The sequence below is a fragment of the Diceros bicornis genome, chromosome X (assembly GCF_020826845.1).
Source record: "Diceros bicornis minor isolate mBicDic1 chromosome X, mDicBic1.mat.cur, whole genome shotgun sequence".
In the NCBI taxonomy this organism is placed as follows: Eukaryota; Metazoa; Chordata; class Mammalia; order Perissodactyla; family Rhinocerotidae; genus Diceros; species Diceros bicornis.
Window position 1 is genome coordinate 7,268,875 of NC_080781.1, and position 288,358 is coordinate 7,557,232.

Sequence of the window (288,358 nt, forward strand, 5' to 3'; positions counted from 1 at the left end):
AGTGTCCACTCTTGTCAGTCAGCCAGGTAGGGCTTCCCCTGGGGTGGACACTTCAACTCCCAGACATTTCTGGTCCCCCAGGCTCTCTGACAGCATTGGCAGAGTGAGTTCCTGCCACCTGAGGGCATCCTCTTGCAAAGAGGTGCAAGGCTGGCTTCTGGGGCTCAAGGAATATGTTAATGGGATGCAAGGACGACATGGCTAGAGTCCAGGCAGCATCCGCTCCCCTCTCCATCCAGAATTAAATTTGCTTGGTTTGACCCCGTGGAATGGACAAAAATGCTCAAGGTTGGCTACAAATCTTTAAGCAGGTAAGAAGTGTTGCAGTGGCTTATATCTTGGCATTCAACCCCTTTCTCTGCCCCCTAGGGTGGAGAATTCAGTAGCTCTGCAAATATTCCACACACTGAGAGGGTTTTGAACCCGGGCTTCGAACCCAAAGAGCCTGCTTTATGGTTGTTGTTGTGTATTGACCTCAACTGACAAAACACGAGAGTCTTGGCTTCTGAAGGAACTTACCATTTCCTCTGAAAAAACAACAGAAATTCATGGATTGAGAAATAGTACCTAGGAATACAACTTCAGCTCTGCTACAGGCAGATAATGAGTCTGTGAGGTAAGCAGTCTCAGCTTGAGCAGAGCCGTGAAGAGGAGAGGGGTGGGGTTTGTGTTCTGAGAAAAGGAAACTCAACTAATATTATTATCCAATTGCCTTCCATGAGTTGGTAGCATCAGATACTTAATGTCTTACTAAACTCGCACCTCCACCCTTGTGGCTCATCTTTTTATCTCTAGTTTACGTATAAGACACCAGAAGTGGTGGGGAAACTTGTCCAAGGTCACCGAGCGGTAGAGCTGAGAAAGAAATCCAGGTAGATTACGCCATAAGCACTTCCTCCAGAGGGGAACCCAAGAGTCACTTCCCTGTCACCATGAATGTCTACACACTAGTCAGACCAAGGAAATGCACCTTCTCGCCCCTCATCTTGAAGCAACAGGAGTCCACTTTTAAGAAGATGGAGGTAGGTCACAGATGGCCAAGTTTGATGACACCTGACTATAACTGCACTTTCAAGGAAGTGTGTGTACGTGTGTGTGTGGCGGGGTGAGATGAATAGGATGGACACGCATATATACGTTACATATTTCAAACTTTGTTCAAATTTTATGTTTTCTTTTGTAGCACACTACACTAATTAAGTGAAATGAGACGACTGTTATTTCTGTGAGGGCTATATGCTCTGAAGCGCTCATCCACACCAGAGTGTCAAATCTCACATATCGAACAAAAAGGACTAAACAGGCTCATTAACCACAGACTTTGGCTGGTTCTGCAATGACTGTTTCACTGGCACTCCAGTGGCCGTGAGCAGGGAACAGGAAATCCACACTAACCTCAAGAGCCTGGCTTGTGGTTAGAACTACAGCGGTTGGTAGATAAGACAACCGTACGTCAACCCTGTCATGCTCACTGCAGAAACCTTTGTCTGAGACATGGGCTAGAGCACACATCTCAGTATCAGAAGGACTGAAAGGCACTCACAGAGAAAATGTGGTAAGTGAGTCCTCTGAGGGGAGCCTGAGAGTTTAACGTAATGGCTCTTCCCCCCCAAGTCTTGGGTCACATTGCGTTGCCCTTGGTTGAACATCTTAAGTAAACCAGCTGTTTAACTCGAGTCTCTCAAACTTGTGACATTTCTCTAGTCTATCACAGGGGTCAGAACACTTGGTAAGGAACCAGACAGTAAGTATTTTAGCCTTTGCTAGCCACACCGTCTTTGTTGCATTTACCCAACTCTGCCAAAGGAGCCCCTAAGTAACCACAGGGAGTAGGTAAATGAATGGGTGCCGCATTGGACCCATAAAGCTTTATTAACAGAAACAGACAGCTAGCCCTCCAGACATGATTTGCCAACCCCTGGGCTTTTGTATCAAACTAAGCAAAAGGAAATAATAACAAAATAAGAAATATGTATGGGCTTTTGTGATGTGTATTTGCTAGATTTTTAAAGAGTATTTGATTCTGCTTTAGAAAATACGAGAAACTATGTGAAGAAGTAGCTTATGAGACATATTAGACATATAAGTAAGTAGAGCATATGTGAGCTATACATAGATATGGAGGGATAGAAGGACCAAGTATGCCCCCAATATTAGTGAGGTCTTAAATTGGCCTTCAGTGGTGATTGGTAAATGTACACAGGCTCTCTCTGTATTATCTTCGCACCTTTTTTATAAATTCAAAATTATTCCAAAATAAAAATTTTTAAAAAGTCAATCACATGATATTTCCCGTGGTCCTTCCACATGTATAATTATGCAAAAGTAAAGAATTACTATGATCAATTAATTTTTTAGAAACTTCCCGTGACTGCCTGGAAGAAATCTGTCCGTTGCAGTAAAAATTCTACCAACTTTCAGACAGCCGTCCTTCCTTACTTCCTGTTATTTCTGCCGCTAGTCAAATACTTCTACATTCCTTGAAGTTCAGTCAACAGATTCAATTGAAACAAGTACTTTGGCCAGCAGCCAGTGAAGGAATTTCCCGCATCCGAAATCAGCAGTCCCTCTAACAACAAAGAAGCTTCTAGCACCCCTCCTTTCCACGCAGCACCCGAATTATTTCAGCTCTCAGGATGCACGGATGGTCCCTTTCTCCTTGTGTGTGTGTGTGTGGTTGTGGCCGTGTCATGAGGCGAGAGGGAGGGAAAGGAATCACATTCATTGAGCTCCCGCAGTGTGCCGCCTCTCCTGGCTGTGTCATTTTATTCCACGGTTCTCAAAGAGTGCTCTCTGAGGAGTAAGCAGCCTCAGCATCGCCCGGGAGCTTGCTAGAAATGCAACTTCCCCGTGCCTTCTGTGAGAGCCTCATTTAAGGATCTTTATTGTGTTGGGTTTTTTTTTTTTTTTGTCAAATGTGGAGTATGAAGCTAGAAAGACACTCCATAATGACACAAATGACATCCCAGTGAGGGAGCACAAGATTCACCCTGCATTCCGGAAAAATAGGATGGTCAAGGATGTCTCGCTGAAATCTCACGGACAGAATTATTTTCTGCTGCTTGGAAGTTCCTGTGTTGGCTTTCACTAGAACCACCTGGACGATCTACAGGACTCAGGTATTGCATTTTTATACTGCGATTTAGTTGGCAAAGCTATCCCCAAGTTACGAGCAGGTTGGGTCCCAGAAGCTGTTGGAGATTTGAAAAGAAATCTTCCCCAGATACAATATTGTAAAGGCAGGTAACGTTGCCAGGCTGGCCTCAAAACTCTTCTTCTCTCTGGAGCCCCAAGCCCTGCCCCTGGGCTGAGCTCTGATCATGGACCCCCAGGTCTATGCCCTTGACCTCAGCGGGGTGTCACTTGGAGGGTGGTAGACATGGCCCATGCATGTGGCTGCTTTTTACCCCTCCTTTTCTCCCTCCTCCCCTCCATCAAGTCTCCCTAATTTTGAAACAGAGGTTAAGCTATCGGCCTCTGCCCTCCCAGAATCCCCTGGGCTTCTTCATAAAAGCAGAAATCCCCACCTCACACCAGGGACCCGAGGGAGAGCCAGCTGATCCTAGACCTGCTGCCTACACACTTGTATGACTAATGGGGCCACTTAGATCTTGAGACCCTGATGAGATCTCAAGAACAATAATGATGACTGATAATTTACACCCCCACTACTCTTTCCCTGGGAAAAACTGTTATGTCTCTTGCAAAGAAGCCGCCACCATTCAAAATCCTTGCTTGGATCACAGCAAATGGGGCTCTGTCAACCCAAGTAGCGAAGTCCTGGGTCAGGCCTGAGCTTGTAGTCTAAGCTGCTAAATTTCGGGATAATGTGACATGCAGTGAAATTCTCAGGGTAGTTGGAGAGCTCACCCACCCACTGCTCAGTCCTCATGACCTCTCATGACAACTGTCTTTGCCCTCTGCTCATGTGAGCTGATCAGCAATCAGCAACATTTCCCGAAATGCACCCGACAATGAGATGCTCATCTCTCTCTTTTGTAGGTATCGCAAATCTTTATGAGGGCTTCTCTCAGAGCGGTCCTCACTTGGCTTGAGGGTAGGACAAGGCTTCCCCAAACACCACCCAGGGGTAGGCTGATAACTAGCCTGTTCTGCTGCTTCTCAGGAACACAGAACTACCAGGATGAGCTGTGGGCCCTTAGCCAGAATGCTTCCAAACTAACAGGAAAAGTCTCATTCGTTGTCTTGCAACACCTCAGAGTGATTTCCATCTGGATATGTGCAGTAAACTGAGTAATGTTCCCCAAAGATGACAGGTCCTAATCCCAGGAACCTGTAACTGTTACCTTGTTTGGAAAAAGGGTCTTTGCACATGGGGTTCAATTAAGGACTTTGCAATGAAGAGATTATTCTTGATACTCTAGGTGGACCCTAGAGGCAATCACAAATGTCCTTATAAGAGAGCAAAGGGAGACTGGACCCAGACACGAGCGTAGGTGACCACAGAGGCAGAGATTGGAGTGATGCAGCCACCAGAAGCTGGAAGTAGCAAGGAACAGATTCTCCCCTAGAGCCTCCAGATCAGGGATGACCCTGCTGACACCTTGATTTCAGACTCTTGGCCTCCAGGAGGGAAAAAATTTCTTGTTTTACAAAGTTTATGGTAATTTGTTACAACAGCCTTAGGAAACTAACACAATCTCCCAAAGGCATCTCAGGTTCAACCTGCCCAAATGAAACTCATTGCCTCCCCTTACCTGTTCTTCTGCCTCCGATTCCCATTTATCTGCCTCTCAACTCAGTTACTTCAGCCAGAAACCCAGAGCCGTTTTTGACACCCCCCACCAGACACACACACCCTGGGTGGGGCGGGGAGAGGAGGCTCCGAGAGAGACTCAGAATGAATGGGACTGGGGAACTTCTGGACTCATTAACAAGAGTTCTGCCTTTTAGTCCCGACGCTTTCAACTTCCTCATAAAGAACATTCCTTCTCTCAGGGACTCCCACTTGACGACCCTGCCCCCACTTCCTCTCAGCCGTCAAGATAATAGCTCAGTCATTCCATCCTGGACCCGGGCTTTGAAGTACTTCAGAGAAAAAAGTGGGCAGGGATGAAACAAGAGTTCTACTTTTGTGTCTGTTAGAAATTTCCACAATTAAAGAGGTAGGATTGAAAAAAATTCAGCTATGGTTTTATTAACTCTTTTTCCCCTTCTATTTTGATTTCCCTCCTGGTGAAATGTGGGCAGCGAAAAGCCAGTTTACACTTAATTGTATCCTAACTGTTTCACGGGGTTTCATTCATTTTTTTCTTCACAGCTAGAGTTAATGTTTCACATTTCCTGCACCGTTTACATTCCTTAGCAACCCCTCCACGGTACTGGGCAAGTAAAGAAGTAAAGACTGCTCAAGAGGGCCGGCCCAGTGGCTTAGCGGTTAAGTGTGTGCGCTCCGCTACTGGCAGCCCGAGTTCGGATCCTGGGCGTGCACCGACGCACCGCTTCTCCGGCCATGCTGAGGCCGCGTCCCACATACAGCAACTAGAAACATGTGCAACTATGACATACAACTATCTACTGGGGCTTTGGAGGGGGAAAAAAAAAGGAGGAGGATTGGCAATAGATGTTAGCTCAGAGGCGGTATTCCTCAGCAAAAAAAGAGAAGGATTAGCACGGATGTTAGCTCAGAGCTGTTCTTCGCCACAAAAAAAAAAAAAGTGCTCAAGAAATAGATGCTCTCTGGCTACTTTATAAAACAAAAAAGAAAAATAGCCGATGGCTTTCTAAAACTATGTTTTAAAATAGAAAAACTTTTTAAATGGTAGCTCCAGCTAGGTACTCCCTCATTTTAAGTATTTCTCCTGATTTGAAAAGTTGAAATATATATGTATTGTAACCACTATTTATTTAGTCCCTTCTAGTTGCCAGAGAGGAAGGTTGGCCCTTTACATATAACATTGTAAAGCACATGTCCTAAAGGAAGAGGAACTGGAACTGAACAGACCTAAAGGAGCATCCCGTTTTACAGGCAAAGCTTCTCCACCGGCACGCTTCTGCCTCTCTCCCGTTTGGTGATGGGTGTTTGGAGATCAAGGGAATCTCAAAAGGTGGCCAAGCGTCTACATCTCTTACAGAGGAAAGGCAGCACACTCGCTCAAGGAAAACCACTCTGTGCTACCGGAGCTGGCAATGGTCCCTGTGAGTGGAAGGACATAAGTCCTTCTCTGGGACCTGGGCTCAGCATCCTCAGGCAAGTTATTTAACCCCTCTGGGTCTCGGTTTCTTCCTCTGTAAAATGTGATATGTGCGCTGAGAGCGTCTGCTGAGAGGACCTGAGTCCCTCCATATAATGTGCGTGGCACAGAGTAGGTTCCTGCGAATGATAGTTACTATTTCTTAGTTGCTGTGGCTGCTTTCTTCCTCAGCTAAAAGCACTTGGCCCCAGGATGCAAACTCCAGGGGTGGAGTCTCCAAATAGGATAATGGCACCAGGCACAGGTAGAGACCAAGTGGTCTCTCCCTCTCATCCCCGCACAGAAAGAGGAAGTCTTTCCCCTAGAGATCTGCAAATATTCCAACCAACGAGATCTAGGGTAAAATCCTTATCAGGTGATTGGGGAGGTGGCGGGGGAAGGGTTGTGCGGCATTCAGCTTTTGTCACTGGGCCAAGATCTGCAGCTAAGTTAAATTCCAACGTCTATAATAATAGCTTATAGAAATCAAGAATAAGATGACAAACGTTGGTGACTGAGGGTGAAATCATTGTGTCAAAGTTTTCCTTTAACTGCCATCACATCTGTGCTGTGATCTTAACTGACCATCTACCAGTCTGAATTCACAGGGACCCTAACAGAGATACATTGTGGGTTAAGTAGGAAATGGCTAATCTTGCTTTTTCTTTAAAATATCACATTAAGAGGTGTTCTGGAAAGCTTGACCCCACTAACTGAACTACCAATGTGAAAGGTAAATGCAAAATTTTGGAACTCCATCTTCCACTATATTTTATAATTATAAATCTGTTTTTTGTTTTTTTTTTCTGCTGAGGAAGATTCGCCTGAGCTAACATCCGCTGCCAATCTTCCTCTTTGTATGTAAACCACCACCACAGCATGGCCACTGACAGATGAGTGGTCCATGCCGAGGAACTGAACCCAGGCCGCTGAAGCAGAGCAAGCCAACCTTAACTACTAGGCCACTGAGGCTGGCCCTAAATCTCTTTTCTTGTTAGAACAAAAAACTAAAATAATTTGAGTTCTATTTCATATAGAGGATGAAGGGGAGGAAGACTATCCTCTACCCACTCTGGGTCCTTTCTTGTTGGGCTACAAATTAAATTGACATGAGACCGAATAGCAGGAGAAAATCAAACAAAATTTAATGACATGTATACGTGGGAGAAACCAGGGAAACTGAGTTTCTCTACAAATGGCAGAGGTTTTCACCTTAAATAGCATATTCAGATAGACAAAGGAAGATGTTAGGGTAGTGGTTTGGGATTTCAGAGGGGAAGAAGACAATTCACATGGAGATGGAAATGCAAATGTTTGTCAGACAACTCTTTACAGGGGCACCTATAGAGAATGTGGCTGGAGAGACAGAATTTTTGATAAGATGGGCTTGTTGGTGCCTTTCTTATCGTATCTATTTTACATTATACTACAGCCATCATATGGGAGTGGCTCCTTCCTGTAACAGGCCTTCTATGTTAAATTCTTTAGGCAGTTAATGGGGGAGGTCAAATGTCCATCAGAGAAAATAATCAAGGTAAAGAGACATATTTTGAGGTGGCCAATTTTGATCTCCCACAGGATTAGCTATTGTTTAAATCTCTGAAAGTTCGCTCAATTTACCTTTTATTCATTGATTCATTCATTCACTGTTGATAAAGTGAAAGCAAAATTCCCTTTAACTTCAGCTATCCCCTCTCTATCAAAGGAAATAAACCTCGGATTTGAAAAAGTGGAACACACACATCCAAGGCAATTGAATGCCTAGACATGGATGCTCACAGGGTTATGCTCTGCGGGTCCTGAAGAGTACCTGCTCACCCTCGTGCCTACTGAGCAATGACACTGAATGTCCAAGAATTGAGAAGCTACACAGAACAAAGGCGCCCATGGCTTTCAAAAAAACAAAGGCTAGATGCTGACAACCATATGCCACTCTTGGAAATTCTGGCTGAGTTGTGAGTTATTAGAAAAGAAAGCTGTCACCACTAGAAGTCTACACTGGTTCAATGTTATGCCTTTCAGTCACAAGACACTGATATTTTCACAAGACGTTGGACAGGGTCTTGTAATGATATAACAGACATGATACAGAAGTCTAGGTGTGATGGTAGCACAGGTAGATGTGCTTACCTATATAACCCCAAAAATGGTGATGAAAGGATTTATGTGGGTCTGAGAGGAGGGCATCGACCCCATAACAGGCCACACAAGGTTTGGTCCAGTCCCTTTCAGCATATTTATTAATGTCAATATAGACAGCAGCCTTATAAATATTCAAATAACGCTAAGCTGGGAAGGATGCCTAATGAGAAGATTGGGCAAAAAAAAAAAAAAACACAAAACCTCAGCAAAACAATGTTGAGTAAGGATGAATGTAAATTTGCACCTAAATTTAAGGAATGAACAGTATAACCCTTTCAAGTAGCAGATGGGTAATCTGACAATCATTATTCAACGAACATAAAATGTCAATGACGACTGTGGCTGCAAAGTCTGTGATTTATGCAGGCAATGAAATCACTGTTTCTGCTTTAGTGAATATAGTGGTCTGAATCTCAGTCCCAGGTAGGAGCTGAGATTTAAGTCAATACCAGCTTGGTGAGGAACTGTTTCGGGACAACGGGACTTTCAAAAACTCTAGGTGCATTTATATGGTCCTTTATCTTTTGATTTATCATATCCATCCACTTTTTAAACTTTTTATTTGGAGATAATTATACATTCACATGCAGTTGTAAGAAATAATATAGGGACATCCTTTGAACTCTGCACCCTGCCTCTCCCAATAGTAACATGTGGCAAAACTATAGCACAATATCCCAACCAGGATATTAATGATACAATCCACCAAGCTTATTCAGATTTCCCCAGTTTACATGCACTTGTGTGTATCTAGTTCTCTGCAATTTAATCAATGTTTGCAGATTCGTGTGACCACTACAGCCAAGATACGCTTGAGATTGGTGATTAAAGGCACACTCCTTAAGTCTCCATTTACAAAGCAAAAGCCGCCCCATTCCTAACTAGAGGCATACCAGACACTGCAGCTTAGAAGTTATTCATGGGCCAGTAAGCAGTGCTCAACGCCATGACAGGTGCCCAGAGGAGCTTACACTGTTATTTCAATTGCGTGGATAACACACAAAAGATCAGCCATAGACTGCAGACGGTAAAACGCAAACCCTCACTCGACTGCTGAAGAAACCGAGACCAGAGTTGAGATTCCTCGTCCCAGCTCTACAATGGGCTTGGTCTGGCAGAGCCCAGACCAAGACCCAGGGACCCCTGACTCTCCCTGTCCAGTGCTCTCCCGGCTTGTCCTTGCTGCCTACTCCTCGCATCACCACCTGCTAAAAGTACCTGGATGGAGCTGCTTCGAGGCAACAGGTGTTCACCAGCGTCCAAGCTACATAACTATAAAGTCATTTTTTTTTTTTGCAAAGCATGCAAATAACTATCATCGCAGATATGTCTTTATACCAGAGTTTGATGAGATCGAAAAGGGGCAGGAACAGGTGGCATACCTTTTCTATCCACAAGCATTCAATAATTTCAGACCACCACCGCCCCTTCGTAGGGGACGCGGGCGTGGGACATTCAGTCCTTGTGCCACAATTCTACGAAAGGGAGAACAGGGTTTGAACGGAAAGGCTTCTTGGGCTGTGACTATAGGAAGAGCCAACAAGAGGCTCTTCCTTATCTGGGCTGGGCGCTGCAGGAGGGAATTTGTGGAGGATGGGCAGGCCCTCCTGGGAACAGGTCAAGCTCTCTCCTGCTGCCGGGACTTTCCGAGCACCTCCCCTGAGGGCCAGCGCTGTGGCCCAGGCTGCGGGGGGCGCCCCTTCCCGGCTCTCGGGCTGCCGCGGGCTCCGGGCCATGGAGGGCGCGCGCGGAGGGCTCCCGGGTCGCGCCGTGCCGATGCCCGGGGCTGCGGGAAGGTGCGCCCGCGCGGCCACAGGGCGGCGGCACGCGGGACCGCAGAGGGGGCTTCCGCCGCGCTTCCGCTCTCACCTGCGCGGCCGCCCGCCGCCTGCGGTCCGCGGGAACAAAGGCGGGGGCGCCGGGCCGGCCGCGCGCTCCAAGATGGAGGGCGTCGGGGGCTCCGGCCGGAGCCAGCACCGCCCCGCCCAGGCCCGCCCCGCGCGGACGCTTCCGCCGCCTCACCTGCCGCGCCTCGGCCTCCCGGGCGGACGGCCGACGCGCTCCAAACATCCAAGGCCTCCGGGCGCTCGCGGGGGAGGAAGGGCCGGGGCTCGCGCTGCGGCACCCCCCGCCCCCTGCCCCCTCTCCCCTCCCACGCTGGTCGCGGGCTCCTGCCTGTGCCCCCTGCGCGAGGTCATGAGCGCGCGCAGGCCCCCGCCCCCTCCCCGCTTCGGGCCAACTAGGGGGAGCCCCGAGCGCGCGCCCCTGGCCCCAGCGCCTCTCCCCGCCCCTCCCATCACCGGGCGGCCGCGCGGGTCCCGGAGCGCGCGCCTCTCCCCGCCCCTCCCGCCCTGCGGGCAACTCGCGGGAGCCCGGGCGCGCGCTCCGCCCCCTGCCCGCCGAGCAGCGCGAGCCCCCGAGCGCGCGCCGGCCCCCGCCGCTCCCCGCCCCCTGCCCGCCGGCCCGCCCCCTCCCGGGCCCGCCCTCCCCGCGCGCCGCGCCGGCCGCCCGCCCGGCTCCCTCCCCGGCCCCGCCGGCACTTTCTTCCCAAGTTGCAGCACAAGTTCGCCGGTGGCCGGCGGCGGCGCGGGCGCCCGGAGCCTCCTTCGCTCTCCGCCGGCCGGGGCTCCCCGGAGTGCATGGGCGCGGGCCCGGGGGGCTGAGCGGCTGCGCCGCCTCCCGCCCCGCGCCATGGAGGGCGCCGAGCCCCGCGCGCGGCCCGAGCGCCTGGCCGAGGCCGAGGCGCGGGCGGCCGACGGCGGGCGCCTGGTGGAGGTGCGGCTGAGCGGCGGCGCCCCATGGGGCTTCACCCTGAAGGGCGGCCGCGAGCACGGCGAGCCGCTGGTCATCACCAAGGTAAGGCGGCCGCCGGACGCGCGCAGTGACAGCCCGGAGGTGGCCTCTGGCGGGGGACTCGTCGCGGGTAGGGGCGCTGGAGAGGGTGACCCGTCGTGTCCGCGGCCCAGGGGCGGGCATGTCTCCGGGTCACCTGCGGGAACGTGGTACCGGGACGCGCATAGGTGTGTGGTCCGGGCGCCACCCCGGCCGCCCTGCGGCGGCTCCCAGCCCTGCTGGCTCCCAGCGCCGCAGAGAGTTTAAATGGCTCCCGTTCCGGGTCCCCTCCCCTCCCCCTCCGGGAAGGGGCCTGGCCGAGTCCCCTGTCACTCCCGGCCTCGCCTGCAGCGGCCTGCACCTGTGGGGCTGTCCAGAGGTCGAGGAGGAACATCGCACGTGCCAGGGGGTGGACGGAGCGCTCCCCACCTGTGTTTGCCTCTGTGGGTCCTTGGTTCTGCACCCCTTATCGCTGGCAAACCCAGACTAGCGGCTGCCGCAGCCCAGCTTCTTGATGCCCATCAGCCCATCAATATTTACTGCCTTTCGGCGTCCAGCCCTAGATCCATGGCGTTCTGAATACCTGCAAAAGCGTACAGCAACTTTTCACCGTCCTTTATAAAAGTGGGATTTGAGTTCCAATAATAAGAAATTCCTAATGTGCCTATCAGAAATGTGGGGTGTGTGTGTGTGTGTGTGTGTCTGTGTAGGAGTTACTTTAGAATTTCGAATTCTCTTGTCTCAAAACAGAAAACTCATCTTGAAATTTACCAGCCGAACCTGTATAAACCTGTAAAAACACACAAACAACAAACCAGTCGTCCTGTTTTCTTCTTGTTAAAAGTGTCTATTGGTCAGTTTCTCTGGAAAGGGTTGGGCCCGGTCATTCCTAGGGACAAAGTTCTCTTTAAAATGTAAAAATTCTTGGCAACTAGAAGACTTTGAAGGTGACTTACTGGTTTTCTCTGCTTTCCTGCCTCGCCACAGCAGGAAGAAAGAAAGGGACTCCTAACCTGCCTGCCTGGTAGTGAATGTGGGAAGTGGTGCGGCTGTGTTGTTCACATAGCCAATGTGACACAAAGTTTTCTCCCTTTTCCTCTCATTTTTGTATTTACCAAACTGGAGCCTTTTGGAGGAGGCTGGTTTAGAAGTGCTTTGAATTTACGTTGAACTCGGGAAAGAGGCTGTTGTTATTATAAATTGAACCAATGTGTAATCCATTATTGAATTGGATTCTTTGGAAAGACTGTGACAGAGTGTGTATATACCTTGCCTGGCAAGGGCACTTTCCTGCAGATTTGCATATTAAAGCATATTCTCGGTGCCTTTTTAATAAAGGTTTTATGGGGCATTTCTGTTGGTAAAAGTTAAAAAGATATCAGGTAAATTACTCCGAGCTTTTGCATGTCACGTGTTTCTTTTAAAAAAAGATTCACGATTCAAGATATCTTCCTCAGACTTGTCTTGATAGCAGATGAAATAAGTTGTAAAACGATATTTAAGGTGAAGTCTTGCTTTCTGGCCTTATGCAGTATAAGTTGGAAGTCACTTTAAACTCTGAAATTGAGTTGTTTTACCAGAAGCTGGAGAAGGGTGTCCCAGAACACCTCCTTCTGTCTTCAGGTACCCCAAATTCTAAAAAGCCCGATGTATTCTTAGTGGCTGTGTGTTCTCCCTATCCAAGAGGCCCCATTCTAGAAACGGAAGGAGATGGGCAGTAAACCCAGTGGACACACACCAGGGCTTTTTCGGGGTATGTGAGGCAGTTTCCGCCTGATTTGGCCTGTTGGTTAGCTCTCAGGGTAGTTACTAAGGTTTTTCGGGGGACACTTTTGTAGCTAGGCTAGCAGCAGTGTACGTGCTCAGCCTGTCCAGATTGTACTGCAGGATTTTGCAGAAATAAAAATGCTTGTGATTCTTATCTGAGATGCTCAGACATCCTTCTTTTAAACCACAGCTTAGTTCTTATAGATGCTTCAACAAGACTGGAGATTTGTGGTTTCTTTGTTTAGGATGGAGAGAATTCAGGAGAGTTTGGGACTCCTGTACTAAATTTCCGTGTGTAGTTGTATATACAAGCGCATATATATTTTTTAACCACACGTTGCATTGTATGGTATCGGCAGTATTTCGCATACTTGTCTTTTCTCCTAGATTAACTCATCAGTGATACTTGCTTACAATCCAACAGCTGGTAATTAACTGTCACATTATAAGAAAAAGATGAAGGAAAATGTGTCCACTTACAACCACTTAAAGAATCAAAATAGACTGTTGTGATGGAGACTGAGGAAAATTGTTCCACCACCAGAATTCGGATTAATCCAAGCTTTGAATTTTCTTTTCCCAATAGCTACTGAAAAATCTTTAGGGCTCATTAAATAATAATTCTTCTAACAGTTTTTTTTTCCCCTTTATAAAACCTTGTAATTAAATAATTACATATTGGAGCCTTGGGATGTTATACAACTCCTTTTCTATTTAAGAGAAGCTGATTTGGAAGAAGCTTGTTCCAGTGTAAGAGGACACAGTCTTGTTATGATGAAGATGGTCTCATTTGAAAGCCTCATGGGAGTGTTGATCTTAGAACACGAAGGGATGCCAAAAACAAGGCTGGTTCAATCCCTGATCCTCAAATGGAGAGGTTTTAGTAACCCATTTTGTAGATGAAACAGCTAAGGCCAAGAGAGATTAAATGACGTGCCCTGAGGTCACAAACCTGGCAAGTCTTGAGAAGGGCCCTGAGGACTGGATCTTGACCCTGAACGTCTGAATGTCACTGCTTCCCCTCCAGTCCCTGCTGTGTGCTCTGGTCTGGAATAATCAGTTGCAATGTCATGTTAAATAACTTTGTCACGTCCCTTAGTTGAGGGTTTTCAGCCTTGGCACTATCTGTATTCTGGGCTGGATCATTCTTTGTTGTGGGGCTGTCCTGTGCGTTGTAGGATGTTCAGCAGCACCCCTGGCCTCCACCCCATGGGACTCCCTTCTCCAGGTGTGACAACCAACAAAACATCTGCAGGGGCCAGCTGGTGGCATAGTGGTTAGGTTCACACGCCCTGCTTCAGCTGCCTGGGTTTCGTGGGTTTGGATCCTGGGTGCAGACCTATGCACCGCTTATCAAGCCATGCTGTGGTGGCGTCCCACATGTAAAGTAGAGGAAGATGGGCACAGATGTTAGCCCAGGGCCAATCTTCCTCAGCAAAGAGAGGAGGATTGGCAACAGATGTTAGCTCAGGGCTGGTCTTCCTCACCAAAAAAAAGTCTCCAGACCCTGCCAAGTGTCCCCTGGGTACAAAAGTCACCCTTGCTAGATTAATGGTGCATCCTCTTTGCTTTTAAAGGATTTTAGCTTTTAAAGGTCATGCTTAAGTTAATTCTTCTTTTTGAAGACCCTGACCAGTAGGGGGCGTGTGCCTGGAGGCCCCTGGCATAGCCAGCATTTGCGTGGAGGGCTGTTTTCTTCCCAGGCCCTGGCCCTGATAATAGGCTTTATTTACATAGTAAAACTCAAACAAATACTTGCTTCATCTGCATTTTTGTAGCTGGGAAGAGGAAATTGAAGCGGGAACTCCCGAGTACTGGGTTTTACGGGCATTCAGCAGGGCTGCTGGGTGAGGGCTGTCTTTTCCCTGGGTCTAGTTTGAAGTTAAAGGGATCCTGACTTCCCGGGAGGGGCATTCTTGGAATTCAGAGTGCATGTGTGAAGTCCCACCAGACCTCTGCTGAAAGGTGGCAGCTGGAATTGCGACCACTCAATACGTGTTCCCTGACTTGCAGCTTGACATTTTACTAGGACTAGAAAACACACAAAACCCCATTTTTCCATGCTGCTGTCCCAGAGGGAGCGGAAATAATGTCTGTGTCCTCAGAAACTGCAAGTACTTTGACTTGTTAGTGTTTCCAAGAGTGCGCTTTGATGCAGGCCGTCTCGGGTCCTGTGTAAGCAGATACAGCGTTGTTCGTGGTCCCAGTTTTTGCCTGTTCCTTTCCCCATCAATTCAGCAAATGTAGAACTTCAGTGAGTGTGGCGGAGGGGCCTGATTTCTGAAATGTCGCCGGAGGGGCTAGAATTCCAGAAGGGCGGGTGGGGATTCCTTAGGAAGCCTTCAGTGCGCCAGCTGGGTGTCCGCAGGCCCCCTGCGGCCTCAGGAATGTTTGTCCAGGGGGAGGAATGAAGCTCTAGCTACTCCTTTTCACCATTTCTTAGAACACCGTCCCCCCCCTCCCCCCAAGAACGCCAGAGCCTTAGCCAGAAGCGCCCGAGAAGACGTTAATTTGGGCCTGGCCTGGTCCCAAGGGCGGCTCCTTTGGGAGCCCGTTGATTTTCAGGTTGCCTCTGGGGAAACAGCCATCCTGGAGGGGGCAGGAGAGCTGTGGGCTCCGATGCCCCCAGCCCGACTTGCCTTGTCACAGGGCTTCAGAGCAGTAGAACAGGAGACCAAGCCCTTAAACGTCCTTCCGAGTTTGAATGCTGAACGCGGGATGGAAGGGAATCAGGGCACATCGGGGGGGCGGTACCCAGCCAGGTGGCAAATATCCTATGTAGACCATTAGCGGGAGCGCCTGGTAGCGGAAGGCTCAGGGCAAAGACTGGCCTGGCCGATGGTGGTGGGTGAGGGTGGGAGGCACCAGGTACCTAATGTGCCTTCCTTAGTGGTTTGAAAGGGGCTCCATTTTATGGGGTTGTGCTGAGTCATGGTCATTGGTGACCCCGTGATTAGGGAGGTTGGAGTGAGCGGCGGCCCTGGTCGCCGCAAGTTGTCCTGATATCCTTATGTTTCCCCCAAGAACCAAGTTCTTGCTTAATTATCAGTAAAGGTTTTGAAAAAGAGGGATCTGTTGAATTCAGCAGTGCATCAGGAACCGATGGACCTCAACTCAAACTTCTCCAGGGACTTGGCTCGGTTTCTGTGTTTAAGCCCCATTCCCCGTCCGTGCCTGCACTCAGGCATGCTGCCGCCTTTCCATGGGTGGGATGGGAGTAGATGGTGAGTGGGTGAGGGCTGGGGCTGCCGCCACCGCAGCACACCCAGGGCTGTGGGTACTGTTGGGGCCGCAGCCACTCAGCATCGTGAGATCCCGGCCACTTTCTCTGGCTACCTGCAGCATTTTCTGAGTTGTTTGGTTGAGTGTAATTCTGAATACTCATTTGTATTTAAGAGTTAATAGTACGGTTAAAAAAAAAAAAGGTAGGTTTTCTTTCCTGTGCTGAAAGACCCTTTCAGTTGGTAGACCTGCCTTGCCAGCTGGCAGTCACATATATCTTTATTACCCTCTCTCAGCCTGTGCCTAACACGGCCTGCCGAGTTCTCATCCTTGGTCCTGCGGAGGTGTTTTGGGTGCGGGGGTGGGAAGTCAGGCAAAGAGCCTAGAGATGGATCCCAGGGTCTGGTGGTGGGAGCTTTGAGGTTCGACTGGTGCATTCTTCCTCTCTTAGAAATGAATTTCGCCTGACTCACATCTATAAATCCAGAGGCTTGGACGGTATGAAAAGCTATAAACTGAAGCTGTGCATCACACTCTGTACCATGATGGATTTGCTCTTCGTGGTTCAGTGATGAGTGTTTCTTAACGTGTCCTAACATTTTCTTTTGAAAAGAAGAAAACGTGTTTGCCCGAGAGTTAAATGTAGACTAGTATGGTGCTGAAAGGCTCATAAATATAGTCGTTGTCGCTTTGTCCTAATGAGCTGGGTTTTCTGAACTCACCTATTTCATGGCCAAAGAAACTGGGCTCCATGCTTGGAAAGGGCTGGCTTTTCTATTTGGAAAGTATTCTGAGTTGTCCTCTTGCCAAAGTTGTTTTGTGTTGGCACGCAAGTAAACCTGGGTCTGTGGGTTTCTTCGGGGCTCTGTGGAGCTTTTCTTGGACACTGGGCATGATGTAAACATTCGACAAGATAATTTAGGGGTTGAAAGGCTGAACAGACCTTTTATTCAGGTCTTACTTCTTTTGCTTTCAATCCCTGCAGTCAGCAGTAGGGCAACACTTGGAGGAGAATGTCTACAGGTCCTGCGGGCCTGGGCTCTGCCAAGCTGCAGCTTTCACCCGCGTGAAGGATTTTGAGAGAGCTCAGGCTTGCATGTTGCTCTTTTTGGTCTTTTTAAAACCTTGCCAGTGTCCAGTGCAGGTTGGGTCTATTCTGGAAGAATTGTTTTCCTGTGACCTTGTTGGATCAAATATTTGCCCTGTCCTGTGGTCGATGGAGCCTGTTTGGGTTACCAGGGTAAATGTTCAGGCTTCTCGTTGGGGGAACATATCTCAGTAGAAGGGCGATAGGATATCATTAGAAAAAATAATTCGACCAACTTTATTTGTTTGAACCTCAAAAGCCAGCATGTTCTGAATTGCAAGGCAAAAGTCCCATTTTTTTTTTCTGGATGATGAGAACCTGGGCAGTTTTTTACATCTCCGGGGTATTAAGTGGTGGGGAATGTCAGCTGCTCCTGTTGGATGGGGAAACAAAACGAAGACTAGAGTGCTGGCCAGGCTGGGAAGGGTTGAGATTACATTTGGCTAAAGGTGACTAAGAGTCTCAGATCAAAGGCAAATTGTGAAGGTCAGGAACCCAGGCGGGGAGACTCCCAGTGCTCTAAAGGCAACATTTTTACTTCGAGTGCTCTAAAGGCAACATTTTTACTTCTTCGTGGAACGAAAGGGCCAAAATGTTAGTGTATCTTTCTGAGTTCTGTTTTTATTTTTATCAAAGTGGTTCTTGCACAGTTTAAATAATCCACTAGTTCTTCAGGGCTTGTGATCATACATCAGCTCTCCCCACTGTCATTTCCCTTCCCTAGAGACAGCCACTGAAACTTGTAGCTGATTTCTCTGGGCATTTGCTTATGTTGTAGAGTGCTGGTACATTTGTTTGTTCCTTTTAGGGGTAGCTGTTGACTTCCCACTAAAGAAGATTGGGATTTAGCCTTTTTTCCACATACCTCCTTCCCACCAACTGCTCAGGCACATTTCTAGGGATCCCACACCCCCAATGTAATTACAGCATAATTTTGGTTAGAAGAGGGGTTTTCAGCCTTAGCATTATTGACATTTGAGGCCAAGTGATTCTGTGTGGTGGGAGCTGTCCTGTACATTGTAGGATGTTGAACAGCATCCCTGGCCTGTACTCACTAGATGCCAGGAGCACCCCACACCCCAGTGTGACAACCAAAAATGCCTGTAGACATTGCCACATGTCCGTTGGGAGACAAAATCAGCCCCCAGGAGAACCACTAGGTTAACACTATTCAGTGCTTACATTATTTTGATTGCCAGTGCTACCACTGCTGAGCCTGGTGGTACGTACTATGATTGGTTTTCCGCGCACAAGTTTTTATAATCACTAAGGTTAGTGATAGTTTTGTTTCTTTGCTTAATTTTCTGTCACTTATCGTTGCATTTATTGTTCATTCATTCTCCAAATCTTCCCCAATTATGAAAAATCTCTTAATATATTCAAACACACAGGGTGTAGTGTTTTGAGATCTTCTCTGTCTGAAAATGTCATGATTTTACCTTGACAGTAAATGAGTTGCTTGGGTGGAGAAGTCTCAGCTAGAGACAATTCTCCCTCAGCACGTTGCAGGTGGCGTTCCATTCTCTGCTGCTGCTCAGTATTGCGGGAGTGAGGACGGACCTGTGTCTTGATCCTTTGCACTGGCTCTAATTTTTTCTGTCTTCTTTTTTATTTCTTTATGTTTTTGTTCTTCTTGGGAGATTTTTTGCAGCCTTATCTTCCAATCCTTCCATTGAGTTTTAAATTTGTGCTCTCCGTGTTTCCAAATTCCACAGTTCTTTTGTTATTCTCAAATGTTCCTTTTTGATACCATACTGATCTTGTTTCCTGGTTCTTTCATATCTTTGAGGATATTAAGCTGGTTTTTAAAAATGTCTTCTTTCTGCATAGATTCGGTTTCTGAGCTTTGCTAATTTTTTGGGTTGTTTTGGCTTTTGTCTTCCCTGATAGAGGCTTTCTCGAATGTCTCTTGATCCTGGCCCATCTGGGCCGGGCTGACCCCCATGCTCTTTGGACGCTGTGTGCATGTAGGGGAGTGATCTGGTGAGGCTGCTTCCCTGGGGACTCCCTGAAGGCCATAGCTTCGATTGTTTCTTTGGGCTGGTCATATTCTTGTCAGACAGTCATTTTGTCCTCTACTGAAAATACATTCTGGTGGAGGGCGGATTTGGAAGGTGATGCTGGGTCTGCCAGTTTAGGGGATCCTTGCTTTGCTCAGTGGGGTGAGAGTGGTCACTTCTGCCCCTAGTCTGGAGGGAGAGTCTTCACTAGGGCTAAGTGGCAGTGCTTACCTTCACAGGTGGATCTTGCACTCAGTCCTTAACCTTTCCTAATCCTTAATCCTTCAGACTGTCAAACTAGAGTGATTCCTGTTTTAGTGTATTATCATGGGGATTAAATGAGGCGATATATCAAGCTAGCTCTACATCCCTTCTGCCTTCCCCCCTTTTCCCTACTAAATCTTGCTTCATTAAGAATTGAGAAAACTATCAAAAATAAGGTTAATTTATTGAGCCACTGATTTACCTTGAAAAGACTTTACACTGGATTTTGTATGGCGACATTTTAATCTCTCCTAGAGATTTTGTTACTGATTCTGACTGTTTATATGGGATTTGTAGAAAAGCATTTAATTAAAATATACATCTGATGCCCAGCACCAATACATTAGCTATGCTATTTATAGATCACTGGAAGTGATTATTTCTTCCTTGCCACCCCAATTTTTTTTTTTTGAATAATAATGTTTCTTCCTTTTATAACATTAATGAAGGGTAGCTCTTTCAGATCAATGAGATATTCAGAATAATAGGATTTTAGAAAAGTGGTTTTGGGAAGTGAAAATAGTAGGAAAGATGAAGGTTAAATATCCCCATGACAACAGACTCCATTTCTTTATTGCTTCGCTCTCTGGCAGTAGAAAATCTCGCAGGGCGTAGAGTTAGACCCACAGGCGTAGCAGAGATGTGCTCTGCTTGTAGGAGACCGTGTCTCCTCTTCCCTCTGGACACGCTGCTGGACTATATTTCCCGGCTTCCCTGCAGCTAGATGTGGCCTTGTGACAGTTCTACCCAATCAAATCCAAGTGGAAGTGTTGTCCACCATTTATAGCCTGCCCTACTTCCCCCCTTCTGGTTGTCTGGAATGAAGATGGCCCTAGGGCAGAGCCTCATCAGCGCAGGTCCCTGAATGACTGAGGAGATAGCTGCTCAAGACATGGTTACCCTCCCAGTAGTACCATTACACGAGCAGGAAATAAGCCTCTGTTGTGTTTGGGCCATTACATATTTCTTGGATTACTTGCTATAAGAGTTAGGCTGTTCTAACAAATGACATCTGGAGAGAAATCAAAAATTTTCCTTTTAACAAGTACACCTAGTTTTAAGAGACTGAATATACAACACTTAATTTACCCCCATATAGGAGGGAATGATTATTTACTTTGTAGGAGGAATCACCGTGGGTGTCCAATTAGCACAGAGCTTGTTCTGTGCACACTTATTACAGAAAATGAGACTCGTACGCCCATAGTTTCGGCTTCTTTCCATCTTAGCTTTCTCTCTCAGCTGAGAATTTAATGTTCACCCTCTCTTGCTTTGCTTCCCCTCCCTGCAGATGATTGCCCGGGAGCTATGGAGAGGTGGGGCAGAGGGAGGGAGAAGCCCCAGTCCAGAGAATTAGCCCTCAGGAGGGCTGGCCAGTGGAGGGGAGGGTGGGTGGCCAGCTCCTGGTATGATATCAGGGCCTGGACCTTTCTCATGGTTGAATTGTCCTTTCCTTCACTGCCTTGGTTAAAGCGCAGAAGATATTGCCTGGGAGGGTTACACATTAAATCTTCATTAACAGGGCTGCCTTTATCAGATTAATTAATTATGATCTTGTATGGCAGACTATTTTTTTTTCCCCTGGGGAGTAGAACATAGACACATGAGTTAGACCATCAAAGAAAGGGAGATAAAGATGAGTGCAGAGTCCAAGTGGCCTCAGGAGGACGGTGGACTTGGTGTGGGGATCTGAGGGGTAGATGGCAGGGGCTGCTGAAGTGGGGGGAGAGGAGGGCCTCCTCCATTCCAGGTGCTGGAACGCCTGTGGAAAGCCTGGGAAAATGGTGCTGGGGGGACCAGAGACCTGGAGCCTCAGGACCGGTAGCCCTCCCTGGCTTTCCAGAGACATGAAGGTGCTTCTTTTCCTATGACTTGCAAATGCTGAAGCTGATGAAATTTTGCGTTTATGTTAATTGTGCCTGTGTTTGTAAATTTGTAAGCACGGTGATACTTATCTGTGCTAATTGTATGTATGCTTGTAAATTTGTAAGCATAGTGATTTTTTTTTTCTTGATGCAGAAACATTAAAGCCATCTTGAAAAAATTGAAAATAAAGGAAAAGATTGACCAGTAGCCCCAAACATATAATAATCCTATTTCTGGTGGTACAGCTATATTGATTTATTTTGCGTCTCTGTGGAATTCTTTGCTTTGCACCATGTAGATCTAAATTATTAGTTGCTTGAAGGTAATTCTCGTACGAATTACGTTGTCGACAATCTTTGGAATCAGATGAAGCTTAAAAGGAAGATTAGTTTTGTGTATACCAGTTGGAATTTAAAAAATGACATGTTTCGTTATTATGCAATATGTCGAGTTTTATCATTTAGCTTTGCCTAGACAGGCATATTAAAAGAAACAACCCTAACTTCTGGAAAACTGAGTATTTTATATTGGTCAAGTATGTCAGTATTTAAAACAGCTGTGGGTTTTTTTAATACGTGCAGCTTTTAAAAAAATTTTCCTTAATGTTTAGATGCCTGGAATCTTGAATGAAAGTTTGGAAAGGAAACATCTGGACTTGAAAAGATAGGCCTGCTGCTGCTTGAATCATATTTATTTTGTGTTGATTTAACCACAAAGATCTTACCCAGCTGATGCCAGTAGGGTTTATGAGCTGGGGGGTGAGGGGCGCTATTCCCACTCTGCTCCCCTATTTTCAGTGGCTGTTGTTTTGGAGAAAAGTAATTAGAACCTCCTACCACTCTGTGTAGTTGTGAAATTTTACCCACAAAGGCAAATTTTACATCCTCTGCTGGTTACTGAGGATGCTCCTTCTTGTGCCCCGAGGCAGGAACTTGGTTTGCTTTTATAGGGTTTAATTCTCAAATCACCCATGCTGTAATTGCCGGTCTGAAAAAGATGTCTCATTCGTGCTAAAACTCGTTTGCCTTTCTTTCTGACCATTGCATGGCCTTTCCTGGCCCTTTTCCTTTGCCTTCTGCTGCAATGCTGGTTTTTCTTGAAGGTCCTTCCTTTCTCTCTCCCCTTTCGTCTAGGTGGTCTCATGCGCCTCCCTGGAAGACAGCTCGCAATCTCCATGTGCAGTCCCAACTTCTAGAACAGCCCTTTGAGTGTTACTGAGGCCGGCAAACTCAGCATCGTCCCGACGGAGATCTTTCATCTTCCTTTACCTTCTGTAATTCTCCTCCTGCATTTCCAGTCTTGTCAACAGGTTTATCCCCAAATCTAGAAGTCATCCTTGATGTCTCTCTCTCCTTGACCTTCCACAGCCAACTGATTACCAAGTCCTTTAAAACCTAAATGTCTTGTGTTTGTTGTTTCTTTTTCATCCGTGCTATCTCTGCCTCCATGACTGCTTGACGGGACAGTCAGGGTAGTCTCCGGCTTGCACACTGCCTCTAGACTCTTCTAGACCTCCAGCCGTGGTTGTGCCAAAACACTAATTTGGTTCTCTGGCTCTTGCTGGGAAGGCCTCAGTAGCTCGTCATATAGCACTTTAGCTGGGTATAAAAAGGTCTTTATGTTTTAGTTCCTGCCTATTTTCCAGCCTCATCTTCTGGTAACTCCTCATATAACACTTTAGCTGGGTAGAGAAGGTTCTTTCTGTTTTTAGCTCCTCTCTATTTCCCAGCCTCATCTTCTGCTGTCTTCTCTCCTGTCTTGATCCTTTAATCCTGCACTGTCCCCTATGGTGCCCCTTCTCATATGTGACTATTGAGCACTTGAAATGTGGCAAGTCCAAATTGAGATGTACTATAAGTGAAAATAGTGGATTTTAGACTTAGTCTGAATAAAAGGATGTAAAATATTAATAATTTCTTTATATTGATTACATATTGAAATAATATTTTGGCTTCATTGGGGTAAATAAATAAAATATATTAAAGTTAACTTCACATGTTTCTTTTCTTTTCTTTCTTTTTTTTTTTTTTGGTGAGGAAGATTGGCCCTCAGCTAACGTCCGTTGCCAATCTTCCTCTTTTGGCTTGAGGAATATTGTCTCTGAGCTAATATCCATGCCATTCTTCCTCTATTTTTTTGTCTGTGGGATGCCACCACAGCATGGCTTGATGAGCAGTGTGTAGGTCTGCACCCGGGATTGGAACCTGCGAACCCCGGGCCACTGAAGCGGAGCGCATGGACTAATAATTTCTTTATATTGATTACATATTGAAATAATATTTTGGCATCATTGGGTTAGAAAAATAAAATACATTAAAATTAACTTCACACATTTACTTTTTAAAATGTGGCTCCTACACTATTGAAAGTGATACGTGTGGCTCTTGTATTTCTGTTGGACAGCTTCCGCTTTAAACTCTTGTCAGGCAAAGTGTGGTCCTTGGACCAGCAGCAGCAGCAGCAGCAGCACCCGGGAGCTTGTGAGAAATGCACACTCTTAGGCCCCACCCCAGACCTACCGGATCACAATCTGCATTTTAACGAGGATAAATTTGCAAGCATTGCTTTGGAGAACGGTTTGCTGGTCCCCAACATCCTATGCTATTTGAGGCTTTGCAAAGGTTCTTTCTCAAGGCTTCACTCACATTGCACCTCCCAGGCAAAGTGGCCCCTGGCCCTTCCTCCCCGTCAAGCACAGTCTTCCCGTGGTGCCCTTCGTGGGCCTGTTTAATCAAGGGCCTTGCAGCATCCTTGAGCGCGACCGACTGGGACGTGCGGAGAGTGGAGCCTGGCTCTCGTCCGTTCTCGGTATCCCAGTGTACCGCCTGGCCCGTGGTGGGAAGGCGCTAGTCAGGCGTTCGTCCCCGTAACGGGGCCGGCGTCGGGTTGCTGCTTTGCTTCAGGCGTGGGAGTTTGGGGTGAAGGTCAGAGTGCTCCCAAGCAGGTCATGCAGGGGACCTTTTCCGTGAGCCAGGGCCAAGGGGACCTGTGCGGAAGCAGTGGGTCCAGGGAGACCGAGGGAAGGACTTCAGGTGTTTCTAGAGAACAAGGCCTTGCATGTTGTAAAGGCGTTACAGAACCCTGCTTCCTGGGCCTCATAGCGACGTGGCGTAGCGAGGAGCGTGTAATGTGCAGAGGAGAGAAGCCAGAATACAGGACTGTGCGAGTCTGGGCTAAACTGTAAAGAACGCGCCCCCTGCCCCACCAAAGGAAAGGTAAAAGCAGAGAAATCAAAAAGTGGTTGTGTGAGAATCCTGAGATGCAAGTGACTTGTTATTCTCTCCACTTTTCCAAATTGCTTGTCGCGTGGTGGTGCTCTGTCCTGAAAAGGCGTGCTCACACATTTAAAGGAAGGCCTGCCGAAGGGCCCCCTGGGAGAGAGGGCCAGCCGGCCGTCCCTTGCTCTCCTGGGCTGCACGTCCCTGTCTTTACTGCTTCCGAAATCCCTTTTCACCAGAGTTCGATGTCACAGGGAGGTTGGGAGCGGGGTGGCTCAGCGAGTGCGAGGAGGCAAAGAGCCTGCCTTGTGACCAGCCTGGGTGACAGGCACACCTGAGCACGTGTAACCCCGCGCTGTGGGCCTGAACAAGCCCAGGCCTGGCGCGGCGGGGAGGGTGGCCCTGTGGATTCACATAGTGGCCACGGCCTGACTGCTTTACACTCCTGGCTGCCCTCAGAGAATTCTGATCTCCGGGTCTTTGCGAATTCCTTCCAGTTCTGCAGCCTCTCGGATTAGAGGTGGACTGTGCAGTGTTTGAGGAAGCCGTTCTATTTCCTGGGGTGCCTGGAGGGGCGGGGGAGGCCTGCCTGCATTTCTTTCCCCTTGGGTTTTTTTTTTTTTTTTTTGTGAGGAGATCAGCCCTGAGCTAACATCCGCCAATCCTCCTCTTTTTTTGCTGAGGAAGACGGCCCTGGGCTAACATCGGTGCCCATCTTCCTCCACTTTATATGGGACGCCGCCACAGCATGGCTTACCAAGCAGTGCGTCGGTGCGCGCCCGGGATCCGAACCAGCGAACCCCGGGCCGCCGCAGCGGAGCGCGCGCACTTAACCGCTTGCGCCACCGGGCTGGCCCCTCCCCTTGGGTTTTTAAAATGGAGATATAACGCAACATAAAATTCACCCTTTTAAAGTGAACACTTCACTGGTTTTCAGTATATTCATTTAGTTCTGCAACTATCACTCTAATTCTGTCTAAATGATGGATATTTTCATCACCCCAAAAAGAGATGTGTAATGGATAGAGAAGGTAGAGATGTGTAATGGGTGGAAGTCACTCCTCGTTCCCCTCCTCCCCCAGCCCCAGCAACCACCAATCTACTTTCTATCTCTATGGATTTACCTGTTCTAGATATTGCATATAAATGGAATCACGGAGTATGTGGCCTTTTGTGTCTGGCTTCTTTGGACTCAGCATAAAGCTTTCAAGGTTCATCCATGTTGTAGCATGTGTCACTACTTCACTTCTTTTTACGGCTAAATAATATTCCATTGTCTGGGTAGACCGCTTTTTGTTTATCCATTCATCAGTTGATGGACATCTATCTGGTTGTTTCCACCTTTTGATGATTATGAGTAATACTGCCCTGGATATGCACACATTGACATAGTAGCCTTTGCATGAATGTATGTTTTCAGTTCTCTTGGTTATTTTCCTTGCATTTCGACCTTGTCACACACATACCAGGCATGGTACCTGTAATTCCTTGAGCATGGGGCATTGTGCCTCCAGTGAATCAAAAGAATAGGATTAGGGGCCAGCCCAGTGGTGTAGTGGTTAGGTTCTTGCATTCTGCTCTGGCGGCCCAGAGTTTGCAGGTTCGGGTCCTGGGTGCCGACCTATGCACCACTTATCAAGCTGTGCTGTGGCAGACGTCCCACATATAAAGTAGAGGAAGATGAGCACGGATGTTAGCCCAGGGCCAATCTTCCTCAGCAAAAGAGGAGGAGGATTGGCAACAGATGTTAGCTTAGAGCTAATCTTCCTTACCAAAAAAAAAAAAAAAAAAAAAAAAAAAACACTAGGATTGGTCATTCTGGCTTTGAGGTTGTTTAAGCAGAATTAAAACTAACAATTTTAAAACCTTCAAATCTTAAAATGAACAGTTTTCAGAACTCATGGGATTTTTGTCTTAACAACACTGGATAGGATGTAGACCCCTGCTGTGCCACTTGTCTTATCAGGTCTTACCAGGGCCCTCCCAACACCCCAGACACGATATGCATTCGCTCCCAGCATCATCTTTGGCCTTAGGGTTACAATTAACGGTTTCCAGAGGCTTACCGTTGGCTGCTGCTGTTTGCTCTCACACGTGTGGAGAATCTCCAACAGCCCTATGAAGTGGACACTGTTATTTTCTACATTTTGCAGATGAGGGTAGAGATTTGCTGAAAGGGGAGACTGTACCCACTGACTGCCTTGCAGGTGTGTTCGGGGCCCCTGCACGGGTGTGCCCCACCCGGTGGGGCGGTCCTCCGGGGAGAGTGAAGCTGCAGCCTACATGCCTGCGTGCATGGGCGATGCAGACAGGCCTTCTTGGAAGGAGAGCATCATCCTCCCTCCTGATGCCACACTGACCCCCGTTCCTCTGTTGGCATAATTGGAGGATGCCCTTTGCCCTACTGTGGGGTGATTCTGGGGCTCAGCGAGGCATCCCCTCCTTGGGAAATGACTCTCTCTCCCTCCTCCCCTCTCTCTTTCCTCTTCCCAGTAACACAACTTCAAACGAAAATGAAAACCTCCATGTCTTGAACCTTTCTGGTTCTGCATCATGAACCCATACTACAGGGGAATCCCTCAATAAATTCAACTTTTCCAGGGTCGGGCTGGGGGGCATTGATATTATTTTCATATAGCATGGTAGAGTTTATAAAATTTGCTATTGAATATTTCATTTTTCTTTGTACACCTGTTCTATAACAAGCCTGCCAGCAGGTTTGGCTGAGGCTGTTTATGCTCACAGGTGGGAAATCAAGGTCCCCAGCATCCTACTGCAGGTTACAGTAGGTGGTCAAGGGAACCAGGACTCTAGCCTGGGCCTTTGAGTGCAGAAATGCATGGCTCTTTCTTCCATATGACTTTAAAAAAATCTTCCTTAAGATTATATATTTTTTTTATAATTTTATTTATTTTTCCCCCAAAGCCCCAGTAGATAGTTGTATGTCATAGTTGCACATCCTTCTAGTTGCTGTATGTGGGACGCGGCCTCAGCATGGCCGGAGAAGCGGTGCGTCGGTGCGCGCCCAGGATCCGAACCCGGGCCGCCGGCAGCAGAGCGCACACACTTAACCGCTAAGCCACGAGGCGGCCCCAAGATTAATTTTTAAAGTATAAAAATCCTCAGGATCTTATAAAATGAAATGCCCCCCCATTCTCTGAAATCCATATGAAGTACTAGAAGCCTCAACTTGACAGTAGAAATGCTCATGATGTTTCTAATATCTGGATGATTCTCTATAGAGGTCAGAGAACTTTTTCTGCAAAGGACCAGACAGTAAATATTTTTGGCTTTGTGGTCCAAACTACTATTCTCTGCAGCTACAGCATGAAAACAGACATAGACAATATGTAAATGAAAGGGCCTTGTGCCAATAAAACTTTATTTACAAAAGCAGGATTTGGCGTGCTGGCTGGGGGATTGCTGCCCCCAGGAAGCAGTGGTGTTCAAAGTGTGGCCGCCAAACCAGCAGCAGCAGTATCACCTGGGAGCTTGTTAGAAATGCAGGGTCTTGGCCCCCACTCTAGACCTACTGAGCTGCAAACTGGGGGTCGTTTGGGAATCAACCAGACAATTCTGAAGCTGGTACAGGTTTGAGAACTGCTGCCCTAAAGACGTGTGGCCCTCCTGCCATTTGCATCAAAATTAGCAAGTGTATACCCGCTGGGTCACCATTACAGGGGCCCAGGAATCTGAATTTGAACAGAGGCCCCAAGATGGTCTTATGCACTTGAAGTAAGAGCCACTTTCTAAAACACTGCTTCTCTGGACCAGAGGAGGAGGTGGGGGAGATGTCAGGGAACTTTTTCACACTACAGCCTGGACTTGCATGAGGTGGTTAGTGAGAAGGGAGGTGAGTGTGCAAGACTGGGGTCGGGGTGGCCGTGTGTTACCTTATGATGACTGTGTCCTGAGTCCCTGGTCCCAGAAGGTGGATTTATTTCTAACACCTCATGTATCCTGAAGCCAGGAGTTTCTGGAATTTAAATTAAGCCCTTCTGCTAATAACTATCACACACCACTTCATTTGCTCATGCATGTTTAAAAATGAAAATGGGTCTAGAACATACTGTAGGATTCTGCTGGTATCACATGTCCAGCACAGGCAAATGCATAGGAGACAGACAGAGAGCAGATTGGTGGTTGTCGGGAGGGGGGATGAGAAGGGTGCATGGGGTTTTGGGGGAGGGTGATGAAGATGTTCTGAAATTAGTGGTGATGATTGCACAACTCTGAGAATACTGAAAACTGCTGAATTGTACACTTTAAAATGGTAGATTTTATGGAATGTGAGTTATAGTTCAATAAAGCTGTTACTTAGTAAAAGGAAATGAGTGGAGGTGTTCAGCCTTATTCTTGAATTGCAAAGACCTCGCCCAGAGGAGGCTGACTGGGAAGGCCCCTTGTAGACCCAGTCCTCTGGGCAGTTCCTCGATGGCCCCGCTTCATGTGCATCACAGGGATTCCTCTGGGCAGTTCCTGGATGGCCCGGAGTCCTGCGCATCACAGGGATTCGTCTCTCTTGGTACTGGGGTCAGCCCAGGGGCAGATGGCCTGGGGAGAGTCAGTGTTCGTTCTTCAGGGAGAATCACCCTGACAGCTGGGAGGCCCCGGGGCTGCGGGTCTGGTGTTCCTCTTAGAGGAAGGAGAGGAGGCCGTGGCAGGCAAGGCACGTAGGAGCCCAGGCCTTGCTCCAAGGACACCGGGAGCCAGGGTAGGTTTTTAAGCAGGAGGTGGTGGCAGGGATCTCTGGCAGCAAAGGGCAAGCGGGTGCAGGGGTGCAGGGAGGAATCGGGAAGCCTTGAGCTACTGGTGGTGATAGAGGAAAGTCAAGGGATCTGAGTGGTACCCTTGAGGCGCAACAGATGCACCTGGTGCTTGGATGGAGGATGCTGGAAATGGCACCTGAACTAGGTGTGGCTTGCCTGTCCCCATCCTGCCCAGTGGAGGACAGGGCTGAGCAAGGATGAGAGTCCCGGCTCCTAGATGGGGGTGGCACCTCCAGAAAGCTCTCTGGATGGAACAGGTGCATGCAGGGCACACCTGGCCCTTCTCTTTGCCCAGGTGCAGTTGGGTGATGGGCAGGCGCTGTCTCAACAAGCTCACTCGGGGCCACGTGGAGCAGGTGTGCTCGGGCGCCTCCCCGCCGGCCTCTGTCCTTCCCAGCGGTTCCCGACAAACACTTGGCTTGCTTTGCTCCGAAGTGTGTTTTCCATTCTCTGTTTGAACTGCTTCTAAAGGAAAGGAAGCTGTTGTTGGAAAACATTCACTTTTGAGAGTAAGAATTATTAAAAAGTAGTTGTCCAGCTAAACCATCTGAGTCAATTTGACTTAAATTTTCTCCTTTTTATGAAACATCATGAGTCAAAATAAGAATATAACAAACAAATACAAGAGAGGTGTTGATTGGGCTTCTCTGGAAGGGAAGAGTAGTTGTTTTTCTTTTTTAAAATAACATGAGGTCAGCAATTCCTGGTGGGGATTAAATGTCATAATTATGATTTCAGGAGCTTAAGAAGTGAGGAGGTAGCTGAAGGATCCATTGTCCCTGTCACTGACAAACAGTTATGAAGAGTGTAGCTACGTGGAAGTGTATTCAGTCTTAAGGGATTACAGACCATGGGTAGCAATGGCCTCTGTGCTTAGTAGACAAGGTAATTTAAAAGTTCAGTCTCCTTGGGAGAGGCAGTGAATATTAAACAGCTCTGGGCTGAGCTGCCTGAGGTTTGGGGACCCAATTCCAATAGCAGCTTTTAAGGCAGACCTGCCCTTGTAATTCAGCCCCCAGCTGTAGCCCAATATAAATAGTATTAATTACCACGAAACTAACTCATCAAATGAATTGCCTAATTTTGCACAGATTAATAACTATTCTGGTTATGTGACTACTGCCAATTTTATTGTAGTCTAGAATAGAATTGTAATGTAATAGAATAAATCCTTTCAATGTTTGGTTTTCAAAAATTTCTTGGAGGCCAGCCCGGTGGTGTAGTGGTTAAGTTTGTGCACTCTGCTTCGGCGTCCCGGGGTTTGTAGGTTCGGATCCCTGGCGAGGACCTACGCATTGCTCATCAAACCATGCTGTGGCAGGCGTCCCACATATAAAGTAGAGGAAGATGGGCACGGATGTTAGCCCAGGGCCAATCTTTCTCAGCAAAAAGAGGAGGATTGGCAACGGATGTTAGCTCAGAGCTAATCTTCCTCACACACAGACAAAAAATTTCTTGTACTTAATCATCATAAGGTTGTATTTGAGGGCCGGCCCCGTGGCTTAGCCATTAAGTGTGTGCGCTCCGCTACTGGTGGGCTGGGTTTGGATCCCGGGCGCCTACTGATGCACCACTTGTCTGGCCATGCTGAGGCGGCGTCCCACATACAGCAACTAGAAGGATGCGCACCTATGACATACAACTATCTACTGGGGCTTTGGGGAGAAAAAGGGAAAAAAAAAAAGGAGGAGGATTGGCAGTAGATGTTAGCTCAGGGCTGATCTTCCTCACAAAAAAAAAAGATTGTATTTGAATTGTCACCATAAGTAATGAGATTTTATTTTGTAGTTATGCCTTCGTTTCAAGTAAATTTGTATGGTGTGCCATGAAAACTTCATCAGGTACTGGTTATTTTTCTCAGAAAGAGTCAGGATCTCGGCAAAGTCATTTTTTTTTTTTTTTGCTATGCTTTGTTTTTGGTAGAAATCATTAAATCCTGTTTCAGAATTAAATGGAGAAACAACATTTAGGTTTTAGGTGAACGAGGTTAGTACATTCTGGGTTTTCCCTCAGGATCTCTCTAGTTCAACTGTTCAAACATTAAAAGATCATTGATTTCTAGTAAGAGAAGAGAACATATAAGTTGGGAAACATAAAGCTAGGAATCTTACACTGATTCTCCCCACCCCCAAGAATAATGCATTTGGACAGAGGTAATTGCATGGAACCTTTCTTAGCTAGCTCTCAGAGTTCAGAGCCTCCGAGTCCAGGGAACAATGATGGAAAGCTGGAGAAGCATTCTGAGTATTGGAATGCCAGCCAGCAGATCAATAGCCCGCTGTGCTTCTGTGATCCCAACACACAAGCATTCTGCCCTTTTGAACCGTACAGGCTCTTAGCTGGGCTGGGCGGGTGAATGGGGCTGTTTTTCCCGATTAGGACTCTGCATGACGGTTCAGAACCTGGGGAGTGTAGCGAGAGACGCTCTGAGCCAAACATCCCCAGAAGTGTCCTGTGGGCTGCCATGGGAGCAGCTGCTCCCTGGGACCACCACCTTATCCAGATTCTCAGGATCCGGGAGGAGGTTGGGGGTTTGCTTTCGTGAAAGGATTGGAGCAGTTTCACGTCCTTTAATGAAGTTTCTCATTTTTTTGTTGTTGTTGTTAGGAAGATCAGCCCTGAGCTAACATTCATGCTAATCCTCCTCTTTTTTGCTGAGGAAGACCGGCTCTAAGCTAACATCTATTGCCAATCCTCCTTCTTTTTTTTTCCCCCCAAAGCCCCAGTAGATAGTTGTATGTCATAGTTGCACATCCTTCTAGTTGCTGTATGTGGGATGAGGCCTCAGCATGGCCAGAGAAGCCGTGCGTTGATGTGCACCGGGGATCCAAACCCAGGCCACCAGCAGCGGAGCGCGCGCACTTAACCACTAAGCCACAGGGCCGGCCCCCGAAGTTTCTCATTTTCAGATGTAGTGGAGCAAAAGGAGGAAAGACTTCTCCTGGATGAAAGTTCGCTATTCTTATATTGGGGGCTTTGGAAAAATAACCCCTAAATATTGAAATACAAACGTTATGGAATAATATGTGTTTGGTATAACGTTAAAGGATTCTAGAAAATTCAAGTTTTTAAAAAATTCTCTTTGCAGCTCAATATTAAAGAAAAAAAATAGACTGCTCTTGAAAAAAATGAAAGGAATTGCAAGGAATGTATCTTAAGCTTGCTTCATTCACGGGGGTAATTGCCCCATGACTCTTTCTCCCTAGTTAAGGGACCACGTTCATTGTGTAATTAGTCCTTGCTTTTGAGAACACAGTATTTGTACAAATAATCCCATGACAGCATGAAATTTTAATTTTCACTTTTAAAGCTTTCCGGCTTCTCACAAAATGGTGAGAATCTTTTGGTGTTCTCTTCCTGTAAACTCAATCAGGGATGAGGAAATTAATGAGCTGGCATTTTAGAGCAAGTTTCTCTCGTCATTACTGCTCCTTTCTCTTGTGTTGATGTCTACACTGATAAAAGCGCAGCCTGGCCTAGCTCATTCTTCAGGAACTTGGGTGTTAAGGACAATCTGCTCAGCCCTTGGGAAGTGGGCTTTCCGTAATGTTTATTTTTTTTTTTAATTTTTCTTTTTTGTGAGGAACATTGGTCCTGAGCTAACATCTGCCAATCCTCCTCTTTTTTTGCTGAGGAAGACTGGCCCTGGGCTAACATCCGTGCCCATCTTCCTCCACTTTATATGGGACGCCGCCACAGCATGGCTCGACAAGCAGTGCGTTGGTGCGCACCCAGGATCCCAAGTGGCGAACCCTGGGCCGCCGCAGCGGAGTGCGCGCACTTAACCGCTTGTGCCACCAGGCCGGCCCCCCCGTAACGTTTATTTTTATAGACACTGGGTGCTTCGGCTGTGTCCGTGGTCCCGTAAGCAGCGGGTGTGTGGGTTACTCTGAGAAATAGTGAGGAGCTGCTTCCCTCACAGTCTGGGCTCACCCACCCTGGCTGTATAGGCTGGGCACCTGGAGACCTTGGAAAAGGGGTTGGGGGGTGCTCGCGCTGCAGTTCCTTCAGAAACTTTTGTGTGTTTTGAGTGATTCAGCTTGACCTTTGGCCTCCCACAGCTGCCCTAGACCCTTAGGACGGGCTTCCCCAGTAGCAATCCCAGGGGTCAGCAGCGTGGGCCAGGGTTTCCAGAGCATTGGTGTCCCTACCTCAATGCCCAGCACCTGTACCCAGTATCACATTTTAGGTACCCAGGGAAGGTGTTATGCGATGACCTTTGTCAAGGTCAGGGGTACTGTTTTCTCTTCACTTTGCTTTTTCACGTTGGGTTTTGTGAGCAGGTCTGTGGTCATCAAAGCCACGCTCTTCATTGATAACTCCACCGTACGCATCATTGCTGGGCTGGGATGACCCAGACGGAATAGGCTTTTGAACGATATAAGGTTATTGTAACATCTAAATGTTATTCCAAATAACTTTCCTTGGCTATCATTTTAATTTTTTTTTTTTTTTTGAGGAACATTGGCCCTGTGCTAACACCTGTTGCCAATCTTCTTCTTTTTGCTTCCCAAAGCCCCAGCACATAGTTGTAGAGTTGTAGCTTTTCTATGTGGGACGCTGCCTCAGCATGGCTTGATGAGCGGTGAGTAGGTCTGCGCCCAGGGTCTGAACAGGTGAACCCCGGGCCACCGAAGCGGAACGTGTGAACCTAACCGTTACGCCACTGGGCTCTCCCCTATCATTTTACTTTTTAAAAATCTCTATTTCTGAGAATAACTTTATTTTCAGCTCTTGTTGATCACTTAAAAACAATATCAACAACAACAACATTACTGTATACATTGTAACCATTCACAGGATGAGCAAGATTTGGGAAAACTCACCCAAAGGCTCAAACGCTTTTGAAAGTTGGATGGTGGTAAAGCACGCTGAGTCTTAGGGCCTCTGTTCGACTTTAAAACCCGAGTGCAAACTGACTCCTGGAAATGTTACCGCAGGTTTTGGATTTATAAAGAAAGGGGATGACTGTACATTTCCTCGAGCACAGTGGATGGAGCCCTGCCTGCACACTTGAATCACATGGGGTGCTTTAAAAGCTATTGATGCCCAGCTACACCCCAGACCAGTTCAGCTGAGATCACTGGGGGTGGGCCCAGGCGTCAGTGATTCTAAAGCTCACCAGGAGAGTCACATGTGCAGCCGAGGTGGAGAATCGTGGACTTACATTTTCGGCTTAACTCGTGTTGGTAGGTTTACAGAGAGGCACCAAGCGTTCTCTGCAAAGCTCAACAAGAAAATTCAGTTCACCTGGCTGGAGGCCCCTGCTGGGTGCCCTAACCAGGTATGTTTTCTGAGCTGCAGGAGGCCACGTTGGTTCCCTTTGGACCAGGGCAAGGGAGTGGGGTCAAGCAGGGCTGGGCTCTGGTGGCCATGGGGTCATGAGAAGGGAAAGGGGGCAGCCTCTGTGCTGAGGCTTGAGCCGAGGGATTTTAAACCAGAAGGAGAGAGTCGGGGTGATGAGCTGTGTTTTATGGGGTACTGGCTACTAGCTGTGCACCTGCCAGGTGCCAGGCTAAATGCTTTACAGCAGGGAGTCTCTGGGTGGGGTCTGCAGATCACCAGCATCAGCCTCCTCTGGGAGCTTGTCAGAAATGCAGAGTTTCAGGCCCCACCCGAAACTGGCTGAATCAGAAACCCTGGGGTGGGGCTCAGCGAGCTGTGTTTTAAGGACCCTCCAAGGGATCCTGACTGTCGGCCAAGGTCTGGGAACCTCGGCTGTGTATACTTTATCTCATTTAATCCTCACACCTGCTTTGTGGAAGCGCTTATTATTTTTTTTACGTGTTACACCGTTGGAAATGGAGGCTTGGGGATTTGTTAGTCCAGAGTTTGGAAGTTGGTAGGTGGCAGAACTGTGACCTGAGGTCGGCTGGGTGCCTCATGGCTCTGGAGGTGGGCTCTGGGACTTGGAGTCGCTCATTGCAAAGCCCTGACATCCAAAGTTGCACATTATTACTCCATCTACTTCCAGAGTTGACAGGATTCACTGAAATAAGGTATGTCAGTGTGTGGCCAGCAATGGATGTTAGTAGATGTTTAGCTTTTAAAAAATGCTAATCTGGACCTTGTGGCGGGGGTGCAGGTGGGGGTGTGGGGGGTTACTTTTTCTTTTTACTTTATGCACAACTATAGTGTTTTTAAAAACAAAATCGTGCATGTGTGTCCATATACACACACATACATTTTTACAAATGGTAAAGCAATGGTTATTTCCATTTTGAAAAAGCAAACAAAAAAATGTCAACAAAGTGTAGCATAAGGACCATAGAATTGTGAGTTAGAAAACTGGACTCTGACCCCTCCCTGTAAATTGACCTTGGATAGTCCCTTAATCTCCAAGCACAGTTTTCCCATGTCTAAATTCGGGAAAATAACACTTCACAGGGTGGTTTGAGTAGCCGGCCAGAGTGTTGTAGAAATGATACAGCAACGCACGAGTGTTGCTGATGGTGGTATTCCCCGCTTTTCAAATGTCCTTGCAGTAGATGTGATTGGTTTGGCCAAGAGGTCACTGGTGGCAATGATCAGAGCCATCCTTTGGCCATGGAATTCCAGGGGTGCCAGTCACCATGATGGGAGAGGTAATAACCGGGCCACTGTTTGTCCAGACAGCAGGTGGCTACACACTCTTTCCTTCCCTTTCAGTCCTTAGCGTGACAAGGGCACATTCAGGGTTCTGGGGCCAAAAGATTAGGAGCCAGTCCGAGCACAAGAAACTTGTTTTATACAAGAAAACCGGGACAGAGAACCTCAAGGTTGAGAAGTTGCTGTTGGCTGAAGACGAATTATAAGTGAAGAGACTTTTCTGAAGTTGGCGTCTAAGTCAGATAGAAAGTACGATTCAGATTGGAAAAAGAGCAAACGCTGGTATGTTGTGGCAAGGTTACCTGAATGTCCTTATTCCGACATTCTACTTGGGGCAGGTGCCAAGGTTAGTTAGTGTGCAGGTTTGCAGGGTGAGAAAGCCAAGGACTGGAGCCTAGTGCAATTGATTCGGGTGTCAGGGTCCGTTGGGAGAGCATTTCGACCCAAGGTTCTTGAGGATCATCAGTTAATGGTTTCAGAAAATACATCAAGTTATTTCAGATTCCCGGTGGTGTTCCAGGTGCTTCTAAGGGTTTGAACCTGGAAGAGGCAGGGTCGCCACTTCTCTTTTTCACTTTGTCGGTGAGCATGATCGGGTTGGTAGGAAATGGAAAGAGACCTCAAATCCTGTGGGATTCGGAATGCTGTGCCAGCCTACATCTCTAAGTCTTTGAGAACTCTGCTGGACCCCCTCTGCCTCGAGTGCATGTGCCGGCCATTAGGAGGGCTGGTGGCACAGGCAGGCTCAGTAGTTGGGATGCCGTTTATTCAGAAGTAGGCAGCCTGGGTAGGGAGTGGGGACAGCTAGAACGATTGGGACCTCCCTAGCAAGCCGGAACAGGCAGCGGGAGCCCGAGTGGGGAGCAGATGTGTGGCTGTAATCCTTGCTTATTAGAGTGTTGGGGGCCCGTGAATCACTGGGCTTCACTGCGTGTCTAGTGCTAAAGTGTGCATAGCATTGCGAGGCGGCTGTGTCACCTGCTCCGAGCCAGCTTTGTCCTGATGCCGCCTGGCTTGCTGATTTTCCAGGTGCTCCCCCCGCCAAGGTCAAGACGTCAGATCTTGATATCTCTTGTTTTGTGTCCAGGCCATAGTGGAAATCCACCTGTTAATGGGTGAAAGGGAGGGTGAGGACTTGTTTGTCCTGGGCTCCACAGCAGAAGGTGGCCAGATGTGAGGGTTTTCACGTGACTGTGCACTTCCTTGCAAAGGAGAGGAGAGATGGGAGGAGGGAGTTGCCAGTACCACGGGAGTGTTTTCCATCTACTTATCATCAAGTGTTTTCTGGTATCCCTCTGCCAAAGGAAAATTGCAGACAATCCTTAGACTCTGTTGACTAGGAAATGACACACCTGAAGACACTGCATCCTTGTAGAAAGCTGCACTAAGCACTCTTAACTGTCTGCATGTGCCAGCAAGTTCTCATTTTGGAAGGAGATCTACCTCGTGGGGGAGTGGGCGTTCTGTCCCAGCCGTTTCTCACTACCCCATGCACACTGAATGCACACACTTCCCTCTAGTTTTTCTCTCTGGCTTTCACGTTACAGTAGTGACCTACAGTCCCTCCTCTCCACAACTGAGAGTTACAGTCCACATTTTCCCAGTATTTCTGAAATTCTCCTCTCCTAGGTCATGATTGAGAAAATGTTTCTAAATACGGGTGATGTTTAATCTGGAAACTACTTTTGCTTAAAACTTTATTGTGAATCTCTGTATACGTTTTTAGCCTCCCCTTGCCCCCATGGAGCTCATTGTTAAGAACCTCATAACTGTAAGCACTGAACTGCTAAGACATTGAGCGCCGATGAAGAGACCCCCAAGCACGTTCACATGTGTGTGTTTGGTTATCGGCACAGAGAACTCGAGAGAGCCAGAACTGTTTTGGTTGCAAGTGACGGAAACTCAGCGTAGAGTAACACCCTCAGTGGAAGAGGGAATGCATGAACTCACCAAGCTGGGAAGTCTGAAAGATGTATTTTGTCAGGCATGATGGGAGAGGGGCTCATACAAGTGCTGAAGGGCCTGTGTCTCCCTCCCCCTGGCCCCAGTTGTGTTTCCTTCATGCTGGCTTACTTCTCAAGCAGATTTTCCCCACAGGCATGTGAAAGGCGGCCACAGGTGGCCCTGGGCCCATGTTCTACAGGCTTCCATTGTCAAAGGAAGGGAGTCCTTTATTCTCTGTCAAATCTCACAGAGGTTCTCATCTAGATGGCGAGCGGGGCTGAGTTTGCCCACTCCCAGACATTTGGCAGTGTCTGGAGGCATTTCTGGTTGCCGCAACTGAGGGGGAAGGTGGTGACTAGCATCTGGTGGGTAGAGACACTGCTGAACATCCTCCAGTGCACAGGACAGCCCCCACCACAAACAACCATCCATCTCAACATGTCAGCAGTGCTGAGTTGAGAACCGCAGCCCTAGACCCATCACTTTATCCAGGGACTGTGGTCCCTAGTGTGGGTTTAGTGGTGGTCCCTAGCTGTTGGGAGTGGGGCAGGGGAAACAGGACAGTGATGGGAAAACCTGTAAGGAAGAGATAGTTTCCTCAAGAGGAGGGAATGCTGGCAGACAAAAAAAAAGGAGCTTGTGCGAGTTAGACACCAAGTGTCAGTCCCCATCACTCCTGTCGGTTCTCTGGCGTAGTGTTTACACAGTAGATGCCCCATGTGCTTGCTAAAATGGATGTGAGCCATCAAAGCATGCAGAGTTCTTGAAGCACGCATGGATGGATAGCTCAGCATTGATTGCTGTGGTCGGGAGTTGTAACTTCTTGGAACTTAAACTAGAGAAGATCAAGCAAGGGTAATTGACGCACTCTTCATAAAGTCATCTAATTTTGCTCATCAGTGCCCTTGGGCATTTTTCCCCAGTCCCCTTTCTCCTCTTTGCTTTTGTTTGTACAGATCTTGTCACTTCCTCTGTCTATTTTAGCACCCTTTCTTTTTCCCTACCTGGTAGGTCTCGTTTTTTAACGTCACATCCCTTCCGTTTCTTCACATGTCATCTGCAGACCCTGATGATGTCTTAGGGCAAGAAGGAGCTTCTAGTTACACACCCTTGTCGGATGGAGAAAATACTGACATCCAGGAAGGTAAAGGACTGTCCCAAAGGTCATACACCTAGTTTACAGCAGGATAATGTCTAACTGAACATAGAGTACCCAAAAGGTCTGTTTGGGGCTGTTTCTTAAAAAAAATTAATTAATACGAATGGTACAAAATTGCATAATTACTGTACTTCTAAAGAGTCATAAAAACAACTGCAGTGGATATTGATAAAAATAACAACACTCATTCCAGCCTGGGCTTTCTGAGATTCACACAGAATAAATGCCCCCCGTGCACATATCCCGCCAGGGGAACACAGTGAAGGGACGGCAGAGCCTGTCCCTTGTTGCATGGCCTGGCGAGGTGGGGGAGGAAGGAGGTGTTTGCAAGGGGCACTGTCTGTGCCTGGTGACTGGTGTGGAGCTCAGGGGCAGCTTTACACTGGATTTGTTCTGAAACTTCACTCAGCACCTGCAACATGAAGAACTAGGAGTGGCATTCGAAGGTGTGCGCTGACATGTCCTCCTCAGCCAGTCAAGGTCATCTCTGTTCATCGTGATTGATTCCAACACCCAAAATCCTACAGAGAACTTTTTATCATCATGGAAAGTAGGTTTTATCGTGTTAACCCTGAAAACAGCTCACCGATGGAAAAAACACAATACCAATATTTACTGTAAATATGATGACCTAATATTTTCATTTCAAAACTGGGAGTCAGGAAATTTGATGCCAAAGGGCCTGTGCTTTGTGATTGCTTGGAGGAGCAGAAGAGCATAGGAAGAAGGGGCAAGTTGTGTATATGCACATATGAATGTGTGTGTGGCAAATAATCTCTGGGAATCAGCCAGTTGGTCTTGTTTCTCTCTCTCAATTTTAATTTTGAGCCTTGCTATTCTAAGGGAACAAGACCAGCAGGTTCATCCTCTTGGGAGTGCATTAGAAGTGCAAGCTATAATTTAGAAAAACGATGTAGCCATATTAGACTTCGGGAAAATATGACTGTAATCCTTCTGCCATCTTTACCAGGGTGGCGAAGGGCAAAATGAAGAAGAAAGGTGGAGTTCGTATATATTTGGTTTACTTACCCAAAAGAAAGGCTGGCTTCACTGGCTTTTAGCAAAGCATACGCTAGAAGAATTTCGATTTTAGGGAACACCTTTCCAGAGGCTTTGAAAGAGTACAAGCCCCGTTGGTTTGTCTCATGTGGGTGCGCAGAGCAGCCCTGCCCTAGGGGACCAGATGGAGACACCCAGCGTGGCACCTGCGCTTCCTCACTGATGACAGCTGGATCGCCCTGGGTTTTCATTGGGAGAATAAACTCATGAGTTCATGAGACTTAAAGCTGGAGTCTCCCGAACCTTGTGATCAAGAGTGAGGAGAACCCTGCTGAGGAACGAACCTTGTGATCAAGAGTGAGGAGAACCCTGCTGAGGAACGAACCTTGTGATCAAGAGTGAGGAGAACCCTGCTGAGGAACTGAGCGGGAAGTGGCTCCCCTGGGCACCTTCCTGTGAGCCTCAGGCGGCTCACCTGGGGTGCCTCTCCTTGTACCCCCCGCAGCTTCTCTGTGACCTGGAGGGCAGGAAGGGCGGAGTGAAGGAGGAGGAGCGGACTCCGGAAACCCCAGCCCAGCCCAGGGCAGCCTGCTCCATCAAGTGGGACAGGTTCCAGTTTCTTTGTCCCACTCTTGCTTCTTGACAGGTGAGCTCAGGTAAAATGTATAACCACTGTCAGCCTCAGTTTTCTTGTCTGTAAAAGAGGGGTGGAAAACCCTACTGGGCAGCATTGTTTCCAGAATCTCTAGGGCCTGATTGTACGCTTAGTGCTTACCGGTTTGGAGCTAGAAATTACTAAGAACATCTCTGACCCTGGTTTGTGCATCTGTGGAGTATCTGTCTGCCCTTGCTTTTTTCTCTGTGCCCTTGCCTTTGGCAGCCTCAGTCTTCTCCCTTGCTTACCTGTTTCTGTCTCTCTGCCTCTCTGTCCTTTCTCTTACAGCTTTATGCAGCTATATAATTTTCATCCTATACGATTCACTGATTTTTAGTGTACGATTCAATGATTTTTAGTAAATCCAGAATTTAGTGTGCATCCATCACCCCAAAAAGATCCTTTGTACCCATTAAGTTGTCATCACTTGTTCCCGTCGCAACCCCGGGCAACCACGAACCTCCTTTCTGTCTGTGGACTTGCCTATTTCTGTCTATGGACTTGACATTTCATATAAACAGAATCATACACTATATGGCCTTTTGTGTCTGGCTTCTTTCACTCAACGTAACGTTTTCAAGGTTCACCCATGTTGTAATATGTATCAGGACTTCATTCCTTTTTCTTGCTGAATACTGTTTCATTGTGTGGACAGGCTACATTTGTTTATTCACTCGTCAGCTGATGGGCATTTCAGTGGTTTCCCATGCCATGTTGAACTATCCATGTGGGTGGTTCCCCACCTCCTGTGGGCACTCGGGGGAGGTGTCCAGGCTCTGTGGCCGAGGGGGAGGTAGGTCACTTAAGTCCTTGGAATATCAAGTCCATCACTTGTAAGCAGGGATTTTTTTTTTTTTTGATATGTCATAGGATTGTTAGAAAATCTAATAAACCAAATATTTGAAAAATGTGTTTCATGTCATCTCTCTGTGACCTCAGGAAGTAACTCTAAATTCTTGTAATGTGGAGAAAAATCCCTAGCTTCATTAAACCGACAGCTAAATGGAGAGAGGCTTTGGGAGGCGTATTCTGCACGGAGTTTTTCATAAGATAAAATGTGTGGCGTGCACATGTCCCATCTTGCCTTCCTGACAGTGTGGAATGTGTAACAAACTTAGATAAAAAGCGCTGTTTCGGTCGAGGTGAGTTTCAGGGTGTCTGATAGTGGGCTACGCCCTGAGACAGAATTCCTTGTCTTGTGTTGCCCTGTTTTCTTCGTGCAGAGGACACAAGGTGGTCAAACACATGCCACCCTGTGTCCCTTGTGCTCCAGCTCCTCCTTCATGAGGTCAAGTGCAGCAGGACCCCCAGGTCCTCTGAGGCCCGGTGGGGTGCCTTTCATAGGGCTCTGCAGTCAGTCCTCCCAGCCTAGGATGGTGAGTGATGCTTGTCTCCATGCTATGGATCAGGCCACTGGGTTATGGGGGTCACAGTTTGTCAGCAGAAGAGCCAGAATTGGGTGGCCTGGACACTTCCTTAGGGAGTAGGAGCCCTGAGTAAGGTCGGAATTTAAGTACGGGAGTCGGCTGGAATTGGCTTCTTTCTGACCCCCGTGACAGCTGAAACTGCTTATAAAATGCCTGCTATTAGTGCACTTTATTATGGTCTGTGTGACTCGCAGGGAGTCTGGGGACTTAGGAAGCCTACAACGTAGATCAAGTCTTGACTACTGAGGAAGAAGGAATTAGAGTAATTTGCATGAAAGAATCTAGAATAGCAAGCAACTCATCACAGTAGATCCTTTGTTTCTCCTCACAAACTTTTACAGCACATCAAGTGCCAACCTAAGCTCTCCAGAGACCTGAGTGAAAACAAACAAGCCAAAAGGAAACAAAAAACCTTAAGAGAATTTTAAGACAGCCTCCCCTTCATGCCTCAGTTTTAATTTGGAAAATATTTGCATACGATGGTCAAAGAGAGCAGACACTTTCTCCAGAACCAGCCTCAGCTATGTCACCTACGTGCGAGAGCAATCATCCGCAAAGATGCAACGATTAGTCTTCCGGGGAAGGAATTGGAAACCAAACAAGAGGCCTGGATGCATTAAAACAGGGGCATCATTTTCTTGACTGAAGTTTCACCAGCTGGCTCTTGGAGATAGATATCACTGAGCGAGATCAGGTTACACCGAATATTAATTATTTCTTCACCTCCTAATTGGTGTGCTCACTCCCCCAGCCCTTGTGTGTGTCATGTGGGCCAACAGGTGTTGGGTTTCCATAGCAACAAGGTGGCATAGGGGAGGGTGAGTGTTTCCGCTGGTCACCTTCTGGGTTTGGGTGTAGAATATTCAAGTGATTGGCCACCTTCTCTTCTCACCTACATCTCCTACCCGGTCTGGAATCTGGGGAGGAAGGAAACCTTGTTTGTTAATCCGACTGGTCCTAAGGTTCTAGAGCTTTCCCACCCTCTCTGACCCTCAAAAAAAAAAAGCGACTGAGAGTGAGTCTTTGAAAGCCACAACTGAAACTCCAGCCCACCTTCTGTGCTTCTTACCTGCTTAGAACCTGGCCATGAGGCCTTGTAAAAGTCCTTTGAGAGGAATTTTTAAAAAAGGCTTTAGGGGCCGGCCCGGTGACGCAGCAGTTAAGTGCCTGTGCTCTGCTTCGGCGGCGCTGGAGTTCACATGATGGGATCCTGGGCGCACACTGACGCACTGCTTGTCAAGCCATGCTGTGGCGGCTTCCCATATATAAAATAGAGGCAGATGGGCACGGATATTAGCTCAGGGTCAATCTTCCTCAATGGGAAAAAAAAAAAAAGAGGAGGATTGGCATCAGATGTTAGCTCAGGGCTGATCTTCCTCACACACAAAAAAACGGCTTTAAGGAATGGAATTCAGTTGAACAGGGCAGTGGAAGTTTTGGCATAGGTATAGACCCGTGAAATTGTCACCATAGTCAAAGGGTGAACAACAGGAATCACCTCAAAAGTGTCCATGCCCCTTTGTAATCTCTTCTTCCAGCCTCTGCTCCCCACCCCACGTGGATCTGCTTTCCCTCGCTGTGGGTCACTGCATGGTCTGGAATTCTGTATAAATCCTACAGCAGGTACGCATTTCTGTCTGGCTGCTTTCACTCAGAATAATTATTGTGAGATTCACCCATGTCGTCGAATGTATCAATGGTTCATTTGTTTTTTTGCTGAGTAGTATTTCATTGGCAGGTTGTGAGTTATGGGCTGTTTTTTTTTTTTTTTTTTTTTTAACGTTAGAGGCTGATTTTTAGAAAGTGGCGGAAAGGAGAACCAACAGGAAGAACAAAAACAATTTCCCTTGTCTGTGAAGACTAGCCTGTGAAGGATACCTCTCCAGACTGATGGAGGGAAGGGTGCTTGTATCTTTACTGATTCATGAGTTTATTTCAAAGGCCATGGAGCTCTAACTGCAACCTTGACTTCATTTTCCCAGTTTAGATAAGACCTATTTTCTACCGTATTTGAGGTCATTGGAGATCTTCAGTTTTATTACCAGCAGGAGGACAATGGAAGGTTTTCAAGTGATTAAGGGGTGCAGTGTTGATTTGGAAAGAGAATGCAGGACTCCACGAAGCCTTGCACATCTTTATTTCAGTGCACCATTTCTAAGCCCTCTTGCTATACTTTATCTTTTAAAAATTAGAAGAATGCACATGTACTTGGAGGCAGGCTTTTGTACAGAAAATACTGTAAATTGAACTCCTGCATATAGGTGATTCCTATCTTAAATTCTTGTGAATAGATGTTAAACAAAAATTTTAACCTCTGGATTAAAATCTGCTGCTGCTATTTTCACAGTTGCTAAGTGAAAACAGGTTCAGAATTCTATGAAATGATTCAGACCATGGAATATTCTGCAGCAATTCAAGCTGCTGTTTATGAGGAGTTTATAGGGGGGCAAATGGTTCTAGTTTAATATAAAATTGCATATGCAATATAGAAAGAGGAAAAAGAATCGAGAGTACATCAAAATGCCAGATGTCTTTGGGTTGTGGAATATGGGCGAGTTTTTTTCCCCCCACTTCTTTATATTCTATATAATTTAAAACTTTAACGAATACTTATTTTTAGGAAAGCTAAGAATGTTATACACAACTTGCTTTGCAAAACTTGGCTTTTCCAGCTAGGATTACTTGAATGACTAAAGATTAATTCTCTCTTTTAAAAATTCCCCGTATCCTCTATTGCAGTGAATATGGTAAAATAATATGTATGCAAAGATTTGTCTAATGCATAAAATATTACATAGTATAAATTATTGTACATGCCTTTTGATGTGTTTGATGTCTTCTCTCTTTGGCCTATGTAATAAATGATGAAAAGTGGAGTTTCCACTTCGGGCCATCTTGTGTTCCTAGGAAGGTGGAGAGGAAAAGATAGTGGGGGAGATGGTGAAATTAACAATAGTTTTCTTTCTTTGGTCTGCCTGCAGGGTGCCAGATGCAGAATGCTTACTGCATGGTCCCTCACCCTGAGGACCTATGGTTAGTATTCCCTTTTCCTTGCCCAAGGTCACACAGCTTAGCAAGTGGCGGTGACAGTTGACTCACACTCTGCATGTGTGAGTCTTTCTGGCATTGCTGGGCACTCTTTAGCAGTTATTCAGAATGAGTTATGTGCAAAAACAGTCACAGAGTTTTCAGTACCAGAAAACAGAATCTTGGTGCTGGGTGGTGTGGATGTGCATGGTTTAGTAATTCAACAGCTTCTTTAATAAGCTGTGTTGTAAATTTCTGTGTTGTAAATTTCTCTTATTTATGACTTCCTGAGATTCCTTTCTTTCAATTCTTGTTAAAGCAACATAAATTTAGAGAGTCTGGATCATTCATCTCTTAACCTATTGTCCTACTTGACGATTGATACATTTTTATTTAAAGAAATTCCTGAAGGCCTTTGTGGGATTCTGAGCGAGTTCTCTGAAATAGTCTCGTGGTTTTCCTTTGAACCATGGCAGGCATATGCCTGTCCTGGGGTCCTCACCTGTCCTGGGGTCCTCGGGAGAGAATTCACACTGCCAGGCCTGCGGTGGCTGGATGGCTTTTAACCCTGAATCGTAATGGTAGTGGGCTTTTAAGAGTGAGTCGAGGTCCTTTCCCCGCCCTGTCTCCTGGAGTCTGAAGCCAGCACCTAATCTGATGACGCAGATGCTTATGGTTCAAGACTCTCAAAGGGGTGTCCCCCCTACTTCCTCTCCCACCAAGTGAAAAGCTAGAGGGAGGCCAGCAGGTTTCAGTCTGGTCATTTGGTTTCCACAAGAAAGCTAACCCAGCCACTGTGCCTACAGGAATGCTGTCTTGCATTCTATGCTGGTGGTGAGACCAGGAGCCCTGGGGTCTGTTGGTGTTATCAGTCTCTGTGTCTGTCTGCCCCTTCATCCTTCTCTCACCTTTTCCCTCCCTACTGCCTTTCTTGGGGGTGGGGTGGGATCTGTCTTAGGGAAAGAAAGCTGGAATTTGTCCCCAGTGCTTCTGCTGTGTCCTTTTCTGACATTGTCCTGCCCATCAGGTGGCAGGGATGCCAGCCGCCTGGCAGGGGCTTGTAATCCAGTGGGTTCATCCAGGAGATCTGAAAACCTTATAGAAATCAGGCTTATTGTTGAAGAATCCTTGAAGCTCTTCTGTGGTTTAACTGTACAGGACTTTTCCTAATACATTTTATTTAGTGACTTGCATGTTAAAAAGTAGAGGATGATATGCATGTACCTTTCTTAAAGGCCCGCTGATGATAAGTTTTCAAGTTTCTCTCAGGGAAAAAAGGCAAGGCATGAATTCAACTCACATTAATGATTCCATGAGTGGGAAGTTGTCGTGTTTAAACCAGGAGCCCTGCCGTGTTCAGCTTTGCCTGTTTCTCCAGGCCTCTGGAAGGCAGTGCAACAGGGGTGCTTGTCTGGCTACTTTCTGTCGTGTTCCTGCTTCCCCGAAGCCCTCTCTGAAAATTCTCTCTAGTAGTGTTACCCCAACAGCTCCCCTGGGCATTGAGCCACAGGTCCCACAACTGCTAGAACTTAACTTTGGAGTGGGGGAAAGGGTTTGGTGTCTTGGTTTCCTGATGCCTCTGCTGAGACGCGTTAGATCAATCAACTTAACCTTGAGCCCAGGGGTCCTAGCTCCCTTACCAGGGAATGATACAGCTGGATACTGTTCTTGGACTGTAGCTCCCCAGGGCCAGTGTTGTGATGGTGTTAGCAGTGTTATGATGGTATTAACGTAAGAATGGCATAACTCTGCACGCCCCGAGAAGGGGCTGCTTCCGTCCTGGGACAGACCCTTTGGGGATGTGCTGCTACATGTATTCTGAATTTTGTTGCTCTTTTGTTTCTTCGCAGTGGTAGGCACCCTCTACTTTTTAATGTATGTATTTTTGGTAATGAAGTATAACTTGCGTTCAGAAAAATGATGAAAAAAAGGACTGGAACAGCTGGATGAATTTTCGTGGAATGAACACAACTATGTAACCACTATCCAGATCAAGAAATACAGCATTCCTATTATATGTTCTAGGAATGTTCAAGCCCCCCAGAGGTGCCCTTGAGCCTCTCCCCTAAAGACATTGCTATCTTGAATTGTCACACCACAGATTAGTGTAGCTTCTCTTTGACTTTCTATAAATGGAATAAATAAACTTATTTGGTAGCTTTTTTCACTCAATCTTATGTTTGTGAGATTCCTATGATTGCTGGTAGCAGTAGTCATTCATTCACTTTCTTTGCTAAATGTCAAGTGTTTTTTTAAAGGGTGCTTTTGAAAATTCTTAATGGTTTTGACCTCTTTGTGGTCCCTTTTCATCCTTCCCCAGAGAGTAGCCATCTTGAACACAGATTTGGCATCCGTGTTGCCTCCGAGCCCATGCCCTGCTGCTCTGTGGTTGGCGTCTGCCTTCCAGAAAATGCATTGTTTTCCCACAGTCACTTTGTAACTATTTCAGTAGAGGGTTTAGATTCATGCTAGCTGCTTCTGGTTTTCATTTTGTGTTTGGCACCCTCGAAGGTTGTGAAGGTGTGGTAGTGGTGGTGGTGGTATCTTACAGATGGAATCTGGACTCCAAGACACACCAGCTTCACACCTTTCAAAGGGTAATCTAAGTGTCGCAATATCACCTTTGATCTTTTGGGTTTTCTTGTTTTGGTTTCTTAAGGCTGTTCACCATTTTTACTGTTGTGTGCTTGTCTTGGCTTCAGCTCAATAGCCACGAAACGAGATAAGTCTTGCAGAGTGAGCAAACCAGGCTGAGAGGGTTCAAACCCAATGACAAGGAATCAGACCTCGAAATTGTTGTCCATGAATCTATTGGCCTTTCGTTAGTTGGGGCTTTGTTTTTTATAACGAGATGGTGCTTGGGGAGTGACATTCGCTACAGGGACTTTCAGGGCACATGGCCTGGTCTGCTGGACGAGAATGCTGTTTCACAAACGGTCTTTTGGGGTGAGTGACCACGGTGTGCTGGAATGCAGCATGTACCAGAGGAAGGTAGGGTTTTTTTTTTCCCCTCATTCGTCACAATAGCTGTGGGGATCCAGATATGGCCTGGAAAATACCAACATTCTTCTGAGGTATTCACAGGTGAACATAAGACACGCAATGTTATGGGGGCATCCAGATAAGTTGAAATCCAATAAAGGGAGAAGGGAGGGGCCTGAGGAATAATTAGGTAAAAGTTTTTATGGGGAGGATAACTGATCAACGTCCAGTTGTGTAAACTGTGCTGTTCTTAGGAAGTCCGTGGGTCAAGCCTTGCCCAGTCCTGAATTATGAATGATACCTGGATTTATTTTCTTTAGTGTGCTTGCCCTCTCTAGCGATTTTGGAGCCTGCATCCCGGTATCATGCCTAAATGCTTGTGTGTATGCTGCTGTATGCAACATTCTCCAGTCTCTAGGCATTTAGCGTTGGCTAGTTCTTTCAAAGGATTTCTTCCATTTGGCTTACTCATGTCCCAAATAAATAATCGTTTTAAAAATAGTTTTTCACTTTAATCTTTTGCACCCTACCTGCTTTTCTTCTCACCCATAATGCAGGGAAGTGTTGGAAAGAGGAATAATTTATGGATTTGAAAAGCTAACATTATAAGGGGGTTAATACCACCCATGCCTCGGAGCAAATGTTGTGAGGATTAAAAGGAGAATGTGTATAGATTGACAGATCCACATTTATGAATTCACCAGTGCATGGCTAGGTCACAAGGGAGCCAGAATTTGTGTGTTCTTCGTGGATGTTGATATGTTACTGAAGTTAAGTCAGGTGTCTATTGATAGGCAAGTTCTAGGAGAGAAAATTCTTTGCTGCAGGGATATCAGGAGAAGAAATAGAGGGAGGCTTTGTCATGCACTGTTTTATGCTCTACCACTAATTAGCTATGTGACCTTGAGCAAGTTACTTCATATCTCTGAGCCAAATAAACTCTCTGCCCTTTGGCCAACTTTTTAGCCTCCTGAATCTCTTTAACTCCACGATGGGGGTGTTGAGGTACATCACCCAGGGTGGTGGGAAGGTTTAGATAATAATGCATGCTGAGACCACAGCATGAGTGAAACAGGGAAGGATGTTTTGTTGTTATTTCTGGGACACACAGATTCTGTCCCGTTCATCCACCTTGATCACCTAAAGGGCGATTGCAAATGAGCATCCACTCAGGTAAACGCTCCCACCCAAAATTGTTTCCATCTGCCAGGAGCTGCCAGTACAGCCGGACCACCCATGCATGCAGATTAAATACAGATCGTGTGCAGCCCTCTCTTCCTGCCTTCCTAAATGTGGCCCAACTGCAGCTCTGAAACGTCCTGGTGGGTTCCTTTGGCGGCTGGTGCAGGAGTGCTGCAAACCTGGCGCGTCTGTCCGGGGGTTCAGGGAGTGGGGAGCATGGTCCTCTGTACTTAACCATGCATGCCAAAAGAGAGACCACAGGGGCCCGCCGGCAGGAGTCATCCAGATGGAAGCATCTATGCACTGGCTATCTCCACTTCACTTTTGTTAATCTTGTTCCCTCTGCCTCACACGCTCTGCTTTCCGAGCTCCCTGTGACTCAAGCATGCCGTTCCATGTGGTTGATTTCAGAGCCTGCCTCAGCTGTGGCACCAGAGCTGCGGCTCCCCTGGAGGGGTGTTGGTGGCCTTGCAGCTCTTCCTAAGCGGGGAGGGCATAGCTTGGAGTTTGGGGGATAAACGAGGTTTCACCTCTGCTAAGGGCTCACGGGGTCCTGTGGGAATCGTCGTCGTCAGTTTTACACGTCACCTGGAACATGACTTTATTAGCCCCTCTTTCAAGAGCCTTCTACAGTAGGTATATGGCTGAGTCCCCTCTCTCCCTCTCCACCCCAACCCCCTCAGACATCTTGGTCTGGGGTGGAGGAGCTAATGGGAAGACAAAGGAAGCTTCCTGGCATCACACAAGGACCTCCAGTTCATTGCAGTCAGCTTGGCCGACCTGTCTGCTAGCGTTTGGGCATGGTGAAGGTAAAACCAGCAGACAGAATAGGATACTCTTTCTTGAGGTTGAAAGGAATGGAGACTACTGTATGCAGTTTAACAAGGTGTGGATACATTACGTCCTATAGAAAAGAGTGCCTGTTACTGTATCATTTTATAGTTTCTCAAAACAGGTTGACACAAAGCAGGTGCTCTGTGTACACTGCGTCTATTTTGGTGAGAGAGTATTGGACAGTGACTTCTCCCCTCACAGCTGGGCAGAGCTTGACAAGCTCCTCTGCTTGACAAGCAACTCTGACACATGTGAGGCGGGCAGCCAAGACCCCCACGCGTTCATTGTCCCTTTTGTACTAGGTGGGCATCTTGGGTCCAGGCTGGGCTGCCCCCAGCACAGAGTAGCTTGCCAGCTCTTGTTGGTTCCTTCCTGTCTGCAGCGGATGGGGGGCTGTTCATAGTATAGAACACAGCCCCTACCGCAGTTGGGTTCCCTCTCACCTCCTCCCCCACACTTGGGTTTCTGCTAAGAGCCATCACTTTCCTAGCCCCCCACCCAGCCTCCATTTTCCTTTTGTGTCTGCCACTGGTGCTGTGAGGGTGTCTTCGTGAAGAAACACAGTTTTTTTTTTTTTGTTTTGGTTACTTTACGCTTTACTACTTACTTACTAGGTGAGGGTAGAGAACTATGAAGTCAGATACTGGCTGTCCACTAGACTTACTTCTTAAGTAATTCCCTTCATCCTCATAATTTTACATAATTGAAACTCTATTTGGGAAGGACTGTGGATGACTAAATCTCATGGGCTTTGGGGTTCTTTGTGTTTGTCAAAGCTGTGAATGCTAAATCCAGAATAGCTTTGAGTGATCTGTCTTTCTCTTCTACGCTGTTTAAATGTGTTTGTTACAGTTCTGGAATTTAAAAGGATTTTCAAAATGTTTGTCCCAATGCTTCTCACTTGCATTGCTCCTTGATTTCGAGTATAGTGGGAGTCAAATGACGAGGTACTGCTCAGTTATACGAGTTTTGGTTTATTTGTTCATGCATTTGTTTATTTGGAAAATATTTGAGTGCTTACCATAAGCCAGGCTCTGTCCTAGGCAGTTTGGGAAGACTTCCACGAAGAGGTGTTGGTTCTGATTTGGATATATCACAGGGCAAATTCACTTCATAATTTGTGTCCTGAACTCAGCAATATACTGTTTTTTCAGAGTTTACAGTTGTGTATTCACTGTAAGTTTTTTTTAGTAGTCAACCCAAGGCAGGATGAACTTTGTCAACCTCAAAGGATTGTTTATTTAAAAATTGCCCATTAAGTTATGTATTCAAATGAGCACATGGTTAAAATCTCTTACTGAAAAAGACGTCTTATAATTCCATTAAATACAGGGAGAGATCACATCTAATTCCCAGGGTTTTGTGTTTAACTGAATTAGATAAACTCATATTAGTGACACATTATTGATATCAGTGTCTAGTTGGCAATTGAGATGGAAGATACACAGTACTTGCTTACTTTAAAAACTGAGTGCCTGTAATGGTCTTGATGTGGAACCAAATTCTGTGTTTGCTTCAAATGGCAGTAGAGAGAAGGGGGCTGCCTTCAGTGTGCTTTAGATCTCCTCTAGGTTTCTTTTGATCACTGTAACTTTCTGTTCATTTTTTTCATGAGCTGTGTTGCTAACAGTCTCCTGAGTGTCTGTGGCAATAATTACAGGCTACATTGATGGAACTTTGGTAGAGTCATTTTTCTAATATTTCTAAGAGTGGCTTCAGGTTATAAAGTAAGTTAGTGGCTTGCTGGCTGGCTGCTATGTGAGTTCATCATCTCCTCAAAAGCATATAGTGGACATTGGTTGGTGTTGGCTTCTTGGCTCACATTCCCCTTCTTTTGTAGCACCCCAATTACCTTATGAAAATGATCTGTTCCCTATTGTTAAGTCTTGTCACCCTCCCAGTCACCATGGCCTTTTTTTTTTTTTTTTTTGGTGAGGAAGATTAGCCCTGAGCTAACATCTGTTGCCCATCCTCCTCTTTTTGCTGAGGAAGATTGACCCTGGGCTAACATCCCTGCCCATCTTCCTCTACTTTATATGGGACACTGCCACAGCATGGCTTGATAAGTGGTGCATAGGCCCACACCGGGGATCCGAACCTGCGAACCCCGGACCTCCTAAGTGGAGTGCGCAGACTTAACCACTATGCCACCGGGCCAGCCCCCATTGTGGCCTTCTAAGGGTCAGCCACATCTCTTTCCTTCCTGTACCTAGTAGAGCCCTCGTGGCCTCATGATCCCCCTCTTTTGCCAGTTTCTTTTTTTAAATTAAACTTATTTTGAGAATTGGAGATTCACTTGCCATCGTAAGAATATGGAGACATGGGGTGTACCCTTTACCCAGTTCCCCCAATGGTAATACCTTGCACAACTCTAGTAACAATATCACAGGCTGTTGACATGGGTACAGTTAAGATACAGATCATTTCCATCTCTGCAAGGATCCCTCCTGTGGCCCCTTTATAGCCATACCCACTTCCCTCCTGCCCCACCCCCACCTTAAGCCCCAGCCAGTCTCTATAATTATATCATTTAAGAATATCACATAAATGGAATTGTGGAATGTGTGCCCTTTTGGCTGTCTTCACCCAGCATAATTTTCTGGAGATTTCTCCTGGTCGTGTGTATCCATGGTTCATTTTATTGCTGAGCAGTATTCCATACTGTTCACCTGTCGAAGGACCTTGGGCCAGTCTTTTGTCTGTCAGACTCCTAGGACTTCAGTCTTGGCCTGGGGAAGCTGGGAAAGAGGAGGGATGGAGCACATCCTGCATCCCTCCAGACCTACTGGCTTCTGACCTGAGGCCATTGCAAGTGTCTGCTCTCCTCTTCACTCCCTGGAACCTCCTAGGGCAGTTCCCCCAGTCCTGTGGTTTCCAGGATTCCCCATCTCCCTGTAAGAAATCCCACTTGGCTTTTGAGACCTGGAGCCTCTCAGTCAGAGCCCTAAATGATCCAGAGCCCGGAGATTACTAGGTCAAATCTGCGCCACCTCCATCCAAGAGGCTGGAGCTCAGAGAGAGAACAGTGTTCGAGTTCCTCTCCGGTCCTACAGTATTTTCCTATGTTGGTCTGTGTGTGTGGAGACAACGCTGTCATTCCAGGCGCACCCATAGAAATGGGGAAAGGTGCAGAATTCTATGCACTCGACTCTGTCAAAATACTGCTGCCTCTCCTTTCTCGTTACACTGTATTCTTTCAGCTTCTGCTTTAGGATGCTGCCTCTATCCCGCTTTCATAAAGATAAAAAGTTCAAAACCTTATTCTGTAGCAAAACGCTGTTAATCAATTATTGACCGTTTAGCCTGGGATTGAATTTAACAGCCGAGGATCTTCCCCAGGTGACTAGAGTCTATTTTAGGGTCAACTTCTAGTTTTGAATTAACAGTCATTCTCTGTATAGTAGGAGAGAGGCCTCCACTGCCTCATTCTGTTCCTTTAAAGAGTTATGGTCTGGTAGGAAAGGCCTGCTCCGTAATGGTAGTCTCTCTCTCCTGTGAAGTTGATAGCGATGTGTTGGAATGTGGGGTGTGACTAACCAGCTGGCTGAGCCGTGCAGATTCTTTGGAGGAAGTTAGTGCCCATGGAAAGGCTATGTGGTAGTTGGCAAAGATCTGACACTACCTTCCTGCAACACATTCAGTTAAAGCTTCGATCAGTTGGAACATCCGGTCAACTAGATTTATTTTCCATGCTCTGCTTTTAGGAAGGATCCTGCACCCCCCTCTCTGTCTTGACAGTTCAGTGGGTACCAAATGCCCTACCTTCTGATGCTCAAACCACCTGTAGGAGCTGCCCTGCTGAGCTCTGATAGCTCCTTGCTGGTTTTTCATAGTGTCTGAGGCTTCCTTCTTATTGCCACCACCTCGAATTTCGATCTGAGCTGGGTCTGCTGAAGGCTTTCTGTTCTGCCTAGTCTCTCCCCCAACCTGGGACACACATCACACCCTGTGAGTCCACAAATCTGCGTGAATTGCAATTTTAAAGACTATTCAATTAGACCCTCAATAAGAATGGTAATTGTAGAGTTGGAGTTGCAAAATCTTGAAGCCAAAGAGATCTTAAGAACAGTCAGGATTGAACTGATGATTTTATGGATGAGGAAACTGAGACCCAGAAGGGGTCAATGGTTTGCCCTTAATGTGTGCTTGTATCTCTGGGGGAAATTGGAAATTTATGCTCCTTCTTAAGTCGCTGGCACCCAGCCTGTGAGTTTTTGACAATGGATGGTGTAGGCCTAGTATCCGCCTTAGCCTGTACCACTGCCTCCATCATGCAGTTGAAAACAATCCAGAAGGGTAAGCATCCTTAAAGCTTTGAGAGTGTACCTCCTGGTATGATTTGTAGATTGTTTCCTTTTTAAGAGGAAAGCCTGTCTTTATGTGGATGTGTTTCTTGGGTGTTCACAGACCTGGCATCACCAGCTTTTAAGGAAGCCCCGGTCTTGCCTGCTGGGGGCAGATCTGTAGGGGCAGGGTGCACTCATCCACCTACCAGGCGTCTGGAAGGCAGGCAGCCAATGGGAGGGGTGTGCATGGACCTCCAGTGGAGGGCCTGCTGTGGATTCTTAGGGAAGCCCGGGCTTGGGACAGCCTGGCCCCATCCTGGAACCTTTAGGTGGGCATGCCAGCAGTGCTTTGTGCTGCTCTTGGTAGCCTTTTTGTTGTGGCAAAAGGAGGGCGTGTTAGTTTTCTAGGGCTGTCGTAACAGAATATCACAAACCAGGTTGCTTGAGACAATAGAAGTTTATTGTCCCATGGTTCTGGAGGCTGGATAGCAGAAATCAAGGTGTCAGCAGGGCTGTGCTCCCTCTGAAGGCTCTAGGGAAGGATCCTTCCTCGCCTTTTCCATCTTCTGGTGTCTCTGGGTGTTCCGTGGCATTCCCTGGCTTATAGAAGCATCACTCCCTCTCTGCCTCCATCTTCACATGGTCTTCTCCCCTGTGTCTGTGTCCATATTTCCCTCTCCTTATAAGGACACCAGCCGTGGGATTGGGGCCCACCCTAATCCCGTATGACCCTCTCTTAACTTGGTTACATCTGCAAAGACCTTATTTCCAAATAAGTTCGCATTCACAGGTTCTGGGAGTTAGGACTTCAACGTATCTTTTTGCGGGGGCCAGGGAGGGGACACACACAATTAAGCCCATAACAGAGGCCAGTAATGTTTTTTCTTGAGATATAATCTGGAATCTAATGCAGAAAAGTGCTAAAATTGTAAGCGTAGACATTGATGAATTTTCACAATTCATCACGTGTAGCCAACCACACTTGTAATCTCCACCCAGAAGAAGGAATAGAAGAGAGAGTCTTAAAACAAAAACCACACACACACAAAAACACTCCACACCTTTTAAGGAAAGCCTCTGTTGCAAGGCATTTTCTTAGGCTTTTTAGGGCTGGTTTGTGCTTTGAGGGTTAAATCTTACACATTGTTTTCACTTTGGGCCAGTACGCTTTAGTAAAATACCCGATGATGGGGGTTAGGAAGAAGTTCATGTAAGATTTTGGAGTTGTAGTTGTATTTGATATGTTTGGTTTCATTTAGGAAAACATCCTGTTGAACGATTTCACTTTTTAACCCGAGTAGCTTCCTGAAAACTCGGTGGTAAAGCATGTTGTTATAAAACCAATGGCAGTTTTAGTGGGAGTAGTCAGATTTAAGTTAGAGATTCTGGGAAAAGTTCCTTTATCAAATAAATCTCAGTTTGACCAATTCCATCATAAAAGCACGATTCCCACTGTGCCCTTTCATGGCCAGTTTCGGAGGACACTTAGCCCTACCTCAGGCTGCCGTGTGTTGCCATTTTGGGTGCCTGGACTATAAGGTGGGAGGGATCTGTTCACTGGATGGTTGAGGGGGCTGCAGCCCATCTCAGTCCCAGCCTTTGTCACACAGGGTGAGAGAGCCGAGGCCAAGGAGCCCGACATGCTGAAGGCACCTGGATGGGGGTTGCAGTGGCTTTCCCTTCAGTCTGCATTTTCTCCCATTTTAAAGCCACGGCGGCCACTGATTCCAGCTCTGCCCTTCCTGAGGAAATCACATATGCGTAGGAACTGTCACAGCGGGTCACTTCTCTTTGTGATGCTTAGTGTGCTTTCCTGGAGAGCTGAGAGAAAAATGCTTGCCTGACCTCCTATCCCATAGTGGTTTCTAAGAGTGGAAATCGCAGCCAGCAGATGGGCAATTGGGCACCTTCGCTGTGGTGGGTTCTGTAGATACCAAGCAGGAAATGAGTGAGAAATGAACTTTAAGCAACATGTGATGGTGTTTTTAAATTGCGGTTGTACTCTGGGAATTAGGTTGCGTTAAATTGATAAAGGTCAGAAGAAATAGGAACGTGGGAGTCAGATCTTGCTGCAGAACCCTCCCCCATGATTTTGATTCCAAGTAAATAGCACAAATCATTTTACCATGTTTTATGTCAAGCCTATGTCAAAGAATTCCATGCATGATACTGAGATGTTCGAGGGCGCCTTTGGAAGGAAAGAAACATTAAAATTTACCTTTTGTGATTTGCTGCTTGTTTAAATTTTATTTAGTTATAATTATTTATAATTATGAACTTTCCACTCCTTTCTTAAAAAAAAAAAAAAGGTATTGTATCTTGCAGTTGTACCCTTGATGTCAAAATATGCTGAAAAGGCCCTCTGCCAGTTGTGTAGATGTTTTAGCTGTGTTCAGTATCTGTCACTGTTACCTACACTGATTTTGTTTTCTGAATTCTTGGGCAGAAATCTTCTTATAGTCTGTCATTGGAGATAGCTGCCTCCACAGTGATTAAAAATCCCAAATAGTCCCATATCAAGCCTAACAGATAAATGTATATTTTGCATCATATTTTGTCCCTAAAAGGACAGAATAAAACACAGGAGATGGAATGAAGCCAGGCTGTGGCCAGCTTCAAAAATGGCCTTGACTGGCCCCGTGGCTTAGCAGTTAAGTGCGTGCACTCCTCTGCTGGCGGCCCGGGTTCGGATCCCGGGCGCGCACCGACGCACCGCTTCTCTGGCCATGCTGAGGCCGCGCCCCACATACAGCAACTAGAAGGATGTGCAGCTATGACCTATAACTATCTGCTGGGGCTTTGGGGGAAAAAATAAATAAAATTAAAAAAAATTTTGTTTAAAAAAACAAAAAATGGCCTTGATGCTGAAGCTTTGCCGTGGTGAGTGTTAAACCGCCCGACCCAGGAAGAAATGATGGCTCCACCCATCCTCAGTGCACACCATCCCGGGGGTGTGTCAGGCTCTCGTCATCTCTGTGCCTGGCTCTGCACACTTGGCCCATCATAAACTGGACACAAAACTAGCTCACTGGTTTTGGTTGACTGGTGAATAATTCAGTCTTTAACCTGGGAAAAAGTAGAGTGGGCTACCAAGCAAATTCTGACATCCTGGTAAAATGTGCTCCATCCGTCCGTGTGGTCCCCCACTCTTCCCGCCAAGCACCACCAAAAAGCTTCCAAATTTGCTCTGCCATGGCTGCAGCACCACTGTGTCAGAAGAATTAAGTCATTTTAATTTGAGTCTTTTCTTTTTTTTAAGACTTAAGACTGTTTCCACTTATTACCTGAGCTATGAATGAACTCAGGAGAAATGAACATAACATGAAGGAATGAAGATTTTTGCCTGTGGAAGGTAGCGGCTGGAAAAAGCCAGCTCATGAGTTCTGGATTTTGTGCAGCCTCGTCATGACTGGAGTAGCATAAATCTTTAAGTGTTTTCCTGTTTTTTTTTTTTTTTTTTTTGAGGAAGATTGGCCCTGAGGTAACATCTGTTGCCAATCTTCCTCTTTTTCTTTTTTCTCCCCAAAGCCCCAGTACATAGTTGTATATCCTAGTGGTAGGTCTTTCTCCTTCTTCTCTGTGGGACGGCGCTTCAGCATGGCTTGATGAGCAGTGGGTAGGTCTGCGCCTAGGATCTGAACCGGTGAACCCCGGGCCGGTGAGGCTTCACGCTCATACTTAACTGCTTCGCCACTGGGCTGGCCCCAAGTGTCTTACTGTTTTTTAGATGACAGAGAAGGGTTACAAGTTAGATAATTTGGCTGTTTTGGTTTGATTCTAACCTCAATTCATGGTGGAGAAATAATATTACTGATGAGATGAGGAATGTGTTTAAATGTAATAAAAAACCTCCTCTCATGGTCCCATTGCGTTTAAGCTATTTAGATTTTATAAGTATCCAACCCTCGCTCCCCTCTTCTGGATATTATTTGTTAAAGTGCGTTATACCATTATGCTCATGTCAGCAAGGAGTGCAGGACTCAGATGAGGAGAAACGTAATGGCTCATTGTGGTAGGTAGATTTTTAGGGCAGATACCCTACGCCTTACTCTTTAAATAAAAACGTAGGTACTGCAGGACATTATAGCTTTTCTTAGCCTGTTTTTCAGCTGTGATAATAGATCAGTTGGATTTTTTAAGTTACAAAACTAACAAAGTTTTGCTGCTTAGAACTACTCCTTTGGTGTTGATTTTTTTAAAATTACAAGCATTAAAGGAAAATGATCTGGATTTATAAAGGATTATGATCGTTCTAAACTGTGGGTGTCTTCTGGATGAATCGTTCCGGGTTTCGAAGTACCCTAGGCCCTTCAAAGGAATACTGGCAGCGCAGACCCCTGAGTGTGCTGCTGTTGCGATTGCCCGGCTCCAGGCTCGTCTGCCTCCGGCTGGTGGCTCTGGGCTTCCCGGGCTCTGTGACTCTTCAGGTCTCTCCGTCCTGGTTGCACAGCAGCTGCTGCAGGTGCAGGCATGTGTCTGTGTTCAAGGCTGGAAGAAAAAGGGAACCAGACAATTCTGCCCCTTTGATGACGGAGACAAAGGCCGTTCTCAGAAGCCTCCAGCTGACGTCTGCTTCCATCTCCTCTGTCCGGACTGTCACAGCCACCCCTCCCCTCGAGGGGGAACGTGACTCTTCCGTCTCTGTGGTGGATTCTGACTCTGGGGAGAGCAGGGCTATCGGCCACCAGAGATTGTCTGATTTTCATAATGGTGGGAGGCCAACCCTTCTGAAAGGTGCGATACGGGATCCTGGAGAACTGGGGACTTGAACAAAGCCCCCTGAAAGAGATGTCGAGTTTGGAGAGACAGAAAGAGGATTTGAAGGTCAGTGTGAGCAGAGTCCCAGAGGAAAACAGCAAGGGGATGTTGAGATGCCTTGGTGCGTGTCGGGTTCCAGTGTGGCACCGCGGATTCTACACAGAAGAGAAGGTGTGCACAACAGAGAAGGACGGGAATTACCCAACCCCGAGGCTGCCCACTGTGGGTTATACCTATGTGACTTTCCTTTTTTTTTTTTCATCTCACCTAGTTTTAAAAGCAAAGGAGTGCCAACATTTGACGCCAGGGGGAGAGTATCTGTAAAAATCCAGAGTTTCAGCTTCTTTAAAAAAATTGGAAGATCTGCCCACACTGGGTGCTAATTTCCCCAGGGCTCCCAGTGGCCAGCCCTGGGTGGGCAGTAGCTGTATCTTCAGAGGGGAACTCACTGCCGCTTCCCCGGGGGCCCCTCTCGAGGGCTGCATCTTTTGTACACCAGTCCCTCCACCCCCGACCGTATGAACACCTGTGTGTGCAAGCCAGACCTTCATGTGCTCCCACACTGCTTAGTTAGGCTCTGCGGGCTGGGCCTTGGATGTCTGTCTTCGTCTGTTGGGGCTGCTGTAACAAAGAGACCAGAGACTGGGTATCTTATAAACAAGAAACATTTATTATAGTTCTGGAGGCTGGAAGTCTAAGATTCAAGTGCTGGCAGATTCAGTGGTGAGAACTCACTTCCTGGCTCATATCTTCACATGGTGGAAGGAGTGAGGGAGCTCTGTGGGGTCTCTATTATAAGGGCACCAGTCCCACCTTCATGACCTGATCACCTCCCAAAGGCCCCACCTCCTAATACTGTCCCATTGGGGATTAGGTTTCAACGTGAATTTGGGGGGGATATGAACATTCAGTCTATGGCAACATCACCTAAAATATTTTTTCAAAAAGAGAGAGAGCCCTTGTGATGGGTGAGATCACCCATCTTTTACGCAATAAGAGGATGAGGGTTTGCAGGGCGCTCTGAACCGCCCACAGGAAAGGTGAAATAACCTCGGCCGAGTTCCCCTGGCCCCGCGCCCCTCCCGCATTGTGCTGCCGCGGCAGCCTTATCTAGAGGAACAAGCACTGTGTCTTTGAAATAGCAGTAGGCTGGGAACGTCCATTAAAAATAAACAGCCATGTGGTCTGAAAAGCGGGACACTTTGTTCTCGTGTCCAGCAGTTCCTTTTCCTGTTTCTTGATTGCCTATCAGCTCTTTCAGATTGCTTTTTCACTTTGAAAACTGAAAAATTAAGTAATTCCAGTCATCTCTGTTTAACTGGCTCTTAAGTGTTGCCACTCCTTATTCTCAAAAGCTCTGTGAGAAGAGGGTTAGGATCAGGGCAGATCTGGGTTCCCAGACCAGTGGGGAGCCTTCTCGGGGTGCCTTTGCCCCAACAGAGCTTGATACTTCTAAGACCAACTTGAAAGAGCAGGACTGGGGCGGGTTTTTTCCTCCCATGCTCATAGGATGGAAGCAGGCTGTAGTCAGGAACTTCGCTATCTTAGCTGATTCCTTTCCTCTCTGTTACCCTTTCCAGAAACATTGCCTAGTGCCTTGCGACAGGCATCCGTATACGAAGGGAAGAAGCAAAGATATGATTTGGATTTTGTCCTCCAAGAGATGCTAGTGTTGCTGCAGGGCTAGAATCCTGCAGGGAACCATAAACAGGGTTCAGAACAATGACTGGAGATGCGCCCGAGATATTAGAGAGACCAGGAGGAGGGCGTCGAGTCCCTTAGTGGAGGCGGTGGGGACCTGGTGTGGCATCCCAAAGGATGAGCAGGGGGGAGCCAGGCGGAGTGTGTGCAGGTTGGTAATGGGGGTGGGGGTGTGAATAGAGGGGACCCAGTCAACACAGCCTGGAGGCAAGAAAGACCATTTTCTCTGGGGAGAAAGGACAAAGGCTTCTTTGTTGCCGTGTGTGATGTTTGGGCAGGGCCAGTGGTGTCCAGAAGCACAAGGCCTGTTTTGCATGGTAACAGTGGGACTTTATGGGACGCAGTGGCCCCGCCTGGCCTGGTCGGCTGGCCTTTTGGATTGCTGCTGGAGACCAGAGAGAAGACGGTTTGTGTGAGGCAGGTGGCTGCCTGCTTCCTGCCATGGTACATGGGTTTTACAGGGCAGGAGGTCAAGATGGGATTTTAGAGGTGTCTGGTTTTCGTTTTGTGCTCCACAAGAGCTGTAACAGCTGTCTCAGATACTTCATCCTTTCCCTGGAGCAGTGCTTCTCAACTGGGGCGATTTTGTCCCCCAGGAGGTATTGAATAATATCTGGAGACATTTTTGGTTGCTACAACTGGGGGTGAGGGATGCTATTGGCATGTAGTGGGTGGAGGCCAGGGATGCTGCTAGTAAGCATCCTATAGTGCACAGCACAGCCTCTACCACAAAGAATGATCCAGCCCCAAATGCCGATGGTGCTGAGGTAGAGAAACATGGTGGAGTACTCCGTTGTTTGGCTATCCTGTATTTTATTTATTGGACATCTGGATTATTTCTGGTTTTTAGCTATTACAGATGTACTGGTGTGGACATTCTTGAGTACGGGTCTTTTGGTAACATGCAGACACATCGCTGAATTGTAGGTTATTCATTCTGTTTTCCTATCAATTTATTCATGTGCCCAGTATGCGAGAATTGCTGGTGTTGGAAGCAGCCCGTATCCATTGACAGGTGAATGGATAAAGAAAATGCGGCATAGACACACACAATGGAATATTATTCAGCCTTAAAAAGGAAGGCTGCCACACATCACAGGCTACAGCCTAGATGAACCTGAGCTCTAACCCTGTGGTATAACCAACACCGAAGGACAAGACAGGATGATTCCACTTACACAAGGCATCTAGAGTAGCCAAACTCACAGAAACAGAAAGTGAAATGGTGGTTGCCAGGGGCTGGGAGGAGGGGGCATGGGGACTTGCTCGATGGGTATAGTGTCAGTTTTGCAAGATAAAGAAATTCTAGAGATGTGTTACACACGATGTAAATATAGTTAACACTGCTGAACTGTGCACTTACAAATGATTAAGAGGGTAACTTTTATGTTGTGTGTATTTTTTGGCCACAACTTAAAAAAAAAACAAGAGTTGGAGGTGCTGCAGTCCTTGCCCACGTCTTTTCCTTCCAGGCTCTCTGTGTTGGCGTGGTGGTACTGTGCTCCTTCCCATCTCGTGGGCTGGCGGGCTGCTCTGAGTGCTCTGCATGCTGGGACAGACTCCGCCTCTTTCCGCCAGGGTGCGCTCAGCCGGGGAGCAGGGGTGCTGTGAACGGGAGGGGGTCTGAGGGTAAGGAGATGTTAAAGGAAGTGGGGCTTCTGTAATTGTGGGAGAAGGTCTGCAGGGGGATCCAGGACAGAAGGAGTGCCTCTGAGATGCTCTCCCAGCCAGCTTGGGGAGCCTGACAGTCACCTCTGTAGAGCCACTGCTCTGTAGGCCTGAGCAGGTGTCCCCTGGTGAGGCCGCCGTTGGTCACAGGGCCCCAGTAGGGGGAAGAAGCAGGTGGAGAGATGGAGTGAAGACGAGCCGGCACCCCCAGGCGACCTCTGCATCCGTCCCTCGCCGTGTGGGACTGTAATGTCACCTCTAGAGAACAGTGGCAGCTACATCACTTTTGCCTTCCATCCTTGGGCAGATTCTTCTTTTGCACCAACCTAACGAAGAACCGTGCAAGGATGGAGATTCTGGAAAACTTAGTTCTCATTTTAACCAACAGGACCGGGTACTGTGCCTCAGTGAGGAACCTCTGACCTGTGCATACGGGTGTAGGTACCTTCAAAGGGCCATCTGGGGAAACGTGCGCGTTTATTTTTTTTCCTTTGCTGGAATGCAAATCTGCGGTATTTAAACCATGACATGTTTTAAAGAGGTATTTGTGTCTTAGCCTGAGAATTTACCGCCTAAATCATGTTTTTTTAATGGGGGAAGTGTGGCCTGGTTTCTACATAATCCACTTAGGCTAAAGTTTTATTTTAAAACACCCCATTTATAAATTGCAACTTTCTTACTTAGAAGTTTTCTGTAATGCTGTAGTAACTAAACAAGGGAAAAAGGAAACTTCAGATTAGGTCAAAAGTAAACAGTAAGAACGTCTAGGATAACTGAGCTTTGGGATTTTTTTTCTTCCCCCAAATGACCTTATATAAAAGGACTTCGGACACCACTCATCCTAAATAGCTTGGAGTATTGTAAATGAAACAGTCATCCTTCACCACTTCAGCTTCTAGTTTCCTCGTGTTAAAATCAAGAGTGGGATGACTTGTCACTAACCTTGAGAGTTGCAAAACTCAGCCTGGGTCGTACTACCAATGTGGACACTAACAAATTGTAACATAAATGAAATGACTTGTAAATATACTTGTACAATACTTTAGAGTTTACAAAATATTTTCATAGTTATCTCACTTTTATTCACCTGAGTGTCCTGGAATGTAAGACAAGCAACTCTTAATCACCATGTTTTCAGGTGACAAAACCAAGATAAAAATTAAGTGACTTTCTCCAAATTGTGTAGTAAAGTAAGAGGCAGAGGCAAGTCTTGAGTACCAGATTGTCCCTTATCTGTTCAAAACCTTCTTGATACTCGGCCCCTCCTCCACCCCCGTCCTGCACCCTAACATTTGATTCTTCCCTCCCCTGTGCTGCCGGGGCCCCGTGCATGTCTGTTACTGCACTTGTCACGTGGAATTTCTGTCCGTCAGGGTCCAGTTAGGAGCTGGAAGCCACATAGTAAATCGGAACAGGGACTGCTTCACATAAAGTAGCATTCAGCAAACTGGCCGAATACAAACACATTCGTTTGCTTGTGTCTTGTCTGTCGGGCAAGATTGAGCAGTTGCCATGGAGACCGTATGGCCCCTGCAAAGCCTGAGATATTTACTGTGTGGCTCTTGATGGGAAAGTTTGCTGGCCCCCAATGTAAAGAGCTATTAACTATTAACAGATTATTACTGAGTAATTATTAACTAGTAACTACTAGTACAGGGTAAAGAGAACTCTAAAGAATGTAGGAATAGCAGCTATAGGGAGCAGCCACTACCTCCAGGACTGAGGCAGGTTACCTAAGGAAGAGTGACATTTGGTACTACCCCCCTCTCCCACCCCCCAGGCCGAGATTCCAATCTCGATGGAGTGGGTGTGACTGTGGCCCACTGGACAGTGGAGAAACTCACTGGGTGCCACAGGCCAGCTGGCAAGCAGGAAGCTGCCCCCTGGGAAGCAGGAAGCTCACTGGGCAACAGGCTGGGATGCTGGTGGAACTCGCTGGGAAGCTGGCTGGTATGCCAGTGGAACCTCCTGGGAAGCCACCCGAGATGAGTAAAACACACCCGGAAGCTGCCCACTAGAGTGCCAGTGGAACTTGCCAGGAAGCCGCCTGTGCGGTTAGTGCCACTGGGCATTCTTCCATGTTCATAGGAGCAGGCAGAGAGGAAGGCAGGCTGGAATTCAGATGGGAAGACTTTCCTCTTCCAATGTCCCTCCAGTGCCCTCCTGACAACGCTTACCATGGTGCCAGCTGGTGAAGGAGAAATGTTCCTAGGGTCCTGTTCCAATATCGCAAACTAGGGCAATGAAGGGTGAGTTTGGAGTTGAGAGGCAATACACTATTAACTGGTGTAGTGTTGGAATAGGTTGTTTGCAAGTCTTCTTTCTCCTCCTGGATTGTAACTTCCCCCGACATGCAGTGGTGTTCAGAAAATACTCCCTGAGTGTTGCTCTCCAGAAACTGTCCGTTACACGAATCGAATCGGCGTGTGTTCTCCAGCCTGACCTGATGATCAGGACTCTGCAAAGCCTGAGGCCTCAGACCTCCGCCCTGTGTGGAGAAGGAGAGACATATCTCCCCTGTGTGGAGAAGGAGAGACGTATCTCGGCTTTATCTTGCCCCAGGGAGGCGTTGGGCCCTTGGCTCAGAATGAGTATTCCTCCTTTGGTTCCCTGTCCAGCTGGTCTGGATTCTGAGCTGCCACTTCCCACTGCCTGATGCAAATTCTCTTCTCTTCCCGTTACTCACAGTGTCTCCTTGAGCCGTCAGCCCCTTTTCTGTTTTGACTTCTGGTTGCTGATTGCAGTCTCCACAGCCTCCAAATCCTGTCCTCATCTTCTGATGGACTCTTCCCTCAGCGTCTTTGGTGGCCACATACCCCCTTTGCACAAAAGCTCATCTCCCAGCCATCATCTCCCTTTCTCACATGTCATTGGCCTGGCTCTGTCCACTGGCCTGGCGCTGTCCCCTTGTCCAGGCCACATCTGCCTTTGTTTGTCTTAGGGCCTCATGAGATCCGGCTCTCATTTTAGGGAGGGCCGAAAGGAATGTTTAGAATCGTCAGAGCAGACTCTTACGTTCCTAAGCATTGGACTAAGTACTGACTTGCTCATCTGGGTCCAAAGCATGTGAGGGGGGTTTTTGGTTTATTGCAAGATTTTTTTGTTTTTGGTCAACCATGAGGAAAGGAATTTTTCCTAATTGAGATGTTACGAGTTGTTTTGAGGATCAATACACAGGCATTTCAATTTGTGCACCATTTTTGACGTATGCCGAAGATCTAAAAAACCATGTAGTCGTGATTCTTTTCTAAACAGTTGTTGCAGCGTAAAATGTGGAGGCAAACTTTCCTTAATAGGATATCAAGTACCAGTATCTTCAGATGTTGACAAGCTGTTACACGTTACAGGTGCCACTAATTCACAATTAAATATCATAAACACTACCTGCTCAGATTTTCACTTTTTCCTGGCACCTTAACAAAATTATTAGGGAAACTGGACTGTCGTGACTAGGGACAGGGAGGGCCAAGATCAAGGAGTGGTTTTCTTTAGGAAACAATGCCCCTGAAAAACAGCATGGGAATAGAGGTAATTTTAAATGTTTAAGACATATTAAATGTGGGACTGTGGAATCCCAAGTGCCGTTTAGCATGCTTTGTATTGTCAGGTATAAAAACTACCCCCCGGGCCGGCCCCATGGCTTAGCGGTTAAGTGCGCGCGCTCTGCTGCTGGCGGCCCGGGTTTGGATCCCGGGCGCGCACGGATGCACCGCTTGTCCGGCCATGCTGAGGCGGCATCCCACATACAGCAACTAGAAGGATGTGCAGCTATGACAGACAACCATCTACTGGGGCTTTGGGGGAAAAAAAATAAAATAAAAATTTTTTTTAAATAAATAAATAAAGTATACAGGAGGATATGCGAAGGTTATATGCAAACACTAGGCCATTTCATATGAGGGACTTGAGCACCCACCTGTGTATTTTGGTATCCCTGGGGGTTCTGGAACCAATCCGCCTCAGATACCGAGGGATGACTGTATTTGTTAAAAGCCTCAACACATTTGGGTGGAGGTTTTCAGTTTTCGATAGGCTTCTGTTACCCGAGATGCACTCTCAGATTATTTCACGATTTGATACCTTTCCTGCCTGAGTCAGGTTTCCTTTCTGAAGCATCCGAGCTCCAGGAGAATGAGTAAAACAGTTAAGCAGACTAAGGAGGTAAGGTCAGTGATTGTCCTATCTGACAAAAAGGCGTTGCTCTGTCGTGCAGTTACTGTCTGGAAAGTGAAGCATTCTTGAGGTAGTCGTAGCTGATAAAATGCGGCTGTGATCCATGGCCTTTGAAATATGATGTTGAACTTAAAGTTGTTCTTCCTCCTTTCATTTTGATCTCTCTGGGCCTTGTGACTTTCCACATCACTCAAGCTCAATGTCTCAGCCCCACCGGCAGAGCTCTTTCCTTTTGCCCTTCACGTCCGTCGTGAGTAAGGCCTTAGTTGTTCCTTCACAACACCCAGTCCTTGGTTACGTTAGTTTTCTCTGCCTTCTGTTGGTTTGAGCCCTGTTTCTGTCCAGTACAAAGACGGACTAGATACCTGGCAGCATCCTCTGCCTTGCCATTTTGTTCTTACGCAGAAGAAATTCATTTTGTGTGTATCTACAAGATTAATCTTCCAGAAGTATTTGCTTGAATAATAAGGTCACTCCCCTACTTCCCTGCCTGCCTTCTCTGGGCCCCCACTGCGTACAGGATATGGTCCAGATTCTGATTCAAGGTCAAGTTCCTCATCTTCCCCTTTCTGCCCTTATCTTCAAACACTCCCCTGTGAGAGCCTGTACACCCTGCCAGGCTGACATTCCTCAGGCACGCCCGGGCTTCCTGCCTCTGCGCCTGTCTTCACGTCAAGACCCCCCTCTGGAATGTCCTCCCCCATCCACGCTGCATGTTTCACGTTGCTGTTTGTGGCCCTTTCTATTTGTGAAAGCTTTTCATCTCCACCTCCAGACGGAGGTGAACGTCGCCCCTCACACTCCCACTGCACTGGGGGTGTGAGTCATTCCTTTCAGTATGAGTCTGGTGCCCTACTAGAATAAAGATTCTTTTGCCTTTGTGGGTCTCATTCTTGATCATCTGTAGCATCCGTTCAAAGAAGGATGAAAACTCTTCCAAAAAGACTTTCATTAACTGTTTTTTTTTTTTTCCTATTTTCAGAGAAACATTTCCATAAGAACAATAAGGTATTCTGCACCTTGTGGGACATCTAATTGGGGCCCTGAGAGTGAGTTTTCCATGCAGAATGCCAATTATTAACTTCCACTGGAATATTTCGCCCGGCACGTGAACCTGGGGCTTTTGTCCTGTGAGTGCACTGAGCGTGGCATGCGGGACCAGCATCATGGGTGTGGAATGATCGCCTGCCTTTCTGCCGAGGGACTTTCCTGAGTTAGAGCAAGTGAGCCCGAGAATTTTCCCTGACTGCTGTAGGACAGAACTGCCCTGCTGATGGCTCCCGCATTCTGCAGGAATTCTTAGGCAATTGCCTCTAGTAGTTACAATGCCAAGGGCTGTCTTTATTTTGTAGTGCAAGGGACTGTGACAAAATAAGCATCAGTGTCTGTAATGCGTGAGACACTGTAAAATGCTGGCAGGCAGAGGTATTATCCTAGGAAGCTAGTGCCAACTTTAGGTTTGTTCTTCACCAAGTTCAAGCCTAATTAATTCTACCTAATGTGAGAAATTTGGGGTAAAGAGTATAGAAGGGAGGTTTTCAGAGCTTCTTTTTCTTTTATGACCACTTTTCTCATGAGCACAATAAATATCAAAGAGATACTTTCTCTTGGCGAGGAAGTCAAGGGGAAAAAAAAACCCAGCTCCTTTATTTCCCAAACCCAGAACCATTTTTGCTGGGAAACGTAGGTGGAGTGTGGTTTAGGGCGAGGCTGTGGATGCTTTGGAATGTGGTCTTCGTTTATAGAGGAAGAGCCTTTGGAGTCTTTACAGATGAGAAGGAGTAACACGGCCTTCCTGGTGAAGTCGGAGAGTAGATGACAGCGCTTGTAGAACTTGTTCATACAAGGGTTTGTGGGAATGAGACTGAAAACCCCACCAGGTCACGGCTGAGTGAGACACAGATGATGTGTCACCTCTAGGAGGTGGCAAACACTGTCCTAAGACCCTGCAGATCATTAGTCATAGTGGTTTTGCCTGAGGATTTTCTTGTCATACTTGATTTCAGAGGTGTCAGTGTAGGGAAAGGGACACATGTGCTCACTCTTATCCTGGATCAGAATCATTTTCTTGTTTTTTAGATACTGAAGAATGCATAACTTTCTTTTCTTTTTTTTTGGTGAGAAAGAGTCACGCTGAGCTAACGTCAGTTGCCAATCTTCCTCTTCTTTTTGAGGAAGATTAGCCCTGAGCTAACATCTATGCCAGTCTTCCTCTATTTTTTATGTGGGTTGCTGCCATAGCATGGCTTGCTGAGTGGTGTAGGTTCACGCCCAAGGTGTGAACCCTGGGCCACCGAAGCAGAGCACACCGGACTTAACCGCTATGCCACAGGGCTGGCCCTGCATAACTTTCATTATGTTAAAATATGCATAACATAAAATTTACCATTTTTACCACTTTTATGATTAAGTGGTATTAAGTACATTCACAGTGTTGTGCAACCATCACCACCATCTGTTTTCAGAACTTTTTCATCTTCCCAAACAAAAACTCTGTTCCCTTTAAACACTAACTCCCCATTCCCCCTCCCCCAACCCCTGCTAACCTTTATTTTACTTCCTGTCTCTATGAATTGCCTATTCTAGGCCCTCATACAGTATTTGTCTTGTTTTGACTGAGTTACATCACTCAGCAGAGTGTCCTCAAGTTTCATCCATCTAGCATGTGTCAGGATGTCCTTCCTTTTTAAGGCTGAGTTATATTCTGTTGTGTGTTTATACCACATTTTATGTATCCATTCACCTGTTGATGGATATTTGAGTTGTTTCCACCTGGAATGCATAACTGTTTCAAGGCAAAAACCAAAATAAGTTTCTGTCCTTGGAATTTTGTGATGATGGAATCGTTTCATAAATGTGCATTTTTGAGCACTGTTCAAAATACATGCCAAATTATTTGTCTAGGTGGATGCCTTATGAGCATGTAATGATGTCAGTATTTTCATGTTGTCCTTGAAATAAATGTTGGGTTCTCCCCGTGAGTTCTTTTCTAGGCCTTCTTTCTAACTCAGTGTGTAAATCGGAGTCTCATTTGACACCGTGTTTCCATTGGCAGCAGAGTTGGAATTGGGAAGAATCATCTCTATTCGAAGAGGTCCGTGTTTGTCTGTGCCATGAGATGAATGTATAGACATATATATGAATCTTTTGCTGCTTTATTCTGGAGCAGATTTTCCAAAATGATAACATGAAGAATAGGTGTAAAGGAGAAATATCTACCATCAAAATGTAGTTGCAGAGGCCCATCTTTTCAACTATTTATTGTAAATGTATATTTACAATAAAATGTATATTTATAAATGTGTATTTATAATCATGAGAGTATCTCTTCTTCTTCTTTACTCTGAATAAGGCCGATTGTAGACAATTTCAGCTAAAAATTGTTAGGAACTGATTTGTTATGCGTAAGCTAAGCTTTGAATTGAAAGTCTGTCATGTTAGATTTAAGAAAAAATGCATAATCCTGGTGGCCTGGCGGTTAAGTGAGCGCGCTCCGCTTCAGAGGCCCTGGGTTCGTGGGTTCCGATCCCAGGTGCCGACGGACGCACCACTTATCAAGCCATGCTGTGGCAGCGTCCCATATAAAGTAGAGGAGGATGGACACAGATGTTAGCCCAGGGCCAATCCTCCTCAGTAAAAAAAAGAGGAGGATTGGCAACGGATATCAGCTCAGGGCTCGTCTTCCTCACACACACACAAAAAATGCATTACTGTCTGTAGTCAGTAGTGTCTGCATTACGGGTAAGCTGTTATCCATTGTTAGAAGGAAACGAGGAGAAAGAGATCAGAATTCTTAGAGCCTGGAGTTTGTAGCCATGGAATACACATAGATACAAAAGTCTTCTGTGGGCTCTGAACCTGGTGGCATTCCTGACAGTCAAGAAAAGTTACTAAAGACAGCAAGTCTCAGAAGAAAAGATCTGCCCCAGGATGTCGGAACAGTCAGGATGTCGGAACGGCCTTGGAATCCCTGGGCCCCTGGAGTTGTGAAAAGTCTGTCTGTCGCTTGCCTCCTTATCCACATCCCATTTTCACTCTCTCAGGACTCTAAGGCTTTCCCACACTGCCTCAATGTCCTTCTTGGTTCAGTGGAGGAACAGAAATGAGCAGAATCTGCCACGTCACTGGTTAGGTGCACAGATGTGCATGGATAGTTCCAGCTGCAACAGTTAGCAGGGACCTGTCGATGCAATACTTTCCTTCCCTCCCCTCCTCTCGGTCCTCCCAAGGTGCTGCCTGGAACAAGAACCTTCCTCTGTGCAGAAACAGGCCAGGGCTCCCTTTGCCCGGAGGACACTCCATGTCAGATATCCTGCACCTGTCCATTTTGATGCCTTTACATGTGCTGTCAGCTTCCCTCACCTTTCTGTCACTGTCTCCAAAATCTACCCTCTTTCAAGGCCACATTAAGTGCCCTGGGCTCCAGGAAAAGCTTCCTTGAGCATCCACGCCTGAAGGAGAGCAAACAGTTCCAAGTCCGCTAGTACTTTGTTGCCTTATTTATGTGTCCCTCATATCGTCTACATCGCCACTCAAAGTGTGGTCCCATCACCTGGGGGCTCGTTACAAATGTCTTAGAAACGCAGAACCTCAGGCCCCACCCTGGGGCTGCTGAATCAGACTCTGCCTGTTAACAAAACCGGGAGTGATTTGTCTGCACCTTCCAGCTTGAGAAGTGCTGGTCTACAAACATGTAAATGTCTTCAAGGTGGGAATGACATCTTTCAAAACCTACCCTCTGCCCAAAGTATCTAACACAGTGTTTTGTGCACAGTACTGAAAGAATAAATGTAAGCCCTCAACTCATGCATATGGTGGCTTCTTTGCACTCACCCCACCAATGCATTTAACTAATGGTATTTAGGCAGTAGTTCCTAGGTACAGACCTGAGTTGTAGCGATAATCAGATGGTTTCTATCTGTGCAGTCTGACTTTCTATATTCTAGATTTTACCTTTAAAAATTATGTACCCAGTGCTTTGGTGGGGTGGGAGGAGAAGAAAACAGTCCAGACCCTCCTTGAATGACTGCCACCCGCCTTGGGAGTCTGCAGTCCTCGTTTGGGGGACAGCTGTTGGCTCCAGTAGTGACCCCAAGTGACCCCAGCTAGAGCATTGGTGGGCCTCGCCTGGGGGCTTTCCTCACACCACCAGGTCCGCCCCCCTCCTCATCAACTGTGCACTTTTGGTTGTATCGGCTTCTGTGACACTCATTCACTCTTTCTCCTCTATCTCCTTTGCTTGCTGCCAACCCCTCCTCACCAGGACTCTAAATGTTGAGGGCCGGGGGTTCTGTCCTCCATGGACATCTGTCCATGGGTCTTTTTTCTGTCTAGGTGGCCTCCTTCAGTCTCCTTACCTCCTCCAGTCTTTAAATACTCTCTGCTGCTGGTCACTGCACGTGCAGACCACCTTTCCCTGGGCACCCTCCTCCCATAGCCAGCTGCCCACTGGACCCTCCACCTGGATGGCCCCTTGGCCTCTCACACAGGACATGTCAAAACCTAAGCTCTGGGCCGGCCCCGTGGCTTAGCGGTTAAGTGCGTGCACTTTGCTACTGGCAGCCTGGGTTCGGATCCCAGGCGCGCACCGACGCACCGCTTCTCCGGCCATGCTGAGGCCGTGTCCCACATACAGCAACTAGAAGGACGTGCAACTATGACATACAACTATCTACTGGGGCTTTGGGGGGAAAAAGGAGGAGGATTGCTAATAGATGTTAGCTCAGGGCTGATCTTCCTCTCACACACACAAAAAAAACCTAAGCTCTCCACCATGTGTCACCTACACCTTGGCTGTACGTGGCTGAGTGTGAATCTTCGGCAGGGAAACTTATTTACAATCTATTATTATGTTGGAATATAATTGTCTAGACTTTTGAAACCAGTTGTTAACTGAACCAATTGCTTCATATTTTTGTTAGGAGTGGTCATTTAATTTTGTTTATGGTTTTGACTTGCAATGAATAATTGCTTTATTAACCTAGGGGTTCAGCTGTCCTTGGATCTAGGCGGAGATTTTAGGAAAATATGCGGTTTCAGAACTGAGGTGCTGTGAGTTGCTTAGGACTCAGCTTTTTAACTACCAGAGGAAAAGCGTTTACTGCCTTCTGCCGACTTGGGAAGTAATTCTTAGGTTAGCCGTGGTATACAGTCGAGGAGCAGTGAAATTTCAAACTGCACACTGATATGCTCGTAACCATTCGTTTTTTTCCACCAGTTTTCCTAGCAGATTGTAAAGGTAATGTCTTTTTGGTGTAAAACAGGGGTTGGCAAACTTTTTTTTGTAGCAAGCCAAGTATTAAATGTTTTTGGTTTTCTGGGCCAAATTACTCAATTCTCTCCTGTAGCATTATGTGAACAAGTGGGTGTGGTTGTATTCCAGTAAAATTTTATTTACTGAAAAAAAAACCAGCTGGCTGGGTTTTGCTCATGGGCCATGGTTTGCCAAGCATTAGTACAGAAAACAGGCTGGGTTCATTGATGCCAAGTTGGGTTATTACTGTATAGGATAAACTAGGGTAAGGATTTAAAGATCAAGATTTTTCAGGGTAAAAATTATAAAATGGATAATATTCAAGCTTTTAAGGAGTCAGTTAATACACATTCATACATATGTGTTTAGCAACAAGTAGTAAATATCTTACTATACACAGCATGGTATAACAATTTAACTAGGACTGTAATCAAAGAAATCAGATAATCATAAGTGTTAGCAAGAATGTAGAGAAATCGGAACCCTCATGCACCAATGGTGGAATGTAAAATGGTGCAGGTTCTTGAGAAAACAGTCTGATAGTTCCCCAAAATGTTCACTGTAGTTACCATTTGACCCAGCAATTCCACTCCTAGGTATATGCCCCAAAGCAGTGAAGACACAGGCTCACACAAAAACTTGTACATCAGTGTTCATAGCAGCGTAATAGCCAAAAAGTAAAAACAACTCACGTATCCATCAACTGATGAGTGAATAAATAAAATGTGCTGTTACACACAGGGGCATATTATTCAGCCATAAAAAGGAAAGAAAAACTGACACATGCTACAACATGGATGAACCTTGAAAACAAGGTAGAATGATCAAGCGCATTCCATGCGCTTTCCCATTCCCTTGGAGATGGGAGCCCAGTCCTTGCAGAGGCCGACCGGGGTGAGGGATGCACCCCTGTCCCCTGCTTGGGAATCAGGCCAGCCTCTGGGGCCCAGATGGGTCCTTTTACTCTTGGGTATTCTGGAACCCAGATATAGAATGCCACTGTGGGTGGCATGTGTCAAGGGCATACTGTATTCCTGCCCGAGTTCTGGGGATTTGCTTTGCTCATCCGGGAGGCTCATGGGACACGCTTCTTTGTTGCAGATTGAAGAAGGCAGTAAAGCCGCGGCGGTGGACAAGTTACTGGCCGGAGACGAGATCGTCGGCATCAACGACATTGGTCTCTCAGGCTTTAGACAGGAAGCGATTTGCCTGGTGAAGGGGTCCCATAAGACCCTGAAGCTGGTGGTAAAAAGGTAAGACCTGTGCACCGTGCTGTGTTTACCAGGACACACAGAAGTGAGTAGAACAGCAAAATGTGACGTCTGGTTGGCTTGTCTGTATCATTTCTGCAGTCCTGATTTGGACTTAAGTCCAGTGTGTCTCTGTACGTGCGTGTGCATCGGTCATGTAGAATTATATCTCTTGGCCAAGGATGAATACGGCATCAAAAATTTAAAAGATTCCTTCTTTTATTACTACTGATTGTTTATTTTGATTTATTAAGTGAACTTTGAATACTCATCTTTCCTTTGGCACTACGGACATTATTCTCTTGGCAGAGAGAAAACCGTGCTCATGTTCCAAATGCAGTGAAAATGTCATTGCTTCTTGTTTACACCAGGTGGCAGGCTAGTGCGTTTTTGGTTTTTATGCTAAAATAGTGTGACTGCACGTAGACACAAAAGTCAGCAATCGGGGTTTCTGGGGCTGTGCTGAGGTCTGAGGAGAGTGAGCTGCCTATTCCTAGAAATGAGTGCCGATAGGAGTTGGGGTGATTTGAAGAGGTTAGAGAGCAAAACTAGGCACGTGATGCTTTTAGACACAGGAGCTAGGACAGTCCTGGATACCACAAAGATGTTTGTGATTTGTTGTTTTCATGTAGAAATAATTCTCTGCCTCGCGTTTTGTTGTTGGTTAATTCACAGTAAAATATTGATATGCCCTTTTTAGCAGAATTAGTGCAATCTTTCCAAGGTTGGCTGTAAATTTTTAAAAATAACTTGACTCAAGCACTTGCTTCAATTTTTAGTACAGACTTGAAGACATGGCCCCAAAAGACTTTATTTATTTATTTTTTTGACCAAAACAGTATCCAAGGAGGAGTTTCAGAAATGAGGAAGGAAAAACTTGTATTCTTTGCCACGTTAATTGCCACTCATTTCTAAGTGGTATAGGCTAGCTTCCTTGTAAATCAGAAAAACAAAATCTCAGAATGGCAGTCTCAGAGCCCTTTGGGGAGGATGGGCCGTGAGAGGTGCTGTCATATTGTATGATTATTCCCTTGTGGTCACCTTATCAATCCTCCTAAGGCGTCTGGGATGTGTGTTCTCACAGGATTCAGTTAGACTTAGCCCAGTGTTGGTGATGGTAAGGGAAGCTTGATCCGCAGAGGTAAGAAGGGAGTTACAGACTGTCTCTGGGAATCGTCACCCAGCCCCCAGGCTGATCGGGGTTCCCTCCTCTTCTGTTACCCGTATTGTCTCTGTGGTACAGCTACCAGAGCCCCCGAAACAATGAGCTCGCTCGTTTGTTTACCGCCCGTCTCTTCTGTGGGGTAAGCACCACTTAGTCAACACTGTAGGCGAACTCTGTCTTAAACAGGCTGCTTACTGTAGTGTCTGGTGCACAAGGGCAAATGAGGGATTTGGGTTTATTGAATCAGATTGACTTGAACTGCACCTGGATGGGCATCATTGGAAGATCTGATGAGGATGCTGACACGGAGGCGCTCATTCATAAAATCCCCGCACAGCCCTAGGGAGGCAGCAGCAGATGAAACAGACAGAGCCGTTGACATGTGTTGGGGGCCAGAGTCAGGATGCAACAACATGTTCACTGGCTGCACCTAACAAGATAAAGTGAAATGTTTGTTCAGTCAGGTCTTAGTCTAGGTTCCAAAAAGCAGGTGTATAGTAACAGAGCTGGTTTAGCAGTAACAGATGTAAAGAAGGGAATTTGTACCCCAGTAGAAAGTTGGATGAAAGGCTCAAATAGGCAGTTCATAAAATAAGAAGTGCAAATAGGAAAGAAGCATATAAAAAGATGTTTAACTAGGACCTGCAAGTTTATTTAAAAGCGAGACACTAGGTTTTGACTATCAAGTTGGCAGAGATCTGAGAGGAGAGCAGTGCCCATAGCTGGTGAGACTGCGGGGAGATAAGTATTATTTGGTATAATGCAGGTTAGACTACAAATTGGTTTTCCTGGTGAGCAGTTTGGCAACGTGTTTCACAAGGCATACCTTGGACCAGGTTTCGTTTTCTGGGATCCTAGATGCTCAGCAAAGGGAAATAAATTATTGAAATGGATTAGAGACCTTGCATACTGTAGAGTGCTGCCATTACAGATGATACCAGCCTTTACTGACGTGGAAAGATGCCCCACAAAGTCCAGTTGACTGGAACACATGAAAGCAGTTATAGAATTGTGTGTCTCCCATTTTTTAAAAAATTTTGTTTTAGTTTTTAACTGTGGTAAAATACACGTAACAGAAAATTTACTGTCTTAACCATTTTTAAGTGTATGGTTCAGTAGTGTATTACTTTTATAATAAAATAATATCGAGCTCATTGTATTTTTAAAGAGGAGAAGTCTTTGGGGTTCGCTATACCCGCGTTCATAGGAGTCAGCAGGAAGTTTGGCCCGCAGGAAGCGGTCAGCTGTGGCATCACGTTCTGTTCTGGGCAGTGCCCCAAAGGAGAGTTGTTTATTGCACTGTGATGGAGACAAAAAGAATGACCCTGAGGGGGCAGTGTTGAAATGCTGGCTGTAATTTACTCTGAGGCTCACTTTTTATTCTGTATTTATTTTGTTCTTAAAGTAATACATGGGCGTGGTAAAACATCCATGTTCAAAAGAGAATTGGGTGGGATAGGTAAACCTCCCCTCTTACCCCCATTTTGTCTCATCCGAGAGCAGCTTTGTCACTACTAATCTCTGGGGTTTCCATTTAGAAGTGTATTCATGGTTGTGTATTTGCATATATGTCTATGGAGATTGTTGCAGGTTGAATGCACTGACGTCTGACTCATGACTTCTCTTAACGACCTCATGGTGCTCCGTAGTCTGGATATTCCACTGTTTAACGGATCCTCTGTGGATGGACATTTATGGTGCTTCCAGTGAGTTTCTGTAACAGACAGTGCTGCAGTGTGACATCTTTGTACCCAAGTCTGCATATTTGTGCATATAGATCATGAGGATAAATGCCTAGGACGGGAGTTTTTGAGTCAGAAATTGTGTGTGTTGTGAACGTTGATAGACACCTCCAAATTTCTCAGACCACTTGTTTTTCCACGTCATCTCTAGCAGAGGGTGTTTTCAGTTTGTTTTTGTTCTCTTTGTGAATGTGAAAGGTAGAAAATGGCTTTATTGCTTAAATGGGCATTTCTGTCATCATGAGTGAAACTGGGCATCATTCCCCGTGTTTCAAAGCTTTCTTTTGAGCTAGAGGAATGTATTTAGATGGTCTGAATTCTGTTCAAAGCAAAGAATCTATGCCACATGAGGACTGGTCAGTAGAAGGAAAGAGAAGGCCGTGGGGGCCTGCTAGCTGATTGGGGATCTAAAAGACTCTTGGGAAGAGGGATCAGACTTTTGCCCTGAAGGATCAGTGGGAGCCACTGTGTAGAATCCTGGTTTTGCATTCTGCATACCCAGTTTCCTTTAAATGAGGGGTACACAGAACGACTGTCTGGTTGAGATAGAATTGAATATTTTAAGTAATATGGCTAACAAGATATAAACGCAAACCAAGCAGTTTGTTCAAATGCTTTTTTTCCGAAAACACTATCAACACTTAGGTGTTTAAAAATTTTTTTAAATAATTTTCTATTAATTTTGAATATGATATGTAGGTATTATTTTTGCCTATTTGAAAAAGTCTGAAATGGTGCCTTGTTTAGAAATGTGAATGAAATTTTCCAAGCTGGTTGGTTAATATTAGGATCTGTTGCTGTAATCCTGAAGATGCATGTGATAAGGACCTCTAAAACTCCAAACTAACTTTTTTATCATTTTCCTCATTACAAAGCCACCAACCAGTGAATGCTTTTAAAATGTCTCTTAAATCAGTAACACGTGTTCTTCTCTGTCTAAATTTAAGTCTCTGCTTACATCTCAACATTCTCCTGTTTGTCCATCGCTACGCAACCACGAATCTGACCTCTGTCTCATAGATTAGTTAGCATTTTCTGTAGAGCTGCACAATGGGTCATATACTCTTGAAAAATAGTGGCTAGTTAAGAGAAAGGCACTCTGTAAATAATTCATAGACCGAGCCGCAAACACACAAATATCCTACTTGAGAGTGCGGCCAAATGATAAATTGGCTTGCTCAACCCTTGTTCAACCTGGTTCAGCTACCACCTGTCTACCTCAGGCGTCCTAAGAAAGGGTGGACTTTCTTTTTTTTTTTTTTTTTTTTTGGTGAGAAAGATCAGCCCTGAGCTAACATCTGTTGCCAATCCTCCTCCTTTTTTTCCCTTTTTCTCCCCAAAGCCCCAGTAGATAGTTGTATGTCACAGTTGCATATCCTTCTAGTTGCTGTATGTGGGACGCGGCCTCAGCATGGCCGGAGAAGTGGTGCGTCGGTGCGCGCCCGGGATCCGAACCCTGGCCGCCAGTAGCGGAGCGCGCATACTTAACCGCTAAGCCACGGGGCTGGCTCCAAGGGTGGACTTTCTGATAAAGAATCAAATCAAGTTAGGGTCCTGGTGGTGAGAGTGACCAGTGCAGGTTTGGTTGTTCTGGGAGGTTATGGGGAAAGGGGGTGTATGCACCTCAATGTGTGATACGTACCCCTGGTTTTGTAAACAAAATGGGAATAGTGTTCACATACTAACTCCCTCCCGCTAGCGACAACTGCTATGTGTCTTTTATCCCAGAGGCTTGTTTTATTTTGGTGTGTGGTGGGCAGGGGACCGAGCAGCCAGGATAGGATTGCGGTGGGCTGCTTTTACAAAGTGGCGGTATCTTGTTTCATGGGGCATAGGCGACGTGTATCTTGTCATCGTTTAGAAGCCGGGGCTGGGAGAGGGATGCGTTAGGAGATGCACGGATCACTATCTCTCCCCAGCACAGTTTCTTTCCCAGACAAGTGAGAGCACGCACTTCCTTTCTCCCAGAGCGGTGTCAGCTGGAAACAAAGAACTGTAACCAGAATCCCCACCAAGTGCACATCTGTTCTCCTTCACGATGCCCAGGCGGTATCCGCTGCTAGTGAGACGTCGAGGGGCAAGGGGCGTCCGCCCGGGCGTCAGATCAACTGTCGGACCAGGAGGAGAGGCTGGTGGAAAGTTCTTGCCTTGCCCTTCCTCCCAGGTGCTTTGTTGATCCATCTTTGCTTTGCTTGGCCAAGGAAGTACTACTCGCAGGAAAGTTCAGGGCGTATGTGGTAACCTTTCCTTTGTCTCTCTATACAGTTGTCATCTGCACTTTTTTCCTAGGTGTCCAGGCCCTGCCGTGGAGACCTGAGGGGCAGGTCTGGAATGGAGCCGGGCACTGGTATTTTCACAGAGGGCCACAGGGTGTTTTGCTGGGCAGCCACAGTGGTTATACCACTGGCTTAAGCAAATGTGCTTGGGAAAGGTTAAGAGCAGAAACTGGGTCACTTATGGCATTTTCCTGATTAAAGCAGCTGAGTGGGTAAGCCCCTCGCTGTTGGAGATCTGCGACAGGGCGTGTCGGAGTGCTGGGGTTAAGGCTGTCGCTGTCCGATGCTGTAAAATGTGCACTAAAAGCTCTGCATGGAGAGCGCTGGGACACAGGGAGACATTTTTCTCACTTCAGAGGCAAGTTGCCGTAAGTTCAGGTCCTAAAAAGTACGTATAATTTCAAACACCCTAGGGAAAATTTCTTTTAAATATCATGCCATAAATTATTTTCTAAAGCTTGTAATTACTCTTTCAGTCTTGAGAATTTATATGGTGATATTAGTTTTGTTTACAACGAAGCATGCCTGCCACCTCATCATCGGTCTTACTTTGAGCCATCCGGTGTTGCAGACAGTTTTGCCAGGGTCAGGTCATCGATAGAGTTGATTCGTGTTATTTCCTGCCTCTTTGCTGGCAGCCTTAAGCCCTTTTGTGACTCTAATTACATCCACTAAGCTTGCATTCAGGAGCAGATTAACACCCAAGCAGAGGAGGTTCTTTGCAGGAGGCCGTGAGGGTTAGCGAGACTGTGTGGCGTGGTTACATAGTGGAAGAAAGGAGGTTTCAAATCTAGTGACAGTGCCCATGCTTGCTAGGAGAAAGTTTCGTGCCACGTGCACTGGTTTCTGGATGTCACTAGGCTGCAGTGAATTCTGCACCAAGCCAATATTGTACTCTGCTCCCCCCGCCGCTGGCCCGTTGGAGCGGTCCTGGAGCAGGTGGCTCTGAGAGCGGCCCCAGCATTGATTAGCACAGATGTTCCGGGAAGCAGCTACGTGCAATGGTGTGGCAAGAATACCGGGATGGCTAGGACATCGTCAGGTTGTGTCTCTTCCCCCATTCCCTCCCCTCCAGAGGGCTCTTCCTGGAGCAGAAACTGTATGGTGTGTTCCCATGGAGTGTGTGTGCCTTAGTGGGGATGCTGGTGGGTGTTGGCAAAAACCCGTGCTTTTGGAGGGTGGTCTGAGATCATTTGTTCAAGTTTCAAGGGAAAAGTTTCTATTTTGGGGATTATGGCTGTTTGCTACTGTACTTTTTTCTTGTTAAAACAGAGTAGACCTACAAGTTTATACTGGACAGACACCCTGACTTGTTTGGGCTGTTTTCCATCGTTGTTTTTTTTTTTTCTTTTTTTTGAATTGAGATGTAATTGATATATAACATTATATTAGTTTCAGGTGTACAACATAATGATTTGATATATGTATGTATTGCAAAATGATCACCACAGTAAGTCTAGTTAACATCATCACCACACATCATTACAAATTATTTTTCTTGTGATGAGAACATTATTTGTTTTATTAAAATTAAGAGAAAAAGGAAACCAGGTAGATCAGAACTGTTTTATTTTGGAAAACAGTGCTTCTGTTCAGACTTAGAGTATGGCTTAAGCTATTTAATCAGATGAATCTCTGTTCTGTGAGACGTTTCATATTGTAAGTCAAGTAGGGAATGGTAAAAAGTTAAGATTTTTGTTTTCCATTGCAAGGCATGCAAGTGATGTTTATGAAATTTAGTTTGAAAGCGTTGGTTGTTTCTAATATATTAAGACATGCAGAGAATGTTTCACTTATTTTTGTTCCTTTATTATATGTGACTCATCAGGCCTGTTGCTAATCCTTAGGGCTATTTATAATTAGTTATATATTAATGGTTGCACATTTGAGTGTTCCGAGTTTCTTTGCCAAAAAGTCCGTTCTGTTGAAATGTGGCCAGAAAGTTGTGTTGGTGCCCTTTTAAAGCATCGAGTTGAACTAAATCAAGCATTAGACAAATGGCGGGGGGGTGGCGTATGGCTGTGAACACAGGTGGTTTGGACAAAGCCTTTTTGACTACTGATAGTACTGATGAGATAGTCTCCCCCCCCCCTTTTTTCCTAACATGAATAGGTTTATTGATATGGACATTATAAAAGTTAATAGAGAAAAACAAGCCATCTGGGTGTGTTCCAACTCCGCTCTGTTCATGATGTGGCATTTCTACGCCGTCTTCTCCACGAAAGCACCCCGGAGGACCATGGGAGGCTGAAAGAGGAAGCGGGCACTTGCCCTTGCTATGGGAGAGATAGGGGGTGCCCCTGCTGCGTGGAGACGAACCCTGGTGCTACCATCCTGGCGGAGTGCTGTCTCTCGGCCCTGGCATTTGTTTAAAATGCAGATTTGATGTTTTGTATCAGTTTCAGCTATTTAGGTCATTTGGGAATTTTTATCTTTACTTAATTCTCCTCACGTGTGAGCGGAAGAACTGCTTGACTCTTGTCCCGTAGGACTGTAGATTTTATCAAGTGTGATGTCACCATCCAAGCATTGCGTTGTCTGAGCACTGCCAGGGAAAAGAACTGTCTGCCATTTATAGAGAGCTCTGACCTGTGTTTTTATACATTCAGGTAACATGTGTTAGAAGCACTCTGGCCAGGGGGTTAAGAGCGTACCATCAGGTCCTGCCTGTCCCCTGGGAGCTGGCAGCCGAGTGCGCTGATGGGCATGGACTGGAAAGGCTCTAACAAGTGGTGGCTCCAACAGATGGAAGGAGAGATGGAAGCAGACCTCAGCAGAGCCTTTCCTGGGGAAAGGCAGTTGAGCTGTACTTTGAAGGCCAAGCCAAGTGTGAGATGCAAATATGGACCTATGTCACTGATACCAGGGCCTCCTAAAGAGGATTGCAGAGGGGAGGCAACAAAAAGGAGTGTCAGAAGAGAGGTGGAAAGCGTGGGGCTGGAAGCAGTGCTTCTGAGACCCGAGCTAGACCCTGAATTGCCAGGAGGGCTTGTGCAAACACACCTGGCCCACCCAAGCCTGTGCCCAGGTCAGGCCAATGCTGTTGGCCCAGCGAGCACACTTGGAGCACCACAGGGCTGGGGGCTGGGGAACCTGGCAGCATGGGCTTTCTTCTGTGGCACCTGGGAGCAGCTGAAGGTTCTGGAGTGAGGGCAAGAGCTGACCAGAGCTGAGTCGCAGGGATATTGGTCTGGAAGGAGATAGAGACAGACTGGGAGAGGGAGAGACTGCTCAGGACATAGTCTTCCAGAGGCTTGACTGGAACAGGGAGGAAGCGGCCGGGTCAGAGTGAGGGTTCCTTTTGTGTCTGTAGGGTGGCGCTTTCTACGTATTTGTTTCATTTTTAAAGACTAGAAAGGGTGTTTGTAGTTGCATCTGTCGTCCAGCCCAGGCCCCCCCTCGGCATCGGCTGGCCTGTGCCCTCTGTGAGACTTGTCCCTCAGGACCTTTGCACCCTCACCCCCCACGCCCCAAGCTCTGGGGTCTCCCTGCACGGAGCTTGCCCCAGTCACCCCAAGGACTCACCAAGGAGCGTTGGCGGTGCTTCCCAGCCCGCCCTTTATCTGAAGGACTTTCCCATTGCTGTCTCCTGACTCTTGCTTCTCTCTAAGATGCCCCTGACCAACACTGTTGATCTATTTTCTGGAGATGTCTTCCCCAACACCAGTGTTGCCTGAAGGCCACACACCCTGGTCATGTCCCCCATCACGGAGTCCACCCAGGGGCCTCTTGGAGCCGAGGTCCCTTCTCTCCCCCTTGACCTCTGTGTGCTTCCAGCCAGCAGGTCTGGTACTGTCAGACTGTCTGAGCTCGTGGGGACCAAACACAGACTGTTTATTTTGTGAGGCGGTGCCTTTTGGCTTCATTGGAAAAGGTTAGGAAAATGACCCAGTACTAGTGTGTTTTTTGTTTTTTTTTTTTGAGAGGAAGGAGGGGATTCTGCTCTTCTTTATGTGAATGATAAACATTTCATTAAAGCACTTATTTTAATAATTCCTTCTTAAAAATGAGTTTTTCAGGGCCGGCCCTGTGGCATAGTGGTTGGGTCTGGTGCGCTCTGCTTCGGCATCCTGGGTTCGCGGGTTTGGATCCCGGACGTGGACCTACAGCACTCACCAGCCATGCTGTGGCAGCGACCCACATACAAAATAGAGGAAGATTGGCACAGAGGTTAGCTTGGGGCTAATCTTCCTTAAGCAAAAAGAGGAAGATTGGCAATGGATGTTAGCTCAGGACGAATCGTCCTCACCAAAAGAAAAAAAAAGAGTTTTTGATATCTAGATCTGTTGTTCTTAATTTGCAATGGTATCCTGGCATTTTTTGTATTTGTGATCTAAACCCCATTCTTTCAAAAACACCCAAAAAATAAAAGACTGTCTAGCATTTAAAATTATTTTTAGAGCCAGCTCTGATGGCCGAGTGGTTCAAGTTCGCCGCTCTCCCTGCTTCAGTGGCTTGGGTTCATTACCCGGTGCAGAACCACACCACCTGTCAGTAGCCATGCTGTGGCGGCAGCTCACACAGAAGAACTAGAAGGACTTACAACTAGGATATACAACCATGCACTGGGGCTTTGGATAGGGGGAAAAAAAAAAGAAGATTGGCAACAGATGTTAGCTCAGGGAAAATCTTTCCAAGCAAAGAAAAAAAACTTATTTTTAAAAACTGAAATAAATTTAGATGAATTTTGGTGTGCCATTTGTGGGAAAGGTTTCAGGGCAACCCTCATTAGGAACCCTCATTAGATGAAATTAGGCTGAATAATTTCATCTAGAAGAACAGAAAAACCAATGTTAATAGTCAGTACCATGGCTTTTTAGTATTTGTGTGAAAGGAATATTACTCAGACATTGAAGAGCACGTTTTGGAAGAGTGACGATGGCATGGGAGAATGCTCACACCAGGTGGGCTGCAGAAGGTAAGGGCCCCACCAAGTCTGCAGGAGGTTCTCAGTTGTCTAAAAACATGTGGAAGGAAATGCACAGACATGTCACTGTGGTTATCTTTAGGTCATAGGTTATTTTCCTTTGTCTTCTTATTCACGTTTTAGTTTTAAATGGTCCATATTTTTTACAGTAAGCATATATTTTAAGATTTACAAACATCAGTAGCCATTGAATAAAAAGGATTTCTTCCCTGTGCGCTGGGCTGACCGTGGTACCGACTGTCGGTCTCGAATGGGCGTGACTGTGGACTAAGTCCCATTGCATTTCCGGAGCTCCCCAGATTGTGGAGCTCTGTGCACAGGACGAGTCAGCCTGCCCCCACATTGTGGGTCTCTGCTGTTTCCTCCCTGGCATCTCTGCCCACACTGCCCTGTGCAGAAGCCCAACTGTGGACGTCTCTGGGTGGAGCTGTGCAGTCCTTCGGGCCTGTGGTGAGCCCCGGCTCCCCCTCCTTCCCACTCAGCCTCTGGAGCTGCTCTCCCATCAGCCCCGTCTGGCTGTTTCTAGGGCCAGAAATTGCCCTCTCTATTCCTCCTTCCTGGTAGGGGCTTCCTTACTGGTCTCCCGAGCCGGCTTGCATCTGATTGTGGCCCTCGGAGGGAGTGTTCCTTTCACAGCTTTCCCATTCGTTCCTGTTTGATATTTACCACCGGGCTGTGCCTCCCAGCGGTGGTAGGACCTGGCCTGACCTGGTCTGACCGTAGCAGACGTGCCGTTGTGAAGAAATGGTTCAGGTGCGGTTTGCTGCATGCGGTTGTGTGGTCATTCACTTCTGATACTCCCGGCTCTGTTAGGTGGTGAGGGTGGTACAACCACGAACTGAGGACAGTGTGGTCGGTGTTTTCTGACACCCTCACTTGGGGTGTTTTGCTTTCCTGTCCTGGCACATCTCGTGGCCTGTCTGTGTTCTCCTCATGGCCCCACATTTCCAGGGACTAGATTGTTCAAAGCTACCTGAGTACCTATCTTATGTAGGAAGAACAGTCTTGTTGACATGAGAATCTTAAATCTGTGCTTGTTTTTTTTTCATCTGGGAGTGGTTGAAACTGAGCCAAAGGGACAATGAATGTGTGAGACCTCTAGGTGGCACCAGAGTTCTCTGTCCCCGGAGCCTTCCTGGTGGAGCCACCAGCATGAAGGTGGTGAATGTCCTCTCTCGTCCACACAGATCCGGCCATTTCAGGCCATCAGAGGGGCTGACAAACAGAAACCAGCCTGAACCTTCCTTGATTCCCAAATGTATTCATTATGCACGAGGAAAGTCAGAGGACCCGACAAAAGTACGTATATTTTAGGAACATTTCGTTGTCCCCAGTAGCCGTGATATCCTGTTATAGCTTGTAGGTATAACCCTTGTTCACTGTGTTTTCATTTGTTTATTCTTTAAAAAAAAAAAAAATCCCTATTTAGTACCATGTATCTGTTATTATCTTTTTAAAAAGGAGGAAACTTCCCAGCCTGCCCTTTATCTGAAGGACTTTCCCACTTCTGTCTCCTGACTCTTACTTCTCTCTAAGATGCCCCTGAGCAACACCGTTGATTTATTTTCCCAAGAAGTCGTCCTCAAGGCCAGTGTTGCCTGAAGGCCCACACACCCTGTGCATGCCCCCCATCACCGAGCACTACCGCCCAGTAAACTAGCTCAAACCCCGGTCATTCCACTTATGGGGTTGAAATGTGTTGCCACAGAGTGTAAGGCATTCTCTTTTTTTTTTTTTTCCAAATTATTTTATTGAGATCATTATGGTTTATAACATTGTGTAATTTCAGGTGTACGTTATTATTTGTCAGTTTCTGTATAGACTGGGTCGTACTCACCACCAATAGTCTAATTTTTATCCATCACCATACGTATGTGCCCCTTTATCCCTTTTGCCCACCTCCCGGCCCCCTTCCCCTCTGGTAACCACTAATCTGTTCTCTTTGTCCGTGTGTTTGTTGATCTTCCACATATGAGTGAAATCATACAGTGTTTGTCTTTCTCTGTCTGGCTTATTTCGCTTAAGGTCATACCCTCAAGGTCCATCCATGTTGGTGCAAATGGGACAATTTTGTCTTTTTTTTATGGCTGAGTAGTATTCTAGAGTGTGTGTGTGTGTGTGTGTGTGTGTGTGTGTGTAGATATACACACACCACATCTTCTTTATCCATTCATCCGTAGATGGGCACTTGGGTTGCCTCCATGTCTTAGCTATTGTGAAAAATGCTGCAGTGAACATAGGGGTGCATAAATCTCTCTGGATTGTTGACTTCAAGTTCTTTGGATAAATATCCAGTAGTGGGATAGCTGAATTGTATGGTGTTTCTATTTTTAATTTTTTGAGAAATCTCCATCCTGTTTTCCATAGTGGCTGCACCAGTTCACATTTTCACCAGCAGTGTGTGAGGGTTCCCTTTTCTCCACATCCTCTCCAACATCTGTTATTTTTTGCCTTGGTAATTATAGCCATTCTGATGGGTATGAGGTGATATCTTGTTGTAGTTTTGATTTGCATTTCCCTAATAATTAGTGATGTTGAACATTTTTTCATGTGCCTGTTTGCCAACTGTATATCTTTGGAAAAATGTATATTCATATCCTCTGCCCATTTTTTGATTAGGTTGTTTGTTTTTTTGTTGTTGAGTTGTATGAGTTCTTTATATATTTTGGAAATTAACCCCTTGTCAGATATATGATTTGCAAGTATTTTCTCCCAGTTGTTGGGTTGTCTTTTCATTTCATTCATAATTTCCTTTGCCTTGCAGAAGCTTTTTAGTCTGATGTAGTCCCATTTGTTTTTCTTTTGTTTCCCTTCCTGAATAGACATGGTATTCAGAAAGATGCTGCTAGGACCAATGTCAAACAGTGTACTGGCTAAATTTCTTCTAGAAGTTTTATGGTTTCAGGTCTTACCTTCAAGTCTTTAATCTATTTTGAGTTTATTTTTGTGTATGGTGTAAGATAATGGTCTACTTTCATTTTTTTGCATGTGGCTATCCAGTTTTCCCAACACCATTTATTGAAGAGACTTTCCTTTCTCCATTGTATGTTCTTGGCTCCTTTGTTGAAGATTAGCTATCTGAAGATGTGTGGTTTTATTTCTGGGCTTACAATTTTGTTCCATTCATCTGTATGTCTGTTTTTGTACCAATACTGTGCTGTTTTGGTTACTATGGCTTTGCAGTATATTTTGAAGTCAGGGATTGTGATGCCTACAGCTTTGTTCTTTTTTCTCAGTATTGCCTTGGCCATTCGGGGACTTTTGTTGTTCCCTATAAATTTCAGGATTCTTTGTTCTGTTTCCGTGAAGAAGGTGATTGGGATTCTGATTGGGATTGCATTGCATCTGTAGATTGCTTTAGGTAATATGGACATTTTAACTATGTTTATTCTTCCAAGCCATGAGCATGGGATATCTTTCCATTTCTTTATATTGTCTTCAATTTCTTTCAATAATGTCCTATAGTTTTCATTGTATAGGTCTTTCACCTCCTTGGTTAAATTTATTCCTAGATATTTTATTCTTTTTGTTGCAATTGTAAATGAGATTGTATTCTTAAGTTCTCTTTCTGTTAGTTTATTAGAGTATAGAAATGCAACTGAGTTTTGTGAGTTGATTTTGTACTCTGCAACTTTGCTGTAGTTGTTGATTATTTCTAATAGTTTTCTGATGGATTCTTTAGGGTTTTCTCTATATAAAATCATGTCATTTGGAAACAGCGAGAGTTTCACTTCCTCATTGCGTGTCTGGATTCCTTTTATTTCTTTTTCTTGCCTAATTGCTCTGGCCAAAACCTCCAGTACTATGTTGACTAAAAGTGGTGAGAGTAGGCACCCTTGTCTTGTTCCTGTTCTCAGAAGGATGGCTTTCAGTTTTTCCCCATTGAGTATGTATGATGTTGGTTGTGGGTTTTTCAGATATGGTCTTTATTATGGTGAGGTGCTTTCCTTCTATACCCATTTTACTGAGCGTTTTTATCATAAATGGATGTTGGATCTTGTCAGATGCTTTCTCTGCGTCTATTGAGATGATCATGTGGTTTTTATTCCTCATTTTGTTAACGTGCTGTATCACATTGATTGATTTGCAGGTGTTGAACCATCCCTGCGTTCCTGGTGTAAATCCCACTTGATCGTGTATTTTAATGTATTGCTGTATTTGGTTTGCCAATATATTGTTGAGGATTTTTGCATCTATGTTCATCAGGGATATTGGCCCGTAATTTTCATTCTTTGATTTCTCCTTGTCTGTTTTTGGGATCAGGGTGATGTTAGCTTCATAGAATCAGTTAGGAAGCATTCTGTCTTCTACAATTTTTGGAATAGTTTGAGAAGGATAGGTATTAAATCTTCTTTGAAGGTTTGGTAGAAGTCTCCAGAGAAACCATCTGGTCCTGGTCTTTTGTTTTGTGGGAAGTTTTTGATTACTGTTCCAGTCTCTTTTCTTGTGATTGGTCTATTCAGATTCTCTTTTTCTTCTTGGTTCAGTTTGGGGAAGTTGTTTGAGTCTGAGGATTTATGCATTTCTTCTAGGTTATCCAATTTGTAGGCATATAATTTTTCATAGTATTCTCTTGTAATCCTTTGTATTTCTGCAGTATCTGTTGCAATTTCTCCTCTTTCATTTCTAATTTTATTTATTTGAGCCTTCTCTTTTTGTCTTAGTGAATCTGGCTAAGTGTTTGTCAATTTTGTTTATCTTCTCAAAGAACCAGCTCTTAGTTTCAAATCCTCTCTACTGTTTTTTAATTCTCTATTTCATTTATTTCTACTCTAATTTTTATTATTTCCCTCTTTCTGCTGATTTTGGGCTTTGTTTGTTCTTTTTGTAGTTCTGTTAGATATAGTTTAAGATTACTTATTTGTGATTTTCCTGTTTGTTAAGGTGACTCTGTAATGCTATGAATTTCCCTCTTATAACTGCTTTTGCTGCATCCCATAAGAGTTGATATTATGTATTTTCATTTTTATTTGTCTCCAGGTATTTTTTAATTTCTGCTTTGATTTCTTCATTGATCCAGTGGTTGTTCAGTAGCATGCTGTTTAGTCTCCGTATATTTGTGACTTTCCCAGCTTTTTTCTTGTAGTTGGTTTCTAGTTTCGTAGCATTTTGGTCAGAAAAGATGCTACATGTGCTTTCACTCTTCTTAAATTTATTGAGGATTGCCTTGTCTCCCAACATATGGTCTATCTTTGAGATTGTTCCCTGTGCACTTGAGAAGAATGTGTATTCTGCTGCTTTTGGATTGAATACTCTATATGCATCTATTAAGTCCATCTAATCAAGTGTTTCATTTAAATCCACTATTTCCTTGTTTACTTTCTGTCTGGATGATCTGTCCATTGATGTAAGTGGGGTGTTGAGGTCCACTACTATTATTGTGTTGCTGTTAATTTCTCCCTTTATGTCTCTTAGTAGTTGCTTTATATATTTTGATGCTCCTGTTAGGTGCCTATATATTCATAGGTGTTATGTCCTCTTGGTGGAAAGTCCCTTTTATCATTATATACTGTCTCTCTTTGTCTCTCATTGTCCTTTTTTCTGGTGAGGAAGATTAGCCCTGAGCTAACATCTGTTGCCAATTCTCCTCTTTTTGCTGAGGAAGATTGGCCCTGGGCTAACATCCGTGCCCATCTTCCTCTCCTTTATATGTGGGACGTCTGCCCCAAGCAGTGCCCAGGTCCATGCCGGGGATCCAAACCTGTGAACCCCAGGCCACCAAAGTGGAGCACATGAACTTAACCGCTATGCCACCAGGCCACCCCCTCTCGTCTTTTTTATCTTGAAGTCTGCTTTCTCTGATATAAGAATGGCAACATCTGCTTTCTTTTGTTTGCCATTTGCTTGGAGTATCGCCTTCCATCCCTTCACTCTGAGCCTGTGTTTGTCTTTAGAGCTGAGATGTGTTTCCTGGAGGCAGCATATTGTTGGGTCTTGTTTTCTAATCCATCCACCCACTCTGTGTCTTTTGATTGGAGAATTCAATACATTTACATTTGGAGTGATTATTAATATATGAGGGCTTAATAGTACCATTTTATCTCTTGTTTTCCGGTTCTGTATTTCCATTGTTTCTCTTCCTTTGTATTTCTGACTGCCATTTTAGTTGGGTGGTTTTCTCAGTTTTGTCTTTTTTTATGAATTGTGGTCCTGCTCTTATTTGTTTGTTTAGTGGTTGCTGTGAGGTTTGTATAAAAGATCTCATAGATGAGATAGTCCATTTCTGATAGCCTCTTATCTCCATTAGCCTAAGCAGGTTCCATCTCTTTCCTCTTCCCCTTCTGAGTTATTGTCACAAATTATTCTATTTTGTGTTGTGAGTTTGTGACTAAGTTGAAGTGTTTATGTTTACTTTTGATGCTTTCCTTCCCTTTATCTTTTAAGTTATAATTAAGTGTTTGCTAACCTGTTCTGAAAGAGAGCTTCAGTTTTCTGATTTTGTCTGTCTATTTATCTCCCTGCTCGAGTCTTTGTAAACCTTTGCCTTTTTGTTTCAGGAGTGACGGCATCCTTGACAATTTCTTGTAGGGTAGGTCTAGTGGCGATGAACTCCCTCATCTTTTGTTTATTTGGGAAAGCTTTTATTTCTCCCTCATGTCTGAAGGATAGTTTTGCTGGATAGAGTATTCTTGGCTGAAAGTTTCTGTCTTTCAGTATTTTGAATATATCGTTCCATTCTCTCCTAGCCTGTGAGGTTTCTGCCAAGAAATCCACTGAAAGCCTAATAGGGGTTCCTTTGTAGGTTATTTTCTTCTGCCTTGCTGCCCTTAGTATTTTTTATTTGTTGTTGACTTTTGCCAGTTTTACTATTACATTCCTTGGCAAAGGTCTTTTAGCATTGATGAAATTAGGAGTTCTATTGGGTTCCTGTATTTGTAAGTCCAGTTCCTTCCCCAGGTTTGGCAAGTTTTCAGCTATTATTTCTTTGAACAAGCTCTCCTCTCCTTTATCCCTCTCTTCTCCCTCTGGACTACCTATAATCCTTATGTTGCTTTTCCTAGTTGAGTCCGATATTTCTCAAAGAATTCCTTTATTTTTTAAAAAATCTTAGTTCTCTCTCCTCCTCCACCTGAAGCATTTCTATATTTCTGTCCTCTAATTCACTAATTCTTTCCTACGTAATGTCAGCTTTATTTTTTAAGGATGCTAGGTTACTTTTTATGTCATTGATTGTGTTCTTCATATCCAGAATCTCTGCTGGTTTTTCTTTTTTATAGTTTCAATCTCTTTGGTGACGTATTCCTTCTGCCTATTAATTTTATTCCTGAGCTCATTGAAATGTCTGAGTTTTCTTGTACCTTGTTGAATTTCTTTATAACAGCTGTTTTGAATTCTCTGTCATTTAGATTGTAAATTTCTGTGACTTCAGAGTTGGTTTCTGGAGACTTGTCACTTTCCTTGTGCTCTGAATTGTTGATGTAGTTTCTCATGGTATTTGATGAACTAATCCTTTGCTGGCACATTTGTGGTAGTATCAGATCACAGATTCTACCTGCTGCTGCTGGGGGGAAGCAGGAGTTGTATTTCTGATCTCACCCCATCTGGTGGAAGTTGTGGGGGTACGGTGGGCACTCCCGCTGGCCAGGAAAGCGTTTGCGTGTGGGCTCAGGGCTGCGCCGCCTCTTCTAACAGCCCTGCTGAGGTGTATTCCTACTTGTGGGGCCACAGTGGTACTATGGGCACACCCACTGGCCAGGAAAGTATTCTCGCACACGTGTAGATCTGCTGCTGCCTCTTCTTACAGTCGTGCTGGCCACTGTGCTTGGTGGGCGGGGCTTCTTGGCAGGGTCCGAGCCTGGGCCATTCGTTGGGACTGCAGTGGTATGGTGGGCTCTCCCGCTGGCTGGGAAAGCATTTGTGCATTGGCTCGGGGCTGCTGCCACCTCTTCTTTCATTCTCACCAAGATGCATTCCCCCTTGTGGGACCACAGCAGCACTATATGCATTCCCACCAGCTGAGAAAGTGTTTGTGTGCACTCACAGGCCTGCTGGGGAAGGGTAGGGGAGTGCTAACCTATCTCCACTACTTCCGCTGGACACAGTCCATCCACCTTCGGATGTTTAGCTGCGTTCGTCTCTCAGGTGTCCTGTTGTGCTGTGTAGGTATCCTCCATTCATCAGTAAATGTCCATTTTGTTGTAGTTCAAAGAGGGAGAGATAAGGGGAACAGCTCACTCTGCCATGTTCTTGATGTCATTCCCCGGCATTTTCTTTTCCATGCCTTCTTTTTTTTCCTTTGCTTCCAGTTTCGATCAGTCTAGTTTATTCCCTTCATTAATTAACTCTAAAGGAAGATGAAAGAAGCTGTGGATATTATAGCACAGAAAAAGCCATCTGCAAATGAAATTTACGTGGCCAGAACCTTCCTTACGAGGATTTTGAGAAACTCTATGAGGTACAGTCTTGGTTTTACAATCCCTTTACCTCTGGGGTGTGATGAATTCGTCTGTTTATGCTTTAGTTCCTGGAAAACTATCATGAAGTCAACACATTCCACATTTTGCCACCCATGGTATTTTCGTCGTTAATTATCTGAGTTGTCAGAAGGTTTATGTTATAAATGTTTTTCGGTTTTTCTTTAATAGTCTTTATTGCATCCTAATCTTTAATACTTTTGCCTGCCTGGAAGAATGTTTCATCTCCATCAAGTACGTAAAGAGGCTCAATTGAGCTCTTCTCCATTCTGGAGTGGGCTGTCAGCTGTCCACACTGAGGCTAGTTCTGTCCTAAATTGAAGAAGTGACAGTAGGAGAGGCGAGCGCAGGTGAGTCTCCTCACATGGCTGCATTCTCCTGGAGGCTCTGTTACATTTACACAGCAGCTGTAGGGATTTCCAACTGGACTTAGCATTATCACACCTGGGCAGCTGGGGCAAAAAGACTAATAAGCCACCTGCAAGATGGCAGGGTCTGTGGAGAGGGAGCTGGGAAGGCTCGTACTACGTTGAGAAGCCCTGGCACCAACAGGCTGGAGCCTGTTGGTCTAGGATGTTGTGCTTCATATGATGGGGACCCTTAGTTGACTTCACATACACTCTGAGAGGCTCAGAGGCATATCCAGCTACTAGTCTTAGTTAATTACAGAATAGCCATATTTACTTGGTTAAGCGAGTGTATCAACAGAAAGAAGCTGTCTAAACTCTGTGACTCAGCTGAGCTGGGGACTCATGGAGCTTTTCTCCAGCACAGTGCCTTCTCCTTGAGGAGGCTGAGGGCCCTGTGCAAAGTTATGCCGAGACAGGAAGGATAGAAGATTCTGTTGTCTTATTGGTGAGGAGGGCAAGATTGATTTACTTATTTAGAATAAATTTTGAAGGCTATGGTTCACGTTTTGGAGCCTGTGATTCTCATTCTGCACCAGGGTAAGTTCTCCATTAACAAAAACGTCGAGAGTGCTTGTGCCCAGATGCAGTGGAAACCATCTGAAAGCGATGCTATAAATCATGCAGCAGTAGCCATGACTTATTTCTGTCTCTTGCTCCTGTTTTGGCACCGAGTTTTCCTTTGTGTGCGGTCCCTAAGTCATCTGCATTCTTTTTCAGGAGGAATGAGCTGAGCTGGAGGCCTCACTCCTGGCACGCCACCAAATTCTCCGAGAGCCACCCCGAGACATCAGCATCTCAGTTCTCCTCCGCCGGTGTCTGCCCTTCTTGGCACGGCCGACACCACACGAGGTAGGCGCTCGTTTCCCACTGGGATGGGAAGTTCATTTGACATTCTGCAAACATTCGTAACTTCCCAGTCCTGTCATGATAGCACCTTTCTTGACTTTAGAATGATTTTGGTTTTCGAATGAGAAAAGGCCATTGACACAGCATAACTGGAAGGACTCAAATTTTTTTTCACTGAGTAGGCAGGTGTACAATACTTAGAAACAAAACATAAAACATAAGAGAAAGGATGAAGAAGTGGTGCTTCCTTTTTTAGGTTGTTTAATTGATAAGTCAGGAGCCTGGGGACTTACTTTTTTTGGCTGAATCCCTTTGGGCTGGCTGAGTTGGTGGTTCTGAGCCGAGTGGGACGGCTATCCATGCCACTCACATGCCCAGAGCCACCACCCTTCTTTTGAGATTTTTATGTGCAGATTGGAAGGAAGGAGCTATTTATGGGTCTTGCAGGTGTATTTTGCAAAAGCTCGCCAGGCAATTCTGTGAAGCATCAGCACCCTCTCCTCAACCCCCAGGGGGCTGCCATGGAGGCATAGAGGAAACCAGGGGGCTTCACAGCCCACATGCTGGGGTTGTGACCAGCTTTGGGGGCCCTGTAGTGGTTTCCCACCCAGCATGAGATGGAGGAGGTGGGAGTTGTGGGTCGGTGGAAGGGGGAGTGCTGGTCGACCTGGCCTACCTGGAGCCCATGTTTCAGGGCAGAAGGGCTACTACCAGCTGAGCATGTGACAGCACCATGGGGGCGTTGGCTTAGTGAGGCTCCTGCTAGTCACAGGGTGCTGACTGGTCTCTTCAGATTAGTGGCCAGTGTCTTCACTAGTCTCCTGTTAGAAGGGTGATGGTAACAACACATAATGTGGTTTTGGTGTGTGTGTGCAAGTGCATGTGTGCGTGTGTATGTGTATCTGTGTGAGTGCATGCATGTGTATCTGCGCATTTGTGGTGTGTGCGTGTATGAGTGTGCACATGTATCTATGTGAGTGTATGCATGTGTGTCTGTGCTTGAATGTGTGTCTGCATGTGTATCTATGTAAGCATGTTTGTGCTTGTATATGTGTGTGTGGAGCTAACATAACCATCTCAAAAACAATTTTTGGCTGTTAGTAAATACTAGTCTGCTGCATAATTGCCAAGTAAAGGATTTATGTGCTGGGAAGGAAATACGTCTCCAGTATTACCTATTTAAAGTGACAAGAGATAATGGTATTTGGAGCCCAGGGTATTTTTGAAAAACCACAGATTCTCAACTGAGTGGTAAAACTTAAGTGAAAAGTGGGCCTTTTATTTCATTACTGAAGTGACTTAATGTAATAGGATCTCCATTAAGGCCATTTGGCAGTTTCTTGATTAAAGAAACACACATGCTGCCCACATCTGTGTGGAAAGAGTGCTTAGCATTATTTATATCTGCTTGGAATTAGGATCTCATGGGAAAAGCACCACAGAAATATTGGTGGGAAGATGAGAGGAATGTCCTCCGTTTCTGAGAAGGGTACCTGCTCTGTCCTCAAAGGAAATGGTGTAAAACCCAAACGGTCATCTTCCTCCCTCAGATGAGTTAGCCAGTTCACTCTCCTGTGTCCTTGCCCTGGTCTCACATTTTTCTTTCTTGTCTTGATTCTCCCCAAACATAAAGTAGCCACAATTTGTTTTTTTCCTTGAAGCATGAATATTCCAGCTTTATTGAGCTTTCATGAAAGCATTTAACATGACTGGATAAATAGTTTCACCGTTGAGAGCTCTCAGGCTCACATGTGCCTTAATTAACAGTGTATCATCTGGCTTGTTGTAATAAACCTGATTTTTTATTTCCTCCTCTTAGACACCATCCTAGTTATGAACCTGTATTTTTGGTGTCTGTGTCCAGCTCCAGTGAACTCTGAAGGTTTAATAAGTCACCTGAACACAGCAGCATCCATCTTGCTGATAAAGCCTGTCTCTTGGGTTATGTGTCACACACGCCATTGACTGGGAGTTGAGAGAGGAGCTAGCAATACTTTCGTATTTGCGTTTGGAAAAGTAATGTTATTCCTGAAGTTTTCCTTTTTTTTTTTTTCTGGAGGGAAAGATTCGCCCTGAGCTAACATCTGTTGCAAATCTTCTTTTTTTTTCCCCCTCCCCCAAGCCTCAGTGCATGGTTGTATATCCTAGTTGTAAGTCATTATAGTTCTTCTATGTGAGCTGCCGCCATAGCATGGCAACTGATGGACGAGTGGTGTGGTTCCACGACCGGGAACCAAACCTGGGCCACCAAAGCGGAGTGCACTGAAATTTAACCACTAGGCCATCAGGGCTGACTCTGAAGTTTTCCTTTTAATTTGAAAATCGCTCTCATTTGATTGCCTCTTTTGTGTTAATAATCCACAATAAGAATCATTTCATACACTGAATCAGGGGTCTGTGAACTTGTTCTGTGAAGGGCTGGACAGTAAATATTTCAGGCTCTGCGGGCCAGTGTCTGTTGCAGAAACTCAACTCTGCCGTTGGAACTCGAAAGCAGCCACAAAGTGTGTGTAAACAAAGGGCCATGACTGTGTTCTGATCAAACTTTATTTATGAACACTGAAATTTGAATTTCATATCATTTTCATGGGTCATGAAATATTATTCTTTTGACACCACCCCCACCATTAAAAAATCTAAAAACCGTTCTTAGCTCATGGGCTGCAGTTTGGCAACAGCCACACTTAACTAGTGGTTGACGATAAGCATTCACACGGGCATGCTGTCTGGTGACCGCTGTGGGCTTTGACCAGCCTGTGGGCGCTGGGGTGAGAAAGGTACTGAACGTTTGAAGGTCTCTGTTTGCGAAAAGGCATCACATGAGTCCGACTTGGTCCTTTCAGCCTGTCCTCAGAAAGTTGCTCTTTGAAATGCTGAAATTTAGGTGCGCTGAGGTCACCCTTCAAGTCTAGGGATCCCGTTCTGGGAAGAGTTAGTACAGCCAGCATCGTGATGTTTCTGCATGGGGCCAGCTGCAGTTTTGTCGCGTCTTTCCCTTTGCTATAACTCCGTTCTAAAGCCAACTGTTCCCTGTGGTTCTTCTCGTTTCCTAGTTCTTCCTCCCATGACCTGTCGGGCGCGTGGGAGCAGACCAACCTGCAGCGCACCTCTGACCATTTCAGCTCCCTGGGCAGCGTCGACAGCCTAGACCACCCTTCCCAGCCCTACCCCTCCGGACGCCTCTCCGCCGCCAAGTCCAACAGCAGCATCGACCGCCTGGGCGGCCCAAACCAGCGCGACTCGGCGTACGGCTCATTCTCCACCAGCTCCAGCACGCCTGACCACACCTTGCCCAAGGCCGATGCCTCCTCCACGGAGAACCTCCTCTACAAAGTGGGCCTCTGGGAGGCCTCCAAGCCGGGCAGTAGCTGGCAGGGCCAGGCCGCCGGCGACCCTCAGGGCCCAGAGGAAAGGTTTGGGTATTTCCCTTCCAGGGTCCCCTGTGACAGCAGCAAAAGCCCCAGGCCAGATGACAGTCCCGAGCCTAAGCTGGCCACTTCTGGGAGGTCCAGTTTGGGGCCAGTCTGGTATGTTCCCGAGAAGAAAAAAGCACCTTCCTCCCCTCCCCCACCGCCTCCCCCTCTCCGCAGTGACAGCTTTGCTGCCACCAAGAGCCACGAGAAGGCCCAGGGCCCCCCGTTCTCAGAGGTGGCTGACACGCAGCACTTTCCAGGCCTGACCTGGGCTCAGCCCTGCAGCGACTGGAGACCAGACCCTGCCGATCAGCAGCGAAGGCTGACGCGCCCCTCCGACGGAAGGAGACCCGGGAGCTCGGGCTGTGCCCTGGATGTCCACCTGGACTGCGGGTGGCTGTCCTCTGACTACGGGGCCCCCAGCCGGCTTCAGGCCTCTCTGTCCAGCACGGATGTGCGTTTCCCACAGCCTTCCTACGGGTGCCAGCACCCACGCCAATACAGTGACGAGAGTCCCTTCTTGCACGAGGGCCCCAGGGCCGCCGTATCGCTGAGGGAGCAGCCCCGTGTAGCTCTCACTGGGGGCCGCCAGGAGCCCTCTGCTGACAGCTTCCAGGATGACAGCCCCACTCATGTCAGGTGGCCCAGTGCTGCCGACCAGAAGGGGGACGGTGGCGGGCAGAGCTGCTACTCATGTGTGCCCACGAGACAGTGCCTTCCGGGGGGTGCCCAGGCCATGCAGCTGCGAGGGGAATATTGGCATTCTGACCCAGCTCCAGGTGCTCCCCAGTATCCCGCCACACAGCCACTGGGCCCAAAGCCCCGGGGCTGCCTACCTCCGCACGAGGGGCCCTGGGGCGCCCCTGAGAGGGAAAGGGGGGACCCCGTGCACAGAGGGGCAGAGGGCCGCTGCACGGGAGTCAAGGAGCTACAAAGAGGTGGCCACGTGGAGAAAGCCGGCCCGAAAAAAGTCACAGATGGCGTCAAGTGGGCTGAGGGAGAAAGCAGCAAGATCTCCCCACACCAGACGCCCCTGCTGCATTCGCTGGCCCAGGAGGGGACCCACCGGCCCCAGGAGGGCCGAGAGGGCGGCATGGAGAGGCTGCCGGCCTTCGATGCCCAGGTGGGCAAACCCACACGGAGAAGTGACCGGTTCGCCACCACCCTGAGGAACGAGATCCAGATGCGACGAGCCAAGCTGCAGAAAAGCAAAAGCACGGTGACCCTGACTGGCACCAGCGAGGGGGAGGAAGAGGCCTGCGGATCGAGGGCGGAGCTGGGCCGGGCCGCCGGCGCCACCCTGGAAGGTTCTTTCCCGGGCACCTATGAAGACCACGTGAAGGAGGCTCAAGCCCGGGTCCTGAGGGCCACGTCGTTTAAGCGCCGTGACTTGGACCCCAGCCCGGCTGACCATTATGCAGGGTCACCAGACCACAGCACGGAACCCAACCCTGTCCCCTGCTTCTGGGAGGTGGGCCTGGCCAAGCTGCCATCGTCTGGAGGTGGCATGCCACATGTTCCCCGCGTCGGGGGCCGGAGACGGTTCACAGTGGAGCAGAAACTGAAATCGTACTCGGAACCGCAGAAGATGCACGAGGTGGGGCTCTCCGGGGATCACCGCCCGCCCCAGCACCCCGGTACCTCCCAGGAGACCGTGGGCACGTTTGCCGACAGGTGGAAGTTTTTTGAGGAGACGAGCAGACCCGTTCAGCAGAGGCCTAGGCAGAGGCAAGCGCTTTGTGGATTCCCAAAAGAGAAGCTGGAGAGGCCACAGGTGGCAGGCCACGGGTGCGAGGGCGCAGAGCCTTGCTTCCAGAAGAGGGCCCGCACGACCTCCTTTGGAGAAAACCTCAGCAGTCACAGAAAAGCGGGGAAGCTGGGGAAATCAGAACCGCCTCAGAGACTTGGAACCTTTGCAGAGTATCAAGCCTCTTGGAGGGAACAGAGGAAAGCCCTGGAAGCCAGGAGTTCGGGGAGGTATCACTCAGCGGATGACATCCTGGATGCAGGTCTGGACCAGCACGAGAGGCCGCAGTACATTCACGAAAGGTCCCGGTCGTCGCCGTCCACAGACCTCTACAAACAGGTGAGCAGTGCGTCGCGGGCAAGAAGAAGCCCACCCCCTGACCACTGTCTTAAGGCACGTATTAGACACCCCCAAATATAATGGCTCAGTGTCCGTGTGAGTTGTGTCCAGTTGTTTGAGCATTTAAATGCACCAGCTCTTCTAACGTCACATTTGTGAAAGTTACCCGGGGACAGCACTGATACATCACGGTGACTTAAGTGCCATGTGTTCACCCGCGCCTTGAGTTCCCAGCCTCCTCATCGTCATCTCTTGCTTCATCTGTCTTTCCCCTTGATTGGCTTGTCCCTAGATTAATACCAAGCAAAGAACTTAGGGGAAACTATAGAAGATGTTCGGTTCTGCTCTGAAATGAAAAGGTATGCTTTATGTAAAGGCTCAAGACAACGTATGACAGCCACTTTTCAAATATCAATATCATTTAATATTTTTAGTAGTCCTTTTTTTTGCAAATTTTTTCAAGATTGCTCTGGGGCAAATGTAGTTTAAAAATGCAATGAATTAAACTGTTGCTCTTTTTTTTAAGGCAAGAGTTTTGGTGGTAAAAGTTGACTTCAAGCTTTCTAGAAAACTACATATTTATATCCAAACTTCAAAGTCAACAGCCAGTCTCGCTCTCCCTCTCCCTGCTTTTTCTGCCTTTTAAATCTGCATTTGTATATTTTAAAGAAAAAAAAATTCTTGCAGTAACAGATGCAGTTTCTTTTAAAAAGAACCAGTAGTAGGTTTCATACACGCTGTTCAATATGTGCGTGTAAAGAGAGCTGCCCTTTTCTCCGCGGCCTGCTGCTGGTGAACGGCCATGCAGACACTGCGAGCGTTTGTTTCTGCCATGGCCCTGCCCTGGCCCTCGGACTGTGTGGCATGACCTCGGAGAATTCCATGCTCGCTCAGTCAGGAGAGGAGAATCCCAGACTCTGTCAAGTCCTGGGGCTCGAGGCTTTGCCACAGTGAGTTGTAACCAGCTGTATTTGATTTGGTTTTTTTTGGCCAATCGTGTCACACGGTTTTTCAGACCTGACGTAGGAGTTCTGCTTCCTGCCCAGAGCTGAAGTGGACGCACGGTCTAGTCGAGTCTTTTCGGTGAAACACTTTGGGGAGCTGAGCTCGCCAGTCCCGTGGCTGAGTGTTGGTAGGAGACAGCAGGCTGCGTCATTGCCTTTGTGGTACAGGCTCGCAAGGCGAACCCACAATGAGGGGGTTCATGATAATAGATGTCTTGAAGAAGGCAGCCTGATGACTTGGTGTCTCATTGTGCTGCCCTTGGCAGGAAGCTTCGGTCGAACCACGACGACAAGCAGAGGACCCTGGTGAGCACAGAGACGTTTCCTCCACGGTCTGGGCTGAGGAGGGACGTCCCACCTCAAGGTGGGTGAATTTTGGATTTGGGGTTACTAAGAAGATGTCCTGGGCATGAGCTTCTTTATGGTGGGTTAATGCTTGGTTAACATGGTCGGGCATTTGGTTTTGGCCAAAACCAAAGTGGCTGCTAACCGGGCGTGATTTCCAGCATCCTTGTCTGCAGATGACCATGCCCCTGGCCCCGCACCGCTGCCGGGAGAAGCAGCCCAAGGGCGGTGACGCCTTCTAATGCCATCGTGGCATTTTTGCTTCTTAAAATGGCTGCTGTGTTTTCCATACAGTGAGGTTCTTTATGTTGACGGGATGAGAACTCCAGGCTCACGTACTTGAATGGAATGCTTTTTCCAGAAAGCCTGACTGAAGAGATGCTTTAACCATCCAGCTTGCAGCTGGGGTGCTGGGGCCATGGTCTCCAAGTCGGAGTTGCCTGGAAGGATTGTCAGTCAAAAGGAATAGGGCAAGCCTTTCTGAATTGGACTTATTTAATGAGTTAATTTTGAGCTTTAAAATAGAAATCGAGTTGGTTGGCTCCCCAAGAGAGGATCAGAGCATCTGAAAGAACTGTGGGGGGCCGCAGTGTATTACAGTATTGTGTGCCATAATCCTAAAATGTGGCGAGTGTAGCTGTTAAACGAGAGTGGAATTTAGATTAAATAGATCGTGTCGTCTCGCCCTTGCTACATGAGGAGGATGGAAGAAGAGAGTGAAGATCATGTAGGAGCTGTGGCAGAACTATTTTAAAAGGGCTGGTGGAGGGATGGAAATAAATATGTGCGCAATAGGGTCATGGAGTGCAAATTTTTCTGTTGCCCTGAGAATCTCCAGTAATTGGTGCGATATTCAAATTAAACGCTAACCTCAAAATTCAAGGTTCTGTTGCAGAAATAACCAATTTAAATGTTTGCTTTTGAGAGCCTTGTGTAATGGGGTTTGATTTCATTTGGCTTTAAACTGAGTGCTTTTCGCCTTATAGGCGAGGATCAAATATTTACGTGGCTCTCAGGAACACGAGTGGTAGTTTGTGTATGCTTGTGTAGGAAGTTGCTGCAATTACTTAACAGTCTGCATGGCTAAGAGTGAGAACCCCTGGGTGAGACAGAAAGACAGGTGAATAGTACACCTACAAAATTTCGCAGTGTCTGAGAAGCACAGTTATAGCTTTATTACTACAGATTCGGAGCAAGTCACGTGCCGAGCACCAACTGTAAGCTTTGTTCAAAGCCCGCTTCCGGGCCCTGCTGCGGTTGAGAGGGCGCACCGCACTGCAGTGTGGGCAGGGGCGCTCCGTGCGTCCTGCACACACACACGGGCTCTGGCGTGGCTCCTGTGCCCGAGCCCTAAGCGTTTAATTTAAGCTGCAGAGGGGTCAGGTGGTGGTTGGAGTTTTGCTCCTCTGCTGTTAACAGAGTCAGATTGAATAGCTATAATGTACAGATTGTGTGTTGTGTTGTAGATGGCACTCTCAATAGTGAAAGGGTCGAGAGGAAGGGGGAGGGGCCCCTATGCCTCGTTTATCACGGCCATGTCTTCCCGCAGACTGCGGAACCGCTCTGAAGAAATTAGTTCCAGAAGCTTTCTACTTTTGGGCTACAAACCCAGCAATTTTCAGAATTGTTGTGTGCGTTTTTAAAGAGTGGTGAGGCTCAAATGAAACTCTAGAATAGGACTGTTGAAAAGCCGTTCTCAACTTCTTACAGAGAATGTTTATTTTCTGAAGTATTGGCAAGTCATGGTGCACTTGAAACATTAAATTTGAGAATAAAAGAAAGGAAAATTCAGGCAAAGGACTGTCCTATGCTCACTGAAAACAAAATCTGTAACGCAAAGATTTAAAGACACACAATGTTTTCCATAAGGTTAAAATATTGTAAACTTGTCTGTATAAAGAATGTAAATTGATGTAAGTATAATATGAAGAATTATTTTAAATATAAACCGCTGCATAATGAAAAATGTTTTTTGTTGGGATGACAGAAGAGCGTCAGGATAAGAATTATTATTCATGCGAATCAAATTGAGAACATTTTTGTGAGGTTCAAGATGCCGTGTTCTATATGAAGACAGTAGGACAAAGGTTCTACCCCCAAAGGTCCTTGCAGTGTAGGAGGGAAGGGGAGACACCCATACTGATCAATGAACTGATGACACGTAATTGTAATTTTTGTAAAACGTTACGTGGTGCTTCAGAATGTTGACGGAAAGAGGGCGAGGTGGACTTCTGGCTGGGCTATGGGGAAGACAGGTGGTATTTGAGCTAAAATAAACCCAAACCCAAGGGAACAAATCCAGAAGTATGTGGTTACCTCCAGCTTTTCCCATTGTGAGCAGCCCACCTTACCCATTCTGACTGTCTTAACCCACCAGCTCCCACTGTTTTCAGAGGTTTTGCACCAAATCTCCAAGCTCAGTCATTATGACCAACAGGAGTCTGCTTCCTGCAAACATTCTCCCTCACTGACTTCGGGTACCCTGAAGGCTGGGTGTAGCAGTTTGCTTGGGCCGCCATAACAAAATACCAGAGACTAGGCGGCATCAACAACAGAAAGTTATTTTCTCATAGTTCTGGAGGCCAGAAGTCCAAGATCAGGGTGTCAGCAGGGTTGGTTTCTCCCAAGGTCTCTCTCTATGACTTCAGATGGCCAACTTCTCCCTGTGTCCTTACGTGGTCTTCCCTCTGTGTGTGTCTGTGTTCTCATCTCCTTCTTTATAAGAGCACCAGTCAGATTGGATTAGGGTTCCCCCTGATGACCTCATTTTACCTTAATCACCTCTTTAAAGACTGTCTCCAAATACAGTCACATTCTGAGGTCCTGGAGATTAGAACTTCAACATATGGATTGGGGGAGGGGGTACAATTAGTCCATAACCCTGGGAGAAATGTCTCTGCTTCTCTCTTATACCTTTTACTAGCCAATTTTGTCTGCTACGTCAGCTGTCTTTGGGAAGAGCCATTCCATTGTTGAGCTGATGAGCAAGCATTTAAAATAAAAGGAAGGGGCCGGCCCCGTGGCTTAGCAATTAAGTATGCGTGCTCCGCTACTGGCGGCCGGGGTTCGGATCCTGGGCGTGCACCGACGCACCGCTTCTCTGGCCATGCTGAGGCCGCGTCCCACGTACAGCAACTAGAAGGATGTGCAACTATGACATACAACTATCTGCTGGGGCTTTGATGGAAAAAAAAGGAGGAGGATTGGCAATAGATATTAGCTCAGAGCCGGTCTTCCTCAGCAAAAAGAGGAGGATTAGCATGGATGTTAGCTCAGGGCTGATCTTCCTCACAAAAATAAAATAAAATTAAAATAGAATAGAATAGAATAGGAAGAAGGCAGCTGTCATTCTAGTGTGCAGCTGGTGAAGTGGGGAATTTGGCGAAACCTCTTTGGAGGGGTCTCTGGTGGCGTGTAACTGAAACCTTACAGTTGGCACCCCTTCTGGCTCGGTAATACCACTTTGAAGAGTTGACCTGAGCAGACGCCCGCACTGTGAACAGAGACATTCTCTGCAGACTGGGACGGTGCGGGGATGGGGGTGACTCTGGTGCTCTCGTGGCAGATGTGTTTGCCGCCCATCACCAGTTCTCATGGAGCTGTCCTGGATGGCTGGTGGATAGCGCCTCTGACTAAAGAGAGTGGAGATAGAACTCCTGTGCTCCTGCAGCACTGTTCTGTCCGGGCTCTGATCTGAGCCACAGCCCCTCCGGGCTCTGATCTGAGCCACAGCCCCTCCGTTTGTTCACTTTGCTGCAGAAGTGTAAGCCCCTCCCATGCCCACCCTGCTGTGCAGCCCACCTGTATCTGATAAGCTCTGCTTCCAGACCCTCCCAGCTCACTGTTCTTCTCCCCATCTCCACCCAAGCTTTATCATCTCCAGCCTGGACCATGGCGGTGCCTCCTCACTGCTCTCTGTGCTTGTATGGCTGACCCCCGCAGTCCTTTCTTCCCCTAGCAGCTAATGAGCTGGTCTTGGAATGTAAATCAGATTACAGTTGTCCCCTTCCCCTAAGCACTCAGTGGCTTCTACTTGCACTTGGAATAAAATGCCAACTCCTTACTGTGGCCTGCAAGGCCCTGTATGCCCTCTTTTCTCCAAGGTGGCCTTTGTCACTTTCTCTTTCCATCCCCAGGCTCAGGACTCGTTGCCGCCTTTCTGTCCTTTGAACAAGCCAAGCTCATTTCTCCCTCAGGGCCTTGATGCTTTTAAGGCCATCCTTGGGATGCCACCAGCCTTCCTCAGGCCACCTGCCGAGCAAATGGCAGCTGAGTGGTCCTGCTCAGCTTAGGAAGGGGACCTTGTGTAAGCATAGTGGCTGACGGATGCACCAGTCATCAGGTGGATGAATGGAGAGATGGGTGGATGGGTGGGTTGGTGGGTGGATAAATAGATGGTTATGTGGATGGATGCATTTGTGTGTGGATGAATGGGTGGATGGAAGGGTAGATTGGTAGATGAATGGGTGGGTACCAGCCTAACATTCCTTGAGTCAGTCCTTCTTGATCATGGTAATATTTCCATGTTGGCACATTCTGTATGCTGAAATTTTATGTAAGATTTTAGTGTGCACGACACTAAGTAAAATGGGCTTTACTTGTCTTTCTGTGCTGGCATAGCATTTAGAATCAAGACATAAACATCTCAAAAGAAATTTGGTAGCATGGACTTGTTTTCCGGTATTGTATTTTAAACCTTGTAAGAAAGCTAAGTTTTACCACGTTTGACTATTGCTTCTTGAATCTGAGCGTCTTCAATGAGGATTGTGTTCTGGGAGGCTCCGGAGACTGAAGCTGAAAGGGGACCTGGGGCGGAGCTGGGTGGCTGTGGGCACTGGCAGGTTCCCTCTTCTCCACTTTCTTTCAACCATTTCCGCCCGCCCCTCTAGGAGCTGCTGCCAACGGGCTGGCACTGACCTGCAAGCTTGTCTTTTGTTGGGACAGATGAGAGAGGAGAGGGAGAATGAGAATGTATCCTAAATCCCAATAACAGCCACAAAATGGAATCCGTATGAAATCAAGCTCTTGAGGGAAAATATGCTTTAATGTTGAATTCATAAACAAACTAAATCCACCTGACGGTCACCTTCCTGTGTGTTTTCCCTGAGGGGTGGCTTGGTGTACAGAGGTTAATGCAAAGACTGTTTTTCATTTACTACACAAGCTGCTTACGAGTGGATTTCAGAGTGAGTAAGAGAGATTTGCCATCTGAGCTCTGCCCCTCATTTGTTGCTTTAGGGAAGATGTTTACTTTTCCTGGCCTTCAATTAGCTAAGGGGCAATCGAAGCTTTCCATTCTAAACTGCTCCACTGGGTAATTATGAAGCCCTAGCTGGGATAACAAGATGAAACTCCAGCTTGGAAGGTTTCCAGGGCAGTGCCCTGGACAGAGCAGTCAGCTTTGTGCATGGAGTGCTTGCAAACGTACTTCTGCCATCCCAGAAATGAGAAGCAGCAGCCGTAGGAAAAACACTGTGTCCAGCGTCTGGTGGTTTGTTTTTACGTCTTTGCTTGTAACTGCATATATTTTCTCCTCGTATTTATACCCATGTGGACTTAGGAAAGGCAGAGTCAGGACAGTCGACTGCAGATTTGTTTACTTACTGGCTTGGTCTTGTGACTTCACATTATTTGGAAGGATGCATTTTAAGGCAATAGTTTGAGGGTTGCAGGGTTTGGGGGAAGAGAGGAGAAAGCGAGACCAGGGAGGCAGGTCTGCACAGCACTGACGTGGAGGGAGAAAGTGAGCTGAAGAAGGGCGGGAGGTATCAACTACATGACATGCTGAAGGGAAGAGGGAGGAAACATGGACGAAGATTGCACCCAGACATCTGAGTTCTGGACGGGGTAGGGAAGTAGAGTCTTCTATACACAGCATGTCTGGAGGCAGCTTCTACCTTCTGATTGGATTCTGACAGGTGTAGACGGAGTTGCTGCAGTCATGTGACTTCTGGTGCTTTCCCAGAAGTATCTACAGCCGTACCAAAACTACCCCTTCATCCCCAGCACCCGCCCCCAGTGACTGCACAAGGGCTCCCTTGTTAGCCAGGCAACAAGCCAGGAGACCCCGGCGCTCTCTGCGTGGGTGGAGGGACTTCCGCAGCTTGTCCTGATATAGTGACCCTCTGCTCTTTTATTCTGCTGTCTCTTTTCTTCTCAGTTGACTGCTCTCTTCAAAGCTCCTGCCCTTATCGGTTGACCTTGGTTTGATTTGCACGTAAAGGTGCTTTTCAGTGTTTTTGCCTTTCTCCGAAATCCATCTGAACACATCGACACCCTTTATCTCGTCTCGGTTCTTCCAGCCGTGCTACCTTCCTCTGTGCCATGTTTTAGGTCAATTTACCATGTTTTAGGGCTGAGATGGCCTGGGCAGTACCCACTCGTACAGCCCTACAGATTTAAATACTCCTTACATTAATGCTATTCAAATTGGCAAAGGCATGGACAAAGCCTTCTCTGACTACTTTGGAGATAATCTTTGCTGCCTTTTCATTCTTGTCGGCTCTTCTGGTTCGCTGTCCAGCTATGGTGTTTTCATCTTGACTCAAGAACCGAATTGTCAAGCATCAGGTCTCCGACTCCTGTTTCTTCTAATGGGACCTACTGCATCACGCTCCTTAATCCCTGTTTACTTGGCTTTCCTACTACTAATGGGTGAAGTCAGATGTCTTTATCAAACTTGTGTGATCAACCCGTGTTAGAAATATAAGCACATCTGGTCCATGAACTGTGAACATCTGCATTCAATTTCCCTCCCTGCGGAAGGTACAGTGTGTGAGAGGGCACCGTAGTGTTCTTGCAGGTGGTAACGTGACTAAGCGTCATGGCAAAAGTGGATGTTATAAAACCGTGATAGAATGAAAACTTGCTTCCCAGAGCAAGGTCATTGCTGTTGACCCGTGAGGGTCCTGGCTGAGTCGACGCATTCTTGCCTACACCTGCCTACCCCCAAGCCTTCTTCAGCATCATTTGTTTTCAGGAACTTTGGAAAGCAGGTGTCAACTGCAGGCTGTCTCTTTGTTTTGGGCATGGGCAAGGCAGCTTAATTGCACCAAATTTTCCTTTGTTCCTTTCTCTCTTTGTTGGCATTTTTATATTAGAATTCTGAAGTCATTTTGTCTGAAGAAGACCATTGGGGAATCTCAGGCCCACCGAGGGTAAGCTCCCTCACAAGATGACTGCGAGGACTGGACATTTTGTCTGGTTCTCAGGTGTACCTCCTTCCCTTGGGACTCAGGCTTTGTAGGGTCCTGTACATAGGGCCACATTGGCTGTTATTTTTCTCTGAGGTTACTGTAAATTACCTGCTTTAATTTTTAAATTACTTTAAATTACTTGCGTTTTTTTGAGATGGGGTTGCAAAGATTTTATTTATTTATTTTTAAATTGTGGGAAGATCCACATGATGTAAAATTTACCATTCAGACGTGTAAATTCAGGGACTTGTAGTTCATTCGCAATGTTATGCAGCCATCACCACTATCTAGTTCCAGAAAGTTTTCATCACCCCAAAAGGAAACCTTGTACCCAATTAAGCAGTCACTCCTGAAATGGGTTAATTTTAATGTTTAACTTGATACACTCTATACGCTTAGACAAGAAATGATACTCTATACACACTTAGACTGTCTTCCTGATACACTGTTGCCATCAGTTAGAGGTGAGATGGATACTTAGCTGTCAAAATTCATTTCCCACAGACTCAATGTGTGAAGTGGCTGTTAGATTCCTGCAGCTAGTCTCAGAAATAAATTTAACTCATAAATTTTCTGAAGGTCCGTACATTTGAAATAAAAAAGGAGAACAGTCTACAAGTCCTCTTTCTCTTAAGCAGTCTAAAATGCGTTAAAATATTTCCATGTGCATATTAAACCTACACATACCCCGGGAATCCTGGAGGAGTGCGTCAGACCCAGGAGCATGTTTTGTGTCTGTATCCCCCAAGACCCCCCCAAGCAGCCCTCTTGCCTCCCACACCCGCCACAGAACTCACCACCACCAGAATTCAGAGGAAAGACCTGTGAAGGAGGAAGACAGAAGCCTGGATAGTGACAGAGAGTGGTAGCTGAAAAGGAGATCTACTTTAGGTTTTTTCAAACATAGCACTTGGAGCAAATCCTTGGGAACACACATTGTCCTTGCGAGTTTAATTTTTTGTGTCTTCATTTCCATGCTGATGTTAAAATTTATATAAGGATATTATGGGTGATGTGCATGACCACACCTTGTGTGTGTGGCAGTGTCTCATTGTCAGTGGTAATTAGGTAGTTGTCCCTGGTTGGGAGGAAAGAATAAGTCCAGGTTCACATGGAAACCAAGCTCTCCCTCTAGACGAGGGACAAGACATTAGGGTGCCGTGCCAACAGAGCTCTGTGTCCCATCAGTCAAAAGACATGTGATGAGTCATGTCACGGCATCTAGGAAACTGTGGTAGCTGACCCCAGAAGAAGTGGCATTGAGGTGCCTGGAACCACGAGAGTAACAGTTCATTCTCAGCAAAGCCACGTCATCCATCGCATTAAACTAACATCGGCTTTATAGTTTTGCTCTCATATACCTTGCAAATTTGTTTTGTGCTTTATAGCCTAAAAACTATAAAAATGAGGAAAATAAAATATTTTATATTTAGATATATTTAACAGTATAATAAGAAATAACCTAAGCCACACATGATTCCATATGTATGTGACCTCAGAATAGGCAAATCCATAGAGAGGAGAGGTAGATTAATGGTTGCTGGGAATTAAGGGATGGAGAGAATGGGAATGACCGCTAATGGATATGGAGTTTCTTTTTTGGGGTGATGGAAATGTTCTGGAATTAGATATTAGTGATGGTTACACAACTCTATGAATATGCTAAAAACTACCGAATTGTACATTTTAAAGGGTGAATTTTATGATATGTTAACTTTATCTCAGTTTTAAAAAAATCTCAGTCAACACTGGGAATCCATAAGAAAAAAATGGTTTGTTTTGTTTTGTTTTTTTAATTTGAAATGAGTCTCTGCATTACTCAAGCCTGAGGTATGTGGCTCCAGCTCAGAGGTCAACAAACTTTGTAAAGCATCAGATGGTAAATATTTTTGGCTTTGGGGCACATTGTTCCTGTTGTGATGACTCGACTCTCTTGTAACGTGGAAGCAGCCGTAGACAGAAGATAAAGGAGTGGTGTGGCTGTGCTCCAGTGAAACCTCACAGGAGAGCTTTGCCAGCCCTTGGATTTGGTCAAGGGATGGTCTTCAAGGGTGTGCTTCCTGGACTGGGAATGGGGGATGTGAATGGTGGTCTGCGTGTTTTCAGAGGGGCTTTTTTTTTATGATTCTCCTGCAGCACGATATCTATTTCTTTTGCCGTTTCATTTTACTTGCCTCTTTTTTTTTTTTTAAAGATTTTATTTATTTATTTTTTCCCCCAAAGCCCCAGTAGATAGTTGTATGTCATAGCTGCACATCCTTCTAGTTGCTGTATGTGGGACGCGGCCTCAGCATGGCCGGAGAAGCGGTGCGTCGGTGCATGCCCGGGATCCGAACCCGGGCCGCGAGCAGCGGAGCGCGTGCACTTAACCGCTAAGCCACCGGGCCGGCCCTACTTGCCTCTTGTTTGATTGTTTAACTTTAGGAGTTTGCATTGTCCACCCAAGTAGGGGTGGCCACACCTCGTTCACAGCGTGAGAATATAGGAGAGCACAGGATAGTATAAGCACTGGCTCCTTTGTGGTGGTAGGGAAGGCGTCCTCGGACCTCAGGGGCCAGGCATGAGGCTCAAGACAGGTGAAATGACTCAGGAAGGGTTCAAAGCTTCACCAAGACTGCCCGAGAGGCTAGGAAGAAGAGTTCTTTTGGAATGTAAGTGTGCTAGGGTGCTTATTTTGTTCTGTTCCTTCTTATTTGTGGACTTTTTCAAGGGCAAAAATGTTCTGTGTCAATTAAAGGCAGATTTGTATGCAATTTATTACAAATATTTACCATGCAAAGTCTTAATAGTCTTAACACAGCACAAGCTATGAAAAGATTTGAGCGTTGTATACACCCTGATAATTATGCCTCATTCTAGGAAACATGGACATATGAAAACCCACTTGTAAACCTTAATATTATAAAAGTGCTTTCTCTTTAGAAATAATTCATTGAGAGTCTCCTTTAAAAATGGATTCGTCAAGCACAACCAGCACCCAGATCTTGATTTTCAATGCCTGTCTCTAATAAAAGGAACCAGGGCTCCTTGGAGGAATGGCTGAGTCTAGGGCTGGGGCAGGGAATATACAGAATGAGCCTGGAGCATCTTGTAGTGCCAAAAAGTAAGGAAGTACTAACAAAACAGACAAACAAGCCAAACAACAATGAGGATATGTCAAAGGGACACAGGGGCCAGCTTAAAGAGCTTCCTATGACCAAAGCTAGAACAGTTTAAGCAACAAAATAAAGTATTATTGGATTATAACCCATAATAAAATATATATCCTTAAGCTTGTACTTATATACATAAATGATTGGGTAAATTAATAAGTGGGGGAGAAGAGACAAATCTCCTGTGCAGAAAAATTCCAAATATTCTGTGTGGATCCTCTGCCCTCAAGGGGGTGGAGCAGAACTCCTCGTTCCTTAAATATGGACCGTGTATGGTAACTTCCTTCCAAAGAGGGCAGGTTGAAAAGGTGGAGAGAAAGAGTGATGTGCTGCTGGAGAAACTGACGTACACTAACCCACCAGGTGATCAACGGAGATAAGTCATGTTGACAACATGATCCCTGATATCATATGAGAATTGTACTTCACCTCCGTGGTCTCCCCCAAAATTCATAATCCCAGTCTAATTGTGACAAAAACATCAGACAGATCCCAATTGAGGGACATTCTACAGAATGCCTGAACAGTACTCCTCAAAACTGTCAAGGGCATCAAAAACAAGGTAAGTCTGAGAAGTTGTCACTTAGGCAGGAGAAACGAACTTAAGGAGATGTGACAAATAAATGCAATGTGGTACCCTGGGTGGGGTCCTGGGACAGAAAAGAGACATTAAGGGAAAAGGAAATCTGAATAAAGTGTGGACTAGTTACTATTAATGTGTCAAGATTGGTTCATTTATTGGGACAAATGTACCATAGTGATGTAAGATGCTCACCAGAGGGGCAAGTGGATGTAGGGTATATGGGAACTCTTTCCTATTGTCACAATTTTTCTGTAAATCTAAAACCATTCTAAAATGAAGTGTTTATTTAAAGTTTTATTCTTATAATGCATTTTTGAGTTACTCCACTTGTGAATATTAGGAACACACGTTTTGAGCAGTAAGTGTGGTGAAATATCTCATCAGCCGCCAGGTCCTTACTGGATACGTAGTATGTGGATGGCCTTGCACTGCACACTGAGCGTCAAGGGTATGGAGATGGCTGGGGTGGATGGCGCCCTCTCTTAGTGATGGGATCGTGTACTTGGTAAAATAACACGTGGGGATGAAAAGTAGGAGAAAGAATGTGGACTTTGGGGTCAAAGACACAGGTTCCAATCCTCATTCTCCTTCTCAGTGTGATTAGGTCAGGCCACCTCAGCTTGCTAAGAACTTCACATTCCTGGATGATGGGATATCCCCACCAACCTTCCTTGCAGACTTATTTAAATGCTTTATGGACGTAACATTAATGCATCAGCACAGTGCTTAAGATCAAGTAGGTGTGAAAAAAAAAATGAAAGTCACTCTTACCAACATAACAGTACTATGGGAGATACTGCAAAGTAGTGTGTGTTGTTTGGTTAAATGAGCAAGAGTAGGAAATAATTGCTGTGGGTTTAGAAGAGGTTCATAGAAGCAGGTTGAAAGAGAAAATCCATCCTGAAGGGTAAGTGCAGGGCTGGGGAGGGTCGAGGCTTTCCCTATGGAAAGGGGCTGTTAGGGGCACTTCCTGGGGGCTGCTTGGGGCTGTTAGGAGTGGAGGTGGGGCACAGGGACTTTAAATACAGATCATTGTGAAGTGACAATTGGGTAAGTCAGGGTCAGCCTGCAACCCCTTTGTCTCCTTCGCTGATTGCCTTGTACAGTGTAAAACTTCCGGAAACACTTCGTGAGTTGTTTGGTGGATTACATTCCTAATGAGTGTGTAATAAACCCAAGAATACAGATAGATGTAAAATAGGATTTGAATGTGGTTTGTTTGTTTTTTTTAACTTCGTTGTTCCACTGACTTTATTATGATTGTGGAGTTGAACCGTTTACCACACACGTTATATGATTATCTAGCGTAGTTACCTAGGTAAAGCTGTGTAAAATTTGTGCAGTAGGCTTTTCTATATTTCCCCCCTTTAAATTATACAAAGGAAGACATGCAAGCCTTTTGGGGTTTAAAAGGGCAAGCCTTTAGGGGAAGGTTCCCCCTGAGGTCAGGAGTTGTCAGTGAAGTAACATGGAATACAAGGGAGCCTTGAGTCACGGAGGTTTGAGTTGACGGGTCCTGCATGAACTTGTCCATCACGAGGCAGCAGGCACAGACGGACCAGCTGTTGTGAGCATGTAGGCAGTGAGACACACGGGCTGCGGCAGAGCGGGGCTGCGGGCCCCTGAAGGAAGCACGCCGCCGGGGTGGCAGCATCTACCACGCTGAGGGCAGCAAGCCGAGAGCCCAGTAAGAGACTCTTGCATTCATTTCTTTAGGGCATCTCACCAGGTCAGGACTGGTTTCCCGACGCCTTTACTGTTTGCTGGGGTTTGTAGTTGCGAATGCCTCTTTTGTTCTCCTGTTGTTAGGAGCAGGTTGTCAGCTCACAGTGCAGTGGGGGAGATCTGGGGAGATCTGCGGACATTCTCTTTATTTATTGTTCTGCCTGAAGATGACAAATAATGCAAATCGGGGTGCAGACTCGGGCTCGAGCCCTGCATGCATGCACCTATGTGTGCGGGCATGCGCCCCATGGCCGCGCGTGTGCTTGTAGCTACATGCCGTTTTGGCAGCTTTGGTGCTCGCAGCTGGCTCTAAGCGCATTGGAACTAGAAGGCAGTGCCTCTCACTCCTGTGTTCTGGGCTGCAAGCCTCAGCCCTGGTGTGACTGGCAGGCTTTGGTATGTGGAGCGTTGCTTCGTGGGAGATCTGCAGACCTGCCTTCCTGCGGAAGGGTCGCCCGGGGAGGCTGGCTCAAGGATGCCAGCATTGCGTGAAGACCCGTCCTCCTTGCTGTGCCTTTCCTTGTTCCACAGCAGTAAGAAATAAGCATTTGCACGACTGAGGCATTGAATGTGGATATTGAAAGGAAATGGTGAGTCGGCCACATCAAAATGAAAAAAAAAAGCCGTGAAATCAGGTGTGCATGTTTAGTCATGAAAAAATGCTCCGTGGGTAAATGCACACAGAGCCTGCTAATTGCGATGAAAGACTGTAAGTGGGGAAAATGGAATCAGTGTGGTTCTGAACATTGTCCAGTTCTTGGATTTTGCTCTCTCTGGTGTGACTGTGACAATTTAGAGGCATGCCATTTCTTTACAGATTTTACTGTATAGTGCTGTGAGGTTTCTTTTTTTTTTTTTTTCGCCTTTTATATTGTGATTTTCGCCTTTTATATTGTGATAAACAGATTATTATTAATTTTGCCTATATCTAAATGACTTAAATGCCTTTACTTTACTGAAGGATGCTTTTGCGTGTGTGGAGGGAGGGTGCCGTTTTCACAGGGAAATTGCTGCATATATATGTGTGTACACACGCGAGTGCACACATGCAGTTTGGGTCTGCATTTACCGACTCATATGGGTAGGAATCATTTTGAAACGCATGTTTAATGGTCATGCTAGGTAAAAGGCAAAAAGGAAAAGGAGTTTGAAGAAAGGTTTTCAGAAATCTACTTGGCAGCATTTATAATTAAACAGCCAGCTGCTTTATACATTTGTCTGAAGACTTATAGAATGAATGAATGAAAAATATTTTAACATGTCATGTAAAATGACCGGCGATTTGGTACCTATTTGATGAATGGCTGGCGTATTTCTTTTCCTTGCAAAGCAGAATGTTTGAGGGCATATTCTATAAATATTTTTTATGATTATGTTGCAGAAAATATTCCATGGATGGTAGAAAGAGGGACATCTCTGTGCTTGCTTTTGTCATGCATAGTGGAGAAAACATTTTACACTTTCTCTCTCTCATCCCCCCTCCCCCCAAGGAAAAATATTTGCAGGGGTATTCTCATTCATAGATGCATGAACAAAACACACACAATTTTTGGAAAAAAGTACTAGAAATAACCATACGTGTTGGTGTTGACCACACCGGTTGCACAAGGCTTCTCCTGCCTGGCTGGAGTGACAGCTGACCCTTGTAAATGTACACTAACTACTGCTTGTTTTGCATGGACTGGCCACTCCCCCAGAGTCTGCCTTTGGATTTGGAAGCTAATATTTTGTGTGGTCTTTAGAAAGCATTTGCTTTACTCTGACTACCTTTAATTCTTTACCTCTTACATGCATGAACATTGAAGAAGATCAAGGTGGGGAAGCAGTTTAAACAAGAACTGGTGTTTTGTGTCCACCAGATTAACCCATCTTTCCCTGGTCACTGGACACTTGTGTTTTCTAGCTGGCTTTCCCTACAGCAGGTTAGATAGTCAAGTCATTCTTGGGAGACTTGTAGACACCCTTGGGTGTCTGAAGAGATCCTAGAGTTATTTAGTTTTTCACCTTTAAAAAGTATTTGCACAATCCTTTGTGTTAATTCCTTAAAGGTCACAAAGCCTTTTCGCATATCTATCTTGGGCCTCGAATCATGGATACCGTGTTCATTTTACAGTTAAGCAAACTGAGGCTTAAGGGACTGGATTCACACAGCTAGTTAATGGGGAACGCTTGCATGCAGTATGGCTGGTTTTTAATCTGGTGAGTTCCTGCTAACTCATACCACCTCTGATGTTGAAAGTTCCTACAGAGAAGCACAGCCTGAACGTAGACCTGGTACAAGATGCCAAACCTGTTCTCTTATTAACGTTCTCATCCCACATATAGTGCACCCACAGTGCAGTAGGAAGGAATTCCAGGGCAGGCTTCCAGGGGGGTGTGGTACAAGGAACGCCTAACCAGGCTGAGAGACTGGAGACACGGGTCCCAGGCCTGCGTGGATATGACCCTCTGTTTCTTCGTCCATAAAATTAAGGAGTTTGGATTAAATGATTTTTAAGCTCCCTTGCAGCTTATAGTTTTTGATTCTCCGGGAGAGAAGCCAGGGACTTAAATTCCCCTTAAAAATCACACGTCAAGCCCCTTGGGTTGTGTTCTTTTACTCATTTGCCATCAACGTTCATATGAGTGAAGATATATGGATATATATGAGACGCACATGTGTAATATCCTTGAGATCCATTTACAAATAAAATGAGCTCTTGTCAGCAGACTCAGTGCTCTGCCTGCGGGGCTCTGTTGAGCAGTGCCCTTGACGGTTCAACCGACTTAGGTGTTCTGTGGGAAAGCCTCAGAAAGTCAGCTGCTAACAAATGGAGTTCTCTCGGGTAGAACTGGCATGAAATCTGTTATTTAATGACTTTGTTAAAAAGTCTAGCCAGTGGGCCCTTAAACGTACTTGGAGGCCATTAAAGGTGGAATAACTAGAAATTCTAGGAAGATATTTAACATTTATACACACATGCATGCATATATATATATATTTGTGTTTATGTATATATACATACACATATATATACATACGTATATTATAGACGTTTTGTATAGTAATAAAGTATATAAATTTTCACGTACAATAAAAATCTGAAGCCTATTGTGTAAATAATTCTTTTCCAAATATGGTCCAGCTGAGTAACGATAATCAGACAATCCGAGATGTGGGATTTTCAGAATTTGGGTCACATGCAATTGTGATCAAAGGAAGAGAGCTGAAGCAAATGATTTCCTCTTAATTTATGGAGATGATATTCTATTCTAACTATATTTTAATCTCTTTTACCACAGGGTTGCCCAAAATTAAAAACGGCTCCTTATTTTGTAAGCTTGACATACGTTTTTGAGAGCCAGGATTTACACTAATCTGGGGATACAGCTTCCTGGGCTGTGGTATACAGTTTTTAATCACATTTTCTTTTTTTAAAAATCTGTTTTACTGATTAAAACATTTTTATATAAAAATATATGGAAGTTCTGGAAAGCAGAATGAAAACCTTAAAAATCACGCTCCACCTCACCATCTAGAAACACCGCTGTAGACCACTGAAGTGTACCCACTTTGAAGTCTTTTTTCAGTGCAAGTCTTAATTTTTACATGTGTGATCACTATGTATATTGTGCGTAAACTGCTTTTTAAATTTTTTTTCCTTGTATGTTGCATGGCATTCTAAGATATGACTGCCCAGTAAAGATACTATGGATTTTCAGGGTTGTTTCCAGTCCTTCACAATTATAAGTAAAACCACAGCAGACATCTTGTAGTGAAATATTTGTGCCCTTCCAGGCTAATTTCCTTAGGATAAAATTCTAGACATGGAATTGCTAGGCAGGCTTTTGGGAAATAGTGCCATGTTGCTCTCCATAAAGTGTATACTATTTATACCCTACCACCAACAGCCTAGGACAGTCCTGCTTCTCCCAAAACTTTGTCCATATTAGAGATTTAAAAAACTCTTATGATTTTTTTTTAAATTTTTTTCTGAGAACAAAAGTTTCTTTTATTAAAAGCATAGAAAGATAAGTTAGGTTTTATTTGGTGTAAGTTTCCTTTTTGCATAAAAAGTTATCTTAAAAGAAAATGTTCTAGTATTTTATTGTAAGTGGTAAAGATTAAGACACAGAGATATATCTGTGTTCCCTATTAAAAGGTTTTAGTGATATTTCACAGGTGACTATTCCTGCCAAGGAATCTAAAGCAGAGGGCTTTTCAAGTTTTTATCATGGAAAATATTAAACTTACACAAGTGTAAAAAACTCTATGATTTGATGAGCAAAAAAAGTTTCTTTCTTTCTTTTTTTTTTTTTTTTTTTGCTGAGGAAGATTCACCCTAAGCTAATATCTGTTGCCCATCTTCCTCTTCTTTTGCTTGAGGAAGATTAGCCCTGAGCTAACATCTGTGCCAGTCATCCTCTATTTTGTATTTGGGTCACCGCCATAGCATGCCTGATGAATGGTGTAGGTCCATGCCCGGGATCCGAACCCGTGACCCCGGGCCACTGAGGTGGAGTGTGCCAAACTTAACCACTATGCCATGGGGCCAGCCCCCCAAAAAAGTTTTTGTTTTTAACTTGCATTTCCTCAGTGACTAACAAAGTTGAACTTTTTTGTATGTTGTCTAGCCATTTGTATTTTTTCTTTTGTGCGTTACCGTTCACATCTTGTGTTCATTTTCCTGTGGGGCCTTTCTTTCTTGATTATTGTTATTTAGGTTGCAAACAGATCCCTGAAGTGTGTTATGTGATTTTCAAACATTTATGGTTGTTTACAGTAGATTTTTTTAACATACAAGTGTGTTTAATTGTCACGTCATTGCCCTTGCACCTGGTGGCTTTGTTTAGTCCATTCCGTGTTCTCCTGGCCCCTGGCAGTTGTGTGCTCTCTTTAGCATTTGTGCTGCAGAAAGCATGACCACCCGGGGCTTTGTGGGCATGAATTTACTGTGAGGTGTAGACCGCCGTCTGAAATACTCTCCAGTGTGATGCAAGAAAGAAAAAACGGCTAGAGAAGAGAAGAAACCAGGGATTCAGTTGGACGTCTAATGTGATATTGCAAAGAGAAAGCAGGAAACAGAAGATGAACATCTCAATGCTCACTCAGGTTAGCGGGCAAGTCACTTAGGCTCATGGGCGTCAATGTCCTCGTGGGCAAGGTGGTCGTGCCGTGCTTGCACTCTGCAAATGGAGGTTGCTAATAGAGTTGTCTCTGCTGAAGAATGGAGCAGTGCCCAAATTTCCAATAACCCCAACACACCGTACCTCCCTCTTTGCTCTGGTTGACAGGAATCCCAGGGTCACGTTGGAGGCACAGCTGTCGTAACTGCGTACATTCTAGGGTCTGCTCATTTGGGCGCTTTTCCTCTCTGGCGCCCCTCTACTTTTTGTTTATATTTTCTCTCGTTGGGATGTTTGTATGTTCATTTTAATGCTCCTGTTTTGTGTTTTTCTTTGGTAAACCACCTCAAACCATTTGATCATTCAGGATATAAATATGTTGAAATAAAATAAATAGAGGCTAACTATAGCTGTAAACAGATTTGCAAGAGTAAAGGGCTTCCCAGTAACCAGTTAATATTTTTATTGTGGTCGTCATTTTATGGAAAAATTGAGTTACTTCAAAGTGCCCTTAATGGGCAAGTAAACCTAATAGAATCTGCCAGTTGGATCTGTTTCTGCAGCAATCTTGGCAATGGGAGTCAGGAGTAGAGATGGGCTGTCCACCTCTCACCTCAAATGAGACTAGGTGGTAGTATGGTCATCTCCCAAGGCTCTGCCGCTCCAGCACACTGGACTTCGAAGGGTGTGCGTTTTTGTTTATTTGCCCCTATGTGTTTTTCTTTTTTCTTTTTTTTTCTTCTCCCCAAAGCCCCAGTACATAGTTGTATATCCTGGTTGTAGGTCCTTCTAGTTCTTCTATGTGGGACACCGCCTCAGCATGGCTTGATGAGTGGTGAGTAGGTCCTCACCCAGGATCCAAACTGGCAAACCCTGGGCCGCCGCAGCGGAATGCGTGAACTCAACCGCTGTGCCACCGGGCCGGCCCCGCCCCTGTGTTTTAATTACCACTAGGTCAGAAGAACTATGTTCTCAGTGGACAAGTCTTTAGGTTACATCAGTCTAATATCTTACTGGTTAACAATCTGTGTTCATGTAATTAGGTGCCATGAAGCCTGTGAAGTCGAGTTGGGTACAGAGAGAACCTCCCTTGAAGGAACTTAAACTCTATTATTAGGGAAAATAATATAACAAATTACCATAGACTAGGTGCTTAAACAACAGACACTTATTTCTCTCAGTTCTGAAGTCTGGTAGTCCAGGATCAAGGTGCCAGCCGATACAGTTCCTGGTGAGACCCGTTTCCTGGTTTGCAGACGGCCTTCTTCTTGCTGTGTCCTCATGTGGTGGAGAACAGAGACAGGGGGGGAGCTCTCTGGTGTCTCTTCTTATAAGGGTACTAATCCCACTCATGAGGGCTGCACCCTCATGCCCAATCAGCCCCAAAGGTCCCACCACCTAATACCATCCCTGGGGGGTGAGAATTAAATGTATGAATTCTGGGGGGACACAGACATGCAGTCCATAACATAAGTGTAAATGGCTGTGATGCAGAGTAGTGAGAAGACCCAAGAGAATCAGCTTGCCGGCCTTGCCTTCCTCTTCTCTCCTCCCTCCCGCCATCCCCCCTCCCTGCCTCTTTCCTGTTACCTCACTGAGCCTTTGCTGAAACCTGCTTTGCACCAGGCACTGTGTTTGGCCCTGGAACACAGGGGTAGACAAGACAGAAGTGGGTGCTGTCAGCCTAGCCAGGAGGAGCAATGTTAAACGAAAAGAACACAGATGAATTGAGCACATTTTGGGGACAAACAGGGAGAGGTTAAGTCCTTGTGAGAGGATTCAGAAGAAGAAAGGCTTGTTTTTGTCAGCGGGTCCAGGAAGCGCTTCATGGAAAAGGTTGTACTTCATTTGGGTCTTGAAGGATGGGAATGGTGTTCGTGGGGTGAATTCTAAAGAGTGGGATTCAGTGTGGGGACAGGGGAACTGCAAGGCGTGTACGACAGGGAAGGGCCTTTAGCCAAAACGAATGGTGTAGGAACAGGGGCACCAAGGAGTTGCAGGGGGTGTGCGGACGATGGGAGGGAGCCTGGAAGATCACAGTGTGCAGTCTGGCCTTGATATGATGGTGGGAGGGCAGGTGGGGCTGGAAGTTTCAGGGGAAAGGATTAAGCATATTTACTTTCCGTGCTAATTATGACTAAAATGTGTGCATGCTTGTACGATTCAGTAAGTGGAGGAGAGAGGAAGATTGGAAATGCCCATCATGGGTCGTCCATCACACAGAAAACTGTGTTTACCACTCTGGCAAAGTTATTGCAAGATGGCTTTGCTGTCAGGAAGTTTAACTTCCAAGAGTTGTAAATAGATTCACCCTCTAATTTGCCGAAGTAGGGTGTTTCACCACTATAATTTCAGTATGGTTTGATTTGTAGTTTTAAAGAATTTTAATCCTTTATATCTGCTGCATAAAGCTGGTCCTCCTTGCAGACGAGAACACTGAGTAGTTTACAAGGGTTTCAAGCAGGGCCGTAGTGACTGCCGTGGAGCAAGAGGGAACTTTCTGGGGCAGGGAAATCGTTTTTAGACTTGATTGTGGTGGTGAATGCACAACTCTGTACGTTTACCCAAACTCGTCCAACAGTACACCTCAAATCAGTGCATTTTACGGTATGTAGATTGTAACTTGATAAAATTGTGGTGGGGTGTGGGGAAGAGTAGAGGTGAAAATGTTCTGTAACGGGAAAACCTCCTCGATCTGTAGCTAGATTTCTAGGAATTCAAACATACATTTTTTTTTTTCTGAAGGAGATCAGCCCTGAGCTAACATCCATGCTAATCCTTCTCTTTTTTTTGCTGAGGAAGACTGGCTCTGAGCTAACATCTATTGCCAATCCTCCTCCTTTTTTTTTTCCCTTCCCCAAAGCCCCAGTAGATAGTTGTACGTCATAGTTGCACATCCTTCTAGTTGCTGTATGTGGGACGCGGCCTCAGCATGGCCAGAGAAGCGGTGCATCGGTGCACACCCGGGATCCGAACCCCGGCCGCCAGTAGTGGAGCGCTCACACTTAACTGCTAAGCCACCAGGCCGGCCCAGACACACATTTTTTAAGAACTGAAGTGGCTCAGAAGAAGAGCATGTGGATGTAGGGACAAGAATTAAGGTGAACCCAAGTTCATAGATTGCTTCGTATCTGGGCCCTAACATGTGTAGCTTTTAAGGTTGTATCAACAATACATCATACTTAATAAATATTACACAATGTAGATACTCCTCAAACAGTTATTGAAGTAAAGGAAATGTCTGCCGTAATAAAATACTTATCACAGTGATTCAGATCTGATTTTTCCTTCTAACTGTAACAACTTCAGGTGACAGTTTGTGGAGCTCCACGCTGGTTCACACGTGGAGGGTCACGAGACCCTTGCTCCCACTGGCAGCTACAAAGGGGCCAGAAGAATTATAAAATTGTAGCTTTAAAGACTCATCAGACCCTCCCGCATGTAAATAAAGTCTCTCCTGTCTCTATCCATTATAATTCTCTTCATATCCTTCATAGTGCTTATCAAAATTAGCAATTACATATCTTTGCATTTTTTAATTAATATTTGCCTTGCCTTCTAGTACAGGGGTCAGCAAACTACAGCCCAGGGGCCAAATCCCTGGGACCCAGGGTTTGAGAAGCCTTTCTGGGTGGAGGAGTGTGGATCGTCCCTCCAGGACTGGTACCAGGGGGTTACTCAATTTCACCACTTTTTTAGACGATGATGATCTAGTTTGGGAGGGACATGCCAAGCCAAGGATTAAAACTTCAGGAGTAGCTTTCAATATCTAAATCAAGTGGGTAGAAAAGTGGGAGATCAGGAATTTGGGAGGGGAGATCCCATAAAACAGAGATTCCCACCACTGCCTTGACATCCAGATGGCCTGGAAGGCTTTCTTTAAGATACCGATTTGCGGGCATGCATTTCTCACTGGTCCCTACCCCTGTCCAGGCCTGGTTCTCTGAAGGAGTAAGTTTGAGGAGAGCTTCGATTTGCATGTCTTAAAATCATCCCCGATATTCCTTCAGAATACCCTTGAGGCGAAGTGGAGGTGTGCCATTGAGGAAATGAGATTGGCCATGATACCAAATGGTTGGCTCTAAGTGATGGATGCTTGGGGGTTGGCCGTATATTCTCTCTCATACGTTCGGTGGAAATTGTCTTGCTTAAAGAGCTTTAAAACCAAAAAATAAAAATAAAAACGTTGCCTCGTTTTCATTCGTCAGGGTAGGAGTTATTCTGGGAGGGAGGGAGGTGAGGAGGTAAGGACAGAATATAAACAGGACTTGTGTATCTGCAATAGTATGTTTCTTTTTATAAACATCAGAAACAGAAATGGAAAGAGTAACCTCATGCCTGAGAGGGTAGAAAAGCCTCTGATAACTTGTTACATTTTTCTCTGTTCTCCGGGCTTGGGATACTTTTAAAATGTATCCCTTTGCCTCTCTAGATGGCCTTGAAACTGGTAATAGTAGTTTCCAATGCAGAAGGAGCTGTCAGGGGTCAGAAGGCAGAGAAAACTTCTTTTTACTGTTCTCCCTTGTCTATGGTTTGCACTTTGTATCCTGCTTCAGATATTTCCTGGTCAGATACTGGTTGACCTGTGCTGGGAGAGCGGGCCTTGCTGGCTCCGGGTACAGCTGAGCCAAGGGATCCGAATGCCCCTCTGAAGAGATGGCAGACCTCCACTGGGACTGTGGGGTCACTTGTGGTGTGCCCGAGGACACTCTTCTGTCCTGTGGCTTCAGAAGACATATCACGCCTTTCCAGGTCACGTAGTCAAACTTGCAGGGCGCACTCGGATTGCCATCTATGACGAGCCACCGAGCAACATCATAGGACAGCCCCGCTTCCCCTGAAATCTTGATCCAATCGGTTTGGCAAGCTCTAAATAATTCCGGATCAGTATCAGGCTTGCCCCCACTTTGAACTTTGTGTGCAATATATGTTTTTAGGAAAGCAAGTAAGAGAAAATGTCAGAAGGAAACTTTGCTAACAGATCACGTGAAAATATCATTTTTATTCCATTTGTCTGTGCCTCTGATTTTATACTTCTGAAAAATAGTTTTGGAATGGAAACTGGCCTGGAGCTTTGATTGGCAGAGGAGATTTGCCTGATTTTGTCAAAAAAAACTTCCAAATGTCACCTCTTGGGACCAAGAATGAGGGTCTCCAACAACAGAAATGAGAGGCCTGGAATAGGTTCTCGAAACACATGTTCTGAAAACATAGAGTTGGTACTTGAGGGGCTCTCACAGAGTATAATCTCCAGATCTAGGTGTTTTCTGTTAGTGGACACTAGCCCCTCAAATCTGTGCCTATCCATTTGGTTTTGGATCATCTGTGAATGGAATCTCTCTTTTAATCTCTTCTCCCCACTTATCCACAAATGACTTATCGGTCTCTCTAATTTGACTTCATTTCTGTTACCCTCCAAGTTCCTGCAAGCAAAAATAAAACCCGAAGGAAGCAGCAAACCTTTTTATGCATCTATTAAGACATTGAAGAAATAACATTTATCTGATTTTCTAAAGTAAATTGCATTCCCCACTTGGCATTAGAATCACGGAAGAGAGAGCCTGTTTGGGGCTGGCGTAGAGAGAAAAGCTTTAGTGGAGACGTTGCAGTAAAGAAATGACTAAGTTAAGAGTGATTCAGGGCTCCTGTCCTTCTGGAAGTGGTTCTACAAGACAGAAAATTGGAGCAGAACTTGTGGGCACAGCTCTCTCCATCATCACCAGCGTATCTGTCTGTCCATTTGGTAAATATTGTTTGCGTGCCTGGAAACAGGGATAGGGCAATCAGACAACCTCTATCCTACAGGGGCTCACCATCTGGGGAGGCCCATGGCAGACTGGTGTTTCCAAGTAGAAGAGTGGTCGGTGCCATTATTCCTGAGCGTTCATGCTGTTTGAAATGTCTCTAATGTGTTTCTGTCCATTCATTAATGGATTGGTCTTTTGATTGGTAGATTGCCTCTCTTGGGCTCCCATGCCTTGCCCACCATTCCTTTTGGGGTGCCCCTGTGGGGTGTCTGTGCATACAGAAGAGCCTTCTGCCTGTGCTTCGCCAAGGTGACATGTGTCTGTTGGGAATTCCTAGGGGGTGGGAAGATCAGTGGAGACACCAGAGGCTTGTTCAGGAGACTTGCACTTGGGGTGATGTGGGTGTCCTATGTTCTCCCCAGCCGCCTGGCCCCTGTCCTAAGGCTTGGGCTGTTCTCCAGCATCAGACAACCTGGCCGGTGGTGTCCAGTGCATCCTGCCAAGCCGAAGGGCAGATAGACTGTCTGTGATTACTAATAAACAATTCTACACTTCACACAGTCGCTGTTATTCACACCTGCAAGCAACGGAAGTGTGCTTTCTAAATACTGACCTCAAGCTGTGAATGTTGAACTGGAGAGTCATTCATAGAAGCCTGGCTCTGTTGGGAAGCCAGCACCTCTGGTTCCTGCCCTAAGTGTTCCAGGAGATAATCTTGTTCTCTGCAAACAACTGAGGCCCTGGATCCTGGCTTGGCAACATGTGCTCTCAAGTGTGATTCTGGGACCACCTCAGATACACCAGCCACCCTCTCCATTGCTGATCTTGGCAGTAACTGGTGTTTTGTATATGGCATTAAGTTAGTGTTTTGCGTAATATTTAAATGAAAGGAGGAAACACCCTCGTGTTGTTATCCACTGGAAGCTTGTTATGTCTCCCTCTCTCTTTGTTGTTAAAATGAGATAGTTCTGGGGGCCCACCCGGTGGCGTAGCGCCTAAGTGCACACGCTCCGCTTTGGCAGCGTGGAGTTCGAAGGTTTGGATCCTGGGCATGCACCGACGCACTGCTTGTCAAGCCATGCTGTGGTGGTGCCCCATATAAAGTAGAGGAAGATGCTCATGGATGTTAGCCCAGGGCCAATCTTCCTCAGCAAAAAAGAGGAGGATCGGCAACGGATGTTAGCTCAGGGCTAATCTTCATTGCCAAAAAAAAAAAAAAAGAGAGAGAGAGAGAGTTCTGTTGCATAGAGTTCTGGGGGTGCCCTTTGTACCCACAAATGCCCTGGGTTGGCCTGCTGCTGGGGTGCCCTTCCCCACTCAGAGACCTGGGCCAGCCCCCCCTCAGGTGTACTGTGAGGTGTTGTGGGGGGTTGGTGTCACAGAGACCTGCATTCGGGTCTGCCCCACTGCAGTCCAGCCCTCTCCTGTTAGGTGCTCAGCACAGCGCCCGGCTGGTCGGAAACCCCGCAGAGACATACCACACCAAGGGCTTCATCTGCCTCTGCCTCGCACAGTGACCCCACGTGGTGTGGCCTGTGGTCTGCCCAGACAGGTGAGGACATGCAGCTGCATGAGGCACAGTCATGTGCCCTGCGTCACAGAGCTAGTACGTGATGCTGAGATGAGAACTGTGTGCCTAATGAAACCCCAAATCACATGTGGGCCTGGACTTCACAACGGCCTCAGGCACCAGAGTGCGTTAGGAGTAACAGCCTTGAGCAACAAATGTGGACACAAGTCAGAACTGGCTGTGCGTCCCTTTCTAACAGTTGACCCCTTAAGTCGTTAGGAAAAGAGGACCCTGTAGTGTGTGTTACTTAAGTCATGCAACAGAGTCGGCAGTTTTCCACTCTCCCTCGATGAAGATGATGGCTAACCCCATTTACAAAGCAGCAGTGAATGAGTGATTACAGAGGAGTTCAGAAATGTTTAGTTATGTTGGGAATGTTCAGAGGCAGGGTTATTTCACTGAGAACCTAACTGCCCGCATCTCAAAAAAAGACATGCAGGGGCCGGCCCGGTGGCATAGTCGTTACGTTCACGTGCTCCGCTTCGGCTCCCCAGCAGCCCGGGGTGCACAGGTTTGGATCCTGGGCCCACACCGACGCACCACTTGTCAAGCCATGCTGTGGCAGCGTGCCATATAAAGTAGAGGAGGATTGGCACGGATGTTAGCCAAGGGCCGATCTTCCTCAGCGAAAACAGGAGGATTGGCAACAGATGTTAGCTCAGGGCTAATCTTCCTCACCAAAAAAAAACAAAAAACAAACAAAAAAAGACATGCAGCTTCCCTCCTTACCATTCTTCACTGTGACCAAATACAACAAATGCATTTATATGTCTAATGGGCGTTCAGGGGAAGGCGTGACACGGTGCATGTAAATAAATATTTGCCTGCAAGACCCTGAAGAAGATAGCCCAGATCCCTGCCCTTCGTAGAGAGGCTTACAGCCCAGTGATGAGAGTAGAGACTGGTGAACAGTAGTCATTGGAGAGGGTGACAAGTCCTATGCTAGGGGTGACCTGGAGGAGGGGAGACAGCAGGGCTGGTGGAGCTGGGGGCCTGTGTGATAAGGAACCGACTGTGCAAATGATGTGGAGGCAGGGAGCAGAAAACTGAGACCCAGAGAAATGCATCCAGTGACGTCATTGGACTCGTCCCGAACAGATGGAGTCCGGAACTAAAACCGCAACCTCTCAGATAGGGAAGCCACATTTAGACATGGGGCTGGCTGTCTCCATACCAAGATCAAAAATGTAGATCTGAATAATAGCAATGTTGATGGGATTTCACGAGCATTTGACATATAGAGATAGACCTATCTATCTATAATTTTTTTTGCCTAACCATGGTTTCTGTCCTGTTGTAGGGTGTTTGTGCTACTGAGCACATTTAACGTAACCTTTCCTCCAGGTTATTCCTCTTGAGATGAGTTTTGTTTTGCTTTGCAGTCCTGTTGCAGACCTGTCCAGTGGAATGAGAACAGCATGGTGCTGGGATCCAACTCCGAGGGGGTTGCCGGTCCCCGGGAGCCTTGCCTGCGTAAAGCCTCCTGTTGGGGCTACTCAGCAGCTGGCTCCTTCGTGAGGTGTCATTAGCATGTTCTGCATGAGAACCAACAACCTCACCTGCATATCAATTGCCGGGATTCTGGAATGCAGCTGCCTTTGTAATTTTCCTTTGTGTGGCTTCCCTCACTGCTCCAGTGTATACCCCGGGAGCCTGTGCAGGGAGACACTGAGTTGCTTTCACTAGCAGACTCCTTAAGTCATCTTATTTTGTTTCGCTTTCTGTCTCTGGATCTTGCTATCAGCATTGACCTTGAAAACACACAAAAGGATATACATATATATACACAGAGACACACAAGATACACATCTCCATACATCTGCAACACAGACACATGCAACATACATGATACAGACACACATAAACACATTATCCACTTTCTCTCCAAAGTAGTCACTTGGAACCTATTAGAAACACAGATTGGAATATGACCCTAGCAGAACCCCAAATTCCCGTTTTTGGCCTTTTTTCTGTGTGTGTCTCTGATTTCCTGAATTTTTATCAACTGAGATAATAAACACCAATTAGCGGTTTTATGGCTTTGACTTTGCAAGTTTGGGGGGGAGTCAAGAAAAAATAGGAGGTGGGGAACAGACTTGGTCCGGAAATTGCTGTGCTATTGTAAATCTAACTAAACTTAAATGTTGGGAGGGAGTGTGGGAACTGCACTTCTAGAATGAGAAGTGACCATGCAGTGGACATGCTCCCCTAGAGAACAAAGTGCCCTCAAATCCTGCAAAGGATGCCCATGGGGAAGATAGGCAGGAGCCCGTGGTGCCTTCTGCCTGAGGGAGAAGCCAGGAGCCGGCCCCGTATGCCTGGTCTTCTGCTCTGAGTCCTTCTTTACTTCTCAGTGGGGCTTTTTCTCCCACAGGTGAGTCTCCTCCATTTCTGGGCAGATCTCAGCGTACATCCTGTCTAAGGCACTTCGCAGATAAAGCTCCTTCTTTTTTTTTTTTTTTTTTTGGTGAGGAAGATTGGCCCTGAGCTAACACCTGTGCCAGTCTTCCTCTATTTTTGTATGTAGGACGCCAGCAGAGCATGGCTTGATGACCAGTGTCTATGTCCTCACCCGAGATCCCAACCCATGAACCCCGGGCCACCAAAGCAGAACACGCGAACTTAACCACTACACCGCTGGGACCAAAGCTTCTCTTTAATTAACATATTTTGTGGGGTTTTTTGATGAGGAAGATTAGCCCTGAGCTAACCTCGGATGCCACTCCTCTTTTTGCTGAGTAAGATTGGCCCTGGGCTAACATGCATGCTCATCTTCCTCTACTTTATATGGGACGCCGCCACAGAATGGCTTGACAAGCCGTGTATCAGTGCGTGCCTGGGATCTGAACCCACGAACCCTGGGGCACTGAAGCGGAGCTCGGGCACTTCACTACGCCACCTGGCTGGCCCCCTTTAATTAACATATTAAATGTGAATCCAGATGGCCAAAGGCACTTAGATTTTCACAATAAATTGTAGCTAATTTAATCCTCCCGTTCTGAGGTGGTGGATATTTATTAAGTAACAGATACCAGATGCTTTTGTGTCAGTCTATGGATGCTAGGTTTCAAGAGTTTTAGCAGGAGAAAAAAAAACATTCAAGTGTACCTCAGCTCTTTGAAATGAAATATTGGGGAGCCATTCGTGAATTGTCACGAATTAGGTTTTACTGTCTTGAGAGGCACAGTGGCTTAAATGGAAGGGAGACACGAGGGCGCTCCCCCTTCCACAGCAGGCCACGTGTGTTAGTGAGTGACAGGACAGCTGAGCCGTGAGTTACACCGCTCAGAATGTGCTGTTAATTTGACAGTGTTTCAGTGCCATTCTGAATTGTGTAACCCAACAGCTGCTTGACTGTGCGTTGTTCTCTAAACCCTCCATTGCTATGTTCAGGTTATTTTGATAACCTGTGGTTTCTCTTAGTGTGTACCTAATGCACATTTTTTAAAAATCTAACTTTCTTAAGCTAGGTTAATACTCTTAAGCTCCTATGCTTGGCTGTTTTGTTACAGCTTGTTTTCTAAGCTTAGGCTGTGTCTTCGGCCTCCTGGAAGCGGAAAACAAACCTGCCCTCTTTCAGGGTCCTGTGGGACTTGAGCACTCTGTCCTCTTCCAGATGCTAAGACTTTCCAGCTTCTGGCTTTGGGGTGGGGTCTGACTGTCTGTGTGCTCTCTGTAGTGTAGGCTGGCCTGGATTCTACTCTAGAGCATCCATTGAACATGGAGGGACCTTTCTCTTGAGGACATAGCAAGAGGGACATGCACAGGGCTCTTGACTCACAGTGCAGCGGCCTTGATGGGGTTGGAACATCTGTAACGCCTGGGCCAGGTATCACGTCCGAGGAGGCAGGCAGAGCACCTCTTGGGCCCCAAGGGGGCGCTGTGTGTCTGGGGGAAGGTCTTCTATCCGGCTTGTTAGTTCCTAGGTTACATCTCTTATCCGCACGTGCGCTCTCCCTACTGATGCTCCATTTGCTGTCCTTGTTAGAGTCTCCTTTAGCAACTCAGAGGTTGTCTTCTCAACAGAAAACAGCTCTTCTCTTGAATGGAAGAGTCGATCAGAGGCTTGTTTGATTACTCTGTCAGGTCGGAAGAAGCAGTGTGTCAGCAAAGGCATGGCTAGCTGATTTGCTGCAAGTTTGAGAGTTGTGGGCTCATGTACTGCAGCTGCGGCGCAGATAAACATGCACGTGAAGCACGCACGGGTGTTCTGTGGTCATGTCCGTGGGTGTGCATATGCACAGAAACACATCTGTATGTATTGTGGAGAGATGGAAATGGGTACGAGTAGAGAAAGAGCAGAATCATTGCAGCTTCTCAAAGCAGCAGTCTCTCTTTTTCTCATTTTTACTAATACACTACTGATTTCAAAGGTTTTAGTAATAAATTGATGTGTGGCCCATCTTAGAAAGTTCTGTCCATTGGTGTGTGTCAAGTTGGTGTGTGTCAATTTCCCGAAATAAGCCATATAGAAATACTGTTGCGATGTGAAGTAAATATTTCTGAATATAGCTGGCTATGAGAATTTTCACATTGCTTTTAAAATGTTTGTGTAAATTTTGGTTTTTTGCCCCGAAATGCGCCTTGTGTGTACTTGTGTGTGTGTGTGCATCTAATACACATGCCTATGTTTTTAATACCTCACGTCCTATCGTGTGACCTGCCAGTCTGTAGCCGAATGTTGTCCGGTATGTGTTCCGATTCGATACCTTGCATTAGGAGTTGTGCTGGGGACAGGTATGGGAAAATGTATATGGATTTAATTTCTTCAAACGGTTTAAGGAGATTTTCAAGATCTGGGTCTGGTCCCGTTTAAGAAGGTGTTAATTGGAGTCATTTGCTTATTTTCATTTGTTCCTACCGTAGACAAGCAGATGCCCAGTGTCGGGAAGACAGTCCAGGAGCACAGCGGGACCCAGGGACCCCGTCCCAGGTCTCTGAGCCATCTCACGCCTGGGAAGCTGCAGAGGCGCCCCGGGAGGGCCGCAGCCGAGCGGGGACCCTACCTCGCGATTACAGATACTCAGAGGACACCGCGCCCGCAGCCCCGCTGCCGCCGCTCGGCCCGGCACCGCCAGCGCAGAGCGCCCCCGCGGCCGCGCACGCTCAGGGCCAGGAGCTGCGGCCCGTGAACGCCGCGCTGCTCGCCAAGAGGCCGGCCCCGCAGAGGCCGCCGCCGCCCAGGCGCGAGCCCAGGCGGCTCAGGGGCCTGGCCCCTGCGGGCGCACCTGCAGCCGCCCACCTGGGTGCACCTGCAGCCACTCACCTCAGCCGGCCCCTCCCCCTCTCGTCCCCCGTGGCCCTGGAGGTGTGTGTGGCCCGCCTGTCCCTCTCCCAGAGCCCCTGTGCCTTGGCGGAGAGGCTGAGCGGTGCCCAGCCTGCAGACGGCGCTGAGCAGGACAGGCAGGATGTAGATGAGCACACAGCCTGTCTGAAGCGGGAAGCCCTGCTCCCTTCCAAGGTCTGGCCCGTGCAGACGTCCGCAATGGAGACCTCTCGCTCCCCTTCTCCTCAGTTCGCCCCCCAGAAGCTGACGGACAAGCCTCCGCTGCTCATCCAGGATGAGAACTCCACAAGGTACTGTCCCCGGGCGGTACAGTGGGCCTTATGCCTTCTCCCTTTTTGCAAGCCCCCTTCCGACGGCGCGAGGTTTTCAGTGCATCTTTCCTGGGTGGTGTATGACTGGCACCTTGCTTCCACTCCAGAAGGTGGGTTTTAAGTTGGTCCTGGGGACTAACTGCATGGGGGGGAACCCACAGCTCCAATGGGCAGGTGGATTTTTAACTTGGGGGGCGCTGTCCTGTCCCACAGGGAAGGAGGGGGATGTGAAGGAGGTGGTAGGCTATCCCCCACCCCCTCAGCCAAGCCCAGCACATTTATATCTGCCTTACCCACGGGCATCTGCGCACTAGGGCTGTGTTTTCCCTACGCACCTGCTCTTTGTAATCAGAATCAGGTTTAACCTAAGCATGAGCCCTTCAAGCAAGATTGGTGTTTTTCATAATATCTGGTATTTCCACACTCCGTTTTTTTCTAGAACTTTTTATGTGAAAAAGCTAAGCTGATATACACCGTTTATTAAAGCAGAAGGAAAATCGATCACATCTCATGGTGCTATTCTCACAATTTTAGGTGTGGAATTGTCTTTCGTGCCCATCGAGACATTGATAAATGTCGTCAGGCAGGGACTGACCAGCCAAGAGCCCTGACCATTTAGCTTTCCTTACACTCCTCTCTGAGTGCCTTTGAGGAACTGAGAAATGGAAGAAGTGGAGAATTTTCATCTCATTCCACAGAGCAGTGGTTCTCAACCTGGCGGAGGACGATTTTGGCCCCCAGGGGACATTTGGCATTGTCTGGAGACATTGTGGGTGTCACAGCCAAAGGGAATAGTTGTCCCTGCTCTTGGCTTCCAGTGGGTAGAGGCCAGGGATGCTGCTCAACATCCTACAGTGTACAGGACGGCCCTGCAGCAAGGAATTATCTGGCCCTGAATGTCAATACTGTCTCATACCATAGCCAACAGTCACTTGTGGCTGTATGAATGTAAGTTAATGAAAATGAAATAAAATCGGTTCGTCAGTTGCATCACGCGTGGCTGGTGGCTACTACACTGGACAGCAAAGGTAGTGACTATGTCATCATCTCAGAAAGTTCTGTTGGATATTCCTGCCTTAGAGTCTCAAACTATTTTTCTTTTAGCTTCAAAATAACTCAGCAGAGAGAAGACATTACGATACTATCCTGTTTCTCCAAATGTGGCATTGCAACCACAGCATCATCTGTGGGCCAAAACTGTGCTAGGTGTCATTCAAAATGCAGATATCACTTAAATAGCCTTTCAAGTGGTAACATTGTTAAGTTCTGAAAGCGAGGAGAAGCAATAAGGTGGTCTATGTGGTGGGTCAAATGTGTGATATTGTCGCAAGCTAGCCAGCAAAGCCCCCTCAGTTCTTGGGAGCTAGTCTGAGCGCGGTGGGCTCCGCGGAGAAACAGGCCACATGGTTGCGCTCATGACCCGTGTTGGCTCCAGGAGGTGGGTAGTATTTTTCATTTTTTCTTGCCTGGAGTGTTGATTTTTCTCACTCTGTCTTTTCTCTGGGTTTGAGAGGGATTTCAACAAGCAGTGACAATACTTATTGAAGATACTAAGAGGGGGTCTTCGGGCATCCACATTTAGTGTTCATTTGGGATGAAAAAGGTTGTCTTTGAACCATGTCCCTGCTGTATAAGCCCTCATAGGGGGCCTGAATTCCAGTCGGTGTCCAGAGCCCTCTTGGTACGTGTCCTGTCTGTCCTTCTCTGGAGCACAGTAGGGCAGATGGTGGCTGAGCCACCCATGAAAGTTGCTACCAAGGAAGTTGCTCATAATGTGCTGAATTAAATGTCACCTTCCCCCAAGGCGTGTGTTATTGGTCAGGCCTGGTATGAGAGTGTGGAATCCCAATGACACACAAGACAAACGAGAGGCTGGTGCTCAGCAGGACCCCTGCTCTGTACCCACGATCAACCACGAACAGGTCAGCAAGTGGAGCACGCCCGGGACAGGGCCTCCTAAGCTGCCTGTGATTTGGGCACAGCTCAGAGACACTCCTCTTGGCCTGACATCTGGTGACTGATTTCTTGAGCATTGGCTGCCCACCTCATCTCCTTCCATGTCTCGTCTTTTCCTCCTTCCAGTTACCTCTATTGATTACGGGCGTGCATGCGCCCCCCCCCGCCTGCTGGAGAACTAGCCGGGGTGCAGGGCAGCTGCCTGTGTGCACGTACCTCGCATTCCCAGCTTCAGCAGGCAGTGCCCGAGCAGCTCCTGTGTGCCAGGCTTCGGGCCCACAGCAGGGATGCAGAGAGAAAGAAAATCAACATCCCCACCCTGCAGGGAGTTTCAGAATAGTCATTCATTCCAAATAAAAATGCATCGGGCCCGCCCCGGTGGCCTAGTGGTTAAGTGCGGTGCACTCCTCTTCAGCAGCCCGGGTTCAGTTCCCCAGGTGCGGACCTACACCACTCGTTAGTGGCCATGCTGTGGTGGCAGCTCACATACAAAAAGAGGAAGATTGGCAACAGATGTTAGCTCAGGGTGAATCTTCCTCAGGGGGAAAAAAAATGCATCAACTCTTGTCCTAAAACTAGGAAGCTTAGGGGCAGGCTCTGTGGCGTAGCAGTTAAGTGCATGCGCTCCGTTGCTGGCGGCCCGGGTTCGGATCCCGGGCACGCACTGAGGCACTGCTTGTCAGGCCATGCTGTGGTGGCGTCCCATATAGAGTGGAGGAAGATGGGCACAGATGTTAGCTCGCGCAGATGTTAACCCAGGGCCAATCTTCCTTGCTGTGGTGGCGTCCCATATAAAGTGGAGGAAGATGGGCACAGATGTTAGCCCAGGGCCAATCTTCCTTGCTGTGGTGGCGTCCTATATAAAGTGGAGGAAAATGGGCACAGATGTTAGCCCAGGGCCAATCTTCCTTGCTGTGGTGGCGTCCCATATAAAGTGGAGGAAGATGGGCATAGATGTTAGCCCAGGGCCAATCTTCCTCACACACACAAAAAAAAACCAAAACTAGGAAGCTTACTTTTAAATCTTTTAAAAATCTCCAAGGTTTTTTGCTTTTTTTCTTTTTCTTTTTTAACTACAAAGTGGAGATGATGGGCAGCAGCATCTTTGGTCGCTGTCAATGTAAGTTAGAGATTTGATTGCTCTCAGAAGTGTTCTCAGCGAGTTTTCCTAAAAGGCCGTTTCTGTTTGGGAGTGTGTGAGAGTAGAGAGCCAGAAGGGCTGCTTTGGGGTCATTTTGACCGTATTATTACCGTCAACTTGAGCACCCGTTTGAGAATCTCCTGGGTGGGTCGTGTAGTTTCTCAGGCCCAGAATGGCATGCAGGCTCAAGGGCTCCCTTGGGAGTGGGTGTGTGAGCAGAGCTGGTTGGACTGTTTGATGTTGGGGGCTGGGCCCCTGTGAGTAGCGGGTGACTCACCTGGAGGGAGCTGGCACTCGGAGAGAAGCTCGTCACTGTCCTGGAGAGGTGGACCGGGGCCTGGCAGACCCCTCCTTCTGTGGCCCTCCTGGTCCTGCCTTTCGATTAGGAATTGGGGAGATCTGGTTGCGGTAAGGTCTAACGCACTGTGTTTTGTCCTCATTTTGAAGTAAAAGTTCATCAGACGTCTTTAATGCAGAAGTCTGGACAGTTTTCAAGAGGAGAGACCATTTGTGCTTAGAAATGCCCAGGGAAGAGATGCTTCATTGGAAAGTATATGTCAACCTGTGGAGGATTTGTGTTCTTTTTTTCTAATACATCTTCCTTCAGTGGGGATCAAGTTTCTCTGTGAATGGGGGAGATACAAATACCGCTGACTTAAAAGTCAGTAAAAGGTGATCGTGGATTTCTAAGCAGGGAATGAAGGAATGAAGAGGAGTTCTTGTTTGTTTGTTCTTGCTTGGATAAGATGCCGGAATTTTCCTTTTGAAGTTTAGCATATCTAAACAGTATTTTTCCATAGTTAGACTTTTTTTGTTTAGTCGTGAAGAAGGCGTTATGGGTACTGTACATGAACACCTAGATAAAATGCATCTGCTCTTACGGTTTCTACTGGAGGAGAGAAGAAAATACAAAATTATTTCATTTTAGCCCACACACCACACCCTTAGGAACAGGGAAAGAACCATGCTGCGTTCCCAGCCACCAGTTAAAGGATGAGAAACAACATTTAATTTAGAGCATTAGGACCATTAGGGTCACCTGGTAGAAGTGATGTTTGGCTCGCTGAGTTAAGAACAAGTCTGGAGTTTTCGTTGTGTGATTTTTGGCTTGTTTTTTCCTTCGCTCCTGGGCACTATCTGACTGTTCTCTTTCTCCAATATGTCCTTTAGTAATACTTGAAACAGGTTTTTGTCCCCGTGGCCCTCATCTGCAGGGTCCCCTGGGTGTGGTCAGCGAGGCGAGGCTGAGGGCATCAGCTGGCTTTCTGGTTGTCCTGGACGAAGCCCCATCGTGTTGACCAGGCTGCTTTTACCAGTTTCTTTCCCTTCCCTGTGGGAGTTCGAGGTGCTTCTCCATCTCCTTCCACGGAGAAACTTTTTTTTAAACAAGAAAGAAGTGTGTCCTTAGTGAGTCACTTAATAATCCAGAAGCAGTGTGTGGTGTGCTTACTGCTGGATCCTTATCTCACTGGTATGGAAAGCCATGGGAAGGGTGGGGTGAAGTGTTGGGCGGTGGAGGCAGGTGGAGGGTGACACGCAGCGTGCACAGGCATCTGAGGAAGCGTCAGACTGGGGCCAGGGGACGGGTGGTGCTCAGCGTCCACTCACAACATAGCCACTCTTTTTTTTTTTTTTTTTTGGTGCATAGCTACCATACTTTCTTTTTCGTTTTTTTATTGTGGTAACATTGGTTTATAACATTATATAAATTTCAGGTGTACATCATTGTATTTCTATTTCTGCATAGATTACATCATGTTCACCACCCAAAGGCTGATTACAGTCCATCTCCACACACGTGCGCATAGCCACTCTGTAGAGAAGTCCTTCCCGGCCCTCAGAGCCACGCAGGCAGCCGTGCCCGTGCGCTGACCCTGCTTTGAGACACTGACCTAAGGCACTGATGATGTTTCTGTGAAAAACGCCTATCCATTGCAAGTTTCCCCCACAAAAGAAAATTTAACTGAGCAGGGCTTGTTAAGGTTTGCACTGTTGTTGGCGTAAAAACAAATGGGTGTTAAACCATCCTCCTGTCTGTCAGGAAGCCCCAGGGATATGCCCTCAGGCTACTGCAGGCGTGTGGGTGACTATTTGAAAATGGAAAGGCTCTTGGATGCCGAGGGTCAGGACACCAAGTTAGGGGTGGCGGAGAACTCGACCAGGATCCTCTCCCCATCCTGGGACGTGCAGTCATGGAGGCTCCTTACAGGGGGGCGGCCACAGGTCCTCGAGTCTCAGGGTTCCCTGTCTGTAAGGGGTGGCGAGGGGACCAGCCGATTTCTGATCCTGGGTAGGAGTCTTCCCCAGGCACACTTTGTGTTTTCAGCAGATGGCTCTTCTCTTGGCAGGATTGAGCGCGTCATTGACAACAACACCACGGTGAAGATGGTACCCATCAAGATTGTGCACTCAGAAAGCCAGCCAGAGAAGGAGAGCCGCCAGGGCCTGGCCCACGCCGCCGAGCTGCCCGCGCTGCCCAGCGGGCTGGAGAGAGACCAGATCAAGACGCTCAACACATCCGAGCAGTGCTACTCACGCTTCTGCGTGTACAGCCGCCAGGGCGCCGAGCCCGAGGCCCAGCGCGGGGGCCGGGCGGCCGAGCCCCAGCCCCCCAGCACCCCAGCGCCCCCTGCCAAGGATGGCCAGGCCTCCCCTCCTGGGCTCAGCTACGTGAAGGCCAAAGAGAAGACGGCCGAAGACCTGAAGTCAGAGGAGCTGGCCCGGGAGATCGTGGGGAAGGATAAGTCCCTGGCTGATATCCTGGACCCCGGTATGAAGATCAAAACCGCCATGGACCTGATGGAGGGGATCTTCCCCAAAGACGAGCACCTCTTGGAAGAAGCTCAGCAGCGGAGGAAGCTGCTCCCCAAAATCCCCTCTCCTAGAACCACAGAGGAGAAGTGAGTAGACGCTGCCCTCTGTTCCGCCCTTTGGCCGTGTGTAGTTCTGCTTAAAGGGGCGAGGGGACATATCTGTTTATTTTCTTGATTGCTTTTGGGGGACAGATTTTCATGAGGACTGCCTGATGCTTAGCACTTTTTGGCTTTTTTGTGACCCTCCCAATAGAGAAGCTAAGGCATTAAAGGCCCCGTTCCTGGAGATGATAACTTCAGGTTCTGGCGAAGATAGGAAAATACTGTAGCTCTTGCACTTTCCTGGCTTGAGGCCAGTGTGGTTTATGGTGATGCCCGCCAGGCTCCTTTCTTGTAAGATAGCAGTTCCAAGCCGGGCGTTGTCTCCACCCAGGGTACGGTTGGCAATATCCGGATATGGTTTTGGTTGTCACAACTGGGAGAGGTGCTTCTGGCATCTAGTGGGTGGAGACCAGGGATACTGCTCAACATGCTACAATGCACAGGACAGCCCCACCACAGAGAATGGTCCAGCCCCAAGCGTCCCTAGTGCTGAGGTGGAGAAACCTATTGTAAGAGGAGTGAAGGCTCAGACTACTGAATATATGTGTTTATTAAAGAGGAGATATAGATATCTGAGTGACTGAATTGGTTTTGGTTGGTTTTGTAAATAGCACTTTTCAGCCTTTCTCATTCATTCATCTGCCCGCAAAGGTGTATGGGTTACGTCTCTCCTCTTGTTGATGTACATCATCTCCATAAGCATCATTTATTGACAGTAGGCTGGAGTGCCAATGCAGTGCAGCAGAGGGGGAGAAATGGGGAGAGACAGATTAAGCAAGAGGGGGCAAACATGGCTCTTGGTAGAAAGGAGCAAGGTGCATGGTCTCTTACAGATAGTGGCACACCCGGCGTCCTCATAGACCTCAGGCTCCCAATGAGGACCTCTGTCTGCACTCTTCCCTCCCAGGCCGACGTTTTTAGACATCCCTGCTTATTTGAGTTTTTCTCCTTTTTAAAAACTACGTTTCAGGGGCCAGCCCCATGGCTGAGTGGTTAAAGTTCCACACCCTCCGTGTTGGTGGCCCCGGTCCGCTCATCAGCCATGCTGTGGAGGCCTCCCACGTACAAAATAGAGGAAGATGGGCACAGATGTTAGCTCAGGGCTAAAGAAGAAGACTGGCAATGGATGTTAGCTCAGGGAAAATCTTGCTCAGCAGAAAAAAACAAAAACAAAAACACCTGTGTTTCACAGACTTGATGAGTATCCACTTGGCAAGGTTTTTTTCTAACCTTGTCACCTACTTTTTCCCCCTCTTGCTGTCTCATCTCCCTGGCTGGTGCCCTTCCATTAGCACCAGCGTTTGCTTGTCACAACCCAGGTTGCGGGGCCGTGGGCACGTCTGTGCATACGATCACAGCTAATGGAAGTTCTGACGTTTTTACCCAGGAAAGAGGAGCCCAGCGTGCCTGCGGCCGTGACCCTGGCCACTAATTCCGCCTACTATAGCACGTCGGCCCCCAAGGCGGAGCTGCTGATTAAGATGAAGGAGCTGCAGGACCAGCAGGAGTCCGAAGAGTCTTCAGGGAGTGACTTGGACCACGACCTGTCGGTGAAGAAGGTAGGAAAGCCGAATACCAAATGAGGGTGTGCTCGTCAGCGGACAGGGCAGCGCACGTCTCCACCCCCAGGGTGGGCCCTGTGCCACACGTCTGTGGGCATTCGTCTTCAGCTTTATGCAGGACGGTGACATTTGGGGCAATGGTAGGAAGCCCTTTGTGGTTAAGTCTTCTGTTCTAAAATTGGGCCTTTCCACCAGGGTCTCTGTGCCATCCTTTTGTAATGAGATCCAGTGTCAAATTAGTTAAATGGGCACCATCTCTTTCATTTTAACGTCCACTGATGTGTCCCTTCTGTCCCAACTAAAATCCAGGGGACTTAAGTGCATGACCGTCAGCAAGTCACATGTCCTCTTTAAATATCAAGTTCAAATGTTTGTAATCAGATGATCATAAATCCAGTAGTGAATCGGAAAGTGCTTTGTCAATCAAAGAGAATCATTTGTTCAGCTCCAAAAACTCGCCCGGGCACTTGAGGCTATGGCAGTAGACAAAGCAGACTAAAGCCCTTCCTTCCTTGAGGGAGCTTCTGTTTTCACAGGAGAGACGGACAGCCAACTCATACACAAATAAACACACAAGACAGGTCGGCAAACTACGACCTGTGGGCCAAACCTGGCCCACCAGCTGCTTTTGTAAATAAAGTTTTATTGAAACACAGCCATATTCATTCATTTACATATGGTCTCTGGTGGCTTTTGCACTAGAGCAGCCGAATTGAGTAGTTGAAATAGTAGTCATATGGCCTGTAAAGTCTAAAATATTTACCATCTGGCCCTTTGCCGAAAAAGTTTGTCACTCCTTAATGTAATACATCAGGTGGTAAGAAAATTAAAACAGGGTGAAGGATTAGAGAGAGACAAAGGAGTGTGATTATAGAGAGGGCTCTGATGAGGTGATGATTGAACAGAGACCTGGAGCAATGTGAGCAGCAAATCCTGTGGAAGTCGGGGCATGCCAGGGAGGGGAACCAGCAATGCAAAGGTCCTGGGGTGGGAGCCTCATGGCATGTTGGAGAAGCAGCAGAGATCATTGGCTGGAGCTGTGTGGACAGGAAGGGAGGATTGGTGATAAGGTCAGAATGAGGTCAGGGACTAAAGAGTGGGTCTCCATGAAGTCATGGTAAGGACAGAATTATTGTTTTCTGTGCCAATGTCATTACTACCATATTAGCTTTAAATCTTCATGGCATGTCAGCAGGCCAGAGCTGTGACATCTAGGTGATTACCTATTTTTTACAGGAAGGACTTAGCATAGAGATAAAGGAATTGCCAAAGAGTTTCAGAGGATAGCCTGTGCTATTTATTCTGGGGGCCTTCAGCTTACCTCAATAGTCAGTACCAGGAAAAGAAAAGGAGGGAACCAGCATTTTATGAATGTTTCCATATGCTCAGCACTTTGGAAAGGGCTTTCACAAAAACTACTGATTTTTTTTTTTTTTCTTGATAAGACCTTTGCAAAGGATTATGTTGAAAGTCTGCTTGTATCGTTACTGATTTTAAAATGTTACGTATGACTTCAAATATGATAGACAGATGGGTTCCAGAAGAAATATTGTGACCCATGCATAAAGGAAAATGACTTTCAATTTAGGAAATGATAGCTTTTTGGTTCAAGGAATTAAAAAAGGAAATGAAAAATCAGTTTTTGTTGTGGGACTCTTAGAGGCCCTGTATCTGGCTTAGGGTACCATTTGCTTTATTCTGGTTGCATTTTCCATTTTTTAAAAAATAATAATGGGGCTGGCCCCATGGTGTACTGGTTGAGTTCAGTGTGCTCCACTTTGGCGGCCTGGGTTTGGATCCCGGGCACGGACCTAAACCACTCATCAGCGGCCATGCTGTGGCAGCATCCCACATACAAAGTAGAGGAGGATTGGCTACAGATGTTAGCTCAGGGCGAATCTTCCTCAGCAAAAAAATAAAAATAAACAATCAAAAATGTTTTCAGTTACTCTCATAAAATTAAAAAAATGTACAGTTTAGACACTTGTCATTCAGCCCACCCCCCAGATGTAGAGAACTCCATTCCTTACAGTCCGCCTTTGTTTCTCGTGATATGATGAATCTGGGAAGCAGCGCCTTGGTGCTGCTTGCCTTCTTCTGTGCCACGCTTTCTCCATTTGCTTTGGCAGGCACAAGAGGCTGGGATGCCACCTCACCATAAATGGCTGCTTTGGGATTGAGAGGAGTCACCGTGAGCTTGCCTCCTGACAACCTACCCTGCCTACTCACCCTCAGTTCGATTAAATTCTTAAGCCAACTGACTTATTTTTTTTTTTGCTAAGGAAGATTGGCCCTGGGCTAACACCCGTGCCCATTTTCCTCTCCTTTATATGGGACGCCACCACAGCATGGCTTGACAAGCGGTGCGTCAGTCCGCGCCCAGGATCCGAACCTGCGAACCCTGGGCCGCTGAAGCGGAGCGTGCGAACTTAACCACTACGCCACTGGGCCGGCTCCCCACTGACATTTTTAGTTCAATAAGCATATGTTGGGGAATTTCACCATAAGCAGCAAATGCTATAAATCACAGCTCTCTGTGATGTTAGTGACTCGGTAATCCTGCTTTTCTGCTTGATTTGACACACAGGCAACTGGTGCATTCTCTTTTCTCCCTTCTTTCCAACACCCACAAATTTACAGTGTCACCCAGTTAGGCAAAGTGTGCACAGGGGGGAGGAGGAAGGGAGCGCTGTGCACGTGCACTTGATTGGCCACTTAATGGTAAAACAGCAAGACCTCTAATCCCACGTGCCCCAGACATTCTCAGAGGGACCACAGCTGTCGTGCTGACAGCATCACTGGGTGGTCGTAGAGCCGAGTGCCGAACCAGGTGACCTCCTGTCTTAGGAGAAGACGGAGAACAGAAGCCCCCAGGCTGGGATGCGGTTAGGGATTTCTGGGGGCCGGTAGGAAGCGTTACACTGGAAGGCAAAATACGTTTCTGTACCTGGAGCAGCTCAAGTAGACTGGTCAGAAGCCGCACCGGCTGAGGTGTGGGATTTTTCAGGAGAACAAAAGATGGCTGATTGGTTGAAGTCTGGAATCGGTGAGGGCTGTGGATGTTTCCTGGAACCCAGAGCTAGGTGCGAGGCCCAGAGAGAAAAGACCTCGTTTGCCCTCTAGAATGGGACAAAAGGTGCGTGTCTGTGGTGACCCAGGGCCCACCCGAACAGAGAAGTGAGATGCAGCTGTGCATGTGCTGGGAGACTTGGAGCCGGCCTCTGCCGCCGCATTCTCTTATCCAGGGCCTCCTGGAAGGCCACGTGCTGCAGAACAGAAGCGGACGGGCTCGTGGGCCGCCTAGTCTAATGTGGTGAAGCCTTCAGCACCCTGGCTGGTGGTGATGGCCACTGATTTGTGTGCAGCCCTGGGCCAATCTCTTCTCAAAATCTTTGAAAGCCAACGTCTGCACTTTGTATAGTGGCCCTTTCAGGATGAAGGGGAAAGTGTTTCTAATACAAATTTATGCAAGACATATGAAGGACTTTGGATTCCTTCCAGAGCGCCCAGTTTCAAGTTAGGCCAGCTGATAGTGTAGGTTTTTGAAGGCACGTCTTTGTGCATTGGCATGAAATCTTCATTGTGATAATTGTTGGAGAAGAATGAAACTGAAAAATTACCAATCACACTGGCTAGGGGTCCTCAGCCATCCACAGTCATCTAAATTACTTGCCAGGATTGGCAACAGGCGAGAATTTGGAAAGTTCTCCTTCTCTGTAATCTCTTTTGTGCTTTTCCCTCAAGTAATGAATATCTAAAATATGGCCACATTCTCAGCTGTGGGATTCGAAGTTGATTTAGACAGTCTCTCCAGATAGGTAGGTAAACAGACACACAGATCCACATGCATGAATGCACACACACATATACACACTCACACTCTGAGAGAAAACAGCAAAGAAATCTAGATGCATACAGTCTAATTACTAAGGGAAGAGAATGTCTTGACATTCTGAGCAACTAAAACCTGACCCGGAAAAGCCAAAAGCAATTTGGAAATTCCTCGTGGTCTTCCTTAGGAGGAAAACCGTGCTGATTAATCAGCAGTGAGGATGGCAGGCCTTTAAGACTGCTTACCATTTTAATCTGCCGGATATCCAGACCTGCTGATAAACCTGAGGTGGATGGAACCGAGAGGAGACAATGCCCCGATTAGAGCTTATGCCTTTCAAATTTGTAGACTTTTTTTTTTTTCAACACATAAATGATAGATGGAGGTTCTCTTTAAAAGCATCATCCCGAGACAGAGATCACACGTGGCCGGGTAATAGGACACAGAGGGTCCTGTACTGGTGGTTCCCCATGTCTTTGCTGCAGTGTTTGGCTTTTCCCCTTGCATAGCCACCGGGATTGCGGTGGTTTCTACCTGACTGTAGTTTGTGAAATCAGGGCGGCTTCTCATCCCTCACCTCTGGTATTGCTGCTAACCGCTATGGACAGGGCGCTTACTGAGTGCCAAGCATGAGTAAATTTTGTGTTATGTATATTTTACCACATTAAAAAAATGAGTAATTTATTTATATTTTGGTCAAGTTGAAATCAGGAGGTTATTCTAAAAGACTGTTTTAAGTTCCTTGACATTTCTTTATTTGTCTTTATTTTTTTAAGCACTTTCCATACAGGGAGGTAATTCATCTTCGTGTCAGTCCTAGAGGTAGGGGCTGCAGTTCCCCTATTGAGCTGTGGACGTGTCCTGGAGAGCCTAATGCGACTTTGCTCCTTCCAGGCATTTTCCTTCTCTCCGCCAAGCTCTGCAGACTCTCTCTGGGGTCAGAGTTTGTAAACTGCCCCCAGAAGGGGTGGAGAAGGGGTGACGGCACGGATGCTTTCCGTAGGTCCACTGTGCAGAAAACAGTGCTGTTATTACAGAGTGAGCTTTAAAAATCCTACTTGGACTTGAATATTCAAATTATTTCATCTTCATTTTGGTCTGTGCACCTGAGCACTTCTTCAGTTTCAGCCCCCGCCCGTGCGCTAGCCCAGTGGCGTGGTGGCATCACAACCCTCGGTAACCGCCGTGTTGACGGACGTGAGACTGGGTGAGCCAAGCAGATCTCCTGTGGGGCTGGCGGTGGCGAGAATCCTCAAGAGGACAACGTGTGTGTGTGACTTTTCTCCTAACCATTGGCTCTTCATCATTCCCCGTGTGGGGGCAAACGACCCATTGAATTTGCTGTGGCTGCATTTAAAGGCAGAGAGAGGTCCGCGATCATAAGGTGGCTTTTCCAGGGAACGGCTCACCTGTGGTACTCCTTTTGAGCCGTTCTTATAATTTTTCTCAAATATGATGATAAAGGAAGCGGGTGATCTGCTTTGTCTGCTACTCAGATCAAACCATATGGTGCCACCTCACTTCAGAATGGTGGCCCATTTAAAGGTCTTACATATTTCGTTTTTAATTTTTGCTCTTTAAGACTTATTTAAAGAGCTGGCGGGAGAGGAGAATGGAGAGTTAGTGTTTAATGGTCAGAGTTTCAGCTTGGGAAGATGGAAAAGTTCTGGAGATGGTGGTGATGGTTGCACAATGATGTGAATGAATATCCTTAGTGCCCCAGTGCCCCAGAACAGTACACTTAAAAATGGGTAAAATGGTAAATTTTGTGTTATGTATATTTTACCACATGAAAGAAATGAGTAATTTATTTGTATTTTGGTCAAGTTAAAATCAGGAAGTTATTCTAAAAGACTGTTTTAAGTTCCTTGACATCTCTTTATTCGTCTTAATTTTTTTTATTCTTCTTCTTCTTTTTTTTTTTGCTAAGGAAGATTGGCACTGAGCTAACATCCATGCCCATCTTCCTCTACTTTATATAGGGTGCCTGCCACAGCATGGCCTGGTAAGTGGTGCATAGGTCCATGCCCAGGATCCAAACTTGCAAACCCTGGGCCGCTGAAGCGGAGCGCACAAACTTAACGCTATGCCCCCGGGCCAGCCCCTTTGTCTTAATTTTTAGTTGCTAATTCTTTGTAGAGGACACTTGTTAATCATGGAATTCAGTACTGGGCGGAAGACTCAATAACTTCTGTCCATGTAAGTCTTTAGATTGGGAACTTCCAAAGTATGAAGTACAGACTGTCACCTAGGCCCTGACAATCCTCGCAAAGACACAGGTGGAAATGAGGTTCGGTGTGAGAGCCCTGAGGGCCCGGTCCTGTTCTATCTGACTGACAGAAAGGTGACGCGATCAGAATAGGTTTATTTTATTTCTCAATTAAATGCCAATGATTTAACCAGGAGTCATTATCCTTCCCCTGGTCTCGTAAGTCCTCTATTATTTGATGGTGCAAAATAAGCTCTCACCCAGTTCAGCTGAATGCCACACAGATCACCTGTTGGGACCATGCGGCGCTGCTGCGGCTCGTGCTGCCAGGTTCGGGGTGATGCTAATGAGTGATTGTGTGTTGCCCTGTGCCCCCACAGCAGGAACTCATCGAGAGCATCAGTCGCAAGCTGCAGGTGCTCCGGGAAGCCCGGGAGAGCCTGCTGGAGGACATCCAGGCCAACAGCGCGCTTGGGGACGAGGTGGAGGCCATCGCCAAGCAGGTCTGCAAACCCAACGAGTTCGACAAGTTCCGGATGTTCATCGGGGACCTGGACAAAGTGGTGAACCTTCTGCTGTCACTGTCAGGCCGCCTGGCCCGGGTGGAAAACGCCCTCAATAATTTGGACGACAGCACTTCTCCTGGTGATCGGGTAGGTACAAACTCGTCTGACCTGGACATGGTGGGGGTGGGGGGTGGTTTTCCTTGGGATGTCGTAAGTTAATGCCATGAAGCCTCACATGGTTCCTACAGCGGCCTGTCCGCCTCGCAGTGCAAGATGCTTTCGAAATGTTGAGGGCTGCCTCCCTCCCTTTCCTTGTCATGGAGGAAAAAGTCCTGCAAAGAAGCAGCGAGCTGAGAGCCCCTGTCATTGGATTGCAGGGCCGCCATGATCCTCGGGAAGAACTGGGGATTCTTTTTGACATCGTTTCATATATTCCCATTGATCATGACTAATAGTTGTCTCTTCCTAGAAAACAGTCCTTTTAACTTTTCTTAACCACGCGTAAGTGCTTACGTGGAGCACCCACTCCCTGACAAGTTGTGAACACCATCACTATAATGGTATTTATTATAATTGCTGCTTTTCTTTAACAAGAGTGCAGCTAGCAGTCTAGAGAGAGTCAAAGGACGTGTCTAGCTTTTCGCCCTTTCCTGAGGTGTGCACCTTGGGACATTTCTTAGTGGGTCTGTTTTTCGGTTTTTTCACATGCAAAATATTGAAAATAATATCTACCTTATTGGCTTTGCTTCATTAAGTCAAATATCAGTAAAATGTCCAGTTTGGTTCTTTGCACATAATAGACCTTCAAAATGATCATCTTTATTATTAATAAGACATTGTAACTTCTGTAAAATGGGAGCAGAAAAGGCAGCCCTCTCCCTTACTCCAGGTAAGAGTGGTTTCAGGTTACATAGAAAGATTTTACAGAGTGTAATTTTGAGACTGTTGCTCTTCTGCGCTGAGCCAAGTCGTTAGTAACTGTCATTGAACATACTATGTAAGGGTTTAAAAAGTAATGGCGTCTTTGGACCCTGGTCTCCTTGGGTTATGTTTATATTCCATTTTGCTGTTTTTGCTGTCTTTGCCAAATTTATCTGAAAGAACTTAGGAAAATAATATGAACAGGAAAGAGAGACTTATTTGTACATAAGTGAAATATTAAATTCTCAGGTATTGATTTAAATGAAAAAATAGTATTGTCTTTGCAACTTGGCTCATGTTTCATCCATCTTTCCCTCCCTGTGCATGGAAATGGCAAAGGCTTATTTAGCATTTTGGGGAGATAGAAGGAACCACAACCCTAGGGACGATGCACGTGGTCCTCCTGGGTACCAGGCTCCGTAGCCCTCATCTCCGTTTTGGAGATGAGGCGTGGATGGACTGTTAGTCCCCTTGGCTGTGCCTAGTTGATGAGGCTTCACTTTCCTGGACTCGAAGGGAGTGTTCCATTGCCATGGGCAGCTGCAGCGCAGGGGGCCTCTCCAGTGTAGCTGGCGTGGGATGAGAATCTCTGTGTCGGGCAGCTGAGGCTGGGGAGGCTAAGGTTTTCAGACAGACGTGCTAACGTGTTAAAAAGATGTGGAGTCACGTTTTAGAAGGCTTCCTCCGTCTTTCCAGGTAGAAAGTAAACACGTGAGCAGATGGAGATGTGAAGTCCTCCCCACCAATCTCTGCAGCTTCCAGTCACCAGTGAGCCTGGCTGATTTTATTAGCCTGAGCTGCATTTCCAGAATCAGTTAATGTCTGTTTCCCTTTTGGTTGGAATGAATTGGCTTGGCCTTCCCTTTTTCCAGGAAAGCACGCTCTATCTTTGTTTCACAAGCACAAAGATCAAGGTGTCCCACAGAAGTGGGCGGGTTACCCGGAAAGGTTGTGCGGTCAGGGGTACTTCCCGGAAGCCGCACGCCAAGAACAGTTTCTGTTTTCAGCCAGTGTTTAATCACAGCAACAGCTCATCTTGACTGAGCTCTTTCTGTGTGTTGGCCCTTTACAAAGTGCTGCTGCGTCCTGGACGCTCACATGTGGCCGTTGGTAAGCGTCTGTGGTGGAATAACTGAGTGGCCCTTCAGGCGCTCCTGTAGAAATCAGAAAACACCGAGGAAAGGAGTCCCTGGCATTCCCCCGCTGACATTTGGAGACATTGAATGCATTCCTCTCTTCCCTCCTTAGTTCTCATTAAACTTGGAGATTGTAGGCAAAGTAGGTGCATGATCTGCAGACAGAGAGAGTGACTGTGAGTGCTGCATTTTGGGAATAGGGTTGTCTGTGTCCCCCAGAGGAAGACCCTTGTAAGGAGCGAGGGAACCTACCCCACAGCCCTGTGTCTCTCCTCCCTCCCCCGCTCCCTCTCATCCTCTTCTACAAGTCCACTCACAGGCTCCTTCTCCTTCTGCCAGAACACTTTAGAAATCCTGCCCTGGAATCTCTTTAGAATCTATTCCTTTTGCCCACTTTGCCATAATATTGACACAGAAAGGCCTTGAACACATGGAGAATCCCTAAGTCCTTTGCACCTTTTGAGCATCTCAGAGTTCTGTAGTGTTTAGTCCCTTGGTTATTCTTGATTACTCTTCTCATCCTGGCTATTTCTGTTAGCCATTCAAGGCTGGTGGGAGGGATTGGAGGTGGGAGAGGTGCTTACGGGAGGGCTGGGGCTGGAGCCTGCTGCACCCACAGGGTGCGTTCTGCGCACGTCCCAGGTATTTCTGTGCGGATCCCATCAGATCTCTGGTCCCTAACTTTGGTGGCATCAGGGTCTCCATTGCACCAGCTCCTGGAGTGGCCGGTGTTTTCAAGGCATTGGCCAGAGCCCCTGGTTTAGCCCTGGTCCTCAATGGGCTTGTTTCTCTTTTTTTTAATTTATTTATTTTGATTGCAGTAACATTGGGGTATAACATTATATAAATTTCAGTTGTACATCATTGTATTTCTATTTCTGTGTAGACTAGATCATGTTCACCACCCAAAGACTAATTATAATCCATTACCACACACATGTGCCTAATCACCCCTTTCGCCCTCTTTCCTCCCCGCTTCCCCTCTGGTAACCACCAATCCAATCTCTGTCTCTGTGTGTTTATTTGTTGTTGTTTTTATCTTCTATTTATGAGTGAGATCATATGGTATTTGACTTTCTCCCTCTGACTTATTTTGCTTAGCATAATACCCTCAGTGTCCATCCATGTTATCACAAATGGCTGGATTTCATCGTTTCTTATGGCTGAGTAGTATTCTATTGTGTATATATACCACAGCTTCTTTATCCATTCGTCCCTTGATGGGCACACCTAGGTTACTTTCAAGTTTTGGCTATTCTGAATAATGCTGCAGTGAACATAGGGTGCATATATCTTTACACATTCACATTTTCATGTTCTTTGGATAAATATCCAGCAGTGGAATAGCTGGATCCTATGGTAGTTCTATTCTTAATTTTTTTTGAGGAATCTCCATACTGTTTTCCATAGTGGCTGCACCAGTTGGCACTCCCACCAGCAGTGTATGAGAGTTCCCTTCTCTCCACATCCTCTCCAACACTTGTTATTTCCTGTCTTGTTAATTATAGCCATTCTGATGTGTGTGAGGTGATATCTTGCTGTAGCTTTGATTTGCATTTTCCTGATAATTAGTGATGTTGAACATCTTTTCATGTGTCTGCTGGCCATCTATATATCTTTTTTGGAGAAATGTCTGTTCAGATCTTTTGCCCGTTTTTTTATTGGGTTGTTAGTTATTTTTGTTGTTGAGATGCATGAGTTCTTTATATATTTTGGATATTAATCCCTTATCAAATATATGGTTTGTAGATATCTTCTCCCAGTCGTTAGGTTGTCTTTTCGTTTTGTTGATGGTTTCCTTTGCTGTGCAGAAGCTTTTTGGTTTGATGTAGTCCCATTTGTTTATTTTTTCTATTGTTTCCCCTCCCAGTCAAACATGATACTTAAAAATATGCTGTTAAGACTGATGTCAAAGAGCGTACTGCCTATGTTTTCTTCTAGAAATTTCGTGGTTTCAGGTCTTACATTCAAGTCTTTAATCCACTTTGAGTTAATTTTTGCCTATGGTGTAAGATAATGGTCTACTTTCATTCCTTTGCATGTGGCTGTCCAGTTTTCCCAGCACCATTTATTGAAGAGATTTTCCTTTCTTCATTGTATGTTCTTGGCTCCCTTGTCGAAAATTAGCTGTCCATAGATGTGTGGGTTTATTTCTGGGCTTTTGATTCTGTTCTCTTGATCTGTGTGTCTGTTTTTGTGCCAGTACCGTGCTGTTTTGATTACTATAGCTTTGTAGTATATTTTGAAATCAGGGAGTTTGATACCTCCAACTTTGTTCTTTTTTTTCAGGATTGCTTTGCTATTCAGGGTCTTTTGTTGTTCCCTATAAATTTTAGGATTCTTTGTTCTATTTCTGTGAAGAATGTCGTTGGAACTTTGATAGGGATTGCGTTGAATCTGTAGATTGCTTCAGGAAGTATGGACATTTTAACGCTGTTAATTCTTCCAATCCAAGAGCATGGAATATCTTTCCATTTCTTTGTGTCTTCTTCAGTTTCTTTCAACAATGTTTTATAGTTTTCCTAGGTATTTTGTTTTTTTGTGGCAATTGTAAATGGGATTGTATTCTTAATTTCTCTTTCTGCTACTTCGTTGTTAGTGTATAGAAACGCAACTGATTTTTGTATGTTGATTTTGTATCCTGCAAGTTGACTGTATTCATTTATTATTTCTAAAAGTTTTTTGGTGGATTCTTTAGGGTTTTCTATATATAAAATCATGTCAGCTGCCAGTAGTGACAGTTTCACTTCTTCCTTTCCAGTTTGGATCCCTTTTATTTCTTTTTCTTGCCTGATTGCTCTGGCTAGGAGTGCCAATACTATGTTAAATAGAAGTAGTGAAAGTGGGCATCCTGGTCTGGTTCCTGTTGTTAGAGGGATAGCTTCCAGTTTTTCTCCATTGAGAATGATATTAGCTGTGGGTTTGTCATATATGGCCTTTATTATGTTTCCTTCTATACCCATTTTATTCAGAGTTTTTATCATAAATGGATGCTGTATCTTGTCAAATGCTTTCTTTACTTTTGTTGAGATGATCATGATTTTTATTCTTCATTTTGTTAATGTGGTGTATCATGTTGATTGATTTGTGGATGTTGAACCATCCCTGCATCCCTGTAATAAATCCCACTTGATCATGGTGTATGATCTTTTTAATGTATTGTTGAATTCGATTTGCTAGTATCTTATTGAGGATTTTTGCATTGATGTTCATCAGTGATATTGGCCTGTAATTTTCTTTTTTTTGTGTTGTCCTTGTCTGGTTTTAGTATCAGGGTAATGTTGGCTTTGTAGAATGAGTTAGGAAGCTTCCCCTCCTCTTCAGTTTTTTGGAAGAGTTTGAGAAGGATAGGTATTAAGTCTTCTTTGAATGTTTGGTAGAATTCACCAAGGAAGCCATGTGGTCCTGGACTCTTATTTTTTGAGAGGTTTTTGATTACTGTTTTGATCTCCTTACTGGTGATTGGTCTATTCAAATTTTCTATTTCTTCTTGATTCAGTTTTGGAAGGTTGTATGATTCTAAGAATTTATTCGTTTCTTCTAGATTATCCAAGTTGTTGGTGTATAGCTTTTCATAGTGTTCCCTTATAATCTTTTGTATTTCTGCGGTGTCCATTATAATTTCTCCTCTTTCATGTCTGCTTTTATTATTTGAGCCTTCTCTCTTTTTTTCTTGGTGAGTCTAGCTAAAGGTTTGTCTATTTTGTTTATCTTTTCAAAGAACCAGCTATTAGTTTCATTGATTTTTTTCTATTTTCCTTTTAGTCTCTATTTCATTTATTTCTGCTCTGATTTTTATTATTTCCTTCCTTCTACTGATTTGGGGCTTTGTTTGTTCTTCTTTTTCCAGTTCCTTTAGGTGCACTATTAGATTGTTTATTTGAGATTTTTCTTGTTTGTTGAGGTAGGCCTGTATTGCTATAAACTTAGAACCACTTTTGCTGTATCTCATAAATTTTGGCATGTTGTATTTTCATTTTCATTCGTCTGCAGGTCTGTTTTTTTTTTTTTTTTTTTTTTTTTTGAGTTCTTTGTTGACCCAATCATTGTTCAATAGCATTTTGTTTAATCTCCACATATTTGTGGCTTTTCCAATTTTCTTCCTATAGTTGATTTCTAGTTTCATACCATTGTGGTCAGAAAAGATGCTTGGTATTATTTCAGTCTTACTAAATTTATTGAGACTTGGTTTGTGGCCTAATATGTGATCTATCTTGGAGAAGGTTCCATGTGCATTTCAAAAGAATGTGTATTCTGTGGTCTTTGGATGGAATGTTCTGTATATATCTACTAAGTCCATCTGCTCTAATGTGTCATTTAAGGCCAATGTTCAACAGGCTTGTTTCTCTCTCCCCACAGCAATCGTTGCTTGAGAAGCAACGGGTCCTCATCCAACAGCATGAAGACGCCAAGGAACTCAAAGAGAACCTGGACCGCCGGGAGCGCATCGTGTTCGACATTCTGGCCAGCTATCTCAGCGAGGAGAGCCTCGCAGACTATGAGCATTTTGTGAAGATGAAGTCAGCCCTCATCATTGAGCAGCGGGAGCTGGAAGATAAAATACACCTGGGTGAAGAGCAGCTGAAGTGCTTGTTTGACAGCCTTCAGCCCGAAAGAGGCAAATAGGAGGGCCCTCCCTGGCGGAGGACAGAAACTGGGCCTTTGAGCTCCGTTCCTGAGGATGCAAGCGAAAACCCCAGCCTGTATTTATGTCCCATAGAGAGAATCCTTCGATAGCGAAATGGCTGGTAGAAAAGCAATAACTTCCATGTGTTTGGGATGATTTATTTAATTCTTTAGTTTCCCTTTTGAATGCCGAGCAGAGTGGCTCACCGTTAGCCGTTTTCCTTTACCGGTAACCACACGTGGCACGCGGCTCTGGTGAATGGCGAGTTTCCACAGTATAGACTGTGGACTCCGCTCCCGTAGTGCATGCGAGTGGTCATTTTCAGTGGTAGGTCTGCCCTTCCTCCTGTCTTCACGTGCTTGAACCAACCACTCAGGAAGCAACCAAGTGAGTCTTTTAGGTGCATGAGGGGGAAACCCTGGCTCACGTCTTCTCTTGTGATTCAGCCAAGGCACGGGCTGCCATGTTTTGTCCCTGTTCATCCAACAGTGTTGAGCATTTGTTGTCTCTATCATATAATGATGTTCTCTGACGTAGTAAAAATCATGATGATGATGACGATAATTTATTAACATTTTGGAAAGGTGAATAGTTTCCAAATGGTTAAAAACCAACTGTGAAATGAAGAACCCACGTGTTGGGTTCACTCATTCTAAAATTGCCACTTAAAGAAATAGTGTGCATGCTTTAAAACACTCACACAGAAGGCAAACAGATAGCTTTAGTACTCCTTACCTGACATTACAGGTCAGATGTTTTCCTGCAAAGTGAAATTACTTGGGTAAAAGTGTGTCCAGTAGTAATGTGCTTGCTAGATATTTGTTTCATGAGACCAATAAGATATTTCTTAAATTACTTTTTCCCCATAACGTGTGTTTTGTGTGTGTGTGGTCATTAATGATAATTGGCTGCTTTTCTCTTTTTGCCTCTTTAAGTCTGTTACCATGCCACGAGGGCCACGTTCCATTTACTGTAAGAACCCTTGTTCTGGTTTTTCAGAGGTCCTGTGGACTGTGTAACTCCTAAACTTGATCATTTTGTGCCACAGCATTTCTGTGCTCTTTTTACTGGTTGAAATTGCAAGATTCTAAAGAGAGTCTATTTACTAAAAAAACATTGTCATGCTGTCAATTTCCAGTGGACAAGTCACAGACTGGGAGAAAATAATTGCAAATCATATATGTGAAAAGGATTTGTATCCAGAATGTACAAAGAACTCTCAAAACTCAACAGTAAGAAAGTGAACAGCCCGATTAAAACAAGGGCAAAAGATTTAAATAGACACTTCACCAAAGAGGATATATGCATGGCAAATAAGCACATGAAAAGAGATTCAACTGCCAGCTGCTGGGTTATAACTGACTTATTTTTATCTAATCATTGTAGAGCTGGTGTCTTTCTTCACAAATGCTCATCTCATTAAATGCATGGTTAATGCACGAGAACCCCTCAGATCACTTCACGTCAAGGTAATATTCAGACATTTGTTTGATCTAGGGATCGTTGTAATCTTCATTCCCTCTTATTCCCATATAAGAAGTTTTCCAATGGGTGGGGGGATGTCCCTTTGTCAGCCGTGACCGCCGCCTTACCAGAACACACACGCACACACAAATGTCTTAAAGGACAGGTGTCCACACTGTGTGAGCCAGAGGAGTGAGCTGGACTCCTGAGCCACTGTGTTGATGGCAGTGCCCTCCATGAGGGAGTCCAGACCAGCAGGCTTCAGTGATGCAGGCAATACACGCTCTTTTTGGCAGCCCACCCACGCCAAAAAGATAAATGCCTTTTCCAAAGGTTTTATTGCTATGAAATTAAGCTATTTCTGACTTGAAAAATCCCTGTTCTGCCAATGAAGTGTCTGCCTCCTTTCCACCTGGTCTAGTCACCTGCTTTGAGGACTGGTCGCGTCAGAAAAGATAGAGCTGGCTTCGACGGACCTCCATCTTTCTCCCTTGGGGAGACAACCCCAGTAATTTCAGTGTACTTTGTTTTTAATTTAGACAAAGCTTTTTATCTGTGATTTTTTTTTCCCCTCAAATACAGTATTGTGATCATTTTGATGATATGTACGTAAAATGTGAATAATAGAATTTGTGTGTCTGTACCCAGCCTTTTGATGTCTTTCGAGGACTTTCTCTTATCCATAGCAATCTGTAGTGCTCGAGTGTCCTTTTAGCAAAGCACATATAATCACCACTGTCCTGTCCATTCCCCTGTTTGCCTCTTAAATGTCTGGTTAGCGAGGACCCAAAGATTCCAGTGAGTCGATGTACATAACTTTGTATATAGTTATATTATTGCAGATAAAAACAATCTGGTGCTAATGTTTTGCCCTTGGCATCCAGGTGGTGGCTGATTCCTCCCCCTCTGTCATTGCTCAGCTGTGGAATGCTCTGTATAGCGAGATTTCAGTCAGGGGTATTGCCTGTTGCTTTTATCCTGCAGTCCACCATGGGAAATGTGTACAGATGTCATGCTCGAGGCTGACCACTTACCTCTCAACAGATCATCCTTCTCGACTGTAACAAAATAAATAGTGTCTTTGAGTGAATGGAGCACGTCTTTGATTTACCTACATGACATCTTTTTTTTTTAAATCAGGTATTATCACCATATGTCAGATTCTTAAACCATTGATGAATTGTGGGCTTGATGATATGGATGTATGTGTGTAACTATTTTGCCACTCCAGTTAAGGCCAATCAGTTTGCAGTCAGGAAAAAGTCGGGGACACAGGGTGTATCAGTTAGCTGTTACCACAGTAATGCTGTGTAACAAACCACTATAAGATCTCAGCAGGGTACCGTGAGAAGTATTTCTTTGGCTTATGAATTTGTCCATCAGCAGGCTGTGTTCCATGTGCCTCTCATCTTCCTCCTGGACCAGCAGTCTGGCCTGGGCATGTCAGTGGCAGATGCACAAGAGAACAAGCCTAATCACAAAGGTGCTTTTCACATCTCTGGTCGTGTCATACCTGCTAACCTCCCATTGCCAAAGGGAATCCCATGGCCAAACTCCAAGTCAAAGGATGTAGGGTGTGCTCTACCCCTTCAGTAGAAGGAGCCATAAAGTCCCGTGGCAGGGTGTGGACACGGGGAGGTGTGAAAAATTGGGGCCGTTGATGGACTCCATCCCCCACACTGGTGTCTACTAATACGGAGTAGTGCTAAGGCGTCCTGGACCCTGAAGCCAAGCCACCTGTTATTTGCTAGTCATATGGCTGTGAGCAAGCAACTGAGCCTCCCCGAGCCTCAGTTTCCTCTTTTGTAATGGGAGAAGAGCTGAAGTGAGATCAAGTGAGCTAATATGTGTTCCTGTGCTTAGAATGTGGTTCACGCCTGGTTCAGAACAGTGCTGTGTGAGTGATCGCCATGAGTTCTCTTTCCATCATTCTAGTCTGGACCTGGAGGAAATGCCTTCCTTGCCTCACAACGAATCTGTTGAAACCACCCAAGAGACAGTAATTTCTTTTGGTTGGTAGGATTAGAAATGCTTCTGTTCTGGAGCAGATGGTTTGTGGGACCTGAAGGTTAGACAGTTGAGAGGGAGGGATTCTTTTTAATAAAAATTATTCAAAATTAGAGAATATTTAGAATGGGAAAAATTCACACAAGTTACAGATTTTAAAAAGTGGACAGGGCCGGCCCCATGGCTTAGCGGTTAAGTGCACGCGCTCCGCTGCTGGCAGCCCGGGTTCGGATCCCCGGCGTCCACCGCTTCTCCAGCCATGCTGGGGCCGCGTCCCACATACAGCAACTGGAAGGATGTGCAGCTATGACATACAACTATCTACTGGGGCTTTGGGGGGAAAATAAATAAATAAAATCTTTAAAAAAAAAAAAATGGACAAATACCACACACATTTTATTTTTATTTTTGGCTTCTACCAAGCTACTTCAGCTTGTCTTATTTGAGTTCTGAAATGATCAGGAAACTAATACACAAGGGCAATTCAAGTGCGGTTGCATGCTGCTGCTGGGATGTTGGGCTATGCGATTGTCTGACCCACCGATCCTTGTGCCACCTTCTGTTACCCAGTGATGACAATGTGCAGGGTTTTGTCCCCGAGCACTTGAGTGCTCAGGCTGAGGAACTGCATTGGTGCCACTTTTGTGTGTGCTTCAGTGTGGGCCCATCAGATTTCTTCAGGACAAGCTCTGTTGGGTACACTTGAGACACAGTCTAGGACATGGGGACCCATCAGACATTTGCGGCATTTTCAGCCCTCTTTGCTGTACTGCCTCACATCTGTACCGCACAAGCACAGGCATTCTGAGTGTGCATTTTTTGCGTTTCCCATTAAAAGAAAACCAGTGCACGGTGTGTTTATTCTTGTATCTGCTGTGTCTTGAGTCACAGCGACCCACATAAACACAGCCCACTAAACCCAAGCTGTGTTATCCCCACTCTGCTACCTCTCAGCCAATCTCCTAAATGCCCGGGGTCGTTCCAGTGCCGCCTGAGACAGGGAGTGAGATGGAAAGGGAGACAGAGAGGAAGGGATGGTAGACGTCACTGAAGGCAGTGAAAATAGCTATCTTTGGCAGATTTCCCTAAAGCATAGGACTGTGGGAGCACATTGCTGGATCCTCCCCCAGGACCTTGGAAGCCCGTCCCGTAAGAGACCCTGAAGCTTAAGCTTTATGAGCTCCTACCAAATAGCGTTATCCAACCGACCAAGGGCCATGTCGAGGGGTGTTCCCTGTACAGTTGACCGCACCGGGAGTGAAACGTATGGATGTTATACGTAGGGTGCTCTAAGAACACAACCTCCCAAAGTGAGAGAGATTCCTTACCAAAAAAAACAACAGTTCTCTTAAAAGATGCGAAAGTGATGAAAGATAAACCAGAGGAGCTGTTCAAAGTCAGAGGAAACCAAGGCAACCTGACCACAGACTGCAACGTGTGAGCTTGGATTGAACCCTGGGGCAGAAAATGGACATTAGTTGGAGGATTGGTGAAATTTGAATAAGGTCTGTAAGATCATAGTATCATGTCAGTGTTAATCTGTTGATTCTGGTCCTTGTACTGTGGTTATGTAAGTTGTTTCCATCTGCTAAGTCTGGTGAAGAATATGTGGACATATTTGTGCTATTTGTAACTTTTTCTAAGTCTGAAATTATTTCAGAATGACAAGTTCATTTCTTTTTTTTTTTGTTTTAGAGAAGGTTTTCTTTTCGTCTCATTCAAAGACCCTTTTCTCATATGTTGTCAACTCTAGTGCTTTCGTCGGGTATCTCGAGAGGAGCTTTAAAGTGGAGTTCCAATATTTTATCATCAACAGAAGGATCTGCTATAATGTGACCCAGCATTGCAGAACATGGATCATGCTTGCAAGTGTTTTGAACGCCAGTGCCTGTAACTTTTATGGAGTTTGAGCTTCCATAAGACCCTTGTCCACTAAACCTTAAGCCCTCAAGGGTGGGTGCTGTGCTGATTTGTACCACCTGGTACAAGTGGGCGACTAATTTATGCGGGATGATTAGACGAGTGAATAAAGAAAGCGGCAGGGCGCGGTCCAGATCGCTGAGCAGCGTGAGTCTCTTCCCTTTCTTTCCTCCCAGGCTTCGTGTACTGAGCACCCACCAGGTGCCAGGCGGGTGCAGCCACGTGGTGGAATCCTTGCTGCTGGCATCACGCACGGAGGGCTCGGGGTCACGGCTAACTGCTTGTGGGAAAGAAACACGGCGATTGCTTTAACTCCCTCAGTGTTCCGGTCTCGGTTTTGTTTCTCCACCTGTACCCGCTCACCTTCTCCCTTCAGGCTCTGCTGTGCCGGTGTCTGGAGATGGAGTGTTGGGGGTGTCACAGGGAGAGGGCATTGGGGGAAACCCCTAACGGGAAATACAGGTTTCTTCTTAAGCCTGCCTAGTGTCATTACTCTCGACCCTGAGACGAGAGAGGAGGGAGAACTCACGCCAGGGCGGGAGCTGATGAAGGGTGCTGGTTCTCAAAGGTACCAACCAGGAGCAGCCCCTGGGGTCTAAATGCCAGGAGGCACTCAGAATAGCCTGCTCCAGAGAAAGGCTGGGAGGACAACGCTTTTCCTTTTGCGCTATCCAGTGAGCTGGAAGCCCTGCTATGTGTTCCTCTCATCCGGATTCTCCCAGCATAGTACCGTTTCCAATGAAGCCTGCAATCAAGAACCCTGTTAACTTTTCACTCAGGGTGCCCAAACAGATCTGAGCTTGGATTACCTCCACCCTGTCTTTAAAAACTTAATGCTGGGGTCAGCCTCATGACATAGTGGTAAAGTCTGGTGTGCCTGCTTCAGTGGCCTGGGTTTGTGGGGTTCTGAACCGAGGTGTGGACCTACACCACTCGTCAGCCATGCTGTGGTGGCGAGCCACATACAAAATAGAGGAAGCATGGTACAGATTTTAGCTCAGAGCCAATGTTCCTCACCAAAAAAAAAAAAAAATTACTTATCAAAATGCCAGTGTAGGGCTGGCCCCATGGCTTAGCGGTTAAGTGTGCGTGCTCCGCTGCTGGCGGCCCGGGTTAGGATCCCGAGTGCACCGACGCACCACTTCTCTGGCCATGCTGAGGCCGCGTCCCACATACAGCAACTAGAAGGATGTGCAACTATGACATACAACTATCTACTGGGGCTTTGGGGGGGAAAAAAAAGGAGGATTGGCAATAGATGTTAGCTCAGAGCTGGTCTTCCTCAGCAAAAAGAGGAGGATTAGCATGGATGTTAGCTCAGGGCTGATCTTCCTCACCAAAAATAAATAAATAAATATGCCAGTGTATCTTGAGAGACACAGTTCCAAGGATGGCAACTGCTGGTGACAGTGTAGGACTCTGAGTGTCAGCTATAAGGGGCTCCTGTCCCCTGAGATGGAACAGAAGACCCTGTGTCTATCTCTCCATATAAGACCATGGTCTTTAAATTTGATTTTGTATAAATTTTTACCCAAATAAGTTTGGGCATGGTAGGAAATATGCAAAAACACACTTAAATACACACGTGTGCAGGTATATGTGTGTGTATCCTCAGCAAACTATATATTTAACCGACGTTTGTGTGCCAAGTACATATTTGCATCTTAGACTCATTATGAAGAGCCGCCTACCGGTCGTGACAGAGCCAGCGTTAGATCGCAGGTCTCCTGGCACACCCACACTCTACCCCCATCTGTTACTCCCGTCCTTGTGGCCCTGCCTTCCCTATGGCCGTCTCCACCCTGCAGCATGCCAGCTGCCCCTGGCAGCACCTCTAGGGTTTACTCAGGAGAAATGAAAGTCTGTTCGGCCCTTAACATGCACTTTCCCATCTCATCCCTGGAATAGTCATTGTCCTTCCTGTACAGGTGAGGATGCTGAGGCTTCAGAGGTACATTACTGTGTGAGGCGATATATTCACACATCATCTTCCCTCTGTCCCTCCGTTCCTTCTTTCTTCCTTCCCTCTCTCCCTTTTTCCTTTTTTTTTTTTAAAGAAGTGGGATTATACTCATTACATATTTTTGAAATCAGCTTTTTAGCAATATTGGGCACTTTTTCCTTAATTCTTCAACATAATGTTGAATTTCTGTGTAATATTCCGTTATAAGGATATAAAATGGTTTACTCAGCGTACTCTCTAAGTGGAATTTTTAGGATTTTTGCTATTTGTCCCAATTGTAACCTCAGTTATAAAATTCATTGGGAGAGTTTTTCACGTACATCTTTGATATATCTTGACTCATTTGCTTGAGATAAATTCCTTCTCACAGAAACACTGTAAGCGAAAGATTCCAGTGGTTTTGATTTCTGTGTAAAACTTAGTCCTAAGTGCTGGCTAGCTGACATGTGCCTTTTTGGCAGTCTCATTTCTTAACGGAAGGCCCATTTGAAGCTATCCCCAATCTTAGCAGGCCAATTTCTTGCAAGTTATGAATTATCTTCCATGTTCCAGACTCTCTTACTCATGCGTACCACATTCAACGAGACTGTAATCTCATTCTGAACTGCAAGGACGTCCTTCTACTTGTGGGTCATATCCACAAATTAAGGGTATCTTTCCGAATGTGATAGTTGTCAGTGGTCTGTCACGAATAGATCTTGCCTACATGGGTGCCACTTCTGGTAACACCTACATGTATACATTGCCATTGCTTTTTTAAAAATGTCGTTACCTCCTGAAGTAAAATGGGTTAGACACCATTTCTGAGTGACAGGAGAGAAAGTGACTAGGAGACAGATCTGAATCGGTCAGATCTTGAAAGTGGACTCTGAAGGTCCGTTAGTAAACAGGCCCCTCCCCCACAAAGAAAAGCCGAGAGACAAAAAGGATACGTGATGTAGAAAAGAGACCAAAGACAGTGCCAGGGTCAACAAAAGAATGGTCGTTGTCGTGGCGTTCAGGACCTAGCAACTGAGAATTCTGAAGGTGAGGACAATGAGTGGTGGAATGTGGTGGCAGTAGAAGGCTGAGGAGAGGGCCCTGTGATCGGACGCCAGGCCCGCTGTGTGGCCGAGAGCTCGCAGCTGCCTGTACTAAGGAGCCAGCCGTCAAGAGTCCGGGCTGTCCAAGAACAGCTGCGTGCGCGGCAGCAGGGCTGGCCTGGTGAGCCAGCTGCCTCGTCCCCGACGCCCGTTCCTTTGGAGACCGTGTCACCAGTGAGTGGAGGCTCATCCCTTCTTGGTTGTGTATTGTTTACTATGGTAAAATAGGCATAAAATTTGTCATTTGTTATGTGTACAGTTCAATGGACATTCACACTGTTGTGCAACCATCACCACTATCTGCCTCCAGAACTTTTTCCTCTTCCCGAACTGGAACACCAGCCCTGTTAAACAGTAACTCCCCATTCCCCCCTCACCCTCCCCTGGCACCCACCATTCTACTTTCTGTGTCTCTGAGTTTGACTACTTTAAGTATTTCATGTAAGTGAAATCATGCAATATTTGACCTTTCGCGTCTGGCTATTTCACTTAGCATAATTAGTCTTCAAGGTTCATCCACGTTGTAGCATGTGACAGAAGTTCCTTCCGTCGTAAGGCTGAATAGTATTCCGTTGTATGGATAGACCACATTTTGTCTATCTGTTCACCCGTGGATGGAAAACTGGGTCCCTTCTACCTTTTGGCTTTCGTGAATCATGCCGTTATGAACATGGATGTACAGATATCTGTTTGAGTCCCTGGTGCCGCCAGATTTCAGAAGCACTGCCTCGGTTTCTTTCTCCTCCTCCCCTCTCAGTCCAGAGGATGAGGTGCCCCTCCTTTCCCAGATGACTCTCCTACCACGAACTTCAATTGTGCTTGCTCCCACTTTACCCCAAAATGATGTATTGTAAGAGGATGGAATCTGCAGCCAGCTGCCTGTCTCCACCACCTACTTCCTGTGTGTCTTTAGGCGAGTTACTCAACCTCTCTGTCCTCAGTCCTTTCACCTATAAAATGAGGATAAGAATACTACCTACCTAGTATGGTCTCACAGGTCTTTCAGGGTGAGCTCACTGTGGGGGTGGGGTCCACAGGGTCAAAACTATTTTCATAATAACACTAAGATGTTAGGTGTCTTTTTCACTCTCCTTCTCTCATGAGTGTACGGTGGAGTTTTCTAGAAGGCTCCATGACATTTGATGTCAAAAACCTGAATTCAGAAGTACGTGTGACTCCAGTCACCTTCTGTTAAGCCTGACGTTAAAGCGATTCGCAGAATGATAAAAACAATGCCCCCTAAATTTTGATTTGGAAAATGTGGTTACTTTTCATAAAAATCCTTGTGTTAATATGTAATGGTTTATTATTATATGAATTAATAAATCTAAGTTTCTCACTTTTTATTTCTAATGTGGTAAATATCTATAGATGCAACCTGCATGGACAAAAACTCTTTGGGGTCCTGAATTTATTTTCTTGTTTCTATTTTTTCTTACTGCGGTAAAATATACATAACATACAATTGCTGTTTTTAAGTGTACAGTTCAGTGGCATTAAGTACCTTCTTATTGTTGGTCACCCATTGCCACCATCCAACATCACCTCCAGAACTTTTTCCATCTTCCCAAACTGAAACTCCATCCCCGTTAAACACTAACTCCCCATCTCAATAATTGTTAAGTGTAAAGGAGGAGACTTTTTGGTCCTTTTTGGTCCCAAAGTTTAGGAACCGCTGACCTGGAGCAGTGCTTGGCCCTCAGCAGGGCTAGGGAGGGTGAGCTGTCCTCCACTGGGCAGGTTTCCCTTGGCCCCCACACGCTCTCTTCCTCGCAGGTTCACTCGCGGCCGTTGATCCAGCTCTGTGGGGAATTACCTGTGGGCTGCTCACCTTCTCCCGCAGAGGCATCCTGACCTTCCTCTGTTCTGTTCCTCGCCCTCTTTTCAATTAACTAATTGGTTAATTGAAAATTACCTTTAAGAGTAATGTTTCTGGCAAAAAATGAAAACCATCAAAAAGGGGATGTTGGACGTGAAGGCAAAGTTGTACCTCCACAGCCCCTACCCCAGTCCTGCTTCCCTGAGGTAACAATTTTAACCATTTCCTGCACCTAGAAGTTCTCTCTTCATGTGCAAACATGTTTTATATATTCATATATATCATGTTTATCCATATATAAACGTACTATATATTTTCACTGAAATGGAACCATTTCTATAGAAACTCTTCTGCAACGTTCATTTTTACTAAGCAAGGTATTTTGAATAGCTTTCCTTACAAGTACACACCTCTCCCTCCTTCCTTCTCTCCCTTCCCCTCCCTCCCCCTCCCTCCCGCTCCCTCGCCCTCCCTCCCCCTCCCTCCCTAATGGAAACCCCACATGAATGGTAAATAAGGAATGCCCAAAGACTTCCTGTGGATGGAGCCTTGCCCTCCCATTCCATAGCCAGAGACTGCCTTTAGTGGTTCCAGGTACTGCCTTTCTAGAATGTTCCATACATATCTATATGTGTGGAAAGGAGATACATCTTTTCATATTTACAAGGAGACTATGAAAGACACATTGTTCTGTAGCATTTACCGGCAGTGAAGGATCTTCCTACTTCAGTACAAGCGTGTGTGTGTGTGTGTGTGTGTGTGTGTGTGTGTGTGTACTGGTCTCTAACCTTGATCATTACAGCAGCCTCATGGTTGGTTTTCCTGGTCCCACTGTTGCCCCCTCCAGGCGATTCTCTGCCATGCAACCTGCCAACCTGGGCATGTGGAACTTCACCTCTTGTGCACGAACCTCTTTAACTGGTAGTGAAGTCTATGAATCTCTTCCCAGAAAAAAATATTTTAAAATGCATTTTTAACATGCCCAGAATTACAATTATTTGGAAATATAGTTATCAAAAAAATTTTTAAACGTGGACTTGGTAATTTATGCTACCACTTTCTCTGCAGCATCTCCAGTCTTCCGTTTTTTCTGTTCCAGCTCGCAGTCTGGGCGTGCATTGACACAACCCGTCCCCTGTCGACTGCCTCCGCCCCCCTTCCCTCTGAGAAAACCCCCTCACTCGGCAGACACAAGTCACTGTAAGTTCTTATTCCATCGGGTTTTTCAGCAAGAGGACTGGGGCTGGAAGGCAAAGCTGTTTTGAAGAATCCACTGATTTGAGTTGAGGACAAAATGACTTCTCTAATGTGACTTTGCTGGCACCAAAGAACTGCTTACCCTTAGGACAAGCTCTGTGTTCCCCATGCCTGGCCCCTCCCTGTGATGTCAGAGGGCACCCACGACTTTCACTTACTAATTTTCGTGTCCTTCAAAGCATTATTCTCAAGAACGTAGCATACTAAAGGTGGGTGGGCTTGAAGTGTCCCATGCCCCGTGGCAACAGAGTGAGCCAACCTGTAACTCTGTGCCAGCTGAGGTGACGTGCCGCCTCTTTCACACACTTGAATGTCCCCCTTTAACAACACATTCAGTTACCTTGAACATTTCAGTCCTTCCTGCCAGCCCACATGCTCCAGCAGCCAGCTCCCAACTGGCAGATCGACTGTCATCTCAAAAGAAACACTCACAGCCAATTAACTCTTTCAACCCGACTGCCTGATTCCTGCCAATGTGCCATTTAAATTGTTCCTTCAAAATTTGTTCAGGATTATCTGGCCAAAAAGAATGATCTTTATAAATATGACATCTGCTAAGAATGTTCTGGCCATGAGAAGGGATTTCTGGTGTCAGTCTGGAAAAATCCCTTGCCATGGCCCTCCCTCCCACCTGGGACCCCCCATAATTAAGTCTGGATCCCACAATGCTCTCCATGAACTGGCTTCAGCATCCACTCTGCCTCACTCTTTATCCATTTCTATGCTAGTATCTCTGTGCCCCCATTTCTCTATAATTAAATAAGTAATAGGGGCCAGCCCTGTGGCATAGTGGTTGAGTTTGCATGCTCCAGTTTGGCGGCCTGGGTTCGGATCCCGGGCTCGGACCTGCAGCACTCGTCAGCCATGCTGTGGCAGCGACCCACATACAAAATTGAGGAAGATTGGCACATGTCTTAGCTTGGGCAAATCTTCCTCGAGCAAAAAGAGGAGGATTGGCAACAGATGTTAGCTCGGGGCAAATCTTCCCCAATGACAACAACAACAACAAAATAATAGACTTTCACCTTAAAACGTAAAAAGAAAAGAAAAATCACTAGCAATCCCAATAATCAGATGCATCTTGTTTTGTGTCTTTCCAGCATATTTTATGATGGGCAAAATAAGATCATACTACATCCTTACAGTTTTATTATCTGCATTTTAAATTCAACCCACCGTGGACATTTTCCCATGTTACTAAATATTCTTCTACTTTTATATTTGCTAAGTATTACAGTGAATGAATTACTTTAATACCTTCTAGATATTACAGTGTATTTATGTACTAGAATTAATCTTCCGTTGCTTCACATCCTTTGTGAAGTCTTATTTTTCTTATTTCAGAAAATCATGCTCATGACAGAAATATCTGAAAATAGTGAACAGCCAGATGTCATTTAAAAAAAATCGTAATCTCAGGTTAGAATCGCCACGTTGAGTGAAAGAAGCCAGACCCACAATAATGCCTAGTGCATGGTTCCTATTTTGAGAAACAGGCAGGATTGAACTAGGATATGTGGGGCTGCATGCTGAGGTGGAAAACAATAAAGACAAGGGAGGAAGTGGTGATATTGTATATCTTAAATTGAGCAGTGGCTCCCTGGGTATTTGCCCTGTGATATTCATTGAGCTGAACACTTAGATTATGTGCGCTTCTCTATATGTATGTGATTCTTCATGATACAAATAGCTTTAAAAACTCAGAGTCTCTCTAACCCAATTAAAAACGTCTCTCACTAATGTAGCATCTAGACTTCCAGTTCTATTCATATTCATGACTATATTGCATGTACTGTTTTGTAACTTGCTGTTTGTACTTCAATTCTTGTGAACATCTTCCTTTTGGTCACATTATGTTTCAATGGCAATTAGAATGGCTATAATAAAAAAAAACCTAAAAACGCCAAATGTTGGAGAAGATATGGAGAAACTGGAACCTTCATACATTGCCGGTGGGGATGTAAAATGGTGCAGCCACTTGGGGAGACAGTTTAGCGCTTGCTGAAATGTTAAACATGCCCTTACCATACGACCCACTAATCTCAGGGCTAGATATCTACATGAGAGAAATGAGAACTTGTGCCCCTACAAAGTTTTATGTACAGAAGTTTAAAGCAGTAAATTACATATACATGTAATTTATATGTATAATTACATATAAATGTAAATTATAATACATTTAATATGTATTATAATACATAACAAAGTAATATTATGAATTATTAAAAATTCATAATAACCAAAACTGGGAACAATCCAAATGTCCAAAAACTGATGAATGAATAAACAAACCGTGGTTCAGTTCAATCCGTGTGATTGACTACTACTCTGCAATGAAAAGGAACAGACTACTCACACATGCTACAACATGGATGAACCTTGAAAACATGATGCCAGGCAAAAAGAGCCAAACACAAAATATTACACCTTGTACAATTCTAGTTATATTTTTAGTGTTGGTGTATAGCTCCATTGCATGGATATAGCATAATTTATTTAACCATGCCCTATTGCTGGACATGACGTGGTTTCCCATTTTTCAACATGACAAACAGTGCTGTGATGACCATCTTTGTGACTAAATATTTGTGGCCAATCTTAATTATGTCTTTGGACAAATGCCCAGAAGTGGAACCACCTGTCTAAACGTTTGTGCGTTCTAAGGCTTTCAGTAAATATTGCCAAATGGCCCTTCACAAAGTTTGCTCAGTCGCTGCTCCAACCAGCAGAGCGTGAGGGTCAAATGTCTCCACTCTCAAATATAGGACTTCTCTCTCAAACATGGCACTGCTCACCCACAGGGGGCTGTTCCAGGCCCAAGGGTCGCACCCTCATGACGTCTTGTATTTGTTTGCAGTTCCCCTGAGTACCTGGCCACCATGATCCTGCTCATCAATAGTGCCAATTGCCAAGTGGCAGGTTTCGCTGTAGCCACCGTAGGATGGATCCTCTCTACCATTTGCATGGGCCTCGTGGAGTGGCGAGTGTGGTACATGGATAACACCTCCCTCTTCCCCTCGGGCCTGGCCTGCGTGGGAATGTGGAAAGTCTGCATTTACCACCGTGCCGGCAACTTTAACAGACCCACATCGTGTCACCGTTACACCTACCACGATACTTACCTCCCTGTTGACATTCATGTTGCTCAAAACCTCCTGCTGATTGCCAGCGTTCTAGGGCTCTTGGGGAAAGTCTCCACCACCTTTGCACTTAGGAATGTGTACGTGGGAATTCTTTGGAAGAATGCTACCTGCACTGCATTTGTTGCTTCAGGAATTCTGAACATAGCTGCTGGTGTCTGTATCTCCATAGCTGTGATCTGGAATTACTACTCGGTGATGAATGAGGAGGGTATCGCCTTCCCGCCACATTTCTGTATGCCCTTCAAGCCAGATACTCAGGAAATTGGCAGTGCTGTTACAGTGGCATGTCTGGCTGCCTTCATGATGTTGTTAAGTGGGTCGTTTTTCCTCTCTTATAAATTCCCCCTGGAGAGCCAACCGCATCCTGAAGTTTCAGAAGTATAAAATTCCTGGTTGCACTGGCTTTGCACAGCCAAGATTACCAGGAGTTTGTGGGAAGTATTCCAGGATGCTCTATCAAATATTTCCAAGGACTCACGACCATGGCAAAGGTTTTGGACAGAAAGAGCCAACTGTTTCCTTCTGCATCTGAGTTTGGTTCATTGATTGGTTGGTTGAATTAAAGAATTTTCATTAAAAAAAAAAAGTTTTTCCCACCTGCCTGTTGGTTTTATTGGATCTGGGTTTTAACTATTATTGGATAAATAACCTAAACAATAAACAATAGATCTACTGTATGGAAATAAGAGTATCTGAGATTCTCACATCTCCCTCTTAAACTTCTGCTAAATGCAACCAACCTGATTTCCTATAGCACTGTAATAACATTTCTCTATCATAAAACTTTTCAAAATGTGCAAAACTAGAGGGAATAATATAAGGAAGTCCCCCACATACATTACCAGACTCAACAATTATCAAGATTCTGCCATATTAGCTTTCTCTCTCCTTTCTTTCTCCCCTATTAAACTATTTTTCTTTTCCCAAAGGATTTTTTTTAAATAATTTTATTTATTTATTTTTCCTCCAAAGCCCCAGTAGATAGTTGTATGTCATAGTTGCACATCCTTCTAGTTGCTGTATGTGGGACGCAGCCTCAGCATGGCTGGAGAAGCAGTGCGTCGGTGCGCGCCCGGAATCCGAACCCAGGCCGCCAGCAGCAGAGCCCGCGCACTTAACCGCTAAGCCACGGGGCCGGCCCTCCCAAAGGATTTTAAAGCAAACCCCAGATATCATGTCCATTCACCCCTACATACTTCAATGTTACTCTCTAAAAAATGGACATTTCCTTGCAAACTCATATTATACATAAAAAAAATTAACAATTATTCCTTGTTATCATCAAATACTTAGAATTTTTTAACGCCTCAAAAATATACAGTTTTATTTTTTCCACACAAGGTGCTCATTCTGCCTCTTAAGTCTTAATTGAAAGCACTCTCCCTACCGCACCCCCTCTGCCGTTTTTTTAAAAAATGGTTTTGATTTGCTGAAGACAGTGGGTCAATTGTCCTATCATTAACATTGTTATCTCCGAGGCTGGATTAGATTCTGGGTCAACTCTTTGAGGAAGAGTGTTTCAAAGGTGGTGCCCTGTACTTCACACTGAGTACATTATACCAAGTGGCACGTGGTAATTGTCCTTTTTAGTGAGGCTAAGATTAATGGGTGGATCCACCAGGGGAAAGCCTGATCCCTCTTGTAAGTTTCATCAAACTTCCACCTAACTGTTTCACCTATTGATGGTCCTTGTTTGAATCAATTATTGCCCTAAGGATTACAAGTGGTGAACATTCTTGGCAGATTTATAAGCTGGGATGCTTTTGTAAAGAAGAACTTTCCCTCATCAAGTATGGCTACTTGGTTACTCTAAAATTCACCTCATACAAAAAAGGCAATGTAGGGCTGGCCCCGTGGCTTAGCGGTTAAGTGCGTGCGCTCTGCTGCTGGCGGCCCGGGTTCGGATCCCGGGCGCACACAGACGCACTGCTTCTCCAGCCATGCTGAGGCCACGTCCCACATACAGCAACTAGAAGGACGTGCAGCTATGACATACAATTGTCTACTGGGGCTTTGGGGGAAAAAATAAAATAAATTAAAATTAAAATTAAAAAAAAAAAAGGCAAGGTAAATGCTTCATTTTTTCCCTCTGCTTGTTAAATTTTTAGAGTATGCCCTAATTACCTTTGGTGTTGACCAGTGTATTTTTTAAAAATTGTACTATGTCAATTTTCCTTTCTGTCTTTTTCTTTTTTGAGTGTCAACTCAACTCTTGAGTATGAACTCATGAGATTGTTTCCATGGGTTTTTTTATTTGTTTTTTGTGGGTATTCTTGCTGGAGAAGATTCACCCTGAGTTAACAACTGCTGCCAATCTTCCTCTTTTTTTTTTTTTATGTGAGTTGCTGCCACTGACAGATGAGTGGTTTGGGTCCGTGCCCAGGAACTGAACCTGGGCCGCTGAAGCAGAGCGCACCAAACTTAACCACTAGGCCACTGGGGCTGGCCTGTGTTTCCATGTTTTTATTATGGAAATTTTCAGATACATTCAAAAGTAGACAGACAATTATCTTATCTTCAAGAATTATCAATATGTGACCAATCGTGTTTCATCTCTACCCTCACTGACTCTCACCACCGCAGCCTTGGATTATTTTGTAATAAATCCCTGGTAATATATTATTTTATGCATAAATACTTCAGTATGCATTTCTAAAAGGTAAGGACTCCTTTTTTTTTTTTTTTAACATAACCGCATTGTCATTATCACACCAAAAATAGTTAACAATAACTTTTCAAATTTCCCTCCTTGTTTCATAAAAGTTTTTAACGGTAACTCGTGGATTTCTATATATGCAAAGTGTTTCACTCAATTGCATTCATTATTCCTTTCATGATCAAATTGACCCATCCTTGGAAATGGAACCACAGGGACATGTGTCCTTTGACATGTCTCTATTGGTATTATTTTAAGATTAAAAAAAAAAACTTTATTCAAGACAATCATAACATACTATTTACCTCAAACAGCTCTTCACTTTATCAATAAAATTCATTCTATGAAAATGATTTTCCTAAAGAACAAAATAGTAGAGAGAAGGACATATCAACAATACAGTTAACAACTACATTCATCAAATGTTAGAGAGAGATGTTGAAATTAACGCGTATTTATTTACTGTACATCTAATTGTCTTTTATACCAGTGGTTCTTTATAATTTTTTATTTATTTATTTTTTTATTTTCCCCCCAAAGCCCCAGTAGATAGTTGTATGTCATAGCTGCATATCCTTCTAGTTGCTGTAACGTGGGACACGGCCTCAGCATGGCCTGAGAAGCGGTGTGTCAGTGCGTGCCAGGGATCCGAACCCGGGCTGCCAGCAGGGGAGTGCATGCACTTAACCGCTAAGCCACGGGGCCGGCTCATATACCAGTGGTTCTTAAACTCATGGAAATTCTCCATAGAATAATTACCATACTCACAAAACTTTGCACAGGTTCATAACTCTCTTGAAACCTATTCACAGATCTACTTTTCAAAGTAAGTGACAATTTTCAAAAATTGATTCATTGTTTTATGCATATGCTAGAAACTCCCCTCTCATAATTTTCAGCTTAATTTTTAAACAAATTAACTTTATCAGTTAAAAACCTACCTAGAATATTGACTACAGGTATATCTTGCTTCAAGTTATTTTATTAAACAGCTTTGAGTGATGGTTCCTACAGTTCAAGTTTAAGGGAAAAAAAGCATTTTTAATAAAATCAAATCATGACTGAAGTCATTTTCCTTTCTTTCAAGAAAAATGGCTAGAAAGCATATCAATATTTGAAAAGGAAGGATTTTACTGCAGAAACGCTATCTTGGGAGCCAAGCAAATTCTAAACACAGTAAGATCATGCAGCCATGTTTACAGTCTCAAGAATAGCAACACATTGGTTTGTCAGTGGCCTGGAATCTGTTTGCATACTTGTTTCTTTCACTTCTTTTGCTTCTGAGAGCTTGCCATCATTTTGCTGAAGTTCATGGTTGTTACAAAGAAGAACGTGATATTGTTTTCATCTCAATTCCAGCTTATCTTTAGTATTTTCTTTAGTATGTTTGAAAAACGCTCTAAGTCTTTGCCCAGAGACCGGAGTTCTTTTCTGGCTCATGCCTGTTTGGATGATGCCAGAATACTTTCAGAAAAGCGCTGAACTCTTGACTATTTTTTCCATACTCATTTTGCTTGAAAAAATCTGCTTCTTGCATTCAGCACTTTTCTTTCCTGTTCTCCAGCTGTGCTACATTCTATATCTTAGCACATTTTTTCATATTCTTCAATTCCCTGGCATTTGTATCATAGACCAGTAAGGTTTTGCCCATTGAAAATCCACATTGTGTTCAGCATACATTGGTACCAGCCATATTCCTCCTCCTGGAATCCAGAGTTGCACCATTTAATGAAACTCTTCCCTAGCTGATTAATTCTCTGACCATGCCCATCAATTAAGAGATGCTTCCTATGACGCACAGTCAGTCATTGTTCCCATGGCCTGCATGGTGGTAGTGATGGTGGTTCCCAATAGACTTTTTTGTTTTGTTATTAAAAATACTTTAAATAATATTTTAATAACATTTTTATTGAAGTCTAATTCACATACCATAAAAATCACCCTTGACCATGTACAAATGTTTTTTAGTGTATTCACATAGTTGTCCAGCCATCACCACCAACTAATTACAGAACATTCTTATCACCCCAAAAAGAAACCCCATCAGTCTTTGAGGCTTTCCTTTTTTGTCCATCCACAAGATGTCCCAGGTGCATCTTGTACATTTCAGGCCCAAGACCTTGACTCAACCATGCCATTCCTTCAGTGGGCCCTAGATGTTGAGATGGTGTTTAGAAACCGCAGTTCAGGCACCGGTGGTGCTGATTCTACTGGGTTGTCATTATATCTAGGTATTTTAGTGGACAGAACTAAGATATATGAATTTGTAAGAAGAAAAAATTATTATATTATAAAGTTATTTTCAATTCAACCTTAACTCACAGAATTTTTATTTCGCTGCAATTTTATACTGCATTTCTTTTTTTTTTAATTTTTTAAAAATTTTATTTATTTATTTTTTTCCCCCAAAGCCCCAGTAGATAGTTGTATGTCATAGCTGCACATCCTTCTAGTTGCTGTATGTGGGACACGGCCTCAGCATGGCCGGATAAGCAGTGTGTCGGTGCACGCCCGGGATCCGAACCTGGGCCGCCAGCAGCGGAGCGCATGCACTTAACCGCTAAGCCATGGGGCGGCCCCTATACTGCATTTCTTTCTGCCAGATTGAAAACCCAACAATATTAACATATTTTTTTTGCTTTATTCTATGATATATAAAATTTTAAAAATAATATTACTAATATCATTATTAGCCATAAGACTGAATAAAGTTTAAGGTTTCTTTAAAGCCTTGTTTATCTCTAAAATGTATTGTGTTAGGTATATATGTTCAAAATGCTGCATTCTAAAGTTTTTTGATGTAATGATGGTTATACCCTTAACCACTAATGATGGTTGTATGGTTATATCACTAACTTGGTAAGCAATTAAGTTTATTCATTTCCTCTTGTTTTCTATTTTTAGGGATTACTTTTGTGTTTTTGACAGTTTTAGTTTTTGAATATGTGAAATATTTACATAATTTCAAAGTCAAAGTTATTTAACCAGGTTTATTCAGAAAAAGTCCGAATAAGTTTCTGTTCCTATCCCCATTCTATTCTCTCTCATCTTAGGTAATTTTTAAATTTTTTGTTTATTTTCTAGTGTTTTCTTTTGTGAATATAAGAGTGTGTGTTCATATTTATTCCATCCCTTACAAAATACAATCATAGTATACATAATATTTGGCACCTTGCTTTTGTCACCTGACAATAAATTCTTGCCAAGCACTCTATTTCAGTGTGTTGAGCTCTTTCTCATTGTTTTTATGTCTGTATAGTATTCATTGTGTGGATGTATCCTAGTTTATTCAACCAGTTAGGTGTGTATGTATGTATGTATTATAACTTTGTGCATACACCTTTTTGTATTTTTGCCAGTGTATCTTTAGGATGGATTCCTAGGACTCCTGGAGCAAAGGGTCAAGGCATGTGTAATTTAAAAATATATATTGCTGGGGGCCAGCCCAATGGTGTAGCGGTTAAGTGCTCACGCTCCCCTTCGGCGGCCTGGGATTTCGCAGGTTCGGATCCTGGGCGTGCATGAGTACACCGCTTGTCAGGCCATGCTGTGGCGGCGTCCCATATAAAGTAGAGGAAGATGTGCGATGTTAGCCCAGGGCCAATCTTCCTAGGCAAAAAAGAGGAGGATTGGCATCAGATGTTAGCTCAGGGCTGATCTTCCTCACACACACAATATATAGATATATATATTTATATACATAGCTAAGTCTTCTACTATAGGGATGATCCACTTTGCACTCTCATGAGCAATCTATGAGAATGTCTGCTTCCTTACAGCCTTGTCAAAAGAATACATTGTAAAGCTTCTCTGGCCATGCTGAGGGGTTGTCCCACATACAGCAACTAGAAGGATGTGCAACTATGACATACCACTATCTACTGGGGCTTTGGGGGGAAAAGGGGGGAAAAAAAGGAGGAGGATTGGCAATAGATGTTAGCTTAGGGCCGGTCTTCCTCAGCAAAAAGAGGAGGATTGCCATGGATGTTAGCTCAGGGCTGATCTTCCTCACAAAAAAAAAAAAAAGGACCCCATCAAAACTAAAGGAATGACCAACAAGAAAAAAAACAAACCCAATTAAAAAAATTGGCAGAGGATCTGAACAGACATTTTTCCAAAGAGGATATACAGGTGGCCAACAGGCACATGAAAAGATATTCAACATCACTAATTATTATGGAAATGCAAATCAAAACTGCAATGAGATATCATCTCACACCCAGCATAATGTCTTTGCTCTTTATAAAGTATTTACTTTCTCATGATACTTTTTTATTGTAGTAAAATATACATAACCTAAAATTTACCATTTTAACCACTTTTAAGCATACAGTTCAGCGGCATTAGGGACATTATTCACAGTGTTGTTCAACCATCACCACCATCCATCTCCAGAACTTTTTCACCTTCCCCAGCTGAAACTCTGTCTCCATTGAACGCTAACTCCCCACCGCCCAGCCCCTGGCACCAACTGTCCTTCTTTCTGTCTCTATGAGTTTGACTCCTCTAGGGAGCTCATAGAAGTAGAACCATACAGTGCTTATCCTTTTGTGACTGGCTTATTTCACTTAGCATAATGTCCTAAAGGTTCATCCACGTTGTAGCATGTGTTAGAATTTCCTTCCTTTACAAGGCTGAATAATATTCCGTTGTATGGCTAAACCACATTTTGTCTATCCATTCATCCATCCATGGACGTTTGGGTTGTTACCACCTTTTGGCTATTGTGAATAATGCTTCTGTAAATATGAGTGTGCAATCTGTTCAAATCCCTGCTGTCTCTTCTTTTGGGTAAATATAAGTGGAATTGCTGCACCATATGATAATTCTATGTTTAATTTTTTGAGGAATCGCTGTATCATTTTCCACAGCCACCACACCATTTTACATTCCCACCAGCAGTGCACAACGATTCCAATTTCTCCGCATCCTTAACCACACTTGTAATATTTTTTTTTTTGATAAAAGTATCAGCTTTTAAAAGGCCTTGAGTCACACTGAGATAAGGGAGATGAGGAGGCAAGTATTTATATTTTCCCATATGCTGCTGTCCTTCAAGATTCACTTTCATTTTTTATAGGACATAGAGAAGGCCACTGACGGCCATTATTATAATTGACATGGGATTTGTCTATTTGTTGATACTCTGTTGATGTAAATAAATGTCATCAAATATCGGGAGAGCCAGGAAGCACTGCGTCCACAGCAAGGGCTCTGGAGCCCGGCTTTGCCATTTATATCTATGTGACCTTGAGTAAGTTACTTAACCTCTCTGTGCTCAGTTCCCTCATCTATAAAATGGGGATCCTAACTGTACATCTATCATTGGGCTCTCATTAAACGTGTGTGAGAAATATTTGGTGAGAGGCAGGGATTTGTGGGCTGTGTTCAGAGTCAAACTCTACCTAACCATATCTCTTATACTGTAGGTGATTCGTCTCTGTGAATCTTTTAACGGGGGCTGGACATTTTCCCCTTCCTGGTCAATATTTCCTACTGCTACAAAGAATATTTGCCATTCCCCAATCTTCTGAACTCTTGAGTCCTTCTACATGGACCATAGGTAAAAATTTAAAATAAGATATATGGAGTCTTCCAAGTTTGGTCTTCAGGAAAAACACGTCCCCACCCCACCAGTTTCAGACACAGACGTACCAAAACTTTCCCGGGCTGGTGTGTTTCCCTGCAACTGTAACTTTCTCCTTCCTGATTCTCTCACTCCGTCAAACTCATTGGTCCTGTGGTCCATTCCCTCAGACCTCCATTGGCAAGAAAGTATTATTACTGGAGAGTGAAGTAATCAAATTGGCAGTCAACCCCAAACCCATCTTGCTAATGTAACTTCTCAAGTAGTAAAACCGCTGCCTTCGTGCAATTAGAAAGCACATTCTCCAGAAGATTGTGGGACTGTGGATACAATGTTGGGAATATCAGGCTTCACAACAAGGAGACATAGTTTGGAGGCCCCTAAAATCTTCTGCATGGGCAAGTTGCCTATGTTATCCACATGCTGGTCTACTCTGAGCAGACCCCGCCTCATTCCCTTCTGCTAATCAACAGAGGGAGAAGCTCTAGGGGTAGCATTTTCTGATAATCCCTGCCATTTACTGCCAAGGATTCGAATTAAAAAGAGATCCAAGTAAGTTGGTCCATACTCTAGATTTTTGCCTCAGAGAAGATATTTGCTTCATGCAAAACACATCAGAATATTTTTAAGTTGCACCCAAAAGAAGCCAACATCTAAAGGTGGAATTTTGAGCCAGTGATAGGTAAAAAAAGTAAATAGGCATGATTTGTTGTGTGTAACATATTCTAGATCTTCAAGGTCATGTTCTCTCTGTTTTTAATTATAAAATTATGTGTGTTTTTCATTAAAAACCGTACAAATTATAGACCATATGTAAATAAGAATGCAAATCTCTATTCTTCTCAGTTGGTCTCCCTAGAATTACTCTTTCTGTCACATCCTTCTAAACTTTTAAAAAATGTATGTACATATCTATTTGTATATGTATAAAGAAAATTAGATCTGTTTGTCTTTTGACACAAATGGTCATACCATATGTATTAGCATTCATTTTGCTTTTTTTGGTATAGTACAGAAGTTTCTTCAGACAGTTCATGTGGATTAACTCATTCTTGGTCATGACCATGTGATATTCCACTATAATCCTGGATGTACCATAATTTATGTAAGCATTCCTCTATTAATAGACATTTAGGTTATTTCCAATTTTTACTTATGATAAATGGTGCTGTAACTAACATTTCTGTATGTATATTTTCTCAAACTTTTATACATACCTTAGTATTAATTCCTAGAATTGGAATTGTTGGACAAGAGGTAGGAATGTTTCAACTTTTGAAAGATGTTGTCAAATTGTGTTCCCACAATGCCTTGCAAATTAATACTCCCACCACCATCATGGATTTCTAGGCTTCTTTTATTCTTGCATAAAATATTTAGTACACTAATTGAAGGCCAATACATATATAGAACACTGAAATATAACTTCTAGACAAGAAGGACAAGACGTAAGTATTTAGCACTTTCAAAACTGTGGCTCATTCATTCTGTTTAATTTTTCTCTTTGGTGTTCCTGGCTTGACTTCATGATGCCTCTGCCTCCTCTTCAGTCAACTTCAATGGAAGAACTTCTTCTTCAAACTGGTGTGCCTCTTTTTCAGTTATTTGACCTGGGCTCTTGGCATAGGCCTAGCCTGCAGCAGATCTTGGCGCGTGTGGGAGTTTAACAGCGACGTTGTTCCCATTGTGTTCATTGGACTTTGGGACGTTTTCTTTTCTCAAACATTTAACATCTCTGGCTCAATGGTTGAGGTGCCGATGCACTGCAGGATCAACGGGAGCTGGGTCATTTCGGATGAAATCCAGTATGGTCAAGACCTGATATTGTTGGCAAATTTTATGAAGTCAGTAACCCTGATTTTTGGCTCACTGGCACTTTTTATAAGCTGTATCAACGGCCCATACCCAGATTTCCTCCAATCGTGTTACAACATTTCTGCCTTCTTCCTTTTCCTCAGCTCTAGTTGTACCATGGTTACAGTGAGCTGGAATTTCACCGTGGATTTTTATGGCGAAACCACCCTTGACTTCCCACTTAGCTTTCCTGTTGAAAAAGAGATGCTAAGGAAGAAACGCCTCTCCTATGTGTTCCCACTAGGAATTGTAACTGCCACCCTCTCGCTAACAAGTGCCGCCATGTTCTTCTGTGAAACACGTTCAGTAAAACACTGGAATCGGGTGAAACCCATGGCTGTGGCCAAACATTCAAAACAAAAGGTGTGAAGGAAGGGCCTACCCTTTGGAGTGGCTGGCAAAGTTTTCTTGAAGAAATTTCCTACATACACATCGTATTGTCGAATACACCTACTCATTTAAAATAAAACATATTTGGTTTTTCAGAGTGTGTCTGAAGCTCATAGTCCCCTCTCTTGCTCTATTCTGCAAACCTATTCCTTCCTTTCAAGCTTTTCACTTCCTGAAATCTGTCGACAAACATGTTCTGTACATACGCCGTGAAAAATCAAAGACAGGAAGAAATACCGGTATAATGAAAGCACACAGGTACAGCATCAATGGACAAACTAACTCTAGGCTGAAGGAGAGGTTATAAATAACGTCACATACGCACACAGGAAAATAATCAGGTTTAGAGCTTAGAGATCTTTAAGACACTATAATTGGTTAGGTTAGAGCAGAGTTTCTCAACCTTGGCACTCTTGACATTTTGGGCTGGGTTCTCTGGGGGTGGGAGCTGTGCTGTGTGTTGTAAGAGGTTTAGCAGCATCTGTGGCCTCTACCCACTAGATGCCAGTAGCACTTCTCTCTCCCCCAAGCAGAGACCAAAAACTGTCTCCAGACATTTCCCAATGCCCTCTGGGGGGCAAAATTGCTCCCCATTGAGAACCACTGGGTTAAAGGTAGTTAATGATCCTGGCTAACGGACGCCACAGTATGTTGAGAGAGTTTTGAGGAAAACTGTTTATCAAACAAAACTGTATAGGCTCAATGTACCATAACATCCTTTTGCCTGGGTCTTTGGCTACCTTTAACTCAAGGGTCTACTGGGGGTGATTGTACTTAACTCCCTCAGGGGACATCTGGCAATATCGATGAAAAATGTCATTTTTGAAGTATAAAACTCCATGGTAGGATTAGATAGCTGCGTAGATAAAGCTGATGAGAGAAAATTGGGGTACGTGGAAGATAAATCTGAAGAAATTGCCTGAAACACGGCATGAAAGACAAAGAAACTGAAAACGTGATAGAGCATGTAAGAGGTATGGAGGCTAGAGTGAGAAGGCCCAATGTATGTCTCAAGGCATTTCAGTGGAATAATAATAGATTGTGAAAAAGAAAATATTTGAAGTAAGGTTGAAATTTTTCCAGAATTAGTGAAAGATATGAATCCTCAGATTAAGAAAGTACATTGAGTCTTGAGTAGGATAAACATAGATTCGCACCTAGATGTATCATAGTGAAAATGCGGAAACTTCAGATACAAAGAAAAATTCTTAAAGGGAACCAGAGAGAAAATAGAAATTAATGATAAAGGATCTACAATTAGACCAGTAATTCCATATCTACTCACCCATCACTCAAGAATGAGGAGAAAATGAGGACATTTTCAGAGAAATAACTTACAAAAGGAGACACTTTGAGAAGAAAGTAATTGGACCCAGAGTGAAGGAGTTGGATCCAGAAGCAATGATAAAGAAATTGGTAAGCACGGGGGTAAATCTAAACCAGCACTGATTATAATTTTTAAATGTCTATATTATGGAGTTCACATATAACATGGAAGGTAGGAGAGAATAATTAGGGCTAAAGCTTTTTAATGTCCTTGCTTATTCTGAGTCATTGATTAACTTAAAATCTAAGTGAGTATGTAAAAATCTTAAGAGTAACCACTAAACAAATAGAAGATGAAAAGAAATTAAAGGTAAAAAGACTGGAAAGGAAGCAACAAACTGTAACTTTTCAGAGGCAATATGATTATGTAGAAAATTCAAGAGAAGACTACATAGTCATGATTCGATTTATAGGAGTTTTCTAGAAACGGCAGCACTATAGAGACAGAAAAAGAGCAGTGTTTGACTGATGCTAGGAGTAGGAGTAGGGAATGAACACAAATGGGCACTAGGGAACATTTCGGGCTGACAGTCATCTTCTAAAACTGGATTGTGGTCATGGTCCTACAGTTATATAAATTTACTAAAACTCCTCAAAGTGTACACCTTAAATGAGTGAATTTTATGGTGTACAAATTATATCTCAACAAAGATGTTTAAAAACAAAACCCAGTTGCATTCCTATACACCAGTGACAACTTTTTTAAAAATGTGACTCTAAAAGAAGATGCTATTTACAATGGTAAGAAAACCAATAGTGGTCCAAGGAATAAATCTGAAAGAAGATGTGCAAGACTTTCACGGGGAAAAAATGAATCTTATTTTAAAGTCATGAAAGGCAGGTTAATCAATAGAGATGTAGACTATGTTCATGAGAAAGATGACTCAATGTTGTAAACTAGCACTTCTCCTTCATTTAATATAATTCCAACCAAAACCCACAAGAGTTTTGTGTTCATTTAGGGAGCATTGGTTGCTGTGACAAAAGATAAAACAACAGTGACTTGACACAATATAGGTCTATTTCTTACTCATGTTGTGTCCTCCAAGCTGTGACTCAGGGACTTTGGATCCTTCTGTCTTGCAGCCGCATTCCTCCATAGGTAGACGGAAAGTTCTCTGGGCCTGACTGCATCTAGTCAGAAGTGAAAGGAGTATGGAGCATCACTTGTGGGATGCATCATAGGCCAGCCTAGAAGTGGTGTGCAGGATTTCTGCTCACTTAACAGTGACTGGTACCAGTTATATGGCTGGGAAATTTAGTCCAACTATGTGCCCAGGAGAAAAGAAAAACATATTATGGGGAACACACAGTGGTGTCCACTGCAGTTTTTCAGGAAGCTTGATGAGTTGATATTCCCAGGCTCCTCCTGAGCTGTACAATCCGGACTTCTTCCTGGAATATTCATCCTGTGCTAAGTCAGAGCTTCTGGAATGTAAATTTCTACTTCAGAAGCCACAAAAAACATTCAGGGTTCATTTGTATTAGCTTGTGGTAGAAAATGGAAATCACATTTTAATGTTATAAATGAAGTGTATCAATCAGACCTATCATTACATGAATTGTATAAGTTTTTCTGTGACTTACAAAATCCTCAGACAACCAGTCTTGCTCTGCCACCCCATTGCAGGCCAGGGTCTAATTTGTTTCCCACTGGCAGGTACGTGAAATGGAAAGGGTAGCAGAGCCAATACAAGGTGAAGCTTGGCATCTTCGACAGTCACTAACAGTTTGACCTTGGCTAGTTATTTAATTTGGTTCCTCAGTTTCTCCATCTGTAAAACTGGAGTAGAAATTGTTTTGTCCTCAGATATGATTGTTGTGAGCCTAAAAGGAATAACACAGGTTCTTCAACATTTCTTGGCACATGTTAAGCCCTCAACACATATTAGTTGTTGCTGTCACCACTGCTACTCTGATTGTGACTGTAATTTATATCCCAATCCCCTATGACAGATATTTGGTTGTTTTCACTTATTCTCTGTTATGAACAATGCTACCCAAGCATCCTTTTATTTCACATCTTAGCTGACTTGTACATACCTTGCTGATTCACAAGACTTTAGTCCGTAGGTCTAGCTGGGTTACAACCCACGGCATGGATCACGATGCCTCTTTTTGTAATTTTTAAGGAAATGTTGAAGTGCCATCAACAGAAGGCAAGAAAGTATTAGCTTGATTTTCAGAAAGATAAAGAAACAAATCCTGAAATCTGAGAACTGGTGAACTTGAATTCAATAATCCACAAAATACTAGGATACGATGGATACATAATTTATGAACCCCTAGAATGATGGCAGTCTTCGATGGTCAACATGAATTTTCCGGGAACAATCTAGCTAATCCACTTACTACTTTCCCTCAGGTTAAATGCTACTCAGATTGGCATTGCAGACAGAATGGGCTGCAAGGCATTCTGGGACTTGAGTGACTGAACCTCTGGGGAGGAGGTGGAAGGTCCAGCTCTGGTAGAGCAAGGGCTGGGAAGTATGGGTGAAGTCACAAAGGGTGGCTTCAGTTGGGCCAACACAGTTCTGTGAGGTCACTCTTCACCCTACAAACCAGACCTGCAGCTGGGCCAGAAAAGGAGCCCCAGGGAAGAAGCTTGGCAAGAAGCCCAGTCAACTCTATAGGGAGGCATGAGGAAGGCCATGAAATGGGCATCTACGGCTATAAGACTGATTCCAGACCCTCCTGGTTATGGAGGGAAGCTGCCACTCTAAGTCTTCCCATATCAGGACTGGTTTCCCGTTTCAGGGCAGCAGCCCTTGCTCCTCCTTGAGAACCATGACCCTTTGGATCTCTGGCAAGAATTGGTGTGAATGTCATCCACAGACGGGAAGCCATCTAAATGTAGCTGGCGTTTAACAGAAGTAGAAGTTACTGCTCTTCCAATTTTGAGATCCTCTGAGTAAAAGAATCATGTCTTCCAGAGACGTTGGGGTGTATGAGGGCGGTTAAGACTCTTTCACTGCAAAAAAGAGAAACCAACTTGAGTTAGTCTAAGTCAGTGATTCTCAACTGGGATGATTCTGTCCCCCTGGGGGACATCTGGCAATGTCTGGAGACATTTTTGGTTGTCACAACTTGGGGAGTAGAGTGCTACTGGCATCTAGTGCTTAGAGGCCAGGGATGCTGCTAAACAACCTACAATGTGCACAAAAGCCCCCAGAACAAAGAATTTTCCAGCCCCAAATGTCCATCGAGCCTAGTTGAGAAACCATGGCCTCAGCCAAAAAGGAAACAAACAAGCAAAACAATTTATTGAAAGAGTCCTGGGGTAGTTCACAGCCTCTAAAGAGAAGTTGAATCAGGTGCCAAAGAAGAATATAACCATGCAGATCTGTGATCCTGAGCAGTGGAAGAAGTTCATGGACGTTTGCCAAGCTCTACTGTACAACTCCCAGTCTCTCAGGAAAGAATTTGATTGGTCCAGCAGCGGGCAGAGTCCACTCCCAGGAAATTCAGCAATGGTCAGAATAGCAGGATCGTGTGGTGGAAACATGGCACACAGGAGACACTCCATAGGCATTTCCTACGTGAATGAATGACCATGGCTGCTAGCAGCCACTTCTGTGAGCTGTGATGGCGTTACCAGAGATGGGGCAGAAACCTGCAAAAGAATCAATCACATTCAGCCTGCAGGGTTATCTGTCGTTAACCCGTGTTCACTCCGTCTCCCTTGCCTCCCAATCCTTCTCCTGAAAATCCCCTGCTTCAGTCGCACAGGCAGCTGTGACCATAAGCTGCTATTTCCTGGAATTTCAGCAGCCTCCTGATCTCCTGATAGCCAGGAGTAATTTTCCTTGACCTTCACTCCCTCAGCTAGCCCATTCTTCTAACATCTAATTCCCTGTATTAAATCCTTCCTGTTTGAAATACCTAGAATTTTCCTTACCAAAACTGACTGATGTAGGAGAGATGGTTTCTAACACTCCTCACTGAACATGTGATGACCTCTTGGCTGGTAGCCTTGTTAGCAACCTCAGACACCAGAAGTCTTCCTGCTTCCCACCAGGTCTGAAGTCTCTGCAAAGCTGGGCCTCTCAAACTTGAGTGAGCATCAGAATTCCCCAGAGGCCATGTAAAACCCAGTTTCCTGGACCCCAACTCAGCATTTCTGATGCAGTGGGTCTGGGTTGGGCCTTAAGAATGTGCATTTCTATCAAGTCCCTACTCAATGCTGGCACTGTGGGTCCAGAACCACTGTCAGGAAACAGTCCTAACTAAAGCCTTCCCACTTCTATCTAAAGCTTACTCATTTTGAACACTTGGCTGAATTATTTGTAATTTTTAAAGAATGAACTCTCCACTGATGACTTTGCCATAGTTGGGTCGCTTGCTACATGTAAGACACTATGTTGTTGTGCTCTCCCTTTTCCTAGAGTTCTGATGGTGCCCCTTGTTTGTGATGTCACCCCACCTCCCACCTTCATGAGAGCATGTGAACTTTTTCAGGCACCCACTTTTCCTAGGGTGTGATACTTGATTCTGGAGTGGGAAAATTCACTCCTTTGAGGAAACTTTTTTAGTTGCTATTTTGCTGTGAGCACCAACAGATTAAAATTAAGCCAATCCATGATGAGAAAAAACAAGATGGATAGAGAGAAAGAAGTCCACTTTCTGAAAGATGAGGAAAACAAGTCCTACATTGGACACATGCTTAAGAAAGCTTGAGGTCAATGGTCCATTTTTAAGTGAAGTCTACTTTATCAAAAGGCACTTTTCTTGAAAAGTCTAGTTTTGAAGGAAATGAGGTTGATTTTTCAGCCAATCTGTTGGCATAAAACCGTGACATGATCAAAAGAAGACTTCTAGTCAGAAGGAAAAATCCACCAATCCAACCGCTAAACATGGCCTTGTCATATTCCCACCAGGGCACATTGTTGGGAACTCAGGGCCCCAGAACCTCTGCACAGTGACATGGGTGATGTAGGACAAAGGTACTAAAGTGGTGAGTCCTGCAAGGAAAAATAGAGCTCCCCCTATAACGTTCGTGCTCCTCTCCAAAGAACTTCCCTTGTGGCCTCTGTACCTCAGATGTTTCAGTCCCAGAAGGACTGCCACAAGCCCAAAAGAACCAGTGATGCAGGGACACACTTGAGGATGCGAGCCACCAGCATTTCGGCGGCTGGGTTCTGCAGGCTGGTGGAGGCCCAGCACACATTACCACCCATGTCTTGAGTCACACATGTTTCCCACAGGCCCGGAATGTACTTCTCACTCTCAAGTAAACCCAAGAAGAAGGTCAGCCACTGAGGAATGCAGAGGGTCACCAGGGCCCAGACCTGGCCAGCCCCGCCTCCTAGACAAGACACAGCACCCCAGTCCTCACCTTGCCGTCCAGGCCCAAGTATGCTGGTGAAGAGGTGTCTCCTGGTAAGAAGAGGGCTGCCTTGTTCGATTGCAATCTGGAAGAATTTGCAGCAGTTTGTGCCAGCCTGATTGCAAACATGAGTTCTCTTCTTTGTTAACCAATCAGAATCCAGCCACTTATGAAATCAAGTTGCTTGGTAACTGGGCTGCTACTATTCACCCTTAATTAATGCAGATGAGTACCTACCAGCAAAATAGGCCCGAGAGAAACCCTGCGGCCCATCCGGGCCAGAGTGGGAGGACAGGCAGGCTGGGACAGGTAGGAAGGCTTGGGAGAATTCTTCCCGGGTGTAACAGGTGTTCATTTTAGCAATTTTATTTTCAAAAGGTAAACACTTTGGAATGGAGTTATTAAGCATTAGAATCATTGATCATGTTTTTTTAAAGGAATATGTCATCATTTGTAATTATTTTAAATTGTCTGTAGTATTATCTCTTCCAAGGTTTGGTATCTGGTTCCATCATTCCTAAACCTATCTTCACAGGAAGCCGCTAATTACCCACACCTCCCATTAAAACAGGGGATGGGGATCTTCCTGACTTAAAAGAGACAAACTCTTATGGTCCAGCAATCACACTCCTTGGTATTTACCCAAAGAAGTCGAAAACTTATGTCCCCACTGCACATGGATGTTTATAGCAGCTTTATTCATCATTACCAAACTTGGAAGCAACCAAGATGTTCTTCAGTAGGTAAATGGATAAATAAACTGGTACCTCCAGACAATGGAATATTATTCAACACTGAAAAGAAATGAACTATCAAGCCATGAAAAGACATGGAGGAATCTTAAATGCATATTACTACGTGAAAGAAGCCAATCTGAAAAGGCTACATACTGTATGATTCCAACTCTATGACATTCTGGAAAAGGCAAAATTACAGAGATAGTAAAAAGATCAGTGGTTGCCAAGGGTTAGGGGGAGGGGGGATGAATAGACAGAGCACAGAGGGTTTTCAGGGCAGTGAAACTACTCTGTATGATACAATAATGGTGGATATGTGTCATTATACATTTGTCCAAAATCATAGAATGTACAACACCAAGAGTGATCCCTAATGTAAACTATGGTCTCTGGCTGATAACGATGTGTCAATATAGGTTCATCAATTGCAGTAAATGTACCACTCTGGTGGGGGATGCTGATAATGGAGGAGGCTGTGCATGGGTGGGGGTAGGAGGTACAAGGGAAATCTCTGTACCTTCTGCTCAATTTTGCTATGAACCTAAAACTGCTATAAAAAAATAAAGTCTAAAAAAAAATTAAAATAAATAAATAAATAAAGTCTATTAAAAAAGAGAGAGTGACACTATTATCTGTCACTCCAGCTCCCAATCACGGCATCATGACCACTGATAAAAGAGAACCTTCCAGTATCTGTCTGTTGAGTCCAAAATAACGTTCAAGTCCCTCAGCCTGCCATTGGAGGCTCTTCATGACACCTGTCCCGATGCTCCTTTCTCGACTAAATTCTCTGCACTCTCTTCTCCAGGCATCTCCTCCACACCAACCAAACCCAACCTCTCGGGTTTCCAAATTCTCTTCCTTTGGGGCTTGGGCACACGCCATTCTCTCTTGGAATGCTTCACCCTTGTCTCTGCTGTCACAAATATTTATCAACTAGAAGACAAATCCACCAAAAAAAAATCCGACCGTCTCTATCCCAGTTTGAGATATGGTTCTATGAGAAATCTAAGAAAATGTAGACACACAGCTCATCTATTGCTCAGTTATTAACCAGGATCAAGGAGATTTCTGTTTTCTCCCACTTTTAGAGTGAACACTTGAAGGAATATCACACACACACCCCCCATATCTTTCTCTGAGAGGTGGAAGGAAGAAAAGAAGGAAGAAGAGATCTTTGACCTGCTGGGAGGAGGCAGTATCTTGCTGTGAGGAGGGTGTAATTATCCCACACCCACTCCCCATTCCCAGCTCACAGATACCATCTAGAGGATGGACTCTCACAGCCAAAGGGGCACACAAGGTACGATTGTATCTGTGGTTTGTCAGGAGGCCCTGATCCTTCACTCTAATGCCAAGGAGGATAGAGAGACTAATTCTGCTGAGTCCCAAACAGGGATCCAATGTAAGCATAGTTAGTTTTGGTCAGAGCCTATTTTGTTAGGGAGAATTCCCATATTTAAATCTTGCTGCTTGGAGATTTTTATTAAATGGTTTTATGGAACCTGACATCTCACACGGGCTTTCTCACTCTTACGGGGTGAGTCTAAAGAAGCTGACTTTCGAGAGCCAGTGAAAGGGCTTTGAATACACCCATGTTTGTCTCTTAAAAGGAATTAATTAGTTTCCTAAAAGAGAAAAGTGTGTCATCACAAATCTAACAAAGATGGCAACATTAGTCATGACAAAACATCCATGAGCCAATGTGCTCGCATCGCTGATGACTCAACATTGCCTCCCACCCAGGCTGTGCGCTGCTTGGAGCAGATCACAAAATAACTATACACCTCCAGCAGGGTGCCTTTGTCTCCTGCCCTGAAGGATGCTTCATGCAACTATATCAAGGCGAGGATGTTTCTGGTCAGGAATGCTGCTCCGTAGACAGAGCCTTGTAGACAGGAGCTCACAGTTCTCTTTCTGTCCCGATATTAACCTGGAATGAATTCAGCCTCAGAGGTGGGCAAAGCTTGGATCAGGAACCAAAGACCTTGGCAGGTATTCTTGTCAAGTGGCCTTGGTGGTGTCGAGTGTGAAACCCTCAAGCATTTGAGCTCCTCTCTGGGCATTCCTGCTTTCTTCCTCTCCAAAACTTTGCTTGGCAAGTGGAAATCAAGGCCCATTCCATCCTTTATGGCAGTCTACTCAGATTGCCCAATATGAGCCAAAATGACACAGGCAGCTTAATTATTGCTCAAAGTGTTTTGAATAGGGTTGATATTTATATTCAGAGACATACAAAAGTATTAATAACAAAGTTTACAGAGATCGATACAGTGTATGGTCATCATGGGCTATTACGATATGGATTCAGCTGGCCAATAATTTGCTTTATGTGCAAAGATTATAACATGCCTAGTCAGGGCCCAGCACTCCACAGGCCTCAACTTCAGGCTGTTTCTCTTCTTCTCAACCTTTTCCTCCCACTGGGCACTAGAAAATGGAAGACTTGTAGAAATGGCAAGTCTGGTGGTAGGATTCAAACTCTGGTACTCATATTTCAAAGGTGGCAGAAACTATAAAACTGAATCATAACCTGCAACTATCTTAGTCCAATTTTCCAAGCAATTGTCTTTCTATTACACTGGTTTTTTTTTTCAGGGAGGGAGGGATGTACCATTAAGGAGAATAGAATCTTAAACTGTGTCTCTTCAAAAGCCATTCAGCAGATTGAAAGAAGTGGTGTTAAATATGACCCAGTCATTCCAACTGATTATGTTTACTATTTAAAAAATCTACCCCAAAGCATTCCAACCACTCATTCATCCATTCCAACAAGTAGCATTTGTTGAGTACCTCTGATGTTCCAGATACTGTTCTAGACACTGGTAAGACAAATACAGTCAAGATTTGAGATGAGGGCACACTGGCCTAGGGTACCACTTGAGCAATGACAAGGGAGGGTGAAGGCTTTGGGATCGATGGCAGGATGTTGTTGGAGTGGAATGCAGGCAGCGGGTGACCAGTGGAGGGAGCAGGTACTGAAACACAAAAGGGAGGCAGGAGGCCCACCATGGGGGCAAAGGGGACCATTCATGGATTTGACACTGGGGAGGGAGAATCATGACCAGATTAGCATTTTGGAAAAATCCTTCTGGCGACGTTGAGAAAGGGCTTTTGTTACAAGCTTCGGTGGAAAGGAATGAGGCTGCTGCGGTGTGAGGAGGCGGAAGCAGATGAGCACAGGACGCCAGGAAGCAGCACTCCCCAGGCTGTGGAGGAGCTTCTGACACCTCCCAGCTGTCCTGAACTAACGCATCCCAGTGTGAGAAGCTCTCTCGGCACATTGCTCAGCCATTAAAGGGCCCAGGCTTGGAGTCAGAAAGAGCTGGGTTCGAATTCTGCCACGGCCCCTTATGAGTTTGGGACCTGAGGCGAATAGCTAAACCTCTCTGAGCCTCAGTTCCCTCACTGATAGTAAGACCCCTTCATGGCACTGTGGCCGACTGAAATGAGGCAGTGTGTTATGGGATGGCGCCTGGCCCCTAGGAAGTGCTCAGTAGGTGGTACCTGCGGCCATCACTGTGATCAGCCCCACTTGCATGGGGCCGGTAGGGGTGTTGGAGCTGGCCAAGGACACCAAGAGGAAATGGGCCTTGAATAAGGGGAGGGGAGAGCCTATGTTAGAGAAGCCGAGAAAGGAGAGGATGGGGTAACCGGGGTCTTGGTGAAATGGTTTCAGTGGAGTCCAGTGGTGCCGGTGTAGATGGCCTGTTGGAGCCATAATTGAGAAAGGGAGGAGGTATGTAGAAGCAGCGTGGGGCAGAGAAGGAAAGCAAGTTGTTAGAGGTCCACTGTATGGGTTTGGTTTGGTTTGGTTTTGGAGAGAGATGTGAGGATGTGTATAGGATAAATATAATGGTTGATTCTTTTCTTCTGTTAGGTCTCATTTTGTGTCTCTGATTCATTTAGATGGAGCAAAGCAAAAGCAGCCTCCTAATGTTTAATCAACGCCACCAATGGAATCCATCTCAACAGGATTCCTTCATCCCTCACTCATGTATTAAAGGGAGTCTTAGCTGGGCACATATTTGGCCCCCAGGGGACAGTTGGCAGTGTCTGGAGACATTTTGGGTTGTCCTGAGGATAGGGTGCTACTAGCCTCTGGTTGGTAGAGGCCAGGGATGCTGTTAAACCTCCTGCAAAGCACAGGACAGTCCCTACCACGGAGAATCATCTGGCCCCAAATGTCACTAGGGGGAGGTTGAGAAACCCCGGATTAAAGAAATATTAGACCTACTGTGCACCCGCATTAGGAGCTGAGAGTAAGGTGGTGAGGAAGACCCAGTCCCTGGTTTATAGTCTTGGGGGAGGACAGTATAGATCAGCAACTGAATTAATTCAGCTTGATGAAAGCCACCTGTGGGAAAACAGAGGCTGCTGAGGGAGGATAGGAGAGGGGCCCAGCCCAGCCACAGTGGGCCAGAAAGGGCTCTGGGGCAGGCAGACATGTGAAACCACACCGGAAAAGGATAACCGCTGGCCAGGTAAGGGGCTAGGGGGCCTGAGTGGGTGGAGAGCTTTCCAGGAGAGGAGAAACAGCTTGTGCAAAGACCAGGAGGTGAGAGCCTGCCTGGTGGACCTGGGAGTGGAGGTGGTAGCTGGGACATGGCTGGAGAGGAGGCTGGGCCTGGGCCCTGCCAGGTTGCCATGCTCTGAGGCTGGGCTGAGTCCAGAGGACCATGGGCAGGCCCAGAACATGCAGGCGCTGGAGAGCCACAGGGGCTGGTTGGGTTTCAGCTGCAGTGTTCTCCCTGCGTGTGTACAGGGGCCTGGAGGAGGGCACAATTGGGGCGGAGAGGCTGGTTCCAGGGTGGGCTGGCAGTACCCAAGGGAGGGCATGACAGCAGACCAGAGGGAAGAGGGAGAGATCAAGGAGGCACAAGTGCCAGGATTTGGGGCTTGATGGGAAATAGAGGACAAGCAAATGTGGTGACAAAGGCAACACCCAGGAGTCTCTCTTGGGCAACTTCCACATTCAGAGACCTTTTGTATGGTGCTTAAGGTATGGAGGCCAGACTTTGAGGATCTTAACTGAGAAATGCACCTGAAGCCTTCAATTTCCTGGCTACTATGGGCTAGCCAGTTTGGGTAGCTGTGAGCAAACCATACACTTCAGAGGATGTATTTGTAGATTCCAAACAAAAGTGTGGAGAAGAAATCTTCTAAGGTCATTAAACCAGGGCTGTGCCTGGGGCTCCACTAGAACACTGTGGGACCAGGAAGGGGGAACACCACATCCACGAGGGTATTCATTGCACTGCTATTTGTGTCATCAGGTCACTGAACCAGCTGAACTTAGTAGAAAGAAATCAGGAAAAGGCTTTTTCTCCTACCACTATGTGGATGAACCTTGAAAACATGATGTTAAGTGAAAGAAGCCAGATGCAAAGGGCCATAAATTATATGATTCCATTTGCATGAAATACCCAGTGTAGGCAAATTCATAGAGACAGAAAGTAGGTCAGTGGTTGCCAGGGGCTTGCGGGGAAGGAATGGGGAGTGACTGCTAATGGCTATGAGATTTCTTTTTGTGGTGATGAAAATGTTCTAAAACTGATTGTGGTGATAGTTAACTCTGTGAGTATACTAAAAATCATTGAATTGTACACTTTAAATGGGTGAATTGTATAGTATGTGGATTATAGCTCTATCTATCTGTCTATCTATCTATCTATATGTCGAGAGAGAGATCCACACCATTACACCATTAATTCCTGATAAACACTATTTGTAAACTAAGAAACAAAAGACACTTTATTCAATGATACCTATCTTAAATGAACACTTAAATATTTGAGTGAAACACTAGTGCAGTTTTTCCTACCCTTGGTGTGGTGGGGGCCATTTCAGAATCACTTGTGGGGCTTTGCCAAATAACTAGTGCTGCCCTCTCAGCCCCAACTGCCCCTGAAGTCGCCACTTGTGAATCATTGCATTAGAGGAATTCCTTGAAAATAAGAAACCAGACTTGAAAACTCGTCATTACCACTGTTACATAAGATTGTTCTGGAAGTTCTAGCCAGGGTGACGTAAGTCAGGAGACAGAGAAAAAAGGTATAATTACCCTAGAGGGGTGCATAAATCATTGTTCAGCTAAATGGATGCTATACCTAAAAAAGCCCAAGAGAATGCCTGGACAAACTATTCCAGGCCAGCAGGAAGTTCAGTTACACAGCTGGATATTAAAAACACAAAAATCAACAACCTTTCTACATACCTACAGTAGTCACTTAGAAATGAGAATTGAGAGTGACATCACCATCATGGCAGAGTGAGTTGTTCCCTTAGTCTCTGCCCTTTAAGTTACAACTAAATGGACATTCATTAACCGGCAGAAGACTCCCTGCACAGCACAACAGGATTTCTGAGAGATCCATGCAGCTATACATCTGAAGGTGGGTGGACTCGATCCCTGGGAGGCAGTGGAACTAAGTAAGGCAACCCTCCCCCTCACTGGCAGCAGCGAGTCAGTTCACGAATCCTCACACAGCAGCCGAGTGCAACTGTAAGAGGGGGTGGGGAAAGCCTGGCCTGCATGAACACTTTTGGAGTTGCAGCCCAGCCCATGGGAGCACCCAACGTGCTACGGCAGCCCCTGCTGTAGGAATGCTCTACCTCTGAGTGGCAGTGGCTCAGCCACTGCATGGGCATCCCTCCCTACTAGCGCAGCACAGGTGAGAAGGCACCCTGCCCACTCAGAAGGTGCCCCTGCCCACAGAGCAGAGCAGCCTGAGGGATCCACCGAGTGGTGGCTCAGCCCCCGTGTGGGCACCCCTTGCCCTTAGTGCAGCACAGGGGAGAAGGCACTGCTCTCACTCAGAAGGCGCCCCTACCCACAGAGCACAGCAGCCCATGGGACCCACCAAGTGGTGGCTCAGCCCCCACATAGGTGCCCCTTCCACCTAGCACGAAGCAGCTCAGCCAGTCTCCTGCCAAGCACAGAGGCCCCACCTATGGTGCCCAACTGGCCTGCCCAGTGTAGAGGCCCTGTGCACATGAGCACAACCTGCAGAGTGACTATGGCCAGCCTGGGCAAACACAGAGTGGCCCTGCCCACACAACTTCCAGCAGGTGGAGTAGGATCAGAAAACAGTTCCTGCCCACCCCCCAGCAGAAGCAGGTGGAATCTGTGACCTGATACTACTACTATGCGCCAGCAAAGGATCACTTCATCAAACACCATGAAGAACTACATTAACACTTCAGAGCAGAAGGAAAATGACAAGTCTCCAGAAACCAATCCAGAACTCACAAAAATTTACATTCTAAATGACGGAGAATTCAAAATAGCTGTCATAAAGAAACTCAACAAGTTACAAGAAAACTCAGAAAGACAGTTCAATGAGCTCAGGAATAAAATCAATGAACAGAAAGAACACTTCACCGAAGAGATTGAAACTCTAAAAACAAACCAAACAGGGAGCCGGCTCAGTGGTGTAGTGGTAAGTTCACGCGCTCCACATTGGTGGCCTGGGGTTCGTGGGTTTGGATCCCAGGCACAGACCTACACACTGCTCGTCAAGCCATGCTGTTGCAGCATCCCACATACAAAATAGAGGAAGAGGGGCACAGATGTTAGCTCAAGGACAATCTTCCTCTGGAAAAAAATCCCCAGAAATTCTGGACATGAAGAACACAATGAATGACATAAAAAATAATCTAGAATCCATAAAAAATAGAGCTGATGTTATGGAGGACAGAATTAGTGATTTAGAGGCTAGACATATAGAAATGCTTCAGGTGGAGGAGGAGAGAGAACTAAGATTTTTAAAAAATGAAGAAATTATTCATGAACTATCCAACCCAATTAGGAAAAGCAACATGAGGATTATAGGTATTCCAGAGGGAGAAGTGAGGGAGAAAGGAGCAGAGAGCTTCTTCAAAGAAATAATAGCTGAGAACTTCCCACACCTGGGGAAGGAACTGGAATTACAAGTACATGAAGCAAATAGAACTCCTAATTACATAAATGCAAAAAGACCTTCTCCAAGGCATATATTATTAAAACTGGCAAAAGTCAACAACAAAGAAAAAAATATTAAGGGCAGCAAGGCAGAAGAAAATAACCTACAAAGGAACCCCTATCAGGCATTCAGCAGACTTCTCAGCAGAAACCTTACAGGCTAGGAGAGAACGGAATGATATATTCAAAATACTGAAAGACAAAAACTTTCAGCCAAGAATACTCTATCCAGCAAAACTATCCTTCAGATACGATGGAGAAATAAAAGCTTTCCCAGATAAACAAAAGCTGAAGGAGTTCGTCACCACTAGACCTCCCTTACAAGAAATGATGAAGGAAGCCCTCCTACCTGTAACAAAAAGGAAAAGTTTTACAAAACCTTGAGCAAGAATATAGATATATAGAATCAGAAAATTGCAGCTCTATATCAGAATAGGTCAGTAAACACTTGATTATAACATAAAAGACAAAGGGAAAGAAAGCATCAAAAAAAAACTATAAACACTTCAATTTAGTCACAAACCCACAACACAGAAAAGAACAATTTGTGACCATAATAACTCAGAAGGGGATGAGAAAAGGGATGGAACCTAATTAGGCTAATGGGCATAGGAGGCTATCAGAAAATGGACTATCTCATCTATGAGATACAAACCTCAGGGTAGCCACTAAATGAAAAACCAGACCAGAGCAACAAATCATAAACAAAAAGAAAACTGAGAAAACCATGACAGAAAACCACCAAACTGAAATGGCAGTCAGAAATACAAAGAAAAATAAACAATGGAAATACAGAACAACCAGAAAACAAGAGATAAAATGGCAGTACTAAGCCCTCATATATCAATAATCACTCTAAACGAAAACAGATTAAATTATCCAATAAAAAGACACAGAGTGGCTGAATGGATTACCTCCAAAAACTGAATCAAGAAGAAATAGAGGGGCCAACCCAGTGGCGTAGCGGTTAAGTTCACACACTCTGCTTTAGCAGCTCGGGGTTCGAAGGTTCGGATCCCAGGAATGGACCAATGTATCACTTGTCAAGCCATACTGTGGTGGCGTCCCATGTAAACTAGAGGAAGATGGCAACAGGTGTTAGCCCAGGGCCAATCTTCCTAAGCAAAAAGAGAAGGATTGGCAACGGATGTTAGCTCAGGACTAATCTTCCACACACTAAAAAAAAGAAGAAATAGAGAATCTGAATAGACCAAAGACAAGTGAAGAGATTGAAACAGTAATCAAAAACCTCCCCAAAAAACAAAAGTCCAACACCAGATTCTCTGGAGAATTCCAACAAAAATTCAAGGAATATTTAATACGTATCCTTCACAAACAACTCCAAAAAATTGAAGACGATGGAATGCTTCCTAACTCATTCTATGAGGCCAAAACTACCATGATCCCACAACCAAAAATTGACATACAGGAGAAAACAGAAATCACTGATAGTCACACTCCTCAGATGGAGCCAAGCTTGACCACCTGGCATTTATCTTCACGTTTACAGACACGTGATGGAAAGAAGCAGCTACATATTTTAAAACAAAATGTGCCCCCCGCCCCCGCAATTGTTTTCTAATCTGCCCTTGCACATCAAATGTCTCTTGAGCGTTTCCCTGTTTCCCCAAATTCTTCGACAGGGTGGGTTTTCAAGGTTGCATGGTGTTCCGGCCTGTGGACACGTTGTACCTTGCTTCGTGGACTTAAATTGGTCATTTAGGCTCTTTTAACTGCCTTTCAGTTACAAAAGATTTCCCACGAACAAAATATGCGCGGAAAAGCATCACAGTTACCCAGTTAATCACTACTCAGATTTGATAACACGTTAATTTTTGCCATCTTGGCTTCAGATATTTTTAAGGAAGAAAAGTTTACAGGGGGACTGGAAGGTCCCTCTGTCCAACCAGTTCCTATCCTTCCATCCCAAAAGCCACCTCCAATCTGAAGTTGGTGTTTATTATTGCCATCCTTGATCTCAGGCTTCACTTCCAAAAGTATGTTCCGTAAACAATACCGTATTGTTCCGAGTTTCAAAAGTCGACACAGCATCGTAATCGCAAGTCTATATCCTTTCTTCACTGAACACGTTGATTTCGAGATTGACTCACGTGGATATAGACCTCGTTAATCTTGACTGTTCTAAGATATTATAATGCATGAATATAATCGAGTAACACATTCCTCTATCGATAAGCATTTAGGTCGTTTCTAAGACTCGAGAATCGACGCTCTGGTGACGGGAGAGTGCGCACGAGTTTCTCTAGGGGCTGTGTCTGGAGAAGAATCCAAAGTCCTAGGCCGAGGAGTCTGGGATTCCTGGAAGAGGACGGGCTGACTCCCAAGGGCCAGCCTCTTCAGTTCCACTAGACACCGCTGGGTGGCGCTCCCAGGTGACTGCAGTTTACAGCGCTGCCAGTCGGGAAGGAGAGTCCCATGTCCCCACGTCCTCTGGGTGGTACGAGGTGGAGCCTGAAGCGTCTTGAGCTTCAGCGTCTTTTCAGGCTCCTTGGCCTACGAGGTTTTTACCTTGCGTGAATTTCCTAGCCACGGCCTTGGCTTCTTCTCCGCTTGGGTCGTCTTTTTCTTATCGATTTGTGAATAGTTTATCCATATTTCTGATTCAGACAGGGTCTCTACAGGAAGCACGTGGCGTGCGTAAAGCGGGTGAGTGAAGGAGCGCTGAATGAAAGGACTATTTCCAGAAGCACGGACAGGTTGGAGGCAGGCACCGAGGGGCAGTGCACACCCAAGCTGGGCAAGAGTGGGCAGTGCTCACCACCTCAGGCCTGAAGGGCAAGGCAAGCGTTGGGTGACAGCGCTCCCTGGATTTCTGGGCGTTTCCACACGGTCCGGCTCTTCCGAGCAAAGGGCGCTGGCTGAGAAGCTTGGCTCAAGGATGATTGGAGAGCAGCCTAGTGGACACCATCAAGATAGAGAACATCGCCCTCCCTCGAGACATCCCAGGATCCTAACGCCTCCTCCTTCTCATCCAGGAGACTGTCGCTCACCTGCCGGTGTACCAAACCTGCAAGCGCCTTCCCCTCGGCCTCGGAGGAGTTTTCCTTGCGTGCCAGGGAGAGCCATCTCCCTCTGGAGGGGAAGACGGGCAGGCCACGAGCAGCCCTGATAACCGCTCGGCCTCCTCAGTCAGGCTTCCTCTGCTGGGGTGCATCCCCCCCACACACACGTGCGGGTGAACATTCGGCCCTTGTGGACCTGGGGGGCTGGGTGCCGACTCGAGATACGGCTCCGGCTGCTGCATTTTGCTGGAGCGATGCCCGTGTCTCTGACCGGGGCTCTGGGGCCTTCAGGCAGGACGCGTACATGCAACTGGGGCAGGCTGACCTGTTGGCTCGCGGGAGGGGAAAATCTCAGAGCCTCCAGGTTCTGACTTGACAGGCAGGAGCAGAGCCTGGCAAGTGCAGGGACCTGCACTAACAGGAGCTGAGCGTCCGTGGAGGGACACAGCCAGCTCCCCACCACGGGGCGGGAGCCGGGCCCAGAAGCACCAGCCCGCCCTGCGCGCCGCACCGCGCGCCTTCTGCTCTCCCCCGGCTGCTCCACTGGAGACCAGAGGGGGCCGCAGCACCCGGCCCGGTTCCTACAGGTCAGCCTCGCAGGCGCAGAGCAAAGTGAGGACGAAAGGAGGACGGACGGGGGCACGGGACGGGCGTCTAGCACAGCGAACGGTTCTGTGCTTTGCAAATTTCTTCTCTGGGACTGTGGCTTGTCTTTCCTTCCATAAACATGGTCTGTTCGACATTGATTTTTTTGGCCCGTGTTCAGACTTGTACACGTTCCGCGTGTGTAACGGCTGACTGTTGTGTGCTGCCTTCTCCGTATGTCCGTTAGCTCCAGACAAACAGCGAGGACAATAGTGACTAACTGGAGCCGGGTGTGTGCGGGGCCCGGTCAACAATAAGAGTGGAACTCCCAGACCTGACACTGACCACATGCAGGAGGGTGGGCGTTTCCGCGAGGTAGAATGTTTGGGGCTGCAAGTGTCAGAAACCCAGGACTCAGCTGGCTCAAACAGTAAGGAAACGCAGATCTCTTTGACTAAGGAGTCCAGCTGTAGCTGTCTTCAAGGTGGGTTGCATCATCAGCTTCATGACGTCAGTACGGACCTGGACTTTCCCATTCCTCCTCTCTACTGTCCTTCCTACTAGTTTAATCAACACTCTGGGAGCAAGACATTTGGAGCAGTCAACCCAAAGGTGACGATGTCAGGAGGAAGAGAGAATCCTGTCCTATGACTCTCTCTTACAAAGAGAGGACACTTCTCCCGGAAGCCCTCCTATCTGACTCCCCATCACACATCAGTGGCTAGAGTTGGGTCACACTAGTTTCCCTGGAAACATCACTATCGAGGCAGAAGATAACAACACGAGTCCTGTTGAGTTGACCCTTAGAGCAAGAGAAGGAGTTGGCTTCTCCTTCAAAAAACATGCTGTGAGGTGCAGGGGTGGAGACCTGAACGACATTTGGATTCTCTTAGGCAGAAAGGAGGGTGAGTGGCTGCTGGGTAGGCAACCCAAAACCTTCACCACGGGAGTGACCCAACTAAAGCAAACCCTCAAAACGCAACAGTAAAACACCAAACATTCCAAACGGAAAAGACAACCCACCAACTGGGAGAAAATATTTGCAAATCATATATCTGACAAGGGGTTAATTCCCAAAATATATAAAGAACTCATACAACTCAACAACAAAAAGAGCAACAACCGGATCAAAAATGAGCGGGGGGGGCGGGGGGGGCCGACCCAGTGGCGTAGTGGGTAAGTTTGCCCGATCCGCTTTGGCGGGCCCGCTTCTCGGGTTCGGATCCCGGGCACGGACCTACAGCCACTCATCGACCCGTGCTGTGGCGGCGTCCCACACACAAAATCGAGGAAGACTGGCACGGATGTTACCTCAGGGACACCCTTCCTCAAGCGAAAAGAGGAAGATCGGCAGCAGATGTCAGCTTAAAAAAAAAAAAAAAAAACGGGCAGAGGATATGAACAGACATTTTTCCAAAGAAGACATACAGATGGCCAACAGGCACATGACAAGACGTTCAAAGTGTTGGAGAGGACGTGGAGAAAAGAGAACCCTCATTCACTGCTGCTGGGAATGCAAACTGGTGCAGCCACTAAGGAAAACAGTATGGCGATTTCTCAAAACATTAAAAATAGAAATACCATACGATCCAGCTATCCCACTACTAGGTATTCATCCAAAGAACGTGAAACCGACAATACGAAGAGATCCACGCACCCCTACGTTCATTGCAGCATTATCCACAATAGCCAAGATGTGGATGAAACAACCCGAGTGCCCATCGACTGATGAATGGATTAGAAGATGTGGTATATATATATATATATGTATGTATATACACACAGACACACACACACACACACACACACACACACACACACGACGGAATACTACTCAGCCATAAAGAAGACAAAATCGTCCCATTTGCAACAACATGGATGGACCTCGAGGGTGTGATGGTAAGCGAAATAAGCCAGACAGAGAAAGACAAACACCGTGTGATTTCCCTCGTGTGTGGAAGATAAACACGTGGATAAAGAGAACAGATTAGTGGTTACTAGAGGGGAAGGGGGTGGGGGGGGTGGGCAAAAGGGGTAAGGCAGCACATATGTACGATGACAGATAAAAATGAGACTACCGGTGGTGAGCACGATGCAGTCTACACAGAAACTGATAGATACTCATGTACACCTGAAATTACACAATGTTATAAACCAATGTGACCTCAAGAAAATAAAAATAAATAAATAAATAAATAAAAAAGAAACGAGTATTGAGACCAAGTCCTTTCACAAAAAAAACAACAAACTCTCAAATCCCTAGCAATAAGCTTGACGTGAGAAGTGCAGGAGCCTTTCTGATGGAAACTCCTCAACTTGACTGAGAGCCAGAAAGAAGGCCTGGAGACACGCCACACTCCCCGACGGGAAGGCGAAGTCTCGCAAAGCTGTTCGACCGTCCTAGATTAATTTGTTGGCTTAAGGTGATTCTAAGCAAAATGCTTGTGATAAAATAGTAAATGGAAAAAAGTGAGTGAAAAACCGCACGTGTTCAGGTTGGTGCATTTCATTGCGTGTCAAGTTTGTATCCACAGAGAACCACTGTAAACAGACACGGATCACTAGGGAGCGGCGCGCTTGCTTAGAAATCTCGAGACGTGTGCTGTTGTCTGCGATTTACCACGAGACGCGTCAAAGAATAAGATGGACTGATCGATGGACAGAGGGATGGACAAATGAGAAGAAGGAAATGTAGTAAAATAGTAATGATAGAATCTAGGCGGGAAGTGTTCGTGTGTTAACTGTCACATTTTTTTCAACTCTGTTGAACCTTTGGAAATTTTCATAATAAAAGGTTGGGAGAAAGACAGAGCGAGGAACAACAAAAACCAAAGTGCGTATCTAATAGAATTCCAACACTAAAAATATGAGCTCAGCTGAAAACAGATGGGCAGGAAGCGGGCTAAAATACCGACCCTGGTGCAGTTCTCCGGGGTTTCTCTTTCCTTCTTCACGCTCCAGGCACCGGCCGACTTTGCTCTGTACGATATCCGCGTCCGCCTATACCCGAACTGAAGGACCACCGCCTGCCTGCCCGGCGCCCCGGGCCCAGCGAGGAAGGCCCCTGGGGCCCCGACTCTCCCCGGCTGGGCTGCCCCCTCACGCCCGCGGCTTCGAGCACCCGCTGGGCCCGAGGCCTCTAATCACAGCTCTGCAGACCTGTCCTCGCGGGCTGCTCAGGCGACGACCGGACTACCGACTCGTCTATTCTGAGCTCTCGGGCTGCAGCCGCCTGCTCCCCATCTTTGCCCATCACAGCGTTACTCCAGGCGCTTCTTCCAACCACACCCCTCTAGCTGCCTGTGGTTTTTGGCCGTAGTTTAAAATTTCTTAGTTTAAGTGATCTCTGTCCAGGAACTGAAAAGAGAAACTTTACAAATTGTTCTATGTAATAACGTAAAATCCCTGCAAGGCAAAAAAATAAAATAAAATAAAATAAAACATAAACAAGGAATTATAAAATGACAATTGAGAAATATATTTGCAACTTACATGACAAAGTCCTGATTTACCTAATTTACGCAGAGGTCAAAATCAAAAGTAAAATAAAAAGATGAACAAAAAAGATGCGAAACCCAATAGAAAAAAAGCGAAGTGAACAAAGGGTTCAAAGACACACGAATTACCAATGAACAGGGAAAAAGTGTGGACCCTCACTCGTGGTAAGAGAAATGAGAAATGAAAACCAAAACGGTAACGGGATGTAACTTCCTACCTTGCAAATTGCCAAAAGTTCCATGAAACACTTGAATGCCACCTGGTGGTGCTGAGGATCGGGACTGGGAGACGGGGGCTCCCGCAGTGTGGTAAAAGCGCAAAGCGATGCCACTCTCCGAAGGACACGTCTATTCAATTCACAAATGCGCGCAGCCAGTGAGCAAGACCATGCTTGGCGTTTTCACTCCAGAAATATTTATGTAATTTCACCAAGATCACATACGGATGTATGACGTTCATTGCGACACTTTTGATTCCAGCAGAAAACAGGACAAAAAAAAAAAAAAAAGAAAGAACTCGAAGCAACCGAAGTATCTGAACCGGATCAAATCCCTAGAGGTTTGTGAAAATAAAGAGGCTTGATGCTACGTCAACAAAGCAGGAATCCAGTATCAAAACCCAGCTCAAGGTTAGCACCCAAACAGCAGAAAAGTTGACTTGAAACTGAGAGGCCTAACTGCACTCTGATCTTCATTTCTCCTCTGCCCCGGAACTCAGACTCCTGAGCCAATGGGAAAGGGAGCTTATTGATAATTTTCTTCGTTATTTGCACTTTTCTGGGTCCTCTAAATTTTCTATAATAAGCACGTATTACTTTTTAATAATAAAGTTATGTATAGTATCTTTATCGGTATGTGAGGAACACACACAACTGGAGTTTATCAATTCCTCTCCATTCATAAGGTATTCTTCTATTTCTCCACGAGAGGGCAGCAGATGCACAACAAATAAAAACCGTTTCAAAGGCCTTTGGTCTGAAATGGAACGCTGCTGTTCATCGTTCAGTCGTTTATTGTTACGTGTTACCGGCACAAACAAATTATTTATTGAATTGTTTATTTTTCTGATAAATTGGCTATACAGTCATTGGAAAAATTGACATATCGGAGAAAACAGAAGTCACCGATAGTCACACTCCTCAGATGGAGCCAAGCTTGACCACCTGGCATTTATCTTCACGTTTACAGACACGTGATGGAAAGAAGCAGCTACATATTTTAAAACAAAATGTGCCCCCCGCCCCCGCAATTGTTTTCTAATCTGCCCTTGCACATCAAATGTCTCTTGAGCGTTTCCCTGTTTCCCCAAATTCTTCGACAGGGTGGGTTTTCAAGGTTGCATGGTGTTCCGGCCTGTGGACACGTTGTACCTTGCTTCGTGGACTTAAATTGGTCATTTAGGCTCTTTTAACTGCCTTTCAGTTACAAAAGATTTCCCACGAACAAAATATGCGCGGAAAAACATCACAGTTACCCAGTTAATCACTACTCAGATTTGATAACACGTTAATTTTTGCCATCTTGGCTTCAGATATTTTTAAGGAAGAAAAGTTTACAGGGGGACTGGAAGGTCCCTCTGTCCAACCAGTTCCTATCCTTCCATCCCAAAAGCCACCTCCAATCTGAAGTTGGTGTTTATTATTGCCATCCTTGATCTCAGGCTTCACTTCCAAAAGTATGTTCCGTAAACAATACCGTATTGTTCCGAGTTTCAAAAGTCGACACAGCATCGTAATCGCAAGTCTATATCCTTTCTTCACTGAACACGTTGATTTCGAGATTGACTCACGTGGATATAGACCTCGTTAATTTTGACTGTTCTAAGATATTATAATGCATGAATATAATCGATTAACACATTCCTCTATCGATAAGCATTTAGGTCGTTTCTAAGACTCGAGAATCGACGCTCTGGTGACGGGAGAGTGCGCACGAGTTTCTCTAGGGGCTGTGTCTGGAGAAGAATCCAAAGTCCTAGGCCGAGGAGTCTGGGATTCCTGGAAGAGGACGGGCTGACTCCCAAGGGCCAGCCTCTTCAGTTCCACTAGACACCGCTGGGTGGCGCTCCCAGGTGACTGCAGTTTACAGCGCTGCCAGTCGGGAAGGAGAGTCCCATGTCCCCACGTCCTCTGGGTGGTACGAGGTGGGGCCTGAAGCGTCTTCGAGCTTCAGCGTCTTTTCAGGCTCCTTGGCCTACGAGGTTTTTACCTTGCGTGAATTTCCTAGCCACGGCCTTGGCTTCTTCTCCGCTTGGGTCGTCTTTTTCTTATCGATTTGTGAATAGTTTATCCATATTTCTGATTCAGACAGGGTCTCTACAGGAAGCACGTGGCGTGCGTAAAGCGGGTGAGTGAAGGAGCGCTGAATGAAAGGACTATTTCCAGAAGCACGGACAGGTTGGAGGCAGGCACCGAGGGGCAGTGCACACCCAAGCTGGGCAAGAGTGGGCAGTGCTCACCACTTCAGGCCCGAAGGGCAAGGCAAGCGTTGGGTGACAGCGCTCCCTGGATTTCTGGGCGTTTCCACACGGTCCGGCTCTTCTGAGCAAAGGGCGCTGGCTGAGAAGCTTGGCTCAAGGATGATTGGAGAGCAGCCTAGTGGACACCATCAAGATAGAGAACATCGCCCTCCCTCGAGACATCCCAGGATCCTAACGCCTCCTCCTTCTCATCCAGGAGACTGTCGCTCACCTGCCGGTGTACCAAACCTGCAAGCGCCTTCCCCTCGGCCTCGGAGGAGTTTTCCTTGCGTGCCAGGGAGAGCCATCTCCCTCTGGAGGGGAAGACGGGCAGGCCACGAGCAGCCCTGATAACCGCTCGGCCTCCTCAGTCAGGCTTCCTCTGCTGGGGTGCATCCCCCCCACACACACGTGCGGGTGAACATTCGGCCCTTGTGGACCTGGGGGGCTGGGTGCCGACTCGAGATACGGCTCCGGCTGCTGCATTTTGCTGGAGCGATGCCCGTGTCTCTGACCGGGGCTCTGGGGCCTTCAGGTAGGACGCGTACATGCAACTGGGGCAGGCTGACCTGTTGGCTCGCGGGAGGGGAAAATCTCAGAGCCTCCAGGTTCTGACTTGACAGGCAGGAGCAGAGCCTGGCAAGTGCAGGGACCTGCACTAACAGGAGCTGAGCGTCCGTGGAGGGACACAGCCAGCTCCCCACCACGGGGCGGGAGCCGGGCCCAGAAGCACCAGCCCGCCCTGCGCGCCGCACCGCGCGCCTTCTGCTCTCCCCCGGCTGCTCCACTGGAGACCAGAGGGGGCCGCAGCACCCGGCCCGGTTCCTACAGGTCAGCCTCGCAGGCGCAGAGCAAAGTGAGGACGAAAGGAGGACGGACGGGGGCACGGGACGGGCGTCTAGCACAGCGAACGGTTCTGTGCTTTGCAAATTTCTTCTCTGGGACTGTGGCTTGTCTTTCCTTCCATAAACATGGTCTGTTCGACATTGATTTTTTTGGCCCGTGTTCAGACTTGTACACGTTCCGCGTGTGTAACGGCTGACTGTTGTGTGCTGCCTTCTCCGTATGTCCGTTAGCTCCAGACAAACAGCGAGGACAATAGTGACTAACTGGAGCCGGGTGTGTGCGGGGCCCGGTCAACAATAAGAGTGGAACTCCCAGACCTGACACTGACCACATGCAGGAGGGTGGGCGTTTCCGCGAGGTAGAATGTTTGGGGCTGCAAGTGTCAGAAACCCAGGACTCAGCTGGCTCAAACAGTAAGGAAACGCAGATCTCTTTGACTAAGGAGTCCAGCTGTAGCTGTCTTCAAGGTGGGTTGCATCATCAGCTTCATGACGTCAGTACGGACCTGGACTTTCCCATTCCTCCTCTCTACTGTCCTTCCTACTAGTTTAATCAACACTCTGGGAGCAAGACATTTGGAGCAGTCAACCCAAAGGTGACGATGTCAGGAGGAAGAGAGAATCCTGTCCTATGACTCTCTCTTACAAAGAGAGGACACTTCTCCCGGAAGCCCTCCTATCTGACTCCCCATCACACATCAGTGGCTAGAGTTGGGTCACACTAGTTTCCCTGGAAACATCACTATCGAGGCAGAAGATAACAACACGAGTCCTGTTGAGTTGACCCTTAGAGCAAGAGAAGGAGTTGGCTTCTCCTTCAAAAAACATGCTGTGAGGTGCAGGGGTGGAGACCTGAACGACATTTGGATTCTCTTAGGCAGAAAGGAGGGTGAGTGGCTGCTGGGTAGGCAACCCAAAACCTTCACCACGGGGGTGACCCAACTAAAGCAAACCCTCAAAACGCAACAGTAAAACACCAAACATTCCAAACGGAAAAGACAACCCACCAACTGGGAGAAAATATTTGCAAATCATATATCTGACAAGGGGTTAATTCCCAAAATATATAAAGAACTCATACAACTCAACAACAAAAAGAGCAACAACCGGATCAAAAATGAGCGGGGGGGGCGGGGGGGCCGACCCAGTGGCGTAGTGGGTAAGTTTGCCCGATCCGCTTTGGCGGGCCCGCTTCTCGGGTTCGGATCCCGGGCACGGACCTACAGCCACTCATCGACCCGTGCTGTGGCGGCGTCCCACACACAAAATCGAGGAAGACTGGCACGGATGTTACCTCAGGGACACTCTTCCTCAAGCGAAAAGAGGAAGATCGGCAGCAGATGTCAGCTTAAAAAAAAAAAAAAAAAACGGGCAGAGGATATGAACAGACATTTTTCCAAAGAAGACATACAGATGGCCAACAGGCACATGACAAGACGTTCAAAGTGTTGGAGAGGACGTGGAGAAAAGAGAACCCTCATTCACTGCTGCTGGGAATGCAAACTGGTGCAGCCACTAAGGAAAACAGTATGGCGATTTCTCAAAACATTAAAAATAGAAATACCATACGATCCAGCTATCCCACTACTAGGTATTCATCCAAAGAACGTGAAACCGACAATACGAAGAGATCCACGCACCCCTACGTTCATTGCAGCATTATCCACAATAGCCAAGATGTGGATGAAACAACCCGAGTGCCCATCGACTGATGAATGGATTAGAAGATGTGGTATATATATATATATATGTATGTATATACACACAGACACACACACACACACACACACACACACACACACACGACGGAATACTACTCAGCCATAAAGAAGACAAAATCGTCCCATTTGCAACAACATGGATGGACCTCGAGGGTGTGATGGTAAGCGAAATAAGCCAGACAGAGAAAGACAAACACCGTGTGATTTCCCTCGTGTGTGGAAGATAAACACGTGGATAAAGAGAACAGATTAGTGGTTACTAGAGGGGAAGGGGGTGGGGGGGGTGGGCAAAAGGGGTAAGGCAGCACATATGTACGATGACAGATAAAAATGAGACTACCGGTGGTGAGCACGATGCAGTCTACACAGAAACTGATAGATACTCATGTACACCTGAAATTACACAATGTTATAAACCAATGTGACCTCAAGAAAATAAAAATAAATAAATAAATAAATAAAAAAGAAACGAGTATTGAGACCAAGTCCTTTCACAAAAAAAACAACAAACTCTCAAATCCCTAGCAATAAGCTTGACGTGAGAAGTGCAGGAGCCTTTCTGATGGAAACTCCTCAACTTGACTGAGAGCCAGAAAGAAGGCCTGGAGACACGCCACACTCCCCGACGGGAAGGCGAAGTCTCGCAAAGCTGTTCGACCGTCCTAGATTAATTTGTTGGCTTAAGGTGATTCTAAGCAAAATGCTTGTGATAAAATAGTAAATGGAAAAAAGTGAGTGAAAAACCGCACGTGTTCAGGTTGGTGCATTTCATTGCGTGTCAAGTTTGTATCCACAGAGAACCACTGTAAACAGACACGGATCACTAGGGAGCGGCGCGCTTGCTTAGAAATCTCGAGACGTGTGCTGTTGTCTGCGATTTACCACGAGACGCGTCAAAGAATAAGATGGACTGATCGATGGACAGAGGGATGGACAAATGAGAAGAAGGAAATGTAGTAAAATAGTAATGATAGAATCTAGGCGGGAAGTGTTCGTGTGTTAACTGTCACATTTTTTTCAACTCTGTTGAACCTTTGGAAATTTTCATAATAAAAGGTTGGGAGAAAGACAGAGCGAGGAACAACAAAAACCAAAGTGCGTATCTAATAGAATTCCAACACTAAAAATATGAGCTCAGCTGAAAACAGATGGGCAGGAAGCGGGCTAAAATACCGACCCTGGTGCAGTTCTCCGGGGTTTCTCTTTCCTTCTTCACGCTCCAGGCACCGGCCGACTTTGCTCTGTACGATATCCGCGTCCGCCTATACCCGAACTGAAGGACCACCGCCTGCCTGCCCGGCGCCCCGGGCCCAGCGAGGAAGGCCCCTGGGGCCCCGACTCTCCCCGGCTGGGCTGCCCCCTCACGCCCGCGGCTTCGAGCACCCGCTGGGCCCGAGGCCTCTAATCACAGCTCTGCAGACCTGTCCTCGCGGGCTGCTCAGGCGACGACCGGACTACCGACTCGTCTATTCTGAGCTCTCGGGCTGCAGCCGCCTGCTCCCCATCTTTGCCCATCACAGCGTTACTCCAGGCGCTTCTTCCAACCACACCCCTCTAGCTGCCTGTGGTTTTTGGCCGTAGTTTAAAATTTCTTAGTTTAAGTGATCTCTGTCCAGGAACTGAAAAGAGAAACTTTACAAATTGTTCTATGTAATAACGTAAAATCCCTGCAAGGCAAAAAAATAAAATAAAATAAAATAAAACATAAACAAGGAATTATAAAATGACAATTGAGAAATATATTTGCAACTTACATGACAAAGTCCTGATTTACCTAATTTACGCAGAGGTCAAAATCAAAAGTAAAATAAAAAGATGAACAAAAAAGATGCGAAACCCAATAGAAAAAAAGCGAAGTGAACAAAGGGTTCAAAGACACACGAATTACCAATGAACAGGGAAAAAGTGTGGACCCTCACTCGTGGTAAGAGAAATGAGAAATGAAAACCAAAACGGTAACGGGATGTAACTTCCTACCTTGCAAATTGCCAAAAGTTCCATGAAACACTTGAATGCCACCTGGTGGTGCTGAGGATCGGGACTGGGAGACGGGGGCTCCCGCAGTGTGGTAAAAGCGCAAAGCGATGCCACTCTCCGAAGGACACGTCTATTCAATTCACAAATGCGCGCAGCCAGTGAGCAAGACCATGCTTGGCGTTTTCACTCCAGAAATATTTATGTAATTTCACCAAGATCACATACGGATGTATGACGTTCATTGCGACACTTTTGATTCCAGCAGAAAACAGGACAAAAAAAAAAAAAAAGAAAGAACTCGAAGCAACCGAAGTATCTGAACCGGATCAAATCCCTAGAGGTTTGTGAAAATAAAGAGGCTTGATGCTACGTCAACAAAGCAGGAATCCAGTATCAAAACCCAGCTCAAGGTTAGCACCCAAACAGCAGAAAAGTTGACTTGAAACTGAGAGGCCTAACTGCACTCTGATCTTCATTTCTCCTCTGCCCCGGAACTCAGACTCCTGAGCCAATGGGAAAGGGAGCTTATTGATAATTTTCTTCGTTATTTGCACTTTTCTGGGTCCTCTAAATTTTCTATAATAAGCACGTATTACTTTTTAATAATAAAGTTATGTATAGTATCTTTATCGGTATGTGAGGAACACACACAACTGGAGTTTATCAATTCCTCTCCATTCATAAGGTATTCTTCTATTTCTCCACGAGAGGGCAGCAGATGCACAACAAATAAAAACCGTTTCAAAGGCCTTTGGTCTGAAATGGAACGCTGCTGTTCATCGTTCAGTCGTTTATTGTTACGTGTTACCGGCACAAACAAATTATTTATTGAATTGTTTATTTTTCTGATAAATTGGCTATACAGTCATTGGAAAAATTGACATATCGGAGAAAACAGAAGTCACCGATAGTCACACTCCTCAGATGGAGCCAAGCTTGACCACCTGGCATTTATCTTCACGTTTACAGACACGTGATGGAAAGAAGCAGCTACATATTTTAAAACAAAATGTGCCCCCCGCCCCCGCAATTGTTTTCTAATCTGCCCTTGCACATCAAATGTCTCTTGAGCGTTTCCCTGTTTCCCCAAATTCTTCGACAGGGTGGGTTTTCAAGGTTGCATGGTGTTCCGGCCTGTGGACACGTTGTACCTTGCTTCGTGGACTTAAATTGGTCATTTAGGCTCTTTTAACTGCCTTTCAGTTACAAAAGATTTCCCACGAACAAAATATGCGCGGAAAAACATCACAGTTACCCAGTTAACCACTACTCAGATTTGATAACACGTTAATTTTTGCCATCTTGGCTTCAGATATTTTTAAGGAAGAAAAGTTTACAGGGGGACTGGAAGGTCCCTCTGTCCAACCAGTTCCTATCCTTCCATCCCAAAAGCCACCTCCAATCTGAAGTTGGTGTTTATTATTGCCATCCTTGATCTCAGGCTTCACTTCCAAAAGTATGTTCCGTAAACAATACCGTATTGTTCCGAGTTTCAAAAGTCGACACAGCATCGTAATCGCAAGTCTATATCCTTTCTTCACTGAACACGTTGATTTCGAGATTGACTCACGTGGATATAGACCTCGTTAATTTTGACTGTTCTAAGATATTATAATGCATGAATATAATCGATTAACACATTCCTCTATCGATAAGCATTTAGGTCGTTTCTAAGACTCGAGAATCGACGCTCTGGTGACGGGAGAGTGCGCACGAGTTTCTCTAGGGGCTGTGTCTGGAGAAGAATCCAAAGTCCTAGGCCGAGGAGTCTGGGATTCCTGGAAGAGGACGGGCTGACTCCCAAGGGCCAGCCTCTTCAGTTCCACTAGACACCGCTGGGTGGCGCTCCCAGGTGACTGCAGTTTACAGCGCTGCCAGTCGGGAAGGAGAGTCCCATGTCCCCACGTCCTCTGGGTGGTACGAGGTGGGGCCTGAAGCGTCTTCGAGCTTCAGCGTCTTTTCAGGCTCCTTGGCCTACGAGGTTTTTACCTTGCGTGAATTTCCTAGCCACGGCCTTGGCTTCTTCTCCGCTTGGGTCGTCTTTTTCTTATCGATTTGTGAATAGTTTATCCATATTTCTGATTCAGACAGGGTCTCTACAGGAAGCACGTGGCGTGCGTAAAGCGGGTGAGTGAAGGAGCGCTGAATGAAAGGACTATTTCCAGAAGCACGGACAGGTTGGAGGCAGGCACCGAGGGGCAGTGCACACCCAAGCTGGGCAAGAGTGGGCAGTGCTCACCACTTCAGGCCCGAAGGGCAAGGCAAGCGTTGGGTGACAGCGCTCCCTGGATTTCTGGGCGTTTCCACACGGTCCGGCTCTTCCGAGCAAAGGGCGCTGGCTGAGAAGCTTGGCTCAAGGATGATTGGAGAGCAGCCTAGTGGACACCATCAAGATAGAGAACATCGCCCTCCCTCGAGACATCCCAGGATCCTAACGCCTCCTCCTTCTCATCCAGGAGACTGTCGCTCACCTGCCGGTGTACCAAACCTGCAAGCGCCTTCCCCTCGGCCTCGGAGGAGTTTTCCTTGCGTGCCAGGGAGAGCCATCTCCCTCTGGAGGGGAAGACGGGCAGGCCACGAGCAGCCCTGATAACCGCTCGGCCTCCTCAGTCAGGCTTCCTCTGCTGGGGTGCATCCCCCCCCCACACACGTGCGGGTGAACATTCGGCCCTTGTGGACCTGGGGGGCTGGGTGCCGACTCGAGATATGGCTCCGGCTGCTGCATTTTGCTGGAGCGATGCCCGTGTCTCTGACCGGGGCTCTGGGGCCTTCAGGCAGGACGCGTACATGCAACTGGGGCAGGCTGACCTGTTGGCTCGCGGGAGGGGAAAATCTCAGAGCCTCCAGGTTCTGACTTGACAGGCAGGAGCAGAGCCTGGCAAGTGCAGGGACCTGCACTAACAGGAGCTGAGCGTCCGTGGAGGGACACAGCCAGCTCCCCACCACGGGGCGGGAGCCGGGCCCAGAAGCACCAGCCCGCCCTGCGCGCCGCACCGCGCGCCTTCTGCTCTCCCCCGGCTGCTCCACTGGAGACCAGAGGGGGCCGCAGCACCCGGCCCGGTTCCTACAGGTCAGCCTCGCAGGCGCAGAGCAAAGTGAGGACGAAAGGAGGACGGACGGGGGCACGGGACGGGCGTCTAGCACAGCGAACGGTTCTGTGCTTTGCAAATTTCTTCTCTGGGACTGTGGCTTGTCTTTCCTTCCATAAACATGGTCTGTTCGACATTGATTTTTTTGGCCCGTGTTCAGACTTGTACACGTTCCGCGTGTGTAACGGCTGACTGTTGTGTGCTGCCTTCTCCGTATGTCCGTTAGCTCCAGACAAACAGCGAGGACAATAGTGACTAACTGGAGCCGGGTGTGTGCGGGGCCCGGTCAACAATAAGAGTGGAACTCCCAGACCTGACACTGACCACATGCAGGAGGGTGGGCGTTTCCGCGAGGTAGAATGTTTGGGGCTGCAAGTGTCAGAAACCCAGGACTCAGCTGGCTCAAACAGTAAGGAAACGCAGATCTCTTTGACTAAGGAGTCCAGCTGTAGCTGTCTTCAAGGTGGGTTGCATCATCAGCTTCATGACGTCAGTACGGACCTGGACTTTCCCATTCCTCCTCTCTACTGTCCTTCCTACTAGTTTAATCAACACTCTGGGAGCAAGACATTTGGAGCAGTCAACCCAAAGGTGACGATGTCAGGAGGAAGAGAGAATCCTGTCCTATGACTCTCTCTTACAAAGAGAGGACACTTCTCCCGGAAGCCCTCCTATCTGACTCCCCATCACACATCAGTGGCTAGAGTTGGGTCACACTAGTTTCCCTGGAAACATCACTATCGAGGCAGAAGATAACAACACGAGTCCTGTTGAGTTGACCCTTAGAGCAAGAGAAGGAGTTGGCTTCTCCTTCAAAAAACATGCTGTGAGGTGCAGGGGTGGAGACCTGAACGACATTTGGATTCTCTTAGGCAGAAAGGAGGGTGAGTGGCTGCTGGGTAGGCAACCCAAAACCTTCACCACGGGGGTGACCCAACTAAAGCAAACCCTCAAAACGCAACAGTAAAACACCAAACATTCCAAACGGAAAAGACAACCCACCAACTGGGAGAAAATATTTGCAAATCATATATCTGACAAGGGGTTAATTCCCAAAATATATAAAGAACTCATACAACTCAACAACAAAAAGAGCAACAACCGGATCAAAAATGAGCGGGGGGGGCGGGGGGGCCGACCCAGTGGCGTAGTGGGTAAGTTTGCCCGATCCGCTTTGGCGGGCCCGCTTCTCGGGTTCGGATCCCGGGCACGGACCTACAGCCACTCATCGACCCGTGCTGTGGCGGCGTCCCACACACAAAATCGAGGAAGACTGGCACGGATGTTACCTCAGGGACACTCTTCCTCAAGCGAAAAGAGGAAGATCGGCAGCAGATGTCAGCTTAAAAAAAAAAAAAAAAAACGGGCAGAGGATATGAACAGACATTTTTCCAAAGAAGACATACAGATGGCCAACAGGCACATGACAAGACGTTCAAAGTGTTGGAGAGGACGTGGAGAAAAGAGAACCCTCATTCACTGCTGCTGGGAATGCAAACTGGTGCAGCCACTAAGGAAAACAGTATGGCGATTTCTCAAAACATTAAAAATAGAAATACCATACGATCCAGCTATCCCACTACTAGGTATTCATCCAAAGAACGTGAAACCGACAATACGAAGAGATCCACGCACCCCTACGTTCATTGCAGCATTATCCACAATAGCCAAGATGTGGATGAAACAACCCGAGTGCCCATCGACTGATGAATGGATTAGAAGATGTGGTATATATATATATATATGTATGTATATACACACAGACACACACACACACACACACACACACACACACGACGGAATACTACTCAGCCATAAAGAAGACAAAATCGTCCCATTTGCAACAACATGGATGGACCTCGAGGGTGTGATGGTAAGCGAAATAAGCCAGACAGAGAAAGACAAACACCGTGTGATTTCCCTCGTGTGTGGAAGATAAACACGTGGATAAAGAGAACAGATTAGTGGTTACTAGAGGGGAAGGGGGTGGGGGGGGTGGGCAAAAGGGGTAAGGCAGCACATATGTACGATGACAGATAAAAATGAGACTACCGGTGGTGAGCACGATGCAGTCTACACAGAAACTGATAGATACTCATGTACACCTGAAATTACACAATGTTATAAACCAATGTGACCTCAAGAAAATAAAAATAAATAAATAAATAAATAAAAAAGAAACGAGTATTGAGACCAAGTCCTTTCACAAAAAAAACAACAAACTCTCAAATCCCTAGCAATAAGCTTGACGTGAGAAGTGCAGGAGCCTTTCTGATGGAAACTCCTCAACTTGACTGAGAGCCAGAAAGAAGGCCTGGAGACACGCCACACTCCCCGACGGGAAGGCGAAGTCTCGCAAAGCTGTTCGACCGTCCTAGATTAATTTGTTGGCTTAAGGTGATTCTAAGCAAAATGCTTGTGATAAAATAGTAAATGGAAAAAAGTGAGTGAAAAACCGCACGTGTTCAGGTTGGTGCATTTCATTGCGTGTCAAGTTTGTATCCACAGAGAACCACTGTAAACAGACACGGATCACTAGGGAGCGGCGCGCTTGCTTAGAAATCTCGAGACGTGTGCTGTTGTCTGCGATTTACCACGAGACGCGTCAAAGAATAAGATGGACTGATCGATGGACAGAGGGATGGACAAATGAGAAGAAGGAAATGTAGTAAAATAGTAATGATAGAATCTAGGCGGGAAGTGTTCGTGTGTTAACTGTCACATTTTTTTCAACTCTGTTGAACCTTTGGAAATTTTCATAATAAAAGGTTGGGAGAAAGACAGAGCGAGGAACAACAAAAACCAAAGTGCGTATCTAATAGAATTCCAACACTAAAAATATGAGCTCAGCTGAAAACAGATGGGCAGGAAGCGGGCTAAAATACCGACCCTGGTGCAGTTCTCCGGGGTTTCTCTTTCCTTCTTCACGCTCCAGGCACCGGCCGACTTTGCTCTGTACGATATCCGCGTCCGCCTATACCCGAACTGAAGGACCACCGCCTGCCTGCCCGGCGCCCCGGGCCCAGCGAGGAAGGCCCCTGGGGCCCCGACTCTCCCCGGCTGGGCTGCCCCCTCACGCCCGCGGCTTCGAGCACCCGCTGGGCCCGAGGCCTCTAATCACAGCTCTGCAGACCTGTCCTCGCGGGCTGCTCAGGCGACGACCGGACTACCGACTCGTCTATTCTGAGCTCTCGGGCTGCAGCCGCCTGCTCCCCATCTTTGCCCATCACAGCGTTACTCCAGGCGCTTCTTCCAACCACACCCCTCTAGCTGCCTGTGGTTTTTGGCCGTAGTTTAAAATTTCTTAGTTTAAGTGATCTCTGTCCAGGAACTGAAAAGAGAAACTTTACAAATTGTTCTATGTAATAACGTAAAATCCCTGCAAGGCAAAAAAATAAAATAAAATAAAATAAAACATAAACAAGGAATTATAAAATGACAATTGAGAAATATATTTGCAACTTACATGACAAAGTCCTGATTTACCTAATTTACGCAGAGGTCAAAATCAAAAGTAAAATAAAAAGATGAACAAAAAAGATGCGAAACCCAATAGAAAAAAAGCGAAGTGAACAAAGGGTTCAAAGACACACGAATTACCAATGAACAGGGAAAAAGTGTGGACCCTCACTCGTGGTAAGAGAAATGAGAAATGAAAACCAAAACGGTAACGGGATGTAACTTCCTACCTTGCAAATTGCCAAAAGTTCCATGAAACACTTGAATGCCACCTGGTGGTGCTGAGGATCGGGACTGGGAGACGGGGGCTCCCGCAGTGTGGTAAAAGCGCAAAGCGATGCCACTCTCCGAAGGACACGTCTATTCAATTCACAAATGCGCGCAGCCAGTGAGCAAGACCATGCTTGGCGTTTTCACTCCAGAAATATTTATGTAATTTCACCAAGATCACATACGGATGTATGACGTTCATTGCGACACTTTTGATTCCAGCAGAAAACAGGACAAAAAAAAAAAAAAAGAAAGAACTCGAAGCAACCGAAGTATCTGAACCGGATCAAATCCCTAGAGGTTTGTGAAAATAAAGAGGCTTGATGCTACGTCAACAAAGCAGGAATCCAGTATCAAAACCCAGCTCAAGGTTAGCACCCAAACAGCAGAAAAGTTGACTTGAAACTGAGAGGCCTAACTGCACTCTGATCTTCATTTCTCCTCTGCCCCGGAACTCAGACTCCTGAGCCAATGGGAAAGGGAGCTTATTGATAATTTTCTTCGTTATTTGCACTTTTCTGGGTCCTCTAAATTTTCTATAATAAGCACGTATTACTTTTTAATAATAAAGTTATGTATAGTATCTTTATCGGTATGTGAGGAACACACACAACTGGAGTTTATCAATTCCTCTCCATTCATAAGGTATTCTTCTATTTCTCCACGAGAGGGCAGCAGATGCACAACAAATAAAAACCGTTTCAAAGGCCTTTGGTCTGAAATGGAACGCTGCTGTTCATCGTTCAGTCGTTTATTGTTACGTGTTACCGGCACAAACAAATTATTTATTGAATTGTTTATTTTTCTGATAAATTGGCTATACAGTCATTGGAAAAATTGACATATCGGAGAAAACAGAAGTCACCGATAGTCACACTCCTCAGATGGAGCCAAGCTTGACCACCTGGCATTTATCTTCACGTTTACAGACACGTGATGGAAAGAAGCAGCTACATATTTTAAAACAAAATGTGCCCCCCGCCCCCGCAATTGTTTTCTAATCTGCCCTTGCACATCAAATGTCTCTTGAGCGTTTCCCTGTTTCCCCAAATTCTTCGACAGGGTGGGTTTTCAAGGTTGCATGGTGTTCCGGCCTGTGGACACGTTGTACCTTGCTTCGTGGACTTAAATTGGTCATTTAGGCTCTTTTAACTGCCTTTCAGTTACAAAAGATTTCCCACGAACAAAATATGCGCGGAAAAACATCACAGTTACCCAGTTAATCACTACTCAGATTTGATAACACGTTAATTTTTGCCATCTTGGCTTCAGATATTTTTAAGGAAGAAAAGTTTACAGGGGGACTGGAAGGTCCCTCTGTCCAACCAGTTCCTATCCTTCCATCCCAAAAGCCACCTCCAATCTGAAGTTGGTGTTTATTATTGCCATCCTTGATCTCAGGCTTCACTTCCAAAAGTATGTTCCGTAAACAATACCGTATTGTTCCGAGTTTCAAAAGTCGACACAGCATCGTAATCGCAAGTCTATATCCTTTCTTCACTGAACACGTTGATTTCGAGATTGACTCACGTGGATATAGACCTCGTTAATTTTGACTGTTCTAAGATATTATAATGCATGAATATAATCGATTAACACATTCCTCTATCGATAAGCATTTAGGTCGTTTCTAAGACTCGAGAATCGACGCTCTGGTGACGGGAGAGTGCGCACGAGTTTCTCTAGGGGCTGTGTCTGGAGAAGAATCCAAAGTCCTAGGCCGAGGAGTCTGGGATTCCTGGAAGAGGACGGGCTGACTCCCAAGGGCCAGCCTCTTCAGTTCCACTAGACACCGCTGGGTGGCGCTCCCAGGTGACTGCAGTTTACAGCGCTGCCAGTCGGGAAGGAGAGTCCCATGTCCCCACGTCCTCTGGGTGGTACGAGGTGGGGCCTGAAGCGTCTTCGAGCTTCAGCGTCTTTTCAGGCTCCTTGGCCTACGAGGTTTTTACCTTGCGTGAATTTCCTAGCCACGGCCTTGGCTTCTTCTCCGCTTGGGTCGTCTTTTTCTTATCGATTTGTGAATAGTTTATCCATATTTCTGATTCAGACAGGGTCTCTACAGGAAGCACGTGGCGTGCGTAAAGCGGGTGAGTGAAGGAGCGCTGAATGAAAGGACTATTTCCAGAAGCACGGACAGGTTGGAGGCAGGCACCGAGGGGCAGTGCACACCCAAGCTGGGCAAGAGTGGGCAGTGCTCACCACTTCAGGCCCGAAGGGCAAGGCAAGCGTTGGGTGACAGCGCTCCCTGGATTTCTGGGCGTTTCCACACGGTCCGGCTCTTCTGAGCAAAGGGCGCTGGCTGAGAAGCTTGGCTCAAGGATGATTGGAGAGCAGCCTAGTGGACACCATCAAGATAGAGAACATCGCCCTCCCTCGAGACATCCCAGGATCCTAACGCCTCCTCCTTCTCATCCAGGAGACTGTCGCTCACCTGCCGGTGTACCAAACCTGCAAGCGCCTTCCCCTCGGCCTCGGAGGAGTTTTCCTTGCGTGCCAGGGAGAGCCATCTCCCTCTGGAGGGGAAGACGGGCAGGCCACGAGCAGCCCTGATAACCGCTCGGCCTCCTCAGTCAGGCTTCCTCTGCTGGGGTGCATCCCCCCCACACACACGTGCGGGTGAACATTCGGCCCTTGTGGACCTGGGGGGCTGGGTGCCGACTCGAGATACGGCTCCGGCTGCTGCATTTTGCTGGAGCGATGCCCGTGTCTCTGACCGGGGCTCTGGGGCCTTCAGGCAGGACGCGTACATGCAACTGGGGCAGGCTGACCTGTTGGCTCGCGGGAGGGGAAAATCTCAGAGCCTCCAGGTTCTGACTTGACAGGCAGGAGCAGAGCCTGGCAAGTGCAGGGACCTGCACTAACAGGAGCTGAGCGTCCGTGGAGGGACACAGCCAGCTCCCCACCACGGGGCGGGAGCCGGGCCCAGAAGCACCAGCCCGCCCTGCGCGCCGCACCGCGCGCCTTCTGCTCTCCCCCGGCTGCTCCACTGGAGACCAGAGGGGGCCGCAGCACCCGGCCCGGTTCCTACAGGTCAGCCTCGCAGGCGCAGAGCAAAGTGAGGACGAAAGGAGGACGGACGGGGGCACGGGACGGGCGTCTAGCACAGCGAACGGTTCTGTGCTTTGCAAATTTCTTCTCTGGGACTGTGGCTTGTCTTTCCTTCCATAAACATGGTCTGTTCGACATTGATTTTTTTGGCCCGTGTTCAGACTTGTACACGTTCCGCGTGTGTAACGGCTGACTGTTGTGTGCTGCCTTCTCCGTATGTCCGTTAGCTCCAGACAAACAGCGAGGACAATAGTGACTAACTGGAGCCGGGTGTGTGCGGGGCCCGGTCAACAATAAGAGTGGAACTCCCAGACCTGACACTGACCACATGCAGGAGGGTGGGCGTTTCCGCGAGGTAGAATGTTTGGGGCTGCAAGTGTCAGAAACCCAGGACTTAGCTGGCTCAAACAGTAAGGAAACGCAGATCTCTTTGACTAAGGAGTCCAGCTGTAGCTGTCTTCAAGGTGGGTTGCATCATCAGCTTCATGACGTCAGTACGGACCTGGACTTTCCCATTCCTCCTCTCTACTGTCCTTCCTACTAGTTTAATCAACACTCTGGGAGCAAGACATTTGGAGCAGTCAACCCAAAGGTGACGATGTCAGGAGGAAGAGAGAATCCTGTCCTATGACTCTCTCTTACAAAGAGAGGACACTTCTCCCGGAAGCCCTCCTATCTGACTCCCCATCACACATCAGTGGCTAGAGTTGGGTCACACTAGTTTCCCTGGAAACATCACTATCGAGGCAGAAGATAACAACACGAGTCCTGTTGAGTTGACCCTTAGAGCAAGAGAAGGAGTTGGCTTCTCCTTCAAAAAACATGCTGTGAGGTGCAGGGGTGGAGACCTGAACGACATTTGGATTCTCTTAGGCAGAAAGGAGGGTGAGTGGCTGCTGGGTAGGCAACCCAAAACCTTCACCACGGGGGTGACCCAACTAAAGCAAACCCTCAAAACGCAACAGTAAAACACCAAACATTCCAAACGGAAAAGACAACCCACCAACTGGGAGAAAATATTTGCAAATCATATATCTGACAAGGGGTTAATTCCCAAAATATATAAAGAACTCATACAACTCAACAACAAAAAGAGCAACAACCGGATCAAAAATGAGCGGGGGGGGCGGGGGGGCCGACCCAGTGGCGTAGTGGGTAAGTTTGCCCGATCCGCTTTGGCGGGCCCGCTTCTCGGGTTCGGATCCCGGGCACGGACCTACAGCCACTCATCGACCCGTGCTGTGGCGGCGTCCCACACACAAAATCGAGGAAGACTGGCACGGATGTTACCTCAGGGACACTCTTCCTCAAGCGAAAAGAGGAAGATCGGCAGCAGATGTCAGCTTAAAAAAAAAAAAAAAAAACGGGCAGAGGATATGAACAGACATTTTTCCAAAGAAGACATACAGATGGCCAACAGGCACATGACAAGACGTTCAAAGTGTTGGAGAGGACGTGGAGAAAAGAGAACCCTCATTCACTGCTGCTGGGAATGCAAACTGGTGCAGCCACTAAGGAAAACAGTATGGCGATTTCTCAAAACATTAAAAATAGAAATACCATACGATCCAGCTATCCCACTACTAGGTATTCATCCAAAGAACGTGAAACCGACAATACGAAGAGATCCACGCACCCCTACGTTCATTGCAGCATTATCCACAATAGCCAAGATGTGGATGAAACAACCCGAGTGCCCATCGACTGATGAATGGATTAGAAGATGTGGTATATATATATATATATGTATGTATATACACACAGACACACACACACACACACACACACACACACACGACGGAATACTACTCAGCCATAAAGAAGACAAAATCGTCCCATTTGCAACAACATGGATGGACCTCGAGGGTGTGATGGTAAGCGAAATAAGCCAGACAGAGAAAGACAAACACCGTGTGATTTCCCTCGTGTGTGGAAGATAAACACGTGGATAAAGAGAACAGATTAGTGGTTACTAGAGGGGAAGGGGGTGGGGGGGGTGGGCAAAAGGGGTAAGGCAGCACATATGTACGATGACAGATAAAAATGAGACTACCGGTGGTGAGCACGATGCAGTCTACACAGAAACTGATAGATACTCATGTACACCTGAAATTACACAATGTTATAAACCAATGTGACCTCAAGAAAATAAAAATAAATAAATAAATAAATAAAAAAGAAACGAGTATTGAGACCAAGTCCTTTCACAAAAAAAACAACAAACTCTCAAATCCCTAGCAATAAGCTTGACGTGAGAAGTGCAGGAGCCTTTCTGATGGAAACTCCTCAACTTGACTGAGAGCCAGAAAGAAGGCCTGGAGACACGCCACACTCCCCGACGGGAAGGCGAAGTCTCGCAAAGCTGTTCGACCGTCCTAGATTAATTTGTTGGCTTAAGGTGATTCTAAGCAAAATGCTTGTGATAAAATAGTAAATGGAAAAAAGTGAGTGAAAAACCGCACGTGTTCAGGTTGGTGCATTTCATTGCGTGTCAAGTTTGTATCCACAGAGAACCACTGTAAACAGACACGGATCACTAGGGAGCGGCGCGCTTGCTTAGAAATCTCGAGACGTGTGCTGTTGTCTGCGATTTACCACGAGACGCGTCAAAGAATAAGATGGACTGATCGATGGACAGAGGGATGGACAAATGAGAAGAAGGAAATGTAGTAAAATAGTAATGATAGAATCTAGGCGGGAAGTGTTCGTGTGTTAACTGTCACATTTTTTTCAACTCTGTTGAACCTTTGGAAATTTTCATAATAAAAGGTTGGGAGAAAGACAGAGCGAGGAACAACAAAAACCAAAGTGCGTATCTAATAGAATTCCAACACTAAAAATATGAGCTCAGCTGAAAACAGATGGGCAGGAAGCGGGCTAAAATACCGACCCTGGTGCAGTTCTCCGGGGTTTCTCTTTCCTTCTTCACGCTCCAGGCACCGGCCGACTTTGCTCTGTACGATATCCGCGTCCGCCTATACCCGAACTGAAGGACCACCGCCTGCCTGCCCGGCGCCCCGGGCCCAGCGAGGAAGGCCCCTGGGGCCCCGACTCTCCCCGGCTGGGCTGCCCCCTCACGCCCGCGGCTTCGAGCACCCGCTGGGCCCGAGGCCTCTAATCACAGCTCTGCAGACCTGTCCTCGCGGGCTGCTCAGGCGACGACCGGACTACCGACTCGTCTATTCTGAGCTCTCGGGCTGCAGCCGCCTGCTCCCCATCTTTGCCCATCACAGCGTTACTCCAGGCGCTTCTTCCAACCACACCCCTCTAGCTGCCTGTGGTTTTTGGCCGTAGTTTAAAATTTCTTAGTTTAAGTGATCTCTGTCCAGGAACTGAAAAGAGAAACTTTACAAATTGTTCTATGTAATAACGTAAAATCCCTGCAAGGCAAAAAAATAAAATAAAATAAAATAAAACATAAACAAGGAATTATAAAATGACAATTGAGAAATATATTTGCAACTTACATGACAAAGTCCTGATTTACCTAATTTACGCAGAGGTCAAAATCAAAAGTAAAATAAAAAGATGAACAAAAAAGATGCGAAACCCAATAGAAAAAAAGCGAAGTGAACAAAGGGTTCAAAGACACACGAATTACCAATGAACAGGGAAAAAGTGTGGACCCTCACTCGTGGTAAGAGAAATGAGAAATGAAAACCAAAACGGTAACGGGATGTAACTTCCTACCTTGCAAATTGCCAAAAGTTCCATGAAACACTTGAATGCCACCTGGTGGTGCTGAGGATCGGGACTGGGAGACGGGGGCTCCCGCAGTGTGGTAAAAGCGCAAAGCGATGCCACTCTCCGAAGGACACGTCTATTCAATTCACAAATGCGCGCAGCCAGTGAGCAAGACCATGCTTGGCGTTTTCACTCCAGAAATATTTATGTAATTTCACCAAGATCACATACGGATGTATGACGTTCATTGCGACACTTTTGATTCCAGCAGAAAACAGGACAAAAAAAAAAAAAAAGAAAGAACTCGAAGCAACCGAAGTATCTGAACCGGATCAAATCCCTAGAGGTTTGTGAAAATAAAGAGGCTTGATGCTACGTCAACAAAGCAGGAATCCAGTATCAAAACCCAGCTCAAGGTTAGCACCCAAACAGCAGAAAAGTTGACTTGAAACTGAGAGGCCTAACTGCACTCTGATCTTCATTTCTCCTCTGCCCCGGAACTCAGACTCCTGAGCCAATGGGAAAGGGAGCTTATTGATAATTTTCTTCGTTATTTGCACTTTTCTGGGTCCTCTAAATTTTCTATAATAAGCACGTATTACTTTTTAATAATAAAGTTATGTATAGTATCTTTATCGGTATGTGAGGAACACACACAACTGGAGTTTATCAATTCCTCTCCATTCATAAGGTATTCTTCTATTTCTCCACGAGAGGGCAGCAGATGCACAACAAATAAAAACCGTTTCAAAGGCCTTTGGTCTGAAATGGAACGCTGCTGTTCATCGTTCAGTCGTTTATTGTTACGTGTTACCGGCACAAACAAATTATTTATTGAATTGTTTATTTTTCTGATAAATTGGCTATACAGTCATTGGAAAAATTGACATATCGGAGAAAACAGAAGTCACCGATAGTCACACTCCTCAGATGGAGCCAAGCTTGACCACCTGGCATTTATCTTCACGTTTACAGACACGTGATGGAAAGAAGCAGCTACATATTTTAAAACAAAATGTGCCCCCCGCCCCCGCAATTGTTTTCTAATCTGCCCTTGCACATCAAATGTCTCTTGAGCGTTTCCCTGTTTCCCCAAATTCTTCGACAGGGTGGGTTTTCAAGGTTGCATGGTGTTCCGGCCTGTGGACACGTTGTACCTTGCTTCGTGGACTTAAATTGGTCATTTAGGCTCTTTTAACTGCCTTTCAGTTACAAAAGATTTCCCACGAACAAAATATGCGCGGAAAAACATCACAGTTACCCAGTTAATCACTACTCAGATTTGATAACACGTTAATTTTTGCCATCTTGGCTTCAGATATTTTTAAGGAAGAAAAGTTTACAGGGGGACTGGAAGGTCCCTCTGTCCAACCAGTTCCTATCCTTCCATCCCAAAAGCCACCTCCAATCTGAAGTTGGTGTTTATTATTGCCATCCTTGATCTCAGGCTTCACTTCCAAAAGTATGTTCCGTAAACAATACCGTATTGTTCCGAGTTTCAAAAGTCGACACAGCATCGTAATCGCAAGTCTATATCCTTTCTTCACTGAACACGTTGATTTCGAGATTGACTCACGTGGATATAGACCTCGTTAATTTTGACTGTTCTAAGATATTATAATGCATGAATATAATCGATTAACACATTCCTCTATCGATAAGCATTTAGGTCGTTTCTAAGACTCGAGAATCGACGCTCTGGTGACGGGAGAGTGCGCACGAGTTTCTCTAGGGGCTGTGTCTGGAGAAGAATCCAAAGTCCTAGGCCGAGGAGTCTGGGATTCCTGGAAGAGGACGGGCTGACTCCCAAGGGCCAGCCTCTTCAGTTCCACTAGACACCGCTGGGTGGCGCTCCCAGGTGACTGCAGTTTACAGCGCTGCCAGTCGGGAAGGAGAGTCCCATGTCCCCACGTCCTCTGGGTGGTACGAGGTGGGGCCTGAAGCGTCTTCGAGCTTCAGCGTCTTTTCAGGCTCCTTGGCCTACGAGGTTTTTACCTTGCGTGAATTTCCTAGCCACGGCCTTGGCTTCTTCTCCGCTTGGGTCGTCTTTTTCTTATCGATTTGTGAATAGTTTATCCATATTTCTGATTCAGACAGGGTCTCTACAGGAAGCACGTGGCGTGCGTAAAGCGGGTGAGTGAAGGAGCGCTGAATGAAAGGACTATTTCCAGAAGCACGGACAGGTTGGAGGCAGGCACCGAGGGGCAGTGCACACCCAAGCTGGGCAAGAGTGGGCAGTGCTCACCACCTCAGGCCTGAAGGGCAAGGCAAGCGTTGGGTGACAGCGCTCCCTGGATTTCTGGGCGTTTCCACACGGTCCGGCTCTTCCGAGCAAAGGGCGCTGGCTGAGAAGCTTGGCTCAAGGATGATTGGAGAGCAGCCTAGTGGACACCATCAAGATAGAGAACATCGCCCTCCCTCGAGACATCCCAGGATCCTAACGCCTCCTCCTTCTCATCCAGGAGACTGTCGCTCACCTGCCGGTGTACCAAACCTGCAAGCGCCTTCCCCTCGGCCTCGGAGGAGTTTTCCTTGCGTGCCAGGGAGAGCCATCTCCCTCTGGAGGGGAAGACGGGCAGGCCACGAGCAGCCCTGATAACCGCTCGGCCTCCTCAGTCAGGCTTCCTCTGCTGGGGTGCATCCCCCCCACACACACGTGCGGGTGAACATTCGGCCCTTGTGGACCTGGGGGGCTGGGTGCCGACTCGAGATACGGCTCCGGCTGCTGCATTTTGCTGGAGCGATGCCCGTGTCTCTGACCGGGGCTCTGGGGCCTTCAGGCAGGACGCGTACATGCAACTGGGGCAGGCTGACCTGTTGGCTCGCGGGAGGGGAAAATCTCAGAGCCTCCAGGTTCTGACTTGACAGGCAGGAGCAGAGCCTGGCAAGTGCAGGGACCTGCACTAACAGGAGCTGAGCGTCCGTGGAGGGACACAGCCAGCTCCCCACCACGGGGCGGGAGCCGGGCCCAGAAGCACCAGCCCGCCCTGCGCGCCGCACCGCGCGCCTTCTGCTCTCCCCCGGCTGCTCCACTGGAGACCAGAGGGGGCCGCAGCACCCGGCCCGGTTCCTACAGGTCAGCCTCGCAGGCGCAGAGCAAAGTGAGGACGAAAGGAGGACGGACGGGGGCACGGGACGGGCGTCTAGCACAGCGAACGGTTCTGTGCTTTGCAAATTTCTTCTCTGGGACTGTGGCTTGTCTTTCCTTCCATAAACATGGTCTGTTCGACATTGATTTTTTTGGCCCGTGTTCAGACTTGTACACGTTCCGCGTGTGTAACGGCTGACTGTTGTGTGCTGCCTTCTCCGTATGTCCGTTAGCTCCAGACAAACAGCGAGGACAATAGTGACTAACTGGAGCCGGGTGTGTGCGGGGCCCGGTCAACAATAAGAGTGGAACTCCCAGACCTGACACTGACCACATGCAGGAGGGTGGGCGTTTCCGCGAGGTAGAATGTTTGGGGCTGCAAGTGTCAGAAACCCAGGACTCAGCTGGCTCAAACAGTAAGGAAACGCAGATCTCTTTGACTAAGGAGTCCAGCTGTAGCTGTCTTCAAGGTGGGTTGCATCATCAGCTTCATGACGTCAGTACGGACCTGGACTTTCCCATTCCTCCTCTCTACTGTCCTTCCTACTAGTTTAATCAACACTCTGGGAGCAAGACATTTGGAGCAGTCAACCCAAAGGTGACGATGTCAGGAGGAAGAGAGAATCCTGTCCTATGACTCTCTCTTACAAAGAGAGGACACTTCTCCCGGAAGCCCTCCTATCTGACTCCCCATCACACATCAGTGGCTAGAGTTGGGTCACACTAGTTTCCCTGGAAACATCACTATCGAGGCAGAAGATAACAACACGAGTCCTGTTGAGTTGACCCTTAGAGCAAGAGAAGGAGTTGGCTTCTCCTTCAAAAAACATGCTGTGAGGTGCAGGGGTGGAGACCTGAACGACATTTGGATTCTCTTAGGCAGAAAGGAGGGTGAGTGGCTGCTGGGTAGGCAACCCAAAACCTTCACCACGGGGGTGACCCAACTAAAGCAAACCCTCAAAACGCAACAGTAAAACACCAAACATTCCAAACGGAAAAGACAACCCACCAACTGGGAGAAAATATTTGCAAATCATATATCTGACAAGGGGTTAATTCCCAAAATATATAAAGAACTCATACAACTCAACAACAAAAAGAGCAACAACCGGATCAAAAATGAGCGGGGGGGGGCGGGGGGGGCCGACCCAGTGGCGTAGTGGGTAAGTTTGCCCGATCCGCTTTGGCGGGCCCGCTTCTCGGGTTCGGATCCCGGGCACGGACCTACAGCCACTCATCGACCCGTGCTGTGGCGGCGTCCCACACACAAAATCGAGGAAGACTGGCACGGATGTTACCTCAGGGACACTCTTCCTCAAGCGAAAAGAGGAAGATCGGCAGCAGATGTCAGCTTAAAAAAAAAAAAAAAAAACGGGCAGAGGATATGAACAGACATTTTTCCAAAGAAGACATACAGATGGCCAACAGGCACATGACAAGACGTTCAAAGTGTTGGAGAGGACGTGGAGAAAAGAGAACCCTCATTCACTGCTGCTGGGAATGCAAACTGGTGCAGCCACTAAGGAAAACAGTATGGCGATTTCTCAAAACATTAAAAATAGAAATACCATACGATCCAGCTATCCCACTACTAGGTATTCATCCAAAGAACGTGAAACCGACAATACGAAGAGATCCACGCACCCCTACGTTCATTGCAGCATTATCCACAATAGCCAAGATGTGGATGAAACAACCCGAGTGCCCATCGACTGATGAATGGATTAGAAGATGTGGTATATATATATATATATGTATGTATATACACACAGACACACACACACACACACACACACACACACACGACGGAATACTACTCAGCCATAAAGAAGACAAAATCGTCCCATTTGCAACAACATGGATGGACCTCGAGGGTGTGATGGTAAGCGAAATAAGCCAGACAGAGAAAGACAAACACCGTGTGATTTCCCTCGTGTGTGGAAGATAAACACGTGGATAAAGAGAACAGATTAGTGGTTACTAGAGGGGAAGGGGGTGGGGGGGGTGGGCAAAAGGGGTAAGGCAGCACATATGTACGATGACAGATAAAAATGAGACTACCGGTGGTGAGCACGATGCAGTCTACACAGAAACTGATAGATACTCATGTACACCTGAAATTACACAATGTTATAAACCAATGTGACCTCAAGAAAATAAAAATAAATAAATAAATAAATAAAAAAGAAACGAGTATTGAGACCAAGTCCTTTCACAAAAAAAACAACAAACTCTCAAATCCCTAGCAATAAGCTTGACGTGAGAAGTGCAGGAGCCTTTCTGATGGAAACTCCTCAACTTGACTGAGAGCCAGAAAGAAGGCCTGGAGACACGCCACACTCCCCGACGGGAAGGCGAAGTCTCGCAAAGCTGTTCGACCGTCCTAGATTAATTTGTTGGCTTAAGGTGATTCTAAGCAAAATGCTTGTGATAAAATAGTAAATGGAAAAAAGTGAGTGAAAAACCGCACGTGTTCAGGTTGGTGCATTTCATTGCGTGTCAAGTTTGTATCCACAGAGAACCACTGTAAACAGACACGGATCACTAGGGAGCGGCGCGCTTGCTTAGAAATCTCGAGACGTGTGCTGTTGTCTGCGATTTACCACGAGACGCGTCAAAGAATAAGATGGACTGATCGATGGACAGAGGGATGGACAAATGAGAAGAAGGAAATGTAGTAAAATAGTAATGATAGAATCTAGGCGGGAAGTGTTCGTGTGTTAACTGTCACATTTTTTTCAACTCTGTTGAACCTTTGGAAATTTTCATAATAAAAGGTTGGGAGAAAGACAGAGCGAGGAACAACAAAAACCAAAGTGCGTATCTAATAGAATTCCAACACTAAAAATATGAGCTCAGCTGAAAACAGATGGGCAGGAAGCGGGCTAAAATACCGACCCTGGTGCAGTTCTCCGGGGTTTCTCTTTCCTTCTTCACGCTCCAGGCACCGGCCGACTTTGCTCTGTACGATATCCGCGTCCGCCTATACCCGAACTGAAGGACCACCGCCTGCCTGCCCGGCGCCCCGGGCCCAGCGAGGAAGGCCCCTGGGGCCCCGACTCTCCCCGGCTGGGCTGCCCCCTCACGCCCGCGGCTTCGAGCACCCGCTGGGCCCGAGGCCTCTAATCACAGCTCTGCAGACCTGTCCTCGCGGGCTGCTCAGGCGACGACCGGACTACCGACTCGTCTATTCTGAGCTCTCGGGCTGCAGCCGCCTGCTCCCCATCTTTGCCCATCACAGCGTTACTCCAGGCGCTTCTTCCAACCACACCCCTCTAGCTGCCTGTGGTTTTTGGCCGTAGTTTAAAATTTCTTAGTTTAAGTGATCTCTGTCCAGGAACTGAAAAGAGAAACTTTACAAATTGTTCTATGTAATAACGTAAAATCCCTGCAAGGCAAAAAAATAAAATAAAATAAAATAAAACATAAACAAGGAATTATAAAATGACAATTGAGAAATATATTTGCAACTTACATGACAAAGTCCTGATTTACCTAATTTACGCAGAGGTCAAAATCAAAAGTAAAATAAAAAGATGAACAAAAAAGATGCGAAACCCAATAGAAAAAAAGCGAAGTGAACAAAGGGTTCAAAGACACACGAATTACCAATGAACAGGGAAAAAGTGTGGACCCTCACTCGTGGTAAGAGAAATGAGAAATGAAAACCAAAACGGTAACGGGATGTAACTTCCTACCTTGCAAATTGCCAAAAGTTCCATGAAACACTTGAATGCCACCTGGTGGTGCTGAGGATCGGGACTGGGAGACGGGGGCTCCCGCAGTGTGGTAAAAGCGCAAAGCGATGCCACTCTCCGAAGGACACGTCTATTCAATTCACAAATGCGCGCAGCCAGTGAGCAAGACCATGCTTGGCGTTTTCACTCCAGAAATATTTATGTAATTTCACCAAGATCACATACGGATGTATGACGTTCATTGCGACACTTTTGATTCCAGCAGAAAACAGGACAAAAAAAAAAAAAAAGAAAGAACTCGAAGCAACCGAAGTATCTGAACCGGATCAAATCCCTAGAGGTTTGTGAAAATAAAGAGGCTTGATGCTACGTCAACAAAGCAGGAATCCAGTATCAAAACCCAGCTCAAGGTTAGCACCCAAACAGCAGAAAAGTTGACTTGAAACTGAGAGGCCTAACTGCACTCTGATCTTCATTTCTCCTCTGCCCCGGAACTCAGACTCCTGAGCCAATGGGAAAGGGAGCTTATTGATAATTTTCTTCGTTATTTGCACTTTTCTGGGTCCTCTAAATTTTCTATAATAAGCACGTATTACTTTTTAATAATAAAGTTATGTATAGTATCTTTATCGGTATGTGAGGAACACACACAACTGGAGTTTATCAATTCCTCTCCATTCATAAGGTATTCTTCTATTTCTCCACGAGAGGGCAGCAGATGCACAACAAATAAAAACCGTTTCAAAGGCCTTTGGTCTGAAATGGAACGCTGCTGTTCATCGTTCAGTCGTTTATTGTTACGTGTTACCGGCACAAACAAATTATTTATTGAATTGTTTATTTTTCTGATAAATTGGCTATACAGTCATTGGAAAAATTGACATATCGGAGAAAACAGAAGTCACCGATAGTCACACTCCTCAGATGGAGCCAAGCTTGACCACCTGGCATTTATCTTCACGTTTACAGACACGTGATGGAAAGAAGCAGCTACATATTTTAAAACAAAATGTGCCCCCCGCCCCCGCAATTGTTTTCTAATCTGCCCTTGCACATCAAATGTCTCTTGAGCGTTTCCCTGTTTCCCCAAATTCTTCGACAGGGTGGGTTTTCAAGGTTGCATGGTGTTCCGGCCTGTGGACACGTTGTACCTTGCTTCGTGGACTTAAATTGGTCATTTAGGCTCTTTTAACTGCCTTTCAGTTACAAAAGATTTCCCACGAACAAAATATGCGCGGAAAAACATCACAGTTACCCAGTTAATCACTACTCAGATTTGATAACACGTTAATTTTTGCCATCTTGGCTTCAGATATTTTTAAGGAAGAAAAGTTTACAGGGGGACTGGAAGGTCCCTCTGTCCAACCAGTTCCTATCCTTCCATCCCAAAAGCCACCTCCAATCTGAAGTTGGTGTTTATTATTGCCATCCTTGATCTCAGGCTTCACTTCCAAAAGTATGTTCCGTAAACAATACCGTATTGTTCCGAGTTTCAAAAGTCGACACAGCATCGTAATCGCAAGTCTATATCCTTTCTTCACTGAACACGTTGATTTCGAGATTGACTCACGTGGATATAGACCTCGTTAATTTTGACTGTTCTAAGATATTATAATGCATGAATATAATCGATTAACACATTCCTCTATCGATAAGCATTTAGGTCGTTTCTAAGACTCGAGAATCGACGCTCTGGTGACGGGAGAGTGCGCACGAGTTTCTCTAGGGGCTGTGTCTGGAGAAGAATCCAAAGTCCTAGGCCGAGGAGTCTGGGATTCCTGGAAGAGGACGGGCTGACTCCCAAGGGCCAGCCTCTTCAGTTCCACTAGACACCGCTGGGTGGCGCTCCCAGGTGACTGCAGTTTACAGCGCTGCCAGTCGGGAAGGAGAGTCCCATGTCCCCACGTCCTCTGGGTGGTACGAGGTGGGGCCTGAAGCGTCTTCGAGCTTCAGCGTCTTTTCAGGCTCCTTGGCCTACGAGGTTTTTACCTTGCGTGAATTTCCTAGCCACGGCCTTGGCTTCTTCTCCGCTTGGGTCGTCTTTTTCTTATCGATTTGTGAATAGTTTATCCATATTTCTGATTCAGACAGGGTCTCTACAGGAAGCACGTGGCGTGCGTAAAGCGGGTGAGTGAAGGAGCGCTGAATGAAAGGACTATTTCCAGAAGCACGGACAGGTTGGAGGCAGGCACCGAGGGGCAGTGCACACCCAAGCTGGGCAAGAGTGGGCAGTGCTCACCACTTCAGGCCCGAAGGGCAAGGCAAGCGTTGGGTGACAGCGCTCCCTGGATTTCTGGGCGTTTCCACACGGTCCGGCTCTTCCGAGCAAAGGGCGCTGGCTGAGAAGCTTGGCTCAAGGATGATTGGAGAGCAGCCTAGTGGACACCATCAAGATAGAGAACATCGCCCTCCCTCGAGACATCCCAGGATCCTAACGCCTTCTCCTTCTCATCCAGGAGACTGTCGCTCACCTGCCGGTGTACCAAACCTGCAAGCGCCTTCCCCTCGGCCTCGGAGGAGTTTTCCTTGCGTGCCAGGGAGAGCCATCTCCCTCTGGAGGGGAAGACGGGCAGGCCACGAGCAGCCCTGATAACCGCTCGGCCTCCTCAGTCAGGCTTCCTCTGCTGGGGTGCATCCCCCCCACACACACGTGCGGGTGAACATTCGGCCCTTGTGGACCTGGGGGGCTGGGTGCCGACTCGAGATACGGCTCCGGCTGCTGCATTTTGCTGGAGCGATGCCCGTGTCTCTGACCGGGGCTCTGGGGCCTTCAGGCAGGACGCGTACATGCAACTGGGGCAGGCTGACCTGTTGGCTCGCGGGAGGGGAAAATCTCAGAGCCTCCAGGTTCTGACTTGACAGGCAGGAGCAGAGCCTGGCAAGTGCAGGGACCTGCACTAACAGGAGCTGAGCGTCCGTGGAGGGACACAGCCAGCTCCCCACCACGGGGCGGGAGCCGGGCCCAGAAGCACCAGCCCGCCCTGCGCGCCGCACCGCGCGCCTTCTGCTCTCCCCCGGCTGCTCCACTGGAGACCAGAGGGGGCCGCAGCACCCGGCCCGGTTCCTACAGGTCAGCCTCGCAGGCGCAGAGCAAAGTGAGGACGAAAGGAGGACGGACGGGGGCACGGGACGGGCGTCTAGCACAGCGAACGGTTCTGTGCTTTGCAAATTTCTTCTCTGGGACTGTGGCTTGTCTTTCCTTCCATAAACATGGTCTGTTCGACATTGATTTTTTTGGCCCGTGTTCAGACTTGTACACGTTCCGCGTGTGTAACGGCTGACTGTTGTGTGCTGCCTTCTCCGTATGTCCGTTAGCTCCAGACAAACAGCGAGGACAATAGTGACTAACTGGAGCCGGGTGTGTGCGGGGCCCGGTCAACAATAAGAGTGGAACTCCCAGACCTGACACTGACCACATGCAGGAGGGTGGGCGTTTCCGCGAGGTAGAATGTTTGGGGCTGCAAGTGTCAGAAACCCAGGACTCAGCTGGCTCAAACAGTAAGGAAACGCAGATCTCTTTGACTAAGGAGTCTAGCTGTAGCTGTCTTCAAGGTGGGTTGCATCATCAGCTTCATGACGTCAGTACGGACCTGGACTTTCCCATTCCTCCTCTCTACTGTCCTTCCTACTAGTTTAATCAACACTCTGGGAGCAAGACATTTGGAGCAGTCAACCCAAAGGTGACGATGTCAGGAGGAAGAGAGAATCCTGTCCTATGACTCTCTCTTACAAAGAGAGGACACTTCTCCCGGAAGCCCTCCTATCTGACTCCCCATCACACATCAGTGGCTAGAGTTGGGTCACACTAGTTTCCCTGGAAACATCACTATCGAGGCAGAAGATAACAACACGAGTCCTGTTGAGTTGACCCTTAGAGCAAGAGAAGGAGTTGGCTTCTCCTTCAAAAAACATGCTGTGAGGTGCAGGGGTGGAGACCTGAACGACATTTGGATTCTCTTAGGCAGAAAGGAGGGTGAGTGGCTGCTGGGTAGGCAACCCAAAACCTTCACCACGGGGGTGACCCAACTAAAGCAAACCCTCAAAACGCAACAGTAAAATACCAAACATTCCAAACGGAAAAGACAACCCACCAACTGGGAGAAAATATTTGCAAATCATATATCTGACAAGGGGTTAATTCCCAAAATATATAAAGAACTCATACAACTCAACAACAAAAAGAGCAACAACCGGATCAAAAATGAGCGGGGGGGGGCGGGGGGGCCGACCCAGTGGCGTAGTGGGTAAGTTTGCCCGATCCGCTTTGGCGGGCCCGCTTCTCGGGTTCGGATCCCGGGCACGGACCTACAGCCACTCATCGACCCGTGCTGTGGCGGCGTCCCACACACAAAATCGAGGAAGACTGGCACGGATGTTACCTCAGGGACACTCTTCCTCAAGCGAAAAGAGGAAGATCGGCAGCAGATGTCAGCTTAAAAAAAAAAAAAAAAAACGGGCAGAGGATATGAACAGACATTTTTCCAAAGAAGACATACAGATGGCCAACAGGCACATGACAAGACGTTCAAAGTGTTGGAGAGGACGTGGAGAAAAGAGAACCCTCATTCACTGCTGCTGGGAATGCAAACTGGTGCAGCCACTAAGGAAAACAGTATGGCGATTTCTCAAAACATTAAAAATAGAAATACCATACGATCCAGCTATCCCACTACTAGGTATTCATCCAAAGAACGTGAAACCGACAATACGAAGAGATCCACGCACCCCTACGTTCATTGCAGCATTATCCACAATAGCCAAGATGTGGATGAAACAACCCGAGTGCCCATCGACTGATGAATGGATTAGAAGATGTGGTATATATATATATATATGTATGTATATACACACAGACACACACACACACACACACACACACACACACACACGACGGAATACTACTCAGCCATAAAGAAGACAAAATCGTCCCATTTGCAACAACATGGATGGACCTCGAGGGTGTGATGGTAAGCGAAATAAGCCAGACAGAGAAAGACAAACACCGTGTGATTTCCCTCGTGTGTGGAAGATAAACACGTGGATAAAGAGAACAGATTAGTGGTTACTAGAGGGGAAGGGGGTGGGGGGGGTGGGCAAAAGGGGTAAGGCAGCACATATGTACGATGACAGATAAAAATGAGACTACCGGTGGTGAGCACGATGCAGTCTACACAGAAACTGATAGATACTCATGTACACCTGAAATTACACAATGTTATAAACCAATGTGACCTCAAGAAAATAAAAATAAATAAATAAATAAATAAAAAAGAAACGAGTATTGAGACCAAGTCCTTTCACAAAAAAAACAACAAACTCTCAAATCCCTAGCAATAAGCTTGACGTGAGAAGTGCAGGAGCCTTTCTGATGGAAACTCCTCAACTTGACTGAGAGCCAGAAAGAAGGCCTGGAGACACGCCACACTCCCCGACGGGAAGGCGAAGTCTCGCAAAGCTGTTCGACCGTCCTAGATTAATTTGTTGGCTTAAGGTGATTCTAAGCAAAATGCTTGTGATAAAATAGTAAATGGAAAAAAGTGAGTGAAAAACCGCACGTGTTCAGGTTGGTGCATTTCATTGCGTGTCAAGTTTGTATCCACAGAGAACCACTGTAAACAGACACGGATCACTAGGGAGCGGCGCGCTTGCTTAGAAATCTCGAGACGTGTGCTGTTGTCTGCGATTTACCACGAGACGCGTCAAAGAATAAGATGGACTGATCGATGGACAGAGGGATGGACAAATGAGAAGAAGGAAATGTAGTAAAATAGTAATGATAGAATCTAGGCGGGAAGTGTTCGTGTGTTAACTGTCACATTTTTTTCAACTCTGTTGAACCTTTGGAAATTTTCATAATAAAAGGTTGGGAGAAAGACAGAGCGAGGAACAACAAAAACCAAAGTGCGTATCTAATAGAATTCCAACACTAAAAATATGAGCTCAGCTGAAAACAGATGGGCAGGAAGCGGGCTAAAATACCGACCCTGGTGCAGTTCTCCGGGGTTTCTCTTTCCTTCTTCACGCTCCAGGCACCGGCCGACTTTGCTCTGTACGATATCCGCGTCCGCCTATACCCGAACTGAAGGACCACCGCCTGCCTGCCCGGCGCCCCGGGCCCAGCGAGGAAGGCCCCTGGGGCCCCGACTCTCCCCGGCTGGGCTGCCCCCTCACGCCCGCGGCTTCGAGCACCCGCTGGGCCCGAGGCCTCTAATCACAGCTCTGCAGACCTGTCCTCGCGGGCTGCTCAGGCGACGACCGGACTACCGACTCGTCTATTCTGAGCTCTCGGGCTGCAGCCGCCTGCTCCCCATCTTTGCCCATCACAGCGTTACTCCAGGCGCTTCTTCCAACCACACCCCTCTAGCTGCCTGTGGTTTTTGGCCGTAGTTTAAAATTTCTTAGTTTAAGTGATCTCTGTCCAGGAACTGAAAAGAGAAACTTTACAAATTGTTCTATGTAATAACGTAAAATCCCTGCAAGGCAAAAAAATAAAATAAAATAAAATAAAACATAAACAAGGAATTATAAAATGACAACTGAGAAATATATTTGCAACTTACATGACAAAGTCCTGATTTACCTAATTTACGCAGAGGTCAAAATCAAAAGTAAAATAAAAAGATGAACAAAAAAGATGCGAAACCCAATAGAAAAAAAGCGAAGTGAACAAAGGGTTCAAAGACACACGAATTACCAATGAACAGGGAAAAAGTGTGGACCCTCACTCGTGGTAAGAGAAATGAGAAATGAAAACCAAAACGGTAACGGGATGTAACTTCCTACCTTGCAAATTGCCAAAAGTTCCATGAAACACTTGAATGCCACCTGGTGGTGCTGAGGATCGGGACTGGGAGACGGGGGCTCCCGCAGTGTGGTAAAAGCGCAAAGCGATGCCACTCTCCGAAGGACACGTCTATTCAATTCACAAATGCGCGCAGCCAGTGAGCAAGACCATGCTTGGCGTTTTCACTCCAGAAATATTTATGTAATTTCACCAAGATCACATACGGATGTATGACGTTCATTGCGACACTTTTGATTCCAGCAGAAAACAGGACAAAAAAAAAAAAAAAAGAAAGAACTCGAAGCAACCGAAGTATCTGAACCGGATCAAATCCCTAGAGGTTTGTGAAAATAAAGAGGCTTGATGCTACGTCAACAAAGCAGGAATCCAGTATCAAAACCCAGCTCAAGGTTAGCACCCAAACAGCAGAAAAGTTGACTTGAAACTGAGAGGCCTAACTGCACTCTGATCTTCATTTCTCCTCTGCCCCGGAACTCAGACTCCTGAGCCAATGGGAAAGGGAGCTTATTGATAATTTTCTTCGTTATTTGCACTTTTCTGGGTCCTCTAAATTTTCTATAATAAGCACGTATTACTTTTTAATAATAAAGTTATGTATAGTATCTTTATCGGTATGTGAGGAACACACACAACTGGAGTTTATCAATTCCTCTCCATTCATAAGGTATTCTTCTATTTCTCCACGAGAGGGCAGCAGATGCACAACAAATAAAAACCGTTTCAAAGGCCTTTGGTCTGAAATGGAACGCTGCTGTTCATCGTTCAGTCGTTTATTGTTACGTGTTACCGGCACAAACAAATTATTTATTGAATTGTTTATTTTTCTGATAAATTGGCTATACAGTCATTGGAAAAATTGACATATCGGAGAAAACAGAAGTCACCGATAGTCACACTCCTCAGATGGAGCCAAGCTTGACCACCTGGCATTTATCTTCACGTTTACAGACACGTGATGGAAAGAAGCAGCTACATATTTTAAAACAAAATGTGCCCCCCGCCCCCGCAATTGTTTTCTAATCTGCCCTTGCACATCAAATGTCTCTTGAGCGTTTCCCTGTTTCCCCAAATTCTTCGACAGGGTGGGTTTTCAAGGTTGCATGGTGTTCCGGCCTGTGGACACGTTGTACCTTGCTTCGTGGACTTAAATTGGTCATTTAGGCTCTTTTAACTGCCTTTCAGTTACAAAAGATTTCCCACGAACAAAATATGCGCGGAAAAACATCACAGTTACCCAGTTAATCACTACTCAGATTTGATAACACGTTAATTTTTGCCATCTTGGCTTCAGATATTTTTTTTTTTTTTTTTTTTTTTTTTTTTTTTTTTTTTTTTTTTTTTTTTGTGAGGAGATCAGCCCTGAGCTAACATCCGCCAATCCTCCTCTTTTTTTGCTGAGGAAGACGGCCCTGGGCTAACATCTGTGCCTATCTTCCTCCACTTTATATGGGACGCCGCCACAGCATGGCTTACCAAGCAGTGCGTTGGTGCGCGCCCGGGATCCGAACCAGCGAACCCCGGGCCGCCGCAGCGGAGCGCGCGCACCTAACCGCTTGCGCCACCGGGCCGGCCCCCTTCAGATATTTTTAAGGAAGAAAAGTTTACAGGGGGACTGGAAGGTCCCTCTGTCCAACCAGTTCCTATCCTTCCATCCCAAAAGCCACCTCCAATCTGAAGTTGGTGTTTATTATTGCCATCCTTGATCTCAGGCTTCACTTCCAAAAGTATGTTCCGTAAACAATACCGTATTGTTCCGAGTTTCAAAAGTCGACACAGCATCGTAATCGCAAGTCTATATCCTTTCTTCACTGAACACGTTGATTTCGAGATTGACTCACGTGGATATAGACCTCGTTAATTTTGACTGTTCTAAGATATTATAATGCATGAATATAATCGATTAACACATTCCTCTATCGATAAGCATTTAGGTCGTTTCTAAGACTCGAGAATCGACGCTCTGGTGACGGGAGAGTGCGCACGAGTTTCTCTAGGGGCTGTGTCTGGAGAAGAATCCAAAGTCCTAGGCCGAGGAGTCTGGGATTCCTGGAAGAGGACGGGCTGACTCCCAAGGGCCAGCCTCTTCAGTTCCACTAGACACCGCTGGGTGGCGCTCCCAGGTGACTGCAGTTTACAGCGCTGCCAGTCGGGAAGGAGAGTCCCATGTCCCCACGTCCTCTGGGTGGTACGAGGTGGGGCCTGAAGCGTCTTCGAGCTTCAGCGTCTTTTCAGGCTCCTTGGCCTACGAGGTTTTTACCTTGCGTGAATTTCCTAGCCACGGCCTTGGCTTCTTCTCCGCTTGGGTCGTCTTTTTCTTATCGATTTGTGAATAGTTTATCCATATTTCTGATTCAGACAGGGTCTCTACAGGAAGCACGTGGCGTGCGTAAAGCGGGTGAGTGAAGGAGCGCTGAATGAAAGGACTATTTCCAGAAGCACGGACAGGTTGGAGGCAGGCACCGAGGGGCAGTGCACACCCAAGCTGGGCAAGAGTGGGCAGTGCTCACCACTTCAGGCCCGAAGGGCAAGGCAAGCGTTGGGTGACAGCGCTCCCTGGATTTCTGGGCGTTTCCACACGGTCCGGCTCTTCTGAGCAAAGGGCGCTGGCTGAGAAGCTTGGCTCAAGGATGATTGGAGAGCAGCCTAGTGGACACCATCAAGATAGAGAACATCGCCCTCCCTCGAGACATCCCAGGATCCTAACGCCTTCTCCTTCTCATCCAGGAGACTGTCGCTCACCTGCCGGTGTACCAAACCTGCAAGCGCCTTCCCCTCGGCCTCGGAGGAGTTTTCCTTGCGTGCCAGGGAGAGCCATCTCCCTCTGGAGGGGAAGACGGGCAGGCCACGAGCAGCCCTGATAACCGCTCGGCCTCCTCAGTCAGGCTTCCTCTGCTGGGGTGCATCCCCCCCACACACACGTGCGGGTGAACATTCGGCCCTTGTGGACCTGGGGGGCTGGGTGCCGACTCGAGATACGGCTCCGGCTGCTGCATTTTGCTGGAGCGATGCCCGTGTCTCTGACCGGGGCTCTGGGGCCTTCAGGCAGGACGCGTACATGCAACTGGGGCAGGCTGACCTGTTGGCTCGCGGGAGGGGAAAATCTCAGAGCCTCCAGGTTCTGACTTGACAGGCAGGAGCAGAGCCTGGCAAGTGCAGGGACCTGCACTAACAGGAGCTGAGCGTCCGTGGAGGGACACAGCCAGCTCCCCACCACGGGGCGGGAGCCGGGCCCAGAAGCACCAGCCCGCCCTGCGCGCCGCACCGCGCGCCTTCTGCTCTCCCCCGGCTGCTCCACTGGAGACCAGAGGGGGCCGCAGCACCCGGCCCGGTTCCTACAGGTCAGCCTCGCAGGCGCAGAGCAAAGTGAGGATGAAAGGAGGACGGACGGGGGCACGGGACGGGCGTCTAGCACAGCGAACGGTTCTGTGCTTTGCAAATTTCTTCTCTGGGACTGTGGCTTGTCTTTCCTTCCATAAACATGGTCTGTTCGACATTGATTTTTTTGGCCCGTGTTCAGACTTGTACACGTTCCGCGTGTGTAACGGCTGACTGTTGTGTGCTGCCTTCTCCGTATGTCCGTTAGCTCCAGACAAACAGCGAGGACAATAGTGACTAACTGGAGCCGGGTGTGTGCGGGGCCCCCTCAACAATAAGAGTGGAACTCCCAGACCTGACACTGACCACATGCAGGAGGGTGGGCGTTTCCGCGAGGTAGAATGTTTGGGGCTGCAAGTGTCAGAAACCCAGGACTCAGCTGGCTCAAACAGTAAGGAAACGCAGATCTCTTTGACTAAGGAGTCCAGCTGTAGCTGTCTTCAAGGTGGGTTGCATCATCAGCTTCATGACGTCAGTACGGACCTGGACTTTCCCATTCCTCCTCTCTACTGTCCTTCCTACTAGTTTAATCAACACTCTGGGAGCAAGACATTTGGAGCAGTCAACCCAAAGGTGACGATGTCAGGAGGAAGAGAGAATCCTGTCCTATGACTCTCTCTTACAAAGAGAGGACACTTCTCCCGGAAGCCCTCCTATCTGACTCCCCATCACACATCAGTGGCTAGAGTTGGGTCACACTAGTTTCCCTGGAAACATCACTATCGAGGCAGAAGATAACAACACGAGTCCTGTTGAGTTGACCCTTAGAGCAAGAGAAGGAGTTGGCTTCTCCTTCAAAAAACATGCTGTGAGGTGCAGGGGTGGAGACCTGAACGACATTTGGATTCTCTTAGGCAGAAAGGAGGGTGAGTGGCTGCTGGGTAGGCAACCCAAAACCTTCACCACGGGGGTGACCCAACTAAAGCAAACCCTCAAAACGCAACAGTAAAACACCAAACATTCCAAACGGAAAAGACAACCCACCAACTGGGAGAAAATATTTGCAAATCATATATCTGACAAGGGGTTAATTCCCAAAATATATAAAGAACTCATACAACTCAACAACAAAAAGAGCAACAACCGGATCAAAAATGAGCGGGGGGGGGCGGGGGGGCCGACCCAGTGGCGTAGTGGGTAAGTTTGCCCGATCCGCTTTGGCGGGCCCGCTTCTCGGGTTCGGATCCCGGGCACGGACCTACAGCCACTCATCGACCCGTGCTGTGGCGGCGTCCCACACACAAAATCGAGGAAGACTGGCACGGATGTTACCTCAGGGACACTCTTCCTCAAGCGAAAAGAGGAAGATCGGCAGCAGATGTCAGCTTAAAAAAAAAAAAAAAAACGGGCAGAGGATATGAACAGACATTTTTCCAAAGAAGACATACAGATGGCCAACAGGCACATGACAAGACGTTCAAAGTGTTGGAGAGGACGTGGAGAAAAGAGAACCCTCATTCACTGCTGCTGGGAATGCAAACTGGTGCAGCCACTAAGGAAAACAGTATGGCGATTTCTCAAAACATTAAAAATAGAAATACCATACGATCCAGCTATCCCACTACTAGGTATTCATCCAAAGAACGTGAAACCGACAATACGAAGAGATCCACGCACCCCTACGTTCATTGCAGCATTATCCACAATAGCCAAGATGTGGATGAAACAACCCGAGTGCCCATCGACTGATGAATGGATTAGAAGATGTGGTATATATATATATATGTATGTATATACACACAGACACACACACACACACACACACAGACACACACACACACGACGGAATACTACTCAGCCATAAAGAAGACAAAATCGTCCCATTTGCAACAACATGGATGGACCTCGAGGGTGTGATGGTAAGCGAAATAAGCCAGACAGAGAAAGACAAACACCGTGTGATTTCCCTCGTGTGTGGAAGGTAAACACGTGGATAAAGAGAACAGATTAGTGGTTACTAGAGGGGAAGGGGGTGGGGGGGGTGGGCAAAAGGGGTAAGGCAGCACATATGTACGATGACAGATAAAAATGAGACTACCGGTGGTGAGCACGATGCAGTCTACACAGAAACTGATAGATACTCATGTACACCTGAAATTACACAATGTTATAAACCAATGTGACCTCAAGAAAATAAAAATAAATAAATAAATAAATAAAAAAGAAACGAGTATTGAGACCAAGTCCTTTCACAAAAAAAACAACAAACTCTCAAATCCCTAGCAATAAGCTTGACGTGAGAAGTGCAGGAGCCTTTCTGATGGAAACTCCTCAACTTGACTGAGAGCCAGAAAGAAGGCCTGGAGACACGCCACACTCCCCGACGGGAAGGCGAAGTCTCGCAAAGCTGTTCGACCGTCCTAGATTAATTTGTTGGCTTAAGGTGATTCTAAGCAAAATGCTTGTGATAAAATAGTAAATGGAAAAAAGTGAGTGAAAAACCGCACGTGTTCAGGTTGGTGCATTTCATTGCGTGTCAAGTTTGTATCCACAGAGAACCACTGTAAACAGACACGGATCACTAGGGAGCGGCGCGCTTGCTTAGAAATCTCGAGACGTGTGCTGTTGTCTGCGATTTACCACGAGACGCGTCAAAGAATAAGATGGACTGATCGATGGACAGAGGGATGGACAAATGAGAAGAAGGAAATGTAGTAAAATAGTAATGATAGAATCTAGGCGGGAAGTGTTCGTGTGTTAACTGTCACATTTTTTTCAACTCTGTTGAACCTTTGGAAATTTTCATAATAAAAGGTTGGGAGAAAGACAGAGCGAGGAACAACAAAAACCAAAGTGCGTATCTAATAGAATTCCAACACTAAAAATATGAGCTCAGCTGAAAACAGATGGGCAGGAAGCGGGCTAAAATACCGACCCTGGTGCAGTTCTCCGGGGTTTCTCTTTCCTTCTTCACGCTCCAGGCACCGGCCGACTTTGCTCTGTACGATATCCGCGTCCGCCTATACCCGAACTGAAGGACCACCGCCTGCCTGCCCGGCGCCCCGGGCCCAGCGAGGAAGGCCCCTGGGGCCCCGACTCTCCCCGGCTGGGCTGCCCCCTCACGCCCGCGGCTTCGAGCACCCGCTGGGCCCGAGGCCTCTAATCACAGCTCTGCAGACCTGTCCTCGCGGGCTGCTCAGGCGACGACCGGACTACCGACTCGTCTATTCTGAGCTCTCGGGCTGCAGCCGCCTGCTCCCCATCTTTGCCCATCACAGCGTTACTCCAGGCGCTTCTTCCAACCACACCCCTCTAGCTGCCTGTGGTTTTTGGCCGTAGTTTAAAATTTCTTAGTTTAAGTGATCTCTGTCCAGGAACTGAAAAGAGAAACTTTACAAATTGTTCTATGTAATAACGTAAAATCCCTGCAAGGCAAAAAAATAAAATAAAATAAAATAAAACATAAACAAGGAATTATAAAATGACAACTGAGAAATATATTTGCAACTTACATGACAAAGTCCTGATTTACCTAATTTACGCAGAGGTCAAAATCAAAAGTAAAATAAAAAGATGAACAAAAAAGATGCGAAACCCAATAGAAAAAAAGCGAAGTGAACAAAGGGTTCAAAGACACACGAATTACCAATGAACAGGGAAAAAGTGTGGACCCTCACTCGTGGTAAGAGAAATGAGAAATGAAAACCAAAACGGTAACGGGATGTAACTTCCTACCTTGCAAATTGCCAAAAGTTCCATGAAACACTTGAATGCCACCTGGTGGTGCTGAGGATCGGGACTGGGAGACGGGGGCTCCCGCAGTGTGGTAAAAGCGCAAAGCGATGCCACTCTCCGAAGGACACGTCTATTCAATTCACAAATGCGCGCAGCCAGTGAGCAAGACCATGCTTGGCGTTTTCACTCCAGAAATATTTATGTAATTTCACCAAGATCACATACGGATGTATGACGTTCATTGCGACACTTTTGATTCCAGCAGAAAACAGGACAAAAAAAAAAAAAAAAGAAAGAACTCGAAGCAACCGAAGTATCTGAACCGGATCAAATCCCTAGAGGTTTGTGAAAATAAAGAGGCTTGATGCTACGTCAACAAAGCAGGAATCCAGTATCAAAACCCAGCTCAAGGTTAGCACCCAAACAGCAGAAAAGTTGACTTGAAACTGAGAGGCCTAACTGCACTCTGATCTTCATTTCTCCTCTGCCCCGGAACTCAGACTCCTGAGCCAATGGGAAAGGGAGCTTATTGATAATTTTCTTCGTTATTTGCACTTTTCTGGGTCCTCTAAATTTTCTATAATAAGCACGTATTACTTTTTAATAATAAAGTTATGTATAGTATCTTTATCGGTATGTGAGGAACACACACAACTGGAGTTTATCAATTCCTCTCCATTCATAAGGTATTCTTCTATTTCTCCACGAGAGGGCAGCAGATGCACAACAAATAAAAACCGTTTCAAAGGCCTTTGGTCTGAAATGGAACGCTGCTGTTCATCGTTCAGTCGTTTATTGTTACGTGTTACCGGCACAAACAAATTATTTATTGAATTGTTTATTTTTCTGATAAATTGGCTATACAGTCATTGGAAAAATTGACATATCGGAGAAAACAGAAGTCACCGATAGTCACACTCCTCAGATGGAGCCAAGCTTGACCACCTGGCATTTATCTTCACGTTTACAGACACGTGATGGAAAGAAGCAGCTACATATTTTAAAACAAAATGTGCCCCCCGCCCCCGCAATTGTTTTCTAATCTGCCCTTGCACATCAAATGTCTCTTGAGCGTTTCCCTGTTTCCCCAAATTCTTCGACAGGGTGGGTTTTCAAGGTTGCATGGTGTTCCGGCCTGTGGACACGTTGTACCTTGCTTCGTGGACTTAAATTGGTCATTTAGGCTCTTTTAACTGCCTTTCAGTTACAAAAGATTTCCCACGAACAAAATATGCGCGGAAAAACATCACAGTTACCCAGTTAATCACTACTCAGATTTGATAACACGTTAATTTTTGCCATCTTGGCTTCAGATATTTTTTTTTTTTTTTTTTTTTTTTTTTTTTGTGAGGAGATCAGCCCTGAGCTAACATCCGCCAATCCTCCTCTTTTTTTGCTGAGGAAGACGGCCCTGGGCTAACATCTGTGCCTATCTTCCTCCACTTTATATGGGACGCCGCCACAGCATGGCTTACCAAGCAGTGCGTTGGTGCGCGCCCGGGATCCGAACCAGCGAACCCCGGGCCGCCGCAGCGGAGCGCGCGCACCTAACCGCTTGCGCCACCGGGCCGGCCCCCTTCAGATATTTTTAAGGAAGAAAAGTTTACAGGGGGACTGGAAGGTCCCTCTGTCCAACCAGTTCCTATCCTTCCATCCCAAAAGCCACCTCCAATCTGAAGTTGGTGTTTATTATTGCCATCCTTGATCTCAGGCTTCACTTCCAAAAGTATGTTCCGTAAACAATACCGTATTGTTCCGAGTTTCAAAAGTCGACACAGCATCGTAATCGCAAGTCTATATCCTTTCTTCACTGAACACGTTGATTTCGAGATTGACTCACGTGGATATAGACCTCGTTAATTTTGACTGTTCTAAGATATTATAATGCATGAATATAATCGATTAACACATTCCTCTATCGATAAGCATTTAGGTCGTTTCTAAGACTCGAGAATCGACGCTCTGGTGACGGGAGAGTGCGCACGAGTTTCTCTAGGGGCTGTGTCTGGAGAAGAATCCAAAGTCCTAGGCCGAGGAGTCTGGGATTCCTGGAAGAGGACGGGCTGACTCCCAAGGGCCAGCCTCTTCAGTTCCACTAGACACCGCTGGGTGGCGCTCCCAGGTGACTGCAGTTTACAGCGCTGCCAGTCGGGAAGGAGAGTCCCATGTCCCCACGTCCTCTGGGTGGTACGAGGTGGGGCCTGAAGCGTCTTCGAGCTTCAGCGTCTTTTCAGGCTCCTTGGCCTACGAGGTTTTTACCTTGCGTGAATTTCCTAGCCACGGCCTTGGCTTCTTCTCCGCTTGGGTCGTCTTTTTCTTATCGATTTGTGAATAGTTTATCCATATTTCTGATTCAGACAGGGTCTCTACAGGAAGCACGTGGCGTGCGTAAAGCGGGTGAGTGAAGGAGCGCTGAATGAAAGGACTATTTCCAGAAGCACGGACAGGTTGGAGGCAGGCACCGAGGGGCAGTGCACACCCAAGCTGGGCAAGAGTGGGCAGTGCTCACCACTTCAGGCCCGAAGGGCAAGGCAAGCGTTGGGTGACAGCGCTCCCTGGATTTCTGGGCGTTTCCACACGGTCCGGCTCTTCTGAGCAAAGGGCGCTGGCTGAGAAGCTTGGCTCAAGGATGATTGGAGAGCAGCCTAGTGGACACCATCAAGATAGAGAACATCGCCCTCCCTCGAGACATCCCAGGATCCTAACGCCTTCTCCTTCTCATCCAGGAGACTGTCGCTCACCTGCCGGTGTACCAAACCTGCAAGCGCCTTCCCCTCGGCCTCGGAGGAGTTTTCCTTGCGTGCCAGGGAGAGCCATCTCCCTCTGGAGGGGAAGACGGGCAGGCCACGAGCAGCCCTGATAACCGCTCGGCCTCCTCAGTCAGGCTTCCTCTGCTGGGGTGCATCCCCCCCACACACACGTGCGGGTGAACATTCGGCCCTTGTGGACCTGGGGGGCTGGGTGCCGACTCGAGATACGGCTCCGGCTGCTGCATTTTGCTGGAGCGATGCCCGTGTCTCTGACCGGGGCTCTGGGGCCTTCAGGCAGGACGCGTACATGCAACTGGGGCAGGCTGACCTGTTGGCTCGCGGGAGGGGAAAATCTCAGAGCCTCCAGGTTCTGACTTGACAGGCAGGAGCAGAGCCTGGCAAGTGCAGGGACCTGCACTAACAGGAGCTGAGCGTCCGTGGAGGGACACAGCCAGCTCCCCACCACGGGGCGGGAGCCGGGCCCAGAAGCACCAGCCCGCCCTGCGCGCCGCACCGCGCGCCTTCTGCTCTCCCCCGGCTGCTCCACTGGAGACCAGAGGGGGCCGCAGCACCCGGCCCGGTTCCTACAGGTCAGCCTCGCAGGCGCAGAGCAAAATGAGGATGAAAGGAGGACGGACGGGGGCACGGGACGGGCGTCTAGCACAGCGAACGGTTCTGTGCTTTGCAAATTTCTTCTCTGGGACTGTGGCTTGTCTTTCCTTCCATAAACATGGTCTGTTCGACATTGATTTTTTTGGCCCGTGTTCAGACTTGTACACGTTCCGCGTGTGTAACGGCTGACTGTTGTGTGCTGCCTTCTCCGTATGTCCGTTAGCTCCAGACAAACAGCGAGGACAATAGTGACTAACTGGAGCCGGGTGTGTGCGGGGCCCCCTCAACAATAAGAGTGGAACTCCCAGACCTGACACTGACCACATGCAGGAGGGTGGGCGTTTCCGCGAGGTAGAATGTTTGGGGCTGCAAGTGTCAGAAACCCAGGACTCAGCTGGCTCAAACAGTAAGGAAACGCAGATCTCTTTGACTAAGGAGTCCAGCTGTAGCTGTCTTCAAGGTGGGTTGCATCATCAGCTTCATGACGTCAGTACGGACCTGGACTTTCCCATTCCTCCTCTCTACTGTCCTTCCTACTAGTTTAATCAACACTCTGGGAGCAAGACATTTGGAGCAGTCAACCCAAAGGTGACGATGTCAGGAGGAAGAGAGAATCCTGTCCTATGACTCTCTCTTACAAAGAGAGGACACTTCTCCCGGAAGCCCTCCTATCTGACTCCCCATCACACATCAGTGGCTAGAGTTGGGTCACACTAGTTTCCCTGGAAACATCACTATCGAGGCAGAAGATAACAACACGAGTCCTGTTGAGTTGACCCTTAGAGCAAGAGAAGGAGTTGGCTTCTCCTTCAAAAAACATGCTGTGAGGTGCAGGGGTGGAGACCTGAACGACATTTGGATTCTCTTAGGCAGAAAGGAGGGTGAGTGGCTGCTGGGTAGGCAACCCAAAACCTTCACCACGGGGGTGACCCAACTAAAGCAAACCCTCAAAACGCAACAGTAAAACACCAAACATTCCAAACGGAAAAGACAACCCACCAACTGGGAGAAAATATTTGCAAATCATATATCTGACAAGGGGTTAATTCCCAAAATATATAAAGAACTCATACAACTCAACAACAAAAAGAGCAACAACCGGATCAAAAATGAGCGGGGGGGGCGGGGGGGCCGACCCAGTGGCGTAGTGGGTAAGTTTGCCCGATCCGCTTTGGCGGGCCCGCTTCTCGGGTTCGGATCCCGGGCACGGACCTACAGCCACTCATCGACCCGTGCTGTGGCGGCGTCCCACACACAAAATCGAGGAAGACTGGCACGGATGTTACCTCAGGGACACTCTTCCTCAAGCGAAAAGAGGAAGATCGGCAGCAGATGTCAGCTTAAAAAAAAAAAAAAAAACGGGCAGAGGATATGAACAGACATTTTTCCAAAGAAGACATACAGATGGCCAACAGGCACATGACAAGACGTTCAAAGTGTTGGAGAGGACGTGGAGAAAAGAGAACCCTCATTCACTGCTGCTGGGAATGCAAACTGGTGCAGCCACTAAGGAAAACAGTATGGCGATTTCTCAAAACATTAAAAATAGAAATACCATACGATCCAGCTATCCCACTACTAGGTATTCATCCAAAGAACGTGAAACCGACAATACGAAGAGATCCACGCACCCCTACGTTCATTGCAGCATTATCCACAATAGCCAAGATGTGGATGAAACAACCCGAGTGCCCATCGACTGATGAATGGATTAGAAGATGTGGTATATATATATATATGTATGTATATACACACAGACACACACAGACACACACACACACGACGGAATACTACTCAGCCATAAAGAAGACAAAATCGTCCCATTTGCAACAACATGGATGGACCTCGAGGGTGTGATGGTAAGCGAAATAAGCCAGACAGAGAAAGACAAACACCGTGTGATTTCCCTCGTGTGTGGAAGGTAAACACGTGGATAAAGAGAACAGATTAGTGGTTACTAGAGGGGAAGGGGGTGGGGGGGGTGGGCAAAAGGGGTAAGGCAGCACATATGTACGATGACAGATAAAAATGAGACTACCGGTGGTGAGCACGATGCAGTCTACACAGAAACTGATAGATACTCATGTACACCTGAAATTACACAATGTTATAAACCAATGTGACCTCAAGAAAATAAAAATAAATAAATAAATAAATAAAAAAGAAACGAGTATTGAGACCAAGTCCTTTCACAAAAAAAACAACAAACTCTCAAATCCCTAGCAATAAGCTTGACGTGAGAAGTGCAGGAGCCTTTCTGATGGAAACTCCTCAACTTGACTGAGAGCCAGAAAGAAGGCCTGGAGACACGCCACACTCCCCGACGGGAAGGCGAAGTCTCGCAAAGCTGTTCGACCGTCCTAGATTAATTTGTTGGCTTAAGGTGATTCTAAGCAAAATGCTTGTGATAAAATAGTAAATGGAAAAAAGTGAGTGAAAAACCGCACGTGTTCAGGTTGGTGCATTTCATTGCGTGTCAAGTTTGTATCCACAGAGAACCACTGTAAACAGACACGGATCACTAGGGAGCGGCGCGCTTGCTTAGAAATCTCGAGACGTGTGCTGTTGTCTGCGATTTACCACGAGACGCGTCAAAGAATAAGATGGACTGATCGATGGACAGAGGGATGGACAAATGAGAAGAAGGAAATGTAGTAAAATAGTAATGATAGAATCTAGGCGGGAAGTGTTCGTGTGTTAACTGTCACATTTTTTTCAACTCTGTTGAACCTTTGGAAATTTTCATAATAAAAGGTTGGGAGAAAGACAGAGCGAGGAACAACAAAAACCAAAGTGCGTATCTAATAGAATTCCAACACTAAAAATATGAGCTCAGCTGAAAACAGATGGGCAGGAAGCGGGCTAAAATACCGACCCTGGTGCAGTTCTCCGGGGTTTCTCTTTCCTTCTTCACGCTCCAGGCACCGGCCGACTTTGCTCTGTACGATATCCGCGTCCGCCTATACCCGAACTGAAGGACCACCGCCTGCCTGCCCGGCGCCCCGGGCCCAGCGAGGAAGGCCCCTGGGGCCCCGACTCTCCCCGGCTGGGCTGCCCCCTCACGCCCGCGGCTTCGAGCACCCGCTGGGCCCGAGGCCTCTAATCACAGCTCTGCAGACCTGTCCTCGCGGGCTGCTCAGGCGACGACCGGACTACCGACTCGTCTATTCTGAGCTCTCGGGCTGCAGCCGCCTGCTCCCCATCTTTGCCCATCACAGCGTTACTCCAGGCGCTTCTTCCAACCACACCCCTCTAGCTGCCTGTGGTTTTTGGCCGTAGTTTAAAATTTCTTAGTTTAAGTGATCTCTGTCCAGGAACTGAAAAGAGAAACTTTACAAATTGTTCTATGTAATAACGTAAAATCCCTGCAAGGCAAAAAAATAAAATAAAATAAAATAAAACATAAACAAGGAATTATAAAATGACAACTGAGAAATATATTTGCAACTTACATGACAAAGTCCTGATTTACCTAATTTACGCAGAGGTCAAAATCAAAAGTAAAATAAAAAGATGAACAAAAAAGATGCGAAACCCAATAGAAAAAAAGCGAAGTGAACAAAGGGTTCAAAGACACACGAATTACCAATGAACAGGGAAAAAGTGTGGACCCTCACTCGTGGTAAGAGAAATGAGAAATGAAAACCAAAACGGTAACGGGATGTAACTTCCTACCTTGCAAATTGCCAAAAGTTCCATGAAACACTTGAATGCCACCTGGTGGTGCTGAGGATCGGGACTGGGAGACGGGGGCTCCCGCAGTGTGGTAAAAGCGCAAAGCGATGCCACTCTCCGAAGGACACGTCTATTCAATTCACAAATGCGCGCAGCCAGTGAGCAAGACCATGCTTGGCGTTTTCACTCCAGAAATATTTATGTAATTTCACCAAGATCACATACGGATGTATGACGTTCATTGCGACACTTTTGATTCCAGCAGAAAACAGGACAAAAAAAAAAAAAAAAGAAAGAACTCGAAGCAACCGAAGTATCTGAACCGGATCAAATCCCTAGAGGTTTGTGAAAATAAAGAGGCTTGATGCTACGTCAACAAAGCAGGAATCCAGTATCAAAACCCAGCTCAAGGTTAGCACCCAAACAGCAGAAAAGTTGACTTGAAACTGAGAGGCCTAACTGCACTCTGATCTTCATTTCTCCTCTGCCCCGGAACTCAGACTCCTGAGCCAATGGGAAAGGGAGCTTATTGATAATTTTCTTCGTTATTTGCACTTTTCTGGGTCCTCTAAATTTTCTATAATAAGCACGTATTACTTTTTAATAATAAAGTTATGTATAGTATCTTTATCGGTATGTGAGGAACACACACAACTGGAGTTTATCAATTCCTCTCCATTCATAAGGTATTCTTCTATTTCTCCACGAGAGGGCAGCAGATGCACAACAAATAAAAGCCGTTTCAAAGGCCTTTGGTCTGAAATGGAACGCTGCTGTTCATCGTTCAGTCGTTTATTGTTACGTGTTACCGGCACAAACAAATTATTTATTGAATTGTTTATTTTTCTGATAAATTGGCTATACAGTCATTGGAAAAATTGACATATCGGAGAAAACAGAAGTCACCGATAGTCACACTCCTCAGATGGAGCCAAGCTTGACCACCTGGCATTTATCTTCACGTTTACAGACACGTGATGGAAAGAAGCAGCTACATATTTTAAAACAAAATGTGCCCCCCGCCCCCGCAATTGTTTTCTAATCTGCCCTTGCACATCAAATGTCTCTTGAGCGTTTCCCTGTTTCCCCAAATTCTTCGACAGGGTGGGTTTTCAAGGTTGCATGGTGTTCCGGCCTGTGGACACGTTGTACCTTGCTTCGTGGACTTAAATTGATCATTTAGGCTCTTTTAACTGCCTTTCAGTTACAAAAGATTTCCCACGAACAAAATATGCACGGAAAAACATCACAGTTACCCAGTTAATCACTACTCAGATTTGATAACACGTTAATTTTTGCCATCTTGGCTTCAGATATTTTTAAGGAAGAAAAGTTTACAGGGGGACTGGAAGGTCCCTCTGTCCAACCAGTTCCTATCCTTCCATCCCAAAAGCCACCTCCAATCTGAAGTTGGTGTTTATTATTGCCATCCTTGATCTCAGGCTTCACTTCCAAAAGTATGTTCCGTAAACAATACCGTATTGTTCCGAGTTTCAAAAGTCGACACAGCATCGTAATCGCAAGTCTATATCCTTTCTTCACTGAACACGTTGATTTCGAGATTGACTCACGTGGATATAGACCTCGTTAATTTTGACTGTTCTAAGATATTATAATGCATGAATATAATCGATTAACACATTCCTCTATCGATAAGCATTTAGGTCGTTTCTAAGACTCGAGAATCGACGCTCTGGTGACGGGAGAGTGCGCACGAGTTTCTCTAGGGGCTGTGTCTGGAGAAGAATCCAAAGTCCTAGGCCGAGGAGTCTGGGATTCCTGGAAGAGGACGGGCTGACTCCCAAGGGCCAGCCTCTTCAGTTCCACTAGACACCGCTGGGTGGCGCTCCCAGGTGACTGCAGTTTACAGCGCTGCCAGTCGGGAAGGAGAGTCCCATGTCCCCACGTCCTCTGGGTGGTACGAGGTGGGGCCTGAAGCGTCTTCGAGCTTCAGCGTCTTTTCAGGCTCCTTGGCCTACGAGGTTTTTACCTTGCGTGAATTTCCTAGCCACGGCCTTGGCTTCTTCTCCGCTTGGGTCGTCTTTTTCTTATCGATTTGTGAATAGTTTATCCATATTTCTGATTCAGACAGGGTCTCTACAGGAAGCACGTGGCGTGCGTAAAGCGGGTGAGTGAAGGAGCGCTGAATGAAAGGACTATTTCCAGAAGCACGGACAGGTTGGAGGCAGGCACCGAGGGGCAGTGCACACCCAAGCTGGGCAAGAGTGGGCAGTGCTCACCACTTCAGGCCCGAAGGGCAAGGCAAGCGTTGGGTGACAGCGCTCCCTGGATTTCTGGGCGTTTCCACACGGTCCGGCTCTTCTGAGCAAAGGGCGCTGGCTGAGAAGCTTGGCTCAAGGATGATTGGAGAGCAGCCTAGTGGACACCATCAAGATAGAGAACATCGCCCTCCCTCGAGACATCCCAGGATCCTAACGCCTTCTCCTTCTCATCCAGGAGACTGTCGCTCACCTGCCGGTGTACCAAACCTGCAAGCGCCTTCCCCTCGGCCTCGGAGGAGTTTTCCTTGCGTGCCAGGGAGAGCCATCTCCCTCTGGAGGGGAAGACGGGCAGGCCACGAGCAGCCCTGATAACCGCTCGGCCTCCTCAGTCAGGCTTCCTCTGCTGGGGTGCATCCCCCCCACACACACGTGCGGGTGAACATTCGGCCCTTGTGGACCTGGGGGGCTGGGTGCCGACTCGAGATACGGCTCCGGCTGCTGCATTTTGCTGGAGCGATGCCCGTGTCTCTGACCGGGGCTCTGGGGCCTTCAGGCAGGACGCGTACATGCAACTGGGGCAGGCTGACCTGTTGGCTCGCGGGAGGGGAAAATCTCAGAGCCTCCAGGTTCTGACTTGACAGGCAGGAGCAGAGTCTGGCAAGTGCAGGGACCTGCACTAACAGGAGCTGAGCGTCCGTGGAGGGACACAGCCAGCTCCCCACCACGGGGCGGGAGCCGGGCCCAGAAGCACCAGCCCGCCCTGCGCGCCGCACCGCGCGCCTTCTGCTCTCCCCCGGCTGCTCCACTGGAGACCAGAGGGGGCCGCAGCACCCGGCCCGGTTCCTACAGGTCAGCCTCGCAGGCGCAGAGCAAAGTGAGGACGAAAGGAGGACGGACGGGGGCACGGGACGGGCGTCTAGCACAGCGAACGGTTCTGTGCTTTGCAAATTTCTTCTCTGGGACTGTGGCTTGTCTTTCCTTCCATAAACATGGTCTGTTCGACATTGATTTTTTTGGCCCGTGTTCAGACTTGTACACGTTCCGCGTGTGTAACGGCTGACTGTTGTGTGCTGCCTTCTCCGTATGTCCGTTAGCTCCAGACAAACAGCGAGGACAATAGTGACTAACTGGAGCCGGGTGTGTGCGGGGCCCGGTCAACAATAAGAGTGGAACTCCCAGACCTGACACTGACCACATGCAGGAGGGTGGGCGTTTCCGCGAGGTAGAATGTTTGGGGCTGCAAGTGTCAGAAACCCAGGACTCAGCTGGCTCAAACAGTAAGGAAACGCAGATCTCTTTGACTAAGGAGTCCAGCTGTAGCTGTCTTCAAGGTGGGTTGCATCATCAGCTTCATGACGTCAGTACGGACCTGGACTTTCCCATTCCTCCTCTCTACTGTCCTTCCTACTAGTTTAATCAACACTCTGGGAGCAAGACATTTGGAGCAGTCAACCCAAAGGTGACGATGTCAGGAGGAAGAGAGAATCCTGTCCTATGACTCTCTCTTACAAAGAGAGGACACTTCTCCCGGAAGCCCTCCTATCTGACTCCCCATCACACATCAGTGGCTAGAGTTGGGTCACACTAGTTTCCCTGGAAACATCACTATCGAGGCAGAAGATAACAACACGAGTCCTGTTGAGTTGACCCTTAGAGCAAGAGAAGGAGTTGGCTTCTCCTTCAAAAAACATGCTGTGAGGTGCAGGGGTGGAGACCTGAACGACATTTGGATTCTCTTAGGCAGAAAGGAGGGTGAGTGGCTGCTGGGTAGGCAACCCAAAACCTTCACCACGGGGGTGACCCAACTAAAGCAAACCCTCAAAACGCAACAGTAAAACACCAAACATTCCAAACGGAAAAGACAACCCACCAACTGGGAGAAAATATTTGCAAATCATATATCTGACAAGGGGTTAATTCCCAAAATATATAAAGAACTCATACAACTCAACAACAAAAAGAGCAACAACCGGATCAAAAATGAGCGGGGGGGGCGGGGGGGCCGACCCAGTGGCGTAGTGGGTAAGTTTGCCCGATCCGCTTTGGCGGGCCCGCTTCTCGGGTTCGGATCCCGGGCACGGACCTACAGCCACTCATCGACCCGTGCTGTGGCGGCGTCCCACACACAAAATCGAGGAAGACTGGCACGGATGTTACCTCAGGGACACTCTTCCTCAAGCGAAAAGAGGAAGATCGGCAGCAGATGTCAGCTTAAAAAAAAAAAAAAAACGGGCAGAGGATATGAACAGACATTTTTCCAAAGAAGACATACAGATGGCCAACAGGCACATGACAAGACGTTCAAAGTGTTGGAGAGGACGTGGAGAAAAGAGAACCCTCATTCACTGCTGCTGGGAATGCAAACTGGTGCAGCCACTAAGGAAAACAGTATGGCGATTTCTCAAAACATTAAAAATAGAAATACCATACGATCCAGCTATCCCACTACTAGGTATTCATCCAAAGAACGTGAAACCGACAATACGAAGAGATCCACGCACCCCTACGTTCATTGCAGCATTATCCACAATAGCCAAGATGTGGATGAAACAACCCGAGTGCCCATCGACTGATGAATGGATTAGAAGATGTGGTATATATATATATATGTATGTATATACACACAGACACACACAGACACACACACACACGACGGAATACTACTCAGCCATAAAGAAGACAAAATCGTCCCATTTGCAACAACATGGATGGACCTCGAGGGTGTGATGGTAAGCGAAATAAGCCAGACAGAGAAAGACAAACACCGTGTGATTTCCCTCGTGTGTGGAAGGTAAACACGTGGATAAAGAGAACAGATTAGTGGTTACTAGAGGGGAAGGGGGTGGGGGGGGTGGGCAAAAGGGGTAAGGCAGCACATATGTACGATGACAGATAAAAATGAGACTACCGGTGGTGAGCACGATGCAGTCTACACAGAAACTGATAGATACTCATGTACACCTGAAATTACACAATGTTATAAACCAATGTGACCTCAAGAAAATAAAAATAAATAAATAAATAAATAAAAAAGAAACGAGTATTGAGACCAAGTCCTTTCACAAAAAAAACAACAAACTCTCAAATCCCTAGCAATAAGCTTGACGTGAGAAGTGCAGGAGCCTTTCTGATGGAAACTCCTCAACTTGACTGAGAGCCAGAAAGAAGGCCTGGAGACACGCCACACTCCCCGACGGGAAGGCGAAGTCTCGCAAAGCTGTTCGACCGTCCTAGATTAATTTGTTGGCTTAAGGTGATTCTAAGCAAAATGCTTGTGATAAAATAGTAAATGGAAAAAAGTGAGTGAAAAACCGCACGTGTTCAGGTTGGTGCATTTCATTGCGTGTCAAGTTTGTATCCACAGAGAACCACTGTAAACAGACACGGATCACTAGGGAGCGGCGCGCTTGCTTAGAAATCTCGAGACGTGTGCTGTTGTCTGCGATTTACCACGAGACGCGTCAAAGAATAAGATGGACTGATCGATGGACAGAGGGATGGACAAATGAGAAGAAGGAAATGTAGTAAAATAGTAATGATAGAATCTAGGCGGGAAGTGTTCGTGTGTTAACTGTCACATTTTTTTCAACTCTGTTGAACCTTTGGAAATTTTCATAATAAAAGGTTGGGAGAAAGACAGAGCGAGGAACAACAAAAACCAAAGTGCGTATCTAATAGAATTCCAACACTAAAAATATGAGCTCAGCTGAAAACAGATGGGCAGGAAGCGGGCTAAAATACCGACCCTGGTGCAGTTCTCCGGGGTTTCTCTTTCCTTCTTCACGCTCCAGGCACCGGCCGACTTTGCTCTGTACGATATCCGCGTCCGCCTATACCCGAACTGAAGGACCACCGCCTGCCTGCCCGGCGCCCCGGGCCCAGCGAGGAAGGCCCCTGGGGCCCCGACTCTCCCCGGCTGGGCTGCCCCCTCACGCCCGCGGCTTCGAGCACCCGCTGGGCCCGAGGCCTCTAATCACAGCTCTGCAGACCTGTCCTCGCGGGCTGCTCAGGCGACGACCGGACTACCGACTCGTCTATTCTGAGCTCTCGGGCTGCAGCCGCCTGCTCCCCATCTTTGCCCATCACAGCGTTACTCCAGGCGCTTCTTCCAACCACACCCCTCTAGCTGCCTGTGGTTTTTGGCCGTAGTTTAAAATTTCTTAGTTTAAGTGATCTCTGTCCAGGAACTGAAAAGAGAAACTTTACAAATTGTTCTATGTAATAACGTAAAATCCCTGCAAGGCAAAAAAATAAAATAAAATAAAATAAAACATAAACAAGGAATTATAAAATGACAACTGAGAAATATATTTGCAACTTACATGACAAAGTCCTGATTTACCTAATTTACGCAGAGGTCAAAATCAAAAGTAAAATAAAAAGATGAACAAAAAAGATGCGAAACCCAATAGAAAAAAAGCGAAGTGAACAAAGGGTTCAAAGACACACGAATTACCAATGAACAGGGAAAAAGTGTGGACCCTCACTCGTGGTAAGAGAAATGAGAAATGAAAACCAAAACGGTAACGGGATGTAACTTCCTACCTTGCAAATTGCCAAAAGTTCCATGAAACACTTGAATGCCACCTGGTGGTGCTGAGGATCGGGACTGGGAGACGGGGGCTCCCGCAGTGTGGTAAAAGCGCAAAGCGATGCCACTCTCCGAAGGACACGTCTATTCAATTCACAAATGCGCGCAGCCAGTGAGCAAGACCATGCTTGGCGTTTTCACTCCAGAAATATTTATGTAATTTCACCAAGATCACATACGGATGTATGACGTTCATTGCGACACTTTTGATTCCAGCAGAAAACAGGACAAAAAAAAAAAAAAAGAAAGAACTCGAAGCAACCGAAGTATCTGAACCGGATCAAATCCCTAGAGGTTTGTGAAAATAAAGAGGCTTGATGCTACGTCAACAAAGCAGGAATCCAGTATCAAAACCCAGCTCAAGGTTAGCACCCAAACAGCAGAAAAGTTGACTTGAAACTGAGAGGCCTAACTGCACTCTGATCTTCATTTCTCCTCTGCCCCGGAACTCAGACTCCTGAGCCAATGGGAAAGGGAGCTTATTGATAATTTTCTTCGTTATTTGCACTTTTCTGGGTCCTCTAAATTTTCTATAATAAGCACGTATTACTTTTTAATAATAAAGTTATGTATAGTATCTTTATCGGTATGTGAGGAACACACACAACTGGAGTTTATCAATTCCTCTCCATTCATAAGGTATTCTTCTATTTCTCCACGAGAGGGCAGCAGATGCACAACAAATAAAAACCGTTTCAAAGGCCTTTGGTCTGAAATGGAACGCTGCTGTTCATCGTTCAGTCGTTTATTGTTACGTGTTACCGGCACAAACAAATTATTTATTGAATTGTTTATTTTTCTGATAAATTGGCTATACAGTCATTGGAAAAATTGACATATCGGAGAAAACAGAAGTCACCGATAGTCACACTCCTCAGATGGAGCCAAGCTTGACCACCTGGCATTTATCTTCACGTTTACAGACACGTGATGGAAAGAAGCAGCTACATATTTTAAAACAAAATGTGCCCCCCGCCCCCGCAATTGTTTTCTAATCTGCCCTTGCACATCAAATGTCTCTTGAGCGTTTCCCTGTTTCCCCAAATTCTTCGACAGGGTGGGTTTTCAAGGTTGCATGGTGTTCCGGCCTGTGGACACGTTGTACCTTGCTTCGTGGACTTAAATTGGTCATTTAGGCTCTTTTAACTGCCTTTCAGTTACAAAAGATTTCCCACGAACAAAATATGCGCGGAAAAACATCACAGTTACCCAGTTAATCACTACTCAGATTTGATAACACGTTAATTTTTGCCATCTTGGCTTCAGATATTTTTAAGGAAGAAAAGTTTACAGGGGGACTGGAAGGTCCCTCTGTCCAACCAGTTCCTATCCTTCCATCCCAAAAGCCACCTCCAATCTGAAGTTGGTGTTTATTATTGCCATCCTTGATCTCAGGCTTCACTTCCAAAAGTATGTTCCGTAAACAATACCGTATTGTTCCGAGTTTCAAAAGTCGACACAGCATCGTAATCGCAAGTCTATATCCTTTCTTCACTGAACACGTTGATTTCGAGATTGACTCACGTGGATATAGACCTCGTTAATTTTGACTGTTCTAAGATATTATAATGCATGAATATAATCGATTAACACATTCCTCTATCGATAAGCATTTAGGTCGTTTCTAAGACTCGAGAATCGACGCTCTGGTGACGGGAGAGTGCGCACGAGTTTCTCTAGGGGCTGTGTCTGGAGAAGAATCCAAAGTCCTAGGCCGAGGAGTCTGGGATTCCTGGAAGAGGACGGGCTGACTCCCAAGGGCCAGCCTCTTCAGTTCCACTAGACACCGCTGGGTGGCGCTCCCAGGTGACTGCAGTTTACAGCGCTGCCAGTCGGGAAGGAGAGTCCCATGTCCCCACGTCCTCTGGGTGGTACGAGGTGGGGCCTGAAGCGTCTTCGAGCTTCAGCGTCTTTTCAGGCTCCTTGGCCTACGAGGTTTTTACCTTGCGTGAATTTCCTAGCCACGGCCTTGGCTTCTTCTCCGCTTGGGTCGTCTTTTTCTTATCGATTTGTGAATAGTTTATCCATATTTCTGATTCAGACAGGGTCTCTACAGGAAGCACGTGGCGTGCGTAAAGCGGGTGAGTGAAGGAGCGCTGAATGAAAGGACTATTTCCAGAAGCACGGACAGGTTGGAGGCAGGCACCGAGGGGCAGTGCACACCCAAGCTGGGCAAGAGTGGGCAGTGCTCACCACTTCAGGCCCGAAGGGCAAGGCAAGCGTTGGGTGACAGCGCTCCCTGGATTTCTGGGCGTTTCCACACGGTCCGGCTCTTCTGAGCAAAGGGCGCTGGCTGAGAAGCTTGGCTCAAGGATGATTGGAGAGCAGCCTAGTGGACACCATCAAGATAGAGAACATCGCCCTCCCTCGAGACATCCCAGGATCCTAACGCCTTCTCCTTCTCATCCAGGAGACTGTCGCTCACCTGCCGGTGTACCAAACCTGCAAGCGCCTTCCCCTCGGCCTCGGAGGAGTTTTCCTTGCGTGCCAGGGAGAGCCATCTCCCTCTGGAGGGGAAGACGGGCAGGCCACGAGCAGCCCTGATAACCGCTCGGCCTCCTCAGTCAGGCTTCCTCTGCTGGGGTGCATCCCCCCCACACACACGTGCGGGTGAACATTCGGCCCTTGTGGACCTGGGGGGCTGGGTGCCGACTCGAGATACGGCTCCGGCTGCTGCATTTTGCTGGAGCGATGCCCGTGTCTCTGACCGGGGCTCTGGGGCCTTCAGGCAGGACGCGTACATGCAACTGGGGCAGGCTGACCTGTTGGCTCGCGGGAGGGGAAAATCTCAGAGCCTCCAGGTTCTGACTTGACAGGCAGGAGCAGAGCCTGGCAAGTGCAGGGACCTGCACTAACAGGAGCTGAGCGTCCGTGGAGGGACACAGCCAGCTCCCCACCACGGGGCGGGAGCCGGGCCCAGAAGCACCAGCCCGCCCTGCGCGCCGCACCGCGCGCCTTCTGCTCTCCCCCGGCTGCTCCACTGGAGACCAGAGGGGGCCGCAGCACCCGGCCCGGTTCCTACAGGTCAGCCTCGCAGGCGCAGAGCAAAGTGAGGACGAAAGGAGGACGGACGGGGGCACGGGACGGGCGTCTAGCACAGCGAACGGTTCTGTGCTTTGCAAATTTCTTCTCTGGGACTGTGGCTTGTCTTTCCTTCCATAAACATGGTCTGTTCGACATTGATTTTTTTGGCCCGTGTTCAGACTTGTACACGTTCCGCGTGTGTAACGGCTGACTGTTGTGTGCTGCCTTCTCCGTATGTCCGTTAGCTCCAGACAAACAGCGAGGACAATAGTGACTAACTGGAGCCGGGTGTGTGCGGGGCCCGGTCAACAATAAGAGTGGAACTCCCAGACCTGACACTGACCACATGCAGGAGGGTGGGCGTTTCCGCGAGGTAGAATGTTTGGGGCTGCAAGTGTCAGAAACCCAGGACTCAGCTGGCTCAAACAGTAAGGAAACGCAGATCTCTTTGACTAAGGAGTCCAGCTGTAGCTGTCTTCAAGGTGGGTTGCATCATCAGCTTCATGACGTCAGTACGGACCTGGACTTTCCCATTCCTCCTCTCTACTGTCCTTCCTACTAGTTTAATCAACACTCTGGGAGCAAGACATTTGGAGCAGTCAACCCAAAGGTGACGATGTCAGGAGGAAGAGAGAATCCTGTCCTATGACTCTCTCTTACAAAGAGAGGACACTTCTCCCGGAAGCCCTCCTATCTGACTCCCCATCACACATCAGTGGCTAGAGTTGGGTCACACTAGTTTCCCTGGAAACATCACTATCGAGGCAGAAGATAACAACACGAGTCCTGTTGAGTTGACCCTTAGAGCAAGAGAAGGAGTTGGCTTCTCCTTCAAAAAACATGCTGTGAGGTGCAGGGGTGGAGACCTGAACGACATTTGGATTCTCTTAGGCAGAAAGGAGGGTGAGTGGCTGCTGGGTAGGCAACCCAAAACCTTCACCACGGGGGTGACCCAACTAAAGCAAACCCTCAAAACGCAACAGTAAAACACCAAACATTCCAAACGGAAAAGACAACCCACCAACTGGGAGAAAATATTTGCAAATCATATATCTGACAAGGGGTTAATTCCCAAAATATATAAAGAACTCATACAACTCAACAACAAAAAGAGCAACAACCGGATCAAAAATGAGCGGGGGGGGCGGGGGGGCCGACCCAGTGGCGTAGTGGGTAAGTTTGCCCGATCCGCTTTGGCGGGCCCGCTTCTCGGGTTCGGATCCCGGGCACGGACCTACAGCCACTCATCGACCCGTGCTGTGGCGGCGTCCCACACACAAAATCGAGGAAGACTGGCACGGATGTTACCTCAGGGACACTCTTCCTCAAGCGAAAAGAGGAAGATCGGCAGCAGATGTCAGCTTAAAAAAAAAAAAAAAACGGGCAGAGGATATGAACAGACATTTTTCCAAAGAAGACATACAGATGGCCAACAGGCACATGACAAGACGTTCAAAGTGTTGGAGAGGACGTGGAGAAAAGAGAACCCTCATTCACTGCTGCTGGGAATGCAAACTGGTGCAGCCACTAAGGAAAACAGTATGGCGATTTCTCAAAACATTAAAAATAGAAATACCATACGATCCAGCTATCCCACTACTAGGTATTCATCCAAAGAACGTGAAACCGACAATACGAAGAGATCCACGCACCCCTACGTTCATTGCAGCATTATCCACAATAGCCAAGATGTGGATGAAACAACCCGAGTGCCCATCGACTGATGAATGGATTAGAAGATGTGGTATATATATATATATGTATGTATATACACACAGACACACACAGACACACACACACACGACGGAATACTACTCAGCCATAAAGAAGACAAAATCGTCCCATTTGCAACAACATGGATGGACCTCGAGGGTGTGATGGTAAGCGAAATAAGCCAGACAGAGAAAGACAAACACCGTGTGATTTCCCTCGTGTGTGGAAGATAAACACGTGGATAAAGAGAACAGATTAGTGGTTACTAGAGGGGAAGGGGGTGGGGGGGGGTGGGCAAAAGGGGTAAGGCAGCACATATGTACGATGACAGATAAAAATGAGACTACCGGTGGTGAGCACGATGCAGTCTACACAGAAACTGATAGATACTCATGTACACCTGAAATTACACAATGTTATAAACCAATGTGACCTCAAGAAAATAAAAATAAATAAATAAATAAATAAAAAAGAAACGAGTATTGAGACCAAGTCCTTTCACAAAAAAAACAACAAACTCTCAAATCCCTAGCAATAAGCTTGACGTGAGAAGTGCAGGAGCCTTTCTGATGGAAACTCCTCAACTTGACTGAGAGCCAGAAAGAAGGCCTGGAGACACGCCACACTCCCCGACGGGAAGGCGAAGTCTCGCAAAGCTGTTCGACCGTCCTAGATTAATTTGTTGGCTTAAGGTGATTCTAAGCAAAATGCTTGTGATAAAATAGTAAATGGAAAAAAGTGAGTGAAAAACCGCACGTGTTCAGGTTGGTGCATTTCATTGCGTGTCAAGTTTGTATCCACAGAGAACCACTGTAAACAGACACGGATCACTAGGGAGCGGCGCGCTTGCTTAGAAATCTCGAGACGTGTGCTGTTGTCTGCGATTTACCACGAGACGCGTCAAAGAATAAGATGGACTGATCGATGGACAGAGGGATGGACAAATGAGAAGAAGGAAATGTAGTAAAATAGTAATGATAGAATCTAGGCGGGAAGTGTTCGTGTGTTAACTGTCACATTTTTTTCAACTCTGTTGAACCTTTGGAAATTTTCATAATAAAAGGTTGGGAGAAAGACAGAGCGAGGAACAACAAAAACCAAAGTGCATATCTAATAGAATTCCAACACTAAAAATATGAGCTCAGCTGAAAACAGATGGGCAGGAAGCGGGCTAAAATACCGACCCTGGTGCAGTTCTCCGGGGTTTCTCTTTCCTTCTTCACGCTCCAGGCACCGGCCGACTTTGCTCTGTACGATATCCGCGTCCGCCTATACCCGAACTGAAGGACCACCGCCTGCCTGCCCGGCGCCCCGGGCCCAGCGAGGAAGGCCCCTGGGGCCCCGACTCTCCCCGGCTGGGCTGCCCCCTCACGCCCGCGGCTTCGAGCACCCGCTGGGCCCGAGGCCTCTAATCACAGCTCTGCAGACCTGTCCTCGCGGGCTGCTCAGGCGACGACCGGACTACCGACTCGTCTATTCTGAGCTCTCGGGCTGCAGCCGCCTGCTCCCCATCTTTGCCCATCACAGCGTTACTCCAGGCGCTTCTTCCAACCACACCCCTCTAGCTGCCTGTGGTTTTTGGCCGTAGTTTAAAATTTCTTAGTTTAAGTGATCTCTGTCCAGGAACTGAAAAGAGAAACTTTACAAATTGTTCTATGTAATAACGTAAAATCCCTGCAAGGCAAAAAAATAAAATAAAATAAAATAAAACATAAACAAGGAATTATAAAATGACAATTGAGAAATATATTTGCAACTTACATGACAAAGTCCTGATTTACCTAATTTACGCAGAGGTCAAAATCAAAAGTAAAATAAAAAGATGAACAAAAAAGATGCGAAACCCAATAGAAAAAAAGCGAAGTGAACAAAGGGTTCAAAGACACACGAATTACCAATGAACAGGGAAAAAGTGTGGACCCTCACTCGTGGTAAGAGAAATGAGAAATGAAAACCAAAACGGTAACGGGATGTAACTTCCTACCTTGCAAATTGCCAAAAGTTCCATGAAACACTTGAATGCCACCTGGTGGTGCTGAGGATCGGGACTGGGAGACGGGGGCTCCCGCAGTGTGGTAAAAGCGCAAAGCGATGCCACTCTCCGAAGGACACGTCTATTCAATTCACAAATGCGCGCAGCCAGTGAGCAAGACCATGCTTGGCGTTTTCACTCCAGAAATATTTATGTAATTTCACCAAGATCACATACGGATGTATGACGTTCATTGCGACACTTTTGATTCCAGCAGAAAACAGGACAAAAAAAAAAAAAAAGAAAGAACTCGAAGCAACCTAAGTATCTGAACCGGATCAAATCCCTAGAGGTTTGTGAAAATAAAGAGGCTTGATGCTACGTCAACAAAGCAGGAATCCAGTATCAAAACCCAGCTCAAGGTTAGCACCCAAACAGCAGAAAAGTTGACTTGAAACTGAGAGGCCTAACTGCACTCTGATCTTCATTTCTCCTCTGCCCCGGAACTCAGACTCCTGAGCCAATGGGAAAGGGAGCTTATTGATAATTTTCTTCGTTATTTGCACTTTTCTGGGTCCTCTAAATTTTCTATAATAAGCACGTATTACTTTTTAATAATAAAGTTATGTATAGTATCTTTATCGGTATGTGAGGAACACACACAACTGGAGTTTATCAATTCCTCTCCATTCATAAGGTATTCTTCTATTTCTCCACGAGAGGGCAGCAGATGCACAACAAATAAAAACCGTTTCAAAGGCCTTTGGTCTGAAATGGAACGCTGCTGTTCATCGTTCAGTCGTTTATTGTTACGTGTTACCGGCACAAACAAATTATTTATTGAATTGTTTATTTTTCTGATAAATTGGCTATACAGTCATTGGAAAAATTGACATATCGGAGAAAACAGAAGTCACCGATAGTCACACTCCTCAGATGGAGCCAAGCTTGACCACCTGGCATTTATCTTCACGTTTACAGACACGTGATGGAAAGAAGCAGCTACATATTTTAAAACAAAATGTGCCCCCCGCCCCCGCAATTGTTTTCTAATCTGCCCTTGCACATCAAATGTCTCTTGAGCGTTTCCCTGTTTCCCCAAATTCTTCGACAGGGTGGGTTTTCAAGGTTGCATGGTGTTCCGGCCTGTGGACACGTTGTACCTTGCTTCGTGGACTTAAATTGGTCATTTAGGCTCTTTTAACTGCCTTTCAGTTACAAAAGATTTCCCACGAACAAAATATGCGCGGAAAAACATCACAGTTACCCAGTTAATCACTACTCAGATTTGATAACACGTTAATTTTTGCCATCTTGGCTTCAGATATTTTTAAGGAAGAAAAGTTTACAGGGGGACTGGAAGGTCCCTCTGTCCAACCAGTTCCTATCCTTCCATCCCAAAAGCCACCTCCAATCTGAAGTTGGTGTTTATTATTGCCATCCTTGATCTCAGGCTTCACTTCCAAAAGTATGTTCCGTAAACAATACCGTATTGTTCCGAGTTTCAAAAGTCGACACAGCATCGTAATCGCAAGTCTATATCCTTTCTTCACTGAACACGTTGATTTCGAGATTGACTCACGTGGATATAGACCTCGTTAATTTTGACTGTTCTAAGATATTATAATGCATGAATATAATCGATTAACACATTCCTCTATCGATAAGCATTTAGGTCGTTTCTAAGACTCGAGAATCGACGCTCTGGTGACGGGAGAGTGCGCACGAGTTTCTCTAGGGGCTGTGTCTGGAGAAGAATCCAAAGTCCTAGGCCGAGGAGTCTGGGATTCCTGGAAGAGGACGGGCTGACTCCCAAGGGCCAGCCTCTTCAGTTCCACTAGACACCGCTGGGTGGCGCTCCCAGGTGACTGCAGTTTACAGCGCTGCCAGTCGGGAAGGAGAGTCCCATGTCCCCACGTCCTCTGGGTGGTACGAGGTGGGGCCTGAAGCGTCTTCGAGCTTCAGCGTCTTTTCAGGCTCCTTGGCCTACGAGGTTTTTACCTTGCGTGAATTTCCTAGCCACGGCCTTGGCTTCTTCTCCGCTTGGGTCGTCTTTTTCTTATCGATTTGTGAATAGTTTATCCATATTTCTGATTCAGACAGGGTCTCTACAGGAAGCACGTGGCGTGCGTAAAGCGGGTGAGTGAAGGAGCGCTGAATGAAAGGACTATTTCCAGAAGCACGGACAGGTTGGAGGCAGGCACCGAGGGGCAGTGCACACCCAAGCTGGGCAAGAGTGGGCAGTGCTCACCACTTCAGGCCCGAAGGGCAAGGCAAGCGTTGGGTGACAGCGCTCCCTGGATTTCTGGGCGTTTCCACACGGTCCGGCTCTTCTGAGCAAAGGGCGCTGGCTGAGAAGCTTGGCTCAAGGATGATTGGAGAGCAGCCTAGTGGACACCATCAAGATAGAGAACATCGCCCTCCCTCGAGACATCCCAGGATCCTAACGCCTTCTCCTTCTCATCCAGGAGACTGTCGCTCACCTGCCGGTGTACCAAACCTGCAAGCGCCTTCCCCTCGGCCTCGGAGGAGTTTTCCTTGCGTGCCAGGGAGAGCCATCTCCCTCTGGAGGGGAAGACGGGCAGGCCACGAGCAGCCCTGATAACCGCTCGGCCTCCTCAGTCAGGCTTCCTCTGCTGGGGTGCATCCCCCCCACACACACGTGCGGGTGAACATTCGGCCCTTGTGGACCTGGGGGGCTGGGTGCCGACTCGAGATACGGCTCCGGCTGCTGCATTTTGCTGGAGCGATGCCCGTGTCTCTGACCGGGGCTCTGGGGCCTTCAGGCAGGACGCGTACATGCAACTGGGGCAGGCTGACCTGTTGGCTCGCGGGAGGGGAAAATCTCAGAGCCTCCAGGTTCTGACTTGACAGGCAGGAGCAGAGCCTGGCAAGTGCAGGGACCTGCACTAACAGGAGCTGAGCGTCCGTGGAGGGACACAGCCAGCTCCCCACCACGGGGCGGGAGCCGGGCCCAGAAGCACCAGCCCGCCCTGCGCGCCGCACCGCGCGCCTTCTGCTCTCCCCCGGCTGCTCCACTGGAGACCAGAGGGGGCCGCAGCACCCGGCCCGGTTCCTACAGGTCAGCCTCGCAGGCGCAGAGCAAAGTGAGGACGAAAGGAGGACGGACGGGGGCACGGGACGGGCGTCTAGCACAGCGAACGGTTCTGTGCTTTGCAAATTTCTTCTCTGGGACTGTGGCTTGTCTTTCCTTCCATAAACATGGTCTGTTCGACATTGATTTTTTTGGCCCGTGTTCAGACTTGTACACGTTCCGCGTGTGTAACGGCTGACTGTTGTGTGCTGCCTTCTCCGTATGTCCGTTAGCTCCAGACAAACAGCGAGGACAATAGTGACTAACTGGAGCCGGGTGTGTGCGGGGCCCGGTCAACAATAAGAGTGGAACTCCCAGACCTGACACTGACCACATGCAGGAGGGTGGGCGTTTCCGCGAGGTAGAATGTTTGGGGCTGCAAGTGTCAGAAACCCAGGACTCAGCTGGCTCAAACAGTAAGGAAACGCAGATCTCTTTGACTAAGGAGTCCAGCTGTAGCTGTCTTCAAGGTGGGTTGCATCATCAGCTTCATGACGTCAGTACGGACCTGGACTTTCCCATTCCTCCTCTCTACTGTCCTTCCTACTAGTTTAATCAACACTCTGGGAGCAAGACATTTGGAGCAGTCAACCCAAAGGTGACGATGTCAGGAGGAAGAGAGAATCCTGTCCTATGACTCTCTCTTACAAAGAGAGGACACTTCTCCCGGAAGCCCTCCTATCTGACTCCCCATCACACATCAGTGGCTAGAGTTGGGTCACACTAGTTTCCCTGGAAACATCACTATCGAGGCAGAAGATAACAACACGAGTCCTGTTGAGTTGACCCTTAGAGCAAGAGAAGGAGTTGGCTTCTCCTTCAAAAAACATGCTGTGAGGTGCAGGGGTGGAGACCTGAACGACATTTGGATTCTCTTAGGCAGAAAGGAGGGTGAGTGGCTGCTGGGTAGGCAACCCAAAACCTTCACCACGGGGGTGACCCAACTAAAGCAAACCCTCAAAACGCAACAGTAAAACACCAAACATTCCAAACGGAAAAGACAACCCACCAACTGGGAGAAAATATTTGCAAATCATATATCTGACAAGGGGTTAATTCCCAAAATATATAAAGAACTCATACAACTCAACAACAAAAAGAGCAACAACCGGATCAAAAATGAGCGGGGGGGGCGGGGGGGCCGACCCAGTGGCGTAGTGGGTAAGTTTGCCCGATCCGCTTTGGCGGGCCCGCTTCTCGGGTTCGGATCCCGGGCACGGACCTATAGCCACTCATCGACCCGTGCTGTGGCGGCGTCCCACACACAAAATCGAGGAAGACTGGCACGGATGTTACCTCAGGGACACTCTTCCTCAAGCGAAAAGAGGAAGATCGGCAGCAGATGTCAGCTTAAAAAAAAAAAAAAAAACGGGCAGAGGATATGAACAGACATTTTTCCAAAGAAGACATACAGATGGCCAACAGGCACATGACAAGACGTTCAAAGTGTTGGAGAGGACGTGGAGAAAAGAGAACCCTCATTCACTGCTGCTGGGAATGCAAACTGGTGCAGCCACTAAGGAAAACAGTATGGCGATTTCTCAAAACATTAAAAATAGAAATACCATACGATCCAGCTATCCCACTACTAGGTATTCATCCAAAGAACGTGAAACCGACAATACGAAGAGATCCACGCACCCCTACGTTCATTGCAGCATTATCCACAATAGCCAAGATGTGGATGAAACAACCCGAGTGCCCATCGACTGATGAATGGATTAGAAGATGTGGTATATATATATATATGTATGTATATACACACAGACACACACAGACACACACACACACGACGGAATACTACTCAGCCATAAAGAAGACAAAATCGTCCCATTTGCAACAACATGGATGGACCTCGAGGGTGTGATGGTAAGCGAAATAAGCCAGACAGAGAAAGACAAACACCGTGTGATTTCCCTCGTGTGTGGAAGATAAACACGTGGATAAAGAGAACAGATTAGTGGTTACTAGAGGGGAAGGGGGTGGGGGGGGGTGGGCAAAAGGGGTAAGGCAGCACATATGTACGATGACAGATAAAAATGAGACTACCGGTGGTGAGCACGATGCAGTCTACACAGAAACTGATAGATACTCATGTACACCTGAAATTACACAATGTTATAAACCAATGTGACCTCAAGAAAATAAAAATAAATAAATAAATAAATAAAAAAGAAACGAGTATTGAGACCAAGTCCTTTCACAAAAAAAACAACAAACTCTCAAATCCCTAGCAATAAGCTTGACGTGAGAAGTGCAGGAGCCTTTCTGATGGAAACTCCTCAACTTGACTGAGAGCCAGAAAGAAGGCCTGGAGACACGCCACACTCCCCGACGGGAAGGCGAAGTCTCGCAAAGCTGTTCGACCGTCCTAGATTAATTTGTTGGCTTAAGGTGATTCTAAGCAAAATGCTTGTGATAAAATAGTAAATGGAAAAAAGTGAGTGAAAAACCGCACGTGTTCAGGTTGGTGCATTTCATTGCGTGTCAAGTTTGTATCCACAGAGAACCACTGTAAACAGACACGGATCACTAGGGAGCGGCGCGCTTGCTTAGAAATCTCGAGACGTGTGCTGTTGTCTGCGATTTACCACGAGATGCGTCAAAGAATAAGATGGACTGATCGATGGACAGAGGGATGGACAAATGAGAAGAAGGAAATGTAGTAAAATAGTAATGATAGAATCTAGGCGGGAAGTGTTCGTGTGTTAACTGTCACATTTTTTTCAACTCTGTTGAACCTTTGGAAATTTTCATAATAAAAGGTTGGGAGAAAGACAGAGCGAGGAACAACAAAAACCAAAGTGCATATCTAATAGAATTCCAACACTAAAAATATGAGCTCAGCTGAAAACAGATGGGCAGGAAGCGGGCTAAAATACCGACCCTGGTGCAGTTCTCCGGGGTTTCTCTTTCCTTCTTCACGCTCCAGGCACCGGCCGACTTTGCTCTGTACGATATCCGCGTCCGCCTATACCCAAACTGAAGGACCACCGCCTGCCTGCCCGGCGCCCCGGGCCCAGCGAGGAAGGCCCCTGGGGCCCCGACTCTCCCCGGCTGGGCTGCCCCCTCACGCCCGCGGCTTCGAGCACCCGCTGGGCCCGAGGCCTCTAATCACAGCTCTGCAGACCTGTCCTCGCGGGCTGCTCAGGCGACGACCGGACTACCGACTCGTCTATTCTGAGCTCTCGGGCTGCAGCCGCCTGCTCCCCATCTTTGCCCATCACAGCGTTACTCCAGGCGCTTCTTCCAACCACACCCCTCTAGCTGCCTGTGGTTTTTGGCCGTAGTTTAAAATTTCTTAGTTTAAGTGATCTCTGTCCAGGAACTGAAAAGAGAAACTTTACAAATTGTTCTATGTAATAACGTAAAATCTCTGCAAGGCAAAAAAATAAAATAAAATAAAATAAAACATAAACAAGGAATTATAAAATGACAATTGAGAAATATATTTGCAACTTACATGACAAAGTCCTGATTTACCTAATTTACGCAGAGGTCAAAATCAAAAGTAAAATAAAAAGATGAACAAAAAAGATGCGAAACCCAATAGAAAAAAAGCGAAGTGAACAAAGGGTTCAAAGACACACGAATTACCAATGAACAGGGAAAAAGTGTGGACCCTCACTCGTGGTAAGAGAAATGAGAAATGAAAACCAAAACGGTAACGGGATGTAACTTCCTACCTTGCAAATTGCCAAAAGTTCCATGAAACACTTGAATGCCACCTGGTGGTGCTGAGGATCGGGACTGGGAGACGGGGGCTCCCGCAGTGTGGTAAAAGCGCAAAGCGATGCCACTCTCCGAAGGACACGTCTATTCAATTCACAAATGCGCGCAGCCAGTGAGCAAGACCATGCTTGGCGTTTTCACTCCAGAAATATTTATGTAATTTCACCAAGATCACATACGGATGTATGACGTTCATTGCGACACTTTTGATTCCAGCAGAAAACAGGACAAAAAAAAAAAAAAGAAAGAACTCGAAGCAACCGAAGTATCTGAACCGGATCAAATCCCTAGAGGTTTGTGAAAATAAAGAGGCTTGATGCTACGTCAACAAAGCAGGAATCCAGTATCAAAACCCAGCTCAAGGTTAGCACCCAAACAGCAGAAAAGTTGACTTGAAACTGAGAGGCCTAACTGCACTCTGATCTTCATTTCTCCTCTGCCCCGGAACTCAGACTCCTGAGCCAATGGGAAAGGGAGCTTATTGATAATTTTCTTCGTTATTTGCACTTTTCTGGGTCCTCTAAATTTTCTATAATAAGCACGTATTACTTTTTAATAATAAAGTTATGTATAGTATCTTTATCGGTATGTGAGGAACACACACAACTGGAGTTTATCAATTCCTCTCCATTCATAAGGTATTCTTCTATTTCTCCACGAGAGGGCAGCAGATGCACAACAAATAAAAACCGTTTCAAAGGCCTTTGGTCTGAAATGGAACGCTGCTGTTCATCGTTCAGTCGTTTATTGTTACGTGTTACCGGCACAAACAAATTATTTATTGAATTGTTTATTTTTCTGATAAATTGGCTATACAGTCATCGGAAAAATTGACATATCGGAGAAAACAGAAGTCACCGATAGTCACACTCCTCAGATGGAGCCAAGCTTGACCACCTGGCATTTATCTTCACGTTTACAGACACGTGATGGAAAGAAGCAGCTACATATTTTAAAACAAAATGTGCCCCCCGCCCCCGCAATTGTTTTCTAATCTGCCCTTGCACATCAAATGTCTCTTGAGCGTTTCCCTGTTTCCCCAAATTCTTCGACAGGGTGGGTTTTCAAGGTTGCATGGTGTTCCGGCCTGTGGACACGTTGTACCTTGCTTCGTGGACTTAAATTGGTCATTTAGGCTCTTTTAACTGCCTTTCAGTTACAAAAGATTTCCCACGAACAAAATATGCGCGGAAAAACATCACAGTTACCCAGTTAATCACTACTCAGATTTGATAACACGTTAATTTTTGCCATCTTGGCTTCAGATATTTTTAAGGAAGAAAAGTTTACAGGGGGACTGGAAGGTCCCTCTGTCCAACCAGTTCCTATCCTTCCATCCCAAAAGCCACCTCCAATCTGAAGTTGGTGTTTATTATTGCCATCCTTGATCTCAGGCTTCACTTCCAAAAGTATGTTCCGTAAACAATACCGTATTGTTCCGAGTTTCAAAAGTCGACACAGCATCGTAATCGCAAGTCTATATCCTTTCTTCACTGAACACGTTGATTTCGAGATTGACTCACGTGGATATAGACCTCGTTAATTTTGACTGTTCTAAGATATTATAATGCATGAATATAATCGATTAACACATTCCTCTATCGATAAGCATTTAGGTCGTTTCTAAGACTCGAGAATCGACGCTCTGGTGACGGGAGAGTGCGCACGAGTTTCTCTAGGGGCTGTGTCTGGAGAAGAATCCAAAGTCCTAGGCCGAGGAGTCTGGGATTCCTGGAAGAGGACGGGCTGACTCCCAAGGGCCAGCCTCTTCAGTTCCACTAGACACCGCTGGGTGGCGCTCCCAGGTGACTGCAGTTTACAGCGCTGCCAGTCGGGAAGGAGAGTCCCATGTCCCCACGTCCTCTGGGTGGTACGAGGTGGGGCCTGAAGCGTCTTCGAGCTTCAGCGTCTTTTCAGGCTCCTTGGCCTACGAGGTTTTTACCTTGCGTGAATTTCCTAGCCACGGCCTTGGCTTCTTCTCCGCTTGGGTCGTCTTTTTCTTATCGATTTGTGAATAGTTTATCCATATTTCTGATTCAGACAGGGTCTCTACAGGAAGCACGTGGCGTGCGTAAAGCGGGTGAGTGAAGGAGCGCTGAATGAAAGGACTATTTCCAGAAGCACGGACAGGTTGGAGGCAGGCACCGAGGGGCAGTGCACACCCAAGCTGGGCAAGAGTGGGCAGTGCTCACCACCTCAGGCCCGAAGGGCAAGGCAAGCGTTGGGTGACAGCGCTCCCTGGATTTCTGGGCGTTTCCACACGGTCCGGCTCTTCCGAGCAAAGGGCGCTGGCTGAGAAGCTTGGCTCAAGGATGATTGGAGAGCAGCCTAGTGGACACCATCAAGATAGAGAACATCGCCCTCCCTCGAGACATCCCAGGATCCTAACGCCTCCTCCTTCTCATCCAGGAGACTGTCGCTCACCTGCCGGTGTACCAAACCTGCAAGCGCCTTCCCCTCGGCCTCGGAGGAGTTTTCCTTGCGTGCCAGGGAGAGCCATCTCCCTCTGGAGGGGAAGACGGGCAGGCCACGAGCAGCCCTGATAACCGCTCGGCCTCCTCAGTCAGGCTTCCTCTGCTGGGGTGCATCCCCCCCACACACACGTGCGGGTGAACATTCGGCCCTTGTGGACCTGGGGGGCTGGGTGCCGACTCGAGATACGGCTCCGGCTGCTGCATTTTGCTGGAGCGATGCCCGTGTCTCTGACCGGGGCTCTGGGGCCTTCAGGCAGGACGCGTACATGCAACTGGGGCAGGCTGACCTGTTGGCTCGCGGGAGGGGAAAATCTCAGAGCCTCCAGGTTCTGACTTGACAGGCAGGAGCAGAGCCTGGCAAGTGCAGGGACCTGCACTAACAGGAGCTGAGCGTCCGTGGAGGGACACAGCCAGCTCCCCACCACGGGGCGGGAGCCGGGCCCAGAAGCACCAGCCCGCCCTGCGCGCCGCACCGCGCGCCTTCTGCTCTCCCCCGGCTGCTCCACTGGAGACCAGAGGGGGCCGCAGCACCCGGCCCGGTTCCTACAGGTCAGCCTCGCAGGCGCAGAGCAAAGTGAGGACGAAAGGAGGACGGACGGGGGCACGGGACGGGCGTCTAGCACAGCGAACGGTTCTGTGCTTTGCAAATTTCTTCTCTGGGACTGTGGCTTGTCTTTCCTTCCATAAACATGGTCTGTTCGACATTGATTTTTTTGGCCCGTGTTCAGACTTGTACACGTTCCGCGTGTGTAACGGCTGACTGTTGTGTGCTGCCTTCTCCGTATGTCCGTTAGCTCCAGACAAACAGCGAGGACAATAGTGACTAACTGGAGCCGGGTGTGTGCGGGGCCCGGTCAACAATAAGAGTGGAACTCCCAGACCTGACACTGACCACATGCAGGAGGGTGGGCGTTTCCGCGAGGTAGAATGTTTGGGGCTGCAAGTGTCAGAAACCCAGGACTCAGCTGGCTCAAACAGTAAGGAAACGCAGATCTCTTTGACTAAGGAGTCCAGCTGTAGCTGTCTTCAAGGTGGGTTGCATCATCAGCTTCATGACGTCAGTACGGACCTGGACTTTCCCATTCCTCCTCTCTACTGTCCTTCCTACTAGTTTAATCAACACTCTGGGAGCAAGACATTTGGAGCAGTCAACCCAAAGGTGACGATGTCAGGAGGAAGAGAGAATCCTGTCCTATGACTCTCTCTTACAAAGAGAGGACACTTCTCCCGGAAGCCCTCCTATCTGACTCCCCATCACACATCAGTGGCTAGAGTTGGGTCACACTAGTTTCCCTGGAAACATCACTATCGAGGCAGAAGATAACAACACGAGTCCTGTTGAGTTGACCCTTAGAGCAAGAGAAGGAGTTGGCTTCTCCTTCAAAAAACATGCTGTGAGGTGCAGGGGTGGAGACCTGAACGACATTTGGATTCTCTTAGGCAGAAAGGAGGGTGAGTGGCTGCTGGGTAGGCAACCCAAAACCTTCACCACGGGGGTGACCCAACTAAAGCAAACCCTCAAAACGCAACAGTAAAACACCAAACATTCCAAACGGAAAAGACAACCCACCAACTGGGAGAAAATATTTGCAAATCATATATCTGACAAGGGGTTAATTCCCAAAATATATAAAGAACTCATACAACTCAACAACAAAAAGAGCAACAACCGGATCAAAAATGAGCGGGGGGGGCGGGGGGGCCGACCCAGTGGCGTAGTGGGTAAGTTTGCCCGATCCGCTTTGGCGGGCCCGCTTCTCGGGTTCGGATCCCGGGCACGGACCTACAGCCACTCATCGACCCGTGCTGTGGCGGCGTCCCACACACAAAATCGAGGAAGACTGGCACGGATGTTACCTCAGGGACACTCTTCCTCAAGCGAAAAGAGGAAGATCGGCAGCAGATGTCAGCTTAAAAAAAAAAAAAAAAAACGGGCAGAGGATATGAACAGACATTTTTCCAAAGAAGACATACAGATGGCCAACAGGCACATGACAAGACGTTCAAAGTGTTGGAGAGGACGTGGAGAAAAGAGAACCCTCATTCACTGCTGCTGGGAATGCAAACTGGTGCAGCCACTAAGGAAAACAGTATGGCGATTTCTCAAAACATTAAAAATAGAAATACCATACGATCCAGCTATCCCACTACTAGGTATTCATCCAAAGAACGTGAAACCGACAATACGAAGAGATCCACGCACCCCTACGTTCATTGCAGCATTATCCACAATAGCCAAGATGTGGATGAAACAACCCGAGTGCCCATCGACTGATGAATGGATTAGAAGATGTGGTATATATATATATATGTATGTATATACACACAGACACACACAGACACACACACACACGACGGAATACTACTCAGCCATAAAGAAGACAAAATCGTCCCATTTGCAACAACATGGATGGACCTCGAGGGTGTGATGGTAAGCGAAATAAGCCAGACAGAGAAAGACAAACACCGTGTGATTTCCCTCGTGTGTGGAAGATAAACACGTGGATAAAGAGAACAGATTAGTGGTTACTAGAGGGGAAGGGGGTGGGGGGGGGTGGGCAAAAGGGGTAAGGCAGCACATATGTACGATGACAGATAAAAATGAGACTACCGGTGGTGAGCACGATGCAGTCTACACAGAAACTGATAGATACTCATGTACACCTGAAATTACACAATGTTATAAACCAATGTGACCTCAAGAAAATAAAAATAAATAAATAAATAAATAAAAAAGAAACGAGTATTGAGACCAAGTCCTTTCACAAAAAAAACAACAAACTCTCAAATCCCTAGCAATAAGCTTGACGTGAGAAGTGCAGGAGCCTTTCTGATGGAAACTCCTCAACTTGACTGAGAGCCAGAAAGAAGGCCTGGAGACACGCCACACTCCCCGACGGGAAGGCGAAGTCTCGCAAAGCTGTTCGACCGTCCTAGATTAATTTGTTGGCTTAAGGTGATTCTAAGCAAAATGCTTGTGATAAAATAGTAAATGGAAAAAAGTGAGTGAAAAACCGCACGTGTTCAGGTTGGTGCATTTCATTGCGTGTCAAGTTTGTATCCACAGAGAACCACTGTAAACAGACACGGATCACTAGGGAGCGGCGCGCTTGCTTAGAAATCTCGAGACGTGTGCTGTTGTCTGCGATTTACCACGAGACGCGTCAAAGAATAAGATGGACTGATCGATGGACAGAGGGATGGACAAATGAGAAGAAGGAAATGTAGTAAAATAGTAATGATAGAATCTAGGCGGGAAGTGTTCGTGTGTTAACTGTCACATTTTTTTCAACTCTGTTGAACCTTTGGAAATTTTCATAATAAAAGGTTGGGAGAAAGACAGAGCGAGGAACAACAAAAACCAAAGTGCATATCTAATAGAATTCCAACACTAAAAATATGAGCTCAGCTGAAAACAGATGGGCAGGAAGCGGGCTAAAATACCGACCCTGGTGCAGTTCTCCGGGGTTTCTCTTTCCTTCTTCACGCTCCAGGCACCGGCCGACTTTGCTCTGTACGATATCCGCGTCCGCCTATACCCGAACTGAAGGACCACCGCCTGCCTGCCCGGCGCCCCGGGCCCAGCGAGGAAGGCCCCTGGGGCCCCGACTCTCCCCGGCTGGGCTGCCCCCTCACGCCCGCGGCTTCGAGCACCCGCTGGGCCCGAGGCCTCTAATCACAGCTCTGCAGACCTGTCCTCGCGGGCTGCTCAGGCGACGACCGGACTACCGACTCGTCTATTCTGAGCTCTCGGGCTGCAGCCGCCTGCTCCCCATCTTTGCCCATCACAGCGTTACTCCAGGCGCTTCTTCCAACCACACCCCTCTAGCTGCCTGTGGTTTTTGGCCGTAGTTTAAAATTTCTTAGTTTAAGTGATCTCTGTCCAGGAACTGAAAAGAGAAACTTTACAAATTGTTCTATGTAATAACGTAAAATCCCTGCAAGGCAAAAAAATAAAATAAAATAAAATAAAACATAAACAAGGAATTATAAAATGACAACTGAGAAATATATTTGCAACTTACATGACAAAGTCCTGATTTACCTAATTTACGCAGAGGTCAAAATCAAAAGTAAAATAAAAAGATGAACAAAAAAGATGCGAAACCCAATAGAAAAAAAGCGAAGTGAACAAAGGGTTCAAAGACACACGAATTACCAATGAACAGGGAAAAAGTGTGGACCCTCACTCGTGGTAAGAGAAATGAGAAATGAAAACCAAAACGGTAACGGGATGTAACTTCCTACCTTGCAAATTGCCAAAAGTTCCATGAAACACTTGAATGCCACCTGGTGGTGCTGAGGATCGGGACTGGGAGACGGGGGCTCCCGCAGTGTGGTAAAAGCGCAAAGCGATGCCACTCTCCGAAGGACACGTCTATTCAATTCACAAATGCGCGCAGCCAGTGAGCAAGACCATGCTTGGCGTTTTCACTCCAGAAATATTTATGTAATTTCACCAAGATCACATACGGATGTATGACGTTCATTGCGACACTTTTGATTCCAGCAGAAAACAGGACAAAAAAAAAAAAAAAGAAAGAACTCGAAGCAACCGAAGTATCTGAACCGGATCAAATCCCTAGAGGTTTGTGAAAATAAAGAGGCTTGATGCTACGTCAACAAAGCAGGAATCCAGTATCAAAACCCAGCTCAAGGTTAGCACCCAAACAGCAGAAAAATTGACTTGAAACTGAGAGGCCTAACTGCACTCTGATCTTCATTTCTCCTCTGCCCCGGAACTCAGACTCCTGAGCCAATGGGAAAGGGAGCTTATTGATAATTTTCTTCGTTATTTGCACTTTTCTGGGTCCTCTAAATTTTCTATAATAAGCACGTATTACTTTTTAATAATAAAGTTATGTATAGTATCTTTATCGGTATGTGAGGAACACACACAACTGGAGTTTATCAATTCCTCTCCATTCATAAGGTATTCTTCTATTTCTCCACGAGAGGGCAGCAGATGCACAACAAATAAAAACCGTTTCAAAGGCCTTTGGTCTGAAATGGAACGCTGCTGTTCATCGTTCAGTCGTTTATTGTTACGTGTTACCGGCACAAACAAATTATTTATTGAATTGTTTATTTTTCTGATAAATTGGCTATACAGTCATTGGAAAAATTGACATATCGGAGAAAACAGAAGTCACCGATAGTCACACTCCTCAGATGGAGCCAAGCTTGACCACCTGGCATTTATCTTCACGTTTACAGACACGTGATGGAAAGAAGCAGCTACATATTTTAAAACAAAATGTGCCCCCCGCCCCCGCAATTGTTTTCTAATCTGCCCTTGCACATCAAATGTCTCTTGAGCGTTTCCCTGTTTCCCCAAATTCTTCGACAGGGTGGGTTTTCAAGGTTGCATGGTGTTCCGGCCTGTGGACACGTTGTACCTTGCTTCGTGGACTTAAATTGGTCATTTAGGCTCTTTTAACTGCCTTTCAGTTACAAAAGATTTCCCACGAACAAAATATGCGCGGAAAAACATCACAGTTACCCAGTTAATCACTACTCAGATTTGATAACACGTTAATTTTTGCCATCTTGGCTTCAGATATTTTTAAGGAAGAAAAGTTTACAGGGGGACTGGAAGGTCCCTCTGTCCAACCAGTTCCTATCCTTCCATCCCAAAAGCCACCTCCAATCTGAAGTTGGTGTTTATTATTGCCATCCTTGATCTCAGGCTTCACTTCCAAAAGTATGTTCCGTAAACAATACCGTATTGTTCCGAGTTTCAAAAGTCGACACAGCATCGTAATCGCAAGTCTATATCCTTTCTTCACTGAACACGTTGATTTCGAGATTGACTCACGTGGATATAGACCTCGTTAATTTTGACTGTTCTAAGATATTATAATGCATGAATATAATCGATTAACACATTCCTCTATCGATAAGCATTTAGGTCGTTTCTAAGACTCGAGAATCGACGCTCTGGTGACGGGAGAGTGCGCACGAGTTTCTCTAGGGGCTGTGTCTGGAGAAGAATCCAAAGTCCTAGGCCGAGGAGTCTGGGATTCCTGGAAGAGGACGGGCTGACTCCCAAGGGCCAGCCTCTTCAGTTCCACTAGACACCGCTGGGTGGCGCTCCCAGGTGACTGCAGTTTACAGCGCTGCCAGTCGGGAAGGAGAGTCCCATGTCCCCACGTCCTCTGGGTGGTACGAGGTGGGGCCTGAAGCGTCTTCGAGCTTCAGCGTCTTTTCAGGCTCCTTGGCCTACGAGGTTTTTACCTTGCGTGAATTTCCTAGCCACGGCCTTGGCTTCTTCTCCGCTTGGGTCGTCTTTTTCTTATCGATTTGTGAATAGTTTATCCATATTTCTGATTCAGACAGGGTCTCTACAGGAAGCACGTGGCGTGCGTAAAGCGGGTGAGTGAAGGAGCGCTGAATGAAAGGACTATTTCCAGAAGCACGGACAGGTTGGAGGCAGGCACCGAGGGGCAGTGCACACCCAAGCTGGGCAAGAGTGGGCAGTGCTCACCACTTCAGGCCCGAAGGGCAAGGCAAGCGTTGGGTGACAGCGCTCCCTGGATTTCTGGGCGTTTCCACACGGTCCGGCTCTTCCGAGCAAAGGGCGCTGGCTGAGAAGCTTGGCTCAAGGATGATTGGAGAGCAGCCTAGTGGACACCATCAAGATAGAGAACATCGCCCTCCCTCGAGACATCCCAGGATCCTAACGCCTTCTCCTTCTCATCCAGGAGACTGTCGCTCACCTGCCGGTGTACCAAACCTGCAAGCGCCTTCCCCTCGGCCTCGGAGGAGTTTTCCTTGCGTGCCAGGGAGAGCCATCTCCCTCTGGAGGGGAAGACGGGCAGGCCACGAGCAGCCCTGATAACCGCTCGGCCTCCTCAGTCAGGCTTCCTCTGCTGGGGTGCATCCCCCACACACACACGTGCGGGTGAACATTCGGCCCTTGTGGACCTGGGGGGCTGGGTGCCGACTCGAGATACGGCTCCGGCTGCTGCATTTTGCTGGAGCGATGCCCGTGTCTCTGACCGGGGCTCTGGGGCCTTCAGGCAGGACGCGTACATGCAACTGGGGCAGGCTGACCTGTTGGCTCGCGGGAGGGGAAAATCTCAGAGCCTCCAGGTTCTGACTTGACAGGCAGGAGCAGAGCCTGGCAAGTGCAGGGACCTGCACTAACAGGAGCTGAGCGTCCGTGGAGGGACACAGCCAGCTCCCCACCACGGGGCGGGAGCCGGGCCCAGAAGCACCAGCCCGCCCTGCGCGCCGCACCGCGCGCCTTCTGCTCTCCCCCGGCTGCTCCACTGGAGACCAGAGGGGGCCGCAGCACCCGGCCCGGTTCCTACAGGTCAGCCTCGCAGGCGCAGAGCAAAGTGAGGACGAAAGGAGGACGGACGGGGGCACGGGACGGGCGTCTAGCACAGCGAACGGTTCTGTGCTTTGCAAATTTCTTCTCTGGGACTGTGGCTTGTCTTTCCTTCCATAAACATGGTCTGTTCGACATTGATTTTTTTGGCCCGTGTTCAGACTTGTACACGTTCCGCGTGTGTAACGGCTGACTGTTGTGTGCTGCCTTCTCCGTATGTCCGTTAGCTCCAGACAAACAGCGAGGACAATAGTGACTAACTGGAGCCGGGTGTGTGCGGGGCCCGGTCAACAATAAGAGTGGAACTCCCAGACCTGACACTGACCACATGCAGGAGGGTGGGCGTTTCCGCGAGGTAGAATGTTTGGGGCTGCAAGTGTCAGAAACCCAGGACTCAGCTGGCTCAAACAGTAAGGAAACGCAGATCTCTTTGACTAAGGAGTCCAGCTGTAGCTGTCTTCAAGGTGGGTTGCATCATCAGCTTCATGACGTCAGTACGGACCTGGACTTTCCCATTCCTCCTCTCTACTGTCCTTCCTACTAGTTTAATCAACACTCTGGGAGCAAGACATTTGGAGCAGTCAACCCAAAGGTGACGATGTCAGGAGGAAGAGAGAATCCTGTCCTATGACTCTCTCTTACAAAGAGAGGACACTTCTCCCGGAAGCCCTCCTATCTGACTCCCCATCACACATCAGTGGCTAGAGTTGGGTCACACTAGTTTCCCTGGAAACATCACTATCGAGGCAGAAGATAACAACACGAGTCCTGTTGAGTTGACCCTTAGAGCAAGAGAAGGAGTTGGCTTCTCCTTCAAAAAACATGCTGTGAGGTGCAGGGGTGGAGACCTGAACGACATTTGGATTCTCTTAGGCAGAAAGGAGGGTGAGTGGCTGCTGGGTAGGCAACCCAAAACCTTCACCACGGGGGTGACCCAACTAAAGCAAACCCTCAAAACGCAACAGTAAAACACCAAACATTCCAAACGGAAAAGACAACCCACCAACTGGGAGAAAATATTTGCAAATCATATATCTGACAAGGGGTTAATTCCCAAAATATATAAAGAACTCATACAACTCAACAACAAAAAGAGCAACAACCGGATCAAAAATGAGCGGGGGGGGCGGGGGGGGCCGACCCAGTGGCGTAGTGGGTAAGTTTGCCCGATCCGCTTTGGCGGGCCCGCTTCTCGGGTTCGGATCCCGGGCACGGACCTACAGCCACTCATCGACCCGTGCTGTGGCGGCGTCCCACACACAAAATCGAGGAAGACTGGCACGGATGTTACCTCAGGGACACTCTTCCTCAAGCGAAAAGAGGAAGATCGGCAGCAGATGTCAGCTTAAAAAAAAAAAAAAAAACGGGCAGAGGATATGAACAGACATTTTTCCAAAGAAGACATACAGATGGCCAACAGGCACATGACAAGACGTTCAAAGTGTTGGAGAGGACGTGGAGAAAAGAGAACCCTCATTCACTGCTGCTGGGAATGCAAACTGGTGCAGCCACTAAGGAAAACAGTATGGCGATTTCTCAAAACATTAAAAATAGAAATACCATACGATCCAGCTATCCCACTACTAGGTATTCATCCAAAGAACGTGAAACCGACAATACGAAGAGATCCACGCACCCCTACGTTCATTGCAGCATTATCCACAATAGCCAAGATGTGGATGAAACAACCCGAGTGCCCATCGACTGATGAATGGATTAGAAGATGTGGTATATATATATATATATATATGTATGTATATACACACAGACACACACACACACACACACACACACACACACACATGACGGAATACTACTCAGCCATAAAGAAGACAAAATCGTCCCATTTGCAACAACATGGATGGACCTCGAGGGTGTGATGGTAAGCGAAATAAGCCAGACAGAGAAAGACAAACACCGTGTGATTTCCCTCGTGTGTGGAAGATAAACACGTGGATAAAGAGAACAGATTAGTGGTTACTAGAGGGGAAGGGGGTGGGGGGGGTGGGCAAAAGGGGTAAGGCAGCACATATGTACGATGACAGATAAAAATGAGACTACCGGTGGTGAGCACGATGCAGTCTACACAGAAACTGATAGATACTCATGTACACCTGAAATTACACAATGTTATAAACCAATGTGACCTCAAGAAAATAAAAATAAATAAATAAATAAATAAAAAAGAAACGAGTATTGAGACCAAGTCCTTTCACAAAAAAAACAACAAACTCTCAAATCCCTAGCAATAAGCTTGACGTGAGAAGTGCAGGAGCCTTTCTGATGGAAACTCCTCAACTTGACTGAGAGCCAGAAAGAAGGCCTGGAGACACGCCACACTCCCCGACGGGAAGGCGAAGTCTCGCAAAGCTGTTCGACCGTCCTAGATTAATTTGTTGGCTTAAGGTGATTCTAAGCAAAATGCTTGTGATAAAATAGTAAATGGAAAAAAGTGAGTGAAAAACCGCACGTGTTCAGGTTGGTGCATTTCATTGCGTGTCAAGTTTGTATCCACAGAGAACCACTGTAAACAGACACGGATCACTAGGGAGCGGCGCGCTTGCTTAGAAATCTCGAGACGTGTGCTGTTGTCTGCGATTTACCACGAGACGCGTCAAAGAATAAGATGGACTGATCGATGGACAGAGGGATGGACAAATGAGAAGAAGGAAATGTAGTAAAATAGTAATGATAGAATCTAGGCGGGAAGTGTTCGTGTGTTAACTGTCACATTTTTTTCAACTCTGTTGAACCTTTGGAAATTTTCATAATAAAAGGTTGGGAGAAAGACAGAGCGAGGAACAACAAAAACCAAAGTGCATATCTAATAGAATTCCAACACTAAAAATATGAGCTCAGCTGAAAACAGATGGGCAGGAAGCGGGCTAAAATACCGACCCTGGTGCAGTTCTCCGGGGTTTCTCTTTCCTTCTTCACGCTCCAGGCACCGGCCGACTTTGCTCTGTACGATATCCGCGTCCGCCTATACCCGAACTGAAGGACCACCGCCTGCCTGCCCGGCGCCCCGGGCCCAGCGAGGAAGGCCCCTGGGGCCCCGACTCTCCCCGGCTGGGCTGCCCCCTCACGCCCGCGGCTTCGAGCACCCGCTGGGCCCGAGGCCTCTAATCACAGCTCTGCAGACCTGTCCTCGAGGGCGGCTCAGGCGACGACCGGACTACCGACTCGTCTATTCTGAGCTCTCGGGCTGCAGCCGCCTGCTCCCCATCTTTGCCCATCACAGCGTTACTCCAGGCGCTTCTTCCAACCACACCCCTCTAGCTGCCTGTGGTTTTTGGCCGTAGTTTAAAATTTCTTAGTTTAAGTGATCTCTGTCCAGGAACTGAAAAGAGAAACTTTACAAATTGTTCTATGTAATAACGTAAAATCCCTGCAAGGCAAAAAAATAAAATAAAATAAAATAAAACATAAACAAGGAATTATAAAATGACAATTGAGAAATATATTTGCAACTTACATGACAAAGTCCTGATTTACCTAATTTACGCAGAGGTCAAAATCAAAAGTAAAATAAAAAGATGAACAAAAAAGATGCGAAACCCAATAGAAAAAAAGCGAAGTGAACAAAGGGTTCAAAGACACACGAATTACCAATGAACAGGGAAAAAGTGTGGACCCTCACTCGTGGTAAGAGAAATGAGAAATGAAAACCAAAACGGTAACGGGATGTAACTTCCTACCTTGCAAATTGCCAAAAGTTCCATGAAACACTTGAATGCCACCTGGTGGTGCTGAGGATCGGGACTGGGAGACGGGGGCTCCCGCAGTGTGGTAAAAGCGCAAAGCGATGCCACTCTCCGAAGGACACGTCTATTCAATTCACAAATGCGCGCAGCCAGTGAGCAAGACCATGCTTGGCGTTTTCACTCCAGAAATATTTATGTAATTTCACCAAGATCACATACGGATGTATGACGTTCATTGCGACACTTTTGATTCCAGCAGAAAACAGGACAAAAAAAAAAAAAAAGAAAGAACTCGAAGCAACCGAAGTATCTGAACCGGATCAAATCCCTAGAGGTTTGTGAAAATAAAGAGGCTTGATGCTACGTCAACAAAGCAGGAATCCAGTATCAAAACCCAGCTCAAGGTTAGCACCCAAACAGCAGAAAAGTTGACTTGAAACTGAGAGGCCTAACTGCACTCTGATCTTCATTTCTCCTCTGCCCCGGAACTCAGACTCCTGAGCCAATGGGAAAGGGAGCTTATTGATAATTTTCTTCGTTATTTGCACTTTTCTGGGTCCTCTAAATTTTCTATAATAAGCACGTATTACTTTTTAATAATAAAGTTATGTATAGTATCTTTATCGGTATGTGAGGAACACACACAACTGGAGTTTATCAATTCCTCTCCATTCATAAGGTATTCTTCTATTTCTCCACGAGAGGGCAGCAGATGCACAACAAATAAAAACCGTTTCAAAGGCCTTTGGTCTGAAATGGAACGCTGCTGTTCATCGTTCAGTCGTTTATTGTTACGTGTTACCGGCACAAACAAATTATTTATTGAATTGTTTATTTTTCTGATAAATTGGCTATACAGTCATTGGAAAAATTGACATATCGGAGAAAACAGAAGTCACCGATAGTCACACTCCTCAGATGGAGCCAAGCTTGACCACCTGGCATTTATCTTCACGTTTACAGACACGTGATGGAAAGAAGCAGCTACATATTTTAAAACAAAATGTGCCCCCCGCCCCCGCAATTGTTTTCTAATCTGCCCTTGCACATCAAATGTCTCTTGAGCGTTTCCCTGTTTCCCCAAATTCTTCGACAGGGTGGGTTTTCAAGGTTGCATGGTGTTCCGGCCTGTGGACACGTTGTACCTTGCTTCGTGGACTTAAATTGGTCATTTAGGCTCTTTTAACTGCCTTTCAGTTACAAAAGATTTCCCACGAACAAAATATGCGCGGAAAAACATCACAGTTACCCAGTTAATCACTACTCAGATTTGATAACACGTTAATTTTTGCCATCTTGGCTTCAGATATTTTTAAGGAAGAAAAGTTTACAGGGGGACTGGAAGGTCCCTCTGTCCAACCAGTTCCTATCCTTCCATCCCAAAAGCCACCTCCAATCTGAAGTTGGTGTTTATTATTGCCATCCTTGATCTCAGGCTTCACTTCCAAAAGTATGTTCCGTAAACAATACCGTATTGTTCCGAGTTTCAAAAGTCGACACAGCATCGTAATCGCAAGTCTATATCCTTTCTTCACTGAACACGTTGATTTCGAGATTGACTCACGTGGATATAGACCTCGTTAATTTTGACTGTTCTAAGATATTATAATGCATGAATATAATCGATTAACACATTCCTCTATCGATAAGCATTTAGGTCGTTTCTAAGACTCGAGAATCGACGCTCTGGTGACGGGAGAGTGCGCACGAGTTTCTCTAGGGGCTGTGTCTGGAGAAGAATCCAAAGTCCTAGGCCGAGGAGTCTGGGATTCCTGGAAGAGGACGGGCTGACTCCCAAGGGCCAGCCTCTTCAGTTCCACTAGACACCGCTGGGTGGCGCTCCCAGGTGACTGCAGTTTACAGCGCTGCCAGTCGGGAAGGAGAGTCCCATGTCCCCACGTCCTCTGGGTGGTACGAGGTGGGGCCTGAAGCGTCTTCGAGCTTCAGCGTCTTTTCAGGCTCCTTGGCCTACGAGGTTTTTACCTTGCGTGAATTTCCTAGCCACGGCCTTGGCTTCTTCTCCGCTTGGGTCGTCTTTTTCTTATCGATTTGTGAATAGTTTATCCATATTTCTGATTCAGACAGGGTCTCTACAGGAAGCACGTGGCGTGCGTAAAGCGGGTGAGTGAAGGAGCGCTGAATGAAAGGACTATTTCCAGAAGCACGGACAGGTTGGAGGCAGGCACCGAGGGGCAGTGCACACCCAAGCTGGGCAAGAGTGGGCAGTGCTCACCACTTCAGGCCCGAAGGGCAAGGCAAGCGTTGGGTGACAGCGCTCCCTGGATTTCTGGGCGTTTCCACACGGTCCGGCTCTTCCGAGCAAAGGGCGCTGGCTGAGAAGCTTGGCTCAAGGATGATTGGAGAGCAGCCTAGTGGACACCATCAAGATAGAGAACATCGCCCTCCCTCGAGACATCCCAGGATCCTAACGCCTTCTCCTTCTCATCCAGGAGACTGTCGCTCACCTGCCGGTGTACCAAACCTGCAAGCGCCTTCCCCTCGGCCTCGGAGGAGTTTTCCTTGCGTGCCAGGGAGAGCCATCTCCCTCTGGAGGGGAAGACGGGCAGGCCACGAGCAGCCCTGATAACCGCTCGGCCTCCTCAGTCAGGCTTCCTCTGCTGGGGTGCATCCCCCCCACACACACGTGCGGGTGAACATTCGGCCCTTGTGGACCTGGGGGGCTGGGTGCCGACTCGAGATACGGCTCCGGCTGCTGCATTTTGCTGGAGCGATGCCCGTGTCTCTGACCGGGGCTCTGGGGCCTTCAGGCAGGACGCGTACATGCAACTGGGGCAGGCTGACCTGTTGGCTCGCGGGAGGGGAAAATCTCAGAGCCTCCAGGTTCTGACTTGACAGGCAGGAGCAGAGCCTGGCAAGTGCAGGGACCTGCACTAACAGGAGCTGAGCGTCCGTGGAGGGACACAGCCAGCTCCCCACCACGGGGCGGGAGCCGGGCCCAGAAGCACCAGCCCGCCCTGCGCGCCGCACCGCGCGCCTTCTGCTCTCCCCCGGCTGCTCCACTGGAGACCAGAGGGGGCCGCAGCACCCGGCCCGGTTCCTACAGGTCAGCCTCGCAGGCGCAGAGCAAAGTGAGGACGAAAGGAGGACGGACGGGGGCACGGGACGGGCGTCTAGCACAGCGAACGGTTCTGTGCTTTGCAAATTTCTTCTCTGGGACTGTGGCTTGTCTTTCCTTCCATAAACATGGTCTGTTCGACATTGATTTTTTTGGCCCGTGTTCAGACTTGTACACGTTCCGCGTGTGTAACGGCTGACTGTTGTGTGCTGCCTTCTCCGTATGTCCGTTAGCTCCAGACAAACAGCGAGGACAATAGTGACTAACTGGAGCCGGGTGTGTGCGGGGCCCGGTCAACAATAAGAGTGGAACTCCCAGACCTGACACTGACCACATGCAGGAGGGTGGGCGTTTCCGCGAGGTAGAATGTTTGGGGCTGCAAGTGTCAGAAACCCAGGACTCAGCTGGCTCAAACAGTAAGGAAACGCAGATCTCTTTGACTAAGGAGTCCAGCTGTAGCTGTCTTCAAGGTGGGTTGCATCATCAGCTTCATGACGTCAGTACGGACCTGGACTTTCCCATTCCTCCTCTCTACTGTCCTTCCTACTAGTTTAATCAACACTCTGGGAGCAAGACATTTGGAGCAGTCAACCCAAAGGTGACGATGTCAGGAGGAAGAGAGAATCCTGTCCTATGACTCTCTCTTACAAAGAGAGGACACTTCTCCCGGAAGCCCTCCTATCTGACTCCCCATCACACATCAGTGGCTAGAGTTGGGTCACACTAGTTTCCCTGGAAACATCACTATCGAGGCAGAAGATAACAACACGAGTCCTGTTGAGTTGACCCTTAGAGCAAGAGAAGGAGTTGGCTTCTCCTTCAAAAAACATGCTGTGAGGTGCAGGGGTGGAGACCTGAACGACATTTGGATTCTCTTAGGCAGAAAGGAGGGTGAGTGGCTGCTGGGTAGGCAACCCAAAACCTTCACCACGGGGGTGACCCAACTAAAGCAAACCCTCAAAACGCAACAGTAAAACACCAAACATTCCAAACGGAAAAGACAACCCACCAACTGGGAGAAAATATTTGCAAATCATATATCTGACAAGGGGTTAATTCCCAAAATATATAAAGAACTCATACAACTCAACAACAAAAAGAGCAACAACCGGATCAAAAATGAGCGGGGGGGGCGGGGGGGCCGACCCAGTGGCGTAGTGGGTAAGTTTGCCCGATCCGCTTTGGCGGGCCCGCTTCTCGGGTTCGGATCCCGGGCACGGACCTACAGCCACTCATCGACCCGTGCTGTGGCGGCGTCCCACACACAAAATCGAGGAAGACTGGCACGGATGTTACCTCAGGGACACTCTTCCTCAAGCGAAAAGAGGAAGATCGGCAGCAGATGTCAGCTTAAAAAAAAAAAAAAAAAACGGGCAGAGGATATGAACAGACATTTTTCCAAAGAAGACATACAGATGGCCAACAGGCACATGACAAGACGTTCAAAGTGTTGGAGAGGACGTGGAGAAAAGAGAACCCTCATTCACTGCTGCTGGGAATGCAAACTGGTGCAGCCACTAAGGAAAACAGTATGGCGATTTCTCAAAACATTAAAAATAGAAATACCATACGATCCAGCTATCCCACTACTAGGTATTCATCCAAAGAACGTGAAACCGACAATACGAAGAGATCCACGCACCCCTACGTTCATTGCAGCATTATCCACAATAGCCAAGATGTGGATGAAACAACCCGAGTGCCCATCGACTGATGAATGGATTAGAAGATGTGGTATATATATATATATATGTATGTATATACACACAGACACACACACACACACACACACACACACACGACGGAATACTACTCAGCCATAAAGAAGACAAAATCGTCCCATTTGCAACAACATGGATGGACCTCGAGGGTGTGATGGTAAGCGAAATAAGCCAGACAGAGAAAGACAAACACCGTGTGATTTCCCTCGTGTGTGGAAGATAAACACGTGGATAAAGAGAACAGATTAGTGGTTACTAGAGGGGAAGGGGGTGGGGGGGGGTGGGCAAAAGGGGTAAGGCAGCACATATGTACGATGACAGATAAAAATGAGACTACCGGTGGTGAGCACGATGCAGTCTACACAGAAACTGATAGATACTCATGTACACCTGAAATTACACAATGTTATAAACCAATGTGACCTCAAGAAAATAAAAATAAATAAATAAATAAATAAAAAAGAAACGAGTATTGAGACCAAGTCCTTTCACAAAAAAAACAACAAACTCTCAAATCCCTAGCAATAAGCTTGACGTGAGAAGTGCAGGAGCCTTTCTGATGGAAACTCCTCAACTTGACTGAGAGCCAGAAAGAAGGCCTGGAGACACGCCACACTCCCCGACGGGAAGGCGAAGTCTCGCAAAGCTGTTCGACCGTCCTAGATTAATTTGTTGGCTTAAGGTGATTCTAAGCAAAATGCTTGTGATAAAATAGTAAATGGAAAAAAGTGAGTGAAAAACCGCACGTGTTCAGGTTGGTGCATTTCATTGCGTGTCAAGTTTGTATCCACAGAGAACCACTGTAAACAGACACGGATCACTAGGGAGCGGCGCGCTTGCTTAGAAATCTCGAGACGTGTGCTGTTGTCTGCGATTTACCACGAGACGCGTCAAAGAATAAGATGGACTGATCGATGGACAGAGGGATGGACAAATGAGAAGAAGGAAATGTAGTAAAATAGTAATGATAGAATCTAGGCGGGAAGTGTTCGTGTGTTAACTGTCACATTTTTTTCAACTCTGTTGAACCTTTGGAAATTTTCATAATAAAAGGTTGGGAGAAAGACAGAGCGAGGAACAACAAAAACCAAAGTGCATATCTAATAGAATTCCAACACTAAAAATATGAGCTCAGCTGAAAACAGATGGGCAGGAAGCGGGCTAAAATACCGACCCTGGTGCAGTTCTCCGGGGTTTCTCTTTCCTTCTTCACGCTCCAGGCACCGGCCGACTTTGCTCTGTACGATATCCGCGTCCGCCTATACCCGAACTGAAGGACCACCGCCTGCCTGCCCGGCGCCCCGGGCCCAGCGAGGAAGGCCCCTGGGGCCCCGACTCTCCCCGGCTGGGCTGCCCCCTCACGCCCGCGGCTTCGAGCACCCGCTGGGCCCGAGGCCTCTAATCACAGCTCTGCAGACCTGTCCTCGAGGGCGGCTCAGGCGACGACCGGACTACCGACTCGTCTATTCTGAGCTCTCGGGCTGCAGCCGCCTGCTCCCCATCTTTGCCCATCA

The 288,358-nt window shown here is 46.6% G+C and overlaps 2 protein-coding genes across 4 annotated transcripts; both read left to right on the plus strand.

The window, feature by feature from the left end:
• Nucleotides 1–10,878: 10,878 nt before the first annotated feature.
• On the plus strand, nt 10,879–154,915 carry SHROOM2 (shroom family member 2). Of its 3 annotated transcripts, none has more exons than XM_058535414.1 (10): nt 10,879–11,192; nt 74,099–74,250; nt 93,899–94,030; nt 97,081–99,526; nt 100,797–100,894; nt 130,821–131,531; nt 136,998–137,549; nt 138,952–139,123; nt 145,548–145,820; nt 152,090–154,915. In XM_058535414.1, exons 1-10 carry the CDS (start codon nt 11,028–11,030, stop codon nt 152,354–152,356), a joined length of 4,968 nt encoding a protein of 1,655 aa, XP_058391397.1. In that variant the 5' UTR covers nt 10,879–11,027; the 3' UTR covers nt 152,357–154,915. The 3 variants fall into 3 exon arrangements, with proteins under 3 accessions (XP_058391397.1, XP_058391398.1, XP_058391399.1); XM_058535415.1 differs by lacking the exons at nt 10,879–11,192; nt 74,099–74,250 and adding exons at nt 82,844–84,348; nt 92,604–92,752; XM_058535416.1 differs by lacking the exons at nt 10,879–11,192; nt 74,099–74,250; nt 93,899–94,030; nt 97,081–99,526; nt 100,797–100,894 and having other exon boundaries at nt 131,375–131,531; nt 145,551–145,820.
• An 11,833-nt stretch (nt 154,916–166,748) lies between these two features.
• CLDN34 (claudin 34) lies at nt 166,749–167,396 on the plus strand. Its single transcript, XM_058535160.1, has one exon. The coding sequence runs from the start codon at nt 166,749–166,751 to the stop codon at nt 167,394–167,396; it is 648 nt and encodes a 215-aa protein (XP_058391143.1).
• The last annotated feature ends 120,962 nt before the right edge of the window (nt 167,397–288,358 follow it).

Bases quoted from the DNA above. Each gene is read 5' to 3' on its own strand.
- CLDN34 (XM_058535160.1), top strand. From the start codon at position 166,749: ATGATCCTGCTCATCAATAGTGCCAATTGCCAAGTGGCAGGTTTCGCT.
- SHROOM2 (XM_058535414.1), top strand. From the start codon at position 11,028: ATGGAGGGCGCCGAGCCCCGCGCGCGGCCCGAGCGCCTGGCCGAGGCC. The intron at 94,031-97,080 runs GTAGGCGCTCGT...CTCGTTTCCTAG, and splicing joins CACGGCCGACACCACACGAG to TTCTTCCTCCCATGACCTGT. The intron at 99,527-100,796 runs GTGAGCAGTGCG...TGCCCTTGGCAG, and splicing joins CCACAGACCTCTACAAACAG to GAAGCTTCGGTCGAACCACG.